The sequence below is a fragment of the Ammospiza nelsoni genome, chromosome 16, assembly GCF_027579445.1.
Source record: "Ammospiza nelsoni isolate bAmmNel1 chromosome 16, bAmmNel1.pri, whole genome shotgun sequence".
Classification (NCBI taxonomy): domain Eukaryota; kingdom Metazoa; phylum Chordata; class Aves; order Passeriformes; family Passerellidae; genus Ammospiza; species Ammospiza nelsoni.
Genome location: NC_080648.1, coordinates 880,497 through 1,168,854, shown reverse-complemented (window position 1 = coordinate 1,168,854; position 288,358 = coordinate 880,497). Strand labels below are relative to the sequence as shown.

The window sequence follows — 288,358 nt, the reverse complement described above, 5'->3', positions numbered from 1 at the left end:
AACTGTTTATTTCCTTGTGAAAAAAGCAGATAAATATTATGAAGCAGTATTTGAGTTGCCACCATATTTTAAAATAGCAAATTAAAAAGAACTGTTAGGATTTCTTCAAAATGACCCTGTTTAGCTGAAGTGAGCACTCCAGTGTGCAGTTAACTATTGATTCAGTGATGGCAGAAGAAGGTCTCTTTAATGCAAGAGTGCTCCAATATATTATCATTCCTGATGATGCACCTTGTATCCAGTAAGTCTTTTTCTTCCCTAAAATATACTGTTGTTTTGACACAAACAGCTTGCTACACTTAAGGATTTTACTAATAAAACATAATGTTGTGTTAGATATTATGACTGTTGCCACAGCTGAACTGCCTTGTCAAATCAATCCTAATATGGCTCCCACAGGCACATAAAAACCTTATTTAGCTATCAGTTATCCTAATCACTTGGTTCAGTTTAAGGGTGCAATACTTCAAGACCCGTTCCAATTTATACATATATGCCCAGCCATTTAATAAAGTCTTGATTTATATAATAAATTCTTGTTTGGAAAAAAAATACTTTAAACCAGCAGTGTTTTATCAAGTGTGTTACATGTCTCCTCATACCCCCAAATAAATATGTTAATATACACAAAGAGGATACTTGCATAGAAAAGGGGAATATGGAACAGATAATCTATCACTGAAGAAAAATCTGTCTCTGATTATAAATGAGCCTTAAATGGGGTCCCCTGATCTGCAAAACACTGGAGAAATCCCAATGCCTTTGAAAATCTTTGTACCAAGTTTATCTAGGATAGTATTCACAGCCTTTGTACCTGTGCTGTGTGAATTCCCAGTAAAACAGATGTACTCAGGAACAGACAGCCACACACATGCACAGGTGTGCAGAGGTGCCAGGCTGCTGCTGAATGTTTGCCCCACTCTCAGCTCGTCCCACACGTTGTTTCTTCCCCTGCAATAGAAATAAACCTGCCTTTGTTTCTTCTTGTTCAAAACTACTGCTGAGTATTTGAGTGGTGCCTTAAATCAAACTGTGAGGGGAAGCAGGAAATTCTCAGACTCATCCTCATCCTCACCTACAGGAAAAGAAACCAGAACAAACCAGCAAAGGCCTCATCTCTGCACGTGTTCAGAAGGGTCAGGCTCTGAGGCTTTCACAGAGAAATCTCACATCATGAGAACTTCATGGGACCTACAGCAACAAAAACCTGAGCTAGGACACATTTTTACTGAGCTACAGACACCACAAATCATTGATTTCAAACGACTTGTATCTAAGACTGGTTCATGTCCACATTTCACATCTTTCTCCTTTTGATATTTCCTCTGTTAACCTGCAGCATTTGTTCACTGCCCTACAAGAATATTCACATAAGAAAATCCAGATTCAACAGCTAGAAAATGGTAAATTTAAAACAACAATATTAAAATAGATGCTTTCACATGTCTAGTTTATGACATTTAAATGGTAATCTTTTCCGTTCATTTACTGTTTTTTCCTGCCTCTACCTATTTGGGATAAAGAATGAAGCTGCCCTGGAAATGAACCTGGGCTGCATTGGGATTATGTGTAACTGCCTCACTTGTTCCAGAATATGTGAGTTTAGGAGACACAAGATGCTGTGAGAAGGGAAAGAGATCAACAGCTGAAAGGTATCCTGCAAGTCTGGATTGATTTTGTTTTGTTGTGATCCCAAACAAGTAACTGTGGACAACTCTTTAGAAATGGGAATCTGCACAAGGATCAGCCCTCACCTACTCATCTTTAGGCCCTAATGAGGCCAGCAGGCTTCTCCCACGTTCATTCCCCTTGAGACTAATTCAAAGTAGGAATTTAATTTATGTTCTTTAAAGGGCTCTTGGCTATAGGGCTTCTCTCCCTTCTCTCTTCATGGGCAAACTCTGGGAAGGTAAGTGACAAATGGAATTAGGAGGAGTCTTTTGTGTGTTAAACTGGTTGTGCAGAGTTAGTGTGAGTTTTACAGTTCAGTTTCCACACTTCACACAGCCATCTGTAACACAGGCCTAATTCCAGCCCCTTACCTTTAGGGATACTGCCCAGACCAGATCACTCACCCCAGTGCAACAGTAGGAATGACAGAAAATGCCAGAAGAGCAGTCACAGGGACTGACAAATTCAGACAACACCCTGGAAAGAAAAAATCATAGTAAGCAGTAGCTTTTCTTGAAGCTAGGATGACACATCTTCTGAACTGAAAGAGCCAAATATCCTCTGAGAGAAGTAATTGTGATCCTGCAATTAAAACTGCTCTGTAACAATGCCAGTATTTACAGTTGCACTGGCAATCCAAGCCCTGCCATTTCCTCAGTCCCTAATACCCAGCTTTGTAACCTGAACTGCTCTGCTCTAATACAGGCCTTTCCAGATTTTTCTTAAAGCAAAGGAAATACATTCAATAACTTACTGCTGCTCACTGGTCAGCTCAGTTACAGAGCCCTCAAAGTACAATCTGTGCTCAAGGACTTCCTTAACCTGCTGAAGGGTCTGACAAAATCTGTGAGCTGCATCCTGCACCGAACCCCAGGGCGAGAGGGGCTTTGTGCTGGGTCCCAAAGCTGCTGCTGGCAGCAAAGGGTCTGATGGACTTTGGGCAAACCCAATCTGAATTTCATCTAGAAATATATACAACAGAGATATTCCTTAGGACATTAAAGACTGTCATCTGTTATTAATTAAAGCAATTACGTTTCATGGTATATATTCTAGACACAAAAGAGACACGTGAACCCACTTACTTTTATCTCACTTGTTTCAGTTACAAGAGATAAAAATACATCCCATCCATACTAAGCCATGTCAAACACTTCACCAAAGCTGAAACAGAGCCGTGGAGGTTGATTACTTTGACTTCAGCAAGGTCTTTGGCACTGTGTCCCAGAACACCCAGAACTCACAGATGCTCCACAAACCCCCAGCACACTCACTGCTGCCACTGGGCTCTTCTGAGTGCTTTCACTGTGCATCCCTGCACATCACTGACCAAAGACTTCGCTAACTTTTATAAGAATAAACAATTTTCCTTTCAATTTTAAGTAGATTAAACTCTTTTTGAAACAGGTAACATTGTAAGAATAGGTTTTATAGCTGCCAGCTATTGGAAAATCTCCTAACTTAGTTTTAAGGGTTGTTTCTCTGCCAATCTATAACATCCAACAGGGTTTTATTTTGCAAAGCTTCATAGTTGGTTCCCCCCAATTATAGGGCAGAGTCTTTAATAACATGAGGCTAACAAACACAGGGACTGAGAACATTTGAGAGACTAAAATTATTTCAGTCTAAGTTACACACACAGTGATAATAAAACTGCAGTTATTTTGCTACAAAAACAGAGAGTGGAAAAGTTAATTATCAGAAAGAACTAAACATGTATGAGAGAGCACTTGGCTTCACAAACATAAAGGAAAGACTAACATATTCCATTATGTAAATGAATTCAAAGATATTTCACAACTGATCAGCTAGGAGGGACATAATGATTTATAATTCAAATAACTGAGCTTTGAAATCAAATTGGACTAATATATTTCGAAATATGCAAACCTGGGATAATTGTGAAAGTAATGGAAACCCTGATACTAACCCTAATCATTTGTTGCCTTTGTTGATACCTTCTTATGGTTTTTCTTCCTTTTTTTCAGTAGTGGTGTTGCTGAAATTATGGTTTGCTTTTAATTCTACTTTATCCTTTAGAAAAAGATTATAATACACATCAAAAAAGAAAAATACCAACTTCTGAGACTGTGTAAAAGCTGACTGGTGTACAGGAAAGTACTGAAATGAAATAAATTATTACTTTAACCTTTCAGAAGAGCCACAATTTAATCTATTTCAAATACTGAAAATTGATCCACTGGATCTAGCATCTTAACAATACACTATTTCTTTCAAAGTAATATATACTTAAAGCCTTTAAAAAAACTCCAAATATAACGTGAAAAGGCCAAAGTTTGCAATGCCAGGAAGTAGTTATAAACTACTTCATATGTTTGAAATAAAAAGTACTTCAGTATTATTATTAAAAAAAACCCTATTGGTAGAGTTTTTAATAGGAAAAAATACATATCTTTAAAAGCCAAAATGACCAGTGAAATTAGGTTGTACATCATATTCTGGGAAAAAGGAAAAACAGCCTCGACAGGTGTAATTTATCATTTTTCTGATTTAATACCAAAGAAATATATTAAAATAATAAAAAGAATCCTGAAATCCTCAAAATTTGTAGTGATAAATAGCCCTCCCTGTCTTTATTGCATTATGCCTACTAACAGAAATATTGCATGGTGGATTTCGCCAGACAAGGACGATTATTTTCCAATAAAAAGTTGCATATTAAATTCCAGCACAAAAGTGGGTGTCTAATACTTTTGAAATCTTTTATGGTTTGCCAGGGAACACAATTTTAAACTTAACTAATACAAGCTCAGGGTGAAGTGAAGCAGCATTGAAGCTGCCTGGGCTCAACCCCACCCCTCCAAGCAGCAGAGCAACCATTCTCAGAGTTCCTCCTGGAATCATTCTAATGGAACTCATTGGGGGTATTTGTTTCTTCAGCTGATCTCTCTTTTTGCTGGTCTTTCAACACTTTACACTGCTGATAAAGAAGTTTATTCATTTAAAAGAAGAGGACAGTGCTGCTGGACAGCCTGAGCACACAGCAGGGTCTGAAACCGCTCTCACAACAGTTTTCCAGTTTCTGCAAAGAAAAACCCCAATGCCTATCTTCAAGAGAACTTAGACTATTAAATATCTCCTTTTTCATCCTTTCTAGGTCCTGATATTATTGCGTCTATTTCACGAGCAGAAACTCATTTATTGCAAATATAATGTGAGCAATCTGAAAGCTACCCTGACTTCTCAGCCTTGGAAAGGATTATTTGCACCAACAGGGTATCTTGACCCTTCTTCTGGAGAGCTCCCATGAGAATCCATTCCTTTCCAAGCCTCCAGAAGACAGCAGGAGATGCTGAATGCTTGCTGGCTGTGCAGCAATGTGAGGTGATTCTGTCGGGAAGCACAGGAATAACAAGGCAAGCACCCGCAGTCACGGGCCCTGAGCTACATTTCATGGGGATTCTGAAAGTGTTCTGAACCCTACAGAAGCAATAAGTATCCAGTAGAAAAGAGGAGAGAGCTCATTAGTTCCTTCATAAATCTTGTTAATGAAATAAATGTCTCTCATTCTGGTTCTGTTGAATTCCTTAGCAATGTTTCAAGTCCTTTCCAGTCTGATTTCTGTGATGCCATGAGAAAATAAACACATGCATATTTAAAATATCAAGTTAGCTGCTTAATGGTATTTCAAGTCAGCATATGGAAGTACACCTTGTATGGTTTTCATTAAACAAAATTCACTTATGGAATGTGAAAACCCACACTCATCTTTCAACCCAAGGAAATATATTAAAATTATTCCTACAGTATTAGAGTTCTATGGAGAAATAAAATGATACCAATTGTCATATTCCAGGTGCCTTCCCCTCTGTTTGTGTAACAACCCCCTCTAGAAAATTACTGAAAAGTTGCTTTCGTGAGCCCTGGTGGTTTATTATCTGTCATACACCTTTAAATATTGTGTCATATCAAACACTGCTACCAGGGTTTTTTGGTTTTTTTTCTATCTTCTTGCTTGTCTGACTGAACACTCCAGGAACAAACATTCTTCTGCAACTTATGGTAAGTGAATATTAATTAGAATAAGCTACAAAAGGCTCCAACAGAGAGCAAGTTAGCATCCATGACTGGACAAAAATTTCACAAAAATATCTGAACCCAGATGAAAATGCACATGAAAAGTCACGATTGCTTCATCAGTGACACTGAGGAACCCCAAACCAGGAATGAAAAGACATGTCAAGTGCCTTTGACACCCTGCAGCCCCACTGCCTTCAGCAGGTTCAGGGTGAGAGGTGGGGCAGAGGCAGGACCTGCACAGCTGCAGAACCTGCACAGCTGCAGGACCCCAGGGAGCTGGGAGGGAACCTCCTGTGCTCACCTGCTCCACCCAGCAGGAGGGGAAGAGGTGGCATTGGCCTTGGGATGGAAGTGGAAAACTGCTGCCAGTGAATTGTAGGAATGTAATTTTTCTAGTGAGGTTACAGAATCCCAGAGTGGGTCAGGCTGAGGGACCCCAGGGCTCAGCTGTGTCACCTCGTGCCCCAGCAGGGCCATGCCAGAGCTCAGGGCACAGCAGGGTGTGCTCACAGCTCTGCAATGTCTCCAGGCAGGGACACTGCACAGCCCCTGCACATCGAAGTTCTGCCCCCTGGGCAGGTGGAACTCCTGGGAATCCGTTTGTGCCTATTGACTCTTGTCCTGATTTTGGCACCAGTGAGCAGAGCTTGGTCCATTCTCTAACACCCTGCATTTGGATACCAGCCTGCTCAAAAAAAAGGGCCCCATGATCTCCTGGCTTGGGAGCCCTGGCACCTATTCCTGACCATGACATCAAACCCACAGAATCACAGAAGGGACCACAGGATCACTGAGTCCAAGTCCTGGACAGAACATCCCCAAAAGTCACATCCCGTGACTGAGAGCATTGTCCAAACCCCCCAGGACTCTGCCAGGGTGTGCTGTGCCCACTGCCCTGGGAGCCAGGTGTGCCCCAAGGTGTCAGGGAAATGAGGCAGCCCAGCTTTGTCTGCTCACTTTCCCTGGCTGTGGAATGTGCACCATGATTCTCACTTTCAGCTGGCACATCCATTGATGACAGACTGTGAAGTAAGAGACATCATCAGCACCAGCTATTTATACTGTGATGCAGTAGGATTTCAGTTTTGAGAGAAGAGAACCTGAAGAAGAGATGGAAAACACCTTAAAATCAGCACTGATTATTGAATTTACAGAGTCACAGGCTACGGAATGTATACAACACATAAACTATTTTTTTCAGGAAGTTTTACGCTCAACAGAGTTTCAAGCATCTAAATGTTTAGTATTATTTGCTCAGGAAAATACACATAACAATGCAATTACCAAAGCAATTCCTCAATTTAAATTTACAGATGGACATTGATTTACTTTATAAAATCTCTATGAAGAGCTATATGGGTTCAGATTGCCCTAAAGAAATAGCCCCTTCAAGCAAATCCATAATTCACAGTTTATCCCTACTATGGAGAGTTCTGGAGATGTTTATAGTTGCATTAAATCCTTAACAAGTATATACCATACAAAGCAATAGAAAGGAACTTGAACTACCTAGATTTGACACCAATATCAAAACCATAAAAAGGCTATTTTGCAAAAGAGCAGAATCTTTATCCTTCAGTTACAAGACATTTAAAGAAAAACAAGAAGCCATGGTGACAGCTTGAAGGGAAAATTAAAGGAAGAAAGTCTCCTCATCCAACATTCAGGGTACTTTTGTCTGCATCTGTTCTTTTGGTTCAGGGTTGTATCTGGATGCTGAAAGATGGAACAACACTATAAAAGCTGGAGAGAACTCTGGAGTGAACACAGGCAATCACAGAAATTCCCATTTCTGTTTGGCCTTGCCAGTATCAGGTAAGATGAAACACACATAAAATATAGTTTTTTAAGAAACATTCGCAAAACTTTATATAAGTATCTGAGAAAGCTTCTAAAGATGTAGAGCTCAATCTCATAATACAAAAAGCAGTTTTCCAGTATGTAAGGAAGAGAAGCAAGGAATAAAAGAGCAGAAAAATTTACAGATCTCAGAGAAATCACAGCAAGACAGCTCTTAAATCCAGGGGCCATGGTCCCTCTATCTTTGTCACTCAAGTGATTTAGTGAGTTAAAAGATGAACTAAAAGTTACAGAGTCAAAGGAGATAACCATGAAATTTCAGATGAGCCATCCTCTTTCCAGGAGGCCCTGAACCTCTTTTCTGAAAGGCAATGGCAGGTTTACCATCACAGTGCAGAGGAATTGCAGGAACACAGGAATTTCTGCTCACACATGGGTTGCTGAATCCCCCATGCACAGGGGAGCTGGGAATATGCCAAAGAAGCAGTTGCAAGAGTTAAGCTGCTACCAGCCAGAAGAGGGGATGACTGCCATAAAGCACCAAATTTGGCTGAGGTGGCTGTTTTGGGGCTTTGTTTGCCTGTTAAATAATTAAAGAGTGAAAACCTTTTAAGCTTATCTAAGAATTACATGAATTGGGAATGTAAATTTATGAACAGTCTTGGTCACAAATTAAGGATATTACAAGCGTAGTTGCATTACAGAAAAGATGGAAAACAACTCCTACATTTTAAACAAAACTTTCAAAGTTGCTATCCAATTCCCATTACAGTGTAAAGAAAAATGGGCTTCCAAAATCCTTGAAAAGACACTGAAAATCTGTTCCTTATGTGGTGCTGAAATTTCAGTAAAAACACAGAGGCAAGAAAGCTCTGTACAGTCGGGTTTTAATTATTTCTGATAGATTATCATCACTTACCCTGAAAGCTCTCGGTGGCTCAGACAGCAATGGGTATATACTTTTCATTAGAGCTGGACAAAGGTGAATAGTTAAAAACTGCACGTTCTATCATGAGTAAAAGTACTGAATTTTTGTTTGCTGTGATTCAAGGAGCCATTTCAGTGTAAGTGCTCCAAAAAATATTCAGAGATCCACACTGAAAAGTTGTAACATGGAAAATCCCTCTATTGACACATATGTGCATTCACCACAGTGACATCCCACATCAATGTTTGGACATGCGCCTCTTATTCATGTTACACTTATTTTATCATGGCCAGAAATGCGAAATACTTGGGAAAACATTTTGTAAATCCACCTCATGAAAAATCATTTCCATGTGATTTTGATAATAACAAAAAAAAAAAAAAAAACCCAGAAGAGGTTCACAAAGGGTAAGGGAAGAAAAGGAAAGGTGATTGCAGCCAAAATAATGACAAGGTACTTCCAGCCCAGGCTCAAGCAGCAGGTGCAACTAAAACTCCTCCAGTCTCAGCATCTCCTCACCTCTGCAGGGAAGAACCAAGGCAGGTGGGCCCCTACTGAAAGGAAAACTGGATCTGTGGGGTAAGACAGAAGAGTAGACCAGTGGCTTTCTAAAATACCTGTGGCTAAAGCACTCACTCCATGCACAGGAGGAACAGGTGAATGGGCTCCCAGTCAGGGATTCTGCCTGCTGCTGCCACAAATGTGCTAGAAATATTCCCAGTAACAGAGCTCCAGGAATGCTGCCAGACTGGATTGCTCCAGCAGACCATTGGGTTTGGATTATATAGATCAATATGCTGATTTCACACCCAGAGTTTTCACCTGGCATGCTACCACTGGGAAGAAGACCCTCATTGCCACAAACACAGCAGTGTTTATCTAGGATTCACAGCTGCTTCTTACAGCCACTCAGTGAATGTCCATGTCAGGTGGTAGCATCTATTCTGTTAAATACGATCTTCAATCTAATCAATTAACAACTCAGAGCTTTATGAAAACACAGTAGGCCACAAGCAAAGAAAAAAAATAAAACTACAACGTGTAATCTTATAAGCAGCACTGATTTTTGCTTTTTATATACCTTGTTTTCTTTTAAAATCTTCCATGTAACACTAAAACCCATTAACACTAAACTATTTAACATGAAGAAACAAAAATTTTAAAACTTAATTTACAGTAATTGTGCAAACACAACCCTATCATATCAAAATGCATGTAGGGCTGCTCATACAACTTGTTAAAGGATGCTATTCCTTCAAGTGGCAAACATAACATAGAGAATTCCTCTCAATGGCAGCAATGAGTAGCAAGAGAAGCAAACTGGTGGTATCCAGAAAAGAGCCCTCTGCCTCCTTTTTCCTCAGCTGTTCAAGGTTCACAGCAGTCTGAAACAACCAAACACAGCCCAGCCATCAGGCTCCATGGCATGGGCTGCCTCCCAAAACTCCTGAGTAACACCATCAGCATTTTTCCATCCATCACCCTCCACTGACCTGTCTTCAAAGACTGCTCCAGATAAATATCAGGGTTGGATGGGCACTGTTGTTATCCTAAGGCAAGATACAGCACTTGCCTTCTGGTTTGAGGAAGGAAAGCGTTTATGCCTTGTGTTCCACAGATATTTCAGTCGTATCAGAAAATGACCTTGTTTTAATTACTACAAGTCCTGATCAGTACTGTCCCAGCAGGTCACAGCCAGCCTGGTGACACCAGCAGAGAGCTGTGTCCAGCAGCCAAGGTTTCCTGGGGGTGTTCAAAGGTCCTGTAAGCCAGATTGAGAGGACAGCAAGCAAATGACCACACACAGCAATTCCCTCACTGCAAAATGAAGAGGTCAGACACTTGTTTCTCTTTCTCCAGGCACACATAGGCCACATTGTCTCCTGGGGACTCCCAGATTTTTTTGTGTATATTCACAGTTTTTCAGAGGGATCATTTTGTTTTGCTTCAAGAGAAAAAATTATTTTAGATGAAACTCTTTTTGTGTCAGGAGAAACTAGTAAATATCATGAAGGCCATACGTAATAAAAACCAAAATTCTGGTAATTTTGCTGGCAGCCAAGGAAAGCTGCTGTAGCTGTAGAGGAATGGTATGTTCTCCAGAGTAATTGTCCAGCAATATTCTTTAAGAGAGAGTACTGCAGCACTTCTCTGCCAAAATAACAAATACTATGTTATTCTGCAAATGCCAGAGATGTGAAGACAGGTGATGATAATGCCTCTTGTCCTTCAGTGTGAGGCCTGAGGATCCTCCTCTGTGAACCTGCATTTTTAAGATAGCAACATTTGCCAGATCTTGGACAAAAATCAATCCAAGAAAACTTTCCCAAAACAATGGAAGATTAGTTTGCTTTGGTCAGTTCCCACTTTGAAATGCCACAAAACTTTACAGGCAATTCCATACAGGGTGCAGGAAAGAGAAGGGAGAGATGGGGCTGTTTGTGCCAGTTTGTCATTGAACAAGAGGCTGGGACATCTCAGCTCTACCCCCATAAGCCATTTCGAGAGGGGACACAGGCGTTACGATGGAAATACTGAGCTGCAACTGTTCACTAGAGGTTTGCAGTACCTTCAGAAAATAAGATATGGGTCCTTCAAAAATGGTTGTCCCTTATTTCAAATAGTTCAAATTCACAGAAAACATTTTTCTAACAGAAAGCAAACTTGACAGCATGTTAAAGACAAAACAAACAACATACACAATAGAACCCAAGCACAAACTTACATTTTTGGTCATAAATGTTTCCAGAACACGGTTGTCACCTTTTATTCCCGAGACTTCAGACATCCTGGCATGCACCTGGAAATTACCATTTCAACAGTAACATACTATAGATACTAACTACCTTCAACATTTTCAGTTATTCTAAAACCTTCTCCAGTTTGACTCTGCAGGAGGAAAGCACAGGCATAAGTGCTTACACATCCAACCTATGACCCTGCAGGCTGCAGCACTCATAGGAGATGGCTTATCCACTCTCTGATGGTATCCTGTGATGTGGGGACTGAGGCTTTTACTTGCTCTTACAAACATTTCTTCGCACAAAGGAGTGCAAATTTTCACATTAACCTCACTTTGTTGTTCTTACAACAATATAGTCTCTATTCAAAACCCTGGTTTATTACAGAAAATCAGAAAGGGGTGGAGAAAACATTTTTGTCAGTCTGTCCTCAGTGGGATGTCATTCAATGTTGTCTTTAAGCTTACAAATTCTTGCACTGCTGGTGATAATATCTGGTGAATCTGGTACTCTTCAGACATTGTTTTGTGTCCTTGAAAGGAGAACAAAGGCTTAGGCAGCCCAATAGCTTGCAGCAGTGTATGTGGCCCTTTATTTCCAGTCCAGCACAGCCATTTCAGGGCCGGTGTCCCAGCACCCTGCCTGCCAGACCCAGCTGTGGGCAACACGCAGCTGCAAATGCACAGGACACAGCAATTCTATTTCTTCCTCACTGTGTAATCTCCATAAAGTTCTCTGGGGGCTTTAGCATCCTAACATTTAGTTCATTTTAGATAAAAACATTTTGTAGGGTTAAATCAACTTCAGAGACAGCAAGGTGACGATGGTGCAAAGCCGCTGCCCAAGCCTGTGCCGGCCCCTCCCCACACCCGCCAGCCGCGCTTCGTGGGTAGAACGCAGGGCCAGCCCTCAGGGGTGTCACTGCAGCCACTCCAGCCCTTGGGGACACTGTCCCCTTGGGGACACCCGGGCTGCCCGGCATCGGCCTGCTGAGGGATCCCGGAATGCAGCAGCGGTGCGGGCAGAGGCCCAGCGCAGCTCCCAGCGGTGAGCGCCTGGTGCCATCTACTGCCGGCTCCATTCCCCATCTCCCTTCCCCATCTACTGCCGGCTCCATTCCCCATCTCCCTTCCCCATCTACTGCCGGCTCCCTTCCCGATCCACTGCCGGCTCCCTTCCTCATCTCCCTTCCCCATCTACCGCCGGCTCCCTTCCTGATCCACGGCCGGCTCCCTTCCCGATCCCCCTTCCTGATCCACGCCCGGCTCCCTTCCCGATCCCCCTTCCTCATCTACTGCCGGCTCCCTTCCCGATCCCCCTTCCCCTTCTATTGCCGGCTCCCTTCCTGATCTCCCTTCTCGATCTACCGCCGCCTCCCTTCCCCATCTCCCTTCCCACAGCCCATCCCATCCCATCCCAGCCTCGGCACCTGTGCCACCGCACCCACACCAGCCTCCCTCTGCCCTGATGGAATCCTGGGACTTGCTTTAAAAACCAAATTATCAATGCTTCACCTCTGAGGCAGTTAATAAGAACAATGAAAACAATAATATCAACAATTGGATTTTCACGTCCCGAAGACTTTAAATTTTAGTTTACTAAAGTCAGGAGTATGTAAACTTGCAGCTCTAACCAGAAATCGCAACAAAATCGAGGGTAACTTAATGTGTAAGCTAAATTATCCTTTTATAATTGTATGAATGTAGTTTTTGGTGGCAAAACCAAAGGACAATAAAAAAAATTTAAAAATAATACAATCTTTAAATGTTGCAAAATACTACGTTCACACTGTAAGTGTAAAGTTATTGCTTACAGTAATTAGGCATAGCAAAAATAATATATTGAAATATAAAAATAATACCTTCCAATTAAAAAAAAAAATCCACTCCCTAAACAACGCACTGCTGAAATCCTACAGCAGCTGCAATTTTTGCAATGTTACAGAATTTTTGCGTTTGGTGTCATGACAAGAAAAAAAAAACAGTAGCAAGGAATGCAGAGGCATCAGCAGCTACCCCTGTGTGTTCCGAGCCTTCCTTCGTGCTCCGGGAGCCAGCCCAGCTCATTGTGCTCTGCTGTCAAACTAGGCTCTCCCCGCATCAGAGTTTAACAAATAAAATACTAAAACAGCAGTCAGTGTTGACAAAGAGCAGTGCTTTAATCCACAATTATCCTTGTAACTCTTACTGCTCCTTTTATCATCCATTAGCTTTGATTCCCATTATCCCATCAAGAACTGTGTCAACGCTTTTGTCCCTGGGGATTTCCCACACTACTAGGATCTGACAGACAAGCCTGAGTGCTAAGCAGGATCATTACCTCTTAAATCCACTTATCTGATCCACTGAATAGTAAATTGAAAAGCTCATTAACAGCAACAATCTGATTTGTTTTCACGTGTGACAGGGTCATTCCAAGTCAGCATGAATATAGCCCTCACAATAAAAACTACCCTATCTATAGCAAATTGTAAGCTAAAATAAATATGATATTTTAAACACCTTCTTCAAAATAATTTTCAAAACCCGCACATGCTATTAGCATACAAAAATAGAAAAGTAATCGCCTCCCACCACAGCAATGCAATGCCCCTGGACTTCTAAACACTATGAAAAATTAATGATAAAGCATTTTGGTCGTACAATTATAAAACACACTTCAACAACAAAGGCTGTGCTACATATTCAAAAGGCGGAGAGAAACCCTGCTGAAAGGGGTTGTAAAAAGCTGTGGAGGTGATCTCATCTTCTGCTTAGGTCCTGCAGGGAGCCTGGGGGTAAGGGCAGCAGAGCCCCAGATCATGGGGCTCCCCCCTTCGCCCCTCCCTGCCTGCTCCAGCAAGGAGCAGGGAATCAACTTCCAGTGGGAAAACCTCGGCTCAAGACTCCTGGAAAACAGTGACACAATGAGTCCCAGATCCTTATAACTGCAAGATTTACAACTCCAAAAGGGAATTCCTTCCATGTCAGTCCAAAGCTGTGTGACTAAAACATGTATGGCCAACAACGTCAGCTGGCAGGAGAAGACCATCCCCAGCACACCTCACACACCCGTGGCCGTGAGGGAAACACCCTCACGAGTGGCAGTGTCAGCCTGTGATGTTTCAGGAGCTCCAGGAACCCAGCCAGGGCCTTTGATTGGAGCTGGAGCTGGTGGCATCACTGCCCCCAACCCCCATGGCACTGCTGTGCTCAGAGGTGACAGCAGTGGCCGTGGCAGCCAAGAGAAAGAACAGACCAGCGAAACACCTTCCATACTCATCAGCCACAATTTCAAACATACTGAACCAAGTGTGAGAGCTAAGGATCAAGGGATCCTTCTTTTTTCTGTTTGTACCCTTATAACCACCTTGGTGGCATCAGGACCCTGAAGGAAGACAGCAGATTCACAAGCTCTGGTGCCAGGGAATTTTTTAATTATCCAGGAAATTTTATAGAATCACAGCAAGATTAGGTTTGGAAGGGACTTTAAAGCCCGTCCAGTCCCACCCCTGCCATGGGCAGGGACATGTTCCCAGGCTGCTCCACGCCCTATCCAACCTGGCCTGGGACACTTCCAGGGATCCAGGGGCACACACAGCTTCTCTGGACTATCAGTTGTCCAAGTTACATAAACATACACTTCCCAGGTCCTTGAACTGTCCCAAAAGGACAAGAAATAAAACTGTGGAAGCAATGTTTTATAAAGAAAAATATTTGCATGTAAATACAGACCAAGAAAAAAAGAAATAATTCAGTAATGACACCAGAACTTTATTTCCTTCTCTTCCCTACTCTTTGGCCTTGGATATGTCTAACTTTGCTTTGCCTTTGGAAGTCTTCTCTTTTTAGCTCTAACATTATAACTCTGAAGAAGCTAATTATATCAATTCTTAAATGTGAAGCAGATTACAGAACTGGGAAGCTCAGAATATGAGTTCCTAAAGGTTGTATGGCTCAGTAATGACAGTCACAGAAATTCAATAACAGCACTGTATGGAATGTACTCAAACACACCCCATGAAACAAATTAAAACAGAGCAATGAATCTCTCACACTGTGCAAATAAGAAAGCACAAGAAAATGTTAGTTTCTACAGTTTTCATAAGGGCTATTATAATGAATTAAGATTTTGGATAATGAATCTTCAGAAAATTACAGTAAAGTTATTACCCGTAGGCACAGCGTAAATGCTGCAGATATTATCACTTCCTTGACGCCCTCCAGGCCTCGCTGCAGAGAACTATCACAGCAACATTAAAGCATTTTGTCATGAGCAGTGAGGGCAGAAGCAGACCTGCACCACGTTTACCCCAGCCTGGCAGGGCTGGAGCACATGGAGCACATGAGGGGAGCCTGTCTGTCCCCGTGGTGTTTTTGGGAATCCAAACAAAGCAGGGGGGACTGCCACGGGGCTCTACCCCCACCTCCCTGACCAACACGCCTCCAGCACCCACCACACTCCAAACTAAGTGGCAAGTGGCAAGTGGCATTCTTGGTATTGAGTGCCAAAACACACTTTGTAATTTCCCCTGGTTTTAAAATAACACACAGGTATTTGAATTTTCAGCACTTAAAATCTCCAGTATAACACAGCAGAAATCCAGCTCAACATTCTGCAGTCAGCTTCAGGAAATGGGAACTGAATCCCCTAATTGGACTATCAGGGTGCCAGATCATTCATCTTTATCTCCTGATCAAACTGAGGGCTTCAAAAGCCCTGGCTTTTATCTCCTCTTCTTAGCAGAGGAAAACCTTGGTCACTTCCATTCCTGACCAGCTGTCTTAAAAAGCTAACATCTCAAAATACTCTTAGCTCAGAGCCTAAACAAGAGAATGAGCTTTTACTGGATTGCAGTAAACTCTCTAAATGAAGAAACAGGCCATAAGGAAATGCCTCAGTTAATTCAGACAGGATCTCTGAAGACTCAAGTGGATTTTCAGCTGCTTTCTATGTAGGCCTCTCTCCCACCCACTGCTACCTGTGTTCGTAATAACCAGAGCACCCACACCAATTACATAAATGATATAGATGATTTACTGTCTTACCTCCAAACCCAGCCTAAAGTACTGCATTAAGTTATCCTCAACTGAAAGAGACCTACTACAACCTAACATTTAAAAATGAGGAGATTTTTATTACAACCAAGTGTTCTGTTTTAGGTGAAAGGGTAAACACGCTGTGTGGCTCCTCGCTATGGATGTTGTTTCCCTCCTAGTCTGTTGAAATACTCTGCCACTACAAGCTCTGAGAGTAAGAGGTATTAACATTTCCCACAAAGGCTGTTTTCCAGGCCCTGTTCCCCAGTTCTTCCCCATAAGTTGGAGGATTCAGAGGAGTCTAGGGTGCCAAAGTGATGAACTCCCTGCTTCCTGATCTATAAAATGCCTATACGGTGCCAGCAATAAACTCTCTCTTACATGGAATTTGATCTCTATTTCAATTACTACCTCTCAGCTTTCATTTACTTATTTATTTATTTCTCCTTTTCTTAATCCATGTTTTCTGAAAATCTTGAAAGAAAGAGGTACAATTCTGCTGAACTTATACAGAAGACCTACCATGAACTGACTGCTCTCATTACTGATGCAGCCTGAGAAGCATTCTCCGTGAAAAACAAAGAAGAAGAAAAAGAAATGGGTTTATCTGCTAGGTTTTCAGTTAGCCATTAGTTAAAAGGATGCTTAGCTTAAATAGTCTTGTTTAGACTTTCATTTTTGTTAAGCACTGTTGGAGAGTTTTAATTCCACTGTCTCTTGTGTTCCCCTTCAGGGCTTAAAGAACAGATATTATAGTGAAAACGGAAATACTGTTAACAGCTGTTACTTTTTGAACACCTTCCAGAAGATTTTTAGCTTTTGAAGCACAGTGTTGGGCTGCACTTTCCATCAGAGCTATACAGTGAACTGCAGAAATTCAAGCCATGTATGCAGTCAAGGATTTGCTTAACAATAAGCCAAAATGCTGTTTTAGAATCCTTCGTGATTGAAATGAAGCATTACTGTGCAGTTACAGGATTATATTTGTGCCAGTCAGAACACTCCAAAAGATCCAGAAATACAGTAATCGAATAGCAGTAATCCACACTCTGACTTGTCCCTACATAACTACTACAAGTGTGCAGCTAAATTTTATTCAGATGCTGAATTGTATCTAAATGAGTGGCCCACTCAGCACACTTATGTGCAATAAACACTAACACTCAAGAATCTACATCACTTTGGCACTTAAAAGCAAGGAAAAAAAATCACAGCTACTTAGTATAGCTCTAAAACCTCTATATCCAAACCTATTGCATTGTACTGAATAACAGCACTGCAAGTGTTCTGCATCTCCAAATCAAGCCTTAAGCACATGAAATTTAGCAGGATCACTTCTTCTGAAGAGGTTTTGCACCAGGGTTGTACATAGTGCTTTTGCACATTTATCCCAGGGCATAAGGAGAGGTGTTACAGCCACCACAGCTAATACCAGCAATTTGAACAACCCTCTTTGGCAAGCCAGAAATAAGATAATGGTTCAACATAGGCCGGCTCCTCTGAAATACTGGCAGCATTGCCTCTAATTATAGACATCTGTCATTGCTAGCCACTCAGTAGTAACCCTAACATCAATATACAACTATAACACCACACTGCCTGCAGGCACAGCAATGGGAGCCAGATCCAAGAGGCGGGCAATCATCTGCCTCAGCCAAACTATCTGTCAAGGGCTCCTAGCCACAAATAGCTCTTACATTTTGTATCCTTAGGATAATATGTTGATTTATTTTAGATCCTCTAATATTTACAGTCTAGGCCATCTACTAAAATACAGGAACAAACCTGAGACTGATGGAGGCAGTTCCTGCTCAGAACCAGCACGGAAGGCCAGAGCTCTCAGCACCCGCACCAACACCAGGGCAGCTGGAACAGGCACCTGTGCCCAAACTCCCCTCCCCAAAATCTCACCTGGGCATTTCCAGCTGCAGGGCAGGGGTATGGCTATGCCCTCATCAGCCCACATTCTACTTACCAACATGAAGGAGTATTTTCAGTCTGGACCCGGAGAATATCCGTGCCAAAGCCAGTACAGGGAGTTCCAGTATCCCACAGTTCCCCGTGTCCCTACAGAAGAGAGAAGCTCTGCAGAATTATCTGCAACGTGCAATTTTGAAACAGAAATTGCATTAATGCAATAAAATATGTTTACTGATTAAATACTTCACCACTGCTTAAAGGCAAACAGACATGTGCTGCTAACCAAGAAATACAGTTTCTTGAAATGTACAGGTAAACATAGTGATTTTTTTTTTAATGCTAGGGTGAAAATCATGCTGAAAACCTCAATATTTTCTTTCTTTTTTTTATTTTTGTCTTCATTTGAAAATCCATCTCAGAAAGGGACAAAAAAGATTTTAAGTTTAAACTAATTAGGAAATAACTTCCTTACAATTATCTTAATTTGTTATTAACAAAACCAAGATTTCTTAGTATGATTCACAACAGCCTGTGCTGAAGAGAAACTATTAATTACTCGATAGACAGTTAGCTTTCAAGTGAGCTGCATTTTAAAAACCTCCTTTAAAATACAATTGCTAAATGCCTTACAGTGCTGTAATGTGAGACAGGTTCAAATCTTATTACTTCACTGAAATTAAAACCTAAGTTTTAATACTGTTCAAGTCGAACAATGATTCCACACTTTATTGCTTTTGAAATCCCTTGATGATCATAGGAAAAAATGCCCTCGAGAAAAAGAGACTCTGTTTTCGATAAACAGAAAATACAGTTTGCACTCTTAGCCTCTTTGTCATCACAAAAAAGGATTTAATGCCAATTCTTTAAAAAAAGACTTTTTTTCACAAAATGTGCACCTTGTGTGCCATTTGTAAAATCAGCTCACTTTCTTTTATTTATTACTGCAGCGCGGCAAGGCAATAAAGCAGCTACTGATAGCTAATAAATTACATGCCTTTTAAAACAATTCTCCAGCTACAAAAAAACTTGTAACTACAAAGGCTTACATTTACATGGTACATCGTGTGAAGTGTCTACATTTATGTTCTACTTAACGACATAAATAAAATCTGACCCTTTATTAAACAGACAAGCATGAACCAGGGGCTCCACATCAGATTAAACAAAAGGTAATTTTTTAAGGCTTTCCTACAGATTTACATAACTAAACATAAAATTTGCACCAGTAGTTCACATGAAAGTATTTTTAAAATAAATTGCCTTTTTAATTGATACCCTTCAAGACACCTTCAGGAAAAAAAGGTGAGCACAATTTTTCAATTATAGCATGATAACACTGATTTACACCTGAATCTAAAAATTAAGTAAGGTTTTAAATAATAATTGCAACATATTACTGTAACATAAAACAATAATTCTCCAGCACATACCATGCAAACCACGATTTGTATTTTTAATTAAAAAAAGTATCAGAGCTTTGGGAAAGCATTTCTTTGTTAAAGTAGATTTAAACAAAAAAAGCCCCGCAGTTTTATTTCATCATGCATCTCTCCAAGAAATGCTTTAAATTAGACATATCTATTAAGCTTGTTGAATTGCTCTTAAATAGTTTTGCTCCATGGCCAGTCCAACCCTTACTGCTGACAGCACAGAGCGCTGAAGTGCACTGTCTTTGCCTTTCCATCTGCATTATTTTTAGGCTGATGTTCTCAAATGTTTTCATAAATTTCTTCCTTACAATTTGATTGTCTCATAAATCATTATCCTAAACATTACATTCCTTTTAACTGTCACTATATCATCATGCAGCTAAAATTCAGACGTGTAGTTGAAATATTATTTCCTCCACTCACAATGATTTTTACAGTTCCTGAAGCTTTGGTTTAGCTTTGATCACACAACTTTCCCTCTGTAGTTCCAAAATGGCAGTTCTTCAATTGAGCATGGAAGCAGATCTTAACTCCTACTTGTAAAACCGTTTAAAGACATTGCTGTTGCATGTTAAGGTAACACCCCTGACATGTCAGTAGGGTATGGCAGGACCAGGAATTCCTCCCACAGCCATCCATCACTCTGAACTGAGATGCTGTGGGGCACATCTCTCACTCTGGACAAGCACTGCTTGATAAAAAATGAGGTGGGAAATAGTTTTCAGACACTTTTCCACTCCTTTATCCTAGGTTTACCTTGATAGTGTGTTTTCTTGTATTTTGCATCAGTGGTAAAACAGCAAGACAAAGACATTCCTTATCCAAAGCAGACAAAAACAAGGTTTAATAAACCATGTGGCCAGGGCAACAAACAAAGCAGAGCCTGTGGTTTCCTAATTCAGGTTAGTCTGTCTACTTGTGGGGATGAAATATTGGTGCAATTCTAAGATGGTCAAGAACAACAAGTGAATGAAGCCTGGTGTGTCTGTATCAGGAGGGCCCTTTGAGGAACTGAAGTCCTCAAAGCGCTGCAGAGTGGAAAGAGAATTTAATAGGACAGACCTTTAAAAACTACAGTTTGGTTCAAGAGGAGTTACAGATGTTTTAAAATATAAAAACACAGTGATACTCAAATACTGAAAATTCATCAACTCTGAATTTCACCCAAGAGTTCAAGCTAAAACACAGGACACTGAAATCAAGAAGAGCTCAGGAAAAAGGAATGAGCTGGTCTGACCTATAAGCACACAAAGTATTTGAGAGGCATAATTTAAAGAGAAGTTGCAAATCTTTAACTTCTGCTGAAATTAGGCAACTAAAAAATATAGCTAAAATTTGAGAGAGCATAGTATTAGTCAAGAAATTCCAAACACAAATATGCTGTAGAGATAACACAGCAATAGATCCAACTCTGGATGACCAGCAGGGAGCAGAATTACAGTTACATGAGTATTTATCGAAAAGCTTACAAAAGTAATAAAAACTAATGAAACCAATCAATCAAAACTGGTCAAAAACCTTGATCAGTGATTATTCTCAGTGACACGTGGTGAGCTTCAGACTGCAGCCGTTGAAGTTGAAGTTGGAAACAAAGGGGTGACACCCTGAAGTTGTGCACAGAAAAACACAGCCTGCCTTGGCTCTGTCACTAGGCTAAGTGAGAAAAATGCAGGGCAAAGTAAATAAAGGCCCTGTCACTGCCTGGCTGAGTGAGGCACATGGTAGGGAACACCCTCAAGGACGGGGTGGCTGATGCTGAGCAGCCAAACGGGAGCTGCAGGCACCCAGCCAGCAGCACCCACGGAGCCCAGTGCCCTCACAGCCCGGGCTCCCCAGGACCCCCGGGGCAGCCACAGCCTCTGCTGGGCACCCAGGCCTCCTGCACTGCCTCTCCTCAGTCTGACCGACAGCAGCAGTCTTTAATCAAGCACATGGTTCGTTCTGCTGACCCCTTCAGCAAACACGGTGATCTCACAAAGATGACAGATGCCATCAGACACAGCAGCTCTCAGCTGGAGAATCTGAAGCACCTCAGAAACCCAGTGAGCTGGAAAGGTGCTGCTGACTCACCCCTATCTTATGAGAAATCGCTAAACTAAATTTTTAGTTCATATAGTTTAGCACATATATTGAGATGATTACGTTAATATCTAAATAACAATCTAAATGTTACTGTTATTCAGAAGAAATTGGTTATTAAAGAAAATGCCTAAACTAGAATGGACTTGTGCTGTCCAGAGCTCATTCAAAGATAGTCTATTCTATTAATGTTACTTAAATAATCAGATTCTGTGCACATTCTTATAAAATCTAAAATAATATGATTTTATATTGACTTACATACTAAAGTTTTTACGTATCTTGTGATCAGCCACTTTATTGTATAGATGATATCTATACAAATCATTTAATACTTAAATTGATATAAAACCCTGCTTCAGAAATAAAACTTTTGTTCCCAGAAGACATCTTTCTCAATAGAGCTACATGCCTCAAGAAACAACTCGTCAGTAGTGAGAATGCTCTGGAGAAATAATATGGAACCTTCCTCATGGCCTTCCTAACTGCAGTTCTTTTGATCCAAATTGATGCCAACTACCAACTCTTCCAGCAAAGATGATACAGATGAAGCCTGTGTGAAACACAACACTGAAACACTTGGGGTATTATTCCCCTCCTTGCTTCAGAAGAAGGGCAAGTGGAAGAAAGAATACAGTTTGCTTTCCTGTGATGTTTAACAAAAGTGCATTTGAGTCTGAAAAGCATATTTCAAAAATATATTCCTGCATGTGAAACAGACCCATATCTGGACATTACTAGCATTTTTGATTACTCTAAAAGCACACAAAAGTAAATGTCAGAAAGATCTCTGCATGGTCTAATAAAAATAATTTTATGAGGATGCGCCTATCTAATGAAATATGAAGCCAAGCACAACTGCTGTTTGTTCTGCAAATTTGATTTCAGGATATGGAAAATGGTTATAGACAAGATAACAGTCTCCACTGCCCCAGCCTGCACACTGCCTGGGTGAAACAGCCTATCCCTGCTCCTTCCTGTGCACATGCACACAGAGGCACCAGTTGTTCTGCCTTATACTAATCCAATTAGGTATGAAAATCACACCCTGCTATGCTACACCACGCACTGACAAAGTCTAACACAAACCTGAACCAGATGCTCTGGAGAAAATGTTTATTTTCATTTTTGTTTTAACTAAAATACACCTTATTCCTAAGTGGAAAAAGCCCCAAGCCTTCCTAAGTTCAAGTGATCCACAGATGAACCCAAGTTGTACTGCTTCAGACATTAAGGTTGTGACTCCATTTTTTTAACACATAAGAATCTAAGGAAGCCACGTGGCTCCTGGGGCATCTCTGGATACTGTAAAAAGGAGCATTCAACAATTAACAATGAATTAGGTTGTGTGAGAGGAACCGGGGTGTGACAGCTTTAGAACACCTGTGAACAAAAGCGACAGTTGGCCGCGAGGTGTTCCACTGAATCATCGTAAAGTATGTCAGTCATCCTCAGAGAATGTTTCTCCTTTCTCTCACCCAACTTCATATTCAGTGCTTTTGGCAAAACATGTTCAAACAAGAAGACTTTCCATACTATTATTTATTACCTATCTTCACTCATCTGTTATCAACTTGAAGACAGCTACAGATATTTTTCTGGGGTGAAAGAGCTGTTATGAGGAGTTGTATTCCTAAAGACTGCTGAAGGAAATTTATGAAATGTCTTAGTTTAGCTACAGAATTTTAGATTTAAATTGCGAGGGGGATATTTTTCTTCTTTGGTCCAAAGTAGATAAACACAGGCTGTTCTCACCTTGTTCTCCAAATCTATTCCCAGAGCCATCACTGTGATAAGAACGAGCCGCCCTGTGTGGATGCCCAGCTCTCCGAGGGCATCCTGCGCCCTGCCAGCCACACTTCCAGCACTCGGAATGCCACTAGAGGGCTCACATATTGCTGGGAAATCACACAGGCTGCTAGCCGAGACTGAAGATAATGGAATCTGCATTATTCCTTTACTAAAATTCTCTTACACATAGAAAACATTGCTGCCAAATATGTTATTGGGCCATGGTTTAACTGAAATAAGGACTGAAAATGCTCAACAGTCAACTGTGCAGCTGGAGAGCTAAGTTAGCACCGGATTTTCCTTGAAAAACAAACACCTGCAGCCCTTGCTCTGTGGGCACCAGGATTCACAATAAATGCAGGTCAGTCAGCGCCATGCTATGCCATGTCATACCACAAAGGATTTTTTTTAAAGTGTAGATTTTATTGGGATGATTATATTCAGTAATTGCATAAGGGACAGAGCTGCAGTCTCTGAATGGCTTCATTAGGTGAGAATCAGAAGTGATTCCCTCTGTGCTGTGCCACCAGCGGGTGCGAGGAGCTGGCAGCAAGTCCCACTTGGGTCAAACCTCAGCTGCCCAGGGCCAGCACCCCGAGCCACTGCAGCACCAGGGCCACTCCAGGACCATCATCAGCCTTCTCCTGCAGAGAGAACAGCAGAGCAGATCTGGCTAAACAAGAATCAACTGCAGAGAAAAGAAATATATTATGCATGCACCAGATACGTATAGCATATTTTTATTCCTGTCCACATTAAGCTGTGCTCCAAGACAGCAAACCCAATGGGAGAGAGATGTATCCATAAATTATTAAAGGAATTAAATGGGAAATATTTTGATGGAAAGTGAGAGACTCTAAGCATGTTTGATTTTAGAGCTAAAAAGCAATACTATATATTTTAGGTAAAAATATTAGTTGACAATGCATCCCATTTGACTGAAAAATCAACTAAATAAAAATTAACACATCAGCATAAGAACAAAATTAACAGTCTATGGCAGATGAATCCTCTATTGCACCTGTCCTCCACTGTGCAAAAGAACATCAGCCTGCCACTGATTATTTCTTTTTGACATGATTTATCACCTACTATTCTTTAAACTTGATAAAGCAAATTAATCTTTGATTGCAGGAGCCACTGGAGGTTGTCATTAGTCATGTAGTTTGGTGAGGCTGCATGTGTTTCATTTACCAGTCACAAAGAAATGAAAGCCCAGCAGCCATTACTGCCTGCTTCAACTGCCTTCCTGACCCACCCAAGAGAAAAGACAACTGAATTCCAGACACGGGATATTAAGCAGTTACTCCAGGACTGACCCACATAAACAGAACAGAGTATTTGCTTTTCCAGAAAGAATGCTGATGCCTTAAAATGGATGTTCTCAGGAAACAAATAAATTCTAATGATCAACAATTTGATCTGATTAACATATATTTCAAGCTAGAAGTCTACTGAGTTGTATCAATAATGTGATTTTAGGTATTAAAAAATGAAAATTGAACCTTAAATAATTGTGTACTCATCCAGAAGACATATCGGAAAAGTCAGCCAGCCTAACAAATGTGCACAAACTGAAAATCCCTTAAATTTGTGGGCTGTGGCTGGGCCATGCCCATCAGCCCCGAGCTCTCCTGCCCGGCACATTTCAGCTGTCCTTGCCACACCAGCATTTACTGCAGCTCTCTGAGTCCATCTGCCCTGGGCCCACTGCTCCCCTTAGCTCAAACCCACTGTCCCCCTCCTCAGCCGGTGAGGGTGGGAGCACCTGAAATAGGGACAAATGGCAAATCTCATTGATTTTATTGACCATGCTTCACAGCATGGCAGATAGTCTCTCTGGACCAAGCCTGGCTCCAGGATTCAGCTCCTCAGCAGCAGAGGTGGCTGGGACTGGGGGGGTGGCCACGGGCTGAGACCCTGCAGCAAACCGGCCAGGCCGGGGCCTTCAGGGAGCTCTGAACACAGACCCTGCAGCAAACCGGCCAGCCTGGGGGTTTTGGGGAGCTCTGAGCTGAGACCCTGCAGCAAACCGGCCAGCCTGGGGGTTTTGGGGAGCTCTGAGCTGAGACCCTGCAGCAAACCGGCCAGGCCGGGGCTTACAGGGAGCTCTGAGACGAGACCCTGAAGCAAACCGGCCAGCCTGGGACTTACAGGGTGCTCTGAGACGAGACCCTGTGGCAAACCGGCCAGCCTGGGACTTACAGGGAGCTCTGAGACGAGACCCTGTGGCAAACCGGCCAGCCTGGGACTTACAGGGAGCTCTGAGCCCAGGGAACCACAAGGAAACTCTGCTCAGAACCTTCCAGGGAGACACCCCCAGAGAGGGCCAGGAGCTGTTCAGAGAAACACGTCCTGCAAGAAACAGGGGTCCAAAGCAGAGGAACCTCCAAAGGGACGTGTGTTTGGAACCTTGCTGCAGCCCATGCCCAGTGAGCACAGTGGCCGTGGGACACCAGGGACACCAGGCACAGCATCAGCCCTGACACTGCAGGGACACACAGCACAGGGACACACACACACAGTGACACCAGGGACACACAGCACAGGACACACAGTGACACCAGGGACACACAGCACAGGACACACACACAGTGACACCAGGGACACACAGCACAGGACACACAGTGACACCAGGGACACACAGCACAGGACACACACACAGTGACACCAGGGACACACAGCACAGGACACACACACAGTGACACCAGGGACACACAGCACAGGGACACACACACACACTGACACCAGGGACACACAGCACAGGACACACACACAGTGACACCAGGGACACACAGCACAGGACACACACACACTGACACCAGGGACACACAGCACAGGACACACACACAGTGACACCAGGGACACACAGCACAGGACACACACACACTGACACCAGGGACACACAGCACAGGACACACACACAGTGACACCAGGGACACACAGCACAGGACACACACTGACACCAGGGACACACAGCACAGGGACACACACACAGTGACACCAGGGACACACAGCACAGGACACACACACAGTGACACCAGGGACACACAGCACAGGACACACACACAGTGACACCAGGGACACACAGCACAGGACACACAGTGACACCAGGGACACACAGCACAGGGACACACACACAGTGACACCAGGGACACACAGCACAGGACACACACACAGTGACACCAAGGACACACAGCACAGGACACACACACTGACACCAGGGACACACAGCACAGGACAGACACACAGTGACACCAGGGACACACAGCACAGGACACACACACAGTGACACCAGGGACACACAGCACAGGACACACACACAGTGACACCAGGGACACACAGCACAGGACACACACACAGTGACACCACAGGGACACACAGCACAGGACACACACAGTGACACCAGGGACACACAGCACCACAGAGAGAGGTTCCCATTCTGGCCAGGAACGCCAGGCAGGAGGCACGCCTGAAACACTGTCCAGCTTTTATTTATACACATTTAACAGAAACCCCACACTAGCCCAGGGTCTGTCCCTCAACAGCTCTTCCAACTGCCATGTTGAAGCAGTTTATTAACTGGGGACACACAAAAGCTGCTACTTTTGAACCCAGTCAGAATTCTGATGTATAAACCCCCTACAATTATGGAACTATGATGTCTGACTTTCTCAAGGTATATATATTGAAATAGTAAATTATACATTTAGAAATAATAAATTTAGAAATAGCACATCGCAGTGTGATATGCTAGGAAGGTCATAGAGCCAGGAAAACAAAGGAACATCATCAAACAACTCACGGTATTCCTAGTGTTGCCATTACTATTTGCATCAAAATTAATTATTGCTACTTTGTGTTGAAGAAATAACTCAAGCTATTTTTCAATGTCTATCTACAGCATGAAAGTTAAATTAAAGACTTACAAATTACTGTGAGGTACTTAATTTGATGTGTTAGTGTTGTTTTTTTTTTTTTTTTTATTTCTAAACTGAGTCATTTGGAAGTATCTATATGAAAATTACATTTCAGTACCAGAGATGCAATTTGTATTCTAGAATTAATAATAACAAATACAGATAATAACTGCAGGAAAAAATCCTCGCAAATATCACCACAGGAATCTCTGTAGATATTTGAGAAAGCAGAATAAAGACAGTCACTGAACTGTGAATTATGAGTAGTCATTTTCCATACACAAATGCATTTTTAAAAGTGAGAATCTCTACATTCAGTAGATTTTCCACTTTTTTTTCTTTGCACAGATAATTGTATGTTTAAATATAAGTACAATAACTTAGGATTCATATAAAAATACACACATTGTTTGGCTCCATTGAGAAGCTATAAATTTCATCTATTGAACATTAGCTAAAAAATTACACGTGTTTATCATCTGGATTATTCTCAGATTAATAGAGATAAATGGCAAAACATAATCAGCACCAACTCTGCAACTTAATCATTGCGTCTGAGCTATAGGAAACACTTAATTACTCTCATTTACTAGGTGCAATCTAATGAGGAGACATTAGCCAAATGAAAAGAATGCAGTACAAACAAACAAAATAGTTATACCATCATTAAAACCAAACTCTGACAGTGCAGGTGACAGCGTATGCAGGATAAATTACCATAATGTCCTAAATGCTGAGCTGTCAGCATGCTAATGCCGGATCGGATACCCAGGGAACGTCGGCACCGGAGCTGTCAGAACCGGGGATCATCAATCACCGCCCGGCCCCGCTCCGCTCATCAGCGCCTGGGCTGGGCTGGGCTGGGCACAGCGAGAGGGAAAGCTCGGCTGGCACTGGGAGAGAGCGGGCAGAGCCTGCAGCCCGAGAGCGCGGGCAGGGGCGCCCCAAACAGCACCCCCGCACCCCCACCCACCCCTGTGCCCAGCACCCCCGTACACCCCTGTCCTCAGCACCCCCTGTAACCCCAGCACCCACTGTGCCCCCAGCACTGCCCCCAGCACCCCCTGTAACCCCAGCACTGCCCCCAGCATTGCCCCCAGCACCCACTGTAACCCCAGCACCCACTGTGCCCCCAGCACTGCCCCCAGCACCCACTGTAACCCCAGCACCCCCTGTAACCCCAGCACCCCCCTGTCCTCAGCACCCACTGTAACCCCAGCACCCACTGTGCCCCCAGCACTGCCCCCAGCACCCACTGTGCCCCCCGCACCCTCTGTAACCCCAGCACCCACTGTAACCCCAGCACCCCCTGTAACCCCAGCACCCACTGTGCCCCCAGTGCTCCCTCGTACCCCCAGCACCCTCGTGCCCCCACCGTGCCCCAGAGCTGCTCCCACAGACCGGGCTGAGAGGGCTCCTGGCACATCCCTGCCTGTCCTGCACCAAACAGAACCCAGGGCACTGCCTGCTGTTTACACAGCCACCTACTACAGTGACACTCCGTTTATCTGAACGTGTTTGTGTCTTGACTCTTTAAAGGAACACACAGACTCAAAAAAGCCATGCAAGAACAGCCCAGGCAGGCAGGCAGGTGTGCCAGGGCTGCCCCGTGTCCATCCCCACGTGTGCCAATCACCCAGGGACAGCAAAGCACTCTCTGCTTACAGAACACTGCTGCTCCACTGCTGCAACACCAGCAGTGCCACAGTGATGAAGCTCAGTGGAATAATACCTTTGGTTTTCATCTGACCTTTCAAATTGCTCTGTTGAGCACAGTAAACATTCATTAAACTTTGAGAAACTGCAAAGTTTCAGATACCTGGGGCTGGGTCCAGCTGAGAGTTCTTCCATACACACATTCATCTTCTCTCACCTTTATTTTGAGGTCTTAAGTGATAGAAATGCTAGAGAAAATGCAGTGAGGTTGAAAGATGAAACTACTTCATCCATAACAGAGCAACCATAAATCACCTTCAGATTGAGGGAAGAAATGAACTTTAAGAATGTGAAATGATAAACTTGAGAATTAAAGAACTTTTTAGATTCCAATGCAAGAGAAGAGATCCTATTATTAAGGAATACAATTTTCAGGTTCTGCTGATTTCCATGGCATTAATAATACTTACTGTTTCCAAGGCTTAGGCCAATGTGCTGTTCCATTCTTGTATCTTAAATATTGTTGCAGAAGCACAATCCAGAAAATACTGCTCAGATACGGAAATCTGGTTTGTATTTTATACAATTATACTTTCCCTTTCCTAATTAAGATGTGAGGAGGAAAAAAAAAACCCAACCCACATTAAAGAATCATGTTATCCAAGATTCTGCTTGTGACTGCAGAAGCTGAAAAAGAGACTGGAAGGGTTTTTGTTTGTATAATTCAGGTATCACCTATATGCAAATGCATTTGAGAGGGATAATTAACACTGCACCTTATACTCTTATTCAAGCAGTCCCTCTGAATCCTTTAGAAAATATACTACAAAGTCATTTATTAATCAGAAGGACAGAAGAAGACAGACAGGAATGGCAGAGAAAGAAATTCAACAGGTAATAAAATATTTTTGAATTGATTTCAAAGACTCAGAATTTAATTTGGGTGCCTTTTGTTGCCCATGTAAAGGGGGAAGGCAATCCTCTGTCAGTGCTTCCATACAGCCCTCCAGAATTCCAGCCAGACACATAAAATGCAAACCAACAAACACCGATTCCCTCAGAGCTCAGCACATCCCTTGGGTTGCACACAGAATCCTGTCCCACCTTTGCAAACCCTGCCCTCCTGAACAGCAGAGCCAGAGTCAGGACAAACCTCTCAGAGCAGGCAGGGAGCCCTGCCCACAGATGGAAACAGACAATATTAAACTCTGATTGAAAACACAATTAAATGATTTTCTGGTTCGGAGGAGTTTTGTGATGCAAAAATTAATGTTACCTGAATGTTATACTTCAGATGTTCTACATGGGAATCAGCAATTTCTTTAAAGAGAATTAAATGCAATTTGTTTTCCCAAATCTAACAAGTAAGGATACAGAAAGAAATGTAACATTTTGAATTCATGTACCATGGATGGACTACCCTTGCAAAAGGTTCATGCTGTTTGTTTTTTTTTTTTTTTAAATAAGACTGTGTTTAAATTGTGGGCTGGTAAAACAAAAAACAACCCAATTTTATCAGGCTCCTTCCTTGTCAAGACAAATGGTCTCCTAAAGGCCCTTTCCTTGGGTTCTGATGGACAGAATAAAAATATGACTGAAATATCTTGCAAGCAGTTAACAAATCCATGCTTACAGAAAATGAAGTAAGGAAAAGGACTAAGGGAAGTTGGAGAAAAGATTGCTCATGCATGGACTGCGAGCACTGTTAGCAGATAAAGACAGTAATATGTGAAAGACGAAAAGTATGCTGCAAGTCTTCCTAAGAAAGTAACATTTATTGCCTTTCAAAGATGACATATTCTAGTAATTCTGTGTTTATTTGTTTAAGTAGGCTTGAAAATAAAATTTTCAATACTAACAAGAGAAAAGAATGAATAAGAATTATTGAAGTGCATACTAAAGGCCTTCTATATATTATGGATATGTAATAGGATTTTTCCTCCATCATAAGATATTGCAGGGGTGGACAGATAAATTACTGTCTGTATTTAAAGAGTAATAATGACAAACTATTCTTAAAGGGGAATCCTTCCCTTTGTAAAACACTGGTGACAGTAGCAGTCAAACTAAGAAAATGCAGTCAGTCCTTGACTGATAACCTCATTCATTTTTATGACAAATGAAGTACATTATAGGAAAAACAAATGTAAGAAGTTTGTTTAAAAATATTCTGCATATTCATACAATAAAATGTAAGAATAAAAAAAATTTAAATCTAACTAGATTATCATTTGCTTTGCATATAACATTGAGTACCTAAAAACACTGCTATTAACATTGAGTAACACTGATGTTATAAAGCAGCATCATTGACTGGTATTGAAAAGATATAAATTCAGTTGAGAACAGTTGATACACTCAACAGATCATAATCTCAAATACTGCTTTTAATTCGTGATTATGCTTAAAAGTTACAACAAATATATGGACTCTGAAGTCCCTGAATTATGTAAAACTAGTTTTCCACAGACTGAAGGGCTAAGCATTTACAAGATAGATTAAAATGATAACATTAAAAACTCAAAACACTGATAAAATTCCCTTATTTTAAAGACTAATAATTTCTTTTTATAAAACATTTCCTAATTCAGTTTTATAACACAATTACTTGGGAGCTTTGCTAATGACAGACATGGTACTGGCCCCTGACCTGTGAGTAATGCACCAAAATAAGGTGATGTTAAATCTATGGACTAGCTATTATTTAGATTTATGATTTAATGAATGGCAACATATTTTGCTACTTTATGAAGAAATGAGAAAATCATAATGTCTTTTTCTTCCTAAGAAGCTCTCCTTGGCAACTATCAATGGAGTGTGACTGTAATTGATAACCTGAGCTGATTTTACATTCTGTTTGAAATCCGGGTTCACAAGGTTAATTATGGCCTGGCCACAGCTCATGGGAATACGAGGCTGCTGTGCCTGCCTGGCTGATGAAGATGTACAGCGTGATGCCAGCAGTTCCCTGACACAGGAGGGACCTCCAGCCCCACACGTGGCACTGACACCCACCCTGTCACCTACCTTGTCACCCTGGGTGGCACTGACACCCACCCTGACACCCACCCTGTCACTGCAGGTGGCACTGACACCCACCCTGTCACCTACCTTGTCACCCTGGGTGGCACTGACACCCACCCTGACACCCACCCTGTCACTGCAGGCGGCACTGACACCCACCCTGTCACCCTGGGTGGCACTGACACCCACCCTGACACCCACCCTGTCACTGCAGGTGGCAGTGTCAGAGCTATGGCCCTGCTTGCTCAGAGAACACTCTGCTCTGCGTGTTCTTTCTGCTGCCTTTTGCTTCATGTCTTCTATTCTATTAAATCCAGGGATCAATAATTGTGTGTCAATCCAAAATAAGTTACCAATTAATATCCAACAAAATTACCACTGAGGAAGGATCAACACTTGGTTCCATTTTCAGTCCCCTCTTCTGCAGCACTGAATTGAAACATGCAGCAAAGGAGTCTCGTTAATGAAACGCCAAGCACAAGAGATGGGAATTTTAAAGACATCTCAAAATTACTATAACAAACCACTTACAAGGCAAGGGAAGATAAGCATTACATCATAAATGAGCAGTTCAGTGATTCCATCTGGAAAATCAGCACCAATCAATCACCTTGTGAACCACCAGAACAAGCTTCCCACTCAGCCCTACAGCACCAAGCGCACCCTGGCAGCCTGACAGGCACTTTCAGCATCCCAGAGAAGCACGAGCAGGGCAGGGCTGCGAGCACAGAGAGCTCTGTCTGTCTGTCTGTCTGTCTGTCTGCAGCCGAGGCAGCGTGGGGGTGGCACAGGGAGCCTCAGCACCCAGGGTGCTGCAGAGCAGCAGAGCCTGGGCAAACTCAGCTTCACTCACAGTACAGAGCACAGATCAGTAAAATCCTCTTTTGAGCTCTGCCCTGCAGTCACTGCGGGCTCAGAAGTGGAACCGGGCAGTGGAAGGAGCAGCAGCAGCCACCAGCTGCTCTCCTCAGCTGCCTCAGCAAAGGCAGGGACACCACTGCCTCTGCACGAGTTTCCTTTGCTCTCCAGATGGACAATGTGTCATCTACAGGTTATTTTCTAACAGAAAAACGAGGCAGAAATCTCATTAGTTGTCCTCTATGTTCATAGATTCACAAGTATTAATACAAGATTTTAAACGGGAAATGCAAAATTAACTTCTACATGATTCAATCATGTTAAAGAACAGATAAAGTCTCTAAAGAGACCTAAAATACCTAAAAGGAGTCTTGTGGATGCTGAACACTGTTCATACCAGTACAGGCAACCATGTCCCTTAATCCTTTTATAAATCACTCAAATTTCATTTCAAAATCTGTTAATAATTTTCCCTCCATAATTCCCCCTCTGGGAGGCTCCTCTGGATGAGCCTGGATGTTTTGAATTTCTAACCAAAGGTGTTTGATAGCCATATCCATTTGATCTTGGGCCAGCAGCATCCTTAATTTAAAAAGCTCTTCTACCTGCCCAGAACTTTTAGCTGTCCCCTCCCTCCCCACACACGGTGATGGATCCTGTCCCATCCCAGCTCACATTCCCAGGGCTCCCCAGGCAGCCAGGAAAGGCTCCATTAGATGTCTACAGCCCTGATGCACATCCCTCCTGCTTGGAAGGAGTCTCTAGGAGCTGCCAAGGCAAAGCAGAGAAGGCTAACATCCACACAATTGTTACTTCACATTTGCAACGGGACAGGCCAAAGGAGGCGACATTTTTTAAGGCAACACAAGCTTCAAAAATGGGTTTAAAAAGGAAAGCAACAAATGGAAAAAAAAAATCAAGTGTACAGCTTGCTATTGTGGCAGTCACTGGCTAATCAATGCACAGAATGCTTACTCATCTTTAGTAAAGCTACATGAAATCATCAAAAAAAGGCTGTTAAAGAAAATCCATATTCAGCATTAGTATGTGGTAAATATTAAAATGCTAAAAATTATATGATTCTTAAAGGTTGAAAAATGAAGAAAAGTGCCTGCTATCCCAGGAAATCCTCCAAAGATGTCCAAGCTTCTGGACCTGAAAGAAATGTCTCTGACCCAGCATCGAGTGTCTGTGTCTGTCCTCTTAGAACAATGAAAGAGAAATAAAGGCAAAACTTCAGCCTGCCATCACAGAGAAGAATTCTATAAATATATAAAAATCGACTACTAAGTAAGACAAATTATCTGCTTAACAGTGGAAAATTTAGGCCCAGATCAACTAAAAAATAAGAACTAGTGAGAGGGCATTATGGGTTTCTTTGCCTTTTCTGTGCTTCTTTGCTGAGTCTTTTAACTTATTTAAAAGGAGTATTTGTACGTAAGGACATCAAAGTCATCCAAAAATAAGGTTCCACTCCTGAAATATCCCTGCCATCTCTGATAGTTTAGTTTTATGTTAGGTGAAAGCAAGATTACCTACTGCCCTTACAATCCACACAGTGGATGAAAGGTAGGAAAATATCTACAGGGCTGTGCTATTTGGAAGATTTTCCTTCTCTTCCAGGTGCTGCTCCCTAAGCTGGGCACCCTGCAATGCGTTAGCTGGCTAAGGAGAGAGCCAAACGCTGCCTGGATGTACAGAGCCCCTTTTCCTGCAGGTGAACAGCCCCAGAGATCCCAGGAGGGCTCCAGCCCCTGCCCCGGGCATCCCAGCCTGGGGCTCCCTGCCCCATTCTCTGCATCCAGCCCGGCTCTATCCCAGCTCCACCCCGATTCCATCCCAGCTCCATCCCCATTCCACCCTGGCTCCATCCCCATTCCACCCTGGCTCCATTCTCATTCCATCCCAGCTCCATCCCCGTTCCAATCCCCATTCCATCCTGGCTCCATCCCCATTCCATTCCCATTCCATCCCTGTTCCATCCCAATTCCATCCCAGCTCCATCCCCATTCCATCCCAGCTCCATCCCGGCTCCATCCCAGCTCTATCCCCATTCCATTCCATTCCATTCCATTCCATTCCATTCCATTCCATTCCATTCCATTCCATTCCATTCCATCCCCATTCCATCCGAGCTCCATCCCGGCTCCATCCCCATTCCATCCCAGCTCCATCCCGGCTCCATCCCGGTTCCATCCCCATTCCATCCCAGCTCCATCCCGGCTCCATCCCAGCTCCATCCCCATTCCATCCCCATTCCATTCCATTCCATTCCATTCCATCCCAGCTCCATCCCCATTCCATCCCGGCTCCATCCCCATTCCATCCCGGCTCCATCCCCATTCCATCCCGGCTCCATCCCAGCTCCATCCCAGCTCCATCCCCATTCCATCCCATCCCGGCTCTATCCCGGCTCCAGCCCTGCAGTCCCGGGGGAGCTCCAAGCCCAGCCCGGTGCAGGGCCTGGCTGCTGCACCAGGAACACAAGGAACGGCTTTAAATGTTTGCCACTCTGTACTCAATATGGGTAATCAATTGAGATAAACTACAGAAAAAATTCCATCAGCTGCTGTGTAGTAACTCCAGTTTAATAATCATTGAACACAGTTGTAGCCAAAGTACTGCAGCCTTAAATCAAAGATCACTTCATATTACAAGGTCTTAAGGGACAATTTTGCCTAAGAGTATATGTGGCATGCTTAGATATTAGCATAAAACTACAGTCACTACAGTTATTTTCAATACAAAAGGTTGTCTACAAATCAAAATTAAATCCCCTTCACTTTATTCTGAGTAAATGGCTGCATAAGGATGCAAACAAATTAACTGAAAGCTTGAAAGTCAAGTTCTCAATTACTATTTAACTGCAATTTTACTATATTTGAATATAATTTACTATATACTTAGCTGTTTTAAAATGGAATCCAATACTGTATAATAAAACCCCAAATAGCACAACAAATGATTTATGATGATGCAAATATACAAATACTTGGGTCTGAATAGTGCTCTTTCGGCATATATTGCTAACTACTGTATCAGCCTAACGTCTAATAAATCATTCATGAAAAGCCAAAGTACATAATCTGCTATGCTGCTGCTCAAAATCTGCCTGGCTCTGAGAGGCCTGCTGACACAAAGACTTCAGAGGAGCTCTTACTCCCAGTCAGTAAAAGCTGAGAACTCTCACTTAAAGGAAGATATTTCTATAGACCCAGGGAAGGAGATAAAACTGGAAAAGTTCTAAATAGCAGGCTTTAATTATGGAATCAAACCAGTTTAAATACTATCAAAAACACATCATTACTTCATTGACCATCCATTAATTAGCAATATTATGAAGTAGCACCACACCTCTATGTGTAAAAATATAAACATCTGCACTATCAGAGAGAGACAGATCTATAACATCATCTGTGTAACAATGATGAAGTGCTCTATGCAGAGTGTTCTATTTGCAGCAGTGATTCATGGTGCTGGGCAAAAAAACGCTGACACTCTGCGAAGATATTTTCCCGTAAAAGGTTGAAGTCCTTAAGCAGCAAAAAACACCAACGTCCATCATCTTTAAGCTCTATTGATTTCTGGTGAAGATTTAAAAGGCTGTTTACTTATTTCCCATCATTTCTGTCGGAGCTGTAACAATTCTCTTCCCACTGAATAAACCTCTCATGATCCTCTTGGTGATTAAGGTCAGACAAAATGTCAAACTCCTAATGCTAAGTGCTTTCACATTAAAAATTAATACCAAATCACCAAGTAAAATCCAAACAAGAAGTCAGACATGTAAATAGAACACAATAAGGGCAATACTGACCATTACAAAATAGAGCTGTAATGCATACATGAAAAAATACTTGGCAACAGGTAAGAGTGCACTCTTTCACTTTTGCATCTTTAACCCCCTTCCTTATCTCAAGAGTTATTGTACTATGTTTGAGACAATCCTTTTAAAAATCCTTTTTCCATTAAAGCTTGCAGTCACCTCCTCTATTTATCCCCAAATGCCATTTAGTATATGACTGAAGTATTACAAGGATTGTTTTTATTCCATTCTGAACTTCATCCAGGAAGAGAGGATTATTTTACAGCTGCTGCTGAATACAAAGCCAGTATACAGGTAACAAAAAGACATCATAATGACCCTCTAAATCAAACTCAAACTTATTGCTAATCATCTATGCAACATTTTAAACCATTGAATATATACAGACATGAAGAGATGAATGCAGAGCACAGCCCTGACAGAGGCTTCCCAGGGCTTTTGTCCAGACTGCTGCTGCTCCAGGCAACCAGACCATGTTAATTCATTCATAAACTTATCAAGTACAATCCTAAAACTAACTACTTTCTTCGGCCTTTTAAACAGTTACTGACATCCTGAGCATGAAAGCATGAAACCATCAAGTGTAGAACCAAACCTGTAGGGTTTGGAAGCCTGCAAGTAACTATAGAATAAACCACAAGGATAGATTTCAAATAAAGTGCCAAGACAGCCAAGTATAAACACCGGTTTGGTGTAACCAAAGGAATTTATTCCAGCAGGTTACCTTTAAAGTTTTGGCCCACCTTGCCAACTGACCTCCAAAAGATTGGTCTCATACAGAATGCATGAACACAAATGAGAGATGCACAGGTGCTATAGTGAGGAAAGGATCCCTTTATAGTGCCTGGGCTCTGAATGGCCAGTTCAAGGCCAGCTTCGGTCAGAGCTGTGCCATGTGCACAGAAAGGTCTCAGTGCCTCCTGGCACTGAGAGGTGCCAGGAGGCATGGCAGGAACGAGGATGGTGATTCTGTGATAGGCTTTATTATCAAGCCAGAAATATTAACAAAATGCAGACAGCTTCCACCACAGATTATAAAAAAAACACAAAATGCAGTAAAACCAAAGTTGTTACTCTTCTAATTAATAGCTATCTGGTAGGTTTCAAATCAAAATTACTACAAAGAAATTAGGAGCTGTTTGCTATATGCAAACGTCATTTCTTTGGGACTTTTTTGAGTTTTATCTTGCTCCCAGAAGACTTTGATGGGAGTCCTGAGAAGGGTCAAGGAAGGACCTTGACTAAAATACAAGAACAAGTTGTTTTGTTTGTCAAGCAGATCAAGGACATCAAGGACAAACTGTTAGCCAAGGCCACAACCCAGCAGTGCTGTAACAGAGAAAACAGAGGATGCAGAGAACCCTTCTGCATTTGTTCCACTGAAATATTGATTGAGAAATCTACTGTTCCCATAACATATTCCTTGGGAAGCACAATGAGCAACACACAGCTCCTCCTAGGTGTGTGTTGAAACTCTGTAGCTGAAACTATCAGAATTAAAATATTAAATAATCATCCCTACTTTTGCTATACATTGTAGTGGAATGGTAATGCAACACCAACATGAGATTTGGTACGTGGTTATCTAACAATGCTCAGTGTGCTTGGACACCAACAGAGATTACAAAGACTCATCAGGAATCACACCATAGGAACATGTCAGTCAGTGAAGTGAAACATGCCAGTTCAGAATAACACAACCTCAGTGAAGCACATTACACACATCTCTGCAGTGTTACAACTTCAAAACTTGATCTGAAAGTTGTGCTGTGCTTTAAGATTAAACATTATAAATGTTTAATATAATTTCAACATATATTATTTTTATGCTTTATCTTAAGAATTTCAAATATTTCAAGATCACTTCCTATGTTAATTTATATACTGTTTAATATTTCTTAAATACACCAATTCAGATACCAACATGTAAATGCTTTAGGATAAACCTTGCATTTCTGATCCAACTAAATTTTTTTTTTCTGTGCCTTATACTTGTTTTTTTCTATATTAAAAATCACTAGCTACCTTGAATCATACAGGTTTGCAAAAAGTCAAAGCATACTTATTTCCTGCCTGTAAGGTAAGAATTTGTAAACAAAGGTTTTGGTTTTTTTGTTTATTTCAGAATGAGTAAAACTGCCTAATGAAATGATGACTTGTAAAGGAATACATTATAGTTTACCAAAGAAAATAAATCATTGCTAAGAATCTTCAAAATAACACATTTAGTTGGAACTGCCACAAAATGTTGCCACAGCCTTCTCTGTGATGTGCTTGCCACAATTAGCCAGGAGGGTGACTATGACCCCTACCTCAGCATCACTGGATTTTACCTGTAAATCCATGAGTGTTTAAGAATGGCGTTCACCATGCCCTCCCTGCAGCCCAGGCAGGAACACCTGTCTGCACAGAGCTGCCCCCGTGCTCTCAGTGCTGTCAGCAGAATCTGACAGCTGGATTTGGTACGGTGGCCACACTGCCTCTGTGCTGCACTGCTGAGTCACAGTAGGAGCCACCTCACGGTAGCTGTGAGACTCTCAGGGCCTTTAATGAGATTTAACTGATAAAGTTTGATATGTAAATAGCGTCCAGGGACTTGCTCAACTTTACTGTTTAAGTTTATTTTCACCAACCTACTATATCGCAAAGATTACTGTATGTTCTTGCTGTCTTGCTCCCCAAATGCTGGTGAGACTCCCAGAGAGCCATTCCAGGGAGGAGAGCAGGACACCCGTGAGCCTCCCAGAGCCAGGGAGGAGAGCAGGACACCCGTGAGCCTGCCAGAGCCAGGGAGGAGAGCAGGACAGCCATGAGCCTGCCAGAGCCATTCCAGGGAGGAGAGCAGGACACCTGTGAGCCTCCCAGAGCCAAGGAGGAGAGCAGGACAGCCGTGAGCCTGCCAGAGCAATCCAGGGAGCAGTGCAGGACAGCCATGAGCCTGCCAGAGCCATTCCAGGGAGGAGAGCAGGACACCCGTGAGACCCCCAGAGCCAGGGAGCAGTGCAGGACAGCCGTGAGACCCCCAGAGCCATTCCAGGGAGGAGAGCAGGACAGCCGTGCAGCCCCGGGGCTCTGCCATCGGCCTCAAGGGCAGATAACGAAACCAAGGCCTCACAGAGAGCTCCTCTCAGAGAGAACTCCTGAGAATGCGTTACTGAGCGTACCAGAGGTTCTGCTCGCTGCTGTTCCTGCCCCAGAGGTGTTCCCAGCGTGCCAGGCTGCAGCAGGCTCCTGTCACTGTCACAGATGTGCCAGCTCAGGCTCATGGCACCAATTCGTGCTCAGAAGGCTCCATGTCCCCAAGTCTGAGCACACCCACATTCAGTGACTGTACAGACAAAACTAAAGGATGCTCCTTTTTTCCTCCCTGCATTTTCAGTTATCTGTAGTTTCCTACACTAAGGAAAACTAAAGTAACAAATTGTCAAAATGAAAACTTCATTTGCGAGAAGAAACAATAATCCAGATTAATTTCTGCATTTATAAACCCAAGATTAATCATGAATGAATATAATTAGGAAGAAACAAATTACTCTTCATTAATGTCTTGCTTTCCACACTTAGCTTCAAACAACAGCCCTCTCATGTACATTTTATATTAAAATCTTGTAAATCTTCTACAGATGTTTTGAAAATTTTTTATTTCAAAGAAAAGAAAAAATTATTTACCTTAAATTCACTGGAAGACTTTAAGAGCAACCCTTCATAGTCTGAACATGCAGTCTCACCAACTAACACGATTAAGTATGTGCTTGACCTTTGAAAGGGTGAAATGCAACTGTACTTGTGGTTTGTGTCATCCATGGACAACCAACCAGTCTGGAATCCCACAAAGTTACGTTACTCAATGATTTATGTTTAGTTTGACCCCATCTCTGAGGAAAAGAAAGATTTTTTCCTTCATATATTTTTTTCAAATATTCCAGTCTTGAACCATATGAATTTTTCTGAAACTGTAGTTTTGAGAAAAATATATTCTTCCTCACATATAAAAATCTTTCTATGGCAAAAATTTCTTTATCATTTGAATATTTCTATAATAGAAATGTATTTTTAAGAGAAGAGTGCATTACGAGCATTACAAAACTGTTAAAACTGTTTAAGTTGTATATTCTAATTAGTTTGGCAGAGCTAATACAAATTATGTTTACTGACTAACAATAATAAAATTGAAGTACTAGTTAAATATGTAAAATAATTAAAGGAATCATTTTTAGCCTGGCATAATTAGCTAATCTACTTTACATGCACTTATTAAAATGAATTTACATGTTATATTCCATAGGTAGTTACACAATAGTGTTTATACAGGAAAAATATAATGAACCAAACTCTTTGTATCCAGCTCTCCACAATTAAAACGAAGACTCCCCAAGTAATATCAATCTAGGAGAGACTAATTAAGTTTGGTTTGATAACCATTCATTTCTTCTATTGCCTCTGAGCAAATTGTTTATTAGAGAAAGTTATTTTACACAAATCAAATCAAACTGGGTAAACCATTATATTTGAGAGAAACCTTAGCCATCACTCAATTAATCCATCATTTTCTCCAGACACTTTTGTTTAACAAGCAGATCATATTATCAACAATTTAGATATCCTTTGATTCAATTATGACAGAAAATTTATTGACAGCTTCTCTAATACTTTTGTTATGAATAAATATTAAATGTTCTCCACTTTGATGAGCAAACCAAATGCATGTTAAATCTAACAGTCAAAACCTGAGTGATACTTCCAAATGAAATGTTTTAAAAAATATTTTAAACCAAAATAATTTATATTATTAAAAAGAGTGATCAAACATACCTCACAATTTCTGAGAAATTAGCAAATTATCTGATTTCTACTGATAAAATGAAAACACATCTATTTAAGTCTTACCAAATATGCATGAAGAGATTTAACACGAATAAAAGTGAGTGGGTTCATGCAGCACTCTAAAATATTTATGTAAAAATGGCAAATTATTATGTAAAATGGCATTATTATGTAAAAATGGTATCAACATATCATAGAGACACTTTCCGCAACTACATGCAAGATCTGCCTAAAAGCTAATATAAATATATTCTTTAAACTTAACAGCTGAACATATCTGCTGTGGTAATCGTGTCTATTAAAACCCCAATGGTGAGATGTTTGGAATTACAGCTGCCTGAAACTCAAGAAGAGAACATTGCCTAACAATGATTACTCCAGAGCACTCAGACTCCCTGACAGACACTCTTTGAAGGAATCAGAGCTGACTCATTGAGCGCTGACAAAACCAATTCCTGATGAAAGGACAGAGGGGAAGCTCTCTCCAAACCAACGTCCATTACGGAGATAATGGAACCACACCATCTTCTACCGGCACATAACAGCATCACTGCCACTTCAAAGGGTTTTTCCTTGAGCCAGGGAGTTCCTGTGGAACGAGGGAGGTGCAGGAGGTTCCCAGCAGCAGCAGGAGCCCACGGGACAGGAGCTCACTGCAAACTCACACGGAAACTCAGCGAGTTTTCCAGCTCTGACCCATTCTGCTCGTGAGAAGCAGTATTTTGTGTCTAGATTGCATATCAGCAATATGTTTGGACCGTTTCTCAACTTGGGATGCTCTTATTGTATATATCTTAGTTAAAAACATTATAATAGATATGTATTGTCAAACATCTATAAAATACAACCCAACAATCATTTGGACTGGTGCATAATGATGTGTTGTGGTTTACAGACATTGCCTCTACTTTCAGAACTGAAATGAAATGTGAATTCATGCCAAATGGAAGCCAAAGAAAGGTCAAATGTACTTTATTAATAAGCATGCGTTTCCAAAACCCCTGGCAAAAGTGAATGCACATCAAGTTGCTTATTGCCTCTCAGTAGATGAGTACTCTACCCCGATGGTTTCTCTAGCCCCCATTAAGAACTCCAGAAGCTTTCATGCAAAAAAATATGGAATATCATTATTATTAAAACTGAAATTGTCAGGTAAATAGTAGTACATCAACTTACAGAATTTTTTAAACAACTTACAGAAGTCTTAATACGGTCTGTTACCTTTTTCAGCAATCTCTGCCAGTAGGTAGCCAAGCACTGAGGTGTCTGCTCTCCCAACACCTCAGCACCCACAGGTTTGCAACCCTTGCTCATGCAAAAATTCACCTAAACATAATTGGCAGAAACAACATATTCCTACCTTACTAAAATATGGAGCTTACCACATTTTGCTGTAATATTCTAAAAACTCTAGTAGAGAAGAATCAAGTATTGATGAAAAATGGCACATAGAGCACAAATTCAGAAGGGTGTGAAGGTTTGCATCCTTTTGAGGAGGCAAGTAAAAAGGATGAAGGATATTGAAACCTCTTTGTCACCATAACAGACCGTTATGTCTTTTTCTCTTTCAGAGCCCATCTCTGAAATCTCACAAGAGTATGAAGAGATGCTCCGCTCTTTACATGTCTCATGGTCAGAAGTCCTAAGTTCAATTTTCTAAAATACATTTTTTTCTGTAGCTGGAGAAAGTAACACCTTGAATATATCCTGTGCATACTGGTGTTGTACTGCAAAGTCCCTGGCCCTCTCACAAGAGACTGCAAAATTCCCCAAGTCGAAATCCAGTATGTCCTCTCATCTTTTATAACAAAGTTATCATAAATCCTTTCACTGTAGCTCCCAAAATTCCTAATGGACACTTTGCCTCTGTGTGTTTGGAGAACTTATATTACATTTAAGAGCTGATGTCTGTTGATGCAGTTCTCCTTCCCTGTCTCTGTCCCACACAAAACCAACGTGTGCAGAGCTCTGGCTCTGCTCTCCCCCATCCCAGCACCTCGACAACCACCCCACTCCCCCAGAGCTGTAGATCCACCTCTGGAGCTGAAAGGTGCAGTGCAGTTCCTGTGCTTTAAATGCTTAAATATAAAACAAGGCCTAGGTGGAACGCAAAAAGTGCATGATTCATGAAATAAGGAAACACTAACTCGATCATAACAAATATATTTGACCTTTAAAGCAGTAACAACAAACATTAAAAACACTCAAGCTTTCCTTTGCTGCCAAGTTTATTTTCCTCATAAGTTGTGCCCCATTATGCTACAATAATCCTTCATTACTCCAGCCCAATAATGCACAGTCTATCGTCTACCTATAGTTGTCTGGTGTCTATTTAGTTTTATAGCAAGCAAGCAATTTGAGAATATGGTAATAAAGCCTCAATCACAGTAATGATGTATGATGGGCTGTAATTTCTGTGTGCTAATGGTTTACAAACAGTATCCCAATGATGACGGGAATCTCATTGATTCATTATATGAGTGCAATAATACCAAAATAACTTACTATAGATCACTGTTTACTCATGCACATACTGATAACAACCTCTATATATTTCTATATACAGATATATAGAAATAAAATTAGTATTAGTCTTTCCACATAAAAGTTCACACAGCACAAAACATTTTGTGTTGAGTTCCCTAAATCAATGTTTAAAGTTGAAATTACTGCATTCAACGGGTTCTTTGAAAAGCAACCCATTGATTTTAATCTGCTTGAAGCAATCAATTACTCCCTGTCCTCTTTATTCCAAACTGTAATGAAAACTAAACTGCGTTGTCTTGAAAACTAAATGTGAAGATGATCATAAACAGAATTTAAACTCCATGGATTATTCATATCTACCCATTTAGATTTGCCATTTCCATTATGAGTACATTTGCCATGAGCATTTAATGGACATCTAAAAGGGAATTCATTAAAGCAGGAGCTGTTGGCAGCACTTATGGGCTTCAGACTGCTTTATGTTTGCCTTTAATAGCTCACTATTATAAAAGTGATATATTGTGTTCATCCCATTAGTAGTTTGCAGAGAGGTCTCTAAGACATAACAAATCCTTTTGAGTATTGTCAGAATCAAAACTAAATCACAGGGTATTTTTTTTCAAGCGGCATATTATGACCCCAACAAGGTACCATTTTAGGTCATCTAAATTTTGATGATCTTAGCCAAGTAAGAATTTAATGGCCCTATAGACAGTTTGTTCTTTCTCTTAATGAAACATACGTGAATTATTAATGCTGTCTCAAATGCACATATTTTAAAAATTTGTCATAACTATTAAGGTCAAGCATGCTAAAAAATAAAACATGTATTTCTGAAAAATATCTTCTCCCTTGTTTTGCGCCAAAGGAGTGTCAAGGCAAGCAGGAAGCTCAATGCCACCAACGCGTGTGTGGAAACTGCAGTGCAAGCAGCCTGCCCCCACCTGCTTCCCCTCTCCTGGCCCTCCAGGGTGAGCAGGAGGGATATATCTGCACAAGTATTCGCTCATTGGCACAGCAGGAAAGCAAAAGGCAAACTAAAACAAAGTTGAACTGCAAAAAGTAATCCAGGATTGGCGACAGAAACACCTCCCCACATCACAGCTCAGTCTCACTCGACAGGTTTATGCACCTCTAGAATTAACCTCATATCATTCACCACCTAAACATTCATGGTGGCAGCCTGGAAGTGTTCCTGTGATAAATCTTTACACAATAGCAACCAAAGAGGTATTTGATGATTCAGTGCATGCTCAGCAGAAGCACTCCCATGCTGTCCATGGCACACAGCTCAGTCCTGCTCGTTCCCTTGTGCTCCCTCTGCCGACCCTGTGCCTCTCACAGCCCATGCTTCCCACAGGTGCGACTGATGCATTTATTTCCAAAGGAAACAAACAAATTCACAGCACGTACAATTAAAATTAGTTTTTAAAAGATCACCACAATTACTAATAAATACTAATCATTAGATTTACTTTGCGAAGTATGAATTTCCTTAAAATCCCAGTAGTTCAGGAGATCACCTGAGCTTCCAAGGGTGCTGACAGCTTTACAAAGCAGCCTTGGTACTACACTAAATTCAGTGTCCTGACACACTGAAAAAACTTCTGCAGGGGGCTGTACAAACTGAAGGCAGCTGCAAAGCCTGTGCAGTTAGAACCAGTCTCTAACACCATGAAGACCTTCTAGCCTGTGCAGTTTGGTCTTGAAAAACTAAACTAATGTCAACAGCTTGAAAGCTTCTGAAGATTCAGTCTTCCTCAAAATATCTGTACCAGCCCTACTGTAGATTCCTAAAGGGAAGCTGCTCATCTCTCATGGCTCACCTCACCTGGATGGAAAGCTCCCAACAGCACTGACCTCTCACCTGGGCCTTTATGAGCGCTCCTAGAACTGCAGATGACAAGCCAAATATTCCCTGAGGAGAAGAATGACCCAAGGAAGGTTGGTTTGCCACATGATCTCACAGAAAGATGCTAATTTCTCATGCAACACAAAAAAAAGGGAGACAATAGAGAGGCAATGGGTTCATTTTCCTTTTCCTGGAGAAGAAACACCATCGGGTACCCTCTAACACCATACCTGTTTGTACTTTGGCTTTTCAACACCAGAGTCAATCACATAAGCAAAAGTAGCCTTTGTATTTTTTAAAAGTATTTTCCCAGTTAAACTTGGCATTTGAAAACACTTTACAGCTGTTCCTAATGGTACTATAAAAGGGGATGAAAAGTACAAATGGTTCAAATATTTAGTAGAAAAGGAAAAAAAAAAAAATTACCAGAGTGCAGATGTTCGGATGAGCCATGAACTGCCACCCAAAAAGAAACAGAAGTGCTTGCTGGAAGCTCTGTCCTTGACTGAGCAAATGCAGTTTCTGCAGAGATTTCTGTACAGACCTCTCCTGGTACAGTTATTGTCACACAGGTGGAAAAGGAAGGAAGTAGGTGTGACATCTCACCTGCCTTAGAGGAGTCTTTTGTCTTTATTCACCATGAAGCATTTTACAGTGATGTGGATGTTTTCTCCATCTGGCACTCCCAGAACATGTGTAAATAAGTCATGTGAAGCCAAGGGAAGTCCAAAAAAAAAAAAAAATTAATTTGATTGAGAAATCTGATGACTTTGTGCATCTAGAAGGTTTCCAGATCAAATGAAACAGAGGAAATAGCTGAGGCCTCATTTCTATCTCAAACCTTAAAAGTTTTCTCATTCTATACATTGGACATGACTGCTGCTCTGAAGAAAAGGCTCCTGAGGAGCTCAGCTCCACCATAATGCATTGCTGGCCAGGTGACAACACCTTCACAAAGACACAAAGGCTTCTGCACATGCAGCTCCATGAACCCTTGATCAGGCCAGCACTGCTCTTTCCACACAGTTACTTGTAAATAACTCTAAAAAGCATGAAAAAAGCAATTAATAGACCATAATAGGAATACAAACTGTCCAATCATTTAATTAAAAAAAACAGGAGTAGTGATATGAGAGTAAAAGCTAAAAGGAAGAACAGCATGTCCTTTGCAATTCTGGATTAGCCCAGTACTTAGAACTATAACAAAAAGCCCCAAGGGATGGACAGTTCCCATGCTGTGTTTAACACTCACTTTTTTGTAAGGTCAAAACCAACTGACCTTGAGGTCACAAAGAGTGGAAGTCTGCACTTTATCTACTCAATTTCACCTTTGTTTCACATGTAGGAATAGAAATCATCAGTGCATGAAGCTACCTGGGAAGATTGCTACTTGAGTAGCAATTATTTTCTCAGGGGAAAAAAAAAAATAATAAATGAACCAAAGTTAGTACCATGGAACAATTCCTGTTTAGGAATGCTGCCAGACAAATACATATTCCCCTTTATAAATCTAAACTGACAACATTGTTCTAAAGGAAAATCCAGAAGATCATCCAGAGGACTGTTTTTGTACTACACTAATTGCTGGTAACTAAATTCAATTCATGAGTAATTCTGCAGGAGAGGTGAACAACTGATCAGGTAAAATCATACAACCCCCCTTTCAGCAGTGCTGGACAGCGCACACCACAAACCCAGAACCCAAACAGAATGGTGAATAACTCACCCAGTATCAACAAGAATTTTCTAACCTCCTGGGATCTTACTGGATTTTTCTTTGCATAATTTTTCTCTTTGAATTACACAAATATGCAATAAGCAATTTAATAATTAACTTGAATCATAAAAATTGCTGTAGTCTAATATTAAAAAATTATTCACTCTGCTCTGAACTCTGATGGTTAATTTACTTACTGCAAGGTCTGTTAAATTAATTCATTAAGCTACTTAAATAATGAAGATACAAGGCCAATGTACAGCAATGAAACCAATATATTTTAGATGAGTAAGTCAAGTTAGCCTGGGCTGCTGGGGTTGTTTTTTTCCCCAAGATGCCCTATTTGCTACTTATTCCTTCTTGCTAAGTTGGTTTTGGGAAATGCAGCCCAAGTGAAAAGGTCCAGCAGTTCGAGGTTACTCAGAGAAGAGAATCTGCTTGAGGTGAAATATGTGAATTTTGAAACAAAGAGCATAATCAACATAAAAATTACCAACAATCTAATAAATACAAAGTCATATTTAGTGATGTGGGCAGCAAACAGTGTCAGAACAACCAAGTCTGGCCATCAAAAACAAAGCAGAGGCTGGAAAGCCACAAAACAGACACACATGAAAGCTGAATCCAAAACAACGGTTAGAAAGCAGAAAGAGGAATTCTATTAGGGACCTATTAGCTATATCTGTATCAGAAAAAAAATCATTTAGCAATGCAAAAGTTCTTCTCTCCTAGAAAAATCTGAAACACACTTGCATTCAGAATAAGATGTAAAATGCTGAAAGACTGATTCTCTTAACATTTACTGCCAAACAGCATTCCCTAACTATCCATTACTGAGACAGGTAACCAAATTAACCAAAGGGGTGGCTATCACTCACATGCCAAGGAAATACAACAGAATATTAATTTACACAAGCACTTAAAAGTCAATTACTACTATGCATATTTTGCATACAAAAACAAAATGTATCAAAAGGTTGCTTCATTACAGATGCAAACATCTCCATGTGTGGAATTACTGACAGGCAACTTAGACCAGTTTTGCAAATGAACTATCCACCTAATTTCACAGGCAGTTTCATGTTCTGTCAGCAGAAACACTAGAATTTTTCCTAAAGCAAATCAATGCACAAACTCAACCTCATTCCTCTTCAAAACACATTTGGGATATTATTAGCAAAGTCTTTTCCTTCTTGTCCTTTAAGCATGCAGCAGGTTTTTATGTTGTTAAATTGCTGTACTAAATTGTCTGAAATGTAACTCTGAGAAAAATTCATCCTGTTTGCAGCATTTTGTGACACACTGTACCACTACTTTATCAGCATTTTGTTGTCACCACAGCTTCTCTCTCCTCCTGCCACCAGCTCACTCATTCTGGGCACTTGCTATTAGAAAAACAGTATTCTCTCTCACATCACAAATTATACTCACATCCGAATAACTCAATTATTTATTTGCCAAACACTTAAATCATCAATGATTTCGAGTGGAAGTAGGATTAGATTTTAAATTGGCAAGTGATGGAATCAATTCTGAGATGTTTAAATATTAGTTTACAAATATTGCTTATAGCTTAATAGCATCATAGATGTAACTTCACACATTGGCTCTAGACAGTAATTATACCCTCAGCCTAATGTTGCAGTTAATGGACATACACATTTCAGTGATAATTGCAATCCCTGAACATGAAAATGTGCCTTTATTAGCAGCTACAAAATAAAGCTCAGCAACAGTCAAGTGAAGAACTGAACTGTGCTTATTATTTATTGTTAGTATTGCCTGATTCGTGTTACAAAATTCTAAAATAAAACAGTGTGGCACTTAAACCAGTGCTTTAATTGCAAATATGAGAGTAAAGGATATCTCTATAATGATTCATGCAGGTTTGGTTGTCATGAGCAAGGAGTCCAAAGGTAATGAGTGAGAGAGACAAAGGTGTAAGTGACAGAACAGCAAATACACGGCAATTCAGGGGGAAAAAAGAAAAGGGGGTTTTAAGGACTTAAGGACTTACAATGACATCATAGCAGAAGGAGGAAGGCAGGACTGTATCATGTAAAATCGGAGAAAAGAGAAAGCAGAATAAAAATTCCCCAAGCAAAGGCAGAAAGGAATGTGCTGTACAGTGCATGAAGAAAAGCATCAACTCGCACATAAACAACCACGTAAAAATGATGGAATTGAGGACATGTAAAGAGAAGAACACTTTACCACTCAACCTAATGAGGAACTCGGTGTTTACGATTCCACAGAGTTTTGAGTTTTTGTCTCTATGCCCTGACAGTGTGTTTGCGGTACAGAATTTCCAGGTAATGGAGAAATTCAATAAAGAAATTTCCAAAAGCAGTTAAAGGGCAGACATTGTGATTTAAAGTTTGCCAAGGTTTTGTTACTGAGAACTACTTATTTTGATTTCTGTACTAACACTTACCTTCTATTTAATTCAGTAAGGGCTGTTAAGTGAATGTGGATTTTACACGGTGGGCACTACTCAGTGCTTCCCTGCCATCCTGTAGCTGGAAAAGCACAAACCTGCCGTGTCTGATGAACCACAGGGAGCTGTGCTGGGCTGTTCCTCCTGCTCACACCCATGGGGAAAGCTCTGGGTGCCTCACGGGGAGGGGAATTGTGCAACAGCTGCTGCAGCTTTCCACCAGCACCAGAGGATCCCAGACCCACCAAAGCCAATCCCGACTTTCTTTTCCTATGTAACCTGCAGAGAGATTGGATGAGAGCAGTGTGGGAGCTACGAAACAGAGCAAAAATGAGATTTGGCCCAGTGAAGGGAAAAATACCAGTGACAATATTTTTCTTCTGAAACAACCGTTTTTTATTCTTCCTAGAAAATGCCACGGAAATAAGTTGTATCCAATTCTCACTGTAATATTTCCTTAACAAACTCTAAATGTTAAACTTAAATGAGAGGCATTTCATGCAATCTGAAATATATTCAGTTCAATTAAAAATAATTGATGCATAGTGAAATAATTCTTCCCAAAGCTGCTGTAAGATCTTCAAAAAATAGAGCTACTTAATAATTTTCATCTCCTACAGGCTAGAGAGAAGCATTATTGCATATTAAAATTGGAGTGTGGTTTTCCCAGAGGTAAAAGAAAGTTATTAAAACAACCTATTTATTGTTGATATAACTATCCATTTGTGCTACACAAAAAGTAACAATTTCAGTACATTAAAAGAAAAGCTAATTAAGGCATAATTAGTATTTTCTATGTTTTGATAATTAAGGGTTAGTTGGCTATTTCTTATCAAATTTTTATTTGAGGTAACCCCAACCATGTCTTTAATGAGCAGCTAACACTATTGAATCCCTGATGGCTGAGGAGTTTAGTGACCACTACTACATTACTTTCATTTATCACTGCCTCTTTACGTATAAATTAAAGTAGCCCTGTAGCTATGTTGATCTACTTTATATCAATTTCTTCATCCATATCAGCTGAATATGTATGGCATTAACCTCATTTACTAGTTTGGAAAAGCTGAATTAAAATGAGATCTAATTTCTAGTGCACAGAACAATTTCAAAACTGCCTGCTAATTCCCAGCACCTGTCAGTGTTGGATCTTCACCTCATGGTAATGAAATAAAACAGTGTATGTATTTTACAGCCAGGAAAGGATAATCATTCATAAGGGTTAAGATATCATTAATCATGGAGATGCCAGGGCCCAGAGCTTTTGCTCAGCCATTCACAGCTCAGCTCCTCCACTCGCAAGGATCCCACTGAAGGCAGTGGGACTGCTGCAGATCTCTGCTCTCGCACTGCACAGGGGTCACACGCTGCACAATAAGTGTATTTCTCTTTTTTGCTACGTCATGCTTTGTGTCTGCAGGCACTGTAATCAAAGAGATATACACATACTGAAGAAATCTCAAAATAACAAGCCAAGAGAATGCCCCTTCCAGGTGAGAGGACAAGCCTGTGTTCAGTGCTCAGGTGACACCTGGCTATACGCGACTGGCTTTCAGCTGCTGCAAACACAATCCAGCAAGAAAGCTATTTTTTTTTTCCCTCCCCCCTAAACGCACTGTAGTCTAAATTCTAAACCCTTGAGATACGATAGTGCAGATCTGCCAAGTGTAAAAGCCCAGGTTCCCAGCCTGTGGGACCGACAGGCGGTGGCTTTATCTCTGCACGGGTACATGAGGCTGCTCCCCAGAATTTTCACTGCAAAGAATTTTCCCTCTGCTCTCCCACCTTGGGTCCCCATCACTGCTATTTAAAGATGGGGCAAAATAAAAACGCGGCTTGCTGGAACACCGCGTTGCCAGGGATCCTCACTTCCAGAAGGTTCCCTCAAGCTGCAGTACCCGGCACGGATTAACCCCGCCAGGACTTGTCTGAGCTCGTCCAGGGCTACCGAGCAGGGAACCGGCAATCGCTCACGGTAAAGAGCTCGCCCAAGTGCACGTTAATAACAAAATGAACGGGCCAAACAAGCACGGCCCGGCACAGCAGCTACCTGAGGAGACCACGGCGACATTTCCCGGCGGCGCCGCTCGTCCCGCTCAACTCCGGTGCAACAGCGCCGCGCGCTGGGCTGGGCCCGCGCCGGGCACCGGAACAGCGGCGGCACCGAGCACCGGAACCGGCACCGGGCACCGGAACAGCGGCGGCACCGGGCACCGGAACCGGCACCGGAACAGCGGCGGCACCGAGCACTGGCACCGGGCACCGGAACCGGAACCGGGCACCGCAACAGCGGCGGCACCGAGCCCGCCCCGCCTGCGCCGGGCACCGGCACCGAGCCCGCCCCGCCTGCGCTCGGCACACAGCCGCCTGCTATGTGCCCCTTCCTCCTGCACTGTCCCCTAAATGATTCTGGTTTCAATCACAAAATGTTAAACGAGCACAAGCATTCCCCCAGAAAAGTACAATGCAATTGAACTAACGATAAAAAGAACTTCCTGCCTCTATGCCTATAATGTCCAAGAACTAGAACTATTTTTCACTTCCAGAATCACTCCCAATGCAATCTCATGAGAAAAATCTTCAACCAAAACAATCTCTTTTTTACAATCACTGTGACAGTGTCTATGTGGAAACGGAACTGTTACAAAAGTCAGAACTCCCGAGTATGAACGCACCTTAAACTTGTCTCAAGTTCATGATTCTCAGTGAACTGAAGAAATTTCAGTAAGTACTACCTTCGCTCAGTGGCATTTCCTTTGATGCACTAATCGGCAAGACTGACCGGTTTTATTGACCCCTGGCAATATCTTATGGCCATTTAGGGGCAGTCACAGCCAACCCCTGCCCATCCTGCAGGCTGCTGATCCAGCCTGTCCCAGGAGAACCGGGAATAGCTGCACACTGAACTGCTCCAGGCAAGGCTACAAACCCCTCCTTTGGCTTTTTCCCCCTCTGAGGGCAAGTGTCTGCTTAGCAGCTCTGCTTTTCCAGACAACTTTCTTCCTCCTACCCTGCCAGCATCCAAACCAGCAATACACCACAAAACAGTGACACTATGAAAACTAAGTCATGCCAGCATTAAAACAAAATATGTACTGATAGACAATTGATAAACCAGTACCAACAGTCCTGCACAGTTACCAGAGAGTCCAGTCCAGTATTCAGCAGAAATTTATTATGTATATACTCATTCAAAAGTCTGTCTGTTCCACGGCCAGTCAATCTTGATGCATCATTTTTGTACTGGAATGGTTATGGCACTAAAAGTGTATTACAGCATCATGGAAGAAATCTCTGAGGTTTTGCTTTCCTTCCTCAGACAGTAAGCCCCAGTGGGCTGGTTAATAAGAATGCATTCGTTTACCTAGCCACTTCTCTTTTCCTATAATGAGTTTGCTTTTATTACATGCACATGCTTAAAAATATGAGTTAATTATTGAACAAAATTTATATATTTATATAGAAGACTTGTTCTACACTTACATCAGACTCTTCACCGTTGTCTAACCATTTTCTGTTTGTCAGTATGAAAGCATATGAGCAAAAAAAATCATTACAACATGACTAGAAGCATGCAAAATTTCCATTACCCATTCCGTAAATAGAACTATCCAAGCAATCCTGAACATTTATATAAATCTGTATTAACTTAGTCATTTGATGTATGTCTGACTTTTCTGCTTCCAAGTTTCTTGCAGTTTGCAGAGAGCTGCCAGCAGGACCCGTATGTGAGGATTTACAGCGTGGGGGCAGCGTGCCATCTGCTGCTCTCTGAGCTGTTACAGCAGCACCCAGTGCTGCCTTCTGCTGCCTCTGAGCTGCACACACACACAGAGCTCAGCCCACATCATTGAAAATGTGTACAAAAGCACCAAAACGGGGAGCTCAGATGCCTTCACACAGCGTTTGTGAGATGAGCTGGCAAATACTGTGCTCCAGACCATGGGAATCTGCCCATGCACATGAGGGGCTCCTGTACCTGCTCTAGGCCTGCTAGAACACAACAAAAAATGTGACTGCAAACTAAAGGATACTGGTAAATAATGTAATCAAACTATTGAAAAAAAATCACTTTGAAAGTGCATTTGCAATGAACTCTAGGGGTCAAGAGTGGAGCTGGAATTCGGGAACATCCTTTGAGTGGTTACATACCAGGAGAGCCTTGAAGAACTCCTCCTGTCCCAGCCTGGTTCCATAGGAGCACATGCCAGGGGCAAAAGCAGTGTATGAAATAGATTTACCACCAGTTTGACTCATGTCCACTGATGGGGTGGAGGAAAAACAGAGACAATGAATCAACACAAAACCGTTTTCCGAAATTCACCCTACAGTGTTTCACCACATCCTTGTAGTACAGGTTATTTCTTTCTGTTCTAAGTGCTCCCCAATAAATCAGCTGGAAACATAAGGCAGCATTTCCTCAGTAATTAACCATTTCACCCTCCCTATACAGTGCAGTGGCACAGCCAGGCTTGTGGTCACCCACAGCACACTGCTGAGCTGGCAAAGGGTCAGCCTGGACATTTTTCCTACTGATAACAGAGCTCCAGGTGCTTAAACACAAATAATGCACTGCCCATTTCTGTCTGCTGCTCCATACACACACAAATGCTCCCTCCAGCTCTCACTAAGGATGGATATGAAAAGCTTGGGGTACAATCTCCTACCCAACCCCTCAGACACACTTTACAGTGATGGGGCCTCTCCAGGCAGTTACACCCCCATCAGGCGGGATAACAAAAAGTGAAAAGAGTAATTATAATGGTATAATAAAATAATTTTGGAACAAATGAATAAAAATAAAAATAATATTATTATAATAAAGAGAAATTACAGATCAGAACGACAACTACTGTAGAGCCACACTGCCTTTGGAGTCTCATTAGTAGGAATTTTGCTCATGAAAATACCTGGAGCACCAGTACACTTTTACGGGGCACTTCCTGTCCCTTAGCATTAGAGAAGTCCACCAGATTTTAAAAGAACAAGTCAGCTTTGACAACTGAAAGGAACACATTGCTTTAATGGAAAAGTAATTCAGTACAGTGCATAACTTTCCTTTTAATAGTGAGAAAGTTGAAGTACATTTCAAACCTGAAGAGGTAAAAATATTCTGGAGATTGGTACTGTCCTCCAGAAAGCAAGGAAGGCATGCTACACAAGTGAAGCCAAACTTCAGTCACTGTCACAATTCTTGCTAAAGATTTGCTTGAGGCTCCAACAGAATTCTTTCTCAAGATCAATTAATCTCATCTTACTGACATTCTCTTTATAACATCTACATTATGACTGTCCCCTACAGTTAAGGTGAATTAACTGCTGCTTCTTCAAAAATGCATCTTACTTTTCCTTTTCCGTATTTAAAATGCAGAAAAGCCAAATAATGTGAGAAATACAGTGGAAACCACATAAATGAATAACCGTCAAAAGAACAGAACTATTAAAAGAATAAATCTTGTGTACCCAGCTGTGAAATATAACACAATATAGCAGAACCCAGCTAAATGTTTGAAATAAAAAATTGAAATGCAAAGTAACCTAAAATTGTTTAATGAACTTTGCTGTGAAAATATTAACTCCCTGCATGCCAAAACTCCAAAGCATACATGGTAGGAAGCCTGATTAGATGACCATCTCAATAAGTGGTTCCATCTCTCTCCATCCAGTCATTTTCCCTCAGCTGAGCTCTCAAGAGCTTTTATGGGTGAGATATATTGGCAGGTTCATTTCTGCGCAGACTGTTTGAGTTCAAATGTTGTGCTTTACAACAAGTATTTACCTTTGAGCTGTGCTGAAGCTGGGCTCTCACACTGATCCAAGAACCACAGAATTGCCAGTTCTACTTCTTCATTTTAATACTGGGGTAACTGAGCATCCGTCAAAGAAACCATCCGGAAAACTCTTAATGACACAAACAAACATTTTCAGGAATAATTCTGAAATGAAAGCATATTGCCACAGCCAATCTCTTTGGGAACCCATCAGCTGTTTTTGTTTGCCCAGCTTTAAGGTTGTTCTAGGATTTAGTGAGAGCAGCAGCTGGTCTGTGAGCAGCACAGACGGATTGGCCCCAATGGACCGCGAGCGGCCCAGCCCAGCTCAGCCCAGCTCGTGAGGGAACGGGTGAAGGTGCGCCTGGGTAAGGCAATGATTGGCTGGATTCAAACCCAAACAGCAGTTCCCAGCCAATCCGCTTGAACCATCATCAATGCACCCATCCCATTGGCCAGGGAGCTGGGTGGAGCTAAGGCCCCAACCAATCGCGTGCATATGCGCGGGAAATTCAAAGCCCCTCTAAAGGGGGCGCCAAACACCGAAAACGTGGCCGCGCGTGCGCTGTGCGCTCTTGTCGCGTGCCTGGCGCCAACACCCGCGACAAGATTTCTCCTGGTTTAGATGCTAATTATGCTAATTGGCCATGATTAAACATAAACATCAACATAATGTTTTTCTAATTACTTTGTAATTTGAAATTTCCTCAGATGTGTGTGTTATGCTGTGTTGAATTTGTAAAAGAGCTTTGTTTTTGTTTTTTTACTTGGAGCATCCCTTCCAGACTGAAACAAACAGAAGTCTGAGAAACTTCAGGGGTCTCAAACTGCAAGCGCAGAAGAGCAGTTTGGGTTCCCTGGGCACTGAAGCTCTTGTACATAGAAACAAATTTACATATGTACCATATAATGGAGGGTCAGTCCCTCCACTTCTGTCTGTCCTAAAACATCTGAACCAATGATTTTTCTGCCCTAAATCCTTCCCTGGTAAATATTTCCATATTAACAAGATTCATTTCAAAGAATCAATTTCAGTCTGTGTCAGCCAAGAAAATTTAATTAATTTTTAAAAGGAATATTCCTTTATTTAACCTCACTAATTCTTCTGCTATCTATTCTTTGAAATCTGAATTCCCTAGCAATTCTTAAAATTAATTTTCACTTTTTGTCAGGTCTGGTACAGCCACTGGATTAGAAGTCAGTAGCTACTTCATCTGTAAACCTGTATATTAAAACCTTTCACTTTTAATAAAAAAATAGCGGAAAATTGCTAACACCACAGAGCCCCAGGGTAGATTAGAAAGGCAAGAAGCAAAGGAGAAAATGTAAAGCTTTTTCTCCACTTCTAAGTTGCATGTCATTTTTCACGTGTTAGCTACTGGATGGAAAAGAACATGATCAAACATGCACAAGGATTAAGAAAGTTTTTGCTACAAGAAATTGGTCATTCACAATAATCCCCAGCTCACTGCAATAGGAAGACTCTAGTGTGCACAATTTTAAATCTAGAGCCTTCTTTTTTATTCCAAGCTCTAGTCTAAAAATAAGGCTAAATTTCCAGTTGTTGACCAGCAGCTCCTCTGCACTTCTTCACCCACAATAATTAAAGGAAGTACTGCAGAAAACAGCAAGCAGAACTCACAAGCAATAAAATTTACACTTGTGGAACACACAAATGAAAGCCCTTCACCCCCTCCTGCCAAGCCTCTGGAGAGATTACAGACTTAATTACCCCAAAATGTTACAGAGAGGATGAGGGAACTGCTCAAGGAGAAAAACAACTTGGCCTGATTTGACAGTGCTGCCTTACCACAAGAATTTGTCTTTCTTCTTGGTTTCTCCTAGTTCAATAAAATAATTATTTTAGCAAATACTGAGATGGTAGGGCCCAGCAAAACTGAGATACAATTAAATTAAGAAAAAACATAAAAAAAGAAGACAAGCTCAGAATTTATACAGTCCAAACTTTATGGCAAGACAGAGAGATGGCAGAGAGATGGAGAGACAGCAAGAGAGACATAGAAGAAAGAAGGCTGGAATTTTTGTCTTTGAACCTTTTTTGGACACTGGAGCTTAATTGGGTGCCCTGTAATCCATTTAAGCACAGAATTCATCAAGTCAGGAAAAAATAGGGGCAATTATGTGAGCAATTTATGTTCAATAATGAAAAGCCTCACCTCGTTCAAAAGAGCACACAAACACCGCCGTGTTCTTCAGAGAGGTGTCACAAAATGAGGCAGCTCTTTTACAAGGCTTTGCTGAAGGTCGTGAATAATCATCCCAAGAAAAGTAAGGGGTGAACAAACAATGTGTCTTCGTTGCTAAAACTAGACGGATATTTGGCAGATTAATTATTGGACACCAGAAATGAAAAATATGGCCCAGCTCTAAATGCAGGCTTCAACAGGTTCCTGGCTTGCCTCATTTTTTCCCTTCAAGGTTGTTCCTCTTTCTGGCTAGATAGGCCTGAGAACTTCTTCAAGTTAAGATGTAGGCAAAAGAAACTCAAGAGCAGAAATACAACTGGTTGTTCATTTTGCTGTACGGGTTCTGGTGCCTGTGATGAGAGAACTGATGCATGCAGTACTGGATGAGTCCCTGCACTAAGAGTTTCCTGTGTCTACATGTATTTTTGTCAGAGAAGAAAGGTGTTTTAATCCCTTCATGTCTAAGAAATATTTCTCATGAAAGGCCTTACCAGCATCCCTTGCAGAAGGAAAAAAGACGCTCACCAGACCCATTTCCTGAGTCAGTTCTGAGAGAACCATTCCTGTTACACAATGGTCCACAATGCCCTATGGGGGAAAAAGACAAGATTGCTCAAACATCAGGCTTTGTAGTTACCATTTTCCAGAATTACTAGAAGCAAATTGCATTTAATATTTTCCAACATTTCTAGAATGAAGAGGAATTGTTAGGCTGAGACTTCCTAAGATGTTTAGAAGGCTTTCATGCCAAATTCTATCAACATTAATGGAACTAGACCTTTACATTTCCTAATTATCTCTGAAAAAACCCTCTCATCATAAATTTTAAGAATTGTCTGATAACAAAAATCCATCTGAAAACAGACTCCAAGGAATTGGAGTCTAGAAATTCACTCCTACACTTTTCTCAGAGATCTCAGAGGTTTAGCACTTGAAAGGCAAGCTGCATGAAATTCAAACCATTAGAAAAAATTAAGCTGTGCACAGAGGAAAAAGATCAGGGGGCATGCTCAAAAATACACACTAGCTATCAAAAAATCCATTCTCTTCCTTCCACAGTAGTTTAAAAAGCATTGGTTTGAACTGGATGATACATTCCATCATTGAGAACTTCTGTCTAAAAAGCAATGCAGGGAGTGTTCAATATTCCATGTGAGCATACAATTTCATCATTAGGGCTTAAGATCCTTGGAATGTTTTAAAATCAGATAGAATGCAGAATTGTGCAATTAATTAACAACATTTAACTGTCTTCATTCAGCTATGCCAAAGCTTTTATAGAACAATTAAATCTGCTCCTTGTTGAAACAACTAAAACCAGCTGCCTCAAAATCAATTAGGCCTTGCCATTTAATCTGGGGAAGATCTCTGTGTACTTTCACAGCTGCAGTTTGCAGCCTCAGCTCCCCTGGTGTCCAAAATACCAAGTCATACATGTCAATATTTTCCTGCTATTTGCTGCAATCACACTCCTTTTTACAACTCTGAAGATCACCCAGAGTTCAGCTAATGAAAAATCTGGCTATTTACCAAGGGGCCTGACTTATCCCTGTCCTCTATTTTGTACTGTCACTTGCACCAAAGCACGTAAGGAGAGATAATTTAGGGGAGCTCTCAGGCAAAAGTTACATTGCTGCCCTATCTGCCTTTACATTTCACATTCTAGGAACACTAGAATGTTCCTTAGATCACACAAACATGCAAAAAAAGAAAATGCACTCTTCCCTTCACTAGGTGTGAAACACTGTGTGCTGAATTATGAAGGGAGCTGGAAAAAGAAACTGCAGACCTGGCTGCTGATTCCTTTCCCAATATTAAATCACACTCAAATTCACACTGGATGAACCTCAATCCAGAATGTTAATGTATATGTATTTGAAACTACCATATGCTAATTATTACATATATTAGTATTGTTTAGGGATTATTTATTCAGTTTTTATATAAAATTTAATTCACTAGATCTATGGTTTAATTTTCTTTTCTGCAGAAATTCTTAATTTAACTAAAGATAAGTCTTATGAAACTATATTTTGTATTTAAATCACTGTTTTTAATGAGCTGCACACTGAAGAGTCACAGTGCAATCATTTTAATAATAAATGCAAACTCCAATTACAGTACATTCATAAAAATAACTGCAAAATCATGGAGAAGTGTATTTGAGTTCATTTTTAATAAACAGATTATTGCAACTTAGCTTTTATTGGACATTCCCAAAGTAATTCAAAAAGTACATTAACTTGAACAGTATTACAAACAAAGTAAGACAGAAAAGCAAATGAGAACCTCACTGGCAAGGAAAAAAAATCTGTTAACTTTGCACTTCCTTGCTGAGTTACCAGGATCACTAACACATGTGCACATCATGGATCATGCTGCAAGTAAATTGCCAAATAGCTTGAATTTTCCCATTTTTCTCTTATCAGAAGGGGAGAAAGGCTTAACCTTCACACAGACATGTATCAGAAATGGATCAGGAGCTGAAGAAAAAGGGAGGCATTGAACACAATGACTTGACAAAGGGGCTGCTATTTTACAGCCACACCATAAGGACCGCTCTGAAAAAGAAAACCAAGCAAAAGCCATGGCAGCACTCTGAACTCTGTGAGGCATCAAACCCCACAACCCCACACAGGCAGCAAAACCACCCTGGTCCTTCCCATGGCACAATCTGTTTCAAGAAATGCACTTCACACTTTTCCCACCCCAGTATGAAACCAAGGAACATAACATGCCAATAACTATAAATGAAGAGGTCCAAAAAAAAAAAAACCTAAAAAGAATAGAAGAAATTAACAATGTTTCGTACCACCAAACCTTTTTTTTTTTAAACGTCAGCAATAATGTCTTTGAAGATGAGCTGATTTTTCAGCACATCAAGCCATCCCAATTTTGTAATTTTAGAAATTATATTAATAGGAGCTTGATGACAAAAAGAACCAGTTTGGGTCGAGAAGCGACATAGTTCAGAATGTAACTTTTTGTAATGAAGTATTTCAAGATTAGCAACAAGTTTTCTATGAAGAATATGAGCTTAACAGTTCTAATGGAAACTTAAGCCATGGATTTTTTAAAAAAGAATTCATATGGTTAGCACAATAATTAACATTAAATCATTAAACAGAGGTAAGTATTTAACAACACAAAGTACATTACATACACAGTCATTATTCTAGGACACGTGACAGCAGTTTTTGAATTCACAGAACACCAGCAGGTGAAACAGCAATAATTCGTTCTGGTCCCATACAGTGGGCACTGATTATTTCACTCTGGAACAGCAGCTCTCACAGCCAGCTGTATTCAAGTTTTTACAACCAAGTCTCTATGAATTTTCTCAATTCAATCATCATCTTCCCACCAGGTAATGGACTTTGCAGTGGTAGAAATTCTGCTCTAACTACCTTCAGACATCTCCTTTGTTCAAACACTTATCAAGAACTGAAAGGTGATTCCTAAGAAAACAATTGTGTCAACAGAGATGGTCTAGCAGTCAAACAGGTGCTGGCTGCTTTAACTCATTTGGGAGTAGAAATAGACTCGAACAAGAAGTGGCATTTTTGATCACAAAGAACAGGAACTTTTTTTCCAAGGAACAGATTTACATCCTAATGGAAAACATTAGATAATATTTCCCTCACACACTTGTGATATTCTCATAACACTCAAGAATAAGCTGAACAAAATTCTGTGGGTATTCCAGTCCCACCTCTCTAGCTCCCTGAAGTCCCAGGCATCTCTCCTAGCAGCCTGTCAAAGTTCCAAGAACCAGAAAGGCTGGAGGCCCAGCTCTGCAGCAGCCCACCAGGCAGGCAGCCATGGAGCCAAGCACACTGGAAACCAGGGAGGTTCCTAACTTTGCTGACACAGAAAAATTCCCACAAACGTTTTGATTTTAAACTGAAAACACTCTATTAATGAAGTTCAACCAGCTGAAAACACTGAAAACACTCTATTAATAAAGTTCAACCAGCTCTGCCCAAGAGCAACTTGACAGGCATAACTCCTGAATTGTCACAGTTGAGGGGAAAAAAATTTAAATTTAGTGGTCCTTTTACTTGCCATGGTTGTACTCAAGTATTCAAATAAATGCCAAAAAATGACCTCTCTCACGCTGCCAGAGCCTTGCTGCCAGCAGTGGAGCAAAGCCACAAGGGACGCCACATGGCTGACACCTCAGCGGGTGTTTCCCGAAGCCCCTTCCCAGCCCCGCTTCCTTTCCCCGTCGTTCGAGGCCGTTTCAGTGGCTGATGCTCATCTCGGACACGTTCTGCAGTGTCTGGTTTTCGGGGAAGAAGAGGCGCAGGAGCCCAGCACGGCCTTCAGGGAGCAGCGGCTCGGACGAGCAGGTGCAGCTGCTTCCCCCGGCAGCCGCCGTGATCCCAGGCGGGAGCGGGGAGAGGGGAGCGGGGAGAGGGGAGAGGGGAGCGGGGAGAGGGGAGAGGGGAGCGGGGCCAGGGGAGCGGGGAGAAGAGAGCGGGGAGAGGGGAGCGGGGCCAGGGGAGCGGGGAGAGGGGAGCGGGGAGAGGGGAGCGGGGCCAGGGGAGCGGGGAGAGGGGAGCGGGGAGAGGGGAGCGGGGAGAGGGGAGCGGGGAGAGGGGAGCGGGGCCAGGGGAGCGGGCCGAGGGGAGCGGGCCGAGGGGAGCGGGCCGAGGGGAGCACGGGAGCGCCGTCGGTCCCGGCCCCGCGCACATCCCGGCCCCAGGCGAGCCCCGCTCCCGCAGCACAGCCGGGGCTGCCGGCTCGGCTCCGCTGGCCCCGCCGCAGCCGCTCGGGCAGGGCGGCTCCCGGGCCCCTCCGGCCCCTCTGCCCGGCCGCCCTGCGCATCCCGCGGCCCCCGTCTGAGCGCAGCACCGCGGACCCAGCACCGCCCTCCCTCCTCCCCCCGAGCTCCGGCCCGGCCCCACGCACGCCCCGCACCGCCCCAGCCCCGGGCCCACCGGGCGCACCCACCTGGACGCGCAGCGCATCCTGCCGGGCCGCGCATCCTGCCGGGCCGCGCATCCTGCCCAGCCGCGCATCCTGCCGGACCGCGCATCCTGCCCAGCCGCGCATCCTGCCCAGCCGCGCATCCTGCCGGACCGCGCATCCTGCCGGGCCGCGCATCCTGCCGGGCCGCGCATCCTGCCGGGCCGCGCATCCTGCCGGGCCGCGCATCCTGCCGGACCGCGCATCCTGCCGGGCCGCGCATCCTGCCGGGCCGCGCATCCTGCCGGGCCGCGCATCCTGCCGGACCGCGCATCCTGCCCAGCCGCGCATCCTGCCGGACCGCGCATCCTGCCGGGCCGCGCATCCTGCCGGACCGCGCATCCTGCCGGGCCGCGCATCCTGCCGGGCCGCGCATCCTGCCGGACCGCGCATCCTGCCGGGCCGCGCATCCTGCCGGGCCGCGCATGGTTCCGGGCGGGCCCTGCGGGGGCAGCGGCAGGGCCGGGACCGGCCGGGGGTGCGGGGGGTGCGGGGCGGACCGGAGCGGGGGCGGACACGGGCGGTGCCAGCTCCCCCCCGAGTGGCGCGGCTGGAGCCTCGCGATGATAAAGGGCCTGAGCAGGTGATGTTTCCCTGACGCTTTATTGACCACACTGCAAAGATTCCCATGTGAAGCCCGGTAGCCCCAAAGAAGGAGCTCACACGGGTAGAATGATAATGGAAATTGCTGTAGACCTGGAAGGAAAACATGAACTGGGTGTATTTGCTGGATTCATCTTTAGCAGTGAGGTCGAGAAACAATTATTATGACAATTTAATCAGGATAGGAGGAGTGGTTTCTTTGTACATGAACTATCACAGCTGAATCACTGAACCATTTGCTTTTATACAAAAAGCCTTCATTAACTGTCTGAAGCAAAATTAACGAAATGGGGTTAATAAATAAATAAATAAATAAATAGTTAAGAGCAGAGTCTGTGGATAGCATATGTACCTAAGTGTGAGTGAGAGCTGGGCTTCGTGTAGGATGAGCCAATTTCCAGCTCATCTGGAGGGTGTTTGCTCCTGGCCAAACACAGGTGTGGGTTTGTCCCCCTGGCTGGGTCTCCTGCCTGAGGTGAGGGCTGGGCAAGGACAGAAGGGAGAGCACAAAGCTGTCCCACAGGGCAGGCAGGGAGCCCACGCTGTGTTCAGCTGCACAGGGCAGCCCTGGCACACACTTTATCAATCATTTGAGTCTCTGGAACACAGACAATTGCCTTTCTATATCCGATTTCTGTCAGCTATATCCTGATTATTTTAAGGGGAAAAAAATTGCTCCAGCTAAAGAATTAATGGATTCCTAGACTAATAGTTGACACAACTTAAACACAGCAAGTACTAATATTAGATTGTGCAAGTATACCCCAGCCTGTGTCGGGGTCTTGCCCAAAGGACCTTCTGCATCAAGCAGCAGAATTTCTTTAGCAACTTGTGTACAATTCCTTCACCTTCACAAGGGAGGGGGAAATGACATAGTGAAGATGCTTGTGTGACAGGAGGAAGCTGTGCTATGAACTTCAGATGTGCACGTCACAAAATCTAAGAGTCTTCTGTGGAAGCTCAATTAAAGAAAGCTTCAGGTCTGCCTTGCAAAATACAGGACCAGGACTAATCCATCATTTTCAGCTCAAGCCTGGCTCATTTCCCACTGGGTGGAATAAACCTCCCTTCTTGAACTTGCTGTTCCTTTGGGTTAGTGAACAGATCTGTTGCTACAGGCAATGCATTCACAATGAGATTCCAGTCTACTGCTTAGAGAGCAGTGAACCTTCTCCGTGCTTTTTTCAATTTAATAATAAATTGCTCAATTAAAGCATATACACAAAACCAGCCATTTGTGTCCCCTCCTCTAAAAAAAGAAACTAGAAATTGTTCAAGGTACTGGTGTTCCTTTGGTTTTTTGCATCACACTGATATTTTTCCTAAAATGCAGTTTTCTGAAAGGAATGGCTGACAATTTACAAGGACTTATAAATTATATTTAAAAATACATAGAGAGAGAAATGCAATGTATTTAATTTAGAATTCTTTTTTCTGGGACTCTTAGCTTTTCTTAAATAGACATACTCCATCAGGACAAACACTTGCAGGTATTTGCTGGAGTTCTGCTGCACATTTTCTCATTCAAACATTCTTTTCTTTCTGTTTTTCATTTTCCATTAACAACAGCCAAAGGCCCTCAAGAATTCTAATTTCTTTCGATGGCTAATGATTTCAAGATTATTTTCTGTGCCATGTACTATATTATACCAATCTATATTGCCACCATTTAGTGATTACTTTAGTAATCTAATTCATTAATTTGCAATGCAGATCACAACTGATCTTGAGGATATGTTTGCTTATTAAATAGTTCCATAAAAAGTAATCAGTAATTTCTATCAGATAATTTTATGTTAATATATAGTGGATAAGCAAAAAAAGTTATTAACATATCACAAGACCAGGAAGAGTCCATAAAACCAAAATCAATAGTTAAATATTAAGCCAGCCATTTCTATTCCTAATTAAAACTAATTAATCTTTTTCAATAACACAATGACACACTTTCTTCTCATAAGCTGACAATACCCCATGAAGCCTGAAATGAGATAAATTATTCTTTGCTTGTTTGCTGGACAGAGGTCAATAATACCTCAGGGCAAACACTGTCTATAGCCAATTTCTTAAAGAATTTCAAATTGAAAAGAAAAATCTTTCTGATAGCAAAAAAAGGGCACAAATAGCACATTAAAAGAAGAATTTGCGAGGCATTGTATATGCATTAAAAATTCTGCACAGTGTGCGTGTCCAGTGCCCCTAAAGGCTCCCTGTCCTGGTGAGTGCAGAGAGGGCAGCTCTGTGTGCAGGGCACTGCTCGGGCTGCTCATGCCAGAGCTTCTGCTGCCTTAGTCCTGAATGTGGTCAGTCATTTATTGCCGTTCATCTGCCCTCAGCCAGTGGGAACCAGAGGCGTAAGAGCAGGGTTGGTGTTTTGCATTACCCATTAACTCAGAGCCAGCCTTCATTAATTAGTTAACACAAGCAATCGGAGAAATTTTTCAGGGTGCTCACTCAGCCCTTGGAAGTGCTGTGCTTTTGACTCCAACTCCTTTGCTGTCTGGCTCATGGGTCAGTGGGAACAATGTTCATGTCCATGTGTTCTGCTGGTTTGCTGCTCTTTCCTGGCAATGCTGATGGCTCCGGGATGGGGGTGACTTGTTCACAGCCCCAGACAAAGCACAGATCCCGGCTCCAGAGTGCAATCCCTGTGTGTTTGGAGGGCCTGCATTGAGCTACAGAGCAGCTGCGCCTTTTTACTGCAGGAATTCCCACCAACCAGCATCCTGTTTGGGGGAAGATCATGATCCCAAACCCTGAACTGCCCCAAGGGTGCTGGGAGGGAACCATTGCTGCGGGCAGCAATGCAGGAGCTGCTACAAGAAGGAGCCCAAAAGTGTGCTCAGAAGTTTGAATGCACAAGGAATCTTTTCTGGCTGTGTTTGAGTATTGGCTGTAAGACAGCACCTACTGCCTTTAGACCATGATTGCTCCACGTATCTATTAACAGTAAACAAAAGCATCCCCCAAAAGACACATAATTCACCTTTGATGAGACACAGAAAGTTTCATATGAGAAGGAAATCCTGCTGAAACTTATGAGAAAACATGAACTAAGGAAATTAAAGACTGTTTTGCAACTTCCATATTTAGGCTTGTTGCCATGTGAACAACCTCTTGATATTTCTTAATACTTTACAGAAAAAAAGAAAATTGATAGAAAATAAAAATTTTGTTAAACTATTGGCATTTTTGCTGAACAAATAAAAATGTGTGAAAGAAATTAAAAGATAATTTAAAAATTAATATAAAAGTTTATCCCTTTGGCATATTTCGTAGGAAGGTGCATGCTGAAGCATTTTATTTAATAGTCTAAATATATGGTGTTACAACTGTTCTTACTTCTGGTGAGTAGCATGATACACTTCATCCAAAGCTGCATTTCAGGAAGGTGGATACACAACTAAGTGTGTGTGTTATCACAGGAGCCATTTACAGAACAGAGACTACTGGTAAATATAACAGTGTGAAAGGATTCGGACAAGAGATGTATAAAAATTATTATTCAGAATTGTTTTCATTATCGTAGTTCCCGGATTCATACTCTTCATCATCTTCCTCATCAGAGGTGTCATAATACTCCTCGTATTCAACGCTGTAGCTTGCACTTCTACTGCCAGCAGTGAATGCAAATGCAGGAGATGGGCCTGCAAGATGTAATTGAATCCAGATTAAATCAGCTGAAGATAGGAACACAGAGGAAGGATTTGTACAGCAAACCCAGGTTTTCTGAATCCTTGTTATCTATGAAAAGGACTGGGGTTTTAGCCGATACCTCATACCACTGAAGGTCATGAGCAAATTTCTATATAGAATCATGGAATCCCAGAATAGATTGGTTTGAAATGGATCTTAGGCCTCATCTTGTTCCACCCCCTGCCGTGGGCAGGGACACTTCCTCTGTCCCAGGTTGCTCCAAGTCCCGTCCAACCTGGCCTTGGACACTTCAGGGATGGGGCAGCCACAGCTCCTTTGAAAAACCTGTGTCAGCACTTCACCATGCTCTGAGTAAAGAATTTCTTCCTAACATCTAATCTAAATCTCTCCTATGTTTTAAACTAAAACTATTCTCCCTTGTCCAGCCACTATCTGCCTGTATAAAAAGTCCCTCTCCCTCCTTCTAGTGCTCCCCCTTTAGGGATTGGAAGGACTCTGGGACCTCCCCAGAGCCTTCTCTTCCCCAGGCTTGACACCAGAGGCTTGTCTCGAGAGCAGAGGTGCTCCAGCACTTGGAGCATCTCCGTGGCCTCCTCTGGGCCCACTCTAGCAGGTCCATGTCTTCGCTCTGCTGAGGATATGTTGAAAATGCATTTAATTCCTAATACTAGTAAACTATCGTATCAGTCTTCCGCAGTTCCTGTGCATCTGCAAATATTCCCAGAGAAAATAAAGCTTTGAAAGCCACTTATAGAAACTGGATGAGTGACACACTCCCCTAGCCCAGGAGGTAAATATGACAATACATATTTATCCTGAATTTGCCAGGAAAACCATTTCTCTATGGAGGAGGACTGGGCACAAAGCAAATCAATAGCAAAGCTATTTCTTACATCTTTTGAACCACTCTCATTAAGGAACAACAATTCTTTCTAAGGAACAACAATTGTTTCCTTCCTAATTTTATGAAAAATAAACAGCTAAGAAAACCTGCCATGATTCAAAGACTCCCTCAGTTACCCCAGCTGTTGTTCTGGGTCCTGCTAACATCAAAGGATTTTTCTGGGATAAGGACAGTGGAATAATGTGTCTCAGCTGTATGGCTCCAATCCACAGCTTTCTGTTTTCTGGAAGCCAGGATAATTTGCAGCAAAATATTATTATGTAAACCATTAGGGGATAAAGTAAAAGAAAAGCACACAGAAGAGTGAAAACATGGTCAGTTTTGGGTAATTTCTGCCATGCTTCATCCTCATTCCAACAATCCCGTCCTTTGCATCCTGCTTGTATGCATTTTTATAATTTTACATCCAAATTAAAAAAAAAAATTACCATCAATGACTTTCAATCTTGCAGAGGCATATGTTGCACCGTGCTTATTTTTGGTGTGGCAGATATAAATGCCTTCATCTGATTTTTTGAGGCCTTGAATCTGCAGCCAGCCTGTAACACCATACTTCTGAGGCCCACCTCTTGCCTTTGAGAAAAAAAGAAATGGTTGGAATTAAGTAGCTGGGAGACACCATGATGTTTCTCAAAATAATTGTGGATGGATTAAATATCATTACAACTTTTGGGGTTTTTTTAATGCCATCATGCTTTGATTCTGCTTATTCTTGCTGAATTGTGTTTTACCTTCTTGCTGCTGTGCTTTCCTCTCTCTGCTCTTGCACCTTCACTGCCCTGCACAGTGCTCACATTCCTGCTCCCCTCCAGGCCACTCTTCCCAGTGCTCCCCCTTCCCTTGTCCCAGCCCCACTTGCTGCTTCCCCAGAGCATCCCAAGCTCAGGATGAGATGGGGAATTGTCAGGGCCGAGGGGGCCTGACCAAGCTGGTTTTAAGGGTTGTCATGACATCCCATGGGCACTTTCACACTTCATGACAGTTTCAGCTGGCTTGGAGTAAAGCCTCCTAAAGAGGCGTAAGTGGTACCCTGGCTGTTCCCTCTGCTGGGACTGCCACAGCACTGACAGAAATCATCATTCTTTGCATAGTCACAGGGCCCCTACTGGGAATCTATTTATTGCAACAGTGTTGTGTTTTGTAGGAGGAATTCACAGATTAACTGCCCTGTTCCTGCTCCCAAACTGTATGCAAAGGTAAATTCAAGTTTTACCTGAACGGAGACGTGGGAATCATCTCCTGGCAGAAACATTTTATTCCCCTTTTTTTTCCATTCAAGCTGTGGCATAGGATAGGCTGACACCTCACAGCCAAAAATGACATCATTGCCAGTGTAATTCTGGGCATCCTGAGGTGGCATAGAAATAACAGGAGCTGCAAAGAGCCAACAAGGTGCTTTAGGAGACAGTACACAAAGAACACAAATAAAAGATTTACACTAATCCCTGCTTCACAGGCTACCATCAGATTGTCTTTACCTTTTGGGTCTCACACACTGCAAAGAGCCACATGATTCCAAGCACCTTTTAAAGCTCAGAAAACCTCGTGTCTGTGTTTCTAAAAATGCTTATTCGGGTCTGTTTTCCCCCTTGCAGATGACAGTGGAACCCGAGCTGACACTGAAGGTTTATTTGGCCCCATGAGCTGTCAGTGTGGCCCAGGCTCAGCCCCCTCAGCAGAGCCACCAGAGCCTGACCTGGGCCTCAGAGGGAACTACAGGAAATTCGCAGCACATGAGGCACAGAGTGATTTGATTGTGTGACAGCTCTGAATGTGTCACATTTTGGTTAGCTGAAAGGCAAAACACTGCTATTGCTGGCGTTTTCTGAGTACATCATTGCCTTGAAGCTGCTAAACATTGTCAAGCACTGTTATCCATGGAAGTCACAAGTTACAACAGCATTCATGAATTTTACATTTATCCTCAATTGCTATTGATGTCATCCAATATTGGCGTTACGAATCAAAAGGATTGAAATTCAATTATTTCTGTAAGATTTCATGTTATGCTTATTATACTTGTTACAGTTCCACTTGTTTCCTCATGTTCTCGCACCGTCACCCCCTCCAGTGTTTATTGATTTCCTCGGAATTCTCCTTTTTCCCGTTTCCAGAAGGCAAAGCTGCCGGCAGGCACGAGAGGGAGCCAGCCTGGGCTCGGAGGCACCAGGACCATCCCCGGCGCTTCCACCCCGATGGCTGCGCATCCATCCATCCACCCATCCATCCATCCATCCACCCATCCCTCCATCCATCCATCCCTCCATCCATCCATCCCTCCATCCATCCATCCATCCATCCATCCATCATCCATCCCTCCATCCATCCATCCATCCATCCATCCATCCATCCATCCATCCATCCCTCCATCCATCCATCCATCCATCCATCCATCCATCCATCCATCCATCCATCCCTCCATCCATCCATCCATCCATCCCTCCATCCATCCATCCATCCATCCATCCATCCATCCATCCATCCATCCATCCATCTATCCCTCCATCCATCCCTCCATCCATCCATCCCTCCCTCCCTCCGTCCATCTATCCATCCCTCCATCCATCCATCCCTCCATCCATCCATCCATCCATCCATCCATCCATCCATCCATCCATCCATCCATCCCTCCATCCATCCATCCATCCATCCATCCATCCGTCCGTCCGTCCGTCCGTCCCTGCGCAGGTGGAGCGGCTGCTCCTCTCCCGTCCCAGCACGGCACAGACCAAACTGTGGATGCGCTCTTAGCACAGAGTTCCTGAGCTGGAGATCTCTGCTTTTTCCCCCTGACCTATTTGTCCACAACAAGAAATATTTTGCCTTCTAAAACCTATTTTCTATTTCCAGACCAGTGCTCAAAAAGGAATGCATTTTCTGGGTGATTTGACTTGTGCTGGATGTTTTTTTCCACACATCCCAGATGCTTGGAAATAGAAACTTCAAGTAAATAATTAATATATTTTTACTTGCAGTGTTTGAATCAATACCTAGGTGCAGCATTTATTCTTCAGCATTTGAAACTTTAACAGCCTGTTCCATGTTTTCGACAATTTATAGCAACAATTTCAACAATTTATAACACATTTGTCAGTTTTTAAGGATTAGTGCGTGTGCAGAAAAATGTTAAATGCTTCCTGATTAAAATTAATGGCAAAAAAATATACAGAAAATGATCAATTTTCTCATTTATAAATGTCTCATTAAACAATCTTGCTACTCTTTAAAAGTAAGGTTTTTCAAACTGGGAAACTTTAATCCTTAAATGCTTGTTCTTTCATGAGAACTGCATATTCACAATCTATTATTTCAAAAATCTTTATTCAAATGAGTATTAACTGAATATCTTGGATGAGAATGCTTTTGCTTGGTTTTTTTGTTTTTTGTTTTTTGGGTTTTTTTTGCCTGTGAACTGATCACAGAGGGTCTGATATTAAAATATATTTTTAAATCTTAAAATTAATTGAAACCCCATTCCTTTTAAATATACACCCACTGTAGTTAAGCCTAAAATGTACAGAAGAAACCAAAAGTCTACGCTGACTCACAGGAGTTTTTTAAATTGTTCCCACACAGAGACAGTGTAAAAACCTTTCCAAACAGGCAGATGTTGCCCAGTGAATATTTTTGTTGTGCTGCCAACTCAGGTGTGCTGTGGATCCCGGCCAGCACTGAGGTGTGGCCCAGGGCTGGGTCCTGTCCCTGTCACCGTCCCCAGCCGTGGAACACTCCTGGAGTCTGGAGCACACAGAGGCCTGAGGGAGAAATCCTCATTGCAGCTGTCCAGCACTGCCTGCCGTGCACTAGGACAATTCCACACTAGGAATGCTCCTCTTTCCATGAACTGTCAGGAGAACACAGCAGAGGGTGGGAAATGTCCGGGCTGGGTCCCGGTCCTGCAGCTGAGCCCGGGGCTGACCAAGCTCACGGCGAGCAGCAGTTCTGATGGGACCAAACTGCCCTTTCTGAACGCCAGCACACCATCCCTATTTCACTGCCCACCCAAACTTCAGACATAAAATACTACAACCTCGCAATATCATTTTGCTGTGTTTTATGGAAGAAAATTAAAGTAACATTCTACAATTTAAACAGGAGTTTATAAATTTTTTTGAGTGTTTCAGGTTTTTTGTTCAGACAAATTCTCCCATGATATCTGTGTGTATTTTCCTTGCATAACTGACTAGAAACAGAGCTGTACTGTTATGATAACATGTCATTTTGATTCCTGGAGTAGATAATTTTTTTTTTGATAGCTAAGGTAAGTGTTCTGGTGTCCTGGTGTCCAGAGCTGAATGGGCAGGAGCTGCTTCTTTCCTTTTACAGTCCCAGTCAGTCATGAATTATCCCTCTGTGTTATAGGAGATGTAAACCAGGAGCCAGGAAAGGTCAAAATACTGTTTTACCTTTCACAATCAACCTGACATCACTCCAGACCAATTAATTACATATTTAATAGGATATTTTTTCTCATATTGTATATTATTAATTTTTGCTAATCTGTGTCTGATTAGATGGAAATGGCAGAAATTTTTGTGTCTTGTTTATTCGTTTTTACTCCAAAATTTACATTTAAAATAAATCATGTGACACAGCTAAATATAAAGAGAATCAGTGCTATATTGTTCTGTTATTTCATTAAATTATCAATGAGAAATGTTTCAATGTGAAATGGGGATGGCTTAAGTGTGGAGAATCTGTATATAATCTGTGTATATAATCAATGTACTTAGAAACCTTGGTAAATTATTGGATAAACTGATCAAAACTAGTTTTCAGGAAAAGAAATAATTTTTCCATGTTTCTTTAGCGAGCTAGGCCTTTTTCTTTCTCATTTTTTTCTGGCAAGAGAAGAAAGATGAAAGGCTGTACTCCTCTGATGAAAGGAGTTTATTGTTATTTATTTATTCATTGGTTGCTGCGTACAATTAGTCCATTTGGCATCAAGAGGAAACAGCAGATGCTTTGAAGGGGAGAAAAACAAAACAGAGTACTTTGAGCCGAGTGAAGGTTATATTTATAGCTTGGTACCAAAGCCCCACAGCGCTCAGTGTTTGTTCCGCATGCAAATCGCCCTCAGGACAGCCCGTGCTGCGGCGTTTGCCGCTCTCCGAGCCAGGCTCCGGCTGCCCCTTGTCACCAGCTGTCCCCGCAGCGGCGGGGCCGGGGCGCGGTGCCCTCGGGGCCGGGCTGGGCCGGGGCGGGCCGGGCTGGGCCGGGGCGGGCCGGGCTGGGCCCCTCCGAACCCCTCCGAGCTCCCTCCGAACCTCCCCGAGCCCCTCCGAGCCCTTCCGAGCCCCTCCGAGCTCCCTCCGAGCCTCTCCGAGCTCCTCCGAGCCCCTCCGAGCCCCTCCGAGCCCCCTCCGAGCCCTTCCGAGCCCCTCCGAGCCCCCTCTGAGCCCCCTCCGAGCCCCTCCGAGCCCTTCCGAGCCCCCTCTGAGCCCCTCCGAGCCCCCTCCGAGCCCTTCCGAGCCCCCTCTGAGCCCCCTCCGAGCCCTTCCGAGCCCCCTCTGAGCCCCCTCCGAGTCCTTCCGAGCCCCTCCGAGCCCTTCCGAGCCCCTCCGAGTCCCCTCTGAGCCTCTCCGAGCCCCTCCGAGCCCCTCCGAGTCCCCTCTGAGCCTCTCCGAGCCCCTCCGAGCCCCCTCTGAGCCCCCTCCGAGTCCTTCCGAGCCCCGCCGAGCCCCGGGCTCCGGCCGGCTCTGAAGCTCCCGAGCCAGCGTGGGGAGCGGCGGCTCGGGGACAGGAGAAGGACATTTGTGACCCCAGGCATTTGTGACCCTGAGCATTTGTGACTCCGAGCATTTGTGACCCTGGGCATTTGTGAGCCCGGGCATTTGTGAGCCCGGGCATTTGTGACGCCGGGCGCTGCCAGCCCAGCGCCCTGCCCAGCGCGGGCACGCTCCAGCCGGGCGCTTTCCTCCGCCACAGCCTCTTTTACTAAACCGCGGCTGTGAACTTTGCGCAGCCTTCTGTGCAATTTAAAAAGCTGAGCGGTGAGGATAATTCTCTGCATTGTGGAGAGAGGCTCCAGATTTTCCGGGGAGCCAGGGAGGCAGTGGGAAAGCGCTGGGGGCGATGGCTGCATGCAGAGCAGAGCAGCCAAGGTCCCTCTCCTGCTGGAGGAGCAGCAGCGCGATGCGCCTCGGGGGCGGCTGGGGGCTGCTGGGTGACACCAGCATTAAAAGTGGTAGTACTTCCAAATTAAAAAGTCTCTTGAACCGGGCCAGTTCTGTTAAATTAATTAGAGGGACCACTGCTTTAAGCCTGTGTGCTGAGCAGCTGCCGCTGCTGCAAAGTTACCGGCTCTTGCTAAGGGAGGGACGCTTCGGGCCGGAATCTTGCCGGAGGGGTTATGCCACAAGAACTTCTGCTACTGAGTCCCAAACAAAGACTCCATCCCAACCTAACAGACTTGCAGTTGTACGGCAGGCTGGCATGCATGTCCCTTTCCTGACAAGCCTCATTTCCCACCTTAATACCCTGATAGCAAATAAAGGATTTTCTAACGGACCCTTCCCTCTCAGCTAGAGAAAAAGGAAAGAAGCCTGATATTAATTGTTCAGCACTTTTTCTAAGTAGCCAATATCCCTTGTTCATTCAATATAAAACCACAGCATACAGTCTAAAACTGCTATAGAAGAGCAGGTGAAATACACCCAAGTTACTCCCAGTCCTTTGCCAGAGCTGCAATTTCAGATTCCCGGAGCTGTGACCCACAGACCTCTTCAATTTCATTTGAGAAAATATTTGATTATCTTAAAACCCCACAGTAGTTTCTCTTTTAGAAAAAAAAAAAAAAAAAAAAAACAAAAAAACAAAAACCTCTTCACATTTTCATTTTATAGTCATGTCTTGAGTGATAGATGCCCAGGAGTAATGACTTGTGGTAATGCAAAGAAAGGGAACAGCAAATGAGCAGGGAGCAGGAGTCCCCTGTATGCCCACCTAAGAATCCCTCCACTAACAAGGGACAGAGACAACTGTGCACTTTAAGAGTCCTTTAGGGAAATTGTTTCAGCTTGATTCTGTTCTGCTATTTGGATTTCTCTTTCATGGGTTAGCTAGATTTTATGATGATTCTGAATTGGACTATTTGGAGCTTTTTGGTAAAAAGAACAGAGCTGTTAATTAAACCCTATCTTCTTGTATTGCCCCTGCTTCACTGCTTACCATGTATCCTCACAGGTGGATACACACATGCACACATGTACCTGTGTGTGTATATGTATACACAGGAGATATAAGATATATTTATTTGTTTATTTATTTATTTATTTATTTGAGATCTGCTTTACTATCACCCCTCTTTAAGTCAGTCCTGTTACAATAATAATCATTTGCCAATTCCTCCCAGACTATCCTGTTTACTGATTCTCAACTCTATATGCAACTTCTGTAGAAAAAAAAAATCATACTCTGATTATAGTAATCATACTCTGATTATTCAGAACAGATCCATGTTGTAGATTGATGCCTTTTTAGCTACCATGAGATTTAATCCACTAGTCTAATATAGAGGCTTATAAAAGACAAGATTTAGTACCAGATGCTGAAACACATTTTTAACACAAAGTAGCACTATAACAGAATAATGATAATTGTAACAAAACCACAGTATTAGTTTAATGAAGTTAGGCTAGAGTAGTTAGTAACACGTCTGAAGATAAGAATCAGCTCTTTTTTTCAGTTTGGAAGTGCCTCTGCACACATTACCTGATTCACATGGCCCTTTATGTTTCACGCTGATGTTTCTTTTCGCAGCATAAGCCTTGTTGAACTGACAGATGTTTTCATAGGTTTTCCCATCAGATCCACAGATGCTTTCTTGAGATTTGCAAACACACTGGGGTTCAGGGACTTCCCCAAACCTTGCTTCATCAGCATCCAGCCTGCACTCGAGGTGATCCCCACACTGCCCATAGAAATGATTGCCCTGGTCCAAGTCGCAGATCTGACCTTCCACGTTCCCGCATTCCGGGCAGCAGCCGCAGCGATCCAGCACAGCCCCGGCTGGACAGTCCTTTTGCTCAGAGCAGAGTGCCAAATCACATTTTCCACAACTATCTCCTTCCCTCAGCAGCCTCCACCAGCCTCTGTGGTACAAGGCAGGGAAACTCTGTGAAACCTGTACCAGTGCCACCAGCACTGCTGTAACCATCCGGTGCTTCATCTCGAGAGTGTAGCAAAAAGCAGAAAAGGTCCTTGGAGTAAAGCCAGGGAGAGGAAAAAAAAAAAATGCAAACCAAAAAAGAGCAAGCTAGTGAGAGAAAAACATCACAATCCTGGTTTTGTTTTAGAATATAAGCTGTACTCTGAACACTGGCTTTAAGAAAAAATTAGTATCAGATTCCTAATCTGGAACTGATAATAGAAAGGCATAAAAACCCAGCAGCTTTTCCCTAATGCAGTTTGGAATGTGAGTACTGCTTGCACAAAGACCAAACTGCCCCTTCTGACAGCTGAGCTGAAGCTCTCTGAAAAGCTGTTTGCTCCATGTCTCATTGAGCCAAATTTGCAAAGCCTCACTCTACTGAAACATTACATTGCAGCTATTGTGGAACGGGGAACAGGGACAAGGAGTGTGAAATCAAAAAAGTCTCTGCTATGAGTGGCCCTCCCCTACATCAGGCAAAACAGATGTCCACAAAAAGATAAATATGTGTACAAAGTAGCACCCAAAACCCAGTGCCCTGGGGCTTGGCCAGTACTCTAGAGACTAGAGCTTGGTGCAACATCAAATGTGATGCATTCCTGATCACAGCTAAGGGCTCTGAATTAACACTTTATTTACAGGCTCTACACAATCAAGAGGCAATCCAAGTCAGCTGCAATTGACTTTGAGCTCTCAGGTTTAAGAGGAAAGATGCCTGTAATCATTAAAGGACCCATTGTTTGATTGTTTGTCTCTCCATGTATTTTCTGCTCGGTGTTTATAGGTGTCCGTGCTTTGCAACACAAAATAACGTGGTCCACGTTTGGCTCTAAGAACAATGAGCATAGGCAAACTGAGCAAACTGCTGCAGCTTCAGAAGGAGATTCTGCTGAAGTATTAGATGCTGTGCTCATCTTTTCAAAGCACTTCTTTGCCTTAGTTTCTTAAGATGTGCTTACACTGCAGGTTATGAAGGAAGATGAAAGAGGTAGCTTGGATTTCTTTCCATGCTTTTCCTGTGTGTATATGGCTGCCAGTTCAGGAAGATGGCTTTGCAGGGTCATTTCTCACCATTTCTCTCCATCTCAGGATTTAGATGTCCTCCCTATCTCCTGGCAGAAACCTCCCTCCCTTTGCCCTGCTGCTGAGATTTTGTAGCCCACAGAGTGCTGTTACCACTGTTCAAACCACATGCAGCTCACCAGCAATTCATCTTCCTGGTTGTGGGGCTGGAAGTGAAGCATTGTGGACCTGCAGCCCTGCAAGCATGGCTCAATGCCATGGGTCAGAGATCACCACTAGCTACACAGCAAATGTCTCTGGGTGCTAGCTTCAAATAATCCTGTGCATCGCAGTTTGAAGATAAGCACATAAAACTAGGGCACTGTTAACAAGCTGAAATAAAAGAGAAGTCATACTTGTGGCCTACTTAAAATCTTTCACAAGCAGCTTTGCCTCCTCTTTTTTTTCTGTTCACGGTGTGTAAGTCCCTGCATAAGCTCAGTGAAGGATGCATTTTGTTGTACCAGCCTTGCATCCTCTGGCTGCATTCACAAAGGCAAATCTTTTGAGGTACATATTTACTTTTCATCCCATTTCCACAACTTTTCCTAAATTCAGCTCCCGTACCTTCTGCACCATTTGAGATTGCCTCTTCCTTTCAGTTAAGTAGCAAGCTGCTTCAAAATCACTTCCTTCTCCTGAGCAGCACAAAATGCAATTTCCCCCAGCCTACATTGATCACACTTTTCAAAGCCAGCCTGGAGACACCTCCAGGGCACTGAGTTTTTCCTCTGATCACTGGGATAATTCATATTCTGGATGTGCAAGTTTTTGCTTTGAACTCTGAATCAGACTGTAAACAAGTAAATTATGTGTGTAATTGATGCTTTTAACATTGAGAGTCAGAAAAAAAGTAACCTCAATTTAATGGGAAATTGATTATTTTGTCCAGTTTGATGTGCTTTATTTCACATTTCTTTATCAAGTCCTAATTGGATATTTAGTTTTGCATTATAGGGTCTAGTCATCACAGTCTATTTCATTATCTGTCTGTACAGCTTATGTTCCAGCTGTAGGGGAGGAGTACCTATAGGACAAGGATTTGCTAAGACTCATATGAAGTAAAGGAATGTCTATAGGGGTGAAGCCATTTGTGCTAAGTGGAGCTAAAGCAGGAAGGATCTGCAGGCCAGCAACACCCCTGGCAGAGTGAGGTTTGTCTGGCATCTCGCAGGAAACCTGGGATCTTAGTGCTGAAAAACAGTGAGTGTATTGCAAGGAAGCACCTTCTGGGAGCTGGCACAGAGAAAACCCATCACAGATATCCTAGAAAGCATTTTTGGCATTTACCTGACTCATGTAATCGGAATTCTTGGTGGGTTCAGCCTCTAAATGAAGAACTGGAAGTGCCTGCAGTATTGTTTAAACAGCTGCCACCTGGCAGATGATCTGCAGCTGAGGGTTAGTGGGTCACAGATTCCTGAGATCACCTGGAACAAATTGAGGTTAAAGCACTGTGGTATGACATGGAGAAGTGGCCTGGTAAATCTCTGAATGTCTTTCATTATCAAGGCAGCTGTGACAAGCTGAGGAGAGCTCCCCACACTGGATGGGTGTGTGGCAGTCAGAGCAGAGGGGAGCAGGGAGAGAGAGCAAGATGCACAGCTGGGTTTTCAGAGGCACATTAAAGGCATAGTTCCATCTGCTTCAGGAATAAAATATGCATTATTTCAGGACGTCTCTAATCCCTGAAGGTTGCTTTGGTAGGGAAAAGTGCTGCTTTTCAGCACAAACCTTGAATAAACCCTAAGTACATTCCAGAAGCAAACACAAGCAGCCGTGGACGAATGTCAGCACTGGAGCTGCAGGACAAGCAGCACTGTGCCCTGTGCTTCCAGGCAGGGCAAGGCCACTGGAGGCTCACAGCCCCAGCAGGGATGGCAGCTGGCTGCCATCAGCTGGGAAATGACACCTTGGAGCATCGTGTCCTGAGCAGGGACATGGAGCAGCATTCACGTGCCCTGGTCTCAGCAGGAAGGGCTGTGCTGGCTGTGCAGCAGTTTCCCTGGCTTTTCCCCGGTATTTCCATATGGCATGATCAGTGCAAGGAGTTCTGCCACCTTCCTGTGGAAACACAGGCTGGGTGATGGGCAGGGAGGGGACATGGCAAAGCAGCCCAGGGCTGTACTATGCTCAGCTTCTGATTTGTATCACATTGTTCTGCTTTGTATCATAATAAGTAAGGTATGTGGCTGATGCAATTTGAAATTCTGTTGCTGGTGATTTTTGAGATACTGCTCCTCCAGTCAAAATATGGTTTGGCTCTTTATTCTGTTTTTATTTCTGTCAACATGAATTTTAAGTAAGTGATGGTTTCTCAATTCAGCTCCTGCCAGACTTGCAGACCTGGTTCCTACATAGGCACAGGAATCCTGCATGAAATAACAGCAAAATACAGAAATCTTCCATATGTTCCTTCTACCTTCTCTGTCCTGCAATGGCTCCTCTCCTTAAACATTTGGAGTCAAGTTTAGAAGCTAGAGTGCTCTGTCCCTTAGGCTGTACTAATTACCTATAATTGAGCTTCCTTAGAAATAGGAAATCTTGGCTGATTCCATGTGTTTCTATCCAAGGAATTTTATACTTGTATTATGTCCCCAAAAGAAGCATTAAAGAATGTCCAGCCTGTTGTACTGGCTCAGAGCAGGCTTCAGGTGGCTGTGCCCAGTGGGTACATGCATTACCTGCTACTGTACCCATCTCCTGGGAAAACTTTTCCACCCACAGTATCCAGAACTGAGCTTCAGTCAAGGTGCTTAGCTCACCTGAGAGCAGTATTTAATTTTGTTGAGGTAAGTGGCAAATGGGCATGACTGATGCCATGTGCTGGCTCCTCCCAGAAATGCAGACTGGGGCAGCCCTGGGATCTCCAGACAGGGCCTTTTCTGGGGCCAGTCCAATGTGCTGACACTGCTTTCATCTCATCATTAGTACTGTAAGCACATGAACTATAAGTTAATCCTACTGTAACATGATTATTAAATGCATTAATCAAAGGCAGGAGATCCATAATTAACTTATTCTCCAGCATCAAGTAAATGATTCTGCTATGAGCTTTAAGAAAGCAATTGTTCCCTAATATGCAAAATACAGTGGAGCTATTAGACTATAAGAGCTATTAGACTATAATTGTATAATTATAATTTTTGCATATTTTAATAAGATGTTCATTCTTTTCTTTGTAGCTTAAAATGTAGGTTCATTTTTTTAGGGTTTAACATATAATTTTAAAAAAATCAAAATCAGTGTTTGTCCCCTACCTGTAAGCTGACCTTTCCATGAAAGGCTTTGACCAGACTTTTGATGACTCACCTTGCACCTGTCTCCAACAGTGGCTCACTGTAGATTTCTCCTGTTATGTATTTCAGCATATTCATTATTGGTCACTGCAGACAAATTTTAACTTAAAAAGATGAAAGAAGTGCCTGATAGCACTGTGCTGGTACCAGCTGCTGGATTTGTTTCAATACAGGCTTACTGACTCCTCTTCCTACAAGTTATTTCTTTCCAAGGGGCCAGATATATCAAGGGTTCTTTTCAAGCCTGTTCAGTGTCTCTTCTGTCCTTCAAGTACACCAAATTTCTGAAAACTCTGCAGCCCTATCCAGAAACACCTGAGCCTCCCATCCCAGAATGAAAGGTGATGCTGGAAACACCAGCAGCTGTTAATCAAGCATTTCCCTGAAGTCATTCTCTTGAGAGATGAGAGTTGCAGCAAGGAGACTTTCACAGAAAATACCAGGAGGACATTTCACCCATATGCCCTGCCCACATTTCTAGCCGGGCAAATTTAGCCTGCTCCTCTTCACCCTTTTTCTGTACCCTTCCACCACATATTGCTGTATAGAAGCAAAAGCCATCACTGTTCCTCTTCCTGTTGAGAGGAAGCCATGAACTTTTGTCCACCTTCTGCCTTTGTTTTGGGAATGTTTTTCTGTTACATGGGGTGTTGGGCTGGAGACAGACACACGGCACAACACACTGATCAAGATCAGCAAACAGCAGTGAGTTTCTTATGGCTGCCCTTTTCATGGGGCTTTGAATCTTGCAGGCCCAGATGGCTGATTGGATGAGACCTCTCTCTGGCCATGGGGTATCTGCACTGAAGTGTGAGCAGGGTTGGGTGAGGTCTCTGTTACCTCTTTTCTGGAATGAGCTAGGTCAGCCAAATTGGATTTGTTATGGCCAGATTTATCTTGTTCAGTTACAGACCAGCTGTACTGAGACACTTTTCCATTAGCCCTCTATTTTGCACAGACCACAGTACTTTCAGGTGGCATGTTTTACTGCAGTTTCATGCAGAGTGAAGCAATTTGTGTGTCAAAGGCAGTTGCTGTGTACATCACCAGTGACATGAGAGTGCTACCAGATACAGCAGGGCTTGGGGAAAACACATGAGACCTTGGCCCACAAACCCAGAGAATCAAAAAGCAACACAAGAAAGAGCCTTGCATACGCTGCCAGCTACAAGCAGCAGGAGAGAAATGGCATAGTGGACTGGGGGCCTGCACGCAGTGGGCAGCAAAGGGTGGCAAATACAGGTAGGGCTCTGGGTGGCACCCACTTACCTCTGCCACCAGGGTGTGGCTGGCATGAAAGTGTCCAGCAACACCCATGTGTGCCCCTCGCTATTCTCAGTCCCTTCTAGGTTCAACATGCAGTAGGATGTTGGAAAACTGGCCTGGCTCCTGCGGCAGACCTGCAACAAATGTGCTCTGAGCATTTGGAGAGGGGCTGGAAGAAAACAAAATAGAAAACCCTGACACGGTTCTGACTTCAACAGTGTTCCAAGGTGCTTTTGGCAGCAGTCTGAGCAGCAGCGTCATCTCTGGCTGCTGTGGGTGCCCATCCATCCCTCTCCTGCAGAGGCAGAGATAGGAGGAACACGAGGAGGCTGAAGCTCAAAGTTGACACTGGTGCTGCTACCAGCAAAGTTCATCAGGGTGGCAACCACAGTGTTTCCTGGGAAAGCCTAAATACAGAGTAATTTTTATTGCAAACCTTAATGCTGATGGATAGAACAGTTTGCCTTTTCCAGTTTATATAAGAGCAACTGATATAAAATTACTTCATAGCTGGATATTTGTGAGAAGTTTCATTTCAAATAATGTAGGTTTTGCCTCTAGTGGTGCTATAGTTTAGCCTATTATTACTGGGAACTAAGTATTTAGGATATTCCAGCTATAACTGTAGGGCCTGTCTGTCTATGGAGCAAAGTTAATATTTTCCAAAGCAAAGGAAACTTTATAATGCAAAGTCACATTAGCAAAAACTACCTGTCCCTAAAACCAGCCAGGAAATCAGGCACAGAGAGGAAGTTTTGGGGGATGTTCCTTCAGATGCTCCTGCTTTCTCTCGCAGCAGTACTGAGTCTTCTCCATGACAGTGAATGCAGAGATATTCTATCTTGGTCTTCCTCTGGGAAAGCAACCAGAGTCCAAGCTGTGATATAAGCAACTTTCTCTCACCTTGTCTCTGCTGCACATGGATCTTGCATAAACTACTCCTGTCTCTTGAGGGAAATTCACCCCTGGTGCCAGCAAAGTCATAACAAAAGCTGTGGCAAATGAAAGCAAGCCCTGAGAGCAGCCACCTGCTGAAATCAGGGATTGTGCAGGTTGGAGAAGGCCTTTCTGGGAAAGGGTCTGTGGCATAAGTCATGTGAGGAGCAGCCGAGGGAGCTGGGAAGGGGCTGGAGCCCCAGGAGAGGCTGAGGGAGCTGGGCAGGGGCTCAGCCTGGAGCAAAGGAGGCTCAGGGGGCCCTTGTGGCTCTGCACAGCTCCTGCCAGGAGGGGACAGCCGGGGGGGTCGGGCTGTGCTCCAGGGAACAGGGACAGGAGCAGAGGGAACGGCCTCAGGCTGGGCCAGGGCAGGCTCAGGGTTGATTTTGGGGAAATTTCTTCACGGAAAGGTGGCGGCATTGGAACAGATTGCCCAGGGCAGGGGTGGAGTACCCATCCCTGGAGGGATTTAAAAGCCATGTGGATGTGGCACTTAGGAACAGCAGCTAGTGGTGGCCTTGGCAGGGCTGGGGAAACAGCTGGACTCGATCATCTTGGAGGGCTTTGTACAATGAAATTCCTTTTATTAACATTAATATTTGGTGACTAGTGTAAAACACATAATGGCATTTTAGTTGGGTTTTAAAGAAAGAAACCAATAGAGAGAGAAGAGATGATTTTTTTCTTGGTAGAGAATCTCTCTGAGGGGTTGTGTTCATATCACAAACATTCACTTTATTACATTTTATGGAATGGACTTCAAATGCCAGTATATACAAGCCAACACTTCATTACTGGAGTTTGTGTTTATCCGCTTGCCATTGTCAGCCTGTTCCCCTCTGTCTTCTTGTGCTGCTCTTTGTTAAAGTGATGATTTATGAATATGTGGGTTAGACCTCTCAAAGTACAGTGTGGTGAAGTGGTTCAATAAAAAGTTATTAAGGTAAAAAAATCTATAGTCTCATGTGCTCTGTTCACCTTCTCTAGGAACCCCCAAGAAGAGATCCTTAAGCTAAGCAAACACGGCATGCTGAGACTCTAACACAAGCTACAAACTGAGAGGCCTCAGCCAGCCAGAGCTCTGCTGAATGCAGCCACTGCCGGCAGTCCCAGTTGTGCCCACAGACCTGCAGCATTGCCCCCTCTCAGGGATGAGAGCAGCACAGACCAAAAAAGGGTGCCAGGTGGGGAGTCTGCCATAAAACGTTCATTTTACAAACAGCAAATAAAGACTTTCAGTATTCTTAAGCTATACAGTACCAAATAGAATTTGGTTCTTTAATGTAACTGTGTGGCCACATTTCATTTATCTTTAAAAGAAAACTTTGGCTTCTGCTGATTGCAGGATAAATAAAGCTGACTTCAGGTAGTTTCCAGAGCCCACTTAGAATATGATTTTTCTCAAAAAAGTAACAGTGTTTCAGCCTAAAAGTGAAAGTGAGAGAGTGAAAGGGTGATTTAGACTAGCCTGCCCCAAACCCATGCACGTTTCACACCCAGCAGCACTGCTGGCTTGCCACAGCTGCACAGCCACGTAAAGGAGGGGATGACAAATGGCTGCTTGTGCCTGTGGCTGCCAAGGAGTGAGAGCTGCCTGTAGCAGTGAAGGCCAAAGGAAGCATTCTCCAGGACAGAAAATAATTTGTGAGGAAGACATGGAAAGTGGTAGAATCTGTTCACGTGCAGTGCAGCAGGAAGAGTATAAGAGATGGGTTACAAAATTATTTTGTTGCCTCTATGTCATGTTCCCAAATCTCTGAAAAAATGCAGCTCGACAAACAACAACCCTCCATCTGTCTCAGGGATGGAGAACTTCAGCAAGTGAGGGTTACCTCAGTGAGTTACAGGTTAAAGCAGTGAGGCACCACTGTGCAGTACTGAATCACCATCCTGGCACTGCACCATCTAGGACAAAGCAGCACCATGCACAGAAGCATCCCACTGTGCTGCACTGCACTGAGCTCCTGCTGCTGCCTCAGGGCTCTCACTGCAACAGAGCAGCTATTGAGGAGGCAATCACAGTCCCTCTGTTCTCTCTGGCAAACAAAGAAAAACAGTCATGATCCTATTCATCCTCTGGGACATCTCATCTTGAAGGTTCCAACCTGTTCCAATCTACCAAAATAATTCTGCCACCTGTAGTGCTCTGCAGCTGCCAGTGCAGTCCTGCACACCCATCTCCAGCCTGGTGAGGTGTGGTATGAAATGCAGCTGTGAGCAGAAGAGCCCAGCACAGCCACTCAGCTGAAGAGCTGCTGTCAGAGTCAGTGCTGCTGATGCATGCACACCTCACACACTTCTGCTGGGTACCTCAGGAAACACAAGGAAGCTTTTTGTCCACATTGAATTCACTGAGGTTAGGTACCTGGATGCCCTCCAGCACAATTCCTCTCCTGCTGAAGTAGGAGAATGAAGCAACTAATTTCTACTAAAAATATAGATAATAAGCCCAGTAAAACACATTGACCACCATGAAAAACAAAGGGAAAAGCAATTTGGAGTAGTGGTCCACATTGCCAGGGTTCTGAATTGTGAAATAACCAATGATCCTGTGCATTTTGTTCCTAAAGACACATTTGATTTTCTCATGATTTTTCATGGTCAAGTCACTGCAGTTAACATTATCACTGGAAATCTCAATGCTTGTGAAGCTGATTTTTTGTTTATAGCTCGTGATGGAATTTTTGAGGATGTTGGTGATGTTAACTTCTTCCATTTCTTCAGTCAGTTCATTTGTAGGCCCCTAGGAAACAAGAGTGGACAGTTTTAAGGTCTGTCTTCTCCTGCAGAGGAGGAAGACCATAAGGATAAAGACATAAGAGTACAGCTTCATATGTGGTCATCCCAATACTCAAACACACCTTTCAGCTGCTGCCTAATCCTAGGAGGGCCTGAGGTCCAAGAGATGCCTGTTTCCACCACTGTATTTCTAGAGATATTTTCAGATCCTTGAGCAAGTTTTACTCTGGGTAATCCAACATCCATCTCCTACAGGATATCCATCACTTCCTGTCTACACAGCAGCTTAATGGCTGGGAACTCAGTATTGCAGTGGGAAACCTCCTTTTTCCCAACAGGATTTGAGCCCTTGATGACAACTGGACTACAGTTTACCTGTACCAGTTTACTGATACCTGATTATTTAATTTCTCACACTAAAGCTGAGCCCTTGAACAACTCACTCTCACAGTCCCCACACAACACTGTGGGACAGATGTTTGGAAGCGTCTTCTGGGAAAGGAGGAAGAAGGGTTCAGTTTTCCTCTGGCAGAGGGAAGCACCTCCCTTATTGGAGTTATTTGATAGAAGAATGAAGAGTTGTGTTATACTGGCTCTTCTCTGAGTGCATTTGAAAGGAGCAGTGGTGCTTCCTGCTCACATGAGCTCAACTCAGGGCTGTGGACCCACTCCAGTGCCTGGCCCAAGGGCCTTTCTGGCTTTCTGGATGTGGTCCTGTGAACCCAACAGGACTGCCAGCTAAGGCTGCTGCTCACAAGTCTGCCAGAGACACAGCATTCCTGTGCTATTCATGTATTTGTTACACACAAAAGTTTAGATTTAGTGCCCATTAGGAGAAGCATTGTTGATGTATCCATAGCAAGAAGACCATGTGTCTTGTTCACTTAATGGAGAACTAATTGTTGCCAGTCCAAGACCACTGGCCTCATTAAGGTACCTTGGGCCTTACCTCTTTTGGTACTTTAGCTGCACATTTCTGTGAGGAGCTGTAGTGAGCCACTGCATATTCCACAAGGGCACCAAAGATGAAGCTGAAGCAGATGCCAAGATAAACATCAATGGCCTTAATGAAACAGTTGGTTTTTGAAAGTGAACTTCGTGAGCCGATCATCAGAGTTGTCATAGAAAGCACTGTTGTAACTCCTTGGAAACAGAGAGACACTTTTCTTGTGGACACTTTGGAGAAGTCTTGGCCTACCCTTCTGTTCATGTCATTGCTCTCCATTGCTGGCCAGTTAAAGCACATCACTTCTTACCAAATCCAAATCATCCATCATAGCAACTGAAATACTTTTGTAGCATCACTAGCTTCACACAGGCTCTCCCTGCCTTTGGGAGCTTGGCTCCAACAGGCAGTTGGCTCTCTTGTTTTTCATGCTTTCAGTAAAGAAATCCCTCCATCCTGCTTTCTCCAGAACACACCACCTGTGCCCTGTCCTCTACTCTGCAATGGATCTCCTGAGAGCTTCAGCCACACGTAGCCCTGCAGGTGGGCACGTGTCCCTGCCACAGCATCTCCTCCACACCAACCCAGCTCTGCCCCAAAGAACAGCAGAGGCCAGCAGACCCTTTATCCCTGAGCAGGTAGCTCAAGAATAGTACCATCTACCCAGCCTTCAAAGGCTCCTCTGTCTGCTTAAATCTTCTCCCTTCTTCAGGCAAGAGCTCACCAATGCAGGTTCTTGCAGGCACTGAGTCCAGTGTGATCCAAAAAGAAACCCAGGACAACATGACAAGCAGAGTGGAGGGCACATAGGTCTCCAATATGAAGTAAAGGACATTTCTCCTCAGTTCAAACTGTAATATCAGTCGTGGGTAACTGCCTGTTTATGAAAGAACAGACTGGTGAATGTGAGGTTCCCAAGGATCCCTGAAGTAAAACTGGGACAGCCCAGCACCAGCACCAGCTGATGGAGCTCAGCAGAGCTTATGCAGGTAACACACCTGACATGGGAGGACACACACAGCACTGACAAAGAGGCATCTGAACAACCCCATCTGAACAGCAGCTGCCTTGCAAAGGGTTCCTGCCCCTGAGCATGACAGGAATGTCACAGCAGGGCCTCAGCTCCGAGCAGAGCAGGGCTGATGATCTCACCCGCCCTTTCACACTCAGCACAGCACCTTTCCCAGCACCTGCTCTGAAGGGCAGTGCCAGGCTCAGCCTTACCTGATGGCTGAAAAACAGACAAAACATTGTCTCTTGATGTCAGCAGGCTCGGGCTCACATCCCAAAGCACCTCTGTGCCTTATCATCGCAGAGAATCAGACTCACATTTTCATTAATGATTTGTGATAATGGTATATTTTTGAGCTCTCCATCTTTTAAAAACCAATTTGTTGTAAATACTGACATAAGGGTTCTGAGGCTGGAACAGTACTGTTTTCAGGATGTATTTCTTTTCTATAAACAACAAGTCCCTTTGAAGTGTAGAAACAAAGTCCATGTTGTTCATGGCTGTGTATGCAACAAAGCAACAAAACACTGTTATTTTTAAAACCTTGTCATTCTAAGGAAGTCTTGCCCCCTTTCATACTATCTGTAATTGGAGAAAAGAGTATTTTACACTGATAATGAAAAAGACATCGAATTCTGATCTACAAAAATATGTTATTCCATTGTGATAGAATTGTAATTTACAAACAAATGTATATTTTAACAATTAATTTTACTCCTAGTTACTGTAAACATTGCTTTCCACAGTACCTATACACTGCATACCTGGATAGAAGGGATAGAGTTTCTTCAGGTATGTGTGGAGGAAAATAGGAAGAAGGAAAAAAAAATTAAAACACATCAAATGAATACAGTATATTTTAAACTTCCATCTTTCTGTGGATTTCCATCTTACAGAATATCCTGACTGCAACTAATAGGATGACACCACCTTTCAGTTCATCTCTTTTTGTGAGATTAAGATCTGCTAAAGGCTTTACTGGTTCAGGACTGAGTCAAACGATCCTGGCCCACATAAGGAGAGGAGATGGGAGGGGGAATACCCAAGAGCTTTCAGTGCTTTTTGCTCTCCCAGCTTTACCTGTCTCCTGCTGTGACCTGGAGACCAGGGTGTGGTAGCGCTGCACCGTGTACTGGGAGAGCCGCAGCTTCTCCAGGCCGTGCACGGAGCTGTTCCCCCTCAGCCAGGTGAAGGTGACATCGTTCTCATCGTAGCCCCCTGAGGAGAACACAGACACTGTGTGACTGCTGTGGCCAGGGAGAGCCCAGCTGTGCCTGCTTTGCCTCCTGTGGGGAGCAGAGCCCTGATGCTGGCACTGCACACTGGACAGAGGCCCCTGAGCTGTGTCTGACCACGCGGGGACATGGCTGGGCTTCCTTCACTGCCCTTGGTCTGCTGCTCCACATGTGGACAGCAACACACCCCTCTGGGAACGACACACAACCTGCAAGGCTGCTGAGAGCCTGCTGCAGTTGTTTTCATGGGCTATTCATGTTTTCAAAGATAATCCATTGCTGTCATGCACAGCTTGATTACATACAATGGGATATTAGTACTGCCGTGGTTAACCCTCAAACACAGACTCTCTCTCTGGTGTCTGAGAGGAGAGCAGGAGAAACACAGTGGTTAAGAAAGAGAATTCAGACCTCACTAAGCCCCTTACCACAGAGCAGAAGCACATTTCACTGAGTCATCTATTCAAGTGCTTCAAAACATCAGAAAATGCATTTTCAGTTAGTCAGGAGCTTACAGCTGAGACTTGATATGTGGTTATTAACCAGGCTCCTCTGACTGGGTACACATTGTCCAGGAAACCTGCTCATAAAAACAACCTTTTCTACACATCATTCCTCATATCCTCAAAGGCATTAAGTTACTGAGGACAAATAAATGCGCACAACATTTAGGTAACACCAAATTCCTGCCTCAAAGCAGTGGGACTCCATATGAGTGCCATCTGAGTGTGTACCTCCAGGGATGACATAACCTCACGTTAGACTGAGGGATACCTCAGTCTGAGGGGTAAATCTTGTACTGAGTTGCCAGCCTGCCATTCCCTTCAAAAATTTGACTTAATTTAGGAAACAAGTCCATCAGTTTCACTGATTTAATTCTTTTATTAAGAGCCCTTCTTTGAGACCATGAGTAGGGACGCTGTGATTCTGGTAATAAACCATTTGTCTTGGTAGAAGAAATCAGATGAAGTTGCAGCTCTATTTACATCTAATTGTGTTTTCTTATTAGACACAAATTACCAGAGCTTGGGCGTGATGAACTCCTAAATTAGGTGTCCAGAGCATGAATCCCTGAGTAGAATCCTAAGCATGTGACTTTTCAAAGTTCCTAAGTGGTTTTATAAATCGTGGTTAATCAGGAAAATTTTATAAGTGATAGATTGTTGTTAATTCATCTGGTGTATATTTAAATAGCATTATTTCTGGGCACTTATCCTAATGAAATCTCCAGTGGGCAATATGTATGTAATTTCATTGGAATTATACTGCAACTGAGCATGATGTAGGACCCAATCAGTTTTAAACCAGGACTAAACATGCTCCACTTTAGCAGAAGAGGCCAATCATTATTATTTCAGCAGCTATTCCTTGTAATAAAGTTAACCATGGTGAACTAATATGATTTTAATGTGAAAATAATATGTTCTTCCCTAGATGCTTTATGCTGCAACCCCAGAAGTTAAAAATCTGGTCTTTTCCATGCTGGGATGGTGGAAGTTTGGTTTTGTGTCGTGCAGCAGGAGCTGCATGCTCATCACAGGTCTGGAGCAGCAGCACTGCACTGGCTGAGCTTTGGGACAGCAACCCTGCAGTGGCCCACATTGCCTTGGAGTCTTTCTCAGCCAGCATTGCCTTAGGTGAGCTTTTAATCTAACTGAGAGCAGAACTCACTGATAATTCCTCTTCTTGAGACTTCTCAGTCTGACACTCTTCTGTTGACAAGGGTCCCATCCTCTGTATCCCCTCCCTAGTGGGGGGTCAGTTATCACACACCGGGGTTTGGCCCTGATTTCAGCTCAGGAGCTTGAGAGCCACATTCAACTCTCATTCTAGTGAGAACGACCCTTCCCCAAGTCCTTTGACAGTGGGGATTTCGGGGCTGCAACAGGTATTAGCTAGCTAAAGATGTGAGAATTTTTCCTTCTTGTACTCTGTCACAGGTACTTACCTTGCAAGTTAGTTTTGAAGAAGCTGTGTGTTCAAAAGAATCTGAATTTTGAAAACCAGCCAACATTACTTCATCCTTTCTGTGCAAGATTTAATTATCTACACTTTAATAAATATTCTTTATTACCACTTTTTTGCATAAATTGCACAGTGACAGGAATTTTCTGGGCTGTGGATTACAACACAAACCTTTAAAGAATGATGACACAGAAGTTGTTTTCTTTTGGACATTATAATTTGCAGGAATAAAAATCTACTCCAGAAAGTTGCCGTGCTTAATCCAAATATTCAAGATGTGTAGTTACTTATGAATAAATAATTTAGAGTTTTCTAGAACATTATACTTACAGCTTTCTAGCTGCAGCCGGCATGTTTGGGTGTCCATAGGGTATTTTGACAGGTCCATGTTACAGGCAACAGTAGTAGTGATTCTGTAGGGAGAGAAAGAACTCTGAAAATTGCAATAAAAGCAGATTTTACACAGCAAACTGGATCACAAAGCTCTGCTCTGTCAGTTAGATTATTTGGATTCATAATATGAAGAGAACCCTCAAGAACAATCGCTGAGAACCCTGAACAATTAACTGAGAACCCTCAAGAACAATCGCTCTCTGCAGCCACCCCAATGAAAATGTAGCCCAAGGGGGAATTTTGCTTTGATCTGGTGGGATATAGAGTGCAGAGTCACATATTTTTCCCCATTGCTACAATTTGCTCATAATAAGGAGTCAGTACTTGTGACTTGAGGTGCAGTGACTAACTGCACACGTACTCTGCCTTTCTCTGATGTGGAAGTAGGTGAGTTTTGCTCTGCAGCTGAGGTAACTGGGACTCAGTTAATGCAAGCTAAGGAGAGCACTGTAGGAATTGCTAACTCAAGTGCTGGGTGCCTTTCTGCAGTTCATGGACAAATACACTTCTTGGTAAAAAACCAGAAGTCGTCACTGGATAAGCAAATGGTTTCCCACTATCAGTTGAACTTATACTTTGTGATGTCCTCCTTCCATTCCTCCCGTGCCCCCATCTAGCTGGATTTTTCCTAGGTGACACCTAAACTCATGAGCTTTCTGAGCAGGCCTCAGGATACAGCATATACCATGATGGGAGACCCTGATCCTTGACTGGCATTTCTGGAAGCCAGAACAGGGGGAAATGGATCAGCAGAGAATGCTCACAGCTGACTTGTTGACCCCAAACCCATGCCCTGTGACAGCTGGTACCTGCTCCTATCCAGGGTAATTCTGGAAATCTATTCTGAGCCAGCAGCAGCAAAGCTGGAGGTCTCTGTACCTTAAGGCATACAAGACAGTGCCATTAGAGAACAGCCTGACGAGGCGGTTGCCCACAGTGACGTCGTGCAGGAAAGACCTCTTTGACTCCACAATGTAGGTGTCTGGCACCCAGAGCAGCTCCACCAGGCGAGCATCCAGCGTGAAGCTCCTGTTGCCGTGGAAGACCAGCCGCGGGTCTGTCCAGCGCTGCCGCAGGGAGATGGTGGCTGTGAAATCCTGCAGAACAGAGCGGAGCCTGGCAGGTGTGTCCAGGCACCTGCACGGCACAGCTGGGCACACCACGTGTGTGACAGGGCACAGAACACATCCTTATTCAACCTAGCACAGCCAGGCTTCAAGCTTCACTTTTGTCACAGTTTCATTCACTCTGTAATATTTCTAATGCATTTCCACTCTAAGGTGTGGAGTTTGAGGACTAAAGATTATAATTTACAGTACTTTATGTTTTTAATAGGCAGTTTTTATAACTGATGCCTTTGTGCCCATTTTGCAGAGAACAGATAGGAAGCGCATGCTTGAGGCCACCCCACAAGCCATTGACATTACAGATCAGTCATTGCCTAGAGCTAGGAAACTCCACTCATAGTATAAATCTGGTCATCAAGGAGGCATTGGCACTTTGGGGAAAAAAGGTAAGTGAATCCAACCTGTTATGTCAGGGACACCTTAAGAAAAACCCCAAACAAGTCAAAAAAGAAAACTTGTGCCTTCTATTTTAATAGGAATTTTGAATCTAAGAACACTGGGATTAACTTGAGTCTGGCCTGCCCCCGAGCAGCGCCACTTGGCTCTGAAGCTGATGCTTTGCTGAGCCTTCTGGACACCACAGGCACTGCTGGACTATTCAACTTCCTTCTCACAAGGGATGCCGCACAGGATTGATTTTTTTCTATTTCCATGGGGTCTGATTTCCAGAAGGTGCTGAGTTTTTGACCAGTAGGACTTTTGGAACCCCTTCTTTTTTCTTGTAAGCCCACATTACGATGGCATCTACACAGTTGTCTTAGGGTGATGTTAAGATGTTTGTATTCCTAATTGTCTGCTCTGTTTATGCTGGATATTAAGTTCTGCACCTTTAAAACTGCTTCTGAAAGTGAAGCAGGAGAAAAGAAGTGTGCAGTTTGTTTTCAGAAACTGCACTTGCTCCCCCACATTCCTTCTCACAGACTGGGTTGTCTGCAGCACAGACAGACAGTGGGACAGAGCTCTCCTTTGCTTTTAGTTAGTTTTTAGTTAGCAGAGGCAGAGAAGTTCCCTGAACTGTGTTTTTCATTCTTTTTCTTGGAACTGTTTGAACCCCTCTAGACTGAAAACCCAGAAAAACACCAGGAGCTCATGCCTGTGGCCCACCGGGTCCAGGACACGGCATTCCAGCACGGGAGGGACTGATAACAGACTGATGAGCCAAGCTACAGGGCATGAAAAGGACTTTCTGAATTTGCCATCTCTTCAGAACAGCAAGAGGTTTTATTGTTTAATATTATTAATTTTTCATGCTTGTGTATACTTTGCTTGCTAAATAACCAGGTTTTTCCATTTATCTCCAAGGAAATATTTTCAGGAACCAGTTGAGGGAGCGGCCACTTGAATCTGCTTTCTAGAGGAACCCTTTTGGGAGTTTCCTCCCAAATTAGCCCTAAACCAGGACAATAGTCTGCAGTCAAAAATGAGCTCTGTTTTCATCCCACTGCTGAAAGTGGTCAACAGCCCCCAACAGCAAAGCAGTTTCAAAATTACCATTTCTGTGCTGGATACACAGGAATACACGTGAAGTCTCTCAGTCATATCTCAATCTTATCTTGTAAAATAAAATTTTTTTTTCACTTACCATGTCACTCTCAGATATACTAGAAATACTTGCAATGTCCAGACTCATTGCAATTTGTACAGGTTCTCCTGCAGAGGGAATGAAATGCTTCAGCAGAGAGAAGGGAAGTGTGGAGGGCACAGTGAAGCCACTCAGGAGGCTGTGCAGGGTGGGCACTGTCCCCAGCCTCACTCACTGTCACTAAAACTGCAGAGGCCCAGAGGGTCACACACAGTTTCAGAGCATTAGGCTCACAAATTCTATGATCTGAAATGCAGTTGCCACTGTTAGGGAGGTGGAGTTCTGTGTTTGGTGGTGGTACCAGAGAGCAAATATCCATTAATACCCATTGACACTGGCTGCAGAGCTCAGAGTTTAGATTAGCAGCATTCCAGGGGCATTTGCCATCGGACAGGCAGCCAGGGCCACTTTGTCCCTTGATCCCGGCCCGCGCCAGGCACGGAGCGGCCAGGCCAGGAACCTCTGCACAGAGCGCTTCCCACAGCTCAGGGGGTGCTGGGCAGCCCTGGCTCCTGGCGAGGAGGCACCGAGAGGAGAGCAGGTCCCGGTTCCCGAGAACCGGCGCTCCTGAAACGCGGAGCAGCCGCGGCCTCAGCCCGGCCCAGCTCCCGCCAGAGACAGGGCCGCGAACCGAGAGCCGCCAGCGCCGCGAGCCACCGCCAGAGGGCAGCACCGGCCGGGACACGGGGACAGGGGACAGGGAGATACAGGGACAGAGGGACACGGGGACAGGGGGACAAGGGGACAGAGGGACACGGGGACAGGGAGATACAGGGACAGAGGGACACGGGGACAGAGTGACACGGGGACAGGGAGATACAGGGACAGAGTGACACGGGGACAGAGGGACACGGGGACAGAGGGACACGGGGACAGAGGGACACGGGGACAGGGAGATACAGGGACAGAGGGACATGGGGACAGGGGGACAGGGGGACAAGGGGACAGGGAGATACAGGGACAGAGGGACACGGGGACAGGGGGACACGGGGACAGAGTGACACGGGGACAGAGGGACACGGGAACGGGGGGACACGGGGACAGGGAGATACAGGGACAGAGGGACACGGGGACAGGGGGACAGGGGGACAAGGGGACAGGGGGACACGAGGACACGGGGACACGGAGACAGGGGGACAGAGGGACACAGGGACAGGGGGACACAGGGACAGAGGGACAGGGGGACACAGGGATAGGGGGACACGGGGACAAAGGGACAGGGGGACACGGAGACAGGGGGACACAGGGACAGGGGGACACAGGGATAGGGGGACACGGGGACAGGGGGACAGGGAACAGAGTGACAGGGGGACATGGGGACAGGGGGACAGAGTGACACGGGGACCCGGCGACACGGGGACACAGGGACATGGGGACAGAGGGACACGGTGACGGGGGACACGGGGACAAAGGGGACAGGGGGACAGAGGGACAGGGGGACACAGGGGACACAGGGGGACACAGGGGGAAGGGGGACCTGGGGATACGGGGCACGGGGACAAAGGGACACGGGGACAAAGGGACACGGGGACATGGGCACAAAGGGACACTGGGACAAAGGGAGACACGAGGACGAGGGGACACAGGGACACAGAGACCCGGCGACCCCACGGCAGGCCGGGCTCCGCCGATGCCGGGGGAGCTCCGAGCGCAGCTCGACCCTTTCCAGCACAGCCCCTCTGCCTGCGTGACAACAGAGCGGGGCCTTTCCTGCTGGAACTGCTGAAATTGCTGCTCATCACAGGAGTCACAGCGAGGAACGACCAATGCACACCATTTCTGAAACTCTTTCCAGGTGGTTTTGGCTTTGATTGTTTGTTTTAACGGGTTCATAAATTAATTTCATTTGCAGAAGATGTGTATTTCTGAAAGCAGCTGTTGTTCATGTGTCTGTCTGTTCAGACTCAAACCCACTGCATTTACTGAGCACAGGACACAACTGTGAGGCCTCGGCCTCCAGGGGAGGTCACACCAGAATCCTGGCTGGATTTGTTTAAAATTTGCTGCAGATGCAGTGGATCTCTGCTCTGTTGTAGAGAAGCATCTGCTCACTGGTGTCACAGGATTTAGAGGAGCTTTTCTAATCCTGCATCAGGTCAGCCATTCTAGGCAGAGCACAATGGTAAATTCTGTATTGTCTCAGACTCTTATTACCATGGCCAGAAAAAGGAAGAAGCTCAGGGCTGCCAGTAGCAGCAGGTCAGTCTACAATGGGAAATATCCATGGCATTGTGAAAGCTGATGGGAATTTTTTTCTGCCAAGTGAGGTTTCATTAATGGTTCAGGCACAAAATAAAAATTAATAAAAAATTAAAATGGTCATTGTTGTTTCTAAAACTTTCAATGATACTTTTTAGGTTCTGAATGTCATTCTGAGAAACCTGTTCCTCTGTGTGATGACAGCACTAACCTGGAAGGTGGGAGACCTGATACCCAAATTGCTCAATAGCCTCAGATAAGTTCCTAAATTCCTGCCTGCTCCCAACTCCCCAGAGTCTCACAAGGGTTTGAAACAGATTTGTGTTGCAGTGTGAGGTGAAAGCATGTGTCAAAAGTCAATAATCAAGGCAAGAAGAATGGCTTTGTTCCTCTAGAGCTGCATAAATAGCTATAATAGCTGTACGTGACCAAAAGCAAAGCAGAAAATCACAAGGGTCAGGCTCTAAACAAAAGCTTTTATAGTTAGAGCAGAATTCAGTTATTTAGTCAAGTCTTTCATAGGGATGTTAAAGTTTATAAGTTCCCTGCTGTTCACCTCACAGCTGGACTTGAACCCAAGCCCCACACATACGTGCACCAGCTATTCAAGACAACAGTGGCTGCAGAGAAAGGAGGGCAGCCTGGGACACCAACTAATTTAAAAGAAACACAACCTTTGAAACTGCAGCAAGGTTAAAGCCTGCTCTCCCCTCCACATTAGCGTTACAGACCGATTTTAAATGCTCCCCTGTGTGGAGCCAACATACCACCAAAGTAGGGCCGGAGGTATTTGTTGTACCCCATGGTGAGGTTCTCAAATCCAGGGAGGGACGTGGTGGCCCTGCCATGCAAGCTGGATCCATGACCCCGAGAGCTCCTGGGGACACAAACACCAACTGTTACAGGCTGGGCTGGGTATCTGGTGTGCAGCTGCAGCTGCTTCCAGCTTGTGATCAAACAAACAAACAAACAAACAGTATAAAATAGTTATTAAAACCAAGTAGATAATTGAAATCACAAGCATTTGCTCACATTGCTGTCCTGGCTGAATAATTAGTACCTTCAAGAGGTGGGAAAATGGCAAATTGCCTCAGCTGATAGCTACAGGTTGCACACACAGTATCTTAAGAATGTTCTGTTCAAACAGAAAAATCAAACAAGATCTGTAGATCACAAGCCTGAGAAAAAAAAAAACCCATCTCCCCTTCCCACTCCTTCTTGTACAGTCTATTTAAGGAATATTATTTGCTTTTTTCCTCCCATTTATGACAACCTGAGACAAATCTTGCAGCCCAACAGCTCCTCCTCTCTAATCTCTAGTCCCCTAAATAAGCTTCATCCTCATAACATGTGAGTGTCAGCTTCTACAGCTGCTGTCAGGAAGAATACTGGAGGGGACAGGTGGAGGACTGTGCACTTCACAGACACCCCCTCAGCTCTGTGGGCAGTGCTGCTCCAGCTGCTGGCTATCCTGAGGGTCCAACTCTAGATTACAATGTCAACATTTACATGATGTAGCTGGTCATTGAAGGCAGAAGCTGTGTTATGAGGCTGACAGATCTGCACCCTCACACAGACAGTGAGAGAGATAGGGTTTGGACTGTAAAAGGTGAGTGTTAAGGTGCAGGGTGGCACTGCCTCACCTGAGAAAAGTGTAACTGAGTGAAAGGTTGGGAGTTTGTTCTTGCTTTGGGCAGCAGGAGGTGGGAGGCAGAGCCTTTGCTGCTCCCAGTGCCAGGACCCTGTTCTGGGCAGTAAGCAGCCATGGAGTTACTCACACCTCTCAGCAAGGGTTTTTCTTCTGTTTCCTTCACAGCTGGGTTAGTAGGGCCTTGGAGCTGCAGGATTTAGATTAAGCAGGACCTTACAGCAGAATAAGGTGTTACACAGTATGTATGTAAACACGTCAACGAATTTGGGACTTGTACTACCAAGGATGGTAATAACAGAGCTGGGAACCTTGTGGGAGGCATTTCTGGTAAAGAACTACAGCCTGTGCTGGTTCTGAACAGGAAATCAGGGGTTGCACTGTTAATGGACATGATGTGGTTTAGGGACCTATGAAGATTCCTCTCTCCTATACCACATCCCTGATTGCACCCTGCCACCTTTGGGTGGGCTGGATAACTAGAAGTATAGTTTCCTTTTGACCCACATTATTTATGTGAAACATCATTCAAATGTTCCCTTTAAAACAAAACGAACTCTACACTTACCTTTGAGTTGAAAGGAAAAGACACAGACCAAAGAAGGAAAAATATCTGCAGAACATGTTTGGAGATTGTTTCTGTATTTGCTCTGCTTGTCTGTAAAGAAGAAAAGAAAGACAAAGTCTTGTGGTTAAAGAAAAATTATTTTAATTTTTTTAAGGGAAGGAGACAGGGAGAAGAAATGCTGCACAGTCAGAACCATCACAGATTGATGTTTAACATACCTGATACGCAGTGGCTCCTGCCCTTTTTCCTGACTAGTCTCATTTTTCAGCATGTTCTATCACTTACCACATAAAAAGCCCTGGTGACAACTCAGGTCTTGAAGTCCTTGACAAATTCTAGCTCCTCTCCTCTCCTCTCAGTATGGGATGGCAATAGCTGATGTTGAGAATGGCACCACAGGAACGGATTGAGTAAACAGGAGAATGTGTGGGTAGCTCCCAGAGCAGTCAGACTCTGAAGCCAAGAGAGATCCTGCCCACAGACGGCAGTTTCAGCCTCTTTCAGTCGCAGGCTCCCCTGCCCAGCCTCACAGAAGTGCTGTAACTCTGTGCTCCATTGATTGTACGTGGGATAAGCCCCTGCTATTAACAGCAAAGCTGGCAAGCCACTCAGCATGCAGCAGAGCATGAGGTCATTGCACTTCAAAGGGGTTTCGTTGACTTTTCTGGGAGTGGAACCAATCTTGGCTGCTGGCCCGAGACTCCTGGGCTTGTGCTGGCCTCGGGGCAGGTGCCACAGCTCTGAGCTGTGCTCTGCTCCCCTCTATCTCCAGCTTCCTGCTGGAGGTGCTGCTCCAGTCACACTCCTTTTCTTCAGACCTAGCACCTCTCTCAGCACACATGGCATTTAGAGCCTCAGCTTCCAATGTGGCTGCACCATAATAACCCGAACATCGTGAGTTTTCTGCTTGGAGTTTTTCTGCTTTCTTGCTCTGTAGAGCCCAGAGGACGCTCTGCCTCCTCAGCCAGATGCACAGCTCTGGTGCTGTGCCACGGGACAAGCAGAGCACCAGGAAATGACAACTTTGCCCACACTGAGCCAGTAAAATACCTGAACATTCAAGTACTATGAATGCAAGGCATCCCACTGGAGAAAGGATGGAGTTTTGTCAAAACACAATATGCTCTAATACCAGTCCCACATCTGAATTTCCAACAAGGCTTTGCTCTTCTAGCCCATTCTCTGAGATTGTACTCAGATGTTTCTAGATTCTCTTAAGGGCTCCTCAGTATAATGTGAGGATGCAGGACCAGAGAGAGAATAATTTACCCACTCACAGCAATATTAGACCACAATTTTGATTGAAAAGAAGGAAGATTGGTCCAGGCTGTTGAAAAAACTTGTAGAAATAATTTAATTTACAAATCAGACTTTAGTTAAAGTATGAGACTTCATGAACTTCATCTGAGGAACCTCTCATGAACATCCCTAATGAATATCCCATGTTTTGCACAGGATGACCATAAAGACAATAAATATAAAAGATTGGGAGGCAGTGAAACGGAAATTTATAAGTACTCCTGGGCAAGAGAAGGGTGACACCAGTGCCCAGAACTGAATATAACCACAGTATTTCTTCACTGCTCAGTGTGTCAGTTAATACAGCAGCAATTCTGCTGTTATAGGGCAGGAGCTTTCATCAGAGATTACCAGTAGTGGGAAGAAATTGTAATAAGGTTATGTATTTATGTTTCTCTGTCCAGCAAAGGGTTTCATTTTCACAGAAAAATGTAGCCTTAAACACTGTTTGGTGACCAAAGGCCTTGTCAATACACCAAGAGGCTGCAGCAAACACATGGCCACAAAATCCTCAGTGAACACGTGGGAATTTTTCTTCCAAGCTTCCAGGTAACAGGTAAATGTCAAATAAACTGTGCAGTTCCCCTGGTAATTCAGGATTACTCTCCTTGGCCCTCTGTGATGTCCATGGCAAAGGGAACCGTGCTGGCAGGCCCAGCTGGGGGAGCTCAGCGCTCCATCCCTGCCCGGGCTGAGCTCTGCCAGCGGGAAAGGAGCCATGGACAGGATGGACAGGATGGACAGGATGGACAGGATGGACAGGATCACTGTGTCTGTGCTCTGGCTGAGCACCTATGGACAGGATCACTGTGCCTGTGCTCTGGCTGAGCACCTATGGACAGGATCACTGTGTCTGTGCTCTGGCTGAGCACCTGAGGGACAGGATCACTGTGTCTGTGCTCTGGCTGAGCACCTATGGACAGGATCACTGTGCCTGTGCTCTGGCTGAGCACCTGAGGGACAGGATCACTGTGCCTGTGCTCTGGCTGAGCACCTATGGACAGGATCACTGTGTCTGTGCTCTGGCTGAGCACCTATGGACAGGATCACTGTGTCTGTGCTCTGGCTGAGCACTGCCCCAGCAGCTCCTGCCCAGGATGGGAAAGGAGCTGGCAGGGCTGAAGGGAGGGGGCGAGGTGAAAGGAGCTGCAAGTGACGCATTAACTGAAGGCTTGACAATCCACTGACAGAGAAGCATGCAAAGAAAAAATAGGAGATGGGGCCTCGAGGAGCACAGTTCAGACACAATCATTCATCTTACCTATCTATTTCTGCAGGGCAGTGAAACATTCCTCAGTGCAGGAAGGTTTGGGGGAAAACCAGCCACATACCCTCCTGAGCACCTCCACAGCCCACATTTACCCAACACATTTATTTTGCTCTTGTAGGCAGCACAGTAAAAGCTGCACTGCAGCTGCACGTCCTTCCATGCCAACATTCAGTGTTCCTCAATAAATACTCAATATCTACAATAAGCACAAAGGTATTTCATCTGGATTGGTTTCCACATTACCTTGTTTTTAAAGGCCATTCAGCACCATGTTTCTTAGTGCAATATGGAATTTAATACAGTAGTAAAACAACCAAGAATTTTTTAAAATTCAGAACAGTTCCTATTTTAAATCACTCAAGAAATAGCATAAATGTTCCCCACTTCTAAGAACAGATAAATTAAGGTACACAGAGGTCAAGTTATTTGTCTTGAGTGTCATCAGCAAGACTATCTGACAAGATGAACGAGCCTCCTGCAGAACACGCACCAGCAGCTCCTCGCTCAGGTGACTCGAGGCTCACTCTCAGCTCTGCAGGAAATGCTGACAGCAGCAGCACTGCAGCCACACGAAGGCACTGCAGCGTTCCCCCTGCTGCTGTCTGAGCCCGCCCTCCAGATGTGCACTGCCCAATTTCCCTCCTCATTCTGCACATTCCAGTCGGACCCACTGCCCCTCCCTGCCGGGGCTGGGATGTGACCGGGGGCAGGCATTGTTCTGCCAAGTACCAGGGTTTTTTTAGCTAATCCTTCACACAAGTGACCATCAATAACTGCTAACCTACTTCCTAAAAGACACAGATCAATTGACATAATTATATATTATAACTCCTTTAAATATTAATGCCCTAACAGGGAGACAATTGCACTGGGCCTAGGGACTCCTCCACTATTAGAAATTATGCCCCAGCATTAAATAAATTAACTCAATAAGTGTCTTACCATGAATACAAATTCCTGCTTAGGGCTTGCAGATAAAATTATTTAGAGCTGTTCTTTGAGGAAAGATGAGGTGTTTAAACTTGCAAAAGAGCAAGGGCAGCTATATTCATTAGTCTTTTGTTTCAAATGAGCTGCTTTGTTTTTTACTCAAGGCATCCCTTTTGGAATGGAGGAGGAAGAATCTGGAACATTGTTACATTTCTTCCTCTGGGCTGCCCAGTTTCAGTCCTGCGAAGATGCAATGTCTGCTCCGAACCCCAAAGGCAGCTTAGGGCCAGACCAGCTCTGCTCCAGAGGCGCCCAGTGCCATCAGCATCACATCCCACAGCACAGAGCACTGCAGGACACAAGGAGGAGTCCTGGCTGTGGCACTGGCCAGCAATCTGTGCTGCTGCCTTGCTCCCATGGGGTCTGGCAGGAGGTGGGCACGGCCACCAGCTCTGAGAAATTTCATCCGGATCCCCGAGGCTGGAGGGAGCTATTTGCCGTGCCCCGAGGGAGGTTGAATTTTATCTCAAAAGTGGGTGCATTGTTTCTGGTTTTTACTTTTCAGTTTGTACATACAAACAGTTCAGAACTGCAAGGTACACGTGAAGGACACAATTCAGGATTAAAAAAAGAGCTACACTGATTCCACTTGACTGAAACAGAAAGGTTTGTAGAAGAGACCATAGATTCAGCTTATTTCTTTTGCTATAGATAGAGGAAAATTCCCATGAAAGCAGCACACAGAGACCCTTAAATACAGAGAATTTTACAAGTGGCTCAAGGAGCTTTCCTCAGCAGCAGCCTCCTCCTTTTCCATGCCTTCTCTTTGCTGCACTGGCTTTGCACAGGAACTTGTTGCATGCCCAAGGGATTTATCAGTGAGCTGCTGAGCTGTTGTGACACAAACCCTCCCAGCAGGAATGCTGCTTGTATGCTGCAGCTTTTACCTACAGCATCTGAATTCCCTTCTGAGCTCCCTGAGGGCTGGGAGAAATTTAATACAGGTCTCAAAAGTGAGAAATTGACACAAAAAGAGAGTGTGGACACGGAGAGGGGGTGCAGTCTGCTTGGGAAGGGGGAGAGACACAAGCAGTGGCAAGAGTAGTTCTCTCTCTCCCCCCCTTACTGGCCCCCACATCCCCAGGACTGAGAACCCACTGTGGTGCCTGAGGTACCATGGCAAGGTCAGGCACCCCCCAGCACCTGTGGGGCCATTTCCCAAATCCTGGGTCAGCACTCCCAGCTGCCTCAGTTTCCCCACAGGCCTCACATTTACAGATACCACCAGCCCCAAGCTGGCCCCACTGCCCAGTGGCCAGTGCTCACCCCTGGGCAGCCCACACAGACACCACCAGCCACCAGCACAGGGCCATCACATTCAGGGCCGCCCAGCTCTGCAGCTCGAGCTGTGGGAAGATGTATCTGTGCTAAGATGTGCTAAGAATGAGTGTCAAAGCAATCTGCACAATGGGAGGTGAGAGCAGCGACGTGCCAGTCCTGAGCAGCAGTCACAGCCCCATGGGAAGGCAGCAGCAGCGCTCACCCCTGTGCCAGCCCTGCTGCCACCCCTGTGCCAGCACCTTCGAGTGCTGCAGCTGGGGCTGGTCCTCGCTGGGACCTGGGGGGAGATGATTCCTTGATAGGCTGCTCTGTGTGCTAGCACAGGGCCACCGAGGGAGGAATACCTTATCAGCCCTGATCTGGCTTTACAGCCTGCTTGCTGCTCTGGTTCTGCCTCCCAAGAGCAGGATTAATTGCTGGGCTAGAAAATGCCGATAAGTCAATCACTTCATAGCACATTTATTTTCTGTAGCTCTGCATTGGGCTCCTGGCAGCTTCAAGCAGAAGCAAAACCCACTCAGGCTACAGGGAGAGGTGAGGGTGGGGCTCTTGCCAAAGACTACCTGCAGAAAGGAGCAGGGCAAGGCAGGGGCTCAGCACCAGCAGTGACCTGGAGCCAAATGCCACCCCAGCAGCAGTACTGCCCCACTGCAGCCTTTGCGGTGACTGCCAAGCCAGACCATTGCGCCACTTATCTTTCTAGATTTTCCAAAATAAATGCCTGAAAGACAGACTAGAGAGAGGAGGGAGAAAACTGACATTCTGTGAAAAGAAATGCTGTTTTATACTCTAGACTTATTTACATCAAACTCTGTAACTTGACAACGGTGTCTACAGCAACAGAGAAAATAAACCACTCAGTCATTACCAGTAGGCTTTTTTTTGGGTGAAATGACACAGCAAACACAGACCTCAAAGCAGACTCAGACAGCACAAGAACCGCTTTTAGTCAGTGCTTTCCCACCCGTGGCCCTGGTCCCAGGCTGCAGTACTGCTCAGCCATCCCCATTGGCAGAGGCCTTTGCCAAGGAACACATAAATCCAGGTAGCAACCCTTCCCTTCCCTTCCCTTCCCTTCCCTTCCCTTCCCTTCCCTTCCCTTCCCTTCCCTTCCCTTCCCTTCCCTTCCCTTCCCTTCCCTTCCCTTCCCTTCCCTTCCCTTCCCTTCCCTTCCCTTCCCGAACACACGGCGCTCAGTGCACGGTGCTCAGTGCCCGCAGCAAATGCTCTTTCACCAAACCTGCTGTGTTCTGAACACGGCCCATGGGCCAGTGATGCTCATACCAGAATTATATTTCAAGTAAGAGCAAAAGTTCTGGACTGATACCAGGCTTGTTTTTTCCCAATCTGTAACCCCATTTAATTATTTCCATAATGACGTTGCCTGTGACAACCTGAAAACATTTTATCTGTGTGCACATCAGCACCCAATGTTCATGATTTTAACTCCACTTTAAAGACAAAGAACAGTTTAAATGTAAAAGAAGGTTGGTGTAACCTCTTGTCAGGTACAGGAATGAGTTTGGGAACTGACAATTAATTGGATACACAGTTTCAAGTGCTCAATGTTCTGTTATTATGTCAGATTAATGCACAATTATGGTTTTATCTTTGGCCAAGCTCTTACCTGATATGACATAATTCCTTTTTGCTCCCTAACTTGTTAAATAAATATTTCATGCATACAAATGACTCTGGCTGTCAAAAGCTGGGCAGATATTATAACTACACAAGATTAGGATTTATTGGAAACAGTTGTGTACCTTTATATTAATAGGATGAAATACACTCAGAGACAACAAAACAGATCAAGATGTACTCATCAAATGAGCTGCAGTAAGTACTAGCTTCTAGTTTTCATGTTCAAGAGAGAGAAAGTTATCTCTACTGATAGTGCCTCATATTTGGAACTGTTCTATACACTATAAACATTTAAAAAATCTTAAGTAAAAGGCTTTCTTTTAGTTTAACTTTCCCCCCAAAGTACCTAGACCTATATTGTTCTGTCAAGAGAGGGGTGAGGAATATTTTTAAGGAAAAAAATCCCCAAACCCTTTAAATGAATCCATGACTGCTTTATGCTGCTATGCAAATGAGATGGCACTGAGCAGTGGGATGCATGCCAGGGGCACAGCAGCATCTCCACTGAGCAGCCACAGTGCCTCGGGAGGTGAGGGTGCAGCAGGGACCCCACAGCTCTCAGCATCTCTCCAAGCACTGCAGCAATACACCCAATTCAAAATCTTTTGGGTCCTCATTGTGTCCTGAACAGTCACAGAGAGCAGACACAGACACATCCCAGTGTTTTGCTGCTGGGGTAACTGGATGTTGATTATAGGACAACACTTCCTATTATTATTTTCACTATTTGAGAATAATAATTCTTGCTGAGGAGCTCTGGCCAGTGGAAGACTGTGGCTTCATGTTATTCATGTGGCATATGTAAGCTCCCAGCAGAGTAGTGAAAGAGCAGATAAATGTCTCACCTGAAGCTCTTGTCCTCTGCTGTTACAGGTGAGCAGGGGTCCCACGGCACTTCCCCAGGAGCTCCAGCATGGCAGGTGTGGGAGCAGCTCCTTTGGCACAGGTCTGTCAGCTGCCAGGTGTGGGTGCTGTCTCCACTGGTAAGGACCTCTTTGAAAAGCTTACCCAAAGAGCACTTCAGAATTTCCAAAATTAATGTCCAAGGAGCAAACCTTGCCTGCTTTTGGGTGAAACAAAATGAGGTGGAAAAATCACCGAGGTTCACATGGGTTTATCTTTCTAAACTTATCAAACAGTGCTGGTAGGGTTGCCAGAAGGAAGACAGCTCTCATTACTTAGAATGCGTTGAGGCTTGGTAGTCTTAAAAATGTCTCAGCAAAAGACAATGCATTACAGAAACATATTTTGTGTTTAAAAATAGTCTCAACGGTTGTTAAAAGGGATTTAGCAATGTTTTTTTCCTGTATCAGCAAACGGAGCTGTATCAGCTGACAAAGTAAAAGGGTAACTCTGGGAATGAGGAAATACTGTTTCATCTAATTTACTACAGCCTGAGGTGAAATATCAACTCAGCGCTGAGCTCTGATGGGGTGTAAATAGCCTAAACAAAAACACTGCTGCACTTGCTTTGGAGGGGATGAACTCAGAGGTCTTCAAAGCTGTGAATGGTGTCACAAAACACACCTTTCATTTTACTGATGCATTCACTGAAACGTTTACCTTTGGAGTAGATTGTTTTGAACACTGTGGAAATAAGGAAAAAGGGGAGAAATTTATGATGGAAGTTTCCCAAAAAACTGTGAAAATATTTTAAAGGGATAAAACCAAATTACTGCAGGCTTACCTTCAGGTTTGCGCCTCAAAGGACAGAAAAAGTCTGTACATCATTTCCCCACAGTTCAGCAGGTGCTACCTGCAGGGATCCCTGCCCCTGTGTGTGAGGGGCTGGAGTCAGCCCCCACAGGCTCTGGGCTGGAGACAGACTTGGGCATCTGGGATAGAGCAGCTTTCAGGCCTCTCCTTCTTGGGGTAACCCTTGATCTTGACCTGTCTGCCTGGGAATGCACACACCAAACCAAAAAGGAATCCATAAAAATGGAGGAAAAGATCTGACATTTTCCCTCATAATTATTTAGTTTATGTTTGTTACAGTATAAAGCACCACCAGACCTGGCACAAATAAAATAACCAAAAATCATGGGAACACCTGTGAGCTGATGGAGAATGTGCCCCTGGGTATGAGGCTGATAATTATCTGACAGGGACAAAATGTCTGGTGTCCTTAAAGGCCCTGTAGCCTAATTATTGCTACATCTGTGGTCAAGCCACATCATCACACACCCCTGTGGAAGCTTTGTGGCACCTGGAAAAGTACTGACCAGTATGTCCCCACCGTGGGGACCAGCAGTGCCCTGGCAGAGCCTTGCTATGATTAGCACAGGGAATTTTTGTATGCCAGGCCATATCTCTGCCTGCCAGTGAACTGGGAGATTGGTACAAGGAGATAAAAGCTGATGTGCAGTTCTGGCCTTGTTATCAGAGGGAAGGAATAGCTCCTGCAGTTATTTATAGTGTGCCTCTGTGCCACATGCAGGCAGTCAGCACTCACCTAACAATGGCTGAGGGAGAAGCTGCAGCCTCCAAAGCCACCCTGCAGGTTTGGTTCCAGCCCAGCACCCTGGTGATCTGTGCTCCGGGGCTGCTCGGCTGTGTCACACGGTGCAATGACAAGTGACAGAGTGTCCTCAGCTGTCCCCGTGGCTCAGATGCCACCCTGGCGGGGACAACAGGGTCTCTGCAAGGCTCATCCACTGAACATGCTCTGGGAAAATTGAGGGCCATTTTGGGAACACTGCGATGTCCTGAAAAGCACAGTCTTGAGACACACACCTGATGCCATGTCATGTTTGCAAGGGAAAATGTAAGTCTAATAAATACTAATGCAATGGGACTTACCACCACATTTTTTCTAGTTGTATTTTATTAAATTTTGAGGAGTTCTGAGCAAATCCACAGCCTTTTGTTTTCCATTTGCCAGGTAGAGACTGTCCAGAGCACGACAAGCATCTGCTCTACAGCAGCAAACTACTTTCACTGGAGACTCCTGTCCTAGTACTCCAAACCCTCTGATCCCCAAATGCCCTGTAACAGCTTGTATAGCCCGTGAGAGCAGACCCTGCAGAATGTGTGACATTATCCTTACACTACAAACATCCACACACATCCACACCCCCATAGACATCTGTGCACATGCACAGGTTCCACACAAGCTGACAACCCTGGCTGTTTTGCCCAGCTCCATGCAGGGAGTAGGGAGCACTGGGAGGTGTCTCGAGCCATGGGGTGGGTACAGCCTGTTCCCCATGGAAGCCTCAGACCATTTGCTTGTTCCCATGTCAGTATCCCAATACCTGAGTGCCAGCTGTGCCCTGGGTTTATTCCCAGCTCTGCCTGTGTGGTGAGTGGGAGCTGAGGGCTTGAGAGCTGCAGTGCTGCCCCTCATTGGGAACAAGGAAGAAACTTGCAGAGCCAGGGACCAGGTGCCCACAGAGCAGAACACAATACCTGGAAAGCACAACCACAGAGGACCAGCCAAACACTACTATTGCCCCTTCTTTGCCAAGTGAAAAAAAATCTCCAAAAGTCCCAGCATAGGGAGCAGGTTTGACCAGCTTTGTCACATTTTTGTGTTCTCTCTACTAACACAGACCCAGGCAGGGTTTTGTTCATCCCTTCCAGACTGTGTCAGTGCCATGAGAACCTCTGGCTCTTCCCCCAGGGCAGCTCCAGCCGCTGCTGTTGATTTCCTCCAAAGAAGGAGATGCCTAGAACAGGGCATCTCCTCACTCCATGGACTTGTCCCTGGAGGAAAGGCACAGCTCATGCACAGGGACTCATCCAGTCTGTGAAACACTGCCTTACTTCCCAGCTGTCAAAATTTCCTCCCCAGTTCCCTGGTTCCATTCAGCTCCACCAAGAACTGGCAGCGACTCCAGGCCTCGCTGGGGCTCTGGGGACACAGGGGTCGGCCAGGTGCTCCCACAGTGTCACACAGAGCTCGCCCAGGGACTGCAAATTCATACCAGACCCAGAGTGAAGCTGCAGTAAAGGAACGGGCTGCCTTTGAATGTGACTTTTATTGTATCTAAAGTTACTTGCAGGTCTTTGCAATGTCACACCCATTTCTGCACTGATGTCTCTGGGCCGTGCTGAGCAGGGCAGCTCAAGCCCTGAAATATCCTCTTCACAGGCTGGAATGTGATTTCTGGTCCAAATGGGGATTAATGTGCCCTCAGAAAATGAAACTTTTAGGTTCTGAAATTCTGCTTCTGGACACTTTGAAGCTGCTGAAATCTACAACATATATTCCCATTTTTTATTTATGACAAGCACTAAATATTCACTGCTAGAATAGGACAGAAACTAAAACCTTCAATATTCTGTTAATTTTATTTCATTGGTTAAATCACTGCAAAGTATTGTTGATAGAAATCTCTTAGATTTCTAGGAGATAGAAATCTCTTACCTTCCATGCCTTTCAAAGCATCTCATTTGTTTGTACATAGCTCCATCATTTGAATACCAAAGGAACCAAAAGCAATTCAGTAACTTGTTTGTAGCAGATGTTCTTCAAGATCTAAGGATTATGATATCACAGCTTAGTGCAAAATAAAATAAGGCAAATAAAGTGAGGTAAATTTTTAAAAGTCTGAAACAAAAATTGAGAAAAATTTAGAAGCGTTTTTGCAACTCAGTTTGTAATACACATAGATGGGTTTTTCCAAAAAGTTTTCCTCATTATCAGTTACAGAACAGACAGTGTGCCTCCCTCCTGCCAATGCTCACCCACCACAATGGGTATTATTCTTCTTACTTATAACTGGTTGGTGACAAATGCTCTTCTGTAACAGCTTAAGCTGTATGAAGAAAACAAGGCTTTGGTAATTCTTTGTGTTCTGAGTTCTCTAGAATTCAGAAGATTTGTTCAGACAGAAAACATTGTGCTGACATTTATCTTTGTGTATATTTACGCTGTTATATATTTTCAATTTATATTGCTTTATAAGTAAATCAATAAGATAATTAGAACACAAAGGTTGGATCAGTTTCTGTGAAAATTTCAACAAGTTCAATTTAACCCTGAGACTGCAAAATCAATCTTGGATTTTTTTTTTTTTTATTCAACAGTTTTCAATAACTTATTATTCTTCTGGAAAATCCTGGATCAGCACTGAATAACATTTCACAGACATTTTAACAACAAGATGACTGGACATTACTAGCAGCGGGCCCTTCCCCTGCATCCCTCACGACATCAATGTACTCACTGCTTGGCTCTCTGCAATGTAAAGAGCAAACACAGACACTGAAACGCTGGGGCAGTGTATCCCTCGTGTGCTCCATCAGCCGAGGCAGAGGGAGCTGGGGCAGGGTTTGGGGATGTCCCCTTTGCTGCAGGGAAGGGAGCTCACAGCTGCCAGGAGCCTTCAGGCTCATTCCTGTGCTTTGTTACCTGGGTGAGGGCAGTGGCTGTGCAGGCCCATCTCCTGCAGCCAGAGCAGATTCCTGCCAGGGGAACTCTGCTCTGGTGCTGTTCCCCTTCTCCACTTCATGGCTGCTGCTGGCTGTGGGTCCAAATCCCAACAAGAAACTTTGGAAGTGTCCCAGGCTCTAAAGGAAACATCTCCCTCTCCCCAGCACCAGGAGCCCTGTCCACCCCTTGCAGAAGGCCTTGTCCTGAACAAGGAGTGTGGATCACCCCACACCCTGCAAGCTCCTCACAGGCTGCTGTGCTCATGGACAGGACAGCAGGTGAGTGCCCAGGAGAACGTCCCAGGCAATGTGACAACTCACCCTGTGCTCAGGAGGCACCTTCCTGCCATGGGGGCTTCCAGCCAGAGCCCTACAGCAATTCCAGTCTCTACAAGAACAGATGGAGAAAGAGAGACTTTTCCTTGGCAAAACAACAAGGGAAATTTTAACAGAACAATCTGGAAATAACCACATCCGCTGAAGCTCTGGAGACTGTCAGTTCATCATTTCCCACCTCCTGGAGGGTGATGGGGACAGGGGTCCTGTTCATAGAGAACCAGTCTCTCCTGGCCAAGCAGCAGGGGTGGGTCCATCACCAGCTCTCCATCACACAGAATTTCTGCTCCTGCAGCTCCCATGCCTGATCCCACACAGTGCAGGTCTGATGTGATGAAAGGACTTCATGTGCCAACGTTTTCCCAGCAAACTCCTCCCTTTCCAGTTTGCTGGACCTGCATGGTTAAGCAAAGGTTACAGATTTAATGTCTCAGTAAAAAAAAAAGGGCTATTATTGGATTCAAAAGTAATCTTGCACATGCTGAGTTGTGGGGCACACCTGAGGCTCCCCCAGTGTGCTCCAGAGTGCGGGACAGCCCCTGGGCCAGTGCACAGCTGCTCCCTCCCCACCACCCCTCCATCCATCAGGGGCAATGCCCTGGACCCCTGAAGCAGCAGGATGAGATGCTCAGACTGCAATAGAATGGGCTCAGCATAAAACCAGAGCTGCCCAGCATCTCACAGCAGTAAGTCAGGCTTCACCAGCCACTGGAACAAACCTCAGCCAAAAAGCGAACGAAAAGCCTACGCACGTGCTTGGAGCTCGAGCCTGCCTTGCCTGGCAGCAGCTGGGACACATCCCAGGGAGCGAGAGGTGCTGGACAGGCAGTTAGCACACCTTCTTCTTGCACAGGGAGCAAGAATTCCAGTCTGGCATTGTCCAGAGGGCCCTGCTGTCTCTGGGAGCAGGAGGTGCCTGTGGGAGCGAGTGCTGGGCAGGCACTGCAGTGACACCAAACCATGTTTCACACAGACACCTTTATTTCCATATTTCTGCATGGATGAATGTTCTTTTTCCTGGGATGTACTGGTAGACAGATAATACCCTACAAAATGGAGTTTAGCCAATATATATATATATATATATATATATATATATATATATGTACCCACATATATATGTAGTCTGGCAAAATCACTTCTGCATTCCTCAATGTGTCAGAATGGATTCTTACAGTAAGCCAAAACTGAAGGGACACTGACGTTTTGGGTTATTTTCTTATCTATAACATAAAATAGTGTTTGTATTTTCTTTTCCAACATGATTGTCTGTTTTCCTGCTGATACTGAAGCAGAACTGCAGAAGAGAAAAGCCAGGCCTGTAAGCTTGCAGTTTTCGCTACCCTAAGTTACTATCGGCGGAGCAGGTAGAAGAACATTTCTGAACTTTGCACAAGGGCCAAACTATCAGTTCAGCATATGCCACCACATCAGATGTAAGAGCACCCCTGTATCAGTGATGCAAATACATCATTGGCATGTAAGTGTTAGCTCATGGCACAGTTCAGTTTTACAACCCCCACCCACACAGATATGTGTTTGAGTCCCAGTTTTAAAAGCTTCATTGCAAAATTTTAACCTAACAGTGTCCCTTGAGAAAAAATACGTACTGGGTCTAGGAAAGGACACCCGCCTACAGGTATTTATTTTTATTATTAAAACCAACATTTTTAAAACCATTCAACAAAGTTGAATACAAATTGCCATTGGAGAATAGCATTTGTAACAGTGAAGCTATACATGGCTGATCCATTAACATGGCTTTAGATATCATGATTTACATTATTTGCACATTTCCTTAGGTCTTTCATGGCACTTCCATAAAGAAGAAGAAAAGTTTGACGCACTGCTGCTACTATCTCATCAGAGGTGACCCAGGGATACAAGGGTGTTTGTTCTCAACACATATTGCAGTCAGGAAATGGCTCTGCCCATGATGCCAGAACCTCAGGGTATTTGTGTCTCAAGCCTTTAGCTTGGCTCATGGTTACTCACAATATTGCATTGCATTCAGAGGAACAGAAAAACAAACAGCCACAGAACAGGCATGGTACTTTTTTTTCCTTTTTTTTTTTCTTTTTTTTTTGCATTATCATTTATCACATTCCTATTTGTCAACAGATTGTTACCTAAAATGCATGTTAGAAAGGCTTTCTTTATAAAATGCTGGCATGAAGATGCAGACTAATGTTTGTAACTAGTGACACAGTCAAGAGTCCTGATTCAGACATTATTTAAACGTTCATAACTTGCAGGAAACGTGCACAGTTAATAGCGCTGACAGAGAATCTGACTGCCTTCTGTCTACTGGCAGGAGGATTGATGAGGGTTGGAGACTGGAGTAGCATAGTGTGTTTTATTTAGAAATCTGTAGTAGTGTTTGTCATAAATATTGCAAGCCTCGTTTATGAGAGCAGAGGCTTGGCAAGTTTACAGTAGAGTAACATTCACAGAAAACATGAAAAACAAACCCAAAGCCATTTCCATGCAGAGAGCAGCTCTCTCACAGTCACTGATGTCTCACCTGCCAACTGGAGCACACCTGCCATGGACAGATGCTGCTGATGGAAAGCCCAGAGGCCTTCTCTGCACTGGTGCATCTCAGCCTCTGGCTGTAACAGTGGGATCAGGGACAAACACAGGGAAATAATTGGGTTTGCATTGGCAAGGGCCCTGCCACAGATAGATTCTGCAATCTGAGCTTTGGGAAAATGCAGCTGTGGGTGACACTTTGCAAGTCCTCCTGTCTCAGCTACTGTGGGCTTCAGGTGCAGCACAGAGCTCAACCCAGGGTGGAACATCAGGGCTGTGTGGGAGGGCACTGACTCCAGTGGGCTCCAAATCAAAGTTCCTTATCCTCCAAGGGCAGACTCAGTACAGCTGTCAGCATGCCTGATGCACCCTCTGCCTGATGCACCCTCATTGTTGCTGGCAGTGAAAAGCAGGCACAGTGGAGCAGCAAAGAGATGGCAGAAGTGCAGGGTCAGTACTGGCACCCTGATCAGCAATGCAGGCCAGCACACACGGACAGTGACAGCAGCTGTTTGCTGCTGAGCTGGAGCCACACTCCAGAGAAAACAGTGACAGCCCTGGTGACAAAGGCAGCCCCCACACAACTGCTGCCAGCAGGCCAGGACACACAGATGAGGCCAAATTCATCACAGTAACTCCAGAAATTAATTTAGCTTCAGTGACTATGGCATCATGCAACTAATAACATTTTCTTTTGAAAAGGGCACATTCCAAACACTTCTGTCTGTATGTGCCGTCTCATAAGCACCCTTGAAGCAAAACTATTAGAGGAAAAAGGCACGGTGCTAGCCAGATTAAAATCCTTAATTTCCACTGCTCTGACCACTTCTCCCTCTGCTGAAGTGAACTCCTTAGAATAATAGATTCAGCAGTTTTGGTGGGAGGGAAAACCTGTAATTATATTAAATTCTGTCATTTGCTGAAGTGATTGCAAGAAGAATCAAGAAGGAATGGTGTACACTGTGTATTATTTCAGCTACAATTGATGTCTTTACAAAGTGCCTGTTAAATAAAGCCTAAATGACCCAACAACTGGAGGAAAGGTACTCCCACATCAGGGCATCACTCCTGCAAATCCCAGCCCCTCACCAGAGCTGCTGCATCACTGCTGGGAGGAATTCATTACTGGTATTGGTATGAAAGGCAGTATTTGTACGAAACATGATGGACTAAGGTGTCATTCTTGCAGACATGTAACTTTACTTGAACACCACTTTTGGTGGCAAGGGAACAACTTAGAGAAATAAAGTTTAGACTACACAGAAGTGTATGGGGGGGGCACAGTAAAAGGGGAAGATGCCCCGTCTTGGGGAATTGGCATTATCATTATACTAGGATATTGCATTATCATTATACTAGGACTGATCAGATCTACTTCTGTAATCAGGAATGATTGAATAGATGAAATTTTTATAAAATTAGGGCTACAGAACTGAGGCATTCTGTATATTCTGTATTATAAAAACGTTCCACTTACATAATTTTTAAAATATATCTTCAGTGCTAACAGTTTGTCTGTAATACAGGGTGTGATACAATAAAAATAGATGCTTACTGGATGGGAATGATGCAGCACTACTGCAGGGACTGTCCCATCTGCGGGGTTTGAGCAGCTGGAAGAGTTGGCTGTTCCCCTCTTCCCTTTGCTTCTCAGCCACGGTCTGCCTGGAGATGACAATGGCACTCTGGTGGGTCAGCTTTCCTAAAAGGCTTCTTCACAGAAGACTCTGACATTCCCCAGCTGACCAATCATCCAATCTTGGTGTAAATTCGCTACATGAACTTTTCTGTTTTATTAATTAAAAAACCAAACTCCTACACCAATATTCTACTTGGCATTAGCAAAGAAATGGGGCTTATACAAGGCATACTACTGCCTTGTAGGAAAAAAATATGGGCCCTGGGAGCTGATTCTGAGAATAATAACAATTCAGGAATCAAATGTGCTGGGCACTTTGTGGGTACCAAGGTCTGTATGCTGGAACACAGCTGCATCTTAGTTCTTCACTAAGTCAAACAAGAAATCTTAAATAAATCCATAAGGGGGGGTAAGACCTGACTGTAACATCCAGTGATGAACCTAGGAAGTGTGTGCCAAACAGCAAAAGGACCAGAGCACATGGCCGTGCTGCTGCTGAGATGCTCTGTGGAGCATCACCCGGTGTCCCTGGGGCTCAGCAGGCAGCTGGGACCAGAGCACGTGTTCATCTTTCTGCACCAGCCCTTACACACCTGCCTGGTCTCTTGGAAACTTACCACTCCTGAACAGGATTTGTTCTGTACTTTTATATTAATATGTGCAACATGTTCTGCTCCTTTCTGACTCACCCTGGCATGAAGATCACCTGATTAATATGTTCAGGAAGAACTCCACTAACCTCAGCATAGTGGCACCAGTGCATGTGAGAGGATAGCAGGATCTCTGCAGGAATGGGGATACTGGCTACATGGGCTGTCTGTTTAATGTCCCAGGTACATGGACTGTTCATTTTTTCACAGACTGCCCTGGCAGATTGGGGTTTTGTCAAAGCAGATTAACAGCAAAGGCATCCACAGAACATTATGCCAAACAGAGGTATGGACTGAGCTGTCACTTGCAATTGATGGCTGAATAGCTATCAACATGTGCTATTATAGGGAATTAAGCTTGCTAGATTAAAAGCAGGATTTGTGCCTAGCAAACAATGCTCTGTATTACTCATTGAACTTCAAGCAGCAGTTCTCTCTTGTTGGGATTTATTAAAATATTCACATGCTTCCAGAATGAAAGAAAAGTCCACCAGCATCTTCCGGGGAGAAGAGGTGGCATCGGCTGCATTCAGTTGCCATTTGGTTGGACATATCGTACAAAGTCCTCACACACTGGACATGGCTCAATTGTAAAATCTTTCACCCAGAAAGAAGATCTTTGTTACACAGAAGTCTCAGACTCCTCCAGTGCTCTTCTGGTTACATGACATTCTCAAAGAGCTGTAAGGATCGCATGATATTGTCGTCCTGAAAGCAAGGAGAAGATACTGCCATGAAACCAGCATTGACAAGCACAATTCATAGCCCTGCCTGGCACAGGGAGCTCTGCAGCTGCTCCAGCAGGCAGCAGCCTTGCTCTGGGAATGCTTTCCCCTTCTGGGGCTCAGTGCCCAGGCCTGGTTCAGCACAGCACCTCTTGTGCTTTGGCCCCGGGTTGGTGTGAGGCACACCGAGCACAGGGGCTTCTCCTGAGCCCGATGTCGGGCAGGGCACTGCCAGGGTGCCTGTGCTCAACCCTCAGAACCCCTCCCTGACCCTGGGAGTGCAAATGTGCTCTTGGCTAATGTGCCCCACAAGTCCAAATGGAATGGCAGGTTTTGAACCAACAAGCAAACTGCCTTGAGGGAGCCCTTCCTGCCAGAAATTGCAGTTTAAACCCAAAACGCATGCAATCTGTGCAACCTCAGCCTCTCCAAAGTTCCTAGAGCCAAATGAGAAAGTTACAGACAGACACAAGGGAAATCCTGGATTATCTCTCCTGAAGGATTGGAATTTTACTTCGGGATAAGAACCAGATTAGTATTCAAAAACATAATCATGGTTTTTTTCCCCTCAGGAATTCAATTCAGAACAGCTGTTTGCCTGTAACATGAAAACAATTTTCCACATTGAGCAGCTTAAGAGATCTATTGCACTGCATTCCTCAGTTGTTTTGTGAGGCTGCATCATCCCTGTCACTGCTCACTCAGCAGCAGTTGGAAGCCAATCAGCCTCTCCTGGGTTGTGCCAGGACTTCACTGTCCTCAAGCCAGAGCTGCTGCACAGGCACAGGTGAGCACTGCTGTGCACTTTGTTTTTCATAAAGATAAAAAGAATAAATCTTGGTGTGGCAGGGCTTGCTCCTGCCTGCCAGGAAACAGCAGCTGACAGTGCATCAGCCTGCCCAGCTCCAGTGCCAGGATGGCAGAAGGAACCAAACCCAAACAGGGACAGAGAATTAAAACTCTAACAGTTATAGGTGAAGTAAAGCGGCTTCAATAGTGAGACCACCTGATCATACACACACCTACAAGCAAGTTACGAACATGCAGAATAATACACAACACAAATTATTAAGTAAAGATGATGCAAAAAAAAAAGCCAAACAATCATGAGGGACCAAGAATAAAGTAACTGAAAAACATTAGCTATCTGTTTTGCATCTGCTAAACAAGTATTTGGCTGCCTGAAGTCTGCAACTAAGACTTGGATGTGGCCAGAGCCAGGTTTGACACCAAAGCAGCAGAAGCCAGCCCAGCCCTCCACAGTGAGCATCCTCCCCTTGCTCAGGGACAGGAGAGCTGTCTGGCTGCAGAACCTGAAGGAATTTTCCAGGCAACATAAAATGTACAGAAGGGTCAATATGCAATTCAGTGCACCAAAATAAACATTGCAAAAGGCAGAGGTTACCTTTTACACTATTATTGTAGTGGTCAAATATTAGAGATATCTCAGAGGGAATATTCACACAGTCCAGGTCTAAGACAACAGACATTAGGCCAATTGCACATTAACAGAGATGCTTCTTTGTGCCAGTGCTAAAAGTACCAACGAATCTTAACACAGCCAACCTCATATATGGAATTTGTAAGAGGGGGCTTACTTTCAAAACAGAGGAAAAATGAAAATCATTGCTACAATGACAGCATTTGCTTTTAATGTTTGACCATGAAAACATCAACTTGTTTTATAACTCAATGCTGTAATTGCAAGAATTTGAGACACTGTTGACTCTGGGCAGTTCCAGCAATGTGGTACCTGATAATGACATCTGGGGCAGCACACATCAACAGCAGCAGACTCTCAAAAGTGAAGGAAAAAACCTCAAAAACAAACCAACAAAACCCCAAAACAACCTAAGACAGTTAAGATCTTTCTCTACAGTTGTCTGCTTGTCTGTAGAATTGGGGACTGCAGTCCACTCAGGAAAATAAAAGCACTGCACACGAAGACATTATCTCCCATATTCTGCCTCACCCTACCTTGCTATTGAGTCACAGGCTTCACAGGGCATCACAAACTCAGTCTTGAAGCTGTTTTGGTTTGGGTTGTTTTTTTTTTTTCCACAGAGCAAAGAAAACCCAGGATTCTGAGCAGCATCTTGTTTCAAATAGAGTTTATCCAAAGGAAAGCAAATGATGTGACATGAGATAGAGCTTTCCTTGCAGTTATAACTTAGTTCTTACCTCCTGACATGATTCAATAAACTCATCTAGAGTTACAACTCCATCTTTGTTTTTATCCATTTTCTGTAAAATAAGATAATGTAAAAATTAGTTTACATTGGTAACACTATCGTTACAGTACAGTATCTTAGTTGATGCAATCTGAATAAAGCTGGGCACTTAAGCTTAGCCCACAGACTAAGTGGCCAGTGGCCAGAGCTGGACTGGCCAACTGCTAAGGACTTGTTTACTCTGGGATTTGGAGCACTTTTGAGGTCATCTCTAACTGCTTTCTTGACACACACTAGAACCTCTGTCGTTATTCCATCGTTTATTTATTCACTGCCTGACCGACCCACACTCCCATTCCCTAAGGACTGATTCCACAGTCCTTAGGGCAACTCAGAGAAGCAGCACAGAAGGCCTGCAACACATACAGAGGCTTCAGACTTACTGGACGTGGCACATCCCAAGGCAAAGGGTCAGGCTGAGAGACATGGGAGATACCTTTGGAGCCAGGAAATCAGCAGGCATTGCAGTGCTAGGCTGAGTGGCCGCTAGGGTTTATTTTGAAATATATAACAAGGTATAAGACTCAGCTTTACAGGAAAGTCTATCAGCGCCTAGTCTGAGTGTTAAGAAAAACCAGTAAAAAGTCAGGTACCTGGAAAAACACTTCTACATGCTGCCTTGGTGCATCTTCCTTGAGCACTGGATACGTGTATTTTCCCATCATATCATAAATCGCCTTTACGATATCCATCATTTCCTGCCATGGCAGCATGCCAGCACAAACACAAAAAGGAAATTAAAGAGAAATGAGGGCCCATTTCTGTCTTGCACTGCCCCATTCTTCACCCTCCTTCTCCTATGACAAACCAGCACCTGGAATGCCTGTGCATGTGCATGGAGACAGATGGACCAGACACACAAACACCCTACAGAAAGAATTGCTTCCTTCTGCCCCCACAGTGCCACATGCTCCCAGTGCTCCCTCCCTTCCCCTCCCCTGGCCTGGCTCTGACACAGCAGGTGCTGGCAGCAAGGGCAGCCAACTGTGGCACCAACTGTGGCACCAACCCTGTCCCAAGGGCATCCTCCAGGGCCAGGGACCCTCACAGCTGGAAGTGGTAATCTGGTCCCTCCCCACACCTTGCACAAATTGCCCCTCAGCTCCATGACTGGTGGCAGTAACTGCAAACCCTCCAGGGATGGACAATGGGTTTGAGTGGACCAATTTGTATTTGACACATATTCAAGGTCACCATGCTCAAAACTAAGGCTTCCCATAACAGGAACAAGCAATACCAGCTAAGAAGAATAAACCAGATGATAATGCAGGATTTGGTAGTGGTGCTGCTTTGGATGACCCCCACAGTATCTCCTTGTGCAGAAAGCAAGCCCTTGAGCCTCAGTCACAAAGTTCTGCCACCATGACCCTCCCCTTCACAATGCTTATGTGGCTTATAGGTGTAACCAACATTTTGCTCCTGGATAACACAATTCATTAAAGGTACCATAATATAGGAAAATATGTCTAGAAAAATCATTCAATAAGACCACTATGCATTTTGCTTCCACACAGACAAATGCATGAGTCCACTCTGATTTGTGTTTAATTAGCTGCATGTATAACTAATTGTGTTTTGCAACAAAACCAAATCAACTCGCCCAAAATCAACCATATTTGTCAGGAACAGCCTTACCTCCTTGTTTATATAGCCATCCTTATTTATGTCATACAGATTAAATGTCCATCTCAGCTTTTCATGAACAGTTCCCCGTAGCAGAATGGACAGTGCCATCACAAAATCCTGGTTTGGAGTAGTGAGAGAAGTGAGAATTCTCATAACATCATTTTCTAAGTCACCCTCTTTATACAATGCCAGTCAAAAGATTTATCTTTTTAGGATGGAACACATGCTTATCAAACTCTTCTGGCTCCCTTTTCCAGAAATGTGTCCTCTCTGACTGAACTCAATGGTTGAAGCATTCACAGAGATGTCTGGTCTTTAGGAGCACTGCCAGATGCCTTTCTCCTCCCTGCTGCAGGGACCTGTCACTCAGATTGCCACCACCTGATTAAACACAGCTGGACTGTGCCTGTGGAAGTAGAAGCTGATGCTTTCTTACCTCCTGACTGAGGTGCTGGCAAAGAAGGGAGAAAATCCCACCTGAGAGAGAAAATCCTCTAACACAGGGAGCCCTAGATTTTGCTCTCCGGCAAAATCTGCCAGACTTGACCAGATGTGATTCCCACCACCAATTATTCAGTGTGGGACACATTATTTTAATTGGTTTTCTTTGCTTACAGTAAAGATACTGCTTCTGGTAACTGTGATTTATTCATTATACTGCACGGTGGTTCAGGCACTGAGAGTAGCATAGCCACAGGGGATTTTTAGCACAGGCAGAGCTTGAGGCTAACAGAGTTATACAGCTCCTGATAACTCATTTAATAGCTTTTGTCACCTCCATGAGCTCTGTATGGGGCAGTGCAATACTGCTTAGATACCTCTGCTCCTTTTTGCCAAGCCTCTGAGGAATTTGAATTTGTTGATAAAAAAGGGGACAAAATTCTCATGTTTGACAACCAGTTAAGAGACAGATCTGCCAGGAATGAAAGGTCAGCACTTTCTAGGTTTGGAGGTTTTTTGGTTTGTTTGTTATTTTAACAGCATTTTCCCGTTCTCAGATTGTTTAGGTTTCTGAACACCTTCAACTACTGAGGAGCTGCCCCATGCAAACCTCCCACTGCAGCCCTTGCCACAGAGACACAGATGCAGATGGAAACATCCCCATTGTGCATTCAGTGAACGGATACATTTCCCAGCCTTTCCTGGAAATGAATAGAGGTTTTGGACATTTGACAGCAAAGGTAAGACTGCCTATGATTTGTAGTTTTATAGGAGTTTTATAGTCTTCAAAACTATGAAGTTTATCCTCCAGAAGTCTATGATTTAATACATCCCTTTCCTGCACTCCCACAGCTATGGGCTGAGCATGAAGAAAGGTTGTTTGTAGCCACTGCAACAGGCCTTTTAGTTACAGTGTGCATTTAGTTTCCAAGTACCTGAGATGCTTGTTCAACACATCATGCACTGCAGAAGTACAAGATGCACATTTTCTGTGTCCCTCATCTCATTTCACATGGGACTCTCCTCAGCCACTCCTCTCCTTTGCACTTTCTCCCTCTGATCCCAACTAGCACAATCCAGATATTTCTTTATTGACATGGAACTGCATCTGCATAAACTAAAGTGAACCAGATTTGAAAACACTGACTGGCTTTAGACTGAAACCTCTAATCTTTAATCCAACATGTCCTACTACTTTGCAATGAAGACTGGACAGAAAAGGTTAAAAACACAAAATTGAGAAAGTGGCATCGATGGAAGATGCAAAGAATCACCTCAAACTTCACAGAGCCATTCTGTGCAGTGTCGAAGGCATTGAAGAGGTAATGTGCATACATGCTGGCATCTGAAAGGCACAAAGGACAGGCACTCATCACACACTGATGGTTCTAAACAAGTCAGGAATTTGTTTTCCTTCTGTATGCAACTCAACCCTGACACATTGCCAGGTATTCTATGAACTAGTAAATGTTACCATGGACTTGCAAAATCCTGGCACCCTCCCTGAAAACAGACTTGAAATGCAAAAGCTTTTATTACAGTAGAAACTATTTGGATTTTGGAGCATTACCTGAAAGAACAAGCAGGAAATTCCCATCAAACATGAGTGTGTCTGGTTCAAAAGGTGGGAAACACAGCAAAAACACTAAACAGTGACTGCAATCTGCAACATCCTTTCTCTTCCTTTTTGTTTTGTGGGCGACACAGCAGAGACCCCCCCAGGAAATGCCCAGCTTCGGAAGGGTCCTGCCCCAGTTACTTGAGTTTGACCCATGGCTGCTGGGGAGCAATCTCACTTAGAGCTATATTTTTGTCCTTTTGAATCTTAAACTGCTGGGTTTAGAAAATCATGACAGGAAATCATCAAGTTCATAACGAAATTTAATGCAAACCTTTTACAGATGTACCTCTTTGAGGTGCCACGGGTTGTAAAACATAAGCATAATGTGTTTTATTTTGACATTTAGTTGAAAAAACACTTGTTAATGACCTTCTTTAAGTAAATGTACATGCACACATACACCCTAGCAGAAAGGTTTTTGTTCCTCAAAGACTGTGTTCTGCAGTTGCTACAGAATGGGAAATTTTGGAAAGCCTCAAATACTTAATCTTGGCTAAAAGCCACTTAAATGACTAATTTCTTTCAATTTGTCAACAGCATCCCCACAAAACATATCCAATTAGAATATATACATTCTTGATGTTTTTAAAAGGCAAGAACATGTATTATTTGAGAGATTTCATACAATACCTTAATATGCCCATTCATGACATGGTCCTGTCTTAGTCGCATAAACACCAAAATTTATCATTTCAGGTATCCAGGAGTTTACTTATCAACTAAAAACTGCTTTAAGAATTTTAAGTTTTGATTAATTTTCAGGCCAAAAAAAAGTCTGAGACCCTCCTGTGCTAGACACTACATGCCCAGCAGTTCAACAGCAGGGAAGCAGAGCCACACGCAGGGGAAGCAATTCCACTTTCTGCCAACAGAAAGTCAGAACAGAACAAAACATCAACCCCCAGTTTCTATTTTGGACCTGGGGAATGCAGAGCTGACATTGAGAGGCAATATTTATGGGGGTTTTTCTATGTGAAATAACTTCAAAGGCCTAAAATTTTATTACCTCGATGTTTGTGCTTTTGTCTAAAACCCCTCAAAGCTTCAGCTTGATTCCCTTTTCTTGCACAGATGATCTGCAGCAGTTTTGCAGCCAGCTGGCAGCAGGCAATGTTAGAGCTTCAAGAATCCTGACAGGCACAAAGCACTCCACTTACCTCCATGAGGAAAAAACTGTGCATAGATCTGTTTAAATGTTTCTTCATTAACAACCCCACTGGGACATTCCTGTTGGAAAACAAGAGGAAAAAAAGAGAGAAAGAGAATCAAGAAAAACACAGGTCTGTAAAGGTTCATTTGCAAAACTCTACAAGCCCAAAGAGAGCAATGAAACAAATCACCTTCCTGTTCTCACAGTGTTTTGCATGCACAGGCTGTGCAGCTGGAGAAATTAAAGTAATTCAGATTGCAGTTTCATCCTAAGCATCTCACAAAGCTGGCTCGCCATTATTAACATTTCTAACTGTTTTCAGCAGTTTCATTGCTGTTTTTTAATCCTCAGCAGCAGGCTGTAGCCAGGTGACCAATCCATAGCACACTTAGTAAGTCCTTACAAACAAACCTCAATAATAAACACACCCCCACCAGCTCAGTGCTGCTCTAACATACATTACAGAGCCCTGGGCACTGCTACCTATCCATGTGATGTTTTCAGTTACAGAGAATACTTCCCAGTTGATGGCATTATTCCTCAAATTTGCCTATCAACCAATTTTGAAAATTAAACCAGAGCAAACCAATAAAATAACCACATCACCTTTTTCACAGAGCACAGAATTATGGACACAGAAAAGTCAGCTTCCTCCCACAGTGTGAGGCACGGATCAATAGAGACCCTGGGGTCTGTGTCCTGCAGCAGCACTGCTCCCACCCAGCCATTCAATTCCCCAGGCTCTCATCAGGGAGGGAGCAGGGAGCAGGAGCGCTGTCCCTGCTGCTACAGGGGCTGGAGATGGATTCTCTGAGCAGGCCATATCTCTCATAAAACTCACACAACTGGCACGTATGGCCAGGCTTGATGCTTATACTGAGCTGGAGGGCACACTTGGGATGAAGTTCCTCTGTTCCTGGCACTACACTCACCCCATGCATCCTTCTCTGGTCAGGCTGTGCCCCCTGCCTCACTTTAACACAGGTGCTTCAGCCAGGAACTTCACAAAATATAAATAACTGTTTGCACAAGGAACCACCAGCTTTCCATTCTTGGAACCTGACTCCTACTACTTTGCCTGACAGTCGTGAACTGCTGTTTAGACAGAGACAGCAAACAGTCAATCAGACAACTTTTCTATGTGCCACTTGTGATTTTGTAGGCTGCAAGATTTCTAGTTAGATGACTATTCTCAAACTGTTCCAAGGCTCCTCATAAAACATCTGTTGCCTGGTTTCCTTATCACAGGCAAAGTGGTTACTTTTTAATCTGTAAAGCAAAAATCATCAAAGGACGATAACTAAATGGAAGCTAACGGCTACCCAAATATTTCCTAAACATACATGTTGTCTGAAGCTTGTAAGCTAACATACATTAAATAAATAATCTGATATTTATTTATGATATCTTTTAATCATTGATCAGGCTCAGAACCATATCCACAGCCATTCTTGGGTAGCAGTGTTCTCCTGGGTCACTGAGCTGCTGTTACTACAAGATTGCACAGGGCCCTTGCAGAGTACTTCACTAAACTGTCATTCTTTTTAAAACCAAGCCTGGCACAATTGGCCCATCCTTCCAGCACAGTGCTACACCAAGATTTATTTCCTTCTCTCCTCGTGGTAAGACAACTGTTGCATTCTCTAAGAACCACAACTTCACCAGCTGAAAGCTGGTTTGTAGTTGAGGGACTGATCATTCTTTTCTCTGTGTTTCCCACAAGTGCAGAGTCCCTGAGGCCCCTTTCCTCTGTTTATTACCAGAGATGTGCACGTGGCTGCTGCTGCTGCCTGTGCTCTCCCACAGGGCCAAGGGCTACCCTGGCAGTTGGGCCATTGGCCTGCTTAATTTTCTGAATTTCTACATGATCCTTATTGCTTCTGATGCTCCATCTGGAAGCCAAATGAAAGTTTGCATCACAGCTCTAGAAGTGCTGGGGAGAGGCAGTGCTGACATTGATCAGCCCATTTAGCTCTCTATAACTGGATTGCTTTCAGACACATATGCTACTATCAATTTATTTGCAGTTAATTGATCACTATTTTTGTTTTATAAGAGCCAAATAATGCTCCAGAGGCTTCATTAGTGCTACAGTACTACTTAATTCTGCTGACTCAAAAGAAATCTCTCTTGTGACACAGAGCAGGTGAGCTTAGTGTCAATTAAAATTCCACTGAAGTTAATAAAGATTCACTCATTCAAGAAAAAATCCTTGTCAGTAAGGAGAACACAGTCCTTCATTGTAGTATTCATAAGGCTTTCCTTTGATAGCAGGGCTTTAGGTTAACCCTTCTCATTTCCTTAAACTAATAATTTTTTTAAATGCCAAACAGTGAACATTTTTTTTTGTATTGTCATCAAGCACAGAACAAATCCCTCATTTTCCCAGGGCTGACTATCAAGCTCTGGCAGCACAAGCTGTGCATCTGAACTTACCCTCTTCTTTTAAATCACTATACCACAAAGGAGCTGAATCCATGTATAAACCAAACACACCAACCCACAAAACCAAAAGGAAAATAAAACATAAATAAAGCAGTTGCATTTTTCCTCTGCTGGAATCAGAAATAAACTTCACTGATTGCTTTCAGAGCTGTGCAAAGCAGAGGTGCAGGGACCACAGGGGAGCAAAGCATGCCCTGCCTTTCAGACCCTCCTGAGTTCAGCTGGCCAGAACATGAGGATGAGCACCCAGGGCCACCTTTTGCTAAATTAATAAGTTAGCTGACCACAGACAAAGGCACAATCCAGATTTGCATCTCTAAGCACTCACACATTCCATGTAGTTTGTTGCTCTATGTTCTCCCACTTTGGAGATGTTTTGGGGATTATTAAAGTATGAGAACATTTCTCCCTTGCTTGTACTGCTCACTTTAACCTCCATAATCCTGCTTTTTTTACAATTACATCTCATACTACCCTACGTTACAGATTTGCTAAAATACACACACTAAAGCAAGGTAAGGATGACTCCAGCAGCCCCTCAGTCATTTGGGTTGTCTGTTTCCTGATTCAGTATTAGGAAATTATCCCTTGCAGCTAACAAGCATTTCCCCTAAGAGCACAAACCCCCCCACTGAGCAAAAAACCTCACAAAACCTCCAGTTCTTTTAAATCCATGTACTCAATTCCAAAGAATGCAAGCCATGAAACATGGCCTAAGTGGAAGATCCTGAATTACCAAACTCAAATCTCTGTATAGCTGGTCACTTCATTAGACATCAATTTATCAATTTTAGTAATAAAAATACTTCCTTGCTCTCCTCTCTGCAAGTCCATGACTGGCCACCAAACTTTACTCCTCTGGGGGGCAGAAGCTCTCTTCTAATTCCAGCCTATGCCTATTCACAGCCATTCTGTTCCTGTGCCAACATTGCTGTTTAGCTCAAACAATTCCGGTGCTTTTGTAGACAGAAGGTATCACATTTTCTTTTGTTAAGTTGTACCAAGGCAAGACCCACCAAAGGCTCTGATGGGTTTGCTTGTAACCTTGCTTTTTTAGAATCCCAACCAAAGAGATGGGACCAACCACCTCATGTTAGTCTGGCTTCAGTCTTACCACAGCTAACAGAGACGTGCAAAGGAGACCATTCACATAATGCAGAATCCTGTGGGCAGAGGCAGCTGCTAGATAAATGTGAACTGTTGGTCCTGCAACCAAGAGATGCTGGAGGGTGGCACCCTCTCACAACTGGAAAAGCAAGCTGAAGGCAAAGAGAGGGAACATTTGGCCAGGCAGCAATGATACAGGCCTGGTTAGCATGCTCGGCTTCTCTGGAGATGAATTTATTGGCATCCTCTGTCACTGTGGGGCAAAGCCACCAGACCAGACCAGTGACATCCTCGGTACAGGCTGAGATAATGTGGAGGGGGAGGTGGGAACAGAATTCAGAGACACAGAAAGAACAGGTCTAAAGGTACTGAGAATTAGGACTGGTCAGACAAGCACTAGTCAGAGGCCAGCCCAGGCCGTGCTAGCTGCCTTTGGTGGAACATCATCCCTGCTCCTGTGCACTAAATCCTCTGCAGCCAGGACCTGCATCCCTCTGTCCCCTACACAAGTTCCTGCAAATTGCTCTGTGATTATCCAGGTATTGCCTTGTGATTAAACAGGACCTGTGCAATAATCACTGAGAACAAGCAGTGAGTATAAGCCAGGGAGGAAAATTACTGTATTCCCACAGGGATTTTGAATCTCCAGATGGCACTGTAACATCATCCCAAGGAACAGACTGTTTGGTACAATAGCAAATAGGGTAACAGATGAGCCAGTTTGCCTCTTGAGCATAATTACCCACCTCATTGAAACCAGGATTTGCAGGCTACCAGTGTTAAAGCTGCACTTCCATGTCAATTTAAACCTTACATATGAAACTTTGTGTATATTGTATGCAGATCAGCTGGATAAAACCAGCCTGCTTTGTCCTAATATCCAGGTATAAACCAAGACCTTGCCACCACTGGCAATTAATACCAAGACCTTCAGTGATATCCTAGGTTTAGGTCACAAGTTAAATGCCCTTGTCTGCCACTACTGCCCTGGGAGGTAATGCCTCTGTCGTGCAAAGTGCTGGCAGAATTCGAAAAGGCTGGGGGTAAATGTCCTGTGTGCTGAGAGTGCTCCAGGTCTGCCTCACGGGTTTGCATCTGCAGTTGCAAATCCCCCCAGCACAGAGCAGAGCTCTCCCACGCAGGATTCCCACCCGACAGTGATACAGAAGGCACGGTAAGATCTTAGCAAAACTGGGTTTAACCTCACTCTGTGAGCAGTCACGTCATATCGAGGTGTTAACCTGCCAAGTTCTGTCTCAAAAGCCATGTGATTTCCTGCTGGCTGGCAAAAGCATAAAGAGGTATCAGTGTTCAGTTAGGCAACTTCACACATGCAATGACCTCCTGTGTGCAGCAAACCTGCAGAAATATGCCACACACACTAAAAAAAATACAGAAAGCTGAGCTGTGCTTTGGCCCACTTAGGTGAGCAGAGAAATAAAGGGTGAAACCAACAGACTCCTTGGAAAAGTCAAATAAACACTGGAAATGTGAATTGGTCAAATTTCAAAAATCTGTAAATAATAAAGGCCCTTGTCAAAGTCCCACAGGTTCCTCAGAACTGCCTGTATTTAAGGTAGCCCAGCTTTCTTTTGACAAGTTTTTACCCAATAGACTTGACTGAGAAACTACAGCTTTTTGCTGTAATGGTTTCTAAATGCTGGAGCTGTCCTGCAAGAGAATATAAAAACCATTCTGTGTTTATTTTGCCAGTTTGATTCTGACCTGTTAATCATCATTAAAACATCAGCTGGCACAAACCACCTGGGTGACTAAATCCTGACCCTCAGGCAAACATGTAATGAGTACTCATTCTTCAAGGTGCATAAAGCATCTGCTCCATGTAGCCTCCACACTCCCCATCCATCTCTCCTGACTGTGAGGAGCCCTGAGAGGCAGCAGCAGAGCCAGGCTGAGGTTGGGGGCTGCAGGCTCTGGGCTCCCAGGGAGCCTGGCTGGAACGGGGATCGCACCTGGGCACGGAGCAGCTCTGCACACCCAGGCACACAGCGGGCACCACTGCCCGCTTGCCCAGATATCTGCAGCCTCTCTCTGCTCTCCTCAGTCTTAACACACGCCCAGCTTCTGGTTTCTCTTTAGCTCCTGCCACTCCAGCCTTATTCCCTGCTTATGCAGGACCTTAAAGTCCTAAAGTGCTCTTCTACAAGAGCAAGATTTCTGCAGCTAAAGAAGGGATGAAATGTCCATCCTGGGCACATAATCACAAGTGAACGGTACCACTTATATTTGAACATGAAGAGATGAAAACAAGGTTTAAATAAGTAGCCATAAAAAACATTTTCAGGTTATCTTCAAGTACTGGCACAGCTGAGGAAATTGAAGTGTGCTTGCTGACATTTGGGGAACAAGTTTAATGAGACCATTATGTGCTGAATATTCATCCAAACCTAGTTTTAGGCAGATTGCAGTGTCATAAATATTAGATGGAGAGGCAGATTGTGCTCATTTTCTGTGGTAAGGGAGATCTTATACAAAACTACTAATGCTTAGCAGGGGAATAATACATAATCAAGCTGAGCAGTTGAGGCTGGTGAGGACATACATATTAGACTCTGTTCATTGCAGTACTGTTCTTACATTTTTAAATCCTCTGTAAAGAACCTGAAGTTCTCTTTTAGTGAAATTGGTTTGTGCTTCAAGCTGTTCCAGTCCCTCGGGTCTATGGCACACTGTCGTCATTTCTAATTCATCTTCAATTTTATCTGTAAGAGAAGACAGGAAAATATTTATTTTGGTTGTTACCCTTGCTCTTTTAACATGATGGATAGAACAGACTGGATTTCAAGAGCAACAGATCAAAAAGAAACCACCAACAGAACTGATCTGTGTAACTGTTTTTAACCTCTTGAAAGCAAAATAAAAGCCACAGGAGGAAGGCAATAGCTCATGTTTCTTCCTGGGCTGCCAATTAGCTGCCCATTCACAGAGCCAAAATGGTGCTGAGAGCAGCAGGACGGCAGCAGACACTGCTCCAAAAGCAGCCACAGGCACTTCATACTAAATATTGAGACAGCGTGGAGGAATGGCACTTCTGAAGTACTGGCTTCAGCTTTCTAGCTGTGCAAATATACCAGGGAGAGCAGACATGCTCAGGGATATCAGACAACAACCTTACACTGGGGTTAAACACCAAGGGAATCTCCTCTGTGTGCTAACCAAAAAGCTTGCTCTAGAGACATTGAAGATCACTTTAGTCCTAGGAGAAATTCAAATTTTGTCCACAGATGCAGAATCTGGAATTAATTCAGCCTGGATTTTGAAGGACTTTTTGGAGAAAGAGATAAAAATGAAAAACACTTCTATGCATTTTATTCAAGAGAGTGTTCTTCTACAAGGAAGAAAGATGCTATCACACCCTGATTTACCATAACCTCACTTCATTTTTGATGCAGGTTTTCCCCTGCCAAGCCCATCTCCCATGCATGCAATACCCAAATACATAGATATTTAGTGTCTATCAGTTTGAGATTCTCTAAACTTCAAAGACCAGATCCAGCCTTCAGCTGACCTGAAAATCCAATCCACACTCAGAAGTTGCTTGGCATAAAAGCAAACACTGCCCTTATTGTCAAAAACTGCACAATTCATATCTTGCAAAAACATTTTAGGTTATTTGGCTCAAGCATAATATAGTCATTTCTGTTGCAAGCCAACAATTTAAATGGAAATTTGCAAGGAAACAGAGTTACTCTGAATAGAGAAAAGGCATAAATTCAGAGCAGACTAGCTTAGTGAAAGAACAGAACAGACCAGCCCAAAGGTGTATTTCATAAGCTAATTAATTTTGCAGAGATACACACACACATACATATACACATATTAAATTGACCACGGTTAAGGGGGGCACATGTCAGTAAATGCTAATGTTTAATTAACACTGGTTCATTTTGTCAGTATTAAGAAACTGGTTCAAAATATTGGTGACTTCAGCCATCCTCTTAATCCACCATATCTGCAACATCACAGTCAGCATCTGTAGGCTTGAACAGATAAAATGTATTCCTAAATCCTGTTCTGAAGGTCCCTTGCACAGCAGGGCAGGAGGTGAGAGGCTGTAAGAGCAAGGAACAGGAGCAGAGTATCAGCTGTTCAGGATAAAGGAAAAGGGACTCAGGGCTGGAAAGGGGCCAAAAGAAGCCTGAAGTACACACCTTGCCCACACAGAGGGAAAATGAAGAGTCTAGAAATTACAACTCCTGTCAGAAGAAAGGAAATGTAAAAGGATGGGAAAAAGTAATCTGAAATAAGCGGGGAAAGCCATTTTCTTTGCAAGAGAATTAATGACACAAAACGAAGGAATGCAGAAGCTGTAAAGAGAGAAAATTGTGGGGAAGAAACTCTTTAACATGAGGGACGAGAAATGAGTGGTTGAAAAAAGGAGAGAAAAATCCATCTCAATAGTCCTCACCCTCTACAAAGATTTGGGATTTTTTGTTATTTGTTTCCTTTCAGTGCTCGCTCTCAAGTCAGTTCTTTTCAACCTGTTTCTTCCACCTATACATTTACCACAGGAACTTCAGTGGCAAACCAGGAGATTGGCACTTCCTCCTCTGCCCTCATTTTTATCACGGGCATTGTATTTCCTTTTATTTGCATTTTCATTATCATCCTGGCTCAGTCCCTCCAGCTCTTCAGAGGTGTCACTATGAAATATGAGCTCTTGCATTTATTACAACTACAGTTTTATTAAACTGAAGTTCACTGAGGATGGTGAGTGCAAGCAGAAATGTATATACATAAACATATGCAAATTTAAACTTCTTATAGGAATGGTGTTAAGATATTTTATCTAATACCACATTCTTCCTCAGTTTTGCCTTGTTTACAGTTTTCTCCTGAGAGATTCAAGCGTAGGAAACAACCTTGCTGCTGTTTTAAAGTTAATTTTCTTCAATTCATCGATGCATGAACAGACCTTGGGACCAACTGCACACACAGTGAGGGCGAGTGTGGTCACCTCCCCAGCTCAGTGACACCTGTACCTGCCTGGTTCTTACAGCATCCTTATCCCTTCCAAGGTGGCAGGACATCCCTGTGCTGCTGGTGGAGACACACACTCAGGGGCTGGGCACCATCCAGCTGCTCAGTGAGAGCTTGAACCTTAGCAAAGCTGCTTTTTTTGTTTTTTTTTTTTTTTTCTTTTTTTTGGGTTTTCTGTGTTCAGTAATTAGGGGGAAGCAGTAACTAATGCAGAAGGCTTCTTCTGCTTACAGGTACTGATAAATGGTAATTTATTATTTTTCTGGTTTTATTTCCAACACTTGTTGAAATCATCCCAGGATGAATCCCTTCCACACCAGATGGCTGCAGTGAGTTTTGTCCTAGGCTGAGGATTGTTTAGCTGGTACAGAGCTAGGTGTTCACTTGGTGTTTTCCTTACAATGTGTTTTAAAATGGAAGAGTGGAATGTGGTATTTCTTGAGTTCGGATTTATTTCTACCCATACTTTTGTGGCTGCTTTTATAGCAGGGTATGAGGTCTGCATCAGGTAGAATCACCTGCAATAATCTTACTCCACTGTAGGCCCAGGTTAAAATAATCACTTAGGTTTGTATTTTTTGTGCAAAATAGCATCTGTATTTGCTTAGCCCATAGGATATGCACATTTCCTTTCATAACGGAAACCAGACAGTGACTTCACTTTACAAAGAAAAATAATCTTGACACACTTGCAGGTACATGCATATTTTAGATTGTTGCTAATGAGAAAGACTTTTTTCATTTCACTGTTCCCTGCTCAAGAGCACAGAGTGAATTTTCCTTAAGGAAAATCAGTGTTTAAACAGAATACACTTTAGAAGTTACTTAATGATGCTTGCTTTATTCATCCTTTCATATTTGTTCCAATTTTACCTTTTGTTATCTTTAATTTGGGAAGTTCCACACTCAAAGTGCCTGCAAATGGCCCTGCATTTCAGACAACGGTTTGCATTGGAAGGGACCTTGGAGATCACCTAGCTCCAACCCCCTGCCACAGGCCGGGACACCTTCCACCAACCCAAGGCCAATCTGTGCTCCATAAAACAACGGTGTGCTGTTCCCCAGCTGCTGCCTGGCTCTGGGAGCTGCCATCCTGAGCCTGCCCATCCCTGCTGGTGCCCGCAGCTGCCCCGGGACCCCCGGAGCGTGCCCAGGGCTGGGGCGCTGCGCCCGCGCTCGGGGCAAACGAGCCCCAAACTGCCCCTGGCATCCTCCTCAGCTGCAACCCCGCAGCATTTCCTGCCCACGCCCTGCCAAATGAGCAACAGCGACGTCTCATACGCTGCTGGGCTGGCCAAGGACAACCCAGAGCCTAAAACAGTTTAAACGATGACTTTATTAAAGATATAAATGATGCTGTCCCCTGCATCTGAAGGCTGCGAGGTGAAAATGCAGAACACCAGTCTCCATGGTTCATGGGAGGACTTTGAAAACAAGTTGCTTATAATAAATTCACTTTTTGTTAAGGAAAACAGTCAAGGCATAAAGTGCAGTTAATGTGCCCAGCGTTAATTGTAAAACTGACAGGCGTTAGATGAAATGGGTAATTTTACAAATACAGCTGAAGGGGATTAAATTATGTGCAAGAATTATTAGACAGCATCTTACTTTTATTAAAAAAAAAAAAAAGCAGCTATATTTTAGGAGCAAGGACCTGAAGAAAAAATTAACTCTAGTTTACCCACGATATACTTGAAATTCATCTCCAGACAGAATGTGCTCTTGGGCAGGTCGTGCAGAAAACAGGTCTTCTCCGTGGGAGATCAATTGCAAATATTTGGAAATTTCATGAGGAAAAATAACTGCAGGCCTGAGTGTAGAGGTGCTCACTGGGGCAGGAGCTGGTGAGAGCTTTGGGGGGTCCCTGGGACCCCGAGCCTGGCACAGCCCGCACAGACAGGAGCTCACACCCAGCTGAGATCCCGAAAACTGGCAAGGAAAATCTGCTCATGGCAAACAGCAGTGAAAAATGGAACAGAGGTACCTGCTGATGTATCAAATGGTAAACGCAATTAAAGTTGAACACCCATTATTATTATTTGAAATAATTATTAACATTATACTGCCTGGCTGGAGAGATCAGTTTCCAAAAGGGACTCTCTCCAGGCAATAAACCAAAAAGAGAGTGTTGTCTCCATATCCAATCCCTTTTTTCTGATAAGACTTTTTGACTCCTTCAGGTCTATTTTGAGTTAGATTTGATGGCCCTTGATGGGCCAGAATATTCTGTGATTTTCACCACTAAACCAGCAACATAAAATAATTTCACAAACAGCCAAGCTTAGCAGGCTGGTTCTGCCTGTGTGAACCTGCAACATCATCACTTGCCGAGAGAAGATAACTGAAAACCCACCAGTGTATAAAATTCTAAGATAAAAATAGCTAATAATAACAAATATAATTAGTAAAAAATAGATTTTTCAAATTTCTTGCCTAATCCTTACAATGATCTGTTCACAACGTATAAATACTGTCCTCTGCCTCTCTTTTAATTAGTTTCGCAGCTGTACACAGGGATGCAAAATCAACATTATTCTCCAAAAAAGGGGGCACCAGAATTTTGAGGTACCTCCCAAATGTTTTTTTGGCACACAGCTAAGATCAGGTACCATGGCTTGAACATGAAATATACAATGTCAAATTTGGATTCAGACGTTTTGCAGACACTGTATGAAGTTCACCTGTCATTAGAACTGTTTTTGTTGTGACCATTCCCAGAGGAGGAGATGCAACATGTCCTTGCAGTGCACACAAAGGATATGCAGGCAGGAGCCACTGGCCTTAAACTGGTTTTCCCCAGGTGGGAAATGCAGGTTGAGCTGGAACCAAGGCAGGATTAAGATTCCAAAGCAGCAAGGGAAAAGAAAAACCATGATGCATCAAACATGATGCTTTTTTTGCAGAACTATCAGAAACTCTTCAGAGCACACTTCATTAAATAGTCGTCAGAGACTTCTGAATTATGAATTTGGCAAGTAAAACTAATTTTTTTTCCTTTTATGGAATAGGTAATTTATAAAAAAAAAAAACAACTCTGATGAGGCCAGAAAATGCATTACAAATGAACTTATTATCTCTGTGAATTATTGTTGTTGATTTTTTTTTGTCATTATAAAGCAAATCAGACACTTCAAGTCCTTGATTTATGACTGTACCAATTTCCATTTAGACTGGTTTGCTCTAGCTTTGAGCTAGGAAACAGGTTTTGGAAGAACAATAATCAATGAATATATATAATAGAGTGAAATCAAGCAATCAAAAATATTAATTAGTTCAGTGCCTAATTCAAGTACCTTTTATCCCTGAGCTATCATGGGGAAAACAGACCTTTGTATTTACATTCATGCAGGTTTTAACTACAATGTAAAACCTAAGGGTTTTGCCCCCCCTTAGAGGTACCTTTTTTGAGCAGGCAGGATTACACACACTTGGCATTGGCTGCAGACTTGACAAGAGAACATATAAAAACATTCAGAGAAAGGTGAACAGATACAGGGTTTGGCACAGAGAAGGTGAACAGGTACTCAGTTTGGCACAAACACAAATTAAACCACATAAATTCCTTGTAAGTGCACTCTCAATCATGTACAGTGTTTAAGGGCACAATTGCAGCGGATCACAAAGCTGTAGCCTCCCCTGAGATTTTAGTTTGTATTGGGACTTTTCACCTGGAGACAGAGAACTTGTGCCTCTAAGTGTGTGTGCATTCCCTTTCCACTGAAGGCCTGGCCTGTGCCCTCGCCAAGGGACCCTGAGCTTGCAGATCTGGGGAGGTGCAGGAGCATCCTGCAGGAGCAGCCTGTCCCACGTGGGGACAGCCAGAGCACTCTTTCAAATTTTATTCCTTGCAAATGTTCACGTGACTATGATAGATCCAGAAGCCATCTCCCCCCTGCACCATGTTTGTGGTCCGTTTGTCAAAGTCTACTGACAGCACAGCAGCTCTTTGCAGCTTTCTCTCTCTCGAGTTACCCAGTGACTTAAAATTTTACTTCTTCACTGGGGAATTATTCAGCAAATGAGCAGAGCTGTAATACATCCATACTCATAACCTACACTGGAATTCTGCACAACACCAATTTCACGCTAAGAATCTTTAAAAAACAATTAGCTATTTTTTCTACTTTGACCTTAAATGTCAATTTATGATCAGTTTGTTTGGAATTTGTGGTTGTTGTTTTTTAAATAAGATTCGGTTAGGGTTTTTAAAACAGAAATATTTATTTTCCCAAGCTGTAAACATGTGGGTTTGCTCACATTTATTAAGGAAATTTGTGTGTGTGTGTGTGTGTGTGTGTTAGCATACATTCCTGTCCCAGATTGCAGGGCAAGATGTATTCTATTTGCCATCTGTATGGCAGTTGTCTTCTGTTAAAGGGGCAGTTTCCTTTATCTCCTCCACACCCAATTCTTCCTCTGAGGGGAGCATCTGCTGATAATAGGCCATTGAATGTCACTGCATGGCTGATAAGAACTACAGGATTCTCTACTGGATTTCCCAGAGGAACAGCAGCTGCCTCCTCCACTGGATCTTCAGAGGAAGACTGCATCTCTCTACAGGATCCTTGCTACAACAGAACCACACCAGGACTGCAGCCACAATTCCAACTGGACCGCTACCAACACCCTGACCAACAGGGTGTCAGCCTGTGTTCTGATTCTGTCAGCGTTGTTTTGGTTTACTGCATTGTTTATTTTATCTTTTCATTTTCTTCCCTAATAAAGAACTGTTATTTCCTGTTCCCATATTTTTGCCTGAGAGACCCTTAATTTAAAATTTATAGAAATTCAGAGGGAGGGGGTTTACATTCTCCATTTCAGGGGAGGCTTCTGCCTTCCTTAGCAGACACCTGTCTTTCCAAACCAAGACAACTCCCTTTCAGAAACTGCAGTGTATGAAACAGAACTTGCCACAGAAATATAAAGCAACAGTGGCAGTGTGAATGTGGAAGAAATTTTCCTCTTATAACAGGTGGACCACTGCATTATGGCAGTTCACCTGTGTAAAGACTAGAAAAAGAACAAATTGGTTTGGTCCAGTCAGAATTGAGGACAGAAACACCACCATAAATGAGCACTCTGCATATCCCATCCAAATGAGCTAGTACTTCCCAGAAGATCACTTTCCCACTTCACAGAACTGTTCAAGTTGAACAGATTGCTCTAAAATGTGAAGCATAATTAAGCAGAACACAAGTACCAATTAAGCTCTACTTGCACAGAAGAAACTGCAAAAGAAGTATCATTCCAATACAGATCCAGATGTTTCAGTAAGAGAAAATGTCCTTAGATGTGTGTGGTGCTGTGAGCAAGCTCTCTGCTGACACATGGTGCACGCCCGGCGGGCTGGGGACAGCTCAGGGCCACCGCCGGGCACAGACTGCTCTGGAGATGTGCTTGTATGGGCAGCACCCTCACTTCGGGCATTTCAATGGATCCTGAGCTCGGGCAACCAATAGTGCCTGGATGTCTTCATAAAAACATTTATGTCCCAATTTTTGGCTGCCAAGAAGCAGAACCAGAAGGGAGGCTTCAGGACATTAAGACAAAAGGACAGTGCCTGAACCCCACTACAGCCGATGTTCCTTTAAGTACAGACTACATACTTCTTCCTGACTCAGATAAAGCTGCTTTTGGTACCTGTACTCAGATTCTCCTCCCACAGATTATTTTGAATGCAGAATAACTCAGGTACTGATACATACACAAACACACCACTGCCCAGGGTGAGAGCATTTTCTTGCTGAAACTTTTCATCCAAATAAATGTCAGTTCCCGATGGCAATTAAAAAAAATAGAAAACCTCATCCAATACACTATATTCTTAGGCATTAGTAAAATTCCAGTGTGAAAGCAGCAAGTTATTTCAAGATTTCCAACAGTTTCTTACAAGGAATTCCTTTTCTCTTTCCCGAGGGCCATACCTAGCTTGTTCAGTCAGCTGCTTCCCCATCCTTCACCCCTGGGGTTATTCCCTTAGGAAGGGAGTGAGTGGTCAGAAGGGAACGAATCGTTCACCTGTCCTGTACACTCTGCTATCAGCATTGCTGTTGTTACTGTTTGTTTTCTTATTTCATTGCTATTTCTAGGGAACTGTTCTTATCTCAACCCATTATCTTTACCTTTCTGTCTCCAATTCTCTTCTCCATCCCACTGGAGGGGGAGAAAGCGAATGAGGGGCACATGGTCTGAGGTGTTTCACTGGCAGCATCAGAGCAGGGGTGAAACTGAGACCTCCGTGAACTCCTGTGCAAGAGCCAAACCACCAGCTGGCTGCTCCAGCCAGGCAGCAAAGCAAACAGGCAGGGAGCTGAAAGCCCAGCAGACAAGACAGAAGACCTTCAGGAAACAGACGGTAGCTTAACAATTTCCTAAACTTGGCCCGGTTAGTGGTGCTGGGAACCTTGCAACTTTGTTCCTGTGGCAGAAGGTTATTTGGGACAAGCACAAAACTTCCTTCCACTTTTCTCTATCCTTATTCTGCTTCTCCTGGAAGGCCTATAGGGACAACCACTGTAAGACACTTAATAGGATGCAAATGCAACCAACTACACACTTGGTGAGTTGCTGTGAAGCCAAAGTATTTAGTGATTTAAAACTTTACCATTCTCTGGATTAGAAGATTTAGATTCTACTATTCTGTCTAAGGATCTTTCTGCTTCCAAAACTCAGTAATTTTCTAACTAGGAAAGGAAGGCCATGAGGTTTAGATCTTCCCAGGCTGGGGTCCGGCTTTGATCAGTCCCCTAAAAGCATTGGCAAATTCAGAGATCTGGTCTGTTTTCGAAATACCACCAACAGAGAGTAATTTGAGACTAATAAACACCAGTGCTTGTAAACACTGGAGGTGTTCTGGCTGACAATGTTTGAGGACTTCTGTGGGCAGAAAACAAATACACAATTAGGAACATGACCAGTGCCAGAATGCAGCTTATTAAATTTTCATGCTGACTCTGATTACTTTCATTTAGCAGCACAGATGTTAAACCAGAACGAGGAGACAGAGTGCCCATGAGTACTGGGAAATGGCTGGCAATACGAGCAAGATTTGGAAAAGAGTCATTAGAGCAGATGTTGCACACATGTGCGTTGATCGCTCTTACAAGTCAGTTGATTTTAAAGAAGCCACGAAAACATTTGACTATATTAGGTTTCATAATTCTAATTGTTTCATTCTGTTTTAAGGAAGTCAAGTAGCAGCTCTAATGCAATCCATAGGAGTGTCATGGTTTGGAATGGGAGGAAATTCAGGGAAGTGATGCAAAGCTTTTTGTGTAATTGACAGTCTGTTGAACCAATGAGAACCTGGACATGCCTCTGTGAAAGACGCATGTTAAAGACAAAAAAAGCCAGGAACTCTCTTTTCTGGTCGGCAAAGAGGTAACAGGCCCCAGCACTGGCCCCCGTCTCGCTGCGGGCTGTGCCCCTTCCCCCTCCCGAAGCCATCCGCCGCCCCCCATCAGCCCTGTTCTGGCCAGGCTGGGCCCCAGCAGCTGCTGGGCAGGAATGGGGGGAGGCTGCTGAGCCCTGGCCGGAGCAGAGCTGGCCGTGACTCTGAAGATCTTAGCGTCAGAGCCCTTCCCCAGTGCAGCTGAGACAAAGGCAGCCCTGCATCCTGCAGCCCATGACGTGTGGCCCTGCGGCTGGAAGTGAACACAGAAAACCAAAGATCAACCATGAGATCGATCCTGACACAGCCCAGCCGCAGCTCCCACCACGAGATACCGGCGGCTGGTGTGCCCCAGGCGTGATGTTCAGTGCTTCAGTTCTCACTCGAATGAGAGAAAGGAACAAGATGCAAGCAGGTAAAGAAACAACATGAAAACATCAAGGTTAGTGAGGAAGAAGTTAAGTCTCAGATGGGAGGAAGGAGAAGATGCCTTGATCTTCAGGCTGAAATCCTCTTGTAAGCTATGGAGAAAAGATTTTATTCTCCCCTCTATAACGCATGAAACTATGGGGAGATGAAAGTGTTCGAACTGATATGGAGCAAAGACCTCCATGTTAAAGTAAGCTGAGGTTAAAGTAGCTGTGATCCCCTAAGCAGTTTGAACCGAGAAAGAGAGAAGGGTGCCTTCTCCCATGCCCCCAGGAGAAGAAGATTTCTGTTCCCAGGGATGAAGATTATTTTAGAGATAGATAAAGAGAACTTTTGTATTTGAACAGCTCATCTTTAAAACAATACCCCATAAGTCAACTTGGCCCATTGACAGGCTGTGGGAAGGTTTGTGGCTATGGGAAGTATTTCACGATGGCAAGGTTCCCCAGGCAGCTGCTAGTCCTGACGAAATTGAGAGCCATGAGAGAACTGTTTTTTTTCTCTTTGTGGAGAAGTCTCCATAGCCTTAACAAGAAGTACTTCTCTCCGTAAGTGAACTGAAGAAAGACTATTTTAGAGGTAGTAAACTGACTGGAAATTTTAGGTTGGTTTCTTAACAGTGGAAAAGGTTGTGGGGGGAGGACAAGTGTTCTGAAGAGTTTGTTTTGATTCTCACTACTTTTTTTCTTTTAGTCACTATTAATAAACTTTTCTTTTTACCCTCTTAAAGTTTTATGCCTGCTTTGCCTTTCTTCTAATCCTGTCTCACAGCAGAAAGTGAGTGCCTTGGTGATTGGCCAACACTGAAGCCCACCACACTCCTTAGTGCATTGACTGAGAAATTTTAAAATTGGGGAAATCTTAAATTGGCGAACCAAAACCATCACACGAAGGAAATCTGCCAAAGAGCAATAGGCACAAGGAACAGGTTGAGATGAATGTGCCATCACGGATAAGCTCATCTCAGAGCTGAACCTTGCACAGAAGAGCCCTTTGGCTCTTTCTCTTTTGCTCTGCGCTCTGATATCTGCATGGGGACCACCAAAGAGAAAACGCAACCAAGACCCACAACCCGTGATAGGAACTTCTGGTCTAGGATCAACCTAGGGAAGCCTGACCAGCTGCAGGTGCACAGTCCTAATTATTTTAGGGAGCAAGAAATACTTAGCTAGAAATATTTTAAATGGTGCATGTGAAGAATAAAGAAGAAAAATTTCCTTTTCAGAATGCTTCAGATTTCATCTTGCAATGTCAATATTCCTTTTATTCATCGACATAAAATTTAATTAAATTTTGGCCTAGTCCCAGAATAACAGGACAATGGAGAGCTAGAGCACTGTACATGCAGACACACAAAGGCAGTCTCTGTGAGTCTCTGTGCCAGGTCCTGCCCTGGCACCTGGGAGCCCTCAAGCCCTCACTCCAGTCCTGAGGTGTGGGCACAGGGCACTCCTGCCCCTCCGGCCCTAGGACAGGTCTGGCAGCTTCACCTTCACTACAGGACCTTTTGTGCCTAAACCTGTGAGAAATGATGCTCACTTTTAAAATTTCAAAGGTTTATTAAACTTTAACAAAATAAAACAAAGGACCAAATAAGGAAAAATTACAGCGCTGGGAGCATGGAACTAAACCACCATGTGCTCACCCACAAAATGCATGCTCTGCCTTTTATACCTATGGTGTTGTGCCAGGTAACCCTAACCCCTCCCAAAGTCTGCCAATTAACTCTTCTCTGCCATCCATTGGGGGAGACTGCTTCCTTGCAACTTCATTGGAGGGCAGGTGTTGCCATGCCTGCCCTCCCCCAAATGCCCCATGCAAGGGGCACAGGTACCCCAAATGCCCCATGCAAGGGGCTCAGGTACCCACCTGCCCTCCCCCAAATGCCCCAAGCAAGGGGCACAGGTACCCACCTGCTGTCCCCCAAATGCCCCATGCAAGGGGCACAGGTACCCACCTGCCCTCCCTCCACATGTCCTGACCACCATGGCCGTTCCTTGGCAACTGTACACGGGGAAAGGGGACTATGGAGAGAACAGAGGACATCCAAACAACAAAGCACAATAACATAACTATCCAGCAATAAAACTTCTTAGCATACGCATAATATTCATCCCTTAATTGCGAGAGCCAACCATCGCATTACTCGTCTATAACAAACCCCAGTGCTCTCAGGTGCACTCAGCTCCAGCAGCCCCTCACACCAGGCGTGGTGACAGACCCACCACTGCCACTGCCACTGCCACTGCCACTGCCACCCATGGGCACACGGCTGCAGCAGGGAGCCAGGGACTGCCAGCATTGCTGTCAGGAAGGGTGGTACACATAAAATAGACAAATTAAATGTTTTACTCTTTCAGCTGTGTGAAACTTCCTTCTAAGAGAGAAAGAATTAATTTAGGACTTAATTAAGATACACTAAGATTAATTAGGACTTAATTAAGATACATTTGGATATGCATCCTCAATTCAAGGTTCCCATGTGTGGGTTTAAGAATTGCAGAAGAGGGCTAAAAGTAATGTTAATTATATTCCATTTATATCAACTATTTATATAGCTATCCCTTTCCAATTATAAGCATGTCTAACTCAATTCCTTCAAGAAAAGCAGCCTTATCCTGAAATTCTTGAGGATCCTCTTCAGTCAAAAGAAATCTCTCCCCCTAGAACCATAAATTTATCAAGCCAAGTGAAATTATTCCAGATTTCAAAACGTGACACTTTCAAATAGCTTTCTTGTGGTTCTTGAATGTTTCTGAAAACGCGGAGACAACCATGAAAGCACAGGCAGGTCTGTATCTAGATGAGTGATGCTTCATGTCCGTGAGAATGTGTTCAGCATCAACAGGGGAAGCTGGAGCGCAACTCTCATTTTAAGACTTACTAGTAACAGTGTGTCCATGATGCTTTGGCAAATCAGTGTAAAAGATGAGCAATTTTTAAGATTTCACCAGAGTGAAGCCACCTCAGACACTGCCCTGGGCTTGGTGGAAGGATGTGTCTTCAAAACCCTGATGGCCTTTTCCAAAGTTCACACAGTCAGATTCAGGTCACACACCTCTCGTTCCTTCCCCTCAGTGCCCCCTCTTCTTCCCTCCCTCCTCCTGCAGGGAGAGGAGAATCTCCTGCCCTTGCTTCACCTGCTCTCAGGACACTGAGGCTGGCACTGCTCACAGGAGCTCACTGCAGCAGTGGGAGCAGAAACCTCAGCTGACTGCTCCTCACAGGACAAATGAAAAATTACAAAACACATCTGTCTGCAAGATTTCAAACACCTTTTGTGTAATGATGATCTAAGTTATCTTTAATGTTCTAAAAAAACTATTTTTTAACCTGGCCATATCTCTTTAAAGTGAATGCTGTTTTCACACTATTTACCTTCTATGATTTAAACATGTGTGTCAAGCGGGAAAAACTCCACACTTATTTTCCTTTCTGCTGCAATAAGAAACCACATCTATTTCATATAAAATTTACCACCATTATTTATTAGCAGGCAGAAAGCTTCTGGGTATAATAAAAATTTGGTACATAAAGCTGCAGCTTGCCTGAGGAGAGGGGGAATTAACTGTAATAAAACTCATTTAAAGAGCCTCATAGTATCACTTCAGAAATAAGAAAAAGAAGGGGGAAGAAGCAAGAAGAAAAAGAAAGATTTTTTTGGTAAGCCACAAAATATTTTCTGTTCTTTCTGCTAAATTCTCATATGAAGAGACAAGTTTTCCTCTCATGGCTACATTTAAGAGTATATACGGAAGGAATATTTTCTTTTCCACATTTGCTAACATTTTATCTCTTGACAGACAACAAAGATGTCTGATAATTTCCTCCTGAGTATGAGATTATTACATTCCTATTTTAGCAACTTTTGATAGCCACCATACACAAGGAAAGGGTCAGCTCTTTAACCACACCCAACCTTGTGGTTACATGTTGAGGCCAGCTTGCACAGCTTCACTCAGGAAAATAATTACAGAAACACCTAGAAATGCACTTGTAACACAATGGCAGGACTGAAGAGACAAAAGACAGAACTCAGGGAGACGTTCAGGACTTGTGTATTCCAGACTGCACACGGGGACAGCACACGGGGGACATCCATCTTGCCTGGCTGAGCGAAGCAGGCAGGGATGCCAATTTCTTTAGCAAGGTATTATCCTTACCGTGTGCATTTTCTATTAGATATTGGCTGTATTTCCCACTATTTGAAAGAAAAAGAAATAATCTTCCTGTGAAAATGAAATCCCTTCAGATTATACTTCAGAATTCTCTTTCAGTCTTCAGGAGGTTGGGTTGGTTTTTTATTACCTTTGTTACCTACTTTCTTCTAAACAAAGTAACCTTCATGGAACTGATGTACAATTCTGCCTGAATCCCTCATCATCCAACAGCTCCTCCTTTCCAAAGTACATCAGAGGAAAGTCTTGTAAGGGAAGAGACAATAAACAGTAAGAGAACAGAAAGGTACTCATCAGGTACAGAGAGTTTGGTCTGTAACAATCGATCACAGACACTCCAAAATCTATCAAGCAGCCCGACAGCTGATTCAAGAGCATTGGGGGATCTCTACCCTCCACAGCAAACACTTCCATGGTTATAAATGAAGAATAACTTTGACAGCTACAAGCTCTACAAGGACAAACTCAGCTTCAATGATGCTGGCATTCAGTTCAGAAAATGTTGAGCGTGTATTTTTCTTGAATCATATTAGCTTTTCCTTAAAACCAAGCCCTGCCTTGCAGGTAGTAAAGCTTGCACCCTTCTCCCCTCTAGCTGCCTGATGCCTCTAGCCCTGCTGCAGCTGGATGGGATGCGCATCCCCATGGATGAGGGCAGCACATCCTGGCTCAGGGAGCTGCACTCCTGACATGCACGGCCACCCCCAGCCCGAGAGCGTGCAAGGTGGATTTTAGGCAGCAGTTACAGTCCACAGTCTCTCCTGCAGCTCTAGAAAATGGGTAAAGCATAAGCTCCTCCTCTTCAGAAATATGTTAGATCAGTTTATCATCAGTGCATTTTATCTTGGGAAAAAACTGAAGCCAAATAAAAATTATTGTAAAAAATAAAGCTGAGGATTTCCATCAAACTTTATACAGTTCAATTATTTTTATTTTAAAATAGTCTACAGAATATTAAGTGCTTCTTGCAACCTTCTCCCCAGCAGATAAAGCGATGCATATAGGGAGGAAGTCTGAAGGGATAGAGACAAGATGCAAGGGAAGAAGCATATCAAGGTACAAAACTCACTTACTGTTGCATTTTTATATACATGGAAAATTACCAGAAGCACAATAATCATGGAATATGGTGTGGGATATGTTAGAAATTTTGCTGTGGTATATTGGTATATTCTTTTTGCACATCTACCATGTTACTTTAAGAAAGGCCCATTTTAAGTTGTGCTTAATAAAATACCTAATCAAGATAGTTATCTAGCTGTTGCATCACTATTACAAAGGTTTGCACTTTTCAAACCATTAACAAACTTCTAAGTTAACTTAACTCCAGTCCTTCAAACACTGATGCATAAAGCACAATAACCAATTCTACTTCACACACTAGTGCACTTTTTATCTTCCCCTCAGCACTCTGCCCATCCCACTAAAAATACATCTCTTTCTTCTCGTGGCCATTTGCTCCAGAATTTCAAGGAAGGCACTTCTCTACTTCAAGTAATGATCACTCCCATACCAGCAATTAAAGAACATGACCTGGGGAAGTGCGGGGAAGGGCATTGCCAAAGAAGTCAGTCAGATGACACCCCCTACTTCCAAATTCCTTACAGAGCATTAGCATCTCACTGTAATCGACCCAAAGCAAGGGGGCTGAGGTAGCTGTTCCTGCCCTGGGCTGCCTGTGGGGAGCTGACACTGCACCAAGAGCAAGAAGGCAACAGTTCCTCAACCAGAACCTCCGTAAGACAATCCTAAATACAAGGCTGTGTGGAATGTGTCCCATGATATTCTCATCCCGTTTTTGTTCCTAGCTTTGCAGGACTGGTGATCACTGTGTTTTCCCTACCTTTAGGGAACTGGGAGACCAAAGACTGGCCCTTCTATTTTATCCTGTAGGGGAGAAACAGCTAAAAGAGAGGGAGGGATACAGGACTATGTAATTTTTTTCACCTTTTACTTCACTTCTTGGGAAGTACTGAAACAAACTGAAACAACCAATGATGCATGGTCACTGAATGGCCAGAACTGCTGGAGAACATTTGCCAGAATGCATCCTTGTGCAGAGGAGAGAAACAGAATGCATCTCCATTCCAGTAATCCTTTTTGGCCCTGTGTCACATATCATTCACTCCTGGCAGCTGGGGAAAAGAAGGGTCTATGAAAGGGCTGTGAGTCAGATGGAAACTGACTTGACAGCTGGGAAGAATTGAGAAAAAGCCTGAAGATTCCTACTGATGAATTTCAATAAAGACAGATGCAAAGGGCTGCAAGTCTGACAAGAGAGCAAAGCACACAGGTACAGCTGGAGATCTGCACATGATCCTGGGTCAGGAGCTGAACAAAAATGACTAGTCTCAAGAGGCTGCAAAGACAGCAAGGACTTGCCCAAAAGTACTCACAGGAACAGGCTTTTCCAGCCAGTTTTTTTCTCTGTATGGGGGGTTTTTCATTATTAATATTTTTTATTTAAACAGAACAAAGGAACATGGTTTAAGTAAGCCTGTTCCATCTTCAGAAGAGAACAGTTTTAAAAGAAATATACATAGCCAATTGCAGTGTCCTATTTTAGTATTATTACGCACAACTATGAGAACACAGCTGGAATTTCTAGGTGTTTAATAAGGTTTTTATTTTTAATAAGTAAAAGTAGTGATCATTTCTAGTGAGTATCAAGTTCTGATAAATACTTGCACTGCAATGTAATCATCTACTTTGCCTTTTCCATTGCTGCCACCAGCACATCAAAGAAAACAACTTAATGTCACCTTTAAAGATCTCTGACTTACTGAAATCTGTATTGCATGATATTAACAACCACCCACATTATATTAATGTTCTGATTTTGCATATAAATAATTCTTAGCACAGGAACAAAGTCAAAAGGGAAAAATGCAAACTTATCTAATAAGTACCAAGTAAATATATCCTGGTTTCCAAGTGAACTCTTTTGCAGCCAGAAACACAGATTTCCAATAAAAAACTATCCAAATCTGATCAGGTTTATAGAGTGTGTTCCTACACGTTGTCAGGCAGCCCATGCAATCAGAGCTCTGTGCACCAGTACCCGTGGTCCCTTACAGGGTAAATGTCACCCTCGCCTGCACCTGCGGGGATGGAGCAGCGCTGACTGCTGACCACCAACAGGCACAGGCAGAGCTGTTCCATGGACACAGCGGGAGCTATCTGCTCACTTGTACTCCTCTCACCTTCACACAGACACCTTTCTCACCTGGCATATACTTGACTTTGCTGGGGAAACACTAGGGAGACTCTTCTAGGAAAAAAGTAATTGCTTCAGGAACAGACACTGGAATTATAGTAATTAGGTCTGCAAAGGAGGTATAAAAACATTCTTGCAGTTAATGCAAAACAAATGCAATAGCAATGCAAATGCATCAACATTTTACTTGTCACCTATTTTTAAGGTGAGCATTTCTGTTGCCATTATTTGAAATTAGTTGTCATTGTTGGAGATCTTAATTTATTTGTAATTACGTAATTGCAATCCAGTGACATTCTAAGAGTAAACTAAAAGCTCCCACGATATTAATTTTGAAATAAGGAAATCAATCATGTAATAACAAATACATGCTGATTTACATCTCTTAATATAATTATTTCTTAATTAAGCAATTTTTAGTGTTTTTTCCTAATTCTGCAGGAGGATTTCTAGGATTATGTGACAGCATTGATTTTACTGCAGTAGGGTTAAAATTCCATCTGCTTTTCTGGATCCAGTAAAACAGATTCAATATATAAATTTTCTTTACTTTTTTGGAATCTTTTGCCAGCCTGTACTAACCCATATCTTGAAGAAGTCTGTATAAAGAAACATAGGTTTTATGCCAGTATTTTATCCTTATTTCCTTTGGTAGATAAACTTGACACAGTTAATGATCAAAGCAAGAATATAGTCAGTGACTTGGGGGTCCCTTTGTTTTAAAAAATACCTCACTTGCATAACTAGGAAGTTATTTTCTTTAAAAACTCAGTGATACACATCCCTTTATAAAAAGATGAACTCTAAAGCACACTCAGTTGTTAAAGCCTGTATGCTTTACATCTGGGAAAACCTTGAATACAAAAAAAGTTCACTACATTAATTTTAGTTCATTACATTGATTCACTCCAAGTCGAAGAGAGACCAAATCTTCCAGCTGATGAAAACAGAAATATTTATTCTTAGATTATGTGTCTGGAATGGCAAATACAGTGAAGTTTTGTTTTGTTCACATTCAATCCATCATGTCTTTAATCTGCAAATTACAGTCACAACAAAACTCTTGTAGCCCTATGAAATCATACACCTAATTATCAGTTCTGGTTCCATTATCACAAGAGGCCCTTTCCTTTTTCAAGTTTGGTTCTAATTAATTTTCAATAAAGAGCAAGAATTACAAGTAAGAAAAAATAATTAGGAAAACTTAAATAATACACAAAGCAAAAACCATCACAACTTCAGATTCTCTCTGGCTAAGGTAATATATCAAAAGCAAACAAAAGTCCTCAATAAAGCATAAATCAGAATTGCCTCTTTGCAGCCTGTATGATTGTTAATAAGGACGAAGCCCACACTGAGAATCCGTGCACTGGCAGACACCACATTCCTCGCACAGCCGTCTGCTGCCTACACTGGCTACACTCACATGCATTTCAACACAAGCAAACAGCAGCTGCAAAACTGGAGTTCTCTTACCATCTGACAAGTCAATTAGCCCGAGGTAGTGCAAGAGTTTCAGAGAGGAGCACACCACCACCACAATCCCTAAAGTCTGGAGTCCCTCTGACTCGCCTTTCGTGCACATCCTGCAGGGCACCACACGGACACCCCTGGTGTGCCTGCAAACAACTGCCAGGCATCAGAAGCTGAGAAATCCTGTTTCAAGCTTTCCTTCCTGCTGCTCAGCTCAGTGCACAGCACATTCCCCTCTTCCCCCTCTCTCACTCCCTCTCTTTCCCAGCCTCTCCCCCTCCCCTCTCACTTGCCTTTTCTTTTGTTGTTGTTGTTTTTTTTTTTTTTTTTTTTTTTTTGTTAATGCAAGCAACTTCTGCATTAAACCATAATCTAAGGTCTTTTCTTTCACCTCAGGGTAATTCTCTCAGGAGTTTGCTCTGCTCCAGAAAAATTGAGCACCACGCTGCTAACCTCAGTGACATCTAACAGCTTTTTCTTTTTGTTTTTTTTAAATACCTGTGATACCAGTTGCATTCGAGATTTTTCTCAGTAATCCTGCCAATGCAGATGCTTTTTGTCAATGCCTCTTCTGTACTGCATAAGAGAATAAGGGAAACTGTAGGAGAGGAAAGGGCTTTCCTTTGCTGAATGCCTCCCCCCACCCACAACATGCTGGGATAAACAAAATCACACTTCTGACATCCCCGTGTGCACCCACACCCAGCCCAGGAGCTGCCGAGTAATTCTGTCTGTTAACAGCTCCCCTGGGTACACAGCTGGACAGCCAGAAGTGCCCTCACCCCACACTGGGGTGGGCCAGGCTGGCTGAACGAGCTCCCCTCGCAGGCAGCTGAGGCACAAGAGCAATTCCCACCACTTCATCCCAGTGTTTCACCAGGCTGCTGGCACTGGGCAGCACTGCGGGCTGCTCACAAGCTGATTATGTATTTCCCCATTATCACCAGAGATGAGAAAACACTTGGCTTTGCTGCAATATTGCTACACCAGTAAAGGCTGGGGTTTTCAAACATGCTATTAGATGCCGGTAGTCTCATGCTGGATGTTCAGGAGAACTGAGCTCACTGATGCCTTTCATTTTACTGGACTCAGAGGCTGCTGCATCCCCACAGTCCAGCCCAGCCCAGGCGATCAGCAGCTCCTCTTTCCTGCAGCTCCCAGGGAGCAGGGCAGGTTGCCTTTCACCCACAGCACTGGGCCACAGCCTCTCCTGGTGCTGACTCTGCCTGAAACTGCTGGTGAATACCAACTCCAGGTGCAGAATCTCAATAGGATTTTGTGTCTCATAGTAACTAAATAGTGCACTTGGATTGCTAAGAGATGCTCATAGTGAGGCCAACTGGAGGTGCAGACTACTCACACACACTTGAGTGATCAAGTCAACAAGCAATGAGCACTTTAATTGAATTTGAGCTTTATTTCTCTATGTAGGTGGCCAAGGAGAAGAACACACTATTATGTTATAAGGGTTCTCTGCCACAGGCATCCACCTTCCCAGAGCTCAGTGGCATTATATCAAAGCCTCTTCTCCTGATGAATACTTTAGACCAAAGCAATTTTTAGTGCTCTGTAGCATCTGCCATATTAGGTTTTCCCCTGGCTGTATGGCCAGCTATAATGCCACATCATGTTTCATATCTCCCAGATTAACACATCCAGCTTTAAAACTATCAAGGATCTGAAGTCACTGTACTGTCAAATGTCTTCCAGATAGAGAGGATAATTTGAAAGAGTAGCATGAGAAGTAGACCTCAAAACATTTAGATAATTCCTTGGTGTACCATGTCCTGTTCCAATTAAAAAACCAAACTACTACTACTACTCAAAACCCCCGAATAAACAAGAAATCATGCTCCCCCCCTTCTTGTATTGCATTAAATAGTTACTTCATCACATGAGGTTTGGACAGGAATAATGACCTCAAAAATAGCCAGATTCTTTCCTGTCTGTTGAAGGGATGCTTGTCAGATTTACTAGCTGTCTGGTGGGCTTTGCACTGTTTTCTTAGACTCCTTAAGTTTGCACATCCTAAAGAGCACACAGCATCACAGTCCACTTCACACACTTGTTCCCAGGTACTTTGTTTACGTACAGATACATTTAGTCACAAATCCCAGCTGCATCCGATTAACACTAATTAAAAAGAAAGGGAAACTCAAAAAAATTTTGCTATAATGAGTAATGAAACTCAAAGCATCTGGCTCCCCAAGGGTGAGCTTGCAATTCTCTGGTTCTCTCACCCTAATATCTTAACTCCACAGCTCCTAAAGCCCTGCAGGAGCACCTCAGCCAGAGAAGGGAGAAAGACACAGCCAAGCGTGAGTTCCATTGTTTGTGTTACTGCAATTTATGCCAAGTCCAAAGTGTTTGATGCTTTAGGCATTCCTGATACAAGCAGCTCCAAAAGAACATGCAGTTTTGTTCCCTTGAGTACTCACTGCTTGAACTCAGCCAGCATTCGTGCATGCCAGAAGTTCAGAATTCATTTAACAATATATCCAATGCTGTCAATGCCAAATCATGATTTTTCTGAGGTTGAATCAGTTTTCAAACAAGCTTGGAGGGAATGTTGAATGAGAATTTTCCCATCCAGGACCTTCAGGCTGCTTTAGGATTACCCTCCTGCTGGCAGTTCCTCCTGGATGCTGCCTTTTCTCTCCCACTTCCCAAAACTACTCAAAATTGTCACTTGGTTCATTGTTCATGTGCTTGTTTGTGCCCCAATGTGGAGACCCGGGGGGGCATTCCCTGGTTTAGGGAGACACAAGAAGCTTCCCTCAAAAAGCTGTTAGACCCCATTGGCCCCTTCCCCTGCTCCCACGTCCCTGAGCACTCCTCCCTATTCCCTGATTGCCCCTTGTCTTTGTACTGCCCAGAGACCATGTTCAGCCCCAGGGCCCCTGGCAGACTGAAACTCAGACCCTCTGTGTGTGGGTGCTGGGACCTGAGCATCTCCCTGCACGGCTGAATAAAACATCTGGGGGTATTCTGCAAAGGCCCTTTTTCCTTCCTTACCTTGGACTATACTAGCAGCAATTCTGACTGCTACAGCCCAAGAACAGGGATTCCTCATGTTGGGCACATATCAGGGTCATACTGTGCTAACTTTTAATGGAAAATGCTGTTGAGCTGCCTGACATGCAGAGCACCAAGTGCCCCCATACATACAACCATCCAGCTTGGAAGCCACATACTGACCGACTGTTATGGTTTATGATTAACCCAAATCAGCTTTCTAGTGTTCCTTAAGAATTCAAATAATCACAAGCGATTGACTGAAGAGCTGACTACAGATGAGTCATGGGAGGCAAATCCTATGGACCCAAATACTCATAATAAGAACTAATTTCAGTAAGGGATAGAGCTTTCCTCAACAGCTGGGCCCATTCCCTACAGTCACACTCATTCTTTACTGTAGTGTTGAGCTAATGAGTGAGATTGGTTCTGTGATTTAAACTCAAAGGAAGGCTATCCAGCTTTGTTTTCCAGTAGAAATCTGCAGAGAAATAGAGGATCATCAACTCTTAAAAAGAGGCAGAAATATTAATCAAGATATTATTAGATATTTTATTTGAGTTGCTTCTGAAGCAATGAGGATATGAGGAAAAACCCAAACCAATGCCAAATAAATATTGTGTGTGACTTTTTTTTTTTCTTTTTTTCTTTTTTTTTAAATTTCTACAGAACTCCACTGTGCAATCTGTAAACTATGCTGCAGATTCAGGTTTTGGATTGATGCTTCCCAAAGATTTCTAATATTCTGCAAAATACATGCTGTCATCCTTAGGGCAGGCAGCTCAAGAGAATATGATTTTACCTAGAATTGCATGGAATAAGCTGCACAAATTAAACTGCCTGGTTTTCTACTGTAGACACTGATCAACAGATTTTGCAGAAGAGCAGCTGGAAGGACATTTTTCTAGTTATATGCAGACAAGGTTAAGCTCACTAATGAAGCAGTAAGCTTTGTGTTTACCAAACTTTAAATAATGAGTATGTAATGTTAAAATACCAGACATTCTGATAATATAGATCTTCCTGCTAGTGCTTACTGTACACATCTCTCATATGCAGCAAAAGGAGTTGAATGCCTCAATTGGCTGCAGAAAAGGTATGCACAGCATGTGCACTGAGAATGTAAGAGGGAACTTCATAAAGATCAGTCAAAATAACATGCAATGAAAAGTCTTTTCTGGTAATAAAAGAATTGCTATGATGAGTCATATAAACTATTTGTGTAATCTATAATCAGCTCTTAAAAGTGGCTGGGGGGAAATAATGCATCAAACAGGTGAAAAATTCACAGCAACATGGAGAATAATACCCCTCTCAGCAGAAGCTTCTTCAATGACCAGGGTATTTGGAACAGATTTACACTTTTGAAGAGGAGGATTTGTCTCCTCATTTTGCATAATACAAATGCAGCATGACATGTTCTCAATACCCATACCTTTAAGAAAACTTGGTGGTATTCTATGATTTGCCTGGTTTAAAACTCTAAATATTAGATTTCTGTCATTTTGATGAACTACTCACTTGCTGCTGTGTTATGATAAAGAATAAATAGGAACATCTGAATTATTCTTCTTGTAGAGTACATTATTCCACACACCCCCAGAACAGCTCTGTGTACCTATCTTCTGACACTCAGCAGTCCTGAACAGTCTTCTCATATGGCTGCTGTCCATAAATCTGTTTCCACTGCAGATTTCTGAAGCCCATCCACTTGTGGCTTGTTTTAGAAGTGGCATAATGATTCACAGCACGGCAGCATCAAGAGTATGAATTTACTATTCCCACATAATTATCCAATGAGTTCTTTTGTGTGTACATAAAGTTAGCTGGTTTTGTTGCTGTTTTGATTTAATGTTATTCAAACCAAAAAGAAAACTAGGCCTTTCTTGTGACTGACTTTAACTTACCTAGTCCCAAGCAATGATATTTACTGCTTAAATGGAAGGATTTTTATCACCTTGCCTTGGTCACCAGTCATTTCTCTGTCCTGTTCATGCCCATCCATATTTCTCAGATTTCTCTGGATCTCACTAGCCCCAAAGAATTTGTGTCATCTGCAAATTGTGTGATGAGAAATCCACTTATCGATAACTACTGACTACAATTAAAAAAAAAAGTGTGAGTAAATTTAGAAGTTTGATGTTTAAGTAACTGATGATTTAGAGCAAGTCCAAAAAAAATCTCCACAGCCACACAGCCATTTGGTGCCAATGAGTTCAGGTCCCTGCCCATTTGCACCACTACAATTCCAGCCTGACCCCTCTGCCTGCAAATTAATTGGATTTCATAACACACTGGTATTTCCCAGCAGTTATCCACCAGCTAGAATAGTTTTTTTTTAAGTCCTGGCTAATTGCTATTTATTATTTTTTTCAGTAGAGGTACATTCAGTATAAGGACAGATGAAACACAAATCTCCTTAGTTAGTTTGGATAACACAGAAATTAGGATGTTTTTCTATTAGTGCTACCCAGGGAGCTGGGAATAAAGAAACTCAGTTTTCAGCTGCCATTTCCTTGCTGTGTGAGCAAAGGGAAATAACCTGCAGATGAACACTTGTCCTGACATAGTATCAATTTTTCTGCTATAACAAAACCAGCTATAATTCCTTCAACATTCCCCCCTTGGTCCAGTTCTTCTGATGCATGCGAAGGTGGTGCTATCTTTGAGCTATCAGGATCTCCCTGCTTGCTGACAATGGTAGGTGGTTGTGGGGTCCATGGACCCATGAGGAGCAGCAGGAGGATCCCCCCTCTCAGAGGACTGTCTTGAGCCAGTGATTCCCAATGTTCTGTGAGCTGGTTGGCACAATTCACATCGTCAACTTCACAACACACAGGAACAGCTCTGACAGGTTCCAGGAATCTAATCCATCATTGCTGACTTTCTCCAGAGGAGTTGGCAGCACAGACAAGCACATCCCACCTTGAAGTGAGGGTTTGGCTTTACCCTGGAGCTCACAATGGCAAAACCCGAGTGAGTGTTAGCAATGCACACCCAGGCCATGAGAAGACCAGCACCCAACAAAGAAACCAGGGAACCTTGAAGGACTAACCTGAGCCACACTTTACATGCACAGTCTGAAACCACAATAGAGGCAATATATAATTAATGAAAAAGTAATAAGAGCCTCTCACAACTGTTAAATATTCTTGTGAAGCTCTATTTAACTTTTCCCTTCTAGTGTGCACCAATTTCTCTAGATTTTTATTTGTAAACCAACCCAGGTACACAAACCACAGCAGCAAACCCAGCAGCCTCCTCTGAGACCACACATCACTCTCAGACTTGCAGAAATGCAGTGTCTGTTCTCAGGATGGACCCAAGGAAGTTCTCCAACACCGAACTTGCTGTCCTGTCGTGCTCTTGCTGAGGCTGGATGGACTGCTAGCAATCATTTAATGACCTCAGCTGTGCTAGGGGACGAGACAGGGAAAGGCTGCAAGGACATTTCTCATTGTCCTACTTTTAAACAGCCAATGAAAGCTGAGAAGGACACATGCTGTAAGGAAAAGAGAAGTAAGGCAGAGAAGGTGAAAAGTTAAGAAGAAACAGGAAAAGAAGGTATTTCAAGGCTGAAACAAGGAACAATGCATGAGGGCATGCAATGGGAACAACAGATCTGTGAGGGAGCAGGATGGGACTATGTACAACATGAAACTGCTCAAAAATAGAAAACCTGATGTTTCAATTATTCTGGAGGCTCATTCCCCCAAAAGGGAAAATCCCACTGTATGAGTCCATGCAGCGAATCTGTGCTGAGCCCCACACCCAGCTGAGCATTTCCCCTGGAGCCTGTACTCAGAGGTTGAGCACACCTGGCCAGCAAATACACATCACTGATGAGTGCCAAGCAGCCAAAAGAAGCTGTTAAAGCCCACAAATAACCACGGGACAGATGTGTTTTGCAGTGGCAGTTTTTAGCTGACTGGATTTCTGCCACAAGCAAGAGGAGATGTGACCCCTCCTTTGGGGGTCTATCACTGCCAGGCTCTGGAAGCACTTAAAGGGCATAAAACTCAAAGCCTCTGCTGTCAACTCAGGCTGCAGTGGACCCATCACAACTCTGGTGGTCTCCAATCAAGATATCCCCTTTATTTACTCATTTCTCTTTATTCTTAAGAGGCAAACTGAAGAATCACTTTGCTTAGTGCATTTTTAACTCACACTTTAGTGACATACTAAATTATGCCCCCATTTTTGCATAAGAATTATAAAAAATGAGATGGTTATCTCATAAAGTCATCTCATACATTTTTCTTAGTAACAACAGGCCTAAGCACTGAAAAACACTCCACTTCTTGAAGACCAGTATTTCTTTGTGTATTACATTAAACTATTTTCTCACCATTTTTCATGCTGTTCTGGATTTCTTATTTTTAAGTGACCTCAAGGGATGAATACTTGTATACAATATTCTGAATAAGCCTATATTTGTTTCACTTACTGAACTGCTGTATGAATTACCTTTAAATACTCTTGTTGACTCTGCTGGCATTTCATCTTCATTTTACCATGTATGTAATAGTTGCACTTAGGTTTTTATTTTATCATCTGTAATTTATCATCTAATATATCATAAAAAAATCATCTGTATTCCTCTTCTAGACCCAGCTCAAAAGGTTTAATTTACTTAGTTATTTGCAGAAGTATACTAGATAGTGCCACAACTACTAGGAGATGAGAGAAATAAATTAATGAAAGAATTATGAATCTGTATAAAACTAACCATATTTTCAATACATCACAGTGAATTATGAAGTAGTACCACACTATTTTAGATACATCATAGCCTTAAATTCCACCATCCCAAAAATTTTTGAAATCTGTACAAAGCATGAAAACTCTCAGCAAACAAAAATGTCAATTTATAAAGCTAATGTCTGAAATCAAACTTTCTAAAGTAGTTTGTAAAACATAGGCAGCAAAAACTGAAATGCCAGTTTACGATGTAGTTCTAAGCAAACAGAGAGTAGAACTTTTAGAGGGCTGACTGGAAAGGGGGCTGGCTTTGCTTTTGCCAGCAGTGCTCCCACTGTAAGGTTATGGCAGCAGCTGCACGTAACCTGCACTCAGTAGAGGGGTCAGCTCTCACAGCTAACCAGACTGTCCCTGATTTACAAATTACAGTTTAACTGCTCCTCTAGTGGCACCACTAGTGAAATTCTGCTGCTTGACGACTTTCATGGAAACAAAGCACATGAATAGCACATGACAGAAACCATACTTAGGATATTAAAGCTAAGCAGCAGCCTCAGATAATAAGCCTCCTTCGTGTGTCTTGTGTGTATCAAAATATTCCATGACCATGTTATCATGCACACTTGAGTGGGCAGAATACTCCCCCAGTATTCCCCAGTCCTCCTGATTCACAGTTCCATGGCTAAGATGGTATCACAAGTATAGCTCTGTGTGTGTGGGTGAGAATTTCTTCAAAGGCCTTCTATAGTGGATATTTTTGCCTGACGTCTGGGAGAAATGATGAGGAGGAATCCATCTTATCAGAAGGCTAATTAATTACTTTATTGTACTATATTATTCTATATTATATGACATTACATCTAAATTGAATCTGCCCAGTGCTCAACTGCACAACATCTTGTGACTGTCAGGTGACAGTCCCGACACACACACACCTGGGTCCAATTGGTCAGTGAATCAAAACACTCACATCAAAATCCAATTACAAATTCTCTTCAGGTAAACAATCTTCCACCATGCATTCCACTTGTGAACAAATACAGGCACAGTAAATGAGATAAGAATTGTTTTTCCTTTCGCTGAGGTTCAGAGAATATGAATCCCAGCATATCCTTGGGAAGTTGTGCCTTGCTTTTCTCTGTGAAGAGAAATGTGGCGAAGCCTTCACCATGCAAATCTCAAAGCCTAACATTTTTCCAAAAAAAGTAAGACATTTGAGAGCCAGCTCCTTGATAAGAGAAACATTCATCTGCATGAAAAATTTTGGATCTTATTGCAGAGTCACTTATCCTCTGAAGGAATTATACACCTCTTAGGCTAATCCCAGTTGAATGGGATAAAACCAGGTTCCAGAATTAGGGACAGAGTTCAGCACATGTTAGCAGCACAGGAGCACAGGACTGGAGTGCTTCTGCCAATGTCTGCAGAACAGCAACAGTTCCAGAGACTCCCACCCCAGAGCTCTCCAGGAACAGCTGCCCTACAGCAGCACTCGCCTGACCCTGGCACTGGCAGCCAAGTAGTTTCCCCTGGGTGTCCACATGTAAATGGCCATGTGATGAGCATTATCAGTTGTACTATAACATTTCTTGATAAAAATCAAATACATAGCATGCAAAGTACAGAGATGAAAGGCCAAATCCCATGGTGAATTGTGATGGACCAGTTCCCTGCCAACCTAAATTTCCATCAGTTCAAGTACAGGAAGATCACTGTTCTCCAGGACACTGCATTGGACTCCTCAAAGAGCATTTTAAAGGAAAAACTTGGTCAAATATGTCTATCTCAATTAACTAGATATTTTCACAATGGTCGTTACTATTAATTGAAAATTTTAATAAACCTTTGCCTCTACTTAAATATTCCTGTCAATTTGCTGACTGGAACATATCCTAACTAATGGAAAAGAATATGACAGAGGACATTACTTTCCCTGCCCTCCCTGTGATTTAATTAAACTGCAGCTTATTAATTAATTGTGAGTTACATTCTCATGAAAAAAGTGCAAAGCTTAATTGTCATCATTAAACTACATATCAATGGATGCATCAGTGCATGCTTTGCTGCTGCTCAAATACATCCCTGCTCAGGCCTGGAGGGCAATACACTTAGATGAAATCAAAGGGTATTTCACTTGTCACTACTTTTTCTGTTCAGAGTGCTTTCAGGGAAAGAAAAAAACCAAAATCCAGTAATTATGCCAAATTATGTCTGGAGGTATTGGAGATAACAGTTTAGTTAATGTTGAACACGAAACACTCTTCAGTACATTGAAGAATCCTTGGCTTGAGATTTCTCTATCCTTAAGCATTTTACATTCACAGCAAGTAGCTAATTACAATTAACTCTTGCTAGTCATCAGGAAAACATGCACTACAATACACTTGGCTTTGTATTAGGATTACCTTCCAGGTATGTTTTGAACAAAAGTAGTGATATGAATTCTAGAGATACCTCTCTAGATATACCTCTGCTGTTTCTAGAGAGAAAAAAAGATGGCACACATCCAAACCACTATCTACTCAATAACAAACCACTGAGCAGGATTCCATTTTCATTGGGCCTTGAGAATTGAAGGATGCTTCGCTGCAGAAGAAAAGCATGCAGGCTAACATTTGGGAAATGAAGGCAGGCAAAAATTCTTTAAATTTTGTGGCAAATCATGAAATCATTCTGACATTTTAGGCTTCTTAGAGAGAATGATAGCACTTGGGTGATGTAAATGCAAGCATTCGAGCTGCTGTATAAATGTTCAGTTTGCTTAAGGGAAGATGGATGTTGGGAAAACACCATATTTGCTGCCCACCATTCCCACTGCTTGGTACAACCCTTGACTGTCAGGGGTGGCCTTACAGACTGGCTGTTGTCTACAACCACACAGCAGCAGAGGCTCAGCTGGCAGCATTAGTGTCTTTCTGCCTACTTCGACCTATTTCAGCTGTATGGGCTGCTTACAAGAGGGAGTGCTTTTAGATTAGAAGAAAAATGCATTTGAATCTTAAGGCACCATGAAAATCTCATACATCATGATTATGGGAGGTTTTTTTTGGAAAAGATACATAAAAATATTTGTGAATATGTGAAGCTTTGTGAGTCTGAAAGATATTTGCAAGCCTCTGAAATCATCCAGTTCCACTAAGTGCACTAATCCTGTTTCAGTTGCTAGCTCCAATATCATCAAAACAGGAAAGTGGAAAACCACTTGATTTCACACATGGGCAAAATGGCATGGATTCTGCTAAAATAACTGATCTAAACAGGAAGGAATTTTCCAGTTTCTTGCCCAGGTTGCAAAGCTGCAATCTATGCTAAGCCACAGAAAAATCCAATTCCTGTGTTTCTCCTGGATACCAAGTAGGCAGCCTGTTGTTGTTAGTTTATAACCATCAGTAAGCATTAACACTTAGGTTTCTTCAGACCTGGGTATAAACTATTTTCCAGTGGAAGATATATACATATATATCTTCCTGAACCACAGAAGAGTGCCATGAGAGTCAGTTAAGAATGAAATAGCATTTTCTCAATTAACATAATCTCAAACCTACTAAAATTTCCCTGTTACAGCTCTAGAAGGAGAAGATGAAGTTGGCATATTTATTCAATACATTCTGTTCAGTTTATACAGTAATTTTGGTCAGAGGGGGCATTAGACAGCACATAGACTTGGAAATGCCATACAACAGCTTTAAACTTTAAATGTCAGCTGAGGGTTCTGGTTATTACTTGTTTACACTGGTGTTAACTGCACAGACACTCAACTGACTTTGCTTTGGTCTCTACTATAACTCCAAAGTACTGCAACAGGGGAATTAACTGTGCCACAAAGCTGACAAGCTTTTGTTTTGTGCTAACAAAAACTAAGCTGGCAATTCTTAAACTGCAGCTGCACTTGAAAGTAAAACTGCCCTTTGGATCATGATGAATTGCAATGGCTGAGCTGGAGCCTTCATGAGACCAATTTCTCCAATCCAGCTCTTTCTTACTGTGCTGGAAGGAAAGGATGCAGAGTCCCACCTGCATATCCACACAGCAGTGAAGCAGGATCAACTCACCACACTCTGTGACACCCACAAATGAATCACCAGGGCATCACAGCACACTGTGACTTGCTGGGGGCTGGCTGGTTGCAGACACACAAAGCTGGCAATATATGATCTGTATGGGAGGTATGGCAAGTCCTTTTATGCACGCCTGTATTCTGCCTGACTATCCAAAAAACACCTAATAAGTTTGGCTTTGCTGGTCACCTTAATTACTTTATTTATTTCTATCAGCTTCTTTACTTTTCTCTTGGGCATATCTAAGTCAACACCACTTAGATAGTGGCATTGTCCTTTTTTGTCATTGCTTGTGCCTAGCTGAAGTGTTTCTGTGTCACCACTGTTACAGTGCTCCTCAATTACTGCCAGGTGACTCACACAAATGCTGTTACTTGTGCGAAGCAATAACTAATAGGTGGTTAGTGTCAGCCCTTTCTTGTTCCTAACATGCTACAGGGTGTCACAAAAAGGGAGGAAAATGTGTGTGAGCCCAAGCCTTCAGAAACCTAGTTGCTGTGCTGGGGAGAAGTTATGAAATCACAGCCGAGTCCCAGACACCAAAATGGCCTGGTGTGTTGAGGGGCCCACCTGCCCTGAGCTGTGGCTTTGCTCCCCTCTCCCAGGCAGGTGAGGGTGCTGCCTCAGAGAGCTCTCCCCACCAGTGAGCTCAGTGCTGGGCAACACTGGGAACTTACAGCATGGGGCGCTCACTGAGCAAAGCTCAGTGTGAAACACACAACACGGTAAAGCCATGAAACAAGAACTGGTATTGGTGTAAGCCTTAGCTCTAGGAAATAACTATATGTCACAAAATATTAACAACCTCTTCATATAAATATCAGCCTCTCAGAGCTCAGCAGCTCACTGCCAATTTTGTCACATGCTGACAAGGACACTTGCCTTCCAGGAAGTCATTTGGGATCAAGCTAGATCCCTTCCCCAGGTCTCATCAGCATAATTTCAAAACAAGTTCCTTGGAAAATCGTTCTGGTCTGCTCTACCAACAGATAGGAAATAATACATTTTCAGCAGACTGCATTCCAGAGAGGCCCCAGGCTGGGGTCCCCTTTATCTTAATGGTGTTCAGTAAGACATCAGCTGCTAGGCACATTATCTTGTGGGTGTGCAGTGACTTAGGAAAGGCACATACCAACATTTCCATTTTAGTAAAGAAATCAGTTATCAAAAATGCCATCAGGGGAAGTAGTTCCAGTAATGGGGAATTAACAAGTTTCTGTAATTAACCAATTATCTTAGATATAAGTCATTAGAAGTTGTTCTCGTTTCATTAACTTCTCCTCCTAGCCTCTGCTTTCCAGCTAACTGGAATTGCAGAAAAAGGTGGGAGAGGTAAGACCCAGTAAGACACATCTAATACAACTGCTGCAGTCTCAAGCACACTCCAGAGCTGACCCACACTGCACAGCCAAGGAAAGCTGGAGGGACTCAGCTGCTGGCAGGCTTGCTCAGAGCCAGCTGCCATTACACAGAAGATGGGTAGTTTTAAGTAGTAGTCGGAACATAATATTAAACTAGTGATGAACTGGCCTGGCAGCATAAATCTCTGTGCACAGTAAGCCTTGTGTATCAAAATATTCAGGATGCACTATTTGGAGGTATCTTAGAAAGTTCCTCCAAGACCCTGCTCTATCAACAGAACATGTGCTCAATACACAGCAAAAATCAGCAAAGGCAAAGGGCAGTCACAGGAACCTTTCGGTGGCACTTTTTTATTTGCCTGTTGCTGGGTCTTAGCTCAAATATTAAAGCCTGATGTGTTCAGGGAGTGTAAGAATAGCAACTCTTCAGTTCTGCCTGAAAGCCACTTACAGAGAAAGAGTGCTAAATTCCCTTTCACAGCAATTTTTTTCTAAGTTATCAGTTCAGCTCTCTGCCTCCTTTCCTTCTCAGGATTAATGAAGGGAACTCATAAGTTGGTTTTCCTTCAGTTTCTGCTTATAAATCAAGACATAAAACCTCTTTTAACACCTATGTGATCAGCAGGAAACATTGACTAGCTGGTTTAGGAACTGGCATTGCAACTGGGGCTTCTTACAGTATTGGACTATTTCTTGAAAAGCAAAGATCTCCATTTCACAGCTATAACAAAATGGAACTAAGTCCTGAGAACTGCACTTTTGTAGTATGTCTGCAGATATATTTTTTTCCAGTTCTGGATGATATGGTTTGTACAATACATTGCTTAAATGAGGTTTAAATTGCACATCACAATAAAATTTAGCAAATTATTAAGAAAGGGGAGAAAGTGTCACCACAACCTTTGTAATAAACAAATAGCAGCAAAAGAAAGCAAATGGGCAAATTGTTTTGGTAGAAATTCATGTTTGGTAAATCCCACACAGGAGATAATTGCTACTACTATTATGGAAACTTCACCTATGGTTTTGGAATATTTGACAAAGAAAATTCTAGTAAGAAAAAAATGAAAGAAAGCAAAATAATGTTTCCCAGACCTAAAGGAAAGCTAGGGACAGAGGTAAGGTTTCCTGAGTTTTTGAAGCAGCTTAGTTTGGTACTCTGCCTTATTTCTGAACCCCTAAGTTCAAATTATTCAGGCTCAGGTTCATAGACACCTTTGCCTTAATTTTTTTTCCCTAATTTCCATACCATTTAATACTGTTTTAGTCAGCCTCAGAACACAAGGCAGAAGAATACACAAAGGGAGAAAAAAGCAAGACAAAAGAAAGAAGGAAATAGTGAAAACTGACTGATAAATCAAGACTAACAACAAGAGAATCATCAGATTCCAGTTTATCCATGCCACATGTGCCAGCTAAATCTGTGTTGCTTATTGCCTAATTCTGCTTAGAGATTCCTGCCTTTGTTTCAAGAAATGTGTCAATTGACTGAACCAACCTTGAGGGAAAACGCCTTAATAAGCAGCTCAAGACTGGGGATGGATCTAAAGCATTTATCTAAATGCAGATACTTCCACGGATAGAGGAGTATAACCTAACACCAGTTACTTTTTGTCTAAATCTGCAGTACTCATCACAAGCAATTCTGTTTCCCCTGCAGGTGACACCAGGCACACACAAAAACAGAGCACAGGCCAGCAGCAGGTTCTCCCAGTAGGATTTCATTTCAAGGAGTAATTTTCATAAGCCCACTTGATATTCTGATGAACAATAATCACACTTGGACTCAACACTGAGAAGTCACAACAGACTGCAGCTCACTAAACCTTACAGGCAGCTCTTGAGACACTTGGCTTTTACCCAAGCAAACATCCACAAAGCCATTCTGACGTGCTTTCCAGAAATGAACTGAGAACATCACAGAGCTGATATAAACTGGGCCAGGAGATTGCTAAAAAACCTGGAAGACAACTTTATGGAACAGGTCCTAAGGGAGCCGACTGGCAAAGCCACCCTTCTGGTCAACAGAGCGGATCTTGGAGCACAGCAGAGACTGGGGCTGGCTTGGCCATGGCCAGCACAGAGCCATCAAGTTTTAAAATCCCTGGTGACAGGAGGAAAAGTGCCAGAAAAACCTCAGTCTGGACATGAGGAGAGCAAATCTCAGGCTGTTCAGGGATTTATTGGTAAGGTCCCCATGGAAAATGTTTGAAATGCATAATTTCTCACTGCTCAGGAGAAAGCAGAAATTTTAAAGTGACACAGGGCAAAGCAATCTGTAACAATAAGGAGGCATTTACATTTTGTGGTCTACCCAAAAAAACATTCAAGGGCAGACACTGTGTAAGAATTTTTCACAAATTATGTCCAGCATAAATACAAATGGACAATTAATTAACATGTACTAGGAAAGTACTGCTTCTTTTGCACAGAGAATTTTTTAAAGTTCTATGAGGACGGAGAATAAAACATCTGTAGCTGAAAAGCTCAATACAGCAGATTTAATAACCTTCACTCAGACACATTATAAAGCTATTAAATGTCTGCCATTCAGGTAATTATTGGAGGTTTGCTATATATTTTACTGTCTTCAGTCCAAGACACAAGGAAAAGGAAAAGATGGGGGGGGGGGATGGGACCAAAAGAGGAGGGTAAGTAATGGATCCAGCCAAGGAGCTCTTCTCAGTAATTATGCCTGATTAGAAATGTGTCTGCTTCAAAGAACAGATACCTGAAGCTTTATTAGTAATGAGAGATCTCAAGTTTCTAATTAACTGAAAACAAAAGTACCATGCATTTCACATTGTACCTTCTTGTCACACACAGTCATTGTTTTCAAATTACTCTCTGAAGGACTAATTTGTGCATGACATAACAGAGAGAAGGACAGGGAATCTTAAAAATAAAATAATTCCAGCAATTCAGACAACACAGTTTTGCTTGTTCAGAAATCCTCTAGATCCTCTACCTACCCTAAACCTGCCCAGATTCCAGTGCAGATTGCAGACTTTTTATGCATACCTTCATGTGAGAAGGAATAAACCCGGGCTCACCAGACTCAGGAAAAATATCTGAATTTAGCCTTTTTTTCTCCAGTAGTAAGCTGGAGTGGAAGGCTGCATGGCTGAGAGCTGACTCCTGTGCAAGGTATTTTCAACAGCATGTTAACACCCTTTCCTCTCGTACCTCCGGGAGGCCATAGATGTCACCTCTTTAAGCAGAGAATTGCGTCTTACTACCTGTGCACACTGGGAATAAATGTTGGGAGTTTCCAACTGAAGCCAGAAGGCCCAGAAGTCAGAGACCTGCTGCAAACACCATCATATGAGAGCCTCTACCCACAGAATCCCAGCTCTGAGGGGATCATAACACACACCTACACTTCAGCTTATGTCTGACTTTAGAAGTTTTCCAGCAGTAAATGTAAATCTTCCATGTTGTTGAAGATGGCACTGGTAAGTTTTGCAAAGAACCTCACTACCCAGCAAAGTCTGAGCCAGGATATTTCTGTGCTTGATCTCCTTGCTGGTATTATCAACAAGAACGTGGACTACATCCAGCTGTGAAAGCAGACAGAGAAGAGCTCCCCTAGCCAGTGACAACTGGAGTAAGACTGTCTTATTTCACAGATGGTAAATCCAAGTTATTATCTGGTAATGAGAGAGCCAACATTTAATCTATCATGAACAAGGATAATTGAAACCAGGATGTCTATCTCTACTACATGTCCAAAGGAAACTAATCCCATGCAGAGAGGGCAAATCTCATTTCCCATTATAGGCAGCACACAGAATAACACAAGTTTGTCAACTTCCTTTGCCCCCTGCTAGAACAATCATGAAGTCATCCTTACACTTCTTATTTCATCAGACTATATCAGAAAAGCCTGATTTATTCCAAGAAAAAGATAACATTCACTTTAAGTGCTCTTTCTTCTGTTAAATACTTAGTTTTGCAATTTCGTATCCTCATTCTTTTAGTGTATGATTGAGACATTAACATATTTTTTTCTTAGAGAATATCAGAGACTAGCTGATGTTAGGAAGATGATGAAAAGCACTGTTCAGAGCTGGGTTAACTACCGCAGGGTAGTTTAGAGTCAGGCTTGGGCTATTTCCAATACAGACTCCATAACCCATCAAGTCAGCCTCTTCTGGTGCTGGATCTAAAACGTGCTCAAGTCAACAAGCAACCTTCTACTGACTTCAACACCTCGTGAGTTACCCTGCACAATGACACTCATTATTTAGGCTCATAAACACTCTAGAAACATCATGGAGGTTTTTTGAAATCAAGTGGTTCTGCCTTCTGCTTCATAAGACAGTTTGATGCAGTGGTATGGGAAGTGCAAAAAAATAATTCTAAACAAATTGGAGTCAAACAGCTTGATGTCTTCATATTTATCAGTTTTCCACGTCTCATTTGAAAACAAAAAACCATGTAAATCTCTCATAACTCACAACTTCAAAGAACTTCTTCACTGTTTTATACTGAATTTATCTATATATACTTCGATTTAAGAACTTGTAATAATACTAAATAAAAAGGCCTTGGCTTAGATGAGATTAAGTGTCACTGTAGTAATTCAGTAAGGGAATGAAACTTTAAAAAATAGCAGAAAAGCTACACAGTTTATATAATCATGTAATGACTACAGTTTTCTGCAAATTGGAGTGGTGCTCTTTCAGCTAACTAAAAAATACCCTCCCCCAACTTTTCATTATCTACAACAAAAGCCCAGAGCAGAATTATGGGGCTGGGAAGTGACCCCTTTACTGAAGAGGGCAGCAGAAACAATGAAAAAAAGTCAGAGAAAATTAGTTCACAGCAACAAATTTTGCCAAAGCACCAGGATTTTCTCACCTCCCCCAGCCCCAAATTTAGATCCCTAAGTCTTGTACACAAGTGGCTTTTCCTGCCCCACCTTCCCTGGCCCCCGTGAGTCACAGCTCACACTGGTCCATGCATTTGTAGCATAAAGAAAAATGCAGGCAGTTTGGATGGTGGAAGTGAACTGTAAGGGCAGAAGTGGCTTTGTGTACTTTTGCCTCTGTTGAGGAGACAAGCACAGGCTCCTGGCAGCCCCTGATTCTGCCTGATGAGCCCATCACTCTGAGGGAATCTGTTCCACGTTTCTGGGGATACAACATATTAATTCTATTCTCTACCCCTTAAAGGGGAATAACTTCTCCTGTCTTACCAAAAGGAACTATTGTGAGACAAAATATACACTTAATTTTTCAGAAGTGAAAATATCCATTCTGCAAGGCAGCTCCTCCCTCCCCAGGCTCAGGACACTCAGTCACAGAGACAGCAGAAGCAGCAGGGCCGGGAGAGCCCTTGCATTCCTCTGGCTCTGCTCTGCAAGGCAGGATGACTCTTAAAGAAAGTTCTTGAGAAAAGTTTCCAGACCTTTCCTCCATCCCCCTGCTTCTCCAATCCATTATATTCCTCCCAACTCCTATTTTGCAGGGACTTTATATGAAAATTTTGGTACTTTTATCATCCTGGCAGTGTTATAATAGACATTATAGCCATGACAACTACAGCAAAACCCAAGTGTAGAAATGAGGTCTGGGGAAGGGGTGAATGAAGGAACACTCACAAGGTTTGACATTCTGTTTGTACAATTCTTTATTCTTCACTTGGTATCCTCTGAATGCTCAGCAATACACAGCACAGGTTTTTTTCTAATTAAAAACCAAGTGAAAGTAGTACTTACCATACAAATTATGTTTTAATTAAAAGAAACTATTTCATAAGTAAGACACAGCCATAAGAAGCAATTACACAAACGTTCAGAGATCCCTGAAAGCTGTAGCCAGTCCTTTTACAGAGGAGGCTCAATTTTGGAGTCCTTCAGCTAATTTTATTAGTCAGCTTGCACTTTCTTACACTTTCTCACACACAAGACAATCTGTTCCACTCATGGAGGACTGCTACAAATAAGTCAACGTTAAGCTCACCTGTCTGGTCTGAATAGCTCACTTATCTTTTTTTCTTACCACATCTCATAAACAACTAGTAAATACACAATACTTTGAAGAGTTTTTTCTTTTTTAAGAAAAATTTTCTGCCTCAGCATGTTCAAGCTAATTATTCTGTTAACACTCAGGGCTCAGGAAAAACACTCTCACAGTAGCATGATTAAAAGTCAACACAATAATAGTGCCCTGCAAGCTGTAGCACTAATTAGATTTCTTAATAGGATCAGGTTGAAAAGGTTTAGTTTGGATTTTGCTGAAGGAAAAATAAATGAGGGAAAAAATGAGAAAAGAAAGACTGATCCAGATAGGTAGATATTAGCTACAGGTTTTGCTCCCAGTTTGCCTACTCACCTCACAAACAACATCAGACTTGTTACTATTGTCCTCAAGCAGCTCAAACATCAATCCTGACAATCACTTATTCACGCAAAAAAATTCATTACTCTTGAAGTGATCTTCACACTCTACAGAACTATTTCTAAAACCTTCATTAAATGAGAATGGACTTCAGTTTACTACAAGAAAGGCACAAAACCCCAAATGAGACAAGATGCCATAATTGCCAGCAGGTGTGATGACATGAGTATAATTTAAAGCTTTCATCTACTAAGTACTAGTTATATGGTCCCAGCAGCTATAATGAAACACTGGAGCCACAGTTTGAGCTATCTCTTTTCTGACCCTTTATGTCATCAAGCTGATCTACACATGAGTTTTTATGGGAAAAAAAAGAATGTGCAGTTTATCTCTGCAGATCTCAGCTGTCAATTGCACATCCTGGACTTAGTTGCTTCTTTATTTTTAGATGCTTCAGTTCTTTAATTACCTACATGATCCTTCTGCAGTTCTTTATCTGCGTCATAAAGGAAAAACCAAACAAGAAAATTGGTCTGAGGACACATACTGCACTTTTGCCATCAATGCTTTGCTGTGAGCAACCTTCCTAGGCAGGCTAACTGCATATTAAAGATTTGCTGAATCAGAATATAATAGAAATGAGCAGGCTTATTTGAACAGAAACCATGCTTTATTTCATGCATAATTGAGTTATTGATTTTCCTGAAGTCTATGATTAATTTGAATGCTGAATTATTTGGTGGCACTGAAATGAGAAATCAGATTGTTTGTTACTTCTGACAACAGATGAATTGGGATTTTGGAATGCTTCCATCCATTGCCACAGCAGATTGTTTGTTACTTCTGACATTATGAATTGGGATTTTGGAATGCTTCCATCCATTGCCACAGCAGATAAGCTTTGTTTTCCTTCTAATCAAGTTTGCATGAAATGTACATTAAATAAAGAAAGTTGCATTTTTTGAGGGAACTGCTAAGAAAAAAACATGAGTAAAAGCTCTAGAGATTAAAGTCTTTCATGTATCCTCAGAGCAGGCACAAGGAGCACATCTGTGTCACATCTCCAGCCAGAGCTGCTGCACTATCCCTGCACTTATGTTTCCCTTGTGAGACTTCTACACCTGCAGTCACTAAGCAATCTGGTACATCATATGTAGAAGAGGTTTTGATACTTTTATTTAGATGAAACCATTTCATAAAAAAACCCCCATGCTTACCAAATCATTAAAGCACATACAGGACAGATTTTAAGACAGCTGTCAGGTCACTGAAATCAATCCCCCCAACTCTGCCCTGAACACACTGATGGGATTTGGGCATTTTCCTTCCCCTCTTCCTTCACTGAAAACCATGTTTTCATTCACAGCTTTTCTGATACTACATTGCTGCATTACAGGTTCTTTCGGTTAATTGCTGTAGCAACAGAAACCAGCAGTTCCCATGGCATGACCATCAAGTGACATCCAGCAGCAGCAGGGCAGGCCCTGTGTGCACTCACCCACCACAGCCCTCAGGAGCGGCAGTGTAAGGACAGTGATCAAGAAGCTGGCGTTGCAGAGGGAAGTATTTCTGCCAGGTGAACACCACAAGCACGGGTGTTGTGCTCCCATCCTGGCCAATATGTAATTGATGCATGCAGTGCATTTCCCAGCTCAACTAAAAGCCACACTAGAAAATTAGAGGTGCTATTTCCCTCAGCCTAAGTGTCCTCTGAGAGACGCTCCACATTACAAAAGTAAAACTGCTAAATTTGGAATTGATGAAGCTGGCATGAACTTGCTGTTGTGACTTAAATGCAACAAGCAGCTCAGCCCCATGAAGCTGCTCCCCAGCGCACTCTCAATGGGACAGGGGAAAGAATTAGAAGCATGAAGTGAAAAAAAGTAATTATTGAGATAAAAAGTTTAATAACCCAGCTCAGGGGTGAATAATGCTTCTATTTGCATCACTTGTCTTGGGGTTAATTTCTTTTTGTTAATTTCTCTTTTGTTATAGTTTATATTTTTTAAGGATTCCTGACCACACATATGGACCACAGTATACTCAGAGGAGCTCTACTGTATGTTTGTGAAAACTGAATTATTTTCACTTTCTATTATACTTAAATGGTAGTAGGCTTGTGAAAGCTATTAGTCTTGATGTCCTAGGTTCACTATATGATGCTTTTATCCCCAATCATCTTGTTCTGTTTATGTTGAATAATAAGTTTTGCACCTTTAAGCCTTGTTCCAGAGAGTGAAGGGGGAGAGAAGAAGCTGCAGTTTGTTTTCAGACACTGCACTCACTCCTCCACATTCCTGCTCCTGACTGTGTTGTCTGTGGATGGACAGACAGCAGGACAGAGCTCTCCTTTGCTTTTAGTTAGTATTAGCTAGCTGAGGCAGAGAAGTTCCCTGGACTGTGGTTTTCTCCCTTTTCTTTGGCCCTGTTTAACCTGCTCTGGCCTGAACACCCAGGGGAGCACCGGCAGCTGCACCTGAGGCCGCCGGGCCGGGCCTGGGACATTGCCAGCACTGAGGGACTGATCAGAGACTGAGTGAGCTCAGCTGCAACCCGGGCAGGGACTTTCTCAGTTTGTCATCTCTTTTGGAGCTGCAAGGGGTTTTATTGTTTGATATTGTTTAGGTTTTATTGTTTAATAAACTGGTTTTTCCACTTTTCTCCAAGGAGGTATTTTCTCCCAGACCGCTTGGGGAGGGGCCAAATGAATCTGTTTTCCTAGAGGCCCTCTGGGGGTTCTCTCCAAAATCTGCCCTGAACCAGGACACTTGACAACTTACATTTTGTGACTTTCACTCATGATAGTCAGTTGAACTTCATCAGTCTCTCTCAGTGCTTCAAGAGAACCATTTTTGGTTATGGTTGCATATAATTTACCATAATTTCAATTCATTTCCTCATAAAACTTATTTCACGCACTTCCTAGAACAAATGTTTTTCAGACTCATGCAAACGCACATATGCAGTAGGCAGCAGTTTCTGTGTCATATGCACCTTGGCTAGAAAAATGACATTCTATTCATCTCTGGACAGTAAGGAGCACTTGTCACCCTCCGAGGAACCAAGGAAGGAGTTTGCTCTGTGACGACTCTGCTGCAGAGTTTGCAATGCCATCTGCAGAAGAGCTTTCCTCAGCTCAGACCAGCCATCTAGGAGCCAAAACTAGTATCACTCTGGAAATGCATTTGGCCTAGCATATTCAAGGTTTATTACAGCTGCAGCAAGAAAAACTCAAGAATACAATATTTCCCCCATCACAGTTGGAGGAGAGGGTTCAGATGTCAACTGTCATTAAAATAACTTTAAAAGATCTGTTCTGCACAACCATCTGAAATTCAAAAAATAAGACTTCTCTGCAAGAATAAACATTGTAATATATTTTTAAATGGAAGTTTGGGTGGATTTTTTTATGTAGCTTCTCATCAAAACTTTCATTCTTTAATACATTTCACAGTTCATTTATACTGAGAAGTGCTTCTTATCTTCCAAATCAGCAGACTGTTGGGCTGAATGAAAAGAATACAATTTGCTTTTAACTGTTTCAGCAGATTGCTAGAGAGATTTCCCTGATTGCCAAGCAGTAGCCATTTAAGCTGGAAAATGAACTAAAAGTAGAAATCCAAGTCATTCCACCTTCACTGTTATTTTAATCTAAATAAATCAGTTCAATTTGAACATTGTTAATGAAAACCCTCTTTTCTGTCTTTCAACTGCATTATCATGGCAGCTGTGGTTCAACCTGATAGGAAATGTAACAAAGACAAGGTTTGGAGAACCTAGAGAAAAGGAACCATGAAGGATTTTGAGCAGAGACAAAAACAGCAAGAAGGACTTGTTCTATTCTCCTCCAAATCCTCAGTTTTATATAATAGGTAGCTAATTTTACAAATGCAAAGAATTCTAAGGATAAAGAAAATACTTTAAAAAATATTTTTCCCACACAATTTTTTCCTAAACAAATTATTGTTTACTTTCACAGAAGACAACCATGCAGCTAAGTTTATGCCACTGTTCATACTGCTTTGCTCTCCTGCCTTTATCTCCTACTGTATTCTTTGGGAACAGAACAAGCTGACCTCCCATAGTACACTCAGAGCAAGCTGCTAATATTTAGTCTGACGTAATGTCTACTGTCCACCAGAATTTAGCCTGAAGTCAAATCCAAGCAACGCATTTAGTTCAGCTCCTGCTCTCTGCAAGCCTGATCCACCTGTGCAGCTACACAAACTCCTTAGCAAGCAACTCAAAATTTTGCTAGACTAAAACAATTAGAAGGTCTAATTACTACTAAATAGGCAATAAAGAAAAAGCAATTTACAAAAAAACCTGTTTCAGAAGCACTCAATATACTTCAAAACCAAAAAGGTTTTGAAAGCCACACACAAAAATCTTGAGCCTGGAGATACCTGGAGAACTAGACTACTAAATAAATGGTCTTACTTGAGATGAAAAAATACAAACATGCCTGAAACAGCTCTGCTGAACTTGAGAACAGCTCTGCTGAACTTGAGTGCTCCTCTGTGCTATTCAAGGGTTCTGACCTGGTGTCCAGTCCCTCGTGCAACAGTGCTCACTCAGGCGCTCACCCAGCAGCAAGTGCCTTTCTTCCACAAGAGAGGCACTTGCTTCATACAAATGCATTTTTTTTCAAGTAGAAGTGCTGCATAGTGAATGAATCCCAAAAGCAAGACTAACAGTACCCTAGCAAATATCTACTAGCATTCAACAAAGGGATACGTATACCCCCAGAACACACATCGAAACATGCTGCAACTCAGGTGTTTGTTAGCCTCGAGTGCATCTACCAGATTTAATGGAACCAGCTGCAAATAAACTCTGAACAGGTGGGCTGAGTTATGGGAATTATTTCTCATTGAGCTTTGCCCATTGGCAGACTAGCCTTCACCTCTGCATGGCTCTACTGGCGGCAAATGAAGCTGGAGGTGAGCGGGGCTGGGGCTGCTGAGGGAGCGCTGGGGGCAGGCGCAGCCCCGGCCCCGGGGACGCCGTCGGCCCTGCCCGGCTCCCTGCAGGCCCTGTCCGGCTGCCCAGCCCTGCCCCGATCCACCCGCTCCTTCCGTGGGCCCTGCCCGGCTCCCTGCAGGCCCTGTCCGCCTGCCCAGCCCTGCCCCGATCCACCCGATCCTTCTGTCGGCCCTGCCCGGCTCCCTGCAGGCCCTGTCCGGCTGCCCAGCCCTGCCCCGATCCACCCGCTCCTTCCGTGGGCCCTGCCCGGCTCCCTGCAGGCCCTGTCCGGCTGCCCAGCCCTGCCCCGATCCACCCGCTCCTTCCGGCAGCGCTGCCGCCCCTCGTGCTGGGCTCGGCTGGGCTGGACTCGTGCCACAGTCCTGGGAAAGGCTCTGCCTCTGAATCCAAGGCTTCCCCCAGCACACACAGAATAGAAGATCCCAAACACAGTTTTCTCCTTAAATTCCTCTGCTATGCATGAACTGGGACAAAATGCTGACAGGCTGGGAAACCAAGGCCTAACCGAGCAGTTATCACATTAAGCAGATCTTCAGAAACCACCAAAAAGGAGCTGGCGCTGTCTGGTTTTGAAAGTTGGAGTTGATTTTTTCAGTTTTGTTTGTTGGCTTTAAGGGGATCTTTTTTCCCCCTAATTAGGTAGTAGGTTAAACCCAGTTGTTTTAATTAAATAACTTGTCTTTAAGAGGTACCAAAATCCATAAAATTTCTGAAAAGTCCAGGACTTCAGAAAATCAGGTTATTCCTTATCAGGTCTAGCTATTAAGATGGATAATTTCAAAAATAATTTTGTTTGAATTTTGTCAGCAGCTATTTTAGGAGCAACATTTCACAATCTGCCCTGACAGTTGCTCAGCCCAAATCGGTGTTAAACCTATCACTTTCACCAACAGTACATTCACACCAAACAGGAGAGTAAGCCTCTTTTGTATTTATTCACTGAGCATAGTTCTTTTAAGGTGATGTTTTGACTTGTGATACAGCACATGTGCTAGAGATTAACTGGAAACTCCTTTAAAACAATCAGTATTCTCTGTGATTGTATCAATGATCAAAGACACAGAGAAATTCTACTTATTTATTAATAAACCAGGCTTTAAACCACAAATATGGAGCAACCAGAAATAGGGAGCTGTCATTCATGAAACATAAATCAGCATTTTCCATTTCTTTTCCCACCCAGCTAATTGCAAACAGTAATGAACCATAAAAACTCAAAGGCTTTTTTGGGGGAAAAATTCAATGCCAAAAGGGCCTACTTAACCAATTGATAGTAATTGTGTAAAGAACATTATCTAAACTTCACTTTTCTGAACAATTATTGTTACAGGGAAAGCATGAAACTAGGGAAGAAGAGAGAAGGAATTCAAGATACTTCTTTTATGGCAAAACCTGCAAGGGAAATAAAAAATCCTAGTCTCACTTATATTTATGCAGATTTTTACAGCAGATTCTTGAAGCTGTGCCATTTTTTAAATACACATCACTCAGATACAAATATTTACTCTTGATGAACATTTTTCCTAGAAAGAATGATAAAATGTGTACCAAAGCAGAAGGCTCTAAGTTAAGTGCTATTGTCATTTCTCCTCAATTACTGCCTACGCAAGAACAGTCATGCAGTGAAGGCAAGAGAAACACCACCACTGATGGTGAATTTCCTGGCTTTTATCACTGTGTCAAAACACTATCATTCTGTAATCACAGGCTTTCATGTAAAACAGCTCAAATGGCAGCAAAATCCCAATGCAAAGCATTTTTGAATATCAGTTTAGTGATGGCAAGGAGCAGGATTAAGCACTGCTTAAATTTAGTGAGCAGGTACTTAGAGGAAGCCCCTCCTGGATCACAGGCCCACCTGGAGGCTTTGGAAGATCTCCCCTCTGTGCAGGCTGCAGGAGGGTGGGGGGAGGCCCTGTGGTAACAAGGGCCCTTCCCTCTAACAGGCATTCACTGCCATGAAGCCTTTCCTAGAGCTCCTCTTCAACCTTTGGGGACCAGGAATACTGTTGTTCGTCAAGAACACACAAACCCAAGTTTAAACTGCTTTCCTGTACCTCAGGTTTCTAAACCTAAGTTATCCTTGGAGATCTCTTGCCAAAGATATCTTTTGCTCTTTGGCCTTGTGACTATTACAGTTGTCTCTCTTGTTGAACCCAACCAACAATGCTGAAAGAGACCTAGACCAGAGTACCTCTTGGGGTGAGACACATTCTCCTGGGAAAGGGGAACCCACATTCAAATGTCACTTCAAAAAGAAGGAATTTTTCCCCCAAACCAGACTAGCACTCCAGCCTCTTGGACTAGGAGTTTCTTCCTCAGGCTCCCCAAATATAGATCATGGTTTCCTCAGCACCTGCCAAGACTCAATTCTTACTATTCTGTGAACTACTTTAACTTTTAAAATGAGCTCAAATTACATGTATATGTCACTTCAATAATCTATTTTTTGGCTAAAACTAGTTATTTAAAGGTGTCAAATTTATAAATTAGTTTGACCATTCTCCTGCATAAACAGTTTAACTGAAAAGATCCAACACCAACTCCACACTTTAAACCCCAGCACAATGCTTCCCTCTGGATCACAACTCATCCCTGAAACACATGAGACATACAGAGAGTGCAGGGGAGAAGACATCCTATTATGACACATCAATGCATTATCACAGCACTAAGTTCACAGCTAACCAAAGATGTTCCCATTGAAGAGCAGCACCTCCCCAGCAGTGTGTGATCACACACTTCCACATACAGAGAGTCCTGTACAGTGCCTGCAAAGGCCTCAGGTAGGAAGCCAGATCAGTACTTTTAATAGCATTAGGGGAGTGCACACACTCACCGTACCTGTGTTGTGACAATGAGTGATTCAGGGACCACAGGCAGGTGCAAAGGAATGCTCTTTGTTGCCAAAACCCAGTCTTTTAAAGCAGTTAGCTGGTTAACAGTTTACATAGTTTTAAGGCACAACAAGCACAAGTCAACCAATCACCATACACCACAATGTGGACATGCAGCAGTCTCTGCAGCACATGTCTCTACCCCTGCTCCAGCTGAGTCACTCTCACATAGTTTCCTTCTAAGTAAGAGGCCAGAGCCATGTTACTAGGCCTCCCCTTTATAAAGCCTTGCCTATCAGTAACTCTACCTCTGCTCACGTGCAACCTTCACTCCTCACAGGAGGCTCTGTTACTACCTGCACAGCTCTGTGCATGTCCTGTTAAAGCTTGTTTCCTGCAGAAAACACTCCCAGCAGAACTGCCCTGAGACATAGGATCACATCTAAGCAGCAGAGTTGTAGAGTGGCAGAGGTATTGACATGCCTCAGTAGTTCTTTCCCCTCAAGTCACTCACACATGATGATTCTTTCCCTGGAAATGAAGCATGAAAGTGTGGGAAACTGTTCACAGCTTGATGACTGCATTTCCTGCCAGCCAAAATACTGTGACTATGTGAATTTTACAAATCAGGCTGTTAGAAAACTTGGATCCAAAAGGAGGCATCTGTGTGTTTTCTGTGCTACAAGTAGTCACAACGGGTTGCCTGAAATGGCTTGCTTCCTTAGCTAGTGGGCAAGAGTAGTTTATGAAAATGATTTATTAGATACTTGTACCTAAAAAAAGTTCATCAATTTAAAAATTATATTTTTTTCTGCTTCTGAAATGTTCAAGGAGTGTCTCTTGATCAAACTACAAAACTGTTACCCAACTCCCTGGGTGTGGAAAGCAGAACGGGAGAGTTGCAGTGCTGTACAGTTCCCAGGCTGGTTGCTGGATGTGAGATGCAAAGCTGTGTTTCGTGTCAGGTACAAACAGGTGATGTGCACTTGTGAATACGAAATGTATGGAGCCCGACAATGGGACAGTTGCAAATTCTAATAATAACTGAGGAAAATAAAGCATGGAAGAAGGCCTTTGAACCTATGTTTTGTTTGCAGTTAACCCTGGTTGATTTAGGAACATTGGAATTAAGGTGTTAAAGATGTTGCTTCTTGCTTGCAGTTAACCATAAAGAGCTCTGCAATAATAACCTTTTGAAGTACAATTTTAGAATATTACTTATATCCTTGAAACTATAGCTTTGGAGTATATATAAAGGAAATATGCTTATCTCATGCCTTATTGAAGCAGAGAAAAACAGCTTGAGAAAGGAAGATGAACATCACCTCAAGAATTTATGGTTTCGACCAAAGGGAAGCTGGACATCACTGTTATGAGATTTATAGTCTCTGCAATTAAAAGGTGGACACACATCTGGGGAGCTGGACCCCACCAGATGGGATTTGTCATTCTTCTTTCGGAAACTGGACCAGCACCATCTGGGGATACTCCTTTGAGATACATCCTGAGAAATTAAAATCACAATAGGGTATAGAATTGTGATGTAATAATTTGGAATAAAAATTGCTGATGAGTAAAATATTAGAAATAGAAACTGCTGAAAAAAACTGTTGGGTACCCGTATAAATACCTGTAACCATCAATTATCAGCGTGCAGTTGGAGGGAAAACTTCCCCCACTGTACCCAGCGCTGTATTGCTCATACTTTACCATATTAAATAATAAATTGATTGCTGCTTGAATATTGGCCTAGTCAAGCTTCTTATTCATAACATGGAGCATGGCCATTTCTCTTTCAAATGTCAGGATGAGCCTCCCCATCCCCGGCTAAAAGGCAGTGATAACAGAGGTGTGTGACTGATATGTTCCCCACTGGTCTTACAAGCAGCATTGCAATTTCCACAGTACCTGCTTGTCATAGTTTGACGCTGGCACAATGCCAGTGCACCCATGAAAATATATTTTTCTCAAATGAGTGCTGTGAGATGCAACCAGAAACAGAGCAAAGCATACTCAAGCTTAGAAATAAAAAAATCCCAACAACTTTATTAACCTGCAACTATAACAGAAGGAACACACAGAATTCAAAATGAAAACCTTCCAAAACATTCCTCCCTCCCCCCACCCAGTTTCCACCCAAGCACAGTGAGACAAAACCTTAGATTCTCAAATTACCAGCCCTAAGATAATCAATTCTCAGTTTGTCACCACCCCTCAGATAATCAATTCTCAGTTTATCAAGGGAGAGAGGAGCCTCTCTTGTACCATAGTCTTCCCCAGGAAACACAGTTATGTTACACATAGCACTGCCTGGAGAAAATCCACCATTGTGACACCTTTCTTCCATGTGCAGAGCTCTCACCACCATTCATGGACCAAAATTGCTTATAGGGTTCCCTTTTAAGGATGCTTTGCCAAGTACCATGGAATAACCATCTCGCATCTGGGAACAACAGTGTCCTGTCCCCCCCCCCCCCCCCCCCCCACACCATTTTCACTTGCCCTGGGGCTGAGGGTCTCAAGAGCAGAGATCTTCTTCCCCGAAGCCAGAGGGCACCACCACACCCTCCTCATCCTTCTCTGTTCTCTCCACCCCTGCACTTGACATCACTGCAGCAGGTCACTCTCTTGGCTCAAGCCATTGCATCCCCCTGAATGCAGTCTCTGTGTTACAGGAAAAATTGGTTCAATCTATGGCTACGCAAGAAAAGTCCAGCCAAAGGCCACTCGATCATCTCCTCCCACCTAGGATTCTTCCTCATCTTCTTCTGACATCCTTCACTTGCTCAGACTTCCACCACACTTGCCCATTTCCTTCTATTTCATGTCTGTCTCTCTTGTCATTCAAATCAACGAGGATTAATGCTCTGCAAAGTCTTCATTATCCAAGAAAAGGGTTAAAATCTCCGGCTCTGCCCACCCAGAACTCCCACAGTGACCGGGCACCTTCTCACCACACCCAGCACATGATATCAAATTTCAAGGTAGCACGGGCACAGACACCGTGTCTCTCTCTCTCTGTGGCCGCTGCCCGATGCCTCCCAGTGCTCCTCCACCCTTCCATCCTGCAGGGCCTTCACCTCCCCTCTCTGTCCAAGGCCCGGCCTACCTCACCCGGCCCCATGGCTTCCCCTCCAGCAACCAGCCTGCAGGGCAGCTCTGACCTCAACCAAGAGAGAGCTCCCTGCTCCCTGCGAGTTCTCTGCTTTTAACCCTCTGTGTTCTCAGAGGTGTATCCATGTCTCCAGTGGCCACACCAGGTGCCAATATTCAAATCTGACCACTGATTGGTTTGACTGCAACTTCCCAAAAAACTCACTCCCTTGTCAACCCAGGACACTGCTGTAGCAGCAAAGAAAACCAAACCATACAACCCTAAAAAAGATAATTCAGCCAAATGGCTAAGTTTTGCATTAAATACAACTAAGGAGCAACCTTCCAATTAATTTATGGTGCTTACAGCATGCACTACAAAATTCTTGAAGTACTCTATAGACAACACCATGAGTTCAGGTTTAGTTACCTTCTCATTAAAATGCATAGAACTGACATGGATGAATTCCCTTTACTGTTTCCATGATCCCAGCTTTTATGTTGATGCTGCACAAATTTTACATGACTAAACAAATGTCAAGGCTAAAATCCAAGTTTTTAGACTTTTCCCCCCTCACTTAGGACCAGATTTTGTCATAATACTGCATGTACTGCAGATCTTAGCCAGATGAGTAGCTGGAATCAATTTTGTAGTAAGAACCACCTCTTTGTTTGAATTAATTCTTGGACTAATAAGTAATTTACATACTATTAGAAGGGATGACAGACACTGGAGCTTGGGGCAATTTGTCACTAACACCAACAGATGCTTTAGTCCCATTATCTATGAACATTTAAGCCAAATGTACCTCAGCAAAGCTAGGCTTTCACTGGGAAAACAGTAAAATGTATGTTTTAGTTGAGTGCGTCCCTGTAAATACAGGTCTATGCTGGCAGTATATACTTCTCCAAATTTGGACTTGTGTCAGGGCTAAAGAATAATTGATTTACATTGTCTTCACCTTATTTTTTTGTTGTCATCTTATTGCAAAAGTTCCATATCTCCTTGGGGATTTCTCATAGGTAGCTCCTCACAGAACTGACTACTTCTTCACATCACAGGCAACAAACTCCAGCTCTCTCCTCACCCAGCTAACCCACTCTTTTATAGCACTCATCCTTATTGAACACAGCTGTGGCCTGTTAAGGGCAGGCCTGTTCCTAATCTTTGGTAATTAGTAGAGCTGCAACTCTTCAGGGGTGAGATTACCATCTGCACTATCTTTATTTTCTTACATTCTATCCCCCCACATTTTTAAAAAGCAAAACTCTTGAATGGCATGGGGGTTTTTTGTAAGTTAACATTACTAGAAGAGCAATCATTTTCATTTAGAACTTGATAATGACAAAAAGCCTGATAGCTTGCTATGGAATGCCAGCCTGATCTCGTGTATTTTGTTAATAAGTTAGTGTTAGGCTTTTCCCTACAAACCAGATCCTGTCACCTCAACAGCTCTCAATCCTCACATCCCTTCTCAAGCTAAAGGTTTGGGGATTCTGTTCACACAGAATCACAGACTGATCACTTGGAAATTATTCCCATCCAGTGAATATCCCCCACTTTTCAAGCACAACTCCTTTGGTTGTATGCTAAGGCATGTTTTGAAATGTACTTTGCTTTTGAAGAAATCAGTGGCAAACTATTGATTAGGAAATTTGGGGATTAATTTGAATAATTGACACTGAATTTTTCTTCCAGCATTGTATCATGAGTTTAACATTATTTCATGTGATGTTTATGATGAATACCAACATACAAAAGACTTTATATTATCTTTGAAGTAAGGAAAGCCTGTGTTTAAGACCAGCAAAGAAGAGGGACAACATTTTTGCTTTACTTGTGTGGACAACTTCTGGTCTCCCTTTTAAAGTGTCTTTATTTCAACCAGGAGTTTTCCAGATTTTACCCTTTTGATTCTCTCCCTGATTCTCCTGGTGGAGGAGTGAGAGAGAGGCAGTATGGGCTTGGCTGTTGGCTGGGGTTAAACTACAACACAGCTGAAATGCAAAGCTTCTGAGTTAGGGGTAAATCTAAACACTTGGGCTTGAGTAAAAAAAAACCTCACCCCTCTGCATAACTAAATAAACAAAGTGAAGATAACCATTATGTTTGCCAGAACACATTGCTGGAATCAAACCTGCTCTGTGTTATTAACAAACAGTAAATGGTGCAGGGTCTGAAAGAACCTCCCAGAGAGAATAATAATTCACAGCTGTTGGGGGGGGATTTTTTTTTTAACCTTGCTGTTTCTCTTCCACTGAGGTTTCCTGCTCCTGCCTCTGCAGCTGTAACTGTAAGAGTCATCAGGCACCAAGAAGAAAAGCCTGACTGCAGCTGTGTCCCCCCGGAACATAGCAGGCTTGCAGCCAGGGCACAGTGGCCTGCAGTTTGCATTTGCCAGCTGGGGTGTTGGCTCTGTGCTCGGCTATTCCTCCCAGCTCTCTTTTCTATTTCCACTGCCTTTGTCCTGGTTTATAGAGGAGGGTGCTGTCACATTGCTTCACTTTTACTGAGAGGTTGCTTTCTAATTTGCATGCATGCGTATTTGCACAAAGGCACAGTGTTCAGTTCAAAGCTATTTTGTCACTTTCAAAGTGGTCCTTATGAGTAAGTTGTCCCAAGTCTGATGTGCACCAGGCTTTTACTTTTGTTCTTGATTGAGTACTGCTGCACTATATTCTTTTTAAAACTCCAGCTATTTTGGGAGAGGTGCATAATTGAATATGTTCAATAGTTTTCTTGTCAGGCATTCGCGTAGAACTTCCTTCATCTTGCACTCAGATGTTTGATATTCCACAGTAATTGGATTTGCTACATCTGTGTTTACTTTTATGACCTACAGTAAATGTTGAGGTTTTAGCCAAGGACTGTTAAAGTTCTTGCTGAAGCCTACAGTAGCCTACCCTGCAGGTTTTCTGAGGCTTGCAATGTAAGTTTTCAAGCAATTCAGAACTCTTTCCGCAAGGGTAAATAATGTACAAATTAGTATAGCCTGAACACTGCATTAAGCAAAAGCTCTTCCCATACAACAGCAGCTATGGGTATGTAGTGTGACCCTGCTCTTTGGCCAGATGCACAGCAATTCACTTTAATATTATCACTGGGCCAAAAACTCAAGTAGAGACAAAGAAGAAAAGCTTTTCTCACTCATATTGCTTCGAAGCCCATTCATAGGCAGAACTGGTCTTCCTGTTGAAAACAAAATGAGAAACCTGAAGATACAGTGCAGGAGAGATCTTCAAAACTTTCTGCAGGGTCAGCACCAATGTCCCATGGAACTTGGACCCAGGAAACTGATCCAGGACTGCAGAAAACAAACTCTGTGAAGAGGAGAGCTGTAGGACATCCAAAGACTATTCCCATCATCTCTGCCTGTAAAACCAAAATCCAGACAAACAACTTGCTTTATAAGCACAGTTAGACATCTACAGTCAAGTGGAAGACTGTCCCTACTGGCATGGAGCATGCCATCCCACAGCTAGGAAACCAGGCTCTGTGCTTCTGCCAGCTCTGTTAGCTCATTACTCGGGTCTTTACTTTGGAACCAGTTTCCTTTCCCACTGAACAGATGTGGGGGAATCAAGGGATGAAGGCAGAAGAGGAGAGAGGCCAGGAGTAAGCATAATTTAAAAGAAAGACCTTCAGGACACCATTAACAGACCACACATTTTAGTTTGTCTCTGATGTTTGCACTGGTGCTACTTAAGTTTCTCCTACAAGTCCCATCACATTTGTTTTCTTTCTTCTCAACAATATGTGCATGTTGTGTTAGGAGCTGTCTTTTCTGCTCAGGATCAATGGTAGCTCCTTTCAACCTTTTCTTTCTGTATTTAAAAAGCCCAGTTGGGAGTTCTAAGCAGCTGAACTCAAAAAGTTGCTTTTAAAATCAAGAAGCAGAAGTGCAATCAGCTGCAGGGAGAGCTACTGAAATCTTCAAAAGGTGGAAGCAGAAATGCTCCAGTACAGCCAGCTGGTTCCCAGTGTGTCCATACAGGATGCATGTGGCAGGACCTGGGTGGCTTGTTCTGAGCAGGACTGACAACAGGTTTTTCCCAAACATCTTTGCAGGGACAAGCAAGCGTTAGAAACTTGAAGAACCTCACTGTTCTTCAAACCCTCTGGTCTGCAGGTCTCAACACAGGATTCTCAAGTTTAATAAATAACAGAAAACTTGAGGAAAGCAATTTTTGGACAGCTGGTAGAGGACAGTGAGCAGATGGCCAACCATGGCCAGTGCTCCTCCTGACATGGAGAAAAAAATCTAGCATATAGTCCTGCTAGGAAACAAATTTAGGTCAACTGGAAGCAATGACACATTGATATTTTTTGGAGAAAAACCCAGAGAAAACAATTACTGGAGCTATTTTTGCTTACAAAAGTGAACCCATCTTAGGCTGTGGTAAAGGAAGTAGCTAATTGTTCACATGGCTGGGAGATTTGGGTCTCCTCCATTCCAGTACTGTATAATGATTTGCTTTTATCATCCTAGCATGTTCTAAAGTAATATTAGACTGGTAGAGCAGCTCATGTGCTGTCTCAGACTGGATGCCCCTTGAGTAGCAATGCATCCTCCTCTGCCAAAGGAAAGCCTCAGCCTGCCTTGTGCATGGCCACTGGTCCCACACAGGGAGACCCTTGAGAGGCCATGGAGGAACAGGAATGCAGAAGGAGCCCTCTGGTCATACCTTCTCTTTGATCCACTGAACCTTGACCTGTCCATTTCACAAGGCTTTCTTTAACCTGTTGAGATGCTACAGAAGTGCTTTTTATTCAGACTGTTTCACTCTGCGGCCCTCTTTCTTCCTTTTTCTGATGCAGGAAGATACCAACTGAAGTGGGATCCTCGAGGCCCTCCTCCTGTGTTCTTTTCTGGGCTACCTCTTCATCCTGTGTTTTTTGGTTCATACAAAGCAATGATCTTCCACCCTCAAAAGAGAACTCAGATTCTCCTCTGGTGTATAACACTGACCTCTAACAGAACCACAGTATGTCACCACTGTTGTACATATAAGAACATTCTTTCCCTACTTTTTCAATGAAATACTTCAATTCAGAGTATATTAACCAAGGCATTGCAAATTAGTGACTGCATGTGAGCTGGTGTGTGCTCAAAGAATTGAAAAATGTGCTATAGAAAGCAGAATATTTTGAACTATATGATAAATGAAAATTGAGTCATCACATTTTTATGGAGTACCTCTTCTTTTTCCACTCTGAAAATATGCATATTTTACAGTAGAATTTTCACAAGAATGAACTAGGAGAAAAACCCACCTTTCAGAGCACATCAGAATTAGGTCATCTCAACATTGTTGGGATGTTTATTGAATTCATATTTTTGTACCATTTTTCAAATGACACAATAGAATAATTTTTGTAAGAATGCTAACAATTCAGAGGTTGGGACAAAAGCCAAAAAGAGGGACAGTTTTAACAACTGCTACAATCCTTTGAATCCAAGACAACTGAACTAGGAAGCAATTTTAAGCACAGAAGCATTCCAGTTAGAACAAAAGTGGGTCAGGTGTTCAATGGAAAACCACAGATTAAAGGGAAAAGTTTTTTTCCACTCCGCAGTACAGCAAACTTAGCTAAAATAACAAGCCCAAAGCTAGATGGTTTTGAGATACAGAAATAAAATTTACATTCTGTCAATATGGACTTAGGATTAGTTAGTAGAGTCCAGGGAGTGCCCCAGAGAGATTAAGTCCACGACAGTGGCCTCTGTGGGAATCATGGGTTCACAGAAGATCCCCTAACCCTTCAAAAATACCTGAGATGATGAAACTATAAATAGAATGACTTTCCTATTGGGTCAACATGTCTTGCATCCAATTCCCCTGGCAGGAATTTTCAGTAAGACCATTTGTGGCACCACCCTCCAGGGGCCACGCACCATGGCTGACACAGGAACAGCAGCTCCATCCACTAACACAGCAGCACTCGGGGCTCACTCTTGTTTGTGCTGATACAATATCCCTGGGGACACAAACACTTATCAGCTCCTGCCTGAGAAAAGAAGCCTCATAATGTTGTGGAGCCACCTCAAGCAACCTGATCTAGTGGATGGGCAGGGGGCTTGGAACTGGATGATATTTAAGGTCCCTTCCAATTCAAACCATTCTGCGATTCTATGATTCTACAATTAGGGCATACTCCTCCCCACCTGAAAGAACAGTTGCATTCTTCTGCCCTAACCCGCTTTCCTGCCTTTTTTAACTTGACACCTTATTAGGAATTATACACTAAGACAGAATCTTACTTTGTCACTTTCCACATTTGAAGTAAGTGTGTGTGCCTGAGGAGTGCACTGAATGCAAGAAAAGTGCAGCACTGTATTCACCTGGAAAGCATCAAGCTCTTTCAGATTTTTCTGAAATGTGGAAAGATTTTTCAAGTGTAGGTGATAAGCAGAGATGTAAAATATCCAGCTGATATTACAAACTAAGAGTCACGTAAGACCAGTGGAAAAAAATTAGGATCCTGATTCTGCATTACACCCACCAAGCCTCTTGTGATGATCTCTTATCCAGCTTCTAAGGTGTGAATTAGATGATCACTATGATGAGCCTGTTAGAAGTGGCAGAATGAAGACAGAAGTTTATTACATGCACAGCAGTACATAATAGCACACACTGCTAGCAGATTCTTACAGTTTACAGCCTGCTGATTTAGAACCTTTCCATGTAGAAGTTACAGGTATTTTATGGTCAAGGTTAAGCATGGAGGAAAATGGAACTAGTAATTATTTTTAACTCAATTTTACTTATGCATAAATTATTTAAAGAAAAAGACATTCAATCTGTCTGAGCACCATCTTGAAGAAGTGAGAGGAAAATCTCTTGAACAGTCCTGTAATTGTTAGAATGTAGAAAACCATGCCAGATGATAGCAAACAAGTTTATTTCTGTTCAGAAGGTCCCTGTCCTTCGGTTATTCTGTGCTCACAAAAGGGGTACAGTCCTAGTGGCTCACATGAGTGCACAGAAGTGATTTGTAGGCCAGAGTTCACCTGTAGGTATAAATGCTTCCTATTGAGTTCATCAGCAACTCAAAAAGCCAGTGAAAGTGCATGACCGTAAAAATTCCAAAGCTGGAACAGGAAGATGAGTGCTTGCTCATCCTGAGTCCACATTGAAGCAGACACCCCCAAAGTATGTCCATCAATGACAGCTGAAACTGCCCAGTGCCAGATTAATTGTGTAACTTCACACAGCCCAAAGCAGAAGTGCTGACCATGAGCTCAGGCTGTCCTGTGGGCACCTTGGGGGTGTGTTGTGGGCACACATGTCAGTGTGCACCAAGTACCAAAACCTATGAGCAGAGAAACAGCACATAGCCATGCCGTGACTGCTGTGGGAACACAGAGAAAATATTGCAGTTCTGATAATGACTTCCTTTCAGCCAGCAAGTGTGTGACAGCCAGTCAGCTCTGTCACCTTCTTGAGGACAGCAGGTGTCTCTCAGCTCGCAAGGGTCAATGCATACACAGAGCTGTCTTCATTGTTAGTCTGGTTTGTAAGCTGCTGGTTTGGCTCAGTCTACTCAGAGCCAGTCTTTTATCCTCAAGGATAGCACTCTGAGCTCATTCCAGGGCACTGGCATGATTAATTTTTTTAAAGATAAAAAGCAGTGACAAATGGTCCAGAAAGAGAAGTAGCAAAGGGAGAAACCCAAGTATGGGCACCAGAAAATACAAACTCAGGCCTTTCAGTCTGTTGTGTGACTATATATTTCTAGCAGTGCTCTTGTGTTTTTCTGTGTGAAGTGGCCCTGCAGTCTGAGAAGCCCTGCTGGTGCTGACATGCTCTGCCCCATTGGCCACAGGCAGTCAGTGCACCGTGGTGCTGCTCTGCCCCCAGCCCTGCTGAGGAACCCCTGTCCTACAGCCACACACTGCCAAACAGCCAAGCCACAGCACAGCAAGGCATGGGAAGTGAGCCAGGGCTGAGACTTAACAAGGTACACACTTCAAGAAAATAAAGGAGGAAAAGGAAAAGGAGATAAGAGATTTGAGGAACAGAGAGTTAAATTTCAAGATTACATGGCAGTAGATCTCAAAAAGATGGGAATTAATATGCAGGTGTTCTAACCAAACTAAGATTATGAGATGTATATGAACATTTGAATTGTTGTTGTCAAGAGAATCTTCATATCATTCTGCTTTTCTTCTGTGAGAAACTCTACTCTTTCCCTCTATCCTGCACCCTGTACACCACAGGCTGAAGCTGAAGGACAGCAGGTTTCCCTAGGAACATCTAGTGTTGAACATTGTTCTCCACTGCATTTTAGTAGATGTGGAGGAGATAGGAAATTGCATAGGAGTATTTGGGGTTTATTGTGAATATTGGTATGTTTTTCAAAACCAGTTTTTGACAGAAACAAAAGCACAGTTGGGAAAACTCTGATGTCCTCCACTCTGTTCCGTTACTGACAGATGGATTGAGCTAATGCTGTTGCAGATAAGTTTATAAGTTTGAGTGCTCTATGTGACATTTAGACAGAGGCCCTTTCTCAGCAGCACAAAGACTCAGCTGGCTCACCTGTCCAGGTGCCCAATGTTTGAGTAAGAGCAAGAGGCCAGCAAGAGTCAAGGACTCCAACTCCAGCACCAGCATTTCCTTTTAGTGACTGTGATCTTCCAGAGAGAACACGTATTACTGGATGGTCATGGCTAGCTGGAAGGGTGCAGAATTTCAAGAAGTTTTGCCTATTTCTGTTGATGGTAATTTGAGTTATCTTCCTCCACTTAAAAATGTATAGATTCTATATTCTATATTTGTATGTCAGTTTGAAAGTCTCTCTGTAGAAAGTATTGATGAGTTTGAATTATAATGACAATGGTTTCAACACAGAGTTTGCTAGCAGTGTACTTTTGTAAGCTGTTCAGTATAAACAAAGTCCACAACAGTCTGGGGAAACTGAAAGCACAGCTAGGAGTTATCTGGGCCCAAGGCAAGGTCCAGTTGTTCCAGCTATTCCTGGCTAGCACTCCATATGCAATGCTTAAGGTTCAGCACACCTTTCTACAGCTCCATGTTCAACTTGATACCTGTTTTCTCTTTGCTCAGTGAAGCCTGGCAACAGAAATTTGTTTCTTCTTAGGATAACACACTCTTGTGGAATTTACACTGTACTGACAGTGTAGATTCCTATGGAGCATCATGCTCTGTAAATCCTACAGCATTACGCAGTACTATTAAAAATAAGGGAAGTTCAAGCTCAAATTTTTTCTCACTAAAATAATAAACATAATTTTTTTGTATAACAACCAACATGTGAGCATTAAGAACCTATTGTAACAAATAGTCAATAGTCTCTGCTGGAAATTATTGACAGACAACCTCAGTCATCTCACCATTACAGCAAAGGAAGCAGCAGATCTCACAAGGACCAGAGCTTCACAAAGAATGTGTATGTTGTATGTTCTTACAAAGGGTGGACATGGCAGGAGAAGCTGTAAGGAAGCCATAATTGTGTACAGGTTCAAAGTACAGAGTCTGAATACCAGCTTACCTGAAGTTCTAACATATTAATGTGAAGTTAACCTCATCCCTTTTTCATCGTAATTCACAGTATTTTAATGTAAATTTAATCAGAAATACAACTAGACATTATGATGATTTCCTCTGAATTATTCAAATATTCCCAAACTTTCCATCTTCTTAGGAGTCAGCAATGTGCCATTCCCCCCTTACTCATGACATGAGTACAGCTTGCAGGTACACTGGAGACTGGGTGCTGGGAAGGAGCAGCTACCCACACCCATGAACCACTCTCTCCTAAACTTCCTTCTTCAATGCTCCGTTCTTTTTTAACCAAGTTGTTCAATAGAATCTGCCCTTAGATGCATTCAGGCAGACAATAAAAGGATTCCAAAAATCCAGGTGCCCAGATGGACCAATTCATAACAGACTTTGTTAGAGCTGGAGACATGAAATTTCCTGTACATCAGGTACTATCTAACATCTTTCTGTGACAGGAGCACATAGACATCTGAGGACTCACAAAAGCCAGAATAAGTGAATTTTTCTATTGTCATTTTGTCTTGCGTGCAGAATTTGATAATTTCAATAGCCCTGGCAAAGTCAGAGCTGGTAGGTAAAGCAGTTGCTATGCAAACTGCATTACTGCCCCAGCTTCAAAATGCTTTCCATCAGTCATCACCAGGTACCTCTTAATTCATGCAAACACAAAAGTTAGGAAAAATGCTCAAAGCAGTACGAAGTAGGAAAAGCAAACACATGCATGAGAACTAAAATAAAGCACACAGTCAAAGAACCAAAAGTTTTGTAACTTTTTCCCTCCATTTATAGTTCTTCAAGATTCTTCAAACCTTCTACCCAATGTAATCAGGTAAATTACTATGAGGCCAGCAAGCTCACCTCTTCTAGGCTGTCATAAGCTCTGAAGCAGAAAGGAATAATGGTTCTCTATCTGTGGTAGCTGAAGGTTACTTTAACAACTGTGTATTTCTTGCTCCCCATAAAAAATGACTCTCAAGTGTCTAAAAAAAGCAGCTGTTCAATATTCAGGAATATTCAGGCATACTGTAAATCTACTCTCCCTATTAAACAATGACACCCTCTGTACAGATATGTTTTGATTTATGGATCTCACTGTCTAAAATTCATCCCTTCTTAAATTTAATATTTGCATGTTTCTACATGAATTGTTTATAAATCAGAGAGGTAACAAGAATTAGGATATCTTTTGCAGTCCCATAGCTCCTTCAAACTATATTCTGCAAAGCATATTTACCTTTCAATCGGCAATGTTTCCCTAAACATATTTGAGAATAGAGAGCAAGACCAAGCAGTTCTGTTAAAGACAAATATTCTGAGAGAGGGCTAAATTGATTATGACAGAAACATTCAGCCAAGTAAGTTCAGTAAGGTTTTTGGATTTTCTGTTAATAGCAGTCAATAGCTAAACATAAGCCATGACATTTCTAGAAATTAGAACAAATTGAGAGGATATAATGATAAACTTACTAAAATGCAAACTTTTCATTTAGAGCTTTGGAAGTGAGCTGCAGTTTACTAAAGCACACAAATCTGTATTGAAGTTCTTGAAACAATCTTAAACAAAGAATGGTTTAAATTGTCAGATTTATTTTCAGCATTGCAATGAGAGCTACAATACTATATAGACATTTAAATACATATCATTTGCCTAAAGAGAGTGTATAACATTATTTCAGCTACCTTTCAGCTCCCCAGATACTCAAACGCTGCACATGCACATACAGATTAAAGTAAAAGCCTCTGCAGCAAGCCTCTTCTGGCTTTCAGAATAAAATATTTTCGATTTCTTAATATCCTACCTTCAAAGTTGTCTTCTAGGAGACCCATATGCTCAAGTGCCTTCACAAATCCAACTATTATCACCAGTACAACAATCATTTCAAGTCCCTCCAAGTTCATCTTGAAAAATTATTTATGTAAAAGCATCTTTTCTTAGGGAGAGTCCTGACTTCAGAGTTAGACTTTAATTAAAAACCCCTCCTAGTCCAAAGTCATGCTACACAACCAGATAAATACAATGCTAAAGAAGCCCAGAATATTCACACCATAAAACATTTCCATTGACAGCCAGAGGAACAGAGGAATGTAAGGAGTCAAATCTTACCATGTCTGCATCACTTGCCTGCATGGATACAGATGTTTCAGTCTCTAAGGCAACAGAATATACAGTAACCACTTTGTTTAGCATTTCCTCTCTGTCACAGCCGAAATCCACCAGATCTGATTGGTACCTAGTAAATTTTTCACACTGAATTACAGTTGTAGAGGGCTCTTATACTTTAACGACACAGAGGAAAAAGTCCAAAACACTTTCTTTGCCTGATAGTGAAGTTATAAAACTCAAAGCAAAATTGTTTCATTAAAAAGATGCCCTATTTGTGTATTTCACTATTGACTGGAATACACTTAGAAAAGGTAAGCTATTCGTTCAAGCAGCTTGTTTTCCCACACTGCAAATACATTAACAGGAACCTAGCAGAATCTGAAATATTATAAGAAGCAGCTTGTTAGAAGGAAATCAGATTAAGTCTGAGGGGTGTATGGGCAGCAAAAGCCTTTTCCTCATGCTGCACAGCACTGGGGGCTGGTGCAGGTGTTTAACAGCTGCCCGTGGTGCAGGTCAGCTGTCCCAGGTGAGGAGAGCCAACAAGCGTGCCCATGACCAGCACTGCAGGCAGCTGACTCCCCTGGCTCAGGAGACACTTCCACGAGCACCCAGAAACACTGAAACTGCTTCCAAGTCCTTGCAACAACAGTTAGGAACAGATTCTCTGAAGGACCTTATTCGGAGCCACCCAATAGCTGCCATTAGCAAGCACTTGTCTGTCCTTCCTACTTACCTTCCCTTAGCTCTCCAGGTTTGCAGCCAGGCGTGCGTATAATTACAAAAAAAATAAAATTCTGCACACAGCATCAAGTACCACACTCATCATTCTTTTAGCTCATTTTGGGACTATCTAACCTGGGAAGATAGATAGATAGATAGATAGATAGATAGATAGATAGATAGATAGATAGATGATAGATAGATAGATAGATAGATAGATAGATAGATAGATAGATAGATAGATAGATGATAGATGATAGATAGATAGATAGATAGATAGATAGATAGATAGATAGATAGATGTGTGCAAAAGTAAAACCTTACATTACTATTGTACTTATTAAGCTACTGCATTAATAATACTCCTCTGGAAGCCTGAAATCCAGCTTGCTGTTTCAGTTACTGGTTTTTAACCATTTGGGTACTTCCATCTTCAGCTGATGCTGTATGTTGCTGTTTCCCAGGCCACTCTTGTCCAGCCACATTAAGCACTGATATGCTGTGAGTCTGAGGCTGTCTGTGTGACCAGAGGGGACTCTCCTGAGCTGCACAGTGGACCCTGTGTTGCTGTTCACAGCAGGATCAGTCCCACAGATTCTTTTGAAAGCTGTAAATGCTTTTCTTAATGACTTCACTAAAGCTTTGCTGTGTAGCAAGGTGTCCCTAAAGGCCTGAATGAAGCTGTTTTCTGTATGAGTATTCCAATATACTAATATTTATTAATATTTTAGAAGTATCAATTCCTTAGCAATGTAATTAGCATCACTGACATCCACAGCTTTTCTCATCCAAAATAAATCTTATACTTCTAATTATTGAACCTCACTTGAGCATCTCACAGCCCTTACTGAAATTCTCAGTGAGCATAAACACTTCTGAGAGTAGGTTAAGAATTTACTGAAATATCAAATCCAATTACCATGGAAATCAAACCACCTTTGGAACAGTCCAGACATAAGTTATTATAATTTAGAGCAATAAGCAATGGTTTAGTACAGAAAACAAAAGAAAGAAACACTACCTGATGGAAATGGACTGGGACAGAGGGTAAAAAGAAGAAAGCAATTTAATCTTATTTTTGGTCAGGTTTAAAATCTTTGCTCCTACAAAAAAAAATGAAATTAGCTCGGTGATGCCAAAAAGCATCGAAATTTACTTTTATTTCTGTTTGGGAAAGGGGATTTCTCACAGTACACTTTTACCTCTTTTCTGGTTTGCTGCTGCTCTGAGCTGATCTACCAACATAACCAATTAGTAAATACATTATTTCTTTTTCTTATTAAAAGATCTATTTTGTAGAAAACAAAAATGTTCCAGAGAAATGGAATTTTTTTTCTTTTTTTTTTTTAAAAAGCTGCATTTCCAGAGCAGCCCAGCTCTTTGACATGCCCAGGCATCCTCCCTTCCTCAGAGGGATGAAGCACCTTTCCTATGAGGAAAGGCTGAGATAATTAGGATTGTCCATCCTACAAAAGAGAAGGCTTCAGACACCTAGTTGTGCCTGAAGGGAATTTACACAAAAGATGGGGTAAGACTATTTATGAGAGCCTGGAGTTCAAGGACAAAGGGGGAATAGGGTCAAATTGAGAGTAGGTTTAGATTCGATATTAGGAAAAAAAATCTTCCCTGTGAGGGTGGGCAGGCCCTGGCACAGGTGCCCAGAGCAGCTGTGGCTGCCCCTGCATCCCTGGCAGTGCCCAAGGCCAGGCTGGACAGGGCTTGGAGCAGCCTGGGACAGTGGAAGGTGTCCCTGCCAGGGCAAGGAGTCTGGAACTACATGCCCTTTAAAGTTCCCTTCCAACCCAAACCATTCTATAATTCTGTGACTCTCCCTGCTTGGATTCAAGAGGTAAAGTCCAAGTTTTGCTTTATCCCAAGTGGAGCAGAGAAATGCCCTTGCTCTGCACACTGCTCCAGTCAGGAGGCCTCTCCCACCCCTGGAAAGCAGAGAGGGACTTCCACCGATTTTGCCTTCCCCTTATGACACTTCTGTTACTGAGTTATTGGTGTCTCTGCACCCTAATTCCTGGAGGCTGCATGAGGTTTCCTCTTCTTTTTTCAGGCAAAAAAGAACAGTTTTTTAAACCTAGAGCACTTCCCAGCCGTTCCCTGAACAGCCTAATCCACCAGTAACAGTGTCTTTGGGGAGAGACAGAGGGAGAGAGAGAGAAAAGAGAACCTACTCCAATAAACTCCAATCAAAATTTATTTAGCTTGGCCAAGCCGACAGAACAAAGCTGCAGGCTGTGTGTTTCCTGCTCGTAACCTTCTCACAGCAATAGATCATATTTATAACAAACTCTCAATATAATTTTCAGTTGTTCTTTTTTTGAGCCTGAGCAATCCACTGTGCAGAAAACTACTCCTGTCAACAAAGAAATGCAGGAGTGTTCTAGGAGGAGAATATCCGCCTACCACTATCAAATTCAGCCATGCACATGCAGAGCAGTAGGGGTACTGCTGCCTGTGTTCCTCCTCTCTGCACAAGGAGGAAGGCTGGGAGCTCAGCATACTCTGGCTCTGGATAAAGTTTGAACTGCTGCAGAACTGGGCACCAAGATGCTTCTGGCAGGTAATGTGTTGGGCAGAACTCTGGGGACCACACAGATAAATGGCTCATGCCAAGGGCCATCACCTCACTTGTGAGCAACACCTCCCTTCTGCTCCCAGCAAACAAGGAGAGATCTCAAAGTGAATTCACACATGCATCAAAAAGTAGATGTCTTTGTTTGGAAAGACAGGCGTCTGCTAAGGAAGGCAGGAGCCTCCCCTGAAATGGAGAATGTAAACACACACCACCCCCTCCATTCTGAATTGCTATAAATTTTAAATTAAGGGACTCTCAGGCAAAAAAATATGGGAGCAGGAGTAAAAGTTCTTTATTAGGGAAGAAAAAAAAAGATAAAATTAACATTGCAGTAAACCAAAACAACACTGACAGAGTCAGAACATGACCTGACACTTTGTTGGTCAGGGTGCTGGTAGCAGTCTGTCACTATAGGACATGAAACAAAACTATGCAGACATTGGAATCTCCAAGGTAAAAAGAAAGCAGTTTAATTTCTGACTCCAACATTTACAGATTTTCAAAAGTAACAGTGGATTGGAGGGTGACAGTGCCACCTCTCCAATGACACTGGACAAACAGTCCATCAAATTTCTCCTCCCTTAGAAAAGACTGTAAACCAATAATTATTTAGAGAAAAGCACCTGAGAAAGTTTGTTACAAGAATGTAAACATCAGAAGGCTTAGAAGAACTTAGAAGAACAGGGTGACAGCAGTCCCATTGGCAATGTGGCTCAGCCCTCCTGCAGTGTCAGGGGTGGTTCTGCTGGAGCAGGGAGCCTGTAGAGAAGGATGTATTCTTCCTCTGAAGATCTAGTGGAAGAAGCAGCCGCTGTTCCTCTGGGAAACCCAGTGGAGAAGCTGTGCTGGTGTTCCAGAATCTCCAGATTATATCCAGGTAGCAATGCTTGGCTCCTCCCTCTGGGCTCACATCTCCAGTGAGATGCTGTAGCTCCTATCAGTTATGCAGTGACATTCAATAGCTGTTATCAGCAGATGTCCCTGCGGAGGGAGGAGTGGTTGTGGGAGAGATAAGAACACTGCCCACTTAACAGAAGACAGCTGCCATACAGATGGCAAATAGAATACAATTTGCTTGGCAATCCAGGACAAGGAATCATGATAGCAACAGGAAAAGCACCAAGCAGTATCTATTTGTTGGTTAAATTTTCCTGTACAGCTACCCTTAAGACTGCATCTAAGATTTGGCCCCGCAGTGTCCATTCATAGTGCAGATTAACTGTTCCTCTCATTTCTATCTGTCATTTTGCCCCTACACAAACCTCCTGGGTTTTAATCTTTTTCTTTAAACCTTGGAAACTGGACCAAGCCCAAAGAAGAGAAGATGACCATTGGGTACCACAGCAGCACTCTGACAAGGGCAGCAACTGACAGCAAAGCCCCTGAGATTGCTCTGCCCTGATCAAGCCAAACCATTCCTAAGGATAGAACTACCTTCAACAACAACTGGAAACAAGAAATCACTGCAGACACCCCCAGCACTCACAGGGATCAGGTGGATACCAGGGATGGAAGCAGCACAGCCGGACCTTCCCTCTGCTCCCTTCACTGCACATCTTTGGTGTGAAAGGACAGTGCCAGCTGCCATGGGAGACTTGGCAATCCCCTGAAAGTCAGGGTATTACACAACTGAACACCTAAATCAGGATAGGGATTCCCAAGCTAGTCCATGTGCTTCTGGTCTTCAGTTCTTAGATTTCTTTTGCCCCATCTATACAGTAACCAGGCTCTCAGCTGAGTTTTGTTGCAGCAGACACCAGCTGATACATCATTTTATTAATAGCATGATTACAGTATAAATATTTTATTCTATGTTTTGTGTAGGAGGCTTCATTATGCCTTGGATTCTTCATGTGCACATCCTTTTTAAATACAGCTCTGTTAAGCCAAATGTGTCAGTTCGAGTTTTCTTTGAATATTTTCTTTAATGTTCTCAGTATTTTCTCAATTGCTGATAAAGAATTAATTCTGGGCCAATTATTCCATGAATAAAATTCACAAAAAACAATATTATTCTTCTCTAATGGGGTCATACAAAATGATGCAGTAAGAATTTAATTAAAAATTAAATTCTAAACCCTGATGAAATCTTACATGGTGCAGAGTTCTGAGGCAGATACTGGGGCAGATGCTGACTATTTATGGACAGCATTTTCAAAAGCATTCCCTTTTAACTTCTCTTCTAAATCATCATCATCTTTTCTGCACCCAGTGGAAGAATCATATGAACTGAATACCAGTTTCAGCTTCAGTAGATCTACAGGAAGTTATTTTTTGTATGTTTTTTATATTGGAGCTTCTTTCCATAATGCTGCTTATAACTTTGGCTACTTTAGATGTGTATTTTAAAGGCTTTATTTTTATTTGGCAGTATTCATACTTACATTTAAAAACCTTTGAGAGAGCATTTCAAACAGAAATGCTGAAATACAAGTTTGCTTTTCATGGCAATGAGATGTGATGGACGGTATTTTCACATTCAACCCGTCACTAGTAGCTCCAGAGCTCCTTAAAATACACCACACAACCTTGTTACACTACAGCATATTTGTTACAATGCAGTATGCCTGGTTCAAAATGATGCTTACTGCCCTTGGAGGCAATGAATAAATTGTTCAAGGAGTGTGGAAATTGGTCCTTATGCAAAACTCTTCAAGCCAAGGCTGATGAGGGATCTAAGGAATGTGGAGGGGGAACACAGCCAGGTACCTAAGGCATGAGCTCAGTACATGACATTTAAAAAGGCACGGAAGTATCACATGTCATGGCAGAGTCAATGGTACACAGATGTGTTAGAGGCTGGTAACTGTTGCAGAGGAAAAGAATCTGCTCAACCATTATTTGGAAACCAAACTGATTTCAAAAGCCAAAAATGGAATCAAAAGGCTTCAAAGGAACAACCCTAAAGTGTAAAAGTTCTGTGGTGAATGTTGTGATCTGAAGCAAATGCTGGATGCAAGCTGAGTTATAAAACTGGTAGCCAAAAGGTGTTCAAAGGTGGATGTAAATGTATGTTGAGGTTATTATATCTAGGATGTCCAAACAGACAGGTGAGCATGACCAAAGCCATTGCTATCTTTCAGGAGGAAAAAGTGAGACAGACATGCAGCACATGTGAATCCAGTTGCACGTTTTGCTGACCTCAACTATCAGCTTCACTCACTTCAGAAGGGAGGCACTCACTAGCCTGGGAAAATGGTCCCTTGATATGCCATGCTCAAAAGGGTAGTGGTGATACAGCTGTAAAGAATACGTGAATTCTTAGTTGATGAAAACCATCCTAACATCAGTGAACAGAAGGGGAAATAGAAGAGGAAAGGGAAAGGGAAAAGGAGAAAATGGGAAGGAAAAAAGGAAATGGGAAAAGCCAAGCATAAGAAGTTTCTCAGCATTCATATAACATTTTGCTGGCAGATCTGAATACTAATTGAAACAAAACCAAATGCACAAAATCCAGAGTAGTGCAGAACTAATCAATATTATGAGGATGGGTAGTAGCTTTTGTTGTGTCCACCTGAAATATGAAAAAAATTGTATTTGGATAGTGAAGAGTTTTAAAATTCCCAAATGACTGCAATATAACATGCCTTGTTATGTTGCAGTATACAGTATACATTTTCTGTATACTGATCTTCAATATCTGCAATTTGCATTATAATAGCACTGGTCTGAAGAGATACCACAACATGGGTGTACAGAAATATTGCTCACAGAAAGATTTTTGTTACTGGTACATACAGAGGAATCATAGATGAGGACAAGAGAATCCTTCATAGTATGGATTTCTAAATAAGCCACAGTTTGATTTACAGAGATAGCACTAGCATTTGACAGGATGTGAATGTAATTGTTCCCGGAGATAATGGGAGAAGAAAAAAGAGAAAGAAAATTTCAAAGGAAATTATTTTCAACTCTGATACAATAAACGTGCCACTGTCTGAATGGAGCCCACTCATTCCAGTGCTTGGAGCTTGCAAGGGAAGCCCTCTTGCTGCTAGCAGCAGTGCCACAGAGCATGGGTTAGGTGGGAAGCACAGCATGCCAGTCCAGCATTTTAATGACTTCTAGCAAGGTCCTGCTGTCAGTTGATCAATAAAAGATAACCAGCTCTGAATGATCCACAAAGCAAAGTTTTCAGAGTATGACCTGTTAACTTGGCCCTATTCAAGTGAAGGTATTATAAGTTTTATATCTGAAAATTATAATAACTAGAGAACCTATTTAAATGATCAATGAAAAAATAGTATAAAAAGTCTTATTACCTCTAAAATGTCAGTAACATGAATATTTCATATTGTCCCCACACAGTTCTAGTTAAAGGATAGACCAGAGAAACAGCAGCCTGCATAATAGTTCCCAGTGCACACATTTGTTCTGTAACATTCACAGCTGACATGATCTCATTGTGTCTCACAACCATAGCAATCTACAATTACAGTATCCATTCCATTTTCATTTTGATTTACATAGAGTATTAGACCTCAAAAAAAATTCTCTGAGTTTGTCAACAGGCTGGGACAGCTTGAAGAAGGCTTACTTTTATTCACATACATTCCCAAACTGCACAGTTCAAACAGACCAATCCAGACTTACGTGCAAGAAAACAACACACAAATCTGGGGTTACAAATTCAAACTTAATAAAACTCTCTCACTGAGGCATATAAATAATAATGCAAATAAATAATGGTTCCCTGAAAAATGTTACAGTACTTAGAATTAAAATAACTATTTATAGCATGATGAATAATTTATTTAACTGTACTTTTCTCCTACTCCTTAAATAATTGAAAGATGTTTATTTTAACCTGATAATTTAATTTAAAAAGGTTACACTGGCAAAGGGAAAAAATATCTGTTGTCTTTCTTTTTACAAAGTACTGTTTTGTCTGTTCACTGAGTCTTGCCCTCCAAGCCCAGCATTCCTTCGCACAGCTACTTTACAATGCAACAGATTTCAGCATTGTTTAAAACAGCATGACTGAGAGCAAGGCTGAGCAGACTGGAAAAGATGGGGTTTGCACACTTTTCATTGACCTTTTAAATAGAAGAAAGGTCAAAATCCAACATCCACATGGTGAACTTCTGCTCCTACCATGGAAGCAAGTACCTGGATCCCAACTACCAGTTGGAGTCAGGTGAGCTTTTATAACCAAGTCCTACATCAGTCTCCCAGCAGTTTTTTTTACAGAATGACATTTGGGTGAAAATATTTGAATGATTTTTTTTTTTCCATTTGCCAAAAGACAGTAAATTTATTAATGGTGGTTTAATAATCATCACAAGAAGAGCCTCTCCATGCTGGGTGGCAGGCTGCAATTCCAACTGAAATATTCCTCCTCTGGGAAATACCCGGCTTTCCCAGATTTCTAACCCCGGTGGCTGAGGTGACTTAGATTCCACAGCACAGAATGATTCTGCGGCAATTCCCTGGGTGGGAATGTGGCAAATGGTCCCACACACAGCCTCCCCTCTCTCCAGGGGACAGTCCCACTCCAGGCTCTCCCCTCTCTACTCTACAGGCGGCTCGATAAAGGCACAACTTGATGCCGTTGTTCGTGCCAGCGTTATCTACCTTCAGCCTGAAAGGCTCCTACCCCCACCTAGTGGCACTGGTGCCTCGGCAGGCGGCAGGAGCCGAGCGCCGCAGCCCGGCTGTCCGTGCGCGGGGCCAGCAGCGGCCCGGCCGTGCCCAGGTCCGGCGGGAACAGCGCGCGTTCCCGGGCACACCGCACGTTCCCGGGCACATTCCCCGGGCACACCGCACGTTCCCGGGCACATTCCCCGGGCACACCGCACGTTCCCGGGCACATTCCCCGGGCACACCGCACGTTCCCGGGCACGTTCCCCGGGCACACCGCACGTTCCCGGGCACATTCCCCGGGCACACCGCACGTTCCCGGGCACACCGCACGTTCCCGGGCACATTCCACAGGCACACCGCACGTTCCCGGGCACACCGCACGTTCCCGGGCACATCCCCCGGGCACACCGCACGTTCCCGGGCACACCGCACGTTCCCGGGCACACCGCACGTTCCCGGGCACATCCCCCGGGCACACCGCACGTTCCCGGGAACACCGCACGTTCCCGGGCACGTTCCCCGGGCACACCGCACGTTCCCGGGAACACCGCACGTTCCCGGGCACATTCCACAGGCACACCGCACGTTCCCGGGAACACCGCACGTTCCCGGGCACGTTCCCGGGCACACCGCACGTTCCCAGGCACATTCCCCGGGCACACCGCACGTTCCCGGGCACATCCAGCGGGAACAGCGCACGTTCCCGGGCACATCCAGCGGGAACACCGCACGTTCCCGGGCTGCCGGGCCAAGGACGAGCTCAGCGCGCTCTGCAGCTCCCACCGCTCCACCCGCACCGGCCCTGGGGATGGATCAATGCCGGGAGCCGGTGGGATCCTGCTGCCACCTGCTGTCACCGTGTCACACACACACGAGCGCCACACGCTGTGCTCTGGCAGCCCGCAACTGCAGGGAATGAGAATTGCGTGAATAAAGAAAAGAATGGCGATCACTGTACGAGTTTAGGTTAGATTATGAGGAATTCTCCTCCTTTCCTGCTGCATAAATGAACCCAATTTGTGCTTTACTGAGTTTTCACATTAACATGCAAAATTTCAAAGGGACTATTTGGGCAACCCTACATTAACATTATTTTGCTGCACAAATAAACTTGTGTCTTTGTAAGCGCGGTCTTTGAAAAACCTTGCCATTCTTCCTACAGAAACTTGTACTTGTGGCCCAACCCTCAACACTCATACAGCAGTGTGCCTCAGTGGCTGACAACAGAGAGAAGTGAGATGGGCTGAGCATTGTCACAACAGGCAGAAGCCAGAGAATGGGATAGGGAAGCCAGAGCCAAAGAATCAGGAGGAAGGGCATCCAAGGACTCTCTCTTTTAGCTGTTGTTTTATTCCTTTTCCTAGTACCTAGCCAATGTAAAGCCAGATAACAGCAGGAAAGAGCTAAAAGTTGGAGTTTGGCCCCACACAGCTCTGGGTGCCACCAAGCAGGAGCAGCCAAGGCTGGCTGGCCTGTGGCTCAGGGAGATGCCAGCCAAGAGCATCACTTAAGGCTTGTTTGACATCACAGCCTTGCCAGGCTTAAAGTCTAAGCATTTGAAACTTGCATTTAAATGAAGTTAATGCACGTCAAAACCTGCAAATATAGGCATAAGGATTCTACCTTATTCGCAATACTGAATTTCTGCCCTTAAAAGTAACAGCAGGCAATGGGCTGCTGAGAGATGATAAGAATCATCTCTCACAGTGCCTGCCACAGCCACAGGACTGCACCAGGAAGAAATGGCTTTATGGAAAAGCACATCTGAGACTCTGTCATGGGAAACCTGGTCTGACTGTGTGTGAGGGGTGTGTAGGAGCAAGGCACCCGTGGGCTCACTGGAGCCTCGGTTGTGAAGGGGCCTCAGTACCAGCAGTAAAAGTCTTGACATTGGAAGTGCGACAGCCAGAGTCTCATTATTTAGACTGAGAAATTTCCTTAACAGGCTTTTGTTCCCCCAGTGTACACAGTCCACTCATCCTCTCCTTGTCCAGCTCTAAAAGATCCTCACAAAGAGGAAAAATTGGAAAAATATTCCACTAAAATAAGTTTTATGGCTCCTATCCAAGCTGATGGGACTCTGCTGCTCTAGCAGAGCAGGTCAGGTCAACATCAGAGTGTTTTACACTCCAACCAAAGTGTCCCTACACCTGTCTTATTCCAGGTGGTGAAAAGAACAGAGACTGACTTCCCTCCTTCTCTAGGGCTAGAAAGACAGCGGGCAGTGGTGCCTTGTTTCTCTCTTTTTGTGTCCCACAGCATGCCCAGCCATGTCACAAGGCCTTGCAACCAGGAGACAGATTCCCTGACAGCTGTTCTTTGGGTGCTGATTTCCCTATACTTCTGCCATGAAGTACCTCAGGCCCCCTTGGGTTTCACCTGCAGTTCTATCCATTTATTTCCCCAGAGAAGGAGGGTGTTACAGTGATCAGTAATTTCCATGCAAATGCCCTTTCTTTTGCAGGGTCTCTGCAGATTCCTCCTGTTGTAATGATATTAGGAAGCATCCCAGACACCCCCTGCTTCCCAGCAATATTAGAAGCGCTCCTCCTCTGCCAGAGACACAAACCAGCCCTGCTGCAAGAAAGATCACTGCATGTGATCAAGAGTGGGTGAGCACTCTTCAGCTAAGCTGGGGTCTCCGTGGCTCATGCAGGAGCAAGAAGTGAAGTGGTTTTGTCTGAGTTCATGGACCCTAAGGACTGGCTGGGCTGGGCACAGGCTCTTGGAGCTATCATCTCTAAAGAGCCACTTCCCTTGGAGAAGGGGAGGACCCTGTGCAGAAAATCTCCTCCCTTTCAGAAAGAAAAATGGTTAGTAGTACTCTAAAGGCATATTTTTCTTTATGAAGCAAATACATTATCTGAATCTGCTGGACTGAATCATGGATTGCTAAGTGTTCTTGGCATTCCTATCTGTGGGTATAACTTCATGCTTGAATTGCAGTGTTGTGCATTGTCAAGGATGGCTGTGGGGGCTGGAGTGGGGCATTAGTCACAGTGGGAAAATAGCACTCTAAGATGTGATCGTATCTTGCCCAATTTGTGGAACATGCATTGAGCTACATTGCTGCTTTTCAGTGGAAGGCCTCCAAACCAAGCTGCCTTACACTACACAGAGCCTTTTGCATAACTCCAATCAAATTTGAAATGCAAATACCTGAAATAGGATTTATATCAAATAGTAGCATAGGTATTTGCAAATTGAACATCTCTGAAACAGGAAGAGCTAAATATAGAGATCTGGAAACAGTTTTTAAACTTAAATCCTCTTTCAGGTGCTAGGCATAGATTAATACCCCTCCATATCAGTAACGCATTTTATGCAAAGCATAAAAGATATTTGGCATTAAGAAAAACTGTCATTTCACATTAAGACTGAGGTAGTCAAAACAACCATTACATGCACTTCTCCTAAATTATTCTGCAAGATCTGTGGGAGCAGGGCTAGGCCTATGCTGATTCTAGATCGATATTTACATGGTGAGAAAAGAACCTGTGAGATCAGAGGGAAAAACAAGATGACCCATTTTTGAGGCATTAGAGACATGCTTGGCTAAAGCGAATGCAGGAGAATCATTCCCAGTGACAGTCAATGAAATTCAGGGCTAGTGCTCTCTACTTTGAGCAGGCTAGTGCACAGAAGCACATGTAGAAATCTTCTCAAACCCAGTTTAAACCTAGTTTAAAGCCCTTTCACTCATCTGGCAAGTCCCAGACCAAAGATACTTATTCCCTTCTTTGTCAGAGAGACTCCATCAGCCCTGAGCAGATCAGGCTTGGCAGAGTGAGTCCCATGGTCTGAGTACCAACCCTGACTGTGACACCATTGCTCTAACCATTTGTTGACCTACCAGATTTGTTTGGTCATTTCACATTAGCTGTAGTCATGCAGAAATGATACTCATTTATGACTGTATTTCGCACAGATATTGATCAGCTGAGATGGATAAAAACCTTCCATTGCAGCTGATGCAGAAGGGAAACACCTGTCAGCATGACATTCTGAAAGGCAGGTCCTGCTAGACCAAACTTATCTCCTCCTGTGACATGGGGACCCACTCAATGAATGAGGGAACGGCTGAGGATGTTGTCTGTCTGGACTCACTCAGTCTCCTGTCCCAAATAACAAGTGACTGTACAAGAGGAAATGGCTTCAAGTTGTACCAGAGAAGGCTTAGATTGGGAAAAATTTCTCCACTAAAGGATAGTCAGGCATTAGAACCAGCTGAGCAGGGCAGGGGTGGAGTCACAGTCCCTGGAGGGATTTAAAAGAGGTGTGAATGTGGCACTTGGGGACTGGGTTCACTAATGGCCTTGGCAGTGCTGGCAGAATGGCTGGACTTGATGATCTTAAAGTTCTTTTACAATCTAAATGACTTTATGATTCTATCTAACCACACAGGATGAATCCTACCTGGGGTTTTCCAAAGCACTCTATGTAATGACAGTGAGTCTGTGATCCTCCTTTGTGAACTGCCCTGTGGAGAGCCAGACTGGACTGAGGAGTGTTGCCAAAATAATTCTGTAATGCTGTGAATGATTCTCGAAGCTACACACATACCGAGTGTTATATATGGTAGAGATAATTCATGCTATAGAAATAGATATATGTATGTATAAAATATTAGTGAAATCCAAAACTATGCCTGTAGCCACTCTGGCCAGGAACAGAGTTCTATTCACATTATAACCAGTTCCCGGGCAGCGTTAAGATAATATCAGACCTGTTACTGTATGAATGAGACAGTCCTGGGCCATCAGAGAGGATTTCCTCTGGCACCTGCACCTGGAAGATAACATCTGGACCTTCCTGGACGATGATTAATGGAATGTCTCAAAGAAGCTCACAAGACTTCCTCCTAGACATGATTAAATCTGTGGTACTCAGGAGCTGGCATCACCCTACTAAGTGTGAATACATCTTCTGCCTGGGGACTCAGACTGGATGTCCTGTCTGAACTCGTCTTTGTCTGTATCAACACATGTATGGATCCAACTCTACATGTAAAGACACACAAAGAAATATGTGGTCATCCCTGCCCCAGGCAGAATAAACTGTATGTAAGCTGGCTGCTCGGAGCACTTGGTGTGAACTCCTGAGGACACGCTGGCACTCTGTCAGTGGACCTGAGTTCACCTAGCGCCTGTGTCTGGGGCACACGCTGTCTTGGCTGTGGTGGTTTTTCGAAATTCTAATTTTTGTTATCGATCTAATAAATATTTGTTAATTTTTTTTATAAATTTGGCTACCAATTTGATAATTTATAACACTAAGTTAATTTCTGCTGTGCCTGACCTATAGTTGAGGAATTATGATTACTGGATTGGGAATAGCTTTTATTAGATCTATAAAATGTTGTCACATTAACAGTGCAGTGAGTTCCTCTGACTTGAGTTTTCTTTCCTCTAAAAGGTTTTCTTTCTAACTGGAGTTATTGATCACTTTGACTTTAAACAGGAAATCATCACTGTGGTAACAATCGCCAAAACGGTCTGCAGTCCTAAGACATTATTCCCTGACATGTCACTGATTTCAATTTTTTGAACAGAGAATGTTGTTAAATTATTGTCTGCACTTCAAGATGCAATGTATTTTACATTTGTCATTTTGATTTTGTTATAGATGAGTAATGCAATGTCTGACGCTCACAATTAAAGGGCAAGTATTATGTATATGTTAAGAGAAGTTTTGTAGATGTATAGTCATGTTTCTCCTCCCCTTGCATTGTTATCGTGGGAGGGCCTGGGTGGTGGGGGTATTTGGGAGGGTCAGCTCATTACTATGGCAGCACCTGACCTCCAAGCAAGGTGTAAGACAGTGCTCACCACCACCGGACAGCGAAGGACCGACTGACAAGACTTTGGGAGGGGCTAAAGGGTTAAGGGGAAGAACATCCATTGTGTGGATGAGCACATGGTGATAGAATCCTTTGCTCCTGGCATGCAGTATTATTTTCTCTATTCAGTCTTCTGCTGTATTTTTTGATAAGGTTTTAATAAACCTAAATTTTTTGAAAGTGAGTATAATTTCTCACAGTCTGAAATTTCAAAGTGAGTATATTTTCAGAATGCTTCAAACACTTGCTACTATATTCTGCTGCAAAGCAGCTTTCCTTTTTAGAGGAGCTCTCCTTTATATGGAGGGAAAGACCATCAGGGCAAAGTAGCTATCTCCAGCACCAGCATGCTGGATTCACTCTCTTAAACTTGCTGCAGTAGAGGAGGTCATAGAAGTTCCTGGTTTGATGTTAAATTCCCATCGGTGTCTGCCCCTTTACATCTGACTTCAGCTGGCAGGTCTACCAAAAGATCAGAAGTAGCTAGTAAAACCTGGAATTTTCCCCATGCAACAGTGCAACGTTAATCTTCTGTTCACCGCATAAATAGTGAACAATCTCTCTTGAAATTGTATTATGGCGCTTCTACATTCACATCTTACTGCCCAGGGTTGCAGCCACAGCAGCCTGCTCTTGAAGGGAACATATTATTTACTCTTCTTCAACCCTGAGGTGGAACAATAGCTACATTTAGCGGTAGCTACATTTAACAGTAACAAGTCAGACACTACTAAACCTTGTGCTCTGTTTCCAAGCCTTGGAATGCTCCTCCCAAGCTTTATCTCTCAATACAGTGCCAGAGCCAAGAGAAATATGGATTTGTTTGGTAAAAGTACCTATAACTCACATCTTGCCAAATGCTGCAATGCCTTGGTAATAAAAGGGATGAAAGCTCTTGATGTCAGCACCATGTAGCAGTGTCCAGTACTGTCTGTGCATGCCCTGGTGTGGTGGTAGGTCGCAGGACACAGCTGCTGGGATTTGATTCTGATGCTGCATGCAAAACCAGAAACAAACACAAGAGCTGTGCAAATCTGCCTGCAGCATCAAACCAGCTCTGAGGGGTTTCGATGAGTGTCTCAAATGTAAATCAAGAAGATATTTGATGGTTTGATTTTTTTTGTAGGAAATATCTCAAAAAATTTAATATACCTTTACAAACTGTGATGTTATCTGTCCAGGATGAATTTAACAGGCAGCTGAAGCATAAGGGAGAATCAAATTGGTTGTTTTCCTGGCAATCAAAACCATACTGAGAACAGACTCCCTGATAAGTTATCAGGGGAGAGCAAGGGTTCTCAGATTGAGGAACAGTATAGTACCAGGGCTGCAGAACATGGCTAGGAGGGGATGAAGCTCATATATGTCCAGCTTTATAGCTGTGTACACATACACACACAGAACACCCCTATGTGAAATTACTGTTTTAAAGGATTGACATGCTAGAACACTTCACACCTCTGAAAATGGAAACTGCTGGTGCTCACGGCTCAAGTTCTCTGTGGGAGCCACCAGCTTGGTTCTGGGTAGTGCCTGGGAACCTGAGAGAGTCCAGTTCCTCATTGTGCCAGGACTGAAAGGACAAAGGAGGGAAACACCTGTCATACATGGAAGGCACAGAGCCTTCCAGCAGCGCCTGCCTGTTTTTAAGACTCCATATTTTTAGCAATCTCACTGAAGAGTTTTATTCTAAGTTAACCAAACACAACTCTTTGAATCCATGACATTTGCACTGAAAACATCCCACTTGAAAAATGTGTGATTGAGACACTAATGAAGTGCCCTCTTGAGCTGCAGCCTAATTTATGGAGAACAAGAATCCATGAAGAATGGCTTAGCTTTCACAAAAACCTCCAAGACCTCAAAAGTAATTTTAAATTTCCAGAGCAATTTAAGAAAATGTTATTTGCAGGATTTGACTGCCTCAGCAAGACATCACAGTATCAACACTAAACTACACAAGGGCTCAGAGGCTCAAAATGAACCCAGGTTCACTATGTCTGGTTGGTGCTATATCTTCTTGCATTGATGACCAGTATTGGCCAGTTCTGTGGAGTTCAAAGAGCAGCAATAACAATGATTTTTTATAGATCTGTCCTTACAAGATTATTTACCAATTTACAGATTTTTTTAGAATCAGCAAATTTACAGTGATTTTCCAATCCTCCAGATCTTCAGGTGTTGATATATGAAAATTCTTTGCCATTTATCTTAAAGCTGAAGCTTTCTCTGTGTGTGGTGTAATGAAACAAGCTATACATTAACAGCAAGTGCCCTGGAGTTAAAATAACATCATGATACCACTAATGTGATGCTGATGTCTTAAGGCAATATAAACCCAGTAGAGAAATACATATAAAAGCAATTTCACTTACTTGTATAAAAAGGAAGGATTTTAATGGAACATTTTATAGGCAGAAAACATTTCATGAAGAAAAATCTTTGTTTCATCTAAATGCCACAAAACCTGTTCCCACTACCCAACTGCTTTGACCAAATCTGGTATAGTATTTTTTTTAATTATTATCCTCACTTCATTTTAATATCTCAGTAAACAAATGTAAATTCAACTCAGCAATTAAAAAACTGAAGTGTGTCATAATATGCCACCTCCTTTAACAGACAGCAAAGTGCTGTAAAATCCAGGCTAAACTTTAGCCTTCCTCCAAGAACAAAAAATGCCTAGCTTCAGCCATGGATAACACTGGACAGAACTCTTTATACTTAACTTTTTCTAGGTTTGCATTATTTCAAGTCTACCTATTAGCAAACAGTTCCTTTCCATAAGCTCTAGATTTATAACTCTCAGCAGAGGCTGCATAAGCCAAAGTCAAGACCCCATTAACCTCCCATTTAATGCTCCTCAGGTTTACACAGCAAACCTCAGTAGCCACAATTTGTTTTCATCTCTTAGTCAGCTGATGAAAATTCAAGAGCAATTTCCACTTGTGCTGCGCTATGGAATTGTAAACATTTATGGGGATGTGAGGAACTGGCCATCAAGAACACTGATGTGCAGATTTTTACATCTCACACCATTTCCCCCTATTGAGGCATCTCTGACAACTCTCTGGCAAAGCCAAGCTGGGGGAGTAGAGAATGTGAGTGGTTTGTTTGGAGCAGAATGTAAAACAAGTTTAAAACTAAACCACATTTTTTTCCAAAATATCAAATTGTCACAGTATGATAGGTTGTATTCAAAGCTATACAGGGGAGCCTCAGCCAACCCTGTTTGAACTTAGATGCAGGCACACCACTGGCCAGAGGTCTGGGCAGAGAGAGATCCCAACCAGTCAGCTGTTTTAAGCCAGGAGTTTCAATCCCCTGTACCAAGAGTCTTCCATAATAAACCACTGCTGTCTGTCTCATGATCTTCAGAGAGTTCATGTCATTGTCTGTCTCCAACCAATGATCTCACGTAACATCAAATGTAATTCCTTACACTGAAAAAGGCAGCAGGCTTCTGGGCAGGGAGGAAGGGACAAAAGCTAAGACCTAACCTTGGTTCCTCTCAGCTCAGCAGCTTCAACAAGACATTTGCAGCAACATTAATCAGCATGAAATAATGAGGCTATGAGAGGCATCGTGCGACTTCTTAATTTCATCTTAATTATAATTTAAAATTTTCATGTCAGGAATTTGACAAGGGTTTTGAGCAAGTGGAATTATTGCTTCAACAGCAATTAATGTCAGGCAGAGAAATGTGCTTAATCCCAAAGGAAAAAAACAAAGGTGCCCTGTAACAGCAAGACAATTCTAATTGTGCTGCCAGTGGCTGACAGCTAATGGGCTGGTTCAGAAGCCAAACACTCCTTCCCAAACATGTGTCCCCTGTTTCCAGACAGAAGGAGGCCCTACCACAGGGTGACTTTTAGCAAATGCCAGGCTTTTGGAAAGGAAGGCAAGATGCACCTATAACAGGAGCTGATATTATAGGAACAGGTGGTGATCCATGTTCCTGCAGCAGGACACAACAGCAGTGTTGCTGGGAAGGAGGAGGCAGGGAAGGTGCTCCTAGAGCTGGCACAAGGGGTTCCTCTCTGATTCCTGGTCTCATGCAGCTGAAGCACGAGGCCCAATAGAGGCCTTATTTAGACTGGAGATGTCTCACTCCAGTGGCAGGGAGAAAATGAGGCCCAGCCCGGGCAGTGAGAACAAAACTCGTTGGTTGGATTACTCACAGGACTTGGCTCTCATCCCTGTGACTGCATGGGACCATTAAATCTGTGTGAAGCTGTGCTCCTTAAAACATAGGATATCCTAACAGCACGGCCTGAGACCAGCACTGCTCCTTGGACACCTTGGTAGGCTGAGAGCCAGTCTCACACTGCCTCCTTTTCTCACTTGTAGCACATCATACTCCCTAGGCAATGTATATGTCTAACAAAACCTCTTATTTTGACCCTATAGATAACAGGCCACAGCTGTAGCAAGCCTACACCCTTTCACTTGAGAGCCTTCACAACAATAAAAAAATTCCTGAAATACAGGGGTCAGATTTCATAGAGCATCTCAGGCTTTTGGAAGGAAGGACCAGGCAGTATTGACTAGCATCACATGAAAAATACAGAAAGTATCTCCAAATGCTAAGAGGTTAAGATTCTCCCAATGCACTACAACTTAAAATGTATCAGAGTATTCCATGTGCTTTAAGCTCTTTGATCCTGTTATGGCTCTGCTGTTATTTTAAAGTCATTACACATTAAATAAAATGCTTATTTAAATGTGAAATTACAGCTCCCTTATAGCAGAAACTTATGGAAAATGAGGCTGGCAGGGCTGATTGAATTTGAGCTATTAAACAATTACAGATTTACTGATGATGTACTAGCATGTATTTCCATTAAAGAAACAGAAATTTCAATGAGTCTTACTTGTTCAGGATGTGAGATAATGACATTTTAATTTAATTATATTTTAAACATATTTTTATATAGTTGTTTGCTTAAGGTCCAGCACTGAGATGCCTAAAAGTGAAGCAGTAATTTTCTATGTGATAAATTACTTATATTGCCTGTATTTTGAGTTTTGAGTTAGAAGACTTTAAAAAATGCAAGAGATTAATCATTCATCATCCGTCTGTCTCTTCTCTCTTAGCTAACTGCAGTGAAAAATACACAAGGAGAGTACTGATAGGTGGATAACTTGATGGTAAACTTCAGTGCAGAATCACCTGCAGACACTGGTAACCCAAGAGTTTGAGAATAAAGCCAAGTGATCTCGCCCCTTCCACAGGGGGTAAGATTCTGCATCCTAAGACCCCATTTCTGCAGAATATTGGCTCTGTCCAAATCACCATTATTCTAATGTCAGAGATAGACAAAAACTGCAGCCAAGACAGAATGTTCCCAAAAAGATAAAAGAACATGTTCAACTAAAAACTGCGTGTCTTTCCATGGAGATTATTCTTTCACGGGATAGAAAATGTGTACTGTAGATTTTCTGACCCTGGGAGCTGTATGTATATGAACTTCAGTGCAATAAGTTAACCCAAACTGGGCATAGACTAGAAGAACCACATTTTGCTCATTTTCAAGGCCAGAAGTTGAGTTATGGTGAAAGGGAGGGCTCAGAGTGATTAATAAGTGACATTTGACACATAAAAAAAAAGATGCATGTGATTAGCACATAAACATCTTTCTCACACAGAAGTGAAACAGAAAATAGAAAGGTATAAAAATATTTTGGCACACATGCTATTTCATGAAGCTGTTCTGGTAATCTAGCCTTTTACTTTCTGTAAGTTGCTTTCGTGACTGTTGTTGAAACACAGTTCCTTCCCAGGAAGGGCAAAATTGATTGAGATAACTTCAGAAGAAACTATAAATCCTGAAATTCCATTTAAAATTTCTGTGTGGAAAAGCCTTACCCTTTTTAAAACACCACCTTTCCTGAAGAAGGCAGGGCACCCTCTCAGCACCGGGAGCTCACATTGCCAACAGCTCTGGGAATCTCAGTGTTAACTCCCACGGTGAAGTAAACCCAGTCTCCCTCCCGAAGCCAGACCTGCCCTCAGTGTCTGCTGTGTGCTGCCAGAGGAGGTCAGCAGCACCCTGAGCCGCTCAAGCTTCCAACTGCATCCATGAGGAGCGGCACAAAGGCATCCACACAAGGGAAACTCCCCTTTGCCAGTTCATCTGAAATGTTTCGGGACCACTGCTGTATTATCTGGACCCATCGACACTCGGGCTGCAGGAAGCACACCTCTGCAGCTCATGGCACAGACCACGTCCGAGGACAGTAATTCTCACACGCTTAAACTACCTTAAAATGCTTCATTTTCTTCCAATTCTCTGTGATTTTGATCCTGCCAGAGCATGGTGCTGCTGGTGAGGGGAAGACAGGAGTGTTTGAGGAGTAGAGCAGGTTATAGTGCTTTTTTGCAATGTGTATTTGCATTTCACCAGCTGAGTGCCTTAAAGAGCTGTTTGTTTGTGTAAAGAGCTTACAAACCTGATTATTTTACACCATAAGGTATAGTCTTAAAAGCCTTTTCCATTTAGCACCTACTGTTCCTCCTGTTAGCAAATGTAACAGAGACTGAGAATTATGAGCCACACAGGAAGACACGGTCTCAGATTTGATATGGCTCCAGCCCACCTGATGTCTGTCTCTTCCAAAAGCAGATTGAATTTCCCACTGGCAAGGCAAACCCACCCAAGCCAAATGCCTCTGAGTGCCTGTGTGCACCAGCACAGCCACTGCCTTGGGCTGCCCTTGCAGCTCAGACCACTGCTGCACATACTCCAAGATGTGTAGCTTTTACACGGAGCTGCAGACAGAAATGGCACAAGACTGACTGCAAAGACTAAGTAACATCTGCCATGAGAATTTAGGCTCCTGACACCTTCAAATGCTTTTCAAAATGTTTACTAAAATCCTGCCTGTAAAGCATCATCTCAGAGCTGAGATTTACTCCATGGAGAAACAATTCCCCCCACAAGGCAGAAACCTTCCCATCCTGCCTATCTGGCATAACAAAACACATCCTGCTCTGGTGTCACACAAATTCAAGAGGGACAATGGGAATCTCTCCACCTTCCCATACTATGTTCACCATGTTAACTCCCATCCTTTGGTGACTTCCATGATGCCACTGAACACAAATTTTTAGTTATTAGCCCAAAGTGCCTCTCTGTTCCCTGAAGCTCACTCTTGTTTGTGCCCCTGCCAATAATAAAAAATATTTTTGCTGTATATTATTTTTCCACAGCACAAAGTCATAGATGTAACCTTTTTAGAGGCAAGCAGCTGCTTTTGAAGGATACTGCTTTCTGCAGCTCTGACCAAGTGACATGTGATATATCAATAGTATTATCACCAAGTACAGCATGCCAAGCTGCTGCACAGTCTTGAGGATTTTCTTTTGAAGCATTAGTGAAAGAATTAAGCAAGAAAGTGCAGAGTGGGTTATTCAAATGTCAGTGGAAAACTAAAATATCTGGTGGGCAGGTTGCAGAATGGCACAGTAAAACAGAAAGGGTTTGACAGTTCCCTACTGACAATATGGCTGGCACTTTAGGAGGGAGAAGAGGGTGCTCTGCCTTCCTGCATTTACCAAATACAGAGTGCAAAAAAACCCATCGGAGAAGACACCCACACAGTAGGAGATCTGAGAGCTAGATGTAAATCACATTCCCCATAAAGACATGATGTATGCAGATTAGTATTTGTCAGCCTCACAACAAATGGGTTTTCAGAAGGGATTGAAGCTGAGGGAGCACAGCTCTCCTGGCAGAGGAAGGAGGATTATACACCCCAGTAACCCAGGAGCAGTCTCTGGGGCTGCTGCAGCTGCAGGCAGAGCCCAGGGACAGGAGGGGAGAGCTTGCCTTGCAAGCTGCCCTGCAGACCATCTCCCCAAACTAGAGATAATAAAGCACTGTTTAACTATCTGATTCATGAGACAGCATAATTTGTAAAGTGTAAGGGGGTTGTAAACAAGGAATGTGTTTGCACCATGTGGCAGTAGAGCATCATGGTCTCACAGCTCAGTTTAGTTTCTCCCATTTATCATTTTCTTTTTTTTTTTTTCTTTTAATATCCAACTTCCCCTGCATACAGCAAGGCTAATAGCATAACAGGCTTTTCTGCTAATTTTTCATCACAACAAATAATTTTGTCTAATTTTCTCCTCCTAGAATAGAGAACAGGTTCTGCTCATTTTCAGATGGGCTATGAGCTTTGTTAGTTTGTTTTCTTTTGGAAAGAGCATAGTTGAAGAGAATTTCAAGGCAGGTGGAGCCCAATTTAGCTTAACATAAGGGATCCAATTTCAGCCCTACATGTGGGTATTTTCCCCAATTAGAAGATGCTTGCCTGGAGCACTTTCTTTCCCTGCACACCAACAGAAATCCTCTCATGTGACACCTAATGGTTGCTTTTGCTGTACCAAAGCAGTAACAAATACCAAATCACAACAGGCTGTCACTGTGGCTGACTATTCTGCTGGATATTCCATGAAGCAGGGTTAACTCAGTGCCAGACTAGGTGGACTCCCAGTAGCAGGAGGTGGACTAGGAGGTGGAGTAGGCCAACACCACCTTCAGAGTGTGCAAGAGTTGGGAAAAAGCTGAGCTAAGATCTGCTGAGAAAATATGGCCAGGTTTCACCTGGGCAGGGGAACTTTGCAGCCTGCCCCAACTCAAGTTTTATCAGTGCGAGGCAGCACACGAGAGCTGTTCCACCAGGGACAGGAGCTTCCCTTGTCACCCACCTGCAGCCTCTGTGGTCAACTCTGTTGTGCCCAGAGGCAGCAGTGGGCAGGTTACCCGAGTTTTATGGCAGGTACCTTTTTCTATATCTCACAGTCATTAAAAGGTTGGCTGACTGTAAATCCTGTGTCTCAGAAAGTCTGGACATGGACACAACTCTCCCAGGAGCATGAGATGGAGAAAACACTTAGGATAACAAAATGTGCCGAGAAGGAAGTGCCACCCCATTTCCTCCACGTTTTGGGACAAGAAAACCATGCTCTGTAGCATGCATAAACTTCACATTCAAACACTAAAACTCTCTGACACTCAACTTCTCTTACTCCCATTGCATATTGCTTTTCTTCCTCCTACACCTGGGGATGGGAAAGCAAAAGGCCAAGTAGAGGAAGGAGCATCAGTTGCTGGAAGTAGTAAACAATGGAATTTTTATCAGCTAAAGGAGGACAATGGCAACTAGTCAGCAGTAAACAAGGGGTCATGGTGTTTTAACTGCAAACCATGCAGTGCACATGGCTCTTCTAGGAAGAAGTTTTTAAAAGCTCATCTGTGAAGTGTGAATAGTGGTTCAAGATGGCTCCCTCATGAAGCAGTACCTGGATTCTTCAAATAAAAGATCAGCATAAGATTTTCTCGTTCACCACATTAAGTCCTCTTCTATGTGTAACTCTTGCATAGATCAGTATATTTGCAGTCACAGCTGTGGAAAGAGTCACACTACATAAAAGATCAGGAAAAATCAAGAAACTGGGGCTCCAAAATAGACACTTCTCCAGATAAAACTCCTCTGGCAAAAAAGCTGTTAAGTTCAGGAATGATCCAAATGACAATTTTATATCTTAAACTGTACAGTTTATTATCTCTTAAAAAAAATAAATGCCACACTACTGCAATCTGGTCAGCTAATTCCTGCTGTCCAATGTACCAGCCTTGTGCTCCTCTGTGCTTGTGGAGGCCATAACCAGGAGGAGATGAATTTTCCACCTGCTGTTATTACTGCCTCTGCCAAGAAGAATGCCAAGCACGAGTGCAATATCCATTTTCTAACAGATATTGGATTTACATTGCCAACTTATTTTTCATAACTCACTAATGAATAATGAGACAGAAGAACCTTCCAGCAGCACAGGCAGAGAGCACATAGTATTAAACACTCATGTAGGTGACTTTAAGTATTGTCTTTTCTCAAGATAAAGTGAACACCATATGGGACTGTATACAGAGCATCAGCTTGCACCTAGACATAGAGCTGGTAGATCTTTGGCCAATATAAATGCAGCCCCAGACATGGGGAGGGTTCTGCAACTCTCACTCAAACTCATGTTGATGCCAAGAATGCCCAGAGACCTTCAGGCTTGTGAAAATCTGGGTTCAGCGTGTCTCAACTAAAATCAGTCAACTCCCCCCCACCAAAATCAAAGAGAGATTGCTTTAAACCTTCTTAGTAATAATTGCTACCCCTTAGCAATCAGCAACCAAAGGATGATACAATCAGCATGAAACCCAGTGTGAAAATGGATGGAAAATTCAGAAAGCTGAAAACCTGGTCATCTAAATTATTTACTGAAATCTGTTTCTATTTCACTGGTCTGCAGCACCCAGAGGAGAGTGGGAGGAAGTACCAGTGGAGCAAGGCTGTTCCGTGTCTGCAGCACATGGAGCACATGCTGAAGGATCACTCCAGGCCCACAGTGAGTGCACAGTAATTAGGGGGAGGCAGCATGTGCCTGTGCTAATTGTGGCAGCCAGCTGGGCCAGACTGTTTCCCTGCTGTTCCTGGAGCCACCGACGCTGGCAGCCCAGGGAAGCCTCGAGTCATGTACAAAATTAAACTCTTGCTGTTTTCAAAAAGAAACAGCTCTTGCTGTTTTAAAAGACATTTAAAAATGAAGTCCCCATCAGGGTAAATGTAATTTATTTCCTCCCTTAACATGGGCAAACCATTTTCTTTAAGACATGGGCATTAATGCCAGCTTGCAAGCATGGATAAGAATCCAAATAGGGCTCTTAAATGTTTCAGAAAGGCTGGAAGAGATGGAACTGTATTAAAAATGTTTATTAGATGTAGCAGCACAGAAGTCTCTTGCAGTCTAGCAGTAAGGGGATGCATCTTTGGTCCTATTGTAGAATTAAAAAAAAAAAAAAAAGAAAGAAAAACAAAAAAACAGAGGTCCTTAAAAAAAGGTCTGTATTTCTAGGTAAACAGCTGCAGAATTAAATCAAACTGTAACGGCAAATGTGAAAGAAATAACAAGGATAGACCATTCTCGATTTGCATTCTTTGTTTTTGCTTGACGATCCTAATTCACATTCTGTGTCTTTTTATTTTAACTAAGTAACTAAAAGCCAGCAAAAGAAGTCTTGCAGCGAGGTAACCCTGCCATGATTCCCTGCAGGCAGGAAGCTGTGGCAGCACCCCGGGCAGGCTGCGTGGCACCCGGCGGCACCAACAGCTGGGCTGTCCCTGTCCCTGTCCCTGTCCCTGTCCCTGTCCCCGTCCCTGTCCCTGCAGAGCTGGGCTGTCCCTGTCCCTGCCCCTGTCCCTGTCCCTGTCCCCGTCCCCGTCCCTGTCCCTGTCCCCGTCCCCGTCCCGTCCCTGTCCCTGCAGAGCTGGGCTGTCCCTGTCCCTGTCCCCGTCCCCGTCCCTGTCCCTGTCCCCGTCCCCGTCCCGTCCCTGTCCCTGCAGAGCTGGGCTGTCCCTGTCCCTGTCCCCGTCCCCGTCCCTGTCCCTGTCCCTGTCCCTGTCCCCATCCCTGCAGAGCAGAGCCGGGCACAGCAGAGCTGGGCCTCTTCGCAGGCTCTGTGCAGGGCAGCTGCTGCAGAGGCACAGCTGAACATGGCACAGAGGGTTTCATTTCCACAATTTTCATTTCCATGGCTTTCTGCCAGCAGCACCCTCAGCCTGCCAGAGAGCTCCTTGCAGATCTCCCCAAGGCCTCACCACTCAACGCATTCAGGACCCTAACGAAGACCTAGCTTGTGAACTAGCTGATGAAGTTTCACTTGCAATTACAATTTGTGCAGAAGGGGTTGAGGACCTTGTGATTTCTATGCATGGCATGTCTTAGAAACAGCCAAATTAAAATCCTTATCATTAAGGAGCTGATAGCTCCTGTAATTGCAAGAATCTTTCTGTCTCAGCTGGAGGGAGTTGCGTGACACACAGGCAAAGAGAAGCAGATCTGTTCATAAAATAGGAAACTTCTAACCAAAGAGATTTTCCTGAGCCATTAATTCCTCTAAAGAAAGTAGTAATTTAAAACAAATTGCTTATATAATTTGTGCTGTCAATACAAGAACATTCTTCTGAGTTAAATCTTTTTGCCATGTACAGCTTTGCCTCACTTTCCTGCCTGACCTACAGTGCATCCATTCATGACTGAAAAGAAAAATTTTATCTCTGAAGGATGAGTCACACCTCTCTACCATCCTTCAGGCTAAACCAAATTTCACTTTACCTTCCACAGAGTATACTTTTTAAGAGCTGATGAGTTAAACAATTGATATGTAGATCCGTTTGACCAAAATAATTTAAAAACAAATATTAAAATATTCTCATCTCAGGCACCTGTCCCCTATGTCATGATAATCTCTGTGAAATGATGATCTGTCCCTTGAGGGAGAAAATCCAGGAGGTTACAGAGCTGGAGAAGGTTTAAACTGGATTGTTCACATCTTTTGAGGCCAGAAAAATAAAATGAAAAGATAGAGATAATTGCATCATGCACTAAGGGATTTCTAAGTTTTGCAGAGCTCATTTGTTGAGTGCAGTGCTAAAACGGGGTGGTTTAGCTCTAGGAAGAGGCTGCCAAGAGCACACAGCCAGCCAGGCACCCCATTTACCCTAAGCAGTGACAGCCTGGAGCCCAGTGACAGGGGAGCAGCCAAGCCTGGTGCAGCCCCACACAGAGCTCCATTACTCACAGACTTCGTCCAGTTGGGAGAATTCAGCTCAAGACTAAAATCAGTAAGTCGCGTGACTGGATGAGGTGACTCTTCTAGCCTTAGGACTTCTCAGACCAAGGTTTAATACCAATCTCAGATCTCATTCAAGAGGTTTATTCTAATATGGGGACAGTTATTGTGGCTGTGAGCTGAAACAGAGCAGCCACTGCCAGAATTTAAATACCTGCTCTTGCTTCCCTTAGGGATTCATAGTAAAGAAAGTATATATCCTTAATGCCCTGGAGTCTTTGTACTCTTCATGTGAGCTCACACAAGGGCCTGGGAAGTTACACAGCCCAAACAAGAGCAAGAATGAGAAATGCCAGAGGTCTGCAGGGGGGCAGGAGCAATACAGGGCCTCAGGAGTGGGATGGGGAGGGCATCTGGGAGGTCCCTCACCAACCAGCATCCTCAGCAACACCCAGCGGTAGAACTCATGGAGAAAAATGAATTATTGGAGCAGTTCAGGTGATGGAGTTCGATCTGGGAAAACACCTGAGGCAGAAGACAAATGCAAGCTCTGCCGAAATGGGAGCAGCCTGCACCCTGGAGCAGCAGCATGTGTGACAAGAAAGAGAGCAAGCACCTCTCACTGCAGCCCTCCTGCAATCAGCCTTCCATCAAGCACTGCTAGATTAAAACACTGAAGTCATTTGAAATATGGTCACATATTTTCTTTTACAAGGTGCTGCCATTCAATTCGAATTTAATATGAAATGGAGCAAAGACCCTCCTGAATTGCTGTACAAGACTGCTTTACTTAACAAAGGGAAAACTAAAAATGGATTAAGAAAACCGTTCTTAACAGCAAGATGTCTAATATCTGTTACAAACATGAAGAAGAAAAAGCAGTCTGCACGAAACATAAAGAATTGTACAAAAATGGAAAAGCCATGGAAGTACAGAACAAGTGAGAACACAGAAAAGAACAAGCAAGCAAAACTACAGACCTGTTTGTTACACACATACCTGAAGGACAGAGGACACATTTTTCTGAACAATTTCACCTGTTAGAGTATTGGTAACCAGAGCAATGAGCAAGATGGCATTTCAGCTGTGTCCAGCTGTGCCTCACCAGAACGGTATTTCCTATGTGCTGATTTCAGGTATTATTTTTAATTTAACATGAGTTTTTTCACCTTTTCCAGGAGGGACTTACGTCCTGGTCCAGAGCAGGAGCAGTAGCTCGGGTTTCTTGTTCCTGCAGCTGGTGCCATGCTGCCAGCAATGCTATCAGAAGTGCTATTTCATTGATTAGTTTTCCTTAAAGACAGAAAAGCTTTATAAAAGATGTACATCATGCAGGACATGAAAGGGGCAGTTGGCTTGTGTGGCTTAGGCTTGCTGAGCCATAGACTCAACATCAACCCTGAATGTCAGGCTTATCTCAGCACAGTCAGCATTACTGGAGGACAAATGCCTGGCTAATCTGAAGAACCACAGCTTGTAAAGAGCCTCCATGAAAAATTCACAGAAATCTGAATAAATGGAATAATTGAAAGATATAGTGATAAGAATAATTGAAAGATATGGTGAATTAGCCCAGCCTTTAACTGGGCTTCCCTGATGAGAGAGTCTGATTCCAGCAGCTACCACTGCAAACTCGCTTGTGTGAAATCTTTACAGAACAAATGCAAGAAAGGGAGTGACAAATGGGAGTAGAGATTTAGTAGAGAATGTCAGCATCCCAGTAAAAAAGATCTAGTTTGATATTTTAGGAGTGGAGAGAAATGAACACATACTATTTTCACACCATTACATACTTGAGCTCTGTGATTTCCATACAATATGCAGATAACACATCTTAAGGAAACTTCATTGATGTGAAATAATCTTGATTAAAATTTGCAATAATGGTAACAAAAGGCAGAAAAAACTAAAATTACTCATTTTAGATTACTATCATGCTGTTTTGTTGTGGATAGAACTGTTTGGTTAAGCCTGTACTTTAAAAACCAAGAGCTGTGTGGTCAGGTATGGTAAGACTCACAGCTTTATATAGTATATTCTGTTTCCAGAGGCTACATCTGAGCTAAAAAATCTCTCTGCTGCCACTTCACATCTGGCTGCCTTTTTAACATGTCCCTGCAGGAGGGACAGACTAAAGATTTGCAAAAGCAACCCAAAGCCTTCCTGCTGCCTGTAGTGCTGGGTAAGTGCCTGGCATGGAGGATTTTCTTGGGTTTCTGACTTTCTGTTTGGGCTTCCCAATCTCAGGGCTTTCAGTTTAGACCTCCCGCAGCTGGAGTGGAGCTGCACACTTTCTCTCAATGTGGCTCAGGCCTTTTTTGTTCTCATCTGCTTTTTTGGAGATGTTGTTCCTTGTGCTGGTATCATGGAGTGGGGACCAGCTGCCTGTGCTGTCACACAGTGAAATATTTTGCTAAGTTTCAAAACAGAATTCAAAACAGCACAGGATGGCCAGGGCTGTGTGTGCTCTCCCCAAAGCCACAGCAGCCGTGCCTGCCCTCAGGACAGCCCATCTGGAGCAGCCCCAGCCACATTCTCCCAACAGGCACGGGATCTGTAGGCTCTCCCGGACCCGGAATGAGGCAAGTGCCAGGAAACATCAGTATCTCTGAAAATCCCAGGGCTAGCTCCTTACTGCATCTCCTGCTTCACCTGGGCAAGGAATCACAGCCAGGCTGGAGCAGCAGTCTGTTCCAATGCAAACAAAGAGCTCGCTAAAACAGTACTGGGGCTTTTAACACGCACCAAAAATTATTTATTCCAATTCTGCTGACAAATCCTGCACAAGCAAACAGTAATTCTGAATTTGCTGGATTGTTGATGAATGATCTAACACAACAGCATTTCATCCCAGATGCAAAAATATAAAGGTTCTTTAAAATCATTTATGCTTCAAATTGTACAGCAAGAGCAACAGAAAGCAGAAGTGCTTAGAGTCTGCTACAGCTTTGCAAACATCACAATTACTGTCTAATTTTGAGATTGTTTCATCTTGAATATTCACTCTCCTACCTTGCTATCTCACTGAAATGCAGAGGTTGCAGCACAGCCAATGGTGACACTAATGCTACTGAAAGTTCAGCTTAACCTGTCTGCCCTGCACACACCAAGATGTTGCTGAAAGAGGTTCTCCAGAACCTGTTCTCTGCTTGAGTCTAGGACATTTATATGTGTGTTTTGCAGTAAGCCCTCACCAGCAAGAGGCTCTTCTCCTGAGAAGTATTTGGGGTTCCTGTGAATTCCCAGGCTGTCTTTTGGCTCCACCACAACAATGCCTCTTGCCCAGCAAGCACCGCTACAGAGCTGTTGCAGCTCATGCTGAGACATAGGAGGACAAGGAGTCTTTCATGCATTTTTTAATAGAATTTTGCTCCATGGCTTATCCAGGCAAATTCTTATCTATGTTAATTTGGTCTCTGCCAGGCAAATTAAGCTTAATATATAAGACAGTCTCATTAAGATCTTAGCTTAGGCTAGATATTTATATTCTCAGTATCCCCAGCAAAATTTGTAACTGGTATCAGCAACAGACCTGCCTGCAGATGTAAGGTTACATTCCGACCCCAAAGAAGCAGAGAAGTTATTACCAGAAGCTCTGCATTTAAAAAATTAATTTTTGGTGTCTCTTGCTTACAGGAGGCACTTTTCCATGCCCAGCTCCCTAGCATTAAGGCTACATAAGCATGTCATTCTCACTGAAAAAAGTCCTCCCTTCATTTTGGTGCATACAGAAAATCCAGCTACTAGGAAATACAAAACGGACTGTCTGAACACCAAGGAGTGAGAAATGTTGAGGTTTTGAGTAAGGAACTACAAATACCTGGAAGCTGACAGTTACAAGGGGCACAGAAGAGGGAGCTGGAGAAATCCCACTGCTTGATGGAGTTTGGAGGGGGACAAATTCACAGGAGGGTTTTGTGATGAAAAACAAAAGGCCAAACATTTTGATCAGGTTTTCAAGGTAGAAGTTCAAGATTTCAGATTTTGGGAAATTCTTTCGAATCACTGTTATGCTGGTGAAATAAAACAATCATGGGTTGCTAAACCACTACAGAAATACTTTTACTCACTGGAACATTAGTCCCGTTGGCCTCCCCTACCCATTTTACCTTTGTAAGTTCATGCTCCGGTGAGTTCTCCCTTCCCTGTCTTCCCATTGGTTTGTGTAACCCTGCCCATCCACCCTGGCACTCCCTATTGGGCCCTTCCCTGGGTACCAGCCCTGAGCCCTCAGGTCCTGATCCTCTCCTCTGACCCTTCTTTCCCTGGATTTATTCCCTGGACCCTTCTTTCTCTTTGGGCCCTGGACCCTTTCAGTGTTGTGTGAAATAAAGCATCTTGAAGCTGCATGCCTGGACCCTCTCCTGTCTTCACTGCTGAGCTGCTGTGTGTGTGTGTGTATCTGTATCTGTATCTGTATCTGTGTGTGTGTGTGTCTGTGTCTGTATCTGTGTCTGTGTGTGTGTCTGTGTGTGTGTGTCTGTATCTGTATCTGTGTGTCCGTGTGTGTCTCTGTCTGTGTGTGTGTGTGTGTCTGTATCTGTGTGTCTGTGTGTGTGTGTGTGTGTGTGTCTGTATCTGTATCTGTGTGTGTGTGTCTGTGTCTGTGTGTATGTGTGTGTGTCTGTCTGTATCTGTGTCAGTGTGTGTGTGTGTCTGTGTGTGTCTGTGCGTGTGTGTCTGTATGTGTGTCTGTCTGTATCTGTGTCAGTGTGTGTGTGTGTCTATCTGTATCTGTGTGTCTGTCTCTGTGTGTGTCTGTGTGTGTGTGTCTGTGTGTGTGTGTGTGTCTGTCTGTATCTGTGTCAGTGTGTGTGTGTGTGTGTCTATCTGTATCTGTGTGTCTGTGTGTGTGTGTCTGTGTGTGTGTGTCTGTGTGTGTGTGTCTGTATGTGTGTCTGTCTGTATCTGTGTCAGTGTGTGTGTGTGTCTGTCTATCTGTGTGTCTGTGTGTGTCTGTATGTGTGTGTGTGTGTCTGTCTGTCTGTATCTGTGTCTGTCTGTCTGTGTGTGTGTGTCTGTCTGTGTGTCTGTCTGTCTGTCCGTCCATCTGTGTGCTGGTGCTGTCATGGCTCCTACCCATTGGTGGAAGGCACTCTTGGGGAAGGTTGTATCCACCACCACCGTGGACCACAACACCCTCCCCCGCAATTTCACACTGAAAACTGCTCAACTGTTACCTGTCCACTGATGCAGCCTAAGATTCCAGAGCCCCATGCAACAGAACAAACATTTCCAGACAATTAAATGACCCATAATTGCAGCAAACACTCCAAAGCAAGCATTCACAGTCTAAAAATCTCTCCTGTGAATGCTTAGGAATAAACAATCGATTTCGCTGAAATCAGAACTGATTCACAAAATAACAAAACAGAAAAAAGGGGGTCTCAATCTGAAATTAATAATTGCAGCAGCTCCCTTTCACAACCATTTGGCAGGGAATATTTAAGGAAACAGCAACTGTAATGAAAAATATTCAAAGAAGCACAAGAAACAACAACAACTAAGTGCTATGAGATATTCTAGGTTCTGAAGGCATTTTTGTTTCCACAGAATGAAAAACATGGCAGCAATGTTTGTGCCTCCAAACAAATGGTGAGAAGCTGCTGGAAGACACAGCCTGCAGTGACTGGATGGGATGAGCCTGGGAGCTGAGCACACCTGCTGCACACACAGGGACTCCAGTGCTGCAGCCTCGGGCTCTGCCTTGTTTGCTGGTTACATTGGCTGGTCCAATAAAACATGAGACTTGTCTGCTCAAACCTTGCCCACTTGGATCATCTTAGGTAATGGCACTAGAAGCTGCTTTATTACTATTGGTGTTCTGATTGTCCAGGATGTTCTCTAGTTTTAACGTGGGTAATAACAGGGGTTTATTTAGTCTATAGATTGCTGTCTAGAACAGAAGTCCAATTTGTCATTAGATTTCAGTTGTCACAGTATACATACAGCAAAAGACAGTGTTTTACTGGCTGGAATTGCTTTCTCTCCCCTTCCACATGTACCAGGTTGGTAATAGTGGTGGGCAACTCTAACTGAGCCAGAAGGGCAGCCATTGGGTTCACTCAGGGCAGGAGAAAAAATCCCCTTAAGCCATATGCAAAGCACCGTAAAGTCTTGCCTGCATCCCTCAGGGAAGGTACTGATACATGAACAAAGGTCAGTGAGGCACAGCACATCAGGCAGTGCTGAGGTCGGCAGTGCCTTCCTGCAGAACACAGAAAACAGATGGATCCTTTTGAATTATCACATTAAACATCACCTGGAGAAAACAGACTTCAGTCACAGCCTTTAATGATCCTTGTGAGCCACCATCAATCTTTACTGCTCATTAACTGAATTTGCTGTTTAGGTGATGGTGTGCTGGGTGAGCCTGTGTGCAACACAACCCTGTTTCACACATTCTTTAAAGCCACAGGAACTTGACCATAAAAAACACTGTGGCTGCACGACTTGTGACACTGATATTAGGAGGCTGAACGGGAATGAAGAAAAGGAACAAAGGAATGGATGAAAGCAAAGAATGGTGATTCTGCCTGCAAACTGGCATCAAAGGAGCATTTTACACTGTTAGCTGTGATGGCTTTCCCTTCATGACAAAAGAACCACCCTGCCCTGAACCATTCATTAAACCTCAAAAAGCAAAGGAAGCCTCTGCTCTAACACAGACATTAAACAGGACAAAACTGAATGGCACTTGTCAGAAAGGAGAAGTTTCAGGCAGACTGGCTGGTAGGCAGCATTTCAGCCTTTCACGGTGGGTCTCCCCAACAGATTCACATCAATGAGAAGCGTCTGGAAGACCTGATCCCAGGACTGGGGGGGCCACACACACCACCAAATATGGAGCATTGTATTCCAATAACTATGAGGCAAAAGCTCAGTGATGCTGAAAGCATGAATAGGGTAGACCAAAGTTCTGTGGGTGATGATAAATATTTACATTTGAAACCTTTTCCAGATGCAGCACAGACACATTTGGGAGCTGAACCACCTACATGCACAATGCAAAAATAGGTGGTGAAAGTGTCCTTCAACTTGTCAGGAATACAGGTTTCTGTGAACGAAATAAGAACTTGTGGAATGTTCCATCTTCTATAGCTCCTCTTAGCTACAGGCTAAACACAAGATCACCAGTTTTCAGAACAGAAGATGGGGATTCTTCTTTGCTTTCTATGCAAGACAGAAATGTTCTTGGAAGAAAAAATATATTCAGAAACATTTCCCAAATATTTCTTGTTTAACTCTTGTCTAGGAAAAGAGTCAACTATTTCCAATCCTCTGTAGCAAACATCAGAGGTGAAGCCTTCTAAACAGCCCTGCCTACTGTCAGAAGTGTATGAGCCAAAGAAGAGAAAACACAATGTAAGTATTCTGTAGGTATTTGTCCTGCCCCAGCCTGGGAGTCTATGAAATGTGTCTCCATTTAAGCAGTCTATTTGTGTTTTTCTTTAATGAACACGGCATGCTGAAATGGACTTGGTGCTGCATAAAATTATACAGTTTAAAGTGAAATTAGAAGATTGTCTTAAAGGCCTATAAATGTTAATACTATATTTTTCATTGAACTCTGTTTAATACACTTCTCTATAAATATTCCAGGCATGATTTTTTTATTACAGCCACATTTCCCCACTCAATTGCTAGATTTCATTTCACCATGAATAAATAACTATCCAGGGATTTTTGGAAGCTTAGTGTTGTTCTAACCCACTGGTCTTGCAATTAGCTCCTGTTTTTGTGAAGACATATTTTTCTTCACGTGTCCTGAAGTCCCCAGCTATCTTCTATTATATTGAGGCTAGGGCACATTCATATCCAAATAGCATTAAACTGCAAAAAAATGCTGCCTAGATGTTTTCCAGTCACACCTTTGAAAAGGAAAAGTTTTGTTTAAAATATTTTACATCTGTTATGGAGGTGTTACCACCATTTGTCATTGGCCCAGCCTTGGCCAGCAGCATGTCCATCTCTGGCTCTGCCAGACAGGAGACAGCTTTCAGCAGTTTATCACAGAAGCCACCCCTGTAGCCCCCCTGCTACCAAAGCTTGGCCATGCAAGCCCAATACAGGCAGAAGTAAGGAAAAGCATTATATCAATTACATATGGTTTACAGCTTCATTTGGCGTTTTCCTTAAAAACAGACAGTAATAAACCTGCATGAACAGATTCACTTCATAGGATAAACAACTCCAGCATCCCTCGGGGTAGCTGATGGACAAGCCCACTGAGTCAGCAGCCAGACTGGCACAGTCACTGCTGTTTGCTATGCTGACACCCAACAGAGGCTGTCTAGCTGCTCTGCATGCCTTTGGGCCTTACCTAGAATCACTGGAAAGTTGTTAGACCACTTTAATTTGTAAACCTATTGACAAGCATTTAATGTGAATGAAATGTTAGTGATGAGTAATTGTCGCAGATGAAACACAGTTAGTTCATTGTGCATCTAATTTATTTAGTGCTAAATGCTTGCCCTGATTTCCTTTGCACATGGGAAAGTCAGATTTAGATAAAAACCTTGCATTTCAAAGAGAGCAATCCTTTGAAAAGTCAGTCAAATTTATATGTAAATGCTTGTATTTGAGTTTCCCAAAAACTCTGTTTGCAGGTATACATCCTGCCGTGGTGGAAGTGGAAGGTGTACACTGGTCCTGGTGCCCATTTATTCATAAAACCCTTGATGAAGGAGATCAGAACTATCTCCACCAAACCATCTTAACAAATGCAGTGCTGGTGAGCAACTGAAAGAGATCCTACACAACACCACAGGCCCTGGCTGTGCCAGTGCATCAGGAGTAGCCCAGTTTTATCCTCTCTGCATACTGAATTTAGAACATCTGTGATATTTGGCAGTGTAAGTGCCAGAACATCCTACCTGGCCAGCACATTATTACATTGCACACAGTGTATTAGTTTGGTAGCCACTGGAAAAAAACCAGACAACCTCTGTACCAGCAGGGAGACAGGGAATGTCCTGTGCAGCAGTGCTGTGCCTGTGCATGGGCCAGTGCTGCCAGAGCTGCCCCGCTCAGCCCCTGTTCCTCAGCATGACCCCACTGGGGGGGTTGCTCCTGACACACAACAAATTAGGGAAAAAAGTCTGATACAACATCTGCCAGCTGCCTTTCTCAAAGAAATTGGACAGCATTAATATTTAGCCTCTGCCCAAGAAAAAAACAGCCATAACACTATACCATATTCCTGCGTTGCCCAATACTGTCCCATCCTACTGGCAAGTGTAATCCTAAGCTCAAAAGACTTTGAAATTGCATTAGTTTCTGAACAACTGAGTAAATCCAGAGAAATAGATGATGAAGAACCTGCCCTACTGCAGGGCCCTAACTGGCTGAGAAGTGTTTTCTGATTAGTCATAGCTGTACCTGAGCGTTCCAAGCCTCGTGGGGTGGCCAGTGTGAGGAGGCTGCAGGTTGCAGCCAGCACCTGAGCTCCTCTGGTACCTCAGTGCTGCTCAAGGCCTTTTACAATGCTCATAGCCCATGGCTTCATGGTGAGGCTTGGGCACGTGTCCCTTCCAAGTTTCACCTGTTAAAGCAGAAAGCTGTGCTCTGGGGAACAGGAGGGCAGTCCAATTGCTGTAATTGCAAGTTGGCAGTTTATTCACCAACAGATCCCTAAAGGGCAATCCATTAATACATAATGTGCCAGCCAGGAGCTCGACTCATCCTGTATAACACAGGGCAATATAAAGCACTGAGACACCCATCAGAGAAGCTGGTTTGGAGGGCTCAGCACCTGTAACCAGTGAGCTCCTCACAGAACAAGCCAGTGAGTCCAGCTTCTGCCATAACACCGTGGAGCTCCTGACAGCCCCAGTCAGGCAAACAGTGTGGTACCTCGAACACCAGGGCTTGCACCAGTATCAGCACTACAGCTTCTCAGGGAACAAAGCATGGGGAAGACAACGTGGAAGATTTTTTTAGTACTGTGGGGATGGAATTTGGCTACCCCCACCCACAATCAGCAGTGGGTTTTTTCCCCTCCCTTTTTTCCTTCTACTTTTATGAGGGGAGTATTTAATGTACTCAGAATAGGTGGAAAACTTATGTAGGACTTATAGGACAGATGGACAGCAGGACAAAATATCTGTTCCCCATTAAGAGTGGGAAATAAAAATAACACAGAGTGAATCAATCTGTTTCTTTCTTTTTCCTCAGGATGGCCCTGTGGCAGGCAAGGGCTCAGGGGTACATGCTGTCCCAGCCACTGCAGGGATGGAGCAGGCACCCAGGCATGTGGCTGATTTCCAGAAGTGTTTTTGCATTGTTAGTGAAACTTTAGGCTTAAACAGCAGCTAAAATGGCATCACGGCAATAAACTTCAATAACTCTGCCAAAAGAGATGCCAATGTTAGGTGGGGTTGAGCAGAATTCCCTGTGCTGGGCATGTTTACAGGCTGGAGGGGAATCTTGCATTATTTCACCATTTCTCTTGTTGAACAGATGTACAGAAAACAGTGACAGCATGCATAAATCAGATTTGTTCATCTCTGAGTTTCCTTTCATATTCTTCTAAATACAAATACCTGAGTTATCGCCTGTTCTAAATGTCTTGTCTGTGAAATGAAAACAAGGTTTTCTGCAGGGTTTCACTGTTGATCTTTTGCTTTCCCTTTTGTTGGGAATGTTTTTGAATGGAAGGTAACAAGGTGCTGTAGAGAAAGCAGTTACAGCCATTCATTGTGTGCAGGCAAATGAACACAAAACGTCACCAAAGAGGGAGGGAGGGAGGATCTGCTATACTTGCATTCCCCTCATGTTTAATTCCCCAGCAAACTGCAGTGGACATCTGATACCACTGTGGTTGACTGATAAATTATTAGATTTCTCTGATGTGTAGCAACTATCAGTTAACACTTTGATATTAAATTTAATTCATAGTGCCTTAATTTCTCTGTTGTCTTCTTCCGGACAACATGTCTCCAGAGATCTGAGTTAGAACAAATAATCCCAGATAGAACAAATAATATTCTTTATCTCTTATCTTGCTGTATACCACATGTGTGTGGGGATGGACGTTTTGGCAACATGTTTGTTGCAGATTATGCCTGGGACAGCCTGTAGTACATGACTGATGGCCTTGTTCTTTAAAACATGATCAACTTTGTGGAATCCATCGATGGAAGCTACTGTGGCAGAGAAAACAAGGGAGGCTTTTCTTAAAGTGGGTAGTGCACTGCCAGTTCATTCTGGAATGTTTTACTGCTGGTGGAGCAGAGTGCCTGGGACAGCTCATCCCTGGGCCAAGGTAACTTCAGAGTCACACTCAGAAAATGAACATTGGAGCACTGAGGACAAACCCAGAAGAAACCAGATTACATGTGTCATGAAAATATAAATGACACAGACACTCAACTACATAATGGATTAAATCTTTGAAATGAACTTATTTAGGAAGCATGGGTAGGGGCAGGAATAGTCTGTTAGCACTGCTGGCTGACATTGCCTGCTGCAACATCCTCTCCTCACTATTCTAAGCTATAACTTTACAGAATGGGAAAAAATTTTCAGACTAATGAGTTTTTTTCCTTTTGGAAAATTTGGCCATAGCAACTCAGTTGGTTTAGTGGATGAAACTACTGAAAATCACCTGTTTCTTTGTTGCTATTGTTGTTTTATTACAATAACTGGATAATCTCTTTGGTTGCTGAACCTGGGCTTTCCTTTCCCTTGGCTGCTGATGTATTTCTCCCTGCTAGACCTGAATTCTCAGCATTTACAGCCAGGATGCAGGTTCAGTTTGTACAGAAACCTTCCACCCTAGCATCACTGTGTTTTGAGTGCTTAACTTGGCCGCATTTGTACTCTGCTGATGGGAAGGACCTGCCTGCCTAGGATGGAAGATCAAGAAAGCCACGTATCTCTGCTAGAACCAGTGACAGGTAAGGGAAAGTGTAAACCCCTTATTTAGATAATACAGCTGAAGCACAGTTCACAGTGATAAAGGAAGAGCACTTTCCCAATAAAACCAAGGATAAGGGAGGGCTGAAAGATTGTTGAGTCAGGCCCTTAGAGCACAAACACAGACTGCTCCTTACTTCAGATAAACTGCATCCAGTCTGTCAAGACCAAGCATCACATGCTGCAGACCAACACAGTGGAAATGCCACAGGAATCTATAGATACTGCTAGCCTTAAAGAAGGGCTGCTCAGGAAAACTGCTGTGAATGCTTCCTTTCAGCATTCAGGCTTTTACATTTGTAAGCCCAGCGGCTCTGCTTCCCCATCTGCTAGACCCTGTCATTTACAGAAGGAACCATCATAGCATGGGGAACATATAAATATGCATAACTTCATCCCTAGGAAGCTAAACCAACAGCTGTATGGTGTCAGAGAAAAGGTATAAATTTAATCTCCCTTGTTTCCATTTTCTTATTATGACAAATGCCATGGGATTTCCTTGAAGCCATTCCCATGAGTTCAAGCCCAAGGAGTGATCTGTGAGACACATTATGAGGACAGCCTTGAAGAAGTGTCTGGAATCAAAATCCACCTCTGCAAAGGCACCCCTAAAAAAGGCACTGAGTTTTGGACACTGGGAAATGCTCTTCTGAACCTGCATACAGCCATGGGATGTGGCCACTTCCCTTGCGCTGCCTGGGGCAAGGAGGAGGAACCAGCTGAACACCACACTGGGAGCCAGGGTAAAGCAAAGTCTACATAAACCAAGCTACAAGGTGAGCGACATAAATAAACTTTCTAAAGTGTTGCGGTGTGTGGTTTTGATTGTAATTCAGTGCTAATAGTCAGTTTTATAACCCTCCCCCTATTTAGTACCGTAATAGCATATTTTACTATCAATAGATTGCTCCTTTCCTCCCATGTTGTTGCTTTTTCCCCTAGTTGTCCATCTCCCCAAAGATCTGCCCTTTTGTACCCTGTTCCTCCTCTCACTGAATGTCAATCCCTCCCCAAGCCTGTCTCTTTCTCTAGAAACTTCCCTATCAATTTTGTATCCTTTGAAACCCCATTGGTTTGTTTAAGTTCTTCTCCTCCCCTGTAGTCCCCCATTGCTTTAAACATTGTATTCCCCACCCTGTGGTCCACCCCCAGTTTCTCCCAGTTGGTTAAAGATTGTATCCTCCCCTGGGACCTCTCCCCATTTCTAAGTTGATGTATGCTTTTGAGTCAGTGTCTTTCTGTCCCTGACCCTCCAGAGAATAAACTCCTTTGGAAAACATACAGAAGATGTTCCTTGTCCCTGCCCTCAGCGCAGTGCTATCCCCAGTGCAATCCACCTGTGCCATAGAGCAGCTGTGCCCTACAGCTGCACCCCGGATTCCACAGCTCTCTGGGGGCAGTGCACTCTCGCTGACAGTGCTGGGAGCTAGTCGGGCTGAAGAAATCTGGCACCACAGCAGTATACCAGAGGGATGGTGATTGGGAGGGAAAGAGAGGAAAGTTTCCCTAAAGTAACAATCTTTTTCTTAAAATTAATGATTTTTATTTGGAGTTTCCAGCAGACACACCACCACCGACACTACCTCATACAGAGCCAAGCACAACAACACTGCCACAGGTGGCAGAGAACCAGTCCCTGCTGAAGGAACCTTCTCCTGACTCAGTTTCCTGATAAACCATACTAAGAAAACCTCACACCCGTCCTGCCAGCTCTAAGAAAATCTGTTTGGACATTGCGTACTCAGAATTGTTTGCATTTTGAAAACTCTCTTACAGGCGCTTTTGATTGTTTTTGTCATTTTGTGTTGATTCAGTTGATCCTTCAGAGAAGCTTTCTTAATAATATCAAAAGGGGGAGTTGTGGAGACCCTGGGGGCATTCCCTGGTTTAGGGAGACATAAGAAGCTTCCCTCAAAAAGCTGTTAAGACTCCCTTAGTCCATTCCCCTGTTCCTACATCCCTGAGCCACTCTCTTTCTGTTCCCTGGCCCTCATCTTTGTACTGCCCCAAGACTGGGTTCACCCCAGGCCCCTCGGCGCAGAGGAACCTGGACCTGCCACCTGTGTGTACTTTGGGACTCTGAACATCTCACTGTGTGGCTGAATTAAGCATCTATGGCTACCATGCAAAGGCCCTTTTTTCTTCCTTACGCTGGATTTTACTAGCAACTATTCAAACTGTAATGCTAAAGATCTGTGTTCACTAATAGACACAACCTAGTTACTCCTTACATTTGGAAAAACAAACCACAGTAAAAATAATATTTTCAAACTACTCTTCTTTTCTACAACACCACCTAAATGCAATCCATCCAGCAGCACACAAGTTCCTGGCAAGCAGAAGTCATGCCTGAGGGAGAAAAGGGTCTGCTGGGGGTGAATATCTCCTCCAGCCCAGGGTACAGTGCAGTGAATAGCGCTTCACACCCAGGAGCCAGAGCTTGCCCTCTGGCCCTGCTGAGGCCAGTTACAGCTTGGCACTGGTCAAGGGCAGCACCAGGGCTCTCACTCTGGTCCTGGCTCAGAGAAAACTCTTCCCCAATATTGTCAAAGAAGTTTGCAAACACATAACTAACAAGAGGCAGTGAAAGCAGCATTGCTGAACTGCAGATCGCAGAGCTGTGAATGAGATTCACAGCTGTGTTACTTACACTCATTTTACTGTCTTCAATATTTTATTTCTGTATCATAAACACAGTTTTATTAATTGTAAAAAACATTTGGGAGGAATGCTGAATTATTTATTGTTTGAAGCAGGCAAACAAACTAGTTGTCCAAACAGATTTTTAAACCTAACACAGAGTCTCATGTAATGAAGTGCGATTTAGAAGGTGCAGGGTATCCCTTTTACAGCTTGAACTCCTCTCCAAAAACCTGGTCAAAGGAGCTGCCAAAAAAAACAGGCAGTCTTTTTTCTCAGAGCAGGCATATGCCTGCACTCCACAGTGCTCCCAACTGCTCCTGTCCCGTCCCATCCCATCCCATCCCATCCCATCCCATCCCATCCCATCCCATCCCATCCCATCCCATCCCATCCCATCCCATCCCATCCCATCCCAAGCAGTGAAGGCCCTCCAGCATCCCTGATGCCCTCCCACAAGGCAAGTCTGAAGCCTGTGCTGAAACCAGGGGCAAGTTTCACTGCTTGACCTGTCCACAGTCCCTTTGCAGGAGCAATGGGGTATCCTAAACAGTGATTGACTAGATCTGTGGGATCTGGTTTTGCAGAAGAGCTGCCTCAGTCTTTTTCAGTGTGTTAGATTCAAACATCAGTTTGCTGGGCTGGGAAGTCCAGCACCTGGTGGACAGCAGCTGTCTCCAGAGAACTCCAGTGCTAGTCAAGCTCTCACCCACACACATCACAGCACTGGTATGCCAGTGACTCACTGAAAATTGCTTTAGTCATCTCCAGTTTTGTTACAGGTGCTAATGTAAACCTCAGCTAATTCTTCTTGCTCACTGAGGCCTTCCACCAAATGACTGTAACAAAGAGTAGTGCAAGATGAAGGCAAAAGCTTAAGGAGAGCTATCATGGAATTTTGCATAAACCATGCCAGAACATACTGCCAAACTTCTCAATTACACCAAATTCAATAACACACATGTATTACTTGAGTGCAACACAAGTTGTATATGCCTCAAAGGACCAACAGGTTCAGGCAAGCAGCAGGCATTTCACTGGTTCCTTCTCTGAGGAAATACCAGAGCAGAAATGTTTGTCACACCCAGTGCTTAGACAACCTCTGAGTGTCACTCCAGGTTGTCAGGCCCTGAGCAATCGTCCCCATCCACATCACATCAAGATGAGGAGCCCAGCTGTGGGGGGATAGAATGTAAGAAAATAAAGACAGTGCAGATGGTAATCTCACCCCTGAAGAATTGCAGCTCTACTAATTACCAAAGATTAGGAACAGGCCTGCCCTTAATAGGCCACAGCTGTGTCCAATAAGGATGAGTGCTATAAAAGAGTGGGTTAGCTGGGTAGGGAGAGAGTTGGAATTTGTTGGCTGTGCTGTGAAGAAGTAGTCAGTTCTGTGAGGAGTTGTCTATGAGAAATCCCAAGAACCACCCAGCAACTGCATGCAGCACCTGACAGCAACCTGTCTCAGCCATGGGGTCCATAATTTTTTATATTTGTTTGGGATTTCAGCTGCTGTATGTTACCTTAAAGTACTGCTCTGCTTAATGCTCATATCTGTAATATTTGTGCCATATTATTCTTATACATAATGTCTCTGAATGCTGAGGTTTTGAAGATTTGAGAGAATGGATAAGAACCCCTGGCAGAGCATCTGCCCAGGAGTGGGACAGACGGTGGCAGCCCTTCCCACAGGATTCCCTCTGGGGGAAAGATGGAAATCTCCCCCTGGAGCATGAAATCAACAAAAAAAGCACACCAGCTGCTGCACTGATGGTGTTTGCAGAAAAACTGAAGACAGAAAGTCTGAAGCTCTGCCACATTCACTCCTTATGGCTTCTGGCCCTCCCATGAGCCCACAGCATCCCCAGTGCGAGGGGCCACAGCCTGCACCTGCTCCTGCACCACAGCTCTGCACGAGGCCTAGGGGTGCTCCCTGAGCAGCACTGAAATTCCGCTTTCTTGTTAAACATTCACAGGATGCTATTCTTTTCAAAGCACATTTCAATGTCTACAAGTACATCTAAAATAGCAGAAAACATAGATACAGGATGTCAGGCTTGCAAAACTGCCCCCAGAAAAAATCACAGGATCAGCATCAAATCCATTACATGCTTTTTTACCTACACAGCAATTATTCTCCAGGCTTTCACATCTGTCATTTTAAATTTTATTTAGTTAAGATTGCCAGAGCCATAAAAAATCTAGGAAAGTTTTAGCATGAAACGGATTCCTGTTTTGACGATAGGTCAGGTATCAGACTGTTGATTAAAAAACAGCTGTTATACGTTTTCCCATTTCTCTCTTGTTACCTTGTTTAAACACTTTAAAACATTGTTAAAAAAAGGTATGTCCCTGAATTTCATTATCAAAGAATTTATGAATTTAATTTTTTTGCAATGAAATTATAATGTTGACTTTTGCTTTGTACACAAGGGAATGAGAATATGGAAAAAAAGGTTTCAAAGGATTTAAGAACACAAAATAATGCAACAAAACTATGTGTGGAGATACAAAATTACAATTCTCTCCATCAGGAGGTTTGCATACCTAAAAAAAGATAAAGAGGCAGAGTTTTCTAAGAGGTACAAAAAATTGAAATAAATTAGGAAAAAAAAAATCATGATCTTGCAAAATCTGTGTTTAGCCCGATCTAATGTTTCCTCTACACTGCAAATAGATGTTTCACTCCTGGGGCGTTTTGGTCCATCTGGCATGAAAATAACAGCTGTGATTGAACATTACTTTTTGACATGAAGAAAACTTCTTTTCAGCGTGTCTCAACATCTCAACTGTGTGCCTGTATGGCCACTCATTATAAGCTATGGCAGCAACAAGGACACATTACACCTTGAAGTCATTTTGATCTCAAATGCATTTTCCTTCACTTTGTTTCAGGCTATTTTCTATTATATACCAAGTCTTGGAATACAGTTGTTTTCAATTTTTGTCCAAAAAAGAACTGGAGCTGGATGTGGCAAAAGCACGTGTTGGAGACTGTACAGTAACATGGAAATGCTTCGTTTGAACTCTAAAAAGGCATTTTTTTTCCTCAGTATGAATGTCAGAAATTGTGGGCTCTTCAGCAGTGGCAGGGAATGGTAACATGAAGAGCAGTCTCAGGTTGGTACATGGTCTAGGAACATTTTAGAAACTGTGAGGAAAAAAATAAGTACATTCTGCACCTGGATGAAAAATTGCTTATTGCCAGCCCAGTTTGGAGTGAGGAATTGGATGAAGCTCTCCCATATCTCCAACAGGAGTCTGGGCCAGTTGGATGTCTGGTCATGCAAGCTGGATGTGTCAAGAGGAGGAAATAAAAATCAGAGAGTCAGCAGCAAGGGATGCTGGCGTCGCAGAGATGAGGTGGAATCAGGCTCCCTCAACCTGCCAAGTGTTCTAATCACTTGCCTAATGGGCTTCTGCCACCATATGCTAATAAAGCACCTGTCTCTACACCACACTTATGAGGGCTAGAAAATTAAACACTGTTTACATGGCAAATTAACAGTTTCAGCATTTCCAGCAAACTAATTTATATAAACCATTCCCTTCCTTTGCCCATCCGCTGCCTCCCATCTTTCAAGTACTTTTCCTGCTTGTTCTCTGCACACATGGTCTTTGCTGTATCTAGAGCTACCATAAAGTACAATTTCTTGAGCTCACTGTAGTTAAACACATAACACCAACCAAATATTTAGTCCCCAGACTATGATTTTGCCCTACAACATCCAGTAAGGAAAAAAAATCAGTTTCTGGGAGGCTCCATAACCCTCCTCAGAATATTTCCTGATCTTTGTTGCTCATTACTCAACTCACTGGCTGTGTAGCTGATGAATTTCAAAGCAAATCCTTGCCCATTTTGCATGGAGAGTGTATGCTGGAATATCATCTGACACTGACACTGGGGGAAAAAAAAGGCATTAGCATTAAATTATCTGCTCCCAGATAATTTCCCAAATGAATCACCATAAAAGACACTGAAATGGTCTCTCACTCTTTTTCATTGCATAACATTTCACTGTACTCCAGACTTGAGGGGCTATAATTTATCAAGCTTCTGTCTGCAATCAGGGTATTGTTTTTGTCAGAGTCCCTGATCACGGGAGAAGTGGCATTGCCAAGTTGGCAAGGCTGGAGGATTAACCTGTAAGCAGCAGAGGGCAGGCCATGGATGCCCTGTGAGAGCAGGGGGCTCTAGTAGAAAGCAGAGAATTTAGACTGCATTGCTGGTACTGCTTGTTACTAACATGCTAGTAACACTCCAGTTACCTCATCTGGGCAGCACTCAAGGCTTTTTCCTTTGTGGGTGATTACTCACGAGAAAAGCCCATGGCAAGGAATAGCTTGACCAGCCCAGGCACTGGACAATGCCAGAACTGTTGACCAAGCTCAGAGAGACCACCTCTGGCCCTCTCTCATCAATAAACAAAAGCCACCAGTGATTGACATAATGGGATTTTTTCCTGAGTCAGACTTCAGCCTGCTGTGCCCTTGTCCCCTGCCCTGAAGCCTGTGCAAGCCCCCTCCCAACCCTGCTGCAGCCCCGACCTCTGCCCAGCCCCCAGCCCCCTCCCTCCTCCTCTGTGCTCTGTTTAAAGCTCAGGGACCGCAGGGAGAAGGATGTCAGCTGCACCCAGGCCACCTTCTCCTGCACAGAAATGTCTGAGACCCTGGAGGAAGGCACCCTGAGCTGCTGCCCTCCCAGTGCCTGCTCCTGCAGCAGGGGATATTCAGTGTCCTGGTACCCTCGGGTGCTCTGCAAGTCCATGGTGGCCACAGGCTGGGTGAGAGGGGACAGTGCCCACACATTGTTACTTTGCAAGCAGCAGGCCTGGAGCTGCTGGAGTCCAAATCAACCTCCTCAACGCCTTGCAGAATCTGTCCCAAGTCCCCAGGGCCACACTGGGCTGCCACTTCCTCTGGAGACACTTGTCCACTCACAGCTCTTGGAGACACCCCCAAAAACAACCCTGTTCCAAAATAGCCATACAGGAATTATGAACACAAAGTCTTATAGCCATAGACAGATGTGAGGATTTTGAAAGAGAATCACAGTTGTGAGAGCAGGCTGCACATCGTGCAGGAGGAATGTCCCTAATTACAATTTCCTAGGTGATGCTGAGCAGCTGCTGCTGAACACACCATGTGAAATTCCAGCTCACTCCCCAGCAAATAGAGATGAGCACAGCAAATGCTTGGCTCCCACTGCATGCCTCCGGTTGGTTTTTTTGTTCAGGGTAACAAGACGACTACAAGTTTACATTTTGCTGCCTACCAAAAGATTTGGTCAAATCAATAGCTTATGACAAAAGAAAGTAACAAAACCTGTAATAAACCCAAGTGGTAAATAGGTATGTGTTAATGAAGAAAAAAGATTTGTGCAATTCATTATCTCCGATGTTCTCCTTTGATGTGATTTTGGGTGGGGAGAAGTGACATGGTGATAATCATTAACAGAGGGCTTCTCAGATGTGTTTTTCAGTGTCCAAAATGCACATTTGGCTTCCATTACAGACAGACAGACCCACAGTACAGGGTGGCCCAGCCTCAGCCAGCACACCTTCAGGAACCAGGAGCAGGATACAGGTGTCTGCCAGTGGCTCCCAGCCCTACACCTGCAGCCAACCAGCACTGGCTGGTTCACTGCACAGCGTTGAATTTTGCCACTTCATGCCCACGCAGTGCCAGTGCCATCTGGCAGCAGGTCCTGAACTTCAGTTTCAGTGTTGTAGTAAATGGATGAGGAAACTGTGCAGGTTAGTGAAGGGATTTAACTACCTAAAGCCACAGTCAGATGACCCCATATCCCTTCCAAGGGTTTGTATCCGGGCCTGGGAGCACAGCTCTGCTCTCCCAAGTATCATTTTACGAGTGTATTTTCAGGCTTGACTCTCCCTGTTTCATGGTGAAACACAAGAATTAGAACCCTTTTAAACTCAGAAACCTTACCAATTGTTCCTTGCTATCCAGATGTGAAAGTGACTAGAAGAATAGTAACACCTGGGTCACATGGAAGCATTTGGAAGTGTCAGGAGCTTTTTCAAGCAATTCAGGGTATCTTTTCCCTTCTCCATCTCTGCTACCAGCTGAGCTGACTCCATGAAAGACTGAGTCCTGTAGAGCAGGGAGCAGTAAAAGGTAACCCCCACTTTACAACTCCTTGCACATGGGACACAGCTCCTCCAAGACAGCATCCCTTCAGGGTGGCTCTCACTCCCCTGGGACCCCAAAGTTGTGCCCATGAAGCCAGAGCAAGAGCTCGGCTCCCATGTCCTTCATCTGCTCCCATTCACAGACACTGTGCCGTGTGTGGGTCTGTGTTTCAATTACCAGGAATAATACTGAAGCACTTTAAGTGGAAACAGAGAGAATTATTGATGGTAACAGTAAAATTATTTTATCCACAGAAGTCAGAAACAGCATATACAGTCTATCAGGAACATTTAGTCTGCCACAGAGATAAAAATATTTTCATTAAAAATAGCATCTAGAGCATTATGCAGTTGGGTACAACTCGAATTGATCCGCCATGATAAGAAAAATGCTTTCTTCTTTATGTTTGCCTTCTTAAACTCTGATTCAGTGGAAACAGTTTCCCAGGGAGTTCTGGAGTCATTCTTAATGCTTTGCATGGTACCAGGCTCCCGAGGCAGGGAGAGGGAAGCACTGCTCCTTCCAGAGCTGTGTCAAAATGCAACATGCTCTTCATTCAGAAAGGCAGTGAGCACACTCTGCACTACAGTCACAGCCCTGAGTTAAATTCCAATAATGAAAAAGTCACAACAGCAGAAGAGAACTGCCTCCTTGGTCACAAGGGAGATAAGCTGGATAAGAGCAGAGGTATAAATCAATGCAATTGGTTTGACAGAGATTACAGACAGCAAATGCTAACTTGCAGTGCAGAGGCACACAGAGTGCAGTGATCAGGACAAAATAACCAAAACAGCTTGGGATTTCAATCTTTTAATTTTTTACAAGCTAAAATGAATTTACTTCATTTTCTTGAGGGAATGCAGATTGCTTTTGTGCATCTTTTGTTCCCCCCTCCAGAGAAGACATCCTTTCTCATGCCTGCTCTCTTTGTTGAAATGATGCCTCTAATTTGGTCCAACAGATTTTGTGCTGAATATCCTCCAAAGGTATTGTTCTCAGGAAAAAAAAAAAAGTATTAGTAATCTGACTCACTGGGAAAGTCTAATTAACTGACTAAACTACCTTTGAGCCTGATTTTGTTGATTTCCCACCCACCTGAGAGTGCAACCTGTTAGCCACTCCTTTTCAACACACAATAGTGTCGTTTGAGACAGTGTGAAAACCTCCAGAGCCCTGTTCCTGCCCTCCTTTGGGTCCCAGACCTGCTATGAGTCCCTCTCTAGAACAAGTGAGAGATGCTGGCCAGAAACCAACCTGGAACTGAAGGATATATAGATCAGCCCTCAAGGAGGTAAACACAGAGAGTTCTGAGCTGTGGTTCCATGGACTGATGAACAGCAGTAAGGGAATTCGAGCTAATACTAACACAATATGAAATGCCTCAGGCCATTTTAACAAACGTGTTAATATACAGATGAAAATTACTGCAAAATATGTAATTTTTTATTGTTAATAATAAAAATGAGCTTCTGGGAAAATACTTTATTTTCTGGGAACTGTGTCCTCACTTCAGAAAATTGCTTGGATGGGAAATTCTCAGCCAGCTCTCTCTCCCAAAGAGTTGTTACACAGCAACACCTCAGTGAGACTCCGTGCACAGCTGCCAGGGGACCATCACACAGTAAAATGTAAATAATTTCCTAAATGTATCTGTTATATTTTAAATTCACTTTCAACAACCCCCTTCTAGACACAGACTGCTGTGTTTCCATTAGAAACAGTTTGCCAACTTTTCCATCATCTGGGAGCCAATCAAGCAGAATGACAGCTATTCCAATGCCAAATGGTGGAAAAGTAATGATGACTGTGAAGTAGAAAAGGACAGACTGTGCAACCTTTTATGCCAAATATTGATCTGTGTATCAAGCTGCACAGCTGTTGGGAAATGTTCATCTGTGATGAAATTCTTAGAAGAAGCTGAGGAGCTTGGCTCTAAGACCACCTCAGTGCACAGAGCCTCCACAGGTCCTGCCCCAGGGGGGCTCCAGCATTGCTTGGCAGCAACACTCTTGGATAGTCCTGTTGCTTTGGATGTGGAAATGCTTGTTCAGAGCTCTTAACTAAAATTGTTTAGTTAAGCGTGGGTTGTAAAAGCAGTTGTCTTAACTGTATTTGTAAGAGGAAGGAATTTATTGTTATGAGATGTACTGCTGTAGAAATCATATGAAGAACAGGCAGTTTTAGCAGAATATACCCACACCTAAAAAGACACAAGCAATAGCAGCAGCTGCATCTGGGAGATTTGGGGAAATTCAGCAAGTTTAAGATACCCAGGATGAAAACACAATGATGAAAACAAAACTTGGGATTGGAGCCATCCTTTTGCAGCTTGCTGATCGTGCCGTCCCAGAGGCATGTGTAAGCCTTCCTTAGGACTAGAGAGGGTTTTTTTTCAGCTGCTCAGATTGTGCTTGACTGGAACAGTTCCAGATTCAGGCATGAGGCCACTGTAACCAGGACTCACAGCTTGTGCTATGGTGCACAACCATAATGTACTGCACAGCTGAGGGCCAGACCAGCGATGCCCTGACACTGCAGCCAGAAATCACCCTCCCTCCCACCCTGGTTCTCCTCTAAAACAAGGCAGTTGAGCCAGTCTCTGAAAGTACCAGTTCCTGAAAGAGTTCTCAGGGATGAGCTTAGCCAGGACATCTAACATTTATGTACTTTGCTAGAGTGTGTGAGTCATCCAGGTTCTTTCTGCACAAAGGAGTGAAAAAGCAGTGATTCATCCCCTACCAAAATAGGTGCTCAATGGAGGTGGGATGGAAACTTGCACGGAGCTACTTGTCTTCCAGGGAGCTCCAAGAGCTCCTGCCTCACTAGCCCAGGCACAGCTCAGAACTTCCACATTTCTAATTTATGTAAGACTATTTATGTAGAATTAATACAGTTAACCCTAGCCTTTGCAAATAGTTATTGAAGGGCAAGGGAAACCAGTAATGAAACTAACAAAGAACAAGGCAACTAAAAATCCACCTATGTTCTGGAATGGAACTGTAAAAAGTTTAGCAGACCCCCTCTCTGCACCTGGAAGGATGGGTAGAGCCAGAAGGCAGGGAGGCAAAAGTCTTGGTTTTGACAGCATCGACTTTGTAAGCACCTGGTATTTTGACTGCTTTTGAGCTAGATTTGGTGGAAGAGATCCTACCTCAAGCTTCAGTAGAGAAATGCGAAAAGAAAGCTATCGGAAGAGGAATAAAGGGCCCAGAACCAAGGGTAATTCAGTCATGGTCAAGGGGTGGGAATTGTGTGCACCACTCTGATGTCCACTAATATTGCAGAGTGCAGCAAAAAGCTTTCTTGCTCCTTGCTTTACTCCCATGAATTGGAATACAGCTGGATTAACTCCCAGATTGGCATTACTAAGCCTGCTCCTGAATTACATCTTTAAGATATTCCTTGCTAGATTGATGGCTGCCCTAGGCCCTTGGCCAGGGTCTAGGTGACAATGGGGCAAAAATCCTGGGGCAAGTCATGCAGAGCCAGATTCATACCCATCTTCCTCAGTGCAGCTGCTGGCCCTGCTCACAAGCCTGCTCTGCCTTAAATGCATAAATCCAACCATTGCACAATTGACAATGTCTCAATTTCATCCCAACTCAAAATTAATTTGAATATTAAAACAACTTTTCTCTCTTTTCATACAGGCATTCATGTTTTTCTAAATACTGCAACCTGACCATTTCCCTCACAACAGGAGATATTACCAAATTAAAATGATACACATTTGTTGCAAATAGCACTAATTATTGTTGTTAATTGTAACAAGAAGATGATTAAAAAGTATGCAGTACTCAGAGTTCCTTTGAATTGCTTTTGAATTGCATGAGACTAATTTACATTTCTGCTTAGCATACATGGCACCCAGAGTGAAGAGCTGTATTTTAATAGTGCTTATGCAAAATATGGGAAAAAACAGGTGCATAGGACTTATTCACTTGCACTATCAGTGAGAACATGCTTCAGCAACTGGGGAAGTGTTAAAAACAACTGCATGGGTGAATAACGACAAATAAATAAAACAAAAAGACAAATCCAAGCTCTTCCTTTCCAGATTTAAGCTTAAACATTGAAACAGCGGGATGGCTCCCCACTGTCCTTTCCTTTCCTCTTGCCAACAAAGTATCTCTTAGGGTAATTTTGTTAAGTAGATATTGGCTTAACATTGAGTTTGTACTGTTTTACACAAGGAAGGAATTGCAAATGGAAGGAGAGATCCCCTTCGCCTTCTTAGAACCCAACCATGATTTAGGATCCAATATAAAGCAGTGAATTCTATTTGGACGTGATACTGAAAAAACTTGAGGGAATGAAAAACAACAAACTCCTCCAAAACCCCAAAAATAAACCCTTGTGGATTCTTTCCTCGATAAACAGAGAAAAGTTAATAATTGACATAGTTTGAAAAGGACCCAGCTGTTTCATCCTTTGCTATCACATCCTTGTCATGCTAACTCGGTTGAAGAGGAAAAATCCAGCCAGAATAGCAGCAGTTGCAAGGCAAGGTATGTACTTTGAAATTTCAAATGGTTGTGGTCTGAAATAGATTGTTCTTAATTCCTAATTACTTTGATTTGTTTGGTACCTATCTGTAAGCAGGGAGTGAAGTGAGGTGTGCTTGTGCTATAAAAATGATGGGGACATCTCCTCAGACCAACACTTCTAATTTGACAGCATGTGACAATGATGTGGCACACATTTCCTTACAGAAGGTTTTAAACAAGAACAGATATTTGCCTCTGGAAGGTGCAAATAAATTTAAGCATTTTTTATGGGTATTTTAGAATCAGTGTGAGGAGGATTCTTAGTTATGTGCTAGCAGGTTATTTAGGGCTGGACAGACGGAAACTGTAAGGAACCACCTGCTCTGTTTTTTGAGGAAAATTCTTTAAGGAAGCAGAAAGACTCTCCCAATAGAAATGTACACTTAACATTAATTAACTCAGTGAACTCAGTTTAGCACAGTGCCCCAGTAAAAAGTGATCCCTGCCCAGCTAACAGTAAACCTTGCTGTACAATAATGGCACACCAGCACTGTTTTCCCAGCATACTGACAGGGGTGCAGCCTCTCTCTAAAGGTAAAGCTGGACTAGCTGACATTATCAAAGCAGTTCACTCAGTGAACTTCAATCAAAGTAGGATTGGGAAGGCCTGTGTTAATTTCCTGGGTTTGCCTGCTTTAGTTTGTGTTTTATATCAGGCTTTTTCTCAACACAACCCAAGTGCTCTCCTATGGAAAGGGAACCCAAGATCCTCTTGAGATAAAACAATTGTTAGAAACGAGTTCACACCTATGTTCAGTTTTTCCTTTCTAAATTTGATTCCAAACCTCAACCAGGGAAATTAACAATCACATTGTTACTTTATTTATTATCTCAGAAAATAACAGTTTTGATCTTGTTCACGCTATTCTTTTTAGACAAAGCAATTTAATTCATTTATAAAGGATTTTGAACTGCCAGTACCTCATCTCACATCATAATCACACACTTGAAGATAGATGACATCACTTGCCTTCCCCCCCACCCAAAAATGTACATACATTATTGATTTTTCCAAAGCCTCATGAATAGGGTATTTTGTAATCATTAAAAATTAAAGAGAATGCTGCTGGTTGGCAAAGAAGAATGGCAAATTTTGCTCTTGGCTCTATTGCTATTCCTCTGCAGCAGAGCTATGACCTTTTTATTGCACAAGAGATAGGAAAATAAGGAGCATTGCTTCTCTGTGTAGCAGAAAACTGTGCAGAGCCCTTCTGGATTAGGTACTGCTCCAAGGGAAGCCACAGGGGTAAAGGAAGTGCCCATCACAGTGCAGCCTCCTGTGCTCAAGCTCTAGGGCTTAGAACAGCTCTGCAAGCTGCTGCCTGTTACTATTCTCTACCATTTTCACTTTGCACTGTGTTTGCTTCAGGAATAACCTTTTACACCCACCAGCATACAAGATATTTACTAAGGAGGTTCATCCTATGGTCACAGCATAAACTGCAGTGGTCATTTATTATTTCCAAGCAGATTTTTGCTCAGAAGCAATTTAATTGTTTGGAAGATGTGTCATTTTCATAATTATTCCTGGCATAATTTCATAAGAGCATCGTGGTTCCCCAGCACAGTCAGTCAAATCTTCCTCGTGCCTGTCCCCACCTGCTTGCACACAGTGGCTGCCCCACCAGTCATTATGAACTCTGTAAATTATGTAGGTCCTGGGAATAATTAATTTTAGATTCTCTTTTTGTAGAACAAAACTCTGGCAAGGACCTGGAATCACAGTCACATTATCTAGCTATTTATGAGGCCATTCCAATAATGAAACGCACATACCTCTGGAAATTATGCCAGCTCAAGAAAAGGCTTTTAACTGACATTAAAAAGTCAAGCTACTGTTTTAAGTGTTATGGGCATTCCATTGCTCAGCCCAGTTGAAATATGAACACATCAAATGGTCCTTAGCAATCAATCTCATTAAAAGTTTATGGTCTTTGGTACCTGGAAAGACAACTACAGATGACAAGTTTAACTGGGCTGATGGTTATCTACCTGATTCTACTGCATGAATACAAACCCAAATACATCTTCAGTGGGCCACTGAGAGTCTATCAAAACAATTACTTTATGGATAATACCTTCATTCTTTCTGAAAAAGTTCTGTTCCCAGAGTCATACAGATTCTTTTCGCTTTACTTACTCTAACCCTGCCTTCATCCTATTGCTATCCTATCCTATCCTATCCTATCCTATCCTATCCTATCCTATCCTATCCTATCCTATCCAATCCATGTCCTTATCCTACTGGTATCCTACCCTACCAAGTGAAAACTTGCTCTACTCATCTTAAAAGACAGTAGTAAACCATTGTCCACAGCCCAGAAGACTGCCAGCAGTGCTACCCCACTTACAATCCACATTTATTTGAAATGATCCCTTAGACCTGTACATGTAATTCATAAAGGAGACTAAGCATTAATCTCTCTGAATTAAAGCAATATACTGCATTCCAATAAATTATTTTAAAAGACTTTACAGTTAATTGGTCACACTTGGCAAAATCAAGAACACATCTTTCAAAGCTGCAAAAATAGTTTAAATAAAGTTAAGAGTAGATAAAACACACAAACTACCAAAGGGACGTAGGGAGTAATGCAAGATTCAGATCAATATTTGGTGTTCCTAAGCCCATCTCCAGAGATCCTGCCTTGACTGTTAGAGAGTGGATCACAGTAAAAGTCATAGCCATGGTATTTGATAGCATTTGTTAGCAGTTATTAATATTGCAGTCATTTCTGGCAGCACATGCAGTGTGTCAAATTGTAATTTTCATTAGTCAGATTACTGTAACTATTGGCCAAAACCCCAAATTTCTTGAGCACACCTAGAACTCCATCTCTCCATGCTGGCTACAGCAGGCTTTCATTGTACAGACACTGCTGTGGGGATGGGGAATCAGCTCTGGATAGGACTGAGATGTACAGCATTGATCTCTGCAGTCTCCCCCTTTGGAGAGGGGCAGTCAGGGACAGCCACAGCAAGAGTGCACTTCTCTCATTACCCTCTGACACCATCTGTGGACAGGATTATCGTTCAAGAAACAATTGGGCTTCTTCACTGATGCCCCTTTGGCCTGACAGCTGGAGCAACTGATGATGTGGAAAGACAGCGAGCGCCCCATTCCTGGAGAGAAGTGACTGTGACACCAAGGAGCTTTGCTGCTTCCCCCAACACTGACACCTGCAGTTTTTCATTAAAAACATATAGGCTAATAATTAAGACATTTAATCTTCCTAATCTTCACTGCTATGTAAACATAACTCCTTCAAATAGGAATATATGCCTGCATTATTGGGTGAGGGCCTCTGTGAAGATTATTAAGTGTTTAAAGAAGCAAGTCAGACTTGTTTGAAAAAAGGCTGAGCTGATATTATGAATTATAAAAAGACGTAACAAATAACTTGGTATCAAGCAGCTGACAGTTCTCCCAGCAATGCTCTTCTTAGAAATGGCAGAGGTGCTGAATTCAAACACTTCTTCCAGTATAGTCACTGATAAATAACTATATCATGATGAACACTGAACCATGCTTCACTGGGGATGTGAACTCTACACATTTTCTACCCTTTCAAGAACTAAATGACTAATTTCTATGTATTGTATAAGATTGAAAAACTGTGGAGTAGTCTTTATGGTACACATCATTTGGCTCCTAGGATTCATTAAAATATCTTTGTATTACAACAGAGCTGAGCAGCAGCACAAGCCAAGGAATTTAGCAAATTTACCATGGAGTTCCTGTCAATAGCAGGACTCCGCAGTTGTCACATTGATGGAGTTAATGAAATTCATGGTTGGGGCAGAGACAATCACACAGCTGCCATCAGCCACCATCTCAGTTTTGACAAGCAAGACAGGATTATTATTTTGTACCTGTGCCAAAGCAGATAATTAAATTTTTAATGATTGCAGCTGATATTATGGAGTAGAAATGCCCAGAAAATTAATGTAGTCTATGCATACACATCACTAGTTTTCTATGTTCTGGCTTTCTTATGAACATACCCTATGTGGTCATTTGAGTTTCTGCTACGAACCTAACCTACAAAATCCCCACATTACACTCTTGCATACTTGCCTTAAGATTTGGCTGGTGTCCTGGCTTGTTTTAACCTGGGCAGTAGAAAAAATTCATCCTGCTTCCTTCCAGCCATGGGTGCCAGACCCAAGGATGCTCATGGTCTCCCCTCCATCCATAAAACATGAACGGACAGGGGGATGCACTGAGCCTTCAAGCCCTTGGGCAGCTCTGGACCAGCATCACTCCCAGGAGGAGCTGGCAGAGGACAGGCATTACCCCAGGCAGAAACAGAAAGGACGAGACGAGGATGTACAGGTGCATTCTGCATGTACCACAGAATATCCTGGAGCTGCATTTGCTGCTTTCTGTATTCAAAGTTCCCAGGACAAATAGCCTCTGCAGGATGACACTGCGCTCAGCCCCAAGAGCTACCGCAGCTGGACCAAGAGGAGCAGGATCTTTGTGTCCACCAAGCTACTACAGATTCATTTTTTTACAGATTAGGGCCAATGGGGCATGTAAGCCCTTGATACGGCAACTGCCACTTTCTTGCTTGTAGTTAGTTTTCTATTAAAAGACCAACATTGCATTTCAAATCTCTGCTCAATGTAGCACAGAAATAGCTAACACAGTGGGAGTAAAGAATTCCCTGCCTGCGGGATGCTTTTTTACAGTTTCTGCTAAAATTCATGCTCCTTCTTCTAAAATCTCAGTGGAGAAATGTATTTAAAAGGAGGCTACACAAATTTCTTGTCCTGATGCTGCCTGCAAGTCCCAAGATCTGTGCATGGGCCCTCTGAACAGAGTGTGAAGCTGTTTGGGGCAGAAATGTACTGCATCTCTTCTCCAAGCACCTTCCTGAACAGATAAACCAGGTGGCAAATGGGCATTTGCCAGAATGGATAAACAAATTCAGTAAAACTCAGAGATGTTCCTGTTAATAGTTTCTTTTTCCTTTGATCAGTTTGATTGTCATAACACTAACTTTCTTAATGCTTATAACACTTAATTCTTTTCACAGAAACTACTTCGCTCTTAAATGGCAGTTTGGGACTGCAGTTTCCCCAAAATGCCTCTAGCATGGCTATGCTGATGTCTCATACATGAAGCATTCCTTATTTTATTCCACAAAAACATGACACTACAGACATGCTTTGCTGTTGGCTACTGTATTTATGATGATTCTCTTGTTATACACAAATGTGGTGCTGAATCATTGCTGGCTATTGGAAACTTCTCATCCTTCAGCAAGGAATGCCTTTGAATGGCATCAATAAGTACTGTTCAAAACACGAAAAAGAAGACCAGCCTTTTCAAGAAAAGACAACCAATATTTTTCCTCTCTATCTATTCAGGCACACATTAGTACCAATTAGCTGAGGACTAGCATAACTTGATAGAGTGAAAAGGATCTAAAAATTACAAAGCTAAAAGAAAACTAGTTTGCTTGACATTAGCATATATATATTTTTAAAAATAAAGATTTAAACTAGGGTCAGTATTGACTGTGTATGTCCTTAGTTTTTAAAAACAATCTACCTTTAATTATTGAAATGCAGTGCCTGGCACTAATATTTCAGGCATGTAACTAGGTTACAGATAAATAGATTTAATAATAACCTTCTGTATCCAAGTAATAAGGCTGTGATGTAGAGACATAACAATAAGCTAGTAATAATTTTTTTTACTCTCACAAAGCCACAATTTCTGACTTAGATAAATCAGATAATTAATTATACCAACTGCAGAATATCTATTATGATTTCACCATCTTAACAGAACACTTTAATTAATAGTTAAAGAGCAACTCTAGCACTTTAGGCCCTCAAACTTCAATGCAGGGAGCACTTAGTTTCTGCTGAATTCAACAAGGACAGAGGACTATCATCAGAAATTACAGCCATTAAAATCTGTCCCTAAGTGGCTTAAATTTTATAGTCTCCTCAAATTTAATTTCTGATTTTTTGCCTTCTAAACTTACAAAATACAGCGATTGAAACAAATTGTACATATTCTGGCCAATGTATACAGTAAAGATAACAAGCATTGAGATGTACTTGTAATCAGAGCAGAAAACATATAAGGAGTCATGGTAAGTCCAGCACTAGTTTTGTAGCTGCAATATCTTGTCCTGTGTTGACATTTGCTTATTTCTGTCTCCAGAAATGGGAAGAATTGCTTGCACATTGTGCTGGCTCTGTTAATCTAGTTATGCATCCATTGCTCCATATTCTGCACAATCAGTAATTTTCTGGTAACATGAGCCCAAAGCACAGCAGGCACAAGGGGACAGAAAAACTCCTCGCTATGTGGGCACCCTGTCACTGGCTCAGACATCTTTAAATTTCCTGGGAAAGATCAGGCTGCCAGTGGTAGACATGACTGCACTCTGCCTGAGGTCCATCAGGTCTATGTATGACACCACTGAAAAAGGGGAAGAACTGATTTTTACACTCCATTGCCAGTGCCACCAGTGCCCATGTGGTGCTGCTCAGCTACAGTTTTCCTGCAGCAAAACAAGCAGGATGGGCAACATCAGTCTACTGAGGCTTAGCCTGTTCTTTGGCTGTATGCCCTCCCTTGGAGAAATCCACCTTTTCATTCTTTGGATATTACAAAGGATGAGGGGAAAAAAAGGGAAATGGGCTGGATTTCCTCCCTATCACTCCTGCACCATAAGAACAGCTGCATGTTCCATGCTCAGAACAACCAATGTAATCTTCTGCTGAGGAAAACAAAAGAGCACTCCTTGAGGAAAGTTAAAACTCATATAGGTGCCATAAAAAATAGGTATGAGTAATAGCCAGAGGAGGAACTTGCTGTATATATACGTCTGTGGAGGAAGAGCTCCATTCTCAGAAACCATTAGAGACTTTGTGTAATACTCAGTACAATGTTGTGGCTGAAAGCAAAGCTCTGTTCACACGAGCCCCTGCAGGGACAGCCCATGCAGCTTTTTGACCTGCCACAGGCTGGTGTGGCCATCACAGAAACTGCAATCCCACCTCTCCTCAGTGCCAGCTCCTGCCCTGAACTCCTCCTTGATGCTGGCCTCACCTGTGTCCAGGTGGATCCTGCTTTTCTTCAGGGCAATGCAGACACACAACTGATCTAAATTTTAACATAGAAGACTAGTATCCCTAGAAGGTGGAGAAAATTACTGCTGCTGCTTTAGCTCCAAAATAAGAATTATAGGGAGAACTGGAGGTAAATAACACTCATCTGTACTTAAGTTTTGGCTTTCAGTCAATTTTATTTAAATCTTTAAAGCACCCTGAGCTGCACTGCAGAGTTAATGGATTTGGCAGGTAACAATTCTGGCATGAAAAGCTAAACTCAAAGCACACAGCTCTGCTTCTTCCTGATCAATGTAATTGCATTCCGCAGGAGCCAGAGGCTTTGCACACACACACCTCCCACGGCACCCAGTGCCAGAATGGAGCAGGCCCAGCCTCCAGCTCGAGAGAGGAAAGCACAGTGAGCCAGCAGGGCTGGCTGGGCTGTTGGCATGGACAAAGGAGCTGAAACACTTCGTGTTTGAGGACCAAAGACAACCCGAGAGGTAAGAGCCACCACTGTGTTGCTCACTGGAGAGCAGAGCTCTCTCAGGGTCTGGGGACATCCTCATTTCTCTGGGTGCAACACAAAGGTGAGACTTGGCTGCCACATCCCCAAAGTCTCAGACACCCTCATGGAGTGGACACTGGTAAAGGGACTTTCTGCACATCTCCACATTACCATATCTGCATATTACCCCAATTGAAGCTCGCTAGAAAGTTACTATTTTCTAACATCAGTATTTTTAAGGTTTTCAGAAATAAAATTTAAATCCATTTTGAGTTCACTGTGCTAGTGGCTTAAAGAGTTCCTTTGAGTACCACTTAAATGGTGGAAATTGTCCCAGATCCGTGGGACTGTGCTCTTCCTAATGAATGTCTAATTGCCAACAGTCCAGTATTTCTGCCCTTGACTCCAAAATCCAAAATCACAGAAGGAATGAAACTCTCTGGAAATTCTGCCCAAAGAACAAGTGGGCAAAAGTTGCACAAATTCAAGGTTTCCAGGTTTCTCTTCACCCAAGGTTAAAAATGATGCAAGATTCCTACAGGCAGACCTGGTATCTGAGGCCTTAACTTACCTCATGGGAACTGCAGACCTAACAAAGGCTTGCTCACCATGGCAGTATATAGAAGATTATGTATTAAGTCTTGTCATAGAAAAGTCTTTTACATCTGAAATCCCGTAGAATTCCTAGCCCATATAATAGTGTATTCAAGGCACTTCTCCTCATCAAGCACCTCGTCCCTTCAATGCACACAGTCACTAAGGAAACTGCTTATATGCAATACACTGGGAATTGTGTTCACATCTACTGCCTGAGACTGGTGTAAATCAAATTCTCTGCAGGTGGATTTAGAGGACCAGGAATGAGAAGCAGAGCTTCACAGCATCTCCCACTCTGCTCCTGGGCCAGGCAAGCATAGCAAAGCTGTGGTCATCTTCCTGCTCCAGGAGAGACATGCTTCACATGGCATGGCCTCTCCCTACGAATCTCACAGCAGAGTCCTGGCAAAGCCAGCTTGCATTTTGGTGAGGAACTTGAGGTGGGCAGGCAAGATGGTAGTAATGGACTACTGTACACAGGTAATGAACCATTAACATAAAATCATAAACATTCATAGGTAATGAACCATTAATATAATATCATAAACATTCGTCATCATTAACAAACTGTGCAACACAGTCAGGAAAATAAGTTTTATTCTGAATTCTTAGAAAAATTCAGCCTTATATTTCTGAGGTGTAAAGGGTCTCAGAATAGTGCAAGAAAGATGTGACATATCTGGCTGTCATCAGAATGAAAGATTAAATTCTCTCCTGGAACAGAGATTACAGACAATCAAGCAAGTTTAATTGATAAATTCTGCATTACCATACTAAGCTGCCACGTATGTGTCCGAATCTGAAATCAAATCTTCCATACAGAGCCCTCAGATTTAAACAACTCTCATTGTAAATCATCCTCACATTTCCCTGTTAATTGCAGAGAAGAATTCAAAGAGAAGAGATGGCTATAGAGGAAGGATGCTGCATCAGGCTGTTGTACTCCACAACACAAAGAGAGAGAACTATTCCTGACAGAGCACATGCCTCTGCTCTTTCAGTGTTTGTGTAATTATAGCTGAATCTTTTGAACATTCAATGCATCTCACATAAAATGAGACAACCACACGTTGTGGCTTAATGAGAATAACTGAAGGAAATGTACCAAATTATTGGTTACCGGGCAGCTGCTTCATAAATGCTTTCTCCCATCTGTTTTCTCCTTCTCCTCATATCAACTCATTCAGCCTAATGCCTATAAAATGCTGAGCCAAGTGTTTCAGGGCATGTCTAAACTCCCCAGCCAGTGTTCATGAGTGACTTCAGCCACCTTGCCCTGGATTTGGTAGCTCTAGTAAAGACAGGCTCTTGTGTAAACATACCCCCCTACACAGGGCATGATGAGAGCAGAGACAGCTACCACTGCGGTCAGTACCAAATATTAACAATTTAAAAAATATGTATATATTGTTAATTCAGCCCCTAATTATGACAGTGAAACAGCTTGCATATGAAGCCTGAAAGAAGGAGGGGTTTGGCTACAGAGACCCAATCCCTGATGAAAATGTAACCAGGCAGCTATTGGTCAGTGAATTGGGAGGTAACCAATCAGAGCTAATCAGGTCTGAGTGTGGATTATTTTGAATCAGGTATATAAAAGCTGTGTAAGGCATTAAAAGCTCTCTCTGCTGCATGAACCTTGGAGTGTCAGGTTGTGTCTCCATCTCCCCTGAATATGACACCTAATAAAATACCTGTCAGAACAGCGTCAAGTTCTCCCACCTTAAGGTCTCCCATTTCCATGGACTCACTGAGTGATTAGATACATCCACATTCATGAATGTCTCTCACAAGTCTGCTCCCAGAGAGTCATCAGACTTAGTTCTTGGATTTGCAGACAGATAACATACAGAATATTTCCAGCTGAAGCAGGTCCCTCTGCTCTCACATGAGACATCAGGCATTAGCCACAGCAAAGGATTGCTGCAGGACTTAGAAGATTGAGGACCTTGTTATGGATGGGTAATGCAATGGTTAGCTCTCACAGTTTAGGGATGAATATTATGTGTATGTTCAGAGAAGGTTTACAGATGTGTAGTTATGTTCCTGTGATATGCTCTCCCCATAGCCCCATTTCCCTTCTCCTCGCACTGCTGTCGCTGGATGCCCTCGGTAGCCGGGGCACTTGGGGCGAGGGCGGGCTTGTTACCAGGAGGCGCCGCATGGCAACGCCTGCGCTCCAATGAAGCTGCAAGAAAGGGATCTCCACCAATGGGCGGCACAGAAGGAGTTGACTGACAGACTTTGGGAGGGGTTAGAGTTACCTGATGCACTACCTCCAGTATAAAAGGTGGAGCAGCCATTTGTGGGTGAGCTTTGGTGGTTTAGTTCTGTGCTCACAGTGCCGCTCTTTCTCCTTATTCAGCCATTTGTTGTATTTATTAAGGTTTAATAAATATATGAAATTTAAAAGTGAGAGATCGTTTCTCACAATCTGATCCAGTAAAACCTATTCATCTGCAGCTTTTGCAGCAACATGAGTAGCAGCAAATAGACGTGGCATGTGTGCCAATCTGTCCGAAAGACCTACCATGGAAGCAGATTTCATACAGGAGCAGCTTGGTGGGACCAGGTCTGGGCTGGGGCTGTCTGAAACAAGTGTGTTCCATGCCCATCCATCTCTCAAGGCGTTGTTTCTGCTCTCAAACCAGCCGCCACAAGTGGTATTAAGATCAACCAACATTGACAAGGTTGCTCAGACACAGGGATATCAAAGCAATCAGTGGTTGCTGGCTGTATTGGGTAAAATTGTTTCTTGAAAATCACACCTGGATAGGCAGCATGTTACCTAAGGAGAGGAAGACACTTTGCTTTGCCAGCCATGCTGTATGTCTCACAAGCAGGGCAACATCTCATCCTGCTGGTCTGGCTTAACCTAATGGACGACCAGATGATGGAAATCAAGTCCCCCAGCTCCCCAAGGAGCGCAGGAGAGCCAGTGTCTGTAGGAGTGCATGCAGCGAGAGCCGCCAGCCAACTCCACACTCCCTGACACAGAGCTCAGCCCAGTAATTTGGGTCACATGCACACAAATTCTGTCCTAATTTACCAAGCTAGGAAACTTGCAGAAGCAAACAGATGTACTTGTTTAATTTGTCTTCTCCCCTTAGCAAGAAGAGTGATTATATTTCTCTTCATTCCCACTAGAGCTATCATAAAATATTAGCCTCAAGCCATCCAGTTCCACATTATAATTACCTGCAAAAAATTGCTAATGGATATTCTTTTGCCATCAACATGGCAAAAGCTGGTTAATCCTCTGGGAACCTATTTTTAATTAAACACCTAATACAGTATGATAAATATTGGAAATATGCACCTCTCCCCTATTAAGAATGTGACTTGATTTCCAAAATGTGCCTAATCAATTCAAAAGTGACAGCAAATTTACAGTGGCAGGAAATATTTAGGGCTTAATATTTCAGATAAAGATTGTTTTAGTGATTCTATTAGAAGAAGGAACAAATGAGTGCAAATACAACACAAAATCCTAATTCAGCTTGATATTTAACTCCAGCCTTGGGTTTCCCTTCTCAGCTGCTGGCACTGACCAAGCACACAAGTTTGGTGTGCTCAGTTCTGGACTTCTCCTTTTCCCTCAAGATCTTCACTGGCAGTTTTAGGTAGCAACATCCTCCCAATCTATAAATGCATCTGCCACCCCTCAGACAACATTACAAGGTCTGTGACTAGCTCATGTAAAGCAAATAAACATTCACAAAACTCTGGCTTTATAGCATCCCCATCTCTTGCCTACATTATCAGTCACATAGGAAGTACAAGAAACTTGCAGAATCCTGTTTCTGCATTAGCCATGAAAGCAGTGACTGCAGTTCCATGGCAAGCCATGGGCACCAGAGTGACTCATGATTGGTCCTCTGACACTGTGGGAGTGTGTACTGAACCACCACAATTTGTAGTAATCATGTGTTAACTGAGGGCAATGATAAAATCCCTCCAAAACCCAATAATAATTCAAAGGTGTGTTTCTTACTAATATCTGTACTTTCAGTACTTTAGCAAACCTTTAACAGAAGCAGATTTTGGGGCAGAAAACACAAGGAAACTTAATACATGGTTTCACCTGGACCCTTCTCTGCAATTTATGTGTCTCAAGTAAGGAGAATGGCCAGTGCATGTGTGGCGATTAGGCCCACAGAAATAATGTGTAATTTATGTACAAGTTGCTGGCGTCAGTTTTGTTCCAGTAGTGTGTGATGCCTTTCTTGGGTAAAACAATGCTAACTTCTCCACATTCAAACAATAATCAACTGGGGCTCTAAGGACTTGCAGGGTCCTCGTTGCTACTGCTTTCTTTGTCAAAAGAAAGCATCAGCAAAACAAGCAAACAAACAAAAAAACAAAGCAAAACCCTCAAAACAACAACAACCAACCAAACAAAAACACAAACAAACAAACAAAAAACCACAGAAAACCCCCAAAAAACAAAGAAGGCAAAAAAAGTATAAAAGTTTTCACTTAGGTCAACATCTCAAAAAAACTAAGGACTCTGTGCCACTGCACTCATCTCTTCCTGCTGCAAGGACTCATAAGAGTCAAATAAGTGGTGCAAGCCCTGTGCCAACACCCGTTAATCATCCCTGGTCGTGTTGTGAGAACAAGTCTTGAAATCAAATTTTCATCAAATTAATGGGTACTCTAGGAAATGGTTGTTTCTCTGGGAATTAATGGTAACTGGCATGAGGGGATTCACCACTTTCAACCCATCAGCAGCAGTCAAGAAAAAACAGCTGAAACTTTTTAGGGAAGCAGCACTGATCTCACTCGTGGGCCCTGCAATTGACCCAACTCAGCTCACCTTCACACGAGCAGATCAGATCATAGGGAAACCTAAACAGGACACAACACACAGACCATGGGAGAAATGCAAGCATAACAAAATGAGCTCTGAATTCTGAAGCCAAATAGTCACACAAACATGGAAACTGCTGCCACAGCTGCTAACCATAAAGAAAGTTAATGTTCCGTTGCTCAAGCACAGTGTTCTGCCATCCCTGCCCTCTTACAACTGCTTTGGACACCTTCACACCGGTTCCATGAAACACTCTAGTTCCCAATAGATTTAGGAGGGACAGTTTAACTCAAGACAGTGACTGCAAGGGAATGTCTTCCCAGCCATACAGAGCAATTCTTCCATATACCAAAGCCCAAGGGATTGCATTCAGCCCGGTTCTGACATTGCATCATGGCATGGCACAAATATCACATGACAGCTGACCCAGTGCAGAAGAACATTCTTTAAGTTTTCTTTTTGCCTGTGGCTTCTCATTAAGCACTTTGAAGTCCTCATTATATGCCTTTCATCAGCCTAGCTTTAGAGGATGAGGACTTTCTTGCAACTTGGGCTTTTTGATCAACTAAAGCTTGCACTGAATCAACTTCAGAAAACAAAATGCTCTCCCTTGCTTCTCCCTGCCAAACCAAGCAAGGAAAAAAACCCTCAAGAAAACCTCAAGCTCTACCCCACTATCAAGTACGATATATGAAATTTTATGGAAAGAAATATTATTAAATCACCTTTTTGCTGATCTCCTGCAGTTGAGCACTGTTGGAATACACATTTACAAATAAGGCTTTGGTCTTTAAGTTGAAAGAAAAATTGTGATTTCTCCCTGCCTCTGATTTCCACACAATTAGCTGAGGTTGCAACTCCTAACCAGTGCAACTTCACCAGTTCTTCCCAAGGCAGTCATCACACAGACCTGAATGTCAATGTCCCACTTTCAGCCCAAGCTTGATTTTCTGTTTCTTGGAAGAGGTTGAAAATATGGGACACCATACAGGTTTTAATCGCTACTTTTCAATCAAGTGAAATATTACCACCAAAACTAATTCAGTAGCAGGGAGTAAGCATTGGGGGACCCTGTCCTATGTAATTTGCTGTCATCTGAAGTAATCACTGGTATTATTATTACATTGAAGAACATGTCAAAAGCTTAAATTCATCACTTCAGCATGTCATTCAGGGAACATGTGCCAGCAGGACTGATTGCTCTTTCCTTCTCAGCCTCTGGTCTTAATATTGAAACCCCAACTGCAGTGCAGCAACCAACATAAAAATAACATCCAAGTGGCTGTGCCGGGTGTATGGCCATTAGAGGTTAGTGATAAATGTTCAACAGAGCTCAAACTGGACATGGAGGTCTAGTCCTTCCAGAAACCACTGCCCATTGTTAAATGAGGGATAGGGAGCTTCTGTGGTTCCACAGTCCAGACCCGAAGTACAGAGATAGAGCAGTCAGTGCTCTTTGCCTGATGTATAAATTCCCCTTTTTGGTTTGTAATAACAGGAACAGTTAGAAGAGAAAGGGAGCAGAGGGTTGTTAAACTCACACAATGTAGGGATTGCTGCTTCTCTGAGGACACATTCTCCACTGGTGTCACTAGGTGTTTTTTTGCACTAAGTAGTTTATTTAGTTATTATTTTGCACCAGGTGATTGGAATTTTGCACTTAGTAGTTTTACATTGCACTAAGTGGTTTGTTTGTATCACATGGTTTGTTCCATTCTCCCCTCTCCTCCAAAGCCCTTGATGGTGGTGTTGCTCCGGGCTGGTTCCTCCCGTCACCTCTCCCATCAGTTGTATCCCACTGGCTGTAGTCCCTTCCCTCCGCCCCCCCTTCCCCCAGGTTTAAAATCTCCTGCCATGAGAAACTCTTTCTTCTCCTGGATGGCTCCATCCCAGCCTCTTTCTTTTCCTGAACAGCTCCTTCCCAGGCATCCTTGGAGTGGTTCCACAATAAACTATAGGACTTGTAGTCCCAAGAAGAAAGAGTGCCTCTAGTCTTTTGCAGCTGGGGTCCAGAGCTAGCCAAACCAGACCCCCATGAGGCTCTCAATCCAACAACTTAGTGTCGCAAAGATCACATGCCTGGGGAACAACAAAGAACAGAGAAGGCCCAGCCAGGTCAGAGAGACACAGTGGCACTGTGTTTTCACTGGCCACAACCTCGTAAGACCGAATCCAGGCCTCACAGCAGCGTGGCTGGCAGGGTCTCCTTGGCACACGTGCAGTAAACATTCTGGTTCAGGAGAAGAGTAGGAGGTGGATGGAGGGCACTGCAGGGATGGCAGCATAGCAGGAGAAAGTGTTCACTGTCAGAGGAGCCACTCGTGCCCTGGCTTTTGTTTAGCAGCACAGAGGAGGGTAACAGTAATGGTGTCATGACTGCAAAACCTTGCAAAACGCTCCCCTTCTGTCTGCTCCTGCTGGAGTCACGCTAACAAGTGTGCCTGCATCCACCTCAATAACCTCTGTGTGCTCTGCAGACATGCTGATAAAATCAGACACTTAGGCCTTATCTCACACCTAAGTGTTAAGCTGTTCTGTATGTTCTGACATCTCCTTGCAGTTAGAACTTCTCTCCTCCAAAGTACACTTTTCATTTGTTCTAATTTAATTTTTCTGTTCCTGATTGAATTCCCTGACCTAATAACATAGCAGTACCTTATAAACAGAGAACAGCAGCTAAATAACATTGCTGTTCTTTCAAGGAGAACAAATGTGAAGAAATTAAAGACCATGAAGAGAATATGTCTAAAGCTATCTTTGCAGAGTAGCAAATTATTATATATCAGACATCCTGGACACCATGCCCTGTGCTGGGGGGCAGAGGGAGGACATTCTCCTGGACCAGTTGTGATCAGAAGCATGTCCTGCCAACTTGGGCAACAGTGCTGACAGATGGAACATGGTGCTTGTCACTACTAACATAGTTGGCAAAGGGTTTCAGCAAGGGATAGGAAATCCACTTCAGTCATTATTCAGTGTTTTTGAATAGAATTCAAGAGATAGAAGCCATTGCTTTTCTCATGGTGAAACCACACTACTGTGCACTAACCTATGTTTATCAGAGAGAGAAAACAGCAAGAAAACTCACAAAAGGATCCCAGATAGGCCAGACCAGAGAGGCTCCCACCTCTGACCGGTGAGGATGGCTTGGCTCTCCCTGTGAGCAGTGTGGGTGATGCAGGGCAAAACGGGCATGGAAAAACCAATCCGGGAAAAGATAACTGAGATTAACTGAGGTCTTTGTTCTGAAGAATTTGAGAGACTGATACTGCACACTAAGAGTTTTAAGCACCGGAACATTCAGAAGGGAGAGAGCTGGGTGCCAGTGCAAAGCCTTTGGAGCACATAAATGTGGTATTCACATATCCTCTGAACAGAGAGAGTCATAGACTTTCTCAGGATTTTTCTGGGGAAGGCTGTGAGAAAGCTCAGAAAAAAGTATGATAAACAATTTTTATCTCCACTTGCCGCACCTGTTGTTGTACGCATGTGGAATGTGTTATGGAGATCGTTTACCAAAAGATAGTTTCTTAATTGGACACTGGTGATGGTGTTTTGATTGATTGACCAATTAGGTCAAAGCTGAAGCGGATTGTTTGGCAAGGGCAAAGGGATTTTTCAAATAGTAGTATAGGGTAATGTAGTATAGCACAATAAAGCACTTGATCAACCTTCTGCAATCCTGGAGTCAGTGTACATTATTCCCTGGTCAGGGATCCACTGCCATAAACCTTACGCATTCTTGTGCATTCTAGTAGGTATCACCCAGTACAGACTTTTTCCTTTCTGAAAAATTGCCATATATTTTAACTTTTAAATTATTTTATCCAATCCTTTTCTGTGACATACAATGCACCTATCTCGCTGTTGGTCTTGGTGGCTCAGGGCTGCCATTCTGTATTGCACTCTGTAGGACTCTCTCTCACCAGTCCAGGGTTTTGGCATGCAGAGAAGTATTGGCAAGTAGGCTGCAGACCAAAGCAAGCTGGACACATGCCTAGGGGAAGGGCAGTGTTTGACACTCTCATTATTATTTCATATTTTCTTCTGCAGAAAATATCAAACAGCAATTCACTGGGAGAAGGACAGTAATTTTTCATATACCACATGAAAGAAATATCAGTGTGGCCTGGACTATTATGTGGGACAATTTTTATTAAATATTACATTAAATTGCTGGCAAGTTAAGACATTGATTTACTCCTTGTATTGAATTTGTTCAATGTAATGAATGTATTGCTAAATCCCCAAAGGCCCCAACATTTTCTCTCACCTTTATTGATCAATTGTTTATAACTTTGAAACTATTTAAAATCAATTTTTAGTGATTAATGTAACTTATTTTCTAGTTTTAACGCAGCGTAGGCAATTAGCATCTGTAGAGCAAGGCCCTACCTAATCAGAAGTAACACTACTGGAACTGCTACCATTATCTTTTACATTGGTATATATTTCAGCACAGAAATCAGTAAAAGAGTGAATCAGCACTTACTGAAGCACATTCATCTCTCAGGAATTCTGTAAAACATGGAGGATGGTCTAAGAAGAATTAATAGCTTCTGGCAAATCTCTTTATAATCTTTAGAAGAAGTGTATGGAAAGAACTGGAAAAGTGTGATTCTTAATCAAAAGCAATGAGCATAATTCTTGGCTCCTGCAAGACAACCAGTGGTGTGGGAAAATCATTAAGGAAAAAATCCCTCACCAAAAAAGACAGAGTACAGAACTTGTGTAGCAAACACAAAACACATAGTCCCTTTGTGAGGTTTATGTGCTCCAAAGGCTTTGCACTGGGACCCAGCTCTCTCCCTTCTGAATGTTCCAGTGCTTAAAACTTAAGCAGTGCAGAAAATACTTTTCAGGAGGTCATCACAGTGGGGGCTTTCAGGAGGAATAAGCCTCAATACTGGCACACGGAGGTAACCTCAGAGGGTTACCCTAACCAGGGTCAGAAGGACTTTGCATCATTTTTGATTATTGCTGGGCTTTGAGGAAAGCTGAAATGCCAAAGCCAGAAGAGCAGTGGTAGCTGAGTGGGAGCCTAGGGATCACGTTCTCTCAGGTGTAGTCCACCCATTTTCCCTTCAAACCACCTACCTGTGAAAGAAATCCCTGCTCTATTGAGCAGCTGCAATGGAAAGAGTCACAAGTTACCTCCCCATAGAAAGAATAGAGATGTAGAAAGATGCAAAAAAGAAAGAGCAAAACACTCCGAGAAAGAAAAGAGGATCAGGAATACAAAAAGAGAAGAAAAGGAGAAGAATAATACAGCATGAAAAGCAGATATTTGAAAAAAAAAAGTTTAGAAAACAGCAGGAATTGAAATCAAGAAGCAATTAGAACAGTGCTAAAACACCTGGAGACCAGCCCAGAAGTTTTGGCAGCAGGACAGCACCCCATCAGAATCTGCATCAGGAATAACTTATTCACCAGGACCTCTTTATTGCTCATAATACAGCAGTTTTAAAGCTGGATGAGCAGAATGTGTTTGAGAGCTTTATTAATGGCCTCCAGAGATGTCCTATGCAGATAGAAGCTCACTAATACTAAGCAAAAATTTCAAAGCCTACTAATCCTACAGGAAAACTTCAAAGCCTCACGTGCAGGGTGACTGAGCATTTGCCACACCACAAGAAACATCCCACTACTCAAAATGCTGCTTTATCAGCCCACAGCCCATGTCTACATGGACAGTGGCATAGCACTGTCATCCTCCACAGCATCCAGACACATTTACTTTGGTTATTTATTGCTTTATGAGAAAATGTGTGAGCTTTGATGTTGCAGTACAAGCTGACTTGTACTTAACATTAATCTGGTTATATAAAAAGAAACCCAGCCCAGTTCCATAAACCAGCCTCTAGGTTGACTGACAGATGTTTCAACCAATAACAACTCTCCTAAAATACACGCATTTGACTGGTTCAGAGGGTGTGGAGATTAGACCAATGACTGTTTAGAGCGAGAGCTTTAAATTGCCTATAAAAGTATGCTCCGCGCAATAAAACAGGCTGTTTGGCTGATGTACGCCAGAGGCCTGGTGTGTGTTCTGTCTCAAACACGGCCCCCTGTGTCTCATGGTGCCCCCACTGCAAGGACGAACAGTCCAAGGTTTGCCCACAAGTAGAGCAGAGAGGGACACAGGGCAGAGCCTGCAAAGCCTGTCCCCACAGTGAAAAGCTGGAAAGAAAGAGGTGGGGAGAGCCCAATTTGCAGCAAAGGCTGCAAGAGTCACAGCCAAAGGGCTGTGTGAAAGAAGAAACGAGAGATGCTGAAAATAGAGGAAAAACCCCACTGAAGATAGGGGAAACTTTATTTCCGCGCAGAACCACCCAGTACTAAAGATATGGAAACTTCTTCTTGAGGAATGGGACCTAGACTATGATGAAAAAGCATTATTAGCATTAATAATGTGGGCTAAGAACCACAGATTAGACACAACTAAAGAAGCTGCTTTTGACCTTAATACCTGGGCACGAACTGGTCAAATTATAATCCAAGCAGCTTCCAGAGGCAACAAAAACACAATAAGCTTTATAAAGCCATGGAAACTTATTTTAGATTTAATAAGACTGTTAAATACTGAAGCATATGGCGAGGAATGGACACCGGACAGCTGAAGTATTTGTCTCAGTTTGAGCTGTCACCAAGGTTTCCTCAGTTCCCTGTACTTTGCTGGTTTTCCAGCTGGGTAAGGGGATGGTGCAGCACACACTGTACATCAAGCTAAGCAAGGCACAACTTTTGAGTTGTACATCTTTGAAGCTTCATTGTTGACAAACAACCGTGCTCATCCTGAGCATGGTGCACAGGAAGGGAATAAACTAGCAGCACAGTAGAGGAGGGAGCTCTGCCCCACTAGCCCAGCACATCCTCACGGACTCAAGTCACCTTTGAGATTTTGGACAAGAAAAAAGTAAGATTAAAAGAGATGTGTCTGGAGGATACATGGAGGTGGTTGAACTGAGGAGGAATAGTTAGTGTTCACACTTTGGTGCTGCCAGTCACACAGCATCTAAGAACTGTTCTCCTGCATATGCTAGCACATGGATGAGATGGGAAGCATCAGCCTCTAAAGCTCCCACCCAACCCGTTCTAACCTGGCTACAAGGGAAACTCTGGTGCCAGCTGCTTCTTGAGCCGTTTCAGCCAAACTGCACAAAGCCTTCAGTAACACTCTGATGGCAAAGCCTATCCCCCTTATCCTCTTCCTGCTTTCAGAGACCACCCCCTGCCATCCTCAGGTCCTAGTTTTGGTAGCAATTTGTTGATGCAATTTAACAACTGAAAATAAGATATAGCAGCCATGCTCCACAGTCTACTAGCAGTCCAAAGCTGAAGGAATTGGATGACAGTGAGTCTTTTTGGTAGCCTAACAATGGGCTGTATAGCATGAGTTTGTTTTTCTTTCCCTATGTATTATAGCCACACTTAACTATCAAGCAACGGAAAACAGATCAGCAGGGAGGAGGAGCACAGATCATTTCTGTGTCCAGACAGCTGATGCTATGGAGCTCCTGCTGTGATCAGTCACTGCCTCCACGTGACCTGTCTCACATGGCTTGTGACAATAATAGACATCAAGGTTTCCAAGACCCAAAATCTCTCTTTATATAGGGGCAATACAAGAGTCCAGGCTTCATCAGGCATTGCCGCCCCAGAGTTCCTCACCTCTGGTTCGTGAGACAAAGCACTAAGAACAAGGCAGTGTGAATAATAAGAAAAGAGAAAGGCTTACCAAATGGGTCACTTTCTCCTCCAAGTGAAATCAAACCTCAGAGCACCTGTACAATACTTAGTTTATTAGTGTTGATCCAAAAGTTCACACTGCCTGCTCTGGCACCTGTCCCACCTGCTTGCATGCTTTTACAGCCTCCTTTGACAGAAGAAAATTTTTCTCCCAGCTTTTCTTGACCAAGCTGACAGACCTTTGGATTCCCTTTGCTATCCTGATAACATCATCTGCTTTCCTCTATTTTTTATTTTTCTTTCTGCATTTTCTTTTTGCATATTGATACCAAATAACTCTTCCCTTGACTAAGATTGGGGAACATGCAGAAACAAGCAGACACATGCTGATATTAGAAATTCATGCCATTTTTAATAGAAAAAAAATTTGCTTCTTCCATGAAGTAATTTTGAGTGTATCCACAGAAAAAATTCTGAGCTGGCTTGTGTGGCATTTGTTTCTTATACTATGTTTAAACTTACAAACACATATAAACCCTGGTGAGGTAATCTTGAGAGTCCTAGAAAGAGATTATTATCATACCTAAAAAAATAAACATGTGGGCTCCTGAAACGTTTATTCTAGCTTCTATATTCATATTCACAAACGCAGTTCCTTTGTAATGCATGTTCATGACCCCTTCCTCATTCTGTCCTAACCTCTTACTGTGCTCCCTAAGATTACACCAGTGCACTTTGAGGACACACAGGGCTGTAATTTAGGCTGGAACTTCCTGACCACCTTGTCAGTCATCTGAAGTCATCTCAGTCTCAGTCCCCACCAGTGGCTTCCTCAGACAGGTTTGTGCTGGGCAGGACAGTGAGGAAGTGAAAAAAAGCATTTTGCCAAGGGCAAAAATATCATTCGCTTTCTCTTCTTTTTTTAGCTTCTCCCTGAAGGTTAGAAAGTGGTGAAACAGTGGGGACAGACCATCATAAAAAGTAAGACTGGGCCTAGACCTTGGGCTTCTTCTCAAGAGAGCTCAATAAAGTAAACCTTCATCTTTTGAAGTCTTAATGTCTTTAGTTCAGGCAAAATCTAATCTGCTTATTTGAAAAGGTGAAAAGAGAAAGTGGAATACTCCAAGACAGGATGAATACTTCTGAGCCTGGGTAGCTGCAAACTTTTCTCAGTATTAATCACTCCTATTTCTGCCATGCTTGACTTAAGAAAAAAAAAGCTACAAACTGGGACAAATATTAAAACCATTTGTCACCACAAAGGCTATACTACAGATAGACAATATCCTTGGATGAAGGCAATAAAGGTTTTTGAAACAAACAAAAAACTTGCTGTTCACTTCACAAATTTATGACCTTAATTCAATAACACTTCTCTATAAAATAAGTGGTGCAGGTTCTAAGCAGCACGTGAATGATTTTCTGAACTGGATGCAATGATTTCACCAAATTCACAATGGTACCAGGGCACTCAGCTCACCTCAGGATCCCAAGGCCATTATGAGCAAGGATGGTAGTTACAGCCTCAGGCAATGCTGTTGCTCTGCTTAAGATGAAACTATGTGTGCATTGGTAGTTTGGCAAGGAACAAGAGAAGCTGTGTGCCCATACATCCTGTCCTTTGGGATGCTTTCTACATCATGCTGCTCACAGTGCTGCTACGGACTTGTATATAGGAGAGCTGAGTTATAATCTAGGACACAGTCTACAGTGTAAACCAAAACTATTCATTAATCATCAGCAATGACTGCATTTGGCACAAACCACACATGAGCACGAAAGAACAGCTGTAGGTACAATACCTCCACACAGGCAAAAGCAGTGCAAAAACCCAATGGCTTTCAGTGTACTTGCCCATAGAGCAAACTGCAGCCCAGCTATGCCCAAGCCTGCAACAATGGGATGAGGAGCACAGCTGGCAACACAAAAGCCCAGACCATGTAGAGGGCAAGGGAGAACAGAGCAGGACTGAGAGCTGCACAAGGACATGTGCATGAGTTCAAAGAAGCAGAGCAGGAGCCCTGCCAATGTCCTCTTGCAGAAGATGGTTAGATACTAGGCAAGTTCAAAAGAGATTTTGCTTAGTGATTTAATGGCTTCTTTTTAATGCAATTTACCCAGTCAATGGCTAAATTTCTACAGGCTCATGCAGGTAATCTACTAAACACTCACCCTCTAGAAGCACTTGCCAGACACTTTGGAAAAGCAGCTGCACACCAAACTCCTCCGGCTTCCACGGGACCTGGTAAATGCAAGAGGTGCAGTTGGAAGGTTTCTCTGAGGAACACCAAACTGCACTTCACACATGCATGCAGCACAGCTGCCTTCAGCAGCCACAATATCACTGCTGAACTTCACTCTGACTATCTACTGCTGTTGGACTTAATTACTCCAATCCAACACTTGACTTTGAATTATTTGCTTCTCACTTGCCAAAACAGTGGTTCCCTCCCGCTTTTCTATGACAAAACAATCCAATGTGTTGCTGCTGACAATAGAGCTAATATTTACAAATAATTATGAAAAATATTTTAAGTTTGTAAATACCTCAGTAAAAGATGACATTTACAGATAAATTTACAACATAAGATGTGAGTCACAACAGACAAAATTCCTTGGAGAGCTGAGATCTGCAGATATTTAAATCACTGTGCAAATCATATAGACACTGCACATGCAGTAGCTCTTTTAACACAGCTGATGATTTCTATTTCATGCGGGAGAAAATGGATTCACCACAGTGATGCTGTATTCCTCTTCAAATTTGCACAGGTGCCAAGACTGATGTTGGGTGATTTATTGTCCCACACACTTGCTAAAGCTCTTTCAGAAGACAGTAGCAGTTTGTGCTGGCTACACTTTATTTTTTTTGTTGGGCTTTAGGAATGAAATGTCTTTCTTAACACTACCATTCATGGAAAAAAGATATTTAGGGTTCAGAAGGTTTCAATTAAAAGTAAATATGGATTCTCCTTTTTGTTCTCTTTTTCACCAGGGAAAGGATATATCAAAACATGTTTTGTGTTTTACACCAAATACAATATTAGCTGTAATAAAAAATAAATTATCTCAAAAGTTTCAACGTATTTTTTAAAGTTTCTGTATCTTCTGGCACTTCATTTTTTTGTGAACTGTATTAATGCTTCAAAAGGACAAAACCCTGTCCTACTTCTGCCTGCCACCCTTGCAGAGAAAAACATGTCCTATTTGGCTTTAAAGGAACCTGTGGAGGCTGCTTGAGAGGAAGCTTTTAAGCAAAGTGCGCTTCTACTCAGAGCCCAAGGCACACACCACCCGTTGTTACACAAGCCTCTCCCTTGCTTCCAATGCCTGTTGTTTCAACAGCTCGGAAAAATCAGGTGCGTGGGGCCCCCTGACCGTCCTTGGGCACCAGAGGTTTTTCTGTGGCTCACAATGTCAATCCCTCACACCAGAGGTTTTTTTGTGGCTCACAGCGTCAATCCCTACCCGAGCTGGCTGCCAGAGAGGAGCCACAGCCACACTGCTGGGCGAGACAATCCAATCCTCCCAGCGCGCTGAGCCTGCGCTGCCGCTCCTCTAAGTAGGTTACTGGCACCAGGGGAGGCGAGAGCCTGAGAATTAACCTACGTTAACCTGCCCTCCTGCCTTACCGAAGTGTGCAACTCCAGAATAAATGGGGAGGGACTCTCTGGAGAGAGCAGCGTTGGTAGCAAAGCCAGCCCCAAACTTTCCTGGCTGAATTCATCTCGACAAGATTTGTTAAATTCCTGCACAATTAGTTCATGGCTTCAAACTTTCCTCCTGGACTCAGAGGATGCTGTAGGATGCAGGGTAACGTTTTTCTAATAGCTGCTGAAGTTTAAAAGCTGAGGCTTAGCTAAAATAAGACATGTGGCAGATTGAGATGTTTGAATTGAGAATCCTAGATATGTTCCAGCTGGTGAGCAAGGAGATTTTGGGAACTGGATTTGAAAATTCACATGTCTATTTTATGAAGGTGCCTAATTAGAGTGCTGCAAAAATAAAGCTATCCAACTTATGTACAGTGTTTTCTTGCACTGCCATGTGTCTGCAAGTTTAGCACTCAAGACTGTTAACTAATAAATCCCTTCTGAATTGTGATCATTAGAGTGAACATCAACAGGAGCCAGTAACTCAAGTGATTTTCCTTATAATTGTGAGCAGTTTCATTCTGTAAATATCTCCATTCAGCATCCAATAAACATCTCTAAGATGGTAGCAGAAGGAAGGTGAAAACTTATCCCTGGTTTTGAGACTGGATTTTATTTACAGGAATTTAAATCTCTACTCCTGTTCCTCTAAATTCTCTTTAATTCTGCAAATATCTTACTTATGCTTTAGATTCTTTGCTTCAAAGCTATACAAGTCTGCAGAGACTCCAGGCCTGTGCACTCAGCTGCATGCTCCAGAACTGTGTGTCCCAGAAATGCATATGCATGAAACAAATAATCAAACAGTAGGAAAAACATTTCACTCCATTTTCTGGAATATCTGTAATTATAGGAAGGAAAGAGAATATTAGAAAATAGAAGTAGGAAAGAGATCATTTTGGCAGTGTCTCCACATTTATGTGGACCATGAAATGTAAATCAGGTCAAGGCTCTCTTACTAGAGAAACAAGAAACATTCAGTTAACAAATGTGTAGTTCTCTGGGAACCAGGCTTAGAAACCACCCTAATATTATCTTTGTTCAAATTTAAGTCACATTCTGCTGTCTTTTCCAGCATAGAAACTAACACCTCTGTCTCTCCGAGTTGCTCTCTCCCCACTGCAGGTACCTTCAACACCACCCTTCACAGGAGAGAACGGATTAAAGTACAAACTGTTATTTACTGAAAGATCAGACTCAAAATCAGGGAAACAGGAGCAAAATAGATAATTTACCTTACTTTGCCCTTAACAATCGTCACTTTGTTTGATGTAACCTCAACACGATCAAGGAAGGGCACCTTGCCCTCAACCAGAATAAAGGACACTTTTCAAAGCACACACAGGATTTAAAACATAAAGATTTGAGCAGTTGCTGCTGACATCTGTTCACTCTGTACAAACTCTTATTGTAAACGCTGCACAGACTCCTCAGGAAGGTGATGCTTATTTCCATGCACACACAGCCCAGCCTAGCTCTGCAGGGTTCCAGCTTTCTCTGCCCACTCTGGCACCAGAGTGGACACACTCAAACATTTCCATTTGTGGATGATTACAAATGTTCTCATTGGAGCCCTACAACCACTGTCTACAACCAATCCTGATCTCAAAACACCCCTATATTGTGGTCTCTGTGCTGTCTGACACTGCAAAGCAGCACTCACAATATGAACAGTGGTGCCTTAGCTATGCCTTCCCACTCTCCTAAATCTCACACGATTGGGAACCAACTCATAGTGCTTACAAAATACAACAAAACTGAATCACAACAAGCAGGCCAGTGACAAGCAACTAACTTAGACAAAACTGTACATCTCTTAACAGCTGTCACACAGAAAAGGACAGCAAGCTGTTGAGGATGTCCAAAGGCACTAAAGCAGCTTGGCAGCATCATGTCCTCGACCTGCAGACTGGCAAATACACAGCAGCAGGTGCTGTGAAGATGCAGACCCGGCACTTGCACCAGGTCACAGGAAAAGCACAGATGAATCCGATCTCCTGCAGCATCATTCCCACCTCATCTTGCCTCAGCAGTTCAATTTAAAAGGAAATTAAGCTCCTAAAACAGATTGCTCTATATTCATGGCTGACAGGACAGAAATATTAAGTAAACGAATGTGATTTGTGTGGGCATCTGCAAGGAAGCCTCTCTTCAAGGGAACAGGGAGAGGATCAAAGGTGCACTCAATTGTTTCTGTTTATTTAGGAATTCAGTAGGGTTTGAAACTTTCTTGCAGGTGGAAAACACTACCAGACATACATGTCCCTTGCATTTATTTATATTTTTAAAACTATTTTAAACTATTGTTTCCACACAGAATTCAGGCATGTTAACTGAAAATACAGGGTCTGATCCTAAACTATACTGATATTTAGGGCACTGATCTCCAAACGGGAGCATGTTCCTCCAAAAGGGGACAGATGCTGACAAAGGGGAGCAGCAAAGCTGTGCCTGTGCTTTGCAGCCCGGCAGCCCATGAGCTTGGCCTTGGCTCTGCCACACCCCAGCAGCTTCCAACAACTGGCAGCTTGGTTTTGATCCAGCTGGAGGTTAAGAACTCTTAGCAGGTCATTCCCCCATCAATAATTTCTAGGCAACAACTCATAAGGGGACAGTTTTGCCAAACACAATGGAAAAAGCCATAACAAAATTCATTCCAAGTCTAAGCATTTCCAGAGTTTCCAAAATATCTCACAAATTCCATGGGGCAAAGAAAAGTTTCAGGTTTGAACCAGACTTTTAGTCTAACAACTGATAGGCTTTATAGGTTTTACAAACCAGTAGTATGCACAATATGAGAATGCAGTTTCTTGAACAGATGCAGCCCCATATTTACCCTGCACAGCATCCACCTGGATGTGATTGGGCTGTGAGTGACACTCAGGATGACACAGTGGTCTCTCCTTGCATTGCTGAGCAGCCACAGCAACCGGCACTTGAGGAAAGTGCACACAGCATGCTCCTCTCCATCAATAATAAGGACAGAGGAAACAGAAAAGACAGTATCATCTACAAGAAATGCAAATGTAGTCATATAAAGTGCTATAGCTGATGGCATTGCCCAGAAAATACCTGATTAGAAAATTCCCTGCTTTTTACTTCATACTTTTCTAGAGGGCTGCAGTGAGCCAGGGCAGCCCAGTGCTCAATCAAAGAGGTGATTAGAAATTATGCAGTTCAGCTGTAATGTTCTTAACTCCTGCCAAGCAGAGGATGCCAAATTGCTAATGTAAATAGCCCCTTCTGATGACTCAAAGCCTGGAAATGAAAGGCATTTTCCTGAAAGCCCAGTCTCTGGTTGACTTTCTGTCCCAGTACCAAACCTGGATGCAGGTCCAGCTGCTACCTACACAATCAGGACAGGATCTTTTGGGATCAGATTTCCTTTGCAGAACTGCCCATGCTTGCCTTTACCCATATACAAATGACCACCCTGGCAGAATTTTCCTCATGCCCTACTGTAGCTGTCTCCCCAGCTGTCTGCAGCCTGGCTAATTCTGTGTGCACAATACTGCAAATGAGACCTTCTGTCAGCTCCCATGTTAAAATATTGGTTAAAAACAAAAGCCATGTTACAGGGATTCAGCTCCACACAAGGACATGCCTTCAGTTCCTGGGGTGCCAGCATCACAGTTCAGGGTCGTGTTTGACACTCCCAGCGAAGCATGTAAACCAGTGTGCCAATTCAATTACACTGGCTTATTAGGATTAGCAGGCAACAATCCTCTCTGCACTGACACAAAAGTTTCCTGCTTCCCAGTTCTAATTTCCATTTACTGCTCCCAGTTCAAATGGCAACATGGTCAACAAGGTCTTTGAATTGTGTGGATTAGGAATGCAAAAGGGTGCTGATGCTCCCCACTGCACCACAATGTTCATCTGCATGGGATGAAACAGTTTCCCTGAGGGAAATTGTGCTTTCCCATGGATGTTTGCTGGCTCCCAACATTTTGCAGCTGGAGAGCTAACAGCATCATCCTTTACATGGCTGTGGGTACCCCACAGGGAGCAACCCTCAGTTCATGCAGTTTGATGTGCTAAACAGAGGCCTTGCCTGAGGTTTCAGCTGATTATCAAAAAATCTATGGGGTTGATGTGCAGAATCACTCACTAGAATAGAGCAACAGCAGCCTGGGAAAACATACCTGGAGCTTGGCCCTGAGCTGCAGGCAGCAAAGTTACAACAGTTGTCAAAACATTTGAGCTGTGCTTCTGAAACCATGCTGTAGCTAGGTAAATTTTGTGAATGTGGCTTGTTTCATCCATATTTTTCTGCATATAAATTTGACAGGCTGAAGCATGTATTGTGTCAGAGCACTAAAAGCCCTTGATGTTCAGCACTGATCTCTGGCAGGCTGTAATTTGGTTCCCCCCTCCCAGTAACACTCTCCTGTTCCACTAAGGAGCCCTCAGTAAAACAATGCCATAGTCTCATGGGTTTCCTAGAAACCTGCCTCTAGCAGCACAACATGTATCCTCACAGCCTTGTTCTCCCTTAGCTGTTCTCAGCCACAGTATAAAATGTCCTATGCCTACAGACTGTAGCTGTGGCCATCTACAGAAATTTTGGGCACTTCCCAACCGCCCACCCACAGAACAAGTTTGGGAGAGAAGGGTTTTTGTGGAGCAAAAGAAAAGCAAACACTGGTGTGTGTGAAGAGCTGTGGTTGTTAAATATGTCAAGAAAGTAATGTTTGGATTGAGGAAAGCCAAACAGATGTAGTAGAGCTGTGCCAGGAAAGGATGACTCTGTTACCCTTTTTGTGTCTTCCTTAAAATATCCTGGTACCAGAGCCAGGCCAGTTCCCCTCCTGCCTGCTCTCCCTCGGCCCACCCGCAAGTACCAGCTCAGCCCCCCAGGCAACTCTGCTGCCCCACGCCTGCCTGCTAGCACACAGTCCTCCCTTGCCTCCTCCAGACCCACATCCTGCCCATGAACAGTAATCAGTTGTGCTGTGCTTTGTTCAAACTCTTCAGAGCCTCTCTGCGCTGAGCAGTGCTGGCAGAAGTAAGGTAGAGACGAACTGACCGCTATCTGTATCCTTTTCAGTCTGGACGGACATCACCACAGCCACAACCACAGACTGGCGACATCTGGACACAGCTGCCTTCAGTTTTGACTTGCCTATTTTGAAAACATGGATGCAGTTTACACTTTAAATTTTTTTTTGTTAAGTACAATCCATTTTATAATAACAGTTACTCCACCTCCCTCTGGCATCTCAAACAAATAAAAGGAGAAAAATTAAATACCTTGCCTGGAATCCCAAATATATTTTGGTTAAAAATTCTGCTGTGCTACCATACAGCTGTTACCTGCATTTCCTAGTTGGTATGCAAGGCCACTGGGCCCCTTCCTGCAGGAATGGTAGGAGGTGCCTAGAGCACTCTAGACCTGCTGGAAAATGCCTCTCAGAGAAATGCAAAAGCTTCTTACCTTATAAATAGCCACGGTATGAGCAGCGACAGGACACAGAGACCCTGAGCAGATACTCAAACTTTCTGCGTCTCTGTGCCATGACATTCTCTGGGTAATACTTTTGAATAAGAAACAAAACACTTAACATAATCACACAGGTCTGTCACCCACTGCAAGGAAGTCACAGTCACACTTACACATTCACATCTAAAACTACAACAAATCACAAGCCAATTTATTTAGTTTGGAAAGTTTCAGGGAATAATTATAACTAATACCAGTTTTGATTAATGAAACATTTTAGCTAAAAAAAAGTTCATTTTTTAAAAATTTGTAAATCTTCAGTCTTTTTAACAAAGCTTAAATAAATATGAAAATAAAGTATTTGAACAGGGGTTTGTAAGTGGAGAAATAAAAGATTTTTATTTTCCTCTCACATTTGACTAAAATCAGAATGACTTGATAACTTGCCTTTGTTCACCTTACCCTGTTTTTTACTTCAATTTTTTCTTCAAAAAATTTGTACAACCCGTACTGACTCTCTTTTATATATGTGGTGGCATTAACAACTGTAAAGCTAGAAATTACTCAAAACTTCTGCAATGTATTAAGTTTTAAACTTTTGACATCTACAGCATTAAATATTTTCAGTTGCAAAAAACCCAACTGCTTCCTAGCACCCATTCCAAACATCAAATATCCAGTAATGCACACTAGAAGAGGTAGTATTGACAAAGGCTGGAATATTGCCAAGGCTGAAAGTTAAAAGTTTTCCTGACTTACTCTTTTGTATTACTGTGGAAAAAAATGAAACTTCAAAGCACTGGCCTGCAGAGCTGAAGTCTCTGATCCCCTCTTTTCCTTGTGGTGGGATTTCATGGCTCCGCATGAACATGCTGCATGCACAGAGGCACACAGTACCCATACCCATGGGCAGGAAATCAGCACACATATTTGCTAATGTAACATAGAACACTCTGTAGTGAACTTTCCTCCATCCATTTTATTTTATTCCAAACCTCCAAGCTGTGTCTGACTGCAGCATTTCAGGCAGGAGCTTTATGCCTGTGGGAAGCAATCAGGGGCACACATAGCTTATTTTAATTTTATCATTGCTATCCACTTCTAAGACCAGCTATTTGAGATCACTCTGCCACATTGCCAGGAATCACTTGAAGGCAAAGGAAGAAATTTAGAGCTAGCCACTGCATGGAAGCTAAAGAAATTTTGGCTGAGAGATGGAGAAGTGGAGAATGGAAGCAGTCACAAGTCCATGAGACCTCTAACCCCACACTCAGGTGAACTGTGGTTGGTAGGACACAGTGAAGCTGGCTGCAAACAGCTCCCTCACCTCTGAGACACCCTTCAGAGGTGCATCAGCCACAAGGGGGACGTTTGGCTGCTGTGACACTGAGCAGCCTCCCACACACCTCTCTGCGCTTCAGAGAAACCAAACTGCTTTATGCAAAGAGGCATGTTCTGACAACACTTACTGGTTGCCACAATTTTTCCAAATTGTTTCTGATTTGAATGCTTACATCAAACCAAACAGTTTTGTTGCCGGGTGCTGTTCTGTACACTCTCAACAAAGGTAATTTTCTCAAAAAATCCGCCTGTCAAATCCTCAGTTTTCAGTGCAGGCAGACAACCCTGGACTTGACCTGCCAGGCTGTAACAGATAACAATCAGACAAGACTAGGGAGAGAAAGTGAAGTGTCAGTGCCAAATACTGGCTCTTAGGCAGAGCCAGGAGAAACCAAGTCAGCCATTTCTTCCATTCTCTCAAGCACCTGCTCAGATCTCCAATCAGGGGGAACAATTGTGTCCTTGTTCTAGAAAGAAAACAGGTGAGCGCTAATCTGCTCTCTGTTCGGAAAATACCAAGAGCACAGTCTGAATCTTTAAAACACATGTATTTGTTCACAATTGTGGCAAGCTGTCAAATTTCTCTGAGGAACAGAAAGAAAGTAGAGAAGGGGAGCTTTCAAAGCTTTTCTTTTGCAACAGGGTGTACTGGGCAAAGAAAATAACAAGGCAGCTTCCCTCCTCAAATCTATCATCTCCATTCCATGGCTGTACTAAGGCTGAAAAGGGCTTGCTCCTTGAAACACTACTGAATCACTTTTTCACCTTTTGAGCAGAGAAGCAGGTTGTCTAGCACAGGGAACTGAAAGAGCACTGTCACGACCCAAAAACTTTAGGAGCTCAGGGCAATCTGATGTTCTTGTGATGATTGCAAAGGGAAGCAGAGTTGGTTACCTGGTAAGTAAACCACTTGAAAATACAGCTGGTCAGGCACAAAATCTGATAATTTTGGACAATAAGCCATTTCAAAATAAAGCTTAAAAATTACTTACTATAAAAATCACACATCTGACATTTTAAGCAAAGTGAATTTCTGATGTTTGCTCTAGGAAAATTAAACAACTGTGCCAGACTCCTCTTGCTAGTTTAGGTTTGGGTGGTCTTTGATCAAAACATGGTTGCTCACATTTAAGAGAGCCAGATTACTAGCTGAAAATGGTGCTGCTTGCTGCTGCTGTTAGGATCAAAGCCTGTAGGTCTAATCCAAACAAGATTCAGGTATTGAGAAATATTCAAGTTATATTTCACTTTCACTGGGGGAGGTAGGGGTGAGTGCATATTTACAGAACAAACAAAAGAACTCAGAGGTGCAGAAAGCAGTCAAAACTAGAAATTCCCCCTGCTTTAGCAATCTGCTAATTCAAACGTTTCCATGGCAAATACGGAAATGTCTGAATGTAGCCACAAATTTGGTCATGATTGGATGCAGGCTGGAAAAACATAAAAAATCTCTATTTCTGCATCTAATTGAAATCATAAATGCATTTGTGTGTGCATTATCTATTCTGCTGGCCCTCTGCTTTTTAGTGCTGTGGTTTTGATGGGTTTTTTTTCTGCTCATTTATTGATTTATTGCTTATGTTTGCAGGAGAACATACAAGCAGCTAGATAGTCTGAAGTCCATCTCACCCATTTGTCTAAGCACTAACTACCAATGTACTAAAGAGAGGACCAAATAGTCAGCTTTGTTGGCATTTGGGTCACAATGAGCTTTGAATTTATTTCCTGATCCCAACACCTCAAGTTCTTGTATCTTTAGGGTTTTAAAGAGACAGTAATCCCAGAACCAGAGGGTAGATAAGGTTGGATAGGGCCTCCAGTTCCTTCTTTAAGGCAGGGTTAACTACAGCTCAGGACTGTGTTCACTTGGACTTTGAGTACCTTCAAGCTTGGGGACTCCACAGTCTCCCTGTAGGGTCTCTTCCAGTGTTCAGTCAACCTCATAGTAATTTTTTTTTCCCCCCTGTAATGCTTAAGTGGAATTTATTTCAGTTTGTGCCCCTTGGCCCTTGGCCAGCCTCTGGGCACCAGGGAGAAGAATCTGGCTCCATCACCTCTACTCCCCGCTCTCTCAGGTATTCATACACCCTGATTAAGACTTCCCTGAGTCTCCTCTGCTGCAGGCTGGACAATCCCAGCTCTCTCAATCTCTCCCCTGTACGTCAAATGCTCCAATTACTTCATATTTGTCATGGTCCCTCAGTAGACTCAGCTTAGTAGGTTCTCATCTCTTCCATCATGGGGAGTCCAGCACCAGACACAGCACTGCAAATGTCTCACCAGTGGAAGAGCACACCTCCCTCAGTCTACTGGAGAAGCTCTGCCAAGCACAGCCCAGCAGACCACCAACCACCCTTGCTGCTGGCTGTTCCAGACTGCAAGGCAAGACGTATTCTATTGCCATCTGTATGGCAGTTGTCTTTTGCCAAGTGGGCACTTTGCCTTATCTCTCTCTTTGAGTGACCACATTCACACCTCCCTCGGGAGGGGACATTGCTGATAACAGCTATTGAATGTCACTGCATGACTGATAAGAACTACAGCATCGTACTGGGAGATGTGAGCCCAGAGGGAGGAACCGAGCATTGCTACCCAGATATAATCCAGAGGTTTTGATGCACCAGCACGGCTTCTGCACTGGATTCCCCAGAGGAACAGCAGCTGCCTCTCCTTCCACTGGATCTTCAGAGGAAGAGACTGCACCTTTCTACAGGATCCCTGCTCCAGCAGAGCCACCCCTGACACTGCAGGAGGGCTGAGCCACATTTCCAATGGGACTGCCACCAACACCCTGACCCACAGGGTGTCAGGTTGGGTTCTGACTCTGTCAGTGTTGTTCTAGTGTACTGCATTGTTTATTTTATCCTTTTTATTTTCATCCCTATTAAAGAACTGTTATTTCCTGCTCCCATATTTTTTGCCTGAGAGCCTCCTAATTTAAAATTTATAGCAATTTGGAACAGGGTGCGAGGGAGGGTTTACATTCTCCATTTCAGGGGAGGCTCCTGCCTTCTTTAGCAGATTCCTGTCTTTCCAAACCAAGACACTGGCTCACTGTCAGTTTGTCCCTAGGACCTCAGCCAGGCTCCATCAGCATCCCAGGAATGCTGATCTGACATACAAGTGAAGTGAACATGTTAGAAAGAGGTATTATCTTTTAGTAGGTCAACTCAATGCTGGAAAAGGCAGACAAGAATCCCAACAGGAAAGAATTCTTAATGAAATGTACACATAATCAGTGGAACTGTCCTGAGCCACTCCCAAAGTGAACAGCACAATCTCACAGACTGTCTGGGGACACTTCAGTGAACAGGGAAAGTTTCTGCAGCTTTACTGATAGGATTTCAAGTCGAAGAAGCAAAAATCTTTATCTTGCAGGATAGGGCATGTGAGTCCCAACCTACAAACACAAAATGCCCAATTATATTGGATTAAGTTTTTACATTTGAGCCAAGCAAATTATACCCTCCTGTACCACTGCACAATGCTGTCCTCTCCCAGAGACAAGGTCTCATGCTTGATGGACCACTGCTCTCCACTTGACAATTTCTGTGTCACTCCTGCCTTTATTGATTCAGGCTCCCCATTTTCATCAGAACAAGAAATTTAATCTTGTATTCTTGAACAATGCTAGTATGTCCTTTCCAGCCTTTCTGCTCACACTTGGAATAACCAAACCAGCCCCCAGTCCCACTGCCAACACCCCAGACCTAGACACAAGCAGGACATGAGGGCGAGCAGCACAGGCAGAGCTGTGTCATGTGCTGAAGCTGGAAGGGCATGGACCACTTGCACCCACTCTGCCCTGACCCACCATGGGCTTCCTGGTATATATTCAGAACTGCCTCACTTTAGACATGACCTGTTTATTTTCTTGAAACAATGCCTGTTTTCTGCTTTTACTTCCTTACACCAGAGAATCAGAGCTTCAGACACTGGTGTGAACTGCTCTACTTGGAGGAGCACATACTTGCCAGCACAAGAGAGCATTTGTAGAGCTGTGGATCTAGCCCTGTTACAACTATTTCTCCAGGCCCTTATCTACTACAAGAAGTCCTGAAATATTTAGATAAACACATAGATAAATATAATAATTAATAAATAATAATGTGATAATCTAATAATAAAATTTGACTTTATTAACACTTAGATTAGATTTTATAAACACTTTACTTGATCAAAGATAAACTTAGCAATAGCCAATGGAACAGTAGCACCCAGGCACCACTAGCCAGCTGCCCTCTGGCAGAGAAGCCCCCACATCAAGCTGCATCAACAGCTGCACAGCAAACACTGGGACAGATGATCCTTTCTCTCTGCTCAACACTTCAGCAAGCCCAGCCAGAGTGCTGGGGCCAGTTTTGGACTCCCCAGACCAAAACAGACTTGAATATGATATAGCACGGTCTGGCAGAGGCCACCAGGATGGTTGAGGGTTGGAGGAGATGCCAAGGGAACACATGGGCAGCACCAAGGAGTCAAGTCCATCATGTAGGGCTGATTTACTATTTAACGGACAGCCAAAGAACAATTTCAGATTGTATTCAAACCCAGCATTAGTGTTTCACTGCTCACAAGGTGAAGTGCTAACAGTCATTGTAAAACACAACAGCAAACCACCCAGATAACACATCAGAGCCAAGAGGATATAACTCTGGGAACACAGGTTTTGATAAATATAGCTGAACAACCACTGTCAGCAGGCATCAGCAAGAGTGAATTCCATTGTAAAGGTTAAAATGTGTAACCATATCCTGGATTTTTACTGCAGGTGACCTCCAACAAAAAGCAGTGGTTCCATCCACTAGAGCACAGAGCCAATCACAAGACAACAAAGTCACAGAGAATGGATATGTTCAGCCACAAATTATCTACATTTAGTGGAAATCAGCTCCCAGGTTCCTGGCAAGTGGACAAGACACCCCTTGGTGTCACAGCAACCACCATGCCCAGCACATCCTGTTCAGTTCTTGTGTACTGCAGTGCCTAAGCACAAGTTTCCCAGCTTCAGGTGCAACTCATTAGACAGTTAGATAGCTCGTCTTACATTTTAAGTAATATCATACATGTCCCAAACAATCACACAATTATGAGGGCATTACAGTAACACAGAAAGCTGAACTGTAAAGTATGTACACACACTCCAACGTAAAACGTTGCTCTACAGGTATCAGGAACACAGACTTTTGCTCACAAACTTGCCACAAACAAATCTCACAGCCCTTGCCCACTTCCCTTTTGCATCATTAATTGGTGTTTGATATTTCCTAAGACAGTTTCCAACTTAAATTGCAAGAAAATCCATACCAACCTGCAGTTCAAAAGCATATATATGAACTGAGCAACAGATTCAGGGGAAATAGAGACCTCCCTAGAAAAAGACTCTAAAATGCAGAGGTTTGGGCAGGGAATATTTCTAAATAGCACAAATATTGATAAAGGTATAGAGTTTTTCCTTTTGTTTTCTAAAAATACTCATTCTGTAAGGTACAGTTGTGCCACTGACAGTGCTTTCAACTTTCTGCTCAGCAACACCCTGGAATCTTCAAATTAACCCTGAAGAAAATAGAGCAAAGCTCAAGCAAATACTATACAAACTAGACCTCCTGAAAAATCAGCATTTATAGGCAATATTTATGGATTTAAGGATTAAAATCCCTGGAACTGCTGTTTAATTTCTCATTTTTATGAGCTCCTGCTTCTCTCTTTTACAAAAACATGCTAATTTTTTCCCCTCTTGCTAATCTTTATAAAACACACATCATTAGTATTGCATGCTTGGTGCTGGATTACTGAATATGCAACACTAACAATACTTCCTGAGACAGAAACCTGAAGGTATTGGGAAGAATTTGCTGTGTATCTACATTTTATTCCTTCTTCAAAGGGTTTATACAACATGGGATTTGGAAATAAACAGGTCTCTTCTGCAAGTGCTCTGCATATGATGCCACTGAGTTTCCCCTCCTCATATATGCCTGCATTAAGGATTACAGTATTTCAGATTCTTTTCAACCCCCAAGCCCCTCCACAGCAATTTCCTTATGCCCACGTTTTCTCCACCACCTAGCATCCCACTCTCCTCTGCAAATTATCTCTCACAAAAACATTGCCAGGTTACTTGCAAGTGGCACATGTTCATTTTCTCCTCCCTTCCCCATGCAAATATCTCCCACAGCAAATAAACCAAAGGGACAGGAAAAGCATAGCAGGAGGTCTTACCTTTTGATGGTCTTCTTTGTTTCGTTTGTAGAGAAGAGAATGTACCCATGACAGCACCCATTGCAAAAGCTACTCGTGAGTTTTTGAGAATTTATTTTGGCTAGGATTTTTTTTTATTCCTATTACCCCACCCCTCCACTGACAGTGAACAAAATCTATGTGAAATGCCCCCAAGAACAAAACAAAACAGAGAAAGACCAGACAAGAAAGAAAAGAAGGAAGGAGGAGGGAAAAAGCAAAGCACTGCAGCTCGGCATTCAGCAAGCGTTAAGCTTTGAGGGTTTTTTTTAAGTCAACACACATGCACTGACTCACAGCCAGCTGCACTGTTATTATTCAAAACAGCTCCCCATCAAAATTTAAATGCTAGGTAGATTCCCTCAGACCAGAGCTGGCAGCAGATGCATCAAAATATTTACTGGAGCACAGCCACATAAACACACAGGCTAATTCTTCCTCCCGTTCCCTTATGGCTTCAACCAGCAGCCTGTAGGTCTAGCATAGGAGTGCAGCTCTTCCAGTGAATACTAAACTGGAGTCCTGTAGACACGCTGAGGGTCTCAGGGGAAGCTGGGGCTTTGGGCTGGATACCAACTCGGAATGAATAGAAATCTTCTGAGTGGGAAGCAATAGTGAGGAAGGCATCAAAACCCCAGCTGCACAGGCTGTGTGCTCCTGCTAATTAAAAGTCTGACAGAAAGGTAGAAAGCAGAAATCTCCAACAGCCTTCTCTAGCAGAAAAGTCAGAGAAAAATGACTAAGTGCAAAGGGGGGAAACAGAAAATTTCACCACAATCCTTATTTTTCATATCTTTTCTCAAACACCAGAAAGCCATGCAAGAAAATTGACCTTTTTTTCTGCCAAGTATATATGTGCACATCCTTTTCAAGGATATTTAAACAAAAAGCTGTTGAAACAAAACTCTACAAACAATGAGTTACAAGGAGGAGGCAGAGCAATTCCCAGCATTTTTTTCAGTTCTGTCATATTTCAAAAAATCAGCTAGACATCTGGTTGTTTTCTCAGAAAGTGAAATAGCAAGTGCTTAGGTACAGAAAGTGTTAAATACACTGAGGCAGGTCTCAAAACCCAAATTATTTTGCTACTTGCACGTGGTGACTGAGATTAGGACAGCATCTGTGCAAATACAGTATTTTTCTGAGGAAATTCAGCACAGAACAAACCACCTCATCTCAACAAGTTTTCTTAGCTTTCCTCTAACTTTGCAGTAGATTCCCTCAGATGCAGATCCCAGCTCCCCAAATGCTGATGTCCCTGGAGGTACAACCCTGCCTCACCTGCTGTTCACCTGCTGCCAGCATCTGTTTTTGAATGCACAGGTATATTTGCATCCTTAGTGTATACAAGCAAAGAGCTTCCCCTTAGTTTCTAGTTGCAGAAGGCATTGCACAAAATAATTTAATTTTTATTGTTTCATAACTCAAAACACAAAATTGAACTTTTTGTGAGAAATTCCTGGGGGAAGGTACTGTTTAAATACCCAAGTTCTGAAAGGAAACACATCAGTTTGCAGGGAATTGCCCAAGAATGGAGGCACACAGGGGTCTTTGTCATAGTGGGAGGACCCTGTCCTAGTTTGTGCAACTTTTCCTGCCTTCCATCCAGCCCCTACTCCTTCCCCCCAGCTGGCCACAGCTGAGGCCCTACTGCCCTTGCTTCTCCACTCATCCAGTTCCCAGTGGGGGTCCCTCAGACTATGTTGATCTGCACCAGGCACTGAACAGCTGTGTGAGATCCTTAAGCTTTTTTAAAATTCAAATATTTATATTTATTTAAATAATATTTTATTTGCATTTACAGAACAAAATATTACATAGACTACAGTGTATATGTGGAAAATCACTGTTCTTGGGACTTGTGCATTCAGCAAAGGCTGGAGGGAGACCAGAGGCTACAGCCAATGTCTCCAAGATGTCAAAACTGGAATATTCAATCTAGGCAAACTGTCACTAGTAGAAGTCAAGTGTTGCCAAGGTGTAAGGCCTCAAACAACTCCACTGATGAGGTTTTTAAAAGGGTTTATGGTTGTTTATATATGCTGACTTAGACACACAGCAGAAGTGCTGACAAGATATTCTCAAGAGATCAAAACAACAAAAAGAACTTTACTGGCAACTTGAGAAAATTGAGGAACTTTGGTAAAAGGCTTAGTGCAACATTCAATCAATACAAAACACTTCTCAAAGAATTAACTGGGCCAATTCAACTTAGCAAACTTTGAGCCCATTTGATTCTAAATTCTAAATTAAGAATTAAATTAAAAATTCAAAGAACAAGAAATTAGGAGAAAGAAAGACAGAAGAGGTACAGAAAAAGACATATATAGCCACCAGCTCCTGGGTTCCAGTGATGTTCCAACAGAAATTCCAAGAGGAGGTAGGATCAAGACATATGAGTGCTTCATGCCCTGTGACCTTAAAATTCCCCCTGGCGCTTCCTCCAGGTGGGGCTTCGAGTCATTTGGCCCCTCAGGAGCTGTGCTAGGGGCTCCAGGGGTTGGGTGTGGGGCATTGCATCCAGTGTGCCAGGATTGGCAGCCACTGCCAGGGTGGGGTTTATAGGGCAGGGTACTGCCTCACTCAGTACATCAGGGATGTACTGAGGCTCTGTCTGTAAACCTGCCTGCAGTAAATTCAGAGTTTGGTTCTGACACAAAGGTGCACCTGTCTTGGTTTGAAAAGACAGGTGTCTGCTAAGGAAGGCAGGAGCATCTCTTGAAATGGAAAATGTAAGCCCCCTGCCTCCAAATTATTTTAATGTTGAAATTAAGGGGCTCTCAGGCAAAAATATGGGAGTATGAATAACAGTTCTTTAGTAGGAAAAAATAAAAATAATAATAATTAAAAAACAGCAGTAATACAAAACAACACTGACAGAGTCAGAATAGAACCTCACACTTTGTGTGTCAGGGAGGTGTCCCAGCCCCATCCCATGGGGGCTCAGCCCTCCTGCAGTGCCAGCTGTGGCTCTGCTGCAGCAGGGATCCTGCACAAGGGGGGAGTTTTCCTCTGCAGCTCCAGGGCTGCTGCAGATGGGCCTGGGCTCCCTCTGGCCATGCAGGGCAGCAGAAAGCTGCTCCTCTGGCAATGCAGGGGGCAAAGGCTGCTGTGCTGTGCCAGGCTCAGATTGGATCCAGGCAGGAATGCTTGGCTCCTCCCCTGGGCGGAGCATCTCCCCATGGGATGCTGGGATTGGATCAGCCCTGCAGGGACACTCAGTGGCCATGGACAGCAGAGATCTCCTGAAGGGAGGGTTGGCTGTGGAGGAGATACAGAAAACTGCCCCACCTGGTTTAACCACTGGCCCATTAACAGCAGACAACTGCTGCCCACTTGTAACAGATGGCAATATAATACACACCCTGGCCACATCTTGCATTTGCAACTTATGACAGCATCTCAGCACACTACCATCAGTCTAGCAAATTGCCTGGGAGTATTTTGCTTTGTTGTTACTGTGCATTGAACTACACTACATCTGTGCAGGATGGAGCAGACTTTGCTGCAGAGTGGACATAAATAGGCTTTGAAGTTCAGATGTGGCACCTGCCCTAAATAGCCAACCAAAACCAGATTGTACCTGTACCTCACTATAGCCACAGCAATTCCACACAAAAGCAAGCTTAGGAAGGGCAGTTGTTTATTAGTATCTATGCAAACAATCATGGGAAATTCCATCATCCCCGTGGAAACCACAAGGTCTGTGACACTTCTGCCAGCAGTCAGTACACTAAAGTCATTCACCAAATTAAAACAAAGACTAAATTGTAGCATAAAGCTCACCACTATAGCATACATACACAAGTAATGTAAATTAAGTGGGATTGGGAACAACTGAGAAAGTAGTATAATAGTGTGATCTATAAAACTGAAACTTCCTTCCCATGAGACCCAGGGGACAAAATAAGATTTGTTCTACACTGAGTTTCACAAAAAGAAATAATTTTAGGTATTTCCCAAACTGTTAAAATCACATTTCCACTAAATGTTTTCAGGACTTCTGAAATCCTGAAATCTTAATGGGAGCCAGATTCAACCTTACTCTGACTAAAGGAATTTTTTTTTTTGGGGTGGGGGAAGAATTTGTTTCTTAAGCCAGTTTTTATCTAGATTCATTCCTACATGGCAGAACTATGTAGAGCTTCAAAGATATGATGTGAAAAATATACTGTTAAGACACTCAAAAATCTTGACAAATCTAGAGATTTCTGCATATTGCAGAGAATCACCTCTTTTGGAGAATAACTGCAGTGTCTCTGTAACACGAGTCTCTCAGCAGTATAAGTGAGTATTTCCATCTGTAGCTCCATCTTAACTTCATTTTTATGAGAGAATTCACATTAAGATTACAGCAGATGAAGAATGCTTCCAATAAAAGGAATATATGCTATTCCTGTCCTGCTAGCTGGTGGACTGAATTACTACTGTTACAATTATATAGCAACTCTTATCTTGCTGCTGAAGTGCTCCCCAAATCACATTATTGGTGGCAGATATTTTCAAATTCTGTTCAATACACCAATCCTCTGGAGTTAATAGCTAATTAAAAATACTCCATTTCAAGTACACTCCATGTAGCAATGGAAGGGTGGAGAAAGCTCTGAGACACACTGTCGCACTACTTCCACTTCTGGCAATGCACTAATGTGTGAAATAACCCCAACTAAAGCAAACTCAACTGCATATATTCAGATCAGAATGTCTGCACTACTTTTCATTTACTCATTTGAGGGTAAGTGCTTCAAGACTGAGCTTCAACAATTTGTAATACATCACCTTTAAAGTGCGAGTTCCAGACCAGGTTGGACGGGGCGTGGAGCAACCTGTCTAGTGAAAGGTGTCCCAGCCCCTGACAGGAGGTAGGAGCAAGATGGTCTCTAAGGTCCCTTCCAATCCAAACCTTCCACAGAATATGATTCTGTGAGTTGAACAAGCCATGCTTATCTCTCAGGCACGGAAGTACTGACAGGGAAGCTGCCTCCCTGCTGTGCTACCAGGGCCAAACCCTCAGCTGCAGGCAGCAGCAGCTCACCACAAGCTTCAGGGAGCCCTGCCAATTTCACATACACACAGAGGTCAGCCAAATGTTCCCACAATTTGTGCACAGTCCCCAGACAGATATATACGGATAAAAGGAACAAAATTTGTCTCTTGTTTATTGAGCACTTTTCACATATGCAGAAAATTTATTGGTTTTTTGCTGTGCCCCTCTCCTCTATTGGCATCCAGAATGTATTTTCAGGAGTCCAAGAAGTTGAGGCATACTTAGATTAGTGTAAGTAGTATACAAGTTCTGTTACTTGTTACAGGAGACTCATTTTGACCCACAGACTGCATGGACACCAAGACAGGGCATTTATCTTCTTTGGGCAAACCAGATATCTGCTACATCAATCCCAGGGTTCCCAGCTGCTGTCTGACCTGTTTGGATTTCTTGCAGGGGAGTCAGTGTTTTACTTGTGTACTGGAAAATGGGTGCTTGATTAACATTCCATGGATCCCTCCTCGGTAAAACCCTGCTGCTAACCTGCACTGAGTGGGAATTTTTTCATCTTTGAAGAGAGGCAGAGTGTCACTGGAGTGCCTCTCAGTGAAAGAAAAGCTACACAAACCACTGCCATACTATGGAGCCCACATTAACCACCTAGGAAATTACAGACTGGAAGTTTCTGCATGAAGCTAATAACTTCTGAGAAGTTACATGCAGATCAGTAAATTCCAGTCGGCTCTTGGTTTTTATCAGATTCCCTCCAGTTGGCTTCTTCAGCAGACTTATTCCTTGGTTTAGATTTCATTCTTGCCAAAGCAACAACAGCAAAAAAATTAATAGCAAATTTATATGAAACAAATCTTCTGCAATCCTCTCTCATGAAGATTGTTAACAAGATTTCATTAATCCACTGGGAAAAACCCTGGAATACAGCAGCCCTGAGGAACTTAGAGGATTCAGGTTGGCTCAGAAGTGGGCAGAGGGCTCTGCAGGGCTCCAGGGTAGAGAAGCACCTACCAGTGCTTTTACCCTCTCCAATTCACAGAAGCCCCTGGATGCAGCAACCCACAACACAGCCACAAATTGCAAGCAAGTCTGTGTATGAACGGAGGCATTGAGAGACAGGCAGATGTCAGGTTTCAGCTAAAGCTGCAAACCCTAACTTGACAAACACTGAATGGCATTATCAATGAAGCCATTTTCCCCTATGACATTCAGACTATGGTACCATTTCAAAACCTAAAATACATACTATTTTCTCTGTAACGAGTCTAAATTAGAAAGAATAATGCCCTGACCTTTCACATGAAAAAATAAAAACCCTCCAAATGCACTGAAAACACCAGAGAGAAAAAATATGAATGAAGATTCACTGCTTCTGATCTTTGTGGAGTTACTGGCTTCACTTCTGCAAGATACAGAAGTGAAAACACACAAATAAAGTTATTTCTCTCTGCTGTAGATATTTTAAATCTAAGACTTACCTGACCTCTTACAATAAGTCATCTACAGGAGTGCACTGACCTTCCTCAGCCTTCTAATATGGGCCTGGCAATCTAAACAAAGTGTCCTCCAATAACTAGGAATTGTTGCCAATGACTTGGGAAGAGATGAAAAAAAAATAGGAGTAAAAAGAAAAGAAATCCCTATTGCACCAGGATCAGCCCTACTCTACCAGGCTAAATTCTGAGGGAAGTCACAATGACAATTTCATAAATTTGGAAAAGTGTTACACAAAAATTGAACATATTCTCTATTTTTAGGCCAAAATATTTGAAATTCACTCTAAATATATGTTACAGCATATTTACTGGGGAACAAAGTTATTTCCTGAGCCTCCTGATTGTTTTTCTCCTTGCTGCCATTTACCTGAAGACTCAGATTCCAAATTGAAATTTAGATTCTGCTTTGTCACATACTTAAGATGCACTGAAACACATGTAGAACCATTGTTCTAGAAACTGGATATCGAGAAACACAGGTATACATCCAGCTGCATGGTCACCCTCGTAAGCAGAGCTCTGGCACAACTGCTCACAGCTGCAGACAGCGAGCACAGCTCAGCTCACGTGGCTGCGTGTTCCCAGTGCTGACCAACATCCACGCAGCAAGTCAGCTCCCAGCCCAAAATGCCAGAAGGAGCTGTCTTCAAGCTCAAGTTGAGGTTTAATCTGGCTAGCCAGGGTCTGAACAATGAACAGATCCCAGAGTCACTTTTTCCAGCACTGAGCTGATACCAAGGAAGAGCTTGTGCCAGGGCTAAGCCTGACTTATGCTGGAATTCTCCATTTGAAGTAAGAGCCAAGTTGAGAGGGGCTTTGCCACTCATCTCACAAGTCAGCTTCATGGGATAGATATTATCAAGGTACGACTTGATTAATTTTTGCAGCAGCAGGAAAAAATTAATAAAATGAAAAGTATTCCAAATAATTTCATTTCTTTTTACCTTGGCAAATACACAAACCTTTCTGCTAGTAGTAAATCCATGCTTCTTAGAGAACTGATGCCCTCTAAATCTACAACACCAGGACTCATGTTCTGGTTGTTGTAGAGCCATTCAAAAGCAATTTGTATGTTGTTTCTTTATTATAAATATTTATTACAATTATTTTTAATACCTTCCTGTCACAGAAAAAAAAAGCTGTGCCTAGCATTTAAATTGGAGCATTCAACAACTTTGTTTATTAAATTGATACTTAATATATGAACAAGGAACGGATTAGCATAAGCATAAGCATAAGCATAAGCATTCACACATAAAAATGACTGGTCCAGACAGCAGCAAATGAGATCAGTGGCAGCATATACATTAGAAATTGTTCCACCAGTATACCAAATCCAACAGTAGTAACATTTTTAAAGGAATGTCATATATAAAATATACTGTGCCATGTCATAGATAAACCTGAGAAGGCACTCACTGCTCTGGTGGTGAGCAACATATCCCTCCACTGGATAACTAAATGAAGTTACAGAGATTCATGGCCTACAAGAATAGAGGACTAACTACTGCTGAGAAAAGCTGTTTTCCACAAAGAGCTTAT

The 288,358-nt window shown here is 43.1% G+C and overlaps 3 protein-coding genes across 4 annotated transcripts; all 3 read right to left on the bottom strand.

Moving 5' to 3' along the window:
- Nucleotides 1–67,055: 67,055 nt before the first annotated feature.
- On the bottom strand, nt 67,056–76,816 carry LOC132080677 (kazal-type serine protease inhibitor domain-containing protein 1-like). The gene is made up of 4 exons (XM_059483928.1): nt 75,847–76,816; nt 69,347–69,507; nt 68,562–68,706; nt 67,056–67,219 (listed from the first exon to the last, which is right to left on the bottom strand). The coding sequence occupies exons 1-4, from the start codon at nt 76,301–76,303 to the stop codon at nt 67,074–67,076; spliced, it is 909 nt and encodes a 302-aa protein (XP_059339911.1). The 5' UTR covers nt 76,304–76,816; the 3' UTR covers nt 67,056–67,073.
- An 8,460-nt stretch (nt 76,817–85,276) lies between these two features.
- GABRP (gamma-aminobutyric acid type A receptor subunit pi) lies at nt 85,277–98,328 on the bottom strand. Its single transcript, XM_059483718.1, has 9 exons — nt 98,263–98,328; nt 96,814–96,923; nt 93,848–93,915; nt 92,018–92,235; nt 91,076–91,158; nt 88,626–88,763; nt 87,258–87,410; nt 86,549–86,730; nt 85,277–85,591 (listed from the first exon to the last, which is right to left on the bottom strand). Exons 1-9 carry the CDS (start codon nt 98,316–98,318, stop codon nt 85,277–85,279), a joined length of 1,323 nt encoding a protein of 440 aa, XP_059339701.1. The 5' UTR covers nt 98,319–98,328.
- Nucleotides 98,329–112,089: 13,761 nt separating this feature from the next.
- On the bottom strand, nt 112,090–280,658 carry KCNIP1 (potassium voltage-gated channel interacting protein 1). Of its 2 annotated transcripts, XM_059483980.1 has the most exons (9): nt 280,304–280,658; nt 265,817–265,886; nt 129,221–129,345; nt 123,078–123,147; nt 121,574–121,644; nt 119,868–119,975; nt 118,826–118,930; nt 118,183–118,245; nt 112,090–115,984 (listed from the first exon to the last, which is right to left on the bottom strand). In XM_059483980.1, exons 3-9 carry the CDS (start codon nt 129,320–129,322, stop codon nt 115,937–115,939), a joined length of 567 nt encoding a protein of 188 aa, XP_059339963.1. In that variant the 5' UTR covers nt 129,323–129,345; nt 265,817–265,886; nt 280,304–280,658; the 3' UTR covers nt 112,090–115,936. The 2 variants fall into 2 exon arrangements, with proteins under 2 accessions (XP_059339963.1, XP_059339962.1); XM_059483979.1 differs by lacking the exon at nt 265,817–265,886.
- Nucleotides 280,659–288,358: the final 7,700 nt, after the last annotated feature.

Bases quoted from the DNA above. Each gene is read 5' to 3' on its own strand.
- LOC132080677 (XM_059483928.1), bottom strand. From the start codon at position 76,303: ATGAAGCACCGGATGGTTACAGCAGTGCTGGTGGCACTGGTACAGGTT. The intron at 69,508-75,846 runs GTAATGTGTGCA...GGCTCTTTGCAG, and splicing joins TAAAGGGCCATGTGAATCAG to CTCCTGTTATTTCTATGCCA. The intron at 68,707-69,346 runs GTAAAACTTGAA...TTTTTCTCAAAG, and splicing joins ATTCCCACGTCTCCGTTCAG to GCAAGAGGTGGGCCTCAGAA.
- KCNIP1 (XM_059483979.1), bottom strand. From the start codon at position 280,364: ATGGGTGCTGTCATGGGTACATTCTCTTCTCTACAAACGAAACAAAGA. The intron at 123,148-129,220 runs GTAAGAACAGTA...GTTTTCCAACAG, and splicing joins TTTACAGAGGATTTAAAAAT to GAATGTCCCAGTGGGGTTGT. The intron at 115,985-118,182 runs GTAAGAACTAAG...CCTTGCTTTCAG, and splicing joins TTATTGAATCATGTCAGGAG to GACGACAATATCATGCGATC.
- GABRP (XM_059483718.1), bottom strand. From the start codon at position 98,318: ATGTTCTGCAGATATTTTTCCTTCTTTGGTCTGTGTCTTTTCCTTTCA. The intron at 86,731-87,257 runs GTGAGCTCTTGC...TCTGTTTCCAAG, and splicing joins GCCTGCAAGAACCTGCATTG to GAGTTACAACAGTGCTTTCT. The intron at 85,592-86,548 runs GTACCAAAAGAG...CTTGTTTCCTAG, and splicing joins CACAGAAATGTGCAGCTAAA to GGGCCTACAAATGAACTGAC.